Source organism: Elgaria multicarinata, chromosome 2, assembly GCF_023053635.1.
Source record: "Elgaria multicarinata webbii isolate HBS135686 ecotype San Diego chromosome 2, rElgMul1.1.pri, whole genome shotgun sequence".
NCBI classification, from domain to species: Eukaryota; Metazoa; Chordata; class Lepidosauria; order Squamata; family Anguidae; genus Elgaria; species Elgaria multicarinata.
Window position 1 is genome coordinate 16315756 of NC_086172.1, and position 255147 is coordinate 16570902.

Consider the following 255147-nt stretch of genomic DNA (forward strand, 5'->3'; position numbering starts at 1 on the left):
CAAGGTCTTCCAACAGAACGTCCCATCTGTGGAAGAAAAGGAAAGGGAGACTTAACAACATCACAACATTGGACATAAGAAATAGTTGTGATGAGAGGTTGAAACGCAATATCCTCTAAAACTTGGACAGCCTAGAAGAGAGTAAGGCCGTAGCTAGACCTCAGGTTTATCCCAGGATTGTCCTGGGGTCAAACCTGTTCATCTAAGTGCCACACAGGGCATCTAGTGCTCAGGAAGGGACAAACCCGGGATGATCCTGGGAAAAACCTTAGGTCTAGCTACGGCCTAAGGGGAAGGTGAGAAATGGGGCTTGCCGGCTCCCCTGATCTGTGTTTCCAGACCAAGTTTAGGCGGTGCTGGTGCCTCCTGTCCCTCCTCCTCCGCCATGGGCCGTACTCTGCTTGGACCAGCCTTGGACGCCTCCGCAACCGCTCCAGCTGCTTCGCTGCCTCTGTCCTCTCCTGGGTGCACCTTGCCTCTCCTCTTGCAACGGAAAAACCTCTTCAACTTGGACAGCCTAGAAGAGAATGAGCAGAAGGTGAAAAATGGGGTTTGCCAGACTGAGTTTAGGCCATTGCATTTGCGAGGCTCTTTATGGCTTCATGTGTTCTCAGCTCTTTCTTACCCTCTACATCAACATTTGAGACATCTGCGCTGTATATGGAAAATGAGACCTCGCCACAGCTGAGGTCCAGGGTGGATGAAGAGGGGAGAACTTGGACTTCATTGGAGGATCTTAACTCTGTTGGGAGAAAAGAGACACAGACCATGGAGACATAATGAGCAAGACTCCCTGAGGGAAGAGCCCATTACCCTCAGAACCTTGGAGCTGGCACTGGCTAGATTGCTCTTCTCTCTTCCCCCGGATGCACCCGCCGTTTCTCCTTTTGCAATGAATCATTTTCTGCAACCTGGAGGGAATCTACACGTCGTACTGAAGGCACTTGCGTGAGCCTCCAGTGCGCCTCAAAACGAGGGTGTAGACGGAGAAAGAAGAGACGGAGGAAGAGGCGGTGGAGGAGGCGGCTGGGGAACCGGACATGTAGATTCCCTCTTGGATAGCCTGGAAGAGAGTGAGCAGAAGATGAGAAATGGGGCTTGCCGGCTCTTGATCTGTATCAGGAGTTGGCACAGAAGAACTGGGTTAAGGCCCATTTCTTCTGTGAGGCGGTGGATTCCCTTATTCTCATTTGTTTCCTGCCACATGCAAATGGCTGGAGTTCTGAAATGTTCCCCTCTCACCGCTCTCCAAGTTAAATTGAAGTGTTTTAACCTGCCCTGCGTGTGATCTCTAAAGGATCGCCCTGCCTTTGCTGGGGAGGAAGGAATCCCTTGGAAGGCACTGGATAATTGTCAAACAGAATCAGATCTGCTAAGAAATTGTACTTACATTCTCATTTTTTCTCCCCCTTCCTGTGTGCCAGTCAAGGAAAGATACCATCCACTAGACGTGTGAAAGGATTTCTGCCAATCTGGCACCTGTGTGTTTCTTTTGCTTCAGGCTAGATATGCACTTGTTCTTTTTATGAATAGCCTTGAGTCTGGTGTCCCCCCCCCATAACCATGGTGTCCCAGCATACATACAAAGGACATAGGACCTGTCACTTTGGCAATGTAATCAAATACATTCCAGTGCACACCTACACCCACCGCAATATGCCACAACATGAATTGCACCTCTCATTGCTGGGACCTGGGATCAGACGTACAGTAGTAGTTGAGGGAAAGCCCAGATTGGCATACGGTGCCTTCAGCCCACCAGGACTGGAGGGATGTGATATCTCAACTGGGTATCATGGTGTAAGAAGATGTGATGGTGTAAGAAAGAGAGCCAGACTGTCTGAAAGCTACTTTACCCTCTTTTCCAGAATGTGGGTTTGACAAGGTTGCTCCTGATGAAGCAGCTCTTGCTTCTGAAATGTATTCGATTCAATAAACAATGTTTTTCATAGCCACCTTTGAGCATACACTCTCTTTTTGTATTGTGGCCTGGTTTGGTGCTTCCGTGTTGGTGTACGTGTGTGTGTTGTAGACTGTATAACGTTGGTTTTGTATCAACCACTCTGGCTTCCAGTTTGTTTCCAAGCTCAGCCTGTGGTTCTGCTTCGCACCTGCAAAGCCCTCAGTGGTTTGGGGCTGATATTTGAAACATCTCCTCCTCTATGAATTTATAATCTTCTTTAGAGGTCCTCCCATCTGTCCACCCCTAGAGTGAGCCTAGGTTAGTGGGGATAGTGCTGGGAAAATGGTTTGGGAGACTGATTTGAAGATACAAATAGGACAACAGAGGTGGGATGGACTATGGAGACAGAGAGTGTTGAGAAATATGTCAGTAAGAATAAAGGAGAATTATTATAAACTTGTATGGAGGTGGTACTTAACTCCGGTTAGATTAAATAAGATTAATAAACAGCTTTCAGCAGATTGTTGGAGGGGTTGTGGAGAAAAGGGAACGTATTTACATATGTGGTGGGATTGTATACATGTGCAAAAGTTATGGAAGATGGTGTTTTATGAGATTGAACAGATTGTGGGATTTAAAGTAGAAGTTACACCAAGGATTGCATTACTCTCACTGCATGATGATCCTAAATGTAATAAAGAAATGAAAGAATTGATAACGAACCTACTGACAGCTGCGAGGTTGATAGTAACTAGGAATTGGAAAATTACAGGAGATTATTGTATTGAAGAATGGTATAAAGAAGTGTGGGACATTGCTATAAACGATAAATTGACATGTAATATAAAAATGCAAAGAGGCATAGTAAAAACGAATGATTTTGAGAGTATATGGAAAAAGTTCCTGGAGTTTGTATTTTCTAAAGGAAGGGGGGTTCCACCAACAGATGAAACTATGAGTTTTTGGAAACAAGAATGAGATCCCGAGGTGGGGGGAGCACTGTTATGTTTATTATATTATGTTTAATAGGTTAATATTGAATATATGATAGTAAGGTATGATAATATCTTGTATTAAGTGATTTTGATTTGTGTTTGTTGTTTTAATAATAAAAATATATATATAAAAAAATAATCTTCTTTAGAGGTCCTCCCATATGTCCACCCCTAGGGTGAGCCTAGGTTAGTGGACTCACGGCACGGGGCCTTTTCTGCAGCAGCACCCAATTTTGGAACTTCCTATAGGAGAGGTCAGGTTGGTCCCACTTCTGCCTAGCCTGAGATGGGCAGTAAAGACTGTTTTGTTCAAATGTTTGAAAGCTCCATCACACCTACACTTTTGCCCCGTATTATCCCCCTTCATTTCTATAACATGTGAAGCCCTGATCTCTTACACCTGTGTGCTTTTAGGGTTCATGCATCCTTACACCTCTCCTCCCCTGCACACCTGCAAATCGGCTATTGCATCCGCCTGTGGATCTCCTTCATTCCTCCCCTACACTTTATTCGTTGTTGGTGTTTGGACAACTCCCCGCACCCTGCACTGACTGTTATGGACATGGGACTACTAGGGTGTTGCTCTGCTTTTTCCTCAGCAGTAGCTTCCCTTGTTGCTGAACAGATTTGGGAAAAACAAAAACTTCTCTCCCCTAAGTAGTTTCGTGGATACCCCCTGTAAGTCATTAAGCGCCCTCCTACACATCTTTACTTGGAAGTAAGTCCTGGGTAGGATCTACACTACTGCTTTAAAGCACTTTATAACAGTTTTGACAACTGTTGGGTCCCAGGACACACTCCATATACCGTTGTCAAAACTGTTATAAAGCGCTTTAAAACAGTAGTGTAGATCCGCCCCCAGTTAGGAGCACTGAACACTGCCTGGGATCAAGCTGGTAGAAAGAAAGAAAGAAAGAAAGAAAGAAAGAAAGAAAGAAAGAAAGAAAGAAAGAAAGAAAGGGGTGAGGAGAGAGAGAGAGAGAATCCCACTTCAGTAAAGTGTCCACCTGGATGGAAAGAGACACGGGGCTCTTGCTTCCCCACTGACTCGAGGTTGCCTCTCCACCTCCCCTTGATGCAAAACAGAGGGGGGGCACCTGGAATAAGAAAAGCTGCCACTGCAGCCCTCCTGGCATTGGTACCCTCAGCCAACTGCGGAGACAGCTGGTGTCCAAGCCTTGTGGAAAGGGCACCAGGCAAACCCGGTTCCCCTCGCCCCCTTCCTGCACCTGCCTCTCATGGTGCCCCTCTTATACATGCTCCATCTGTCTAGAGATGTGAAGGGTTGGAAAAATAAAAAAATAAAATGAAGAAAAATGGATTATAGGGATGTTTTATTTTAGCATGACGAATAAAATGTTTAAGACAATGTGATCAGATATTTACTTCTCCAAATGATTTCTAAAAACTATGTACAGTGTTAGATTATTACTATTTCTGTGTACTAAGGACAAGCAAGTCCTAGGTTGCAAAATGAGACTACAACTCTCAAATGCAAGAGCAAGATGCATTTCTGCCTCTAGGGGGCAACGCTGCCACTGAAGCAGAAACTAGAACGGATAGTGATAGCTATAGCTCGGGAAATGAGTCTGATTAAATTTCATGCATATTCATTGAATCTTGGTCCCCCACCTTTTTCTCAGTTCTTTTTATGGGAATGGGGGCTTGACACTGTGGAGGACTAGCGGAGACATAAATAATTTCCTTTGTTACTAATGGTTTCCTCTGTTGTTTTAAATTGTTTTTGCCTGCTCCTCATAAACTGGCAAAACCAAAGAGATTCCTTATAGTTCAGGTGATCCTAACAGTTCAGGAGCTTTTGTTACCAAAAAGGTAAAAAAAAAAAAAAAAAGGAAAGGAAGTTCAGTTTGTAAGAATTGTTTGAATACACTGTATTTTAATTTACCAAATGTAATAATTTTATGCCAAACCAACTTGGACATAATTGCATTTTATGTTCCTAAAGTAACAACGTGACTTTCAATCTGTAAAAAGCGCTAATACTGCATTATTTCAGTTTTTCTGAAAATTACCATTTCCCCCCCGAAAACCCACCCACCCCGGAAGAAAAACATTTTTTCCCCATGGCTTCAAAATTTCTGGAAATTTTACATATCTACATCTGTCAAGCGCGCGCGCGCGCACACACACACACAAGCTTTCCGTGGATCTCTAGAACTGGAATATGTGTTTACTCAGACGTAAGACTCTCTCTGTTCAATGGGGTTTACTCGAAGGTCAGCCTGCATGTGACTTTAGCAGTTGAAATCAATGGGATTTACTTTTGAGTAAAGGAACCAGCAGATCTGTAGTTTATGAACTTGAAGTTGCACCGCTTCGCATGATCAGAGGAACAGAAGAGCAATCCTTCGCACTGGTGGAAAACAGGAACAGAATTTAAGGGGGGATTTAAAAAATCAAAGGATGGCCCAATCTGATTTAAATTGGGCATGCTCAAAGCCCTCCTTAAGAGCTATCACTGTGCCAATTGGAATCTCTTTATCTTTAAAAATGAGGGTGCTGCTAGCAAGGAGGGTGCAGTCCTTCTACAACTTCATTGGCTGCCAGTCCAGGTCCGGGCCTGATTCAAAGTGCTGGGATTAACATTTAAAGCCCTAAACGGTTTGGGGGCAGGCTATTTGAAGGAACGCCTCCTCCCATAGGTGCCTGCCCGGCCCTTGAGATCATCCACAGGGGTCCTTCTCCGTGAGCCCCTGCCGAAGGAAGTGAGGCAGGTGGCTACTAGGAGGAGGGCTTTCTCTGCTGTGGCACCCCGGTTGCGGAATGAGCTCCCCAGAGAGGTTCGCTTGGCACCTACATTGTTTTCTTTCCGTCGCCAGCTGAAGACCTTTTTATTTTCTCAGCATTTTAACACCTCATTTAACTTAAATTTAAACTTTGCTGTTTTTAGGGTGACCATATAAAAATGAGGACAGGGCTCCTGTATCTTTAACAGTTGCATAGAAATGGGAACTTCAGCAGGTGTCCTTTGTATGTATGGAGAACCTGGTGAAATTCCCTCTTCATCACAATATTTAAAGGTGCAGGAGCTATACTAGAGTGACCAGATTTAAAAGAGGGCAGGGCACCTGCAGCTTTAACTGTTGTGATGAAGAAGAAATTTCACCAGGTTCCCCATATATACAAATGACAATACAACTGTTAAAGATACAAGAGCCCTGTCCTCCTTTTCATAGGGTCACCATAGCTGTTTGAATCTCATGTTTTAACCTATATTAATTTTTGCTGTGTGGTTTCATTCTGGTTGTGCTTTTTATATTGTATTTTGTATTTGTGTTTTAAATATGTTGGTTGTTTTTATGCTCTTCATAGTTTTAATTTTTGTGAACCGCCCAGAGAGCTTCGGCTATTGGGCGGTATAAAAATGTAATAAATAAATAGATAAAAAAAATAAAAAAATCCATCTTTCTTTTAAGGTGAAAATGCCTACTCAGAAGTAAGAACATAGAGTTCAATGGGACCTCCAAGGGATTTTAATACTAAGATGTTATCTAGAATAGGTTTGTCTTAATTGTCTGCTGTAAAATCAGACGTGTGACCAAAGCTATGTTTGGGTGGACACCCCCCCCCTTGGAGCTGGACACACACCCTGCGGCCGGACATGTCCTCCTTTTTGGTTTCCAAAATATGGTCACCCTAGCTTTAGGCTTACAACAAACCTATGAGGTAGGTTAGGCTAAGAGATAGTGGTTTGAATAGAGGCAGACAAAAAGTCTCCAGAGAGTTGGAAGTCGTAGAAACGAGGCTCTCTTGCCCGGACAAACACAAACACACACACAGAGACACACATGCTGTTCTGGCGCTGAAGTAGTTTCTTCACATCGTTGATAATGCAAATGTTTTTCCCCAGAGCCATTTGTACTGAGTAAGGGACAAGTTGAGCATCATTGACCCATTTTTCTCCAGTTTGCCACATGGCATATCGTATGTCTTTTTTCAAGAGAGCCAGTGTGGTGTAGTGGCTAAAGTGTTGGACTGGGAGTCAAGAGATCTGGGTTCTAGTCCCCACTCAGCCATGGAAACCCACTGGGTGACTTTGGGCCAGTCACAGACTCTCAGCCCAACCCACCTTACAGGGTTGTTGTGAGGATAAAATGGAGAGGATTATGTACACCGCCTTGGGTTCCTTGGAGGAAAAAAGGTGGATATAAATGCAATAATCAATAAATAAAATAAAATTGGTAAAAACTGCTGATGTACTTTATTCAGATTTGTTGAGATGCACCTTCCATGGGTTTGGTGAAGTTCTGAGCAGTACAGATTCTTTAAGGATTTTCTGCCACATGAAATCCTATGGCAACAACTACTGGCATACTTATGTCAGGCACGCTCAAAGCTCCATCCGATGAGCGTTTTATTGCACGCTCGTTCCTGGGCACTCACGGAGTGTGCTCAGGTCCCTCACATGACGTCGTCTGCCTCCCGTGCGCCTCCCGCTCCTTCTGGCTTTCCTTGCTTGACAAAAAGCTCTCCACAAAGAATGATGTATTTTTGAACACGGAATCGCTGCTCTCTCCTGCTGTGTGCAGGAGAAGCAGCGCCATTAGAGCAGCGGACTCCATGGGCCTCGTGCTCGTTAGGCACTTCCTCTTTTGAAAAGAGGAAGTAACTGAGGAACAAAAATACCTTCAGAGAAGCGACGGTAGGGAGCATGTTAACCCCCAGTGTGATGGAGCTTTGACTGTTAACTCCAAATGTACATATAGGCCTCCTGCCCCTTCTGGCCTTCCTGGCGCAACAAAAAACAACGACACCTCTTAAGTATGATGTTTTTTTAAACTCGGAATCACTGCTCTCTCTTGCTGTGGGTACGAGAAGCATAGGGTGACCATATGAAAAGGAGGACAAGGCTCCTGTATCTTTAACAATTGCATAGAAAAGGGAATTTCAGCAGGTGTCATTTGTATGCATGTCACAACTGGTGAAACTTCCTCTTCATCACAACAGTTAAAGCTGCAGGAGCTATACTGCAGCTATACTGGGACCAGATTTAAAAGAGGGCAGGGCACTTGCAGCTTTAACTCTTGTGATGAAGAGGGAATTTCACCAGGTTCTCCATACATACAAATGACACCTGCAGAAATTCCCTTTTCTATGCAACTGTTAAAGGTACAGGAGCCCTGTCCTCCTTTTCATATGGTCACCCTAAGAAGCAGCGCCATTAGAGCAGTGGACTCCATGGGCCTCGTGCTCGTTCTCTAGAGGAATTAACTGAGGAACAGAAACACGGGCAGAGAAGTGACGGGGAACAAAATGGGGGCCGAATATCGATTCGGGGGAGGTCCGGATTGACCCGGGATCCAAAGCGGTTTGGAGAGGGATTGCACAGCCCTAGTGGAAACCAGGCCTTACCCAGAACATTTTAAAAAGAACAAACATTACAAGGAGTGGGAGTATGGGGTCTCCCTGTGTCCCTTCCCCACTCCTGCAATGCCTTCCCAAGAGCCCCAAACAGAGAAGGATGAACAATGATCAGCAAGTGTTACAAACTTACGTCATGCCAATTATATCAAAGCCAATTGGAGAGGAAGGTCTATGGATCAAAATGCTTCATTAAAAAAATGAATTACCGTACTATTAAAAATGAATGACTAGAGACCCACTTCTTCCTTAGTACTACAGAGCAAGTAGGTGCAAATCACTCAAGCAAACGAGCCAAACCAAATACCAAAGAGGACAGCTAAAAACAACTAACTGTGTTGGGAAAGCGTTCCCTCGGATTGCTGCATATGAAGTTCTGCCTGCTCTGAATGGAACCAAAATCCTCGGACGGGCCAGACCAGACCAGGCAGCCCACCTGCTGCCTGGCCGCTGCACGACCGCCAGCTTCTGTGCCCACCTAGCTGCTGCCCGCTGCATCACAACACCTGCCACCAGCTGCTGCATGCAGAAATCTCAATCTCCCAACCTGGGCTTCGATCCAGGCCTTCTGTCTATTACCTTCGCAAAATCATGGAAGACGGGTGAGGTGCTGGATGACTGGGAACTACAGACCAGTCAGTCTGACAGCCATCCCTGGGAAAATTTTGGAGCAAATTATAAAGAAGTCAGTCTGTAAGCACCTTGAAAACAATGCAGTGTTTACTAGAAGCCAATGAAAAAGAAGAGATAGTCCCTAGTGTTGGAAAATAGAAAAAGGTTTTTACTTTTGGCTACATATATCTTCAATCTTTAAAAATTGTATTGTTGTAAAAGGACAATGTATAAAATGCTCGACGTTTCGGATCTCCCGATCCTTCTTCAGGAGCTACAAATTAACGAAAAACTTTTTCATCAACACATACAATACTTACATTGAATTTTTGTCATAAATTGTATGCACATTAACAACATTAAAATATGCAAAAAGAAAACAAAAAAGGAGAAGAGGGAAGGGAATATAGGAGGACAAGAGAAAAAGAGAGAAAACACTAGGGACTATCTCTTCTTTTTCATTGGATTCACAGAGTGGTTTTTTCCCTCCTTCATTTTGACGATTACTAGAAGCCAACATGGATTTGTCAGGAACAAATCCGGCCAGACTTATTTGATCTCATTTTTTGATCGGGTAACCTCCCTTGTGGACTGTGGGAATGCTGTGGACATAATGTATCTTGACTTCAGCAAAGCTTTTGACAAAGTGCCCCATGATATTCTGATTAACAAACTAGCTAAAAGTGGGCTAGGTGGAACAACCATTAGGTGGATTCACAGTTGGCTACAGAATCGGACTCAAAGAGTGCTTATCAACGGTTCCTTCTCAAACTGGGGGGAGGGAACGAGTGGGGAACCGCAGGGCTCAGTCCTGGGTCCAGTGCTCTTCAACTTTGTATTAATTGTTTGGACAAGGAGGTGCAGGGAACGCTTATCAAAATTGCAGATGACACAAAATTGGGTGGGATGGATAGCTAATACCCTGGAAGACAGAAACAAACCTCAAAGTGATCTTGATAGGCTGGAGTGCTGGGCTGAAAACAACAGAATGAAATTCAATAGGGATAAATGCCAAGTTCTACATCTAGAGCAAATGCACAGTTACAAGATGGGGGTACTTGGCTCAGCAATGCTACAAACGAAAAGGGTCTTGGGATTGTTGTAAATCACAAGCTGAATATGAGCCAACAGTGTGACGTGGCTGCAAAAAAAGCAAATACTACTTTGGGCTGCATTAATAGAAGTATAGCTTCCAAATCGCATGAGGTACTGGATCCTCTCTATTCGGCCCTGGTTAGGCCTCATCTTGAGTATTGCGTCCAGTTCTGTCACCACACTTCAAGAAGGATGCAGACAAGCTGGAGCGTGTTCAGAGGAGGGCAACCAGGATGATCAGGGGTCTGGAAACAAAGCCCTATGAAGAGAGACAACATTGAGGGAAGACATGATAGCACTTTTCAAATACTTAAGGTTGTCGAACAGAGAAGGGCCGGGATCTCTTCTCGATCATCCCAGACTGCAGGACACGGAATAACGGGCTCAAGTTACATGAATCCAGATTTCAGCTGGACATCAGAAAAAACTTCCTGACTGTTAGAGCAGTACGACAATGGAACCAGTGACCTAGGCCGGATCTACACTATTGCTTTAAAGCGCTTTATAACAGTTTTATAGCGCTTTAAAGCAGTAGTGTAGTGTAGGCACTAGGGAGGTTGTGGGCTCTCCCACACAAGACAAGAGGCCTTCAAGAGGCAGCTGGATAACCATCTGTCAAGTCTGCTTTAGGGTGGATTCCTGCATTAAGATGGGGGTTGGTCTCAATGGCCTTATAGGCCCCTTCCAACTCTACTATTCTATGATTCTATGGAGATTATAAATTCATACAGGAGGAGATATTGCAAATATCAGCTGCAAACCACTGAGGGCTTTATAGATATGAAGCAGAACCACAGGCTGAGCTTGGAAACAAACTGGAAGCCAGTGTAGTTGATACAAAACCAGCATTATACAGCATACAATACAACACACACACACATACACACCCCAACACGGAAGTTCCAAACCAGGCCACAATACAAAAAGAGAGTGTATGCTCAAAGGCGGCTATGACAAACATTGTTTCTTGAATCGAATCCATTTCAGAAGCAAGAGCTGCTTCATCAGGGGCAACCTTGCCAAAGCCACATTCTGGAAAGAGGCTAAATCAGCTCTCAGACAGTCTGGCTCTTCTTCTCACCCCCTCAGATCATCTTTCTTACCCCATGATGCCCTGACAGTATATATTCAAATGCTGGGACATTGCACCAGCCCAGTCCTGGCAGGCTGAAGGCACTGCAAGCCAATCTGGGCTCTCCCTCATCCACTACTATACGTCTGATCCCAGGTCCCAGCAATAAGAGGTGCAGTTCACGTCATGGCACATGGTGTGGTGGTGGTGGTGGGTGGGCGCACTGGCATGCATTGGACCTCTGTGTGCATTGCCAGAAGAGACGGGACCCGTGTCCCTTATGAGCAGTGTGTTGGGGGCACCATGGATATGGTAAGACAGACAGACACGAGGCTATTCCTAGAAAGCCCAGGTGCTGCTCTAGCCTGAATCCAAAGAAACACGCATGGAATAGCCAGGGGATGGACATGGATGAAAGGCCAAGCCCAGAATAAGGCCACGTCACAGTAACAATACCCCTGGCTGCTCAGTTGCTGAGGTCATTGTGACACGCCCTCCCCTGTGACACATGACACAGCTGGTTCTGGGGCCAGCTGGGCAGAAATCCTGTCACCTGATGAGTGAGTGGTTTTCGTTGTTGCGTTAGAGGGAGAGAGAGAGAACAAGAATGTAAGTAGAATTCCTTAGCAGCCCTGGTTTCTGGTTGGCCCATTATCCAGCGCCTTCTGAGGGCTTCCTTCCTCCCCAGCAAAGGCCGGGCTACCCTTCAGAGACCACACGCAGGGCAGGGCGGCAGGAGGGGGACATCTTCACAACTTTAGCCGGTGGCAGGTGGAATGAAGCCACAAAGAATAAGAAACGGGCCTAAACCCACACAGACCAGGAGGAGCCGTCAAGCCCCCTTTCTCACCTTCTGCTCACTCTCTTCTAGGCTGTCCAAGTTGAAGAAGTTATTCCATAGCAAGAGGAGAGCCAAGGTGCACCCAGGAGATGCAGGAAGCAGCGAAGCAGCTGGAGCAGTTGCGGAGGCGGCCAAGGCTGGTCGCAGGTGCTGGCGCTTTGGGCCGTGCTGCCGAGGGACCCAAATACGGCCCATGGCAGAGGAGGAGGGACAGGAGGCACCAGCGCCTCCTCCCAAGAAGAAGTGGTTTTCCCTCTTCTACAGGGGGAGAAAAACTGTTCTGGTGGAAGAGCCCAAGGAGAAACCCTCTCTGGGATGTGCCGTCCGAGGTGAGGAGATGCCTAGGTCCTTGGGGGGATGGATAGGCCAGGGGGGATCGTCACCAGGGGGGCTGGCCGCTGCTTGGGGCACTCTAGCCAGTGCCAGCTCCAGGGTCCGGGGGGGAAGGGAATGGGCCCCTCCTTTGGTGAGTCTTGCTAATTATGTTAACATGGTCTCTGTGTCTCCTTTCCCCCCCAACAGAGTCAAGATCCTCCAATGTTATCCAGGTGGTCCCCTCTTCGTCCACCATTGACCTCAGCTGTGGTCAGGTGTCATCATCAATTTATAGTGCTGACGTCTCGAATGTGGACGAAGAGGGTAAGAAACAGCGCAGAGGCTTCCCTCGTAGGTGTCTTTTGCATCAAGGACCTTTCTTGCTGCTGAGCCATTGCTTTTCAGCAAAGAGGCGTCAACTTAAGTTGAGATATTAAGACTAAGTTTAGATATTATGTTACTACTAGGTGTAGCTATGCTTGGTTGCCTAGATGTATTTCTTGTATTGTGCAGCAGTCTCCTGTCTGCGCACTAGAGTAGATGAAACGCCAACCACGCCATATGGCAAACATGGGTCTTGGTGAGAAAGGCCCGACCACAACCCACAGGCTTGGAAGCAGCAGTTCCCACCTCCTTTGGGAGCTCGATTGCTAGCCCCAAGCCAGTGACCCCCCTCCTCCCAACCATTTCTGAAGTCTAATGTTCTGCTATCATTAAGACCCCCCTTCTCCTTTCTGCCTTACAGGTGATGATCTCCTGGTGGAGGATCTTGACTCTTACAGGATCTGAAACATCTTGGCACATCCCTCCTTCTTTCTTTCCTTCCTTCCTTCTCTCTCTCTCTCTTTGCCTTTCTCTCTTCATCCTTTCTTTTCCATTCTATCTTTTTCCTCTCTCTTTTTGTCTCCTTGGGCTCATTTTCCACCGCGACAGACTTTTCCCCTCTGCAGAGGAAGAACCACTTCTTTTTGGGAAGCTGTGCTGGTGCATCCTGAACCTCCTCCTCCAGCCTGGGCCGTACGCTGCTTCCTCTCCAGCACGGCCCGAAACCCCAGCGCCTGCGACCAGACCTTGGACCAGCCACACCAGCTCCGCCATGCTCGCTGCTTCCTCCTCCTCCTCCCGGGTTCACCTTGGCTTTCCTCTTGCTATGGACAACCTCTTCAGCTTTCACAGCCTAGGCCTTGCCTACTGAGTTTCAGCCTTTTCATTTGCTGGCTTTCATTTGTTATCATCATCATTATTATCATTATTATTAAATATTTGTTCAATATTAACTCTTTTTTGGTTGTCTTTCATCCTTTCAGATGCATGGGGAGGGAACAATGTACTTGGGTCTACTTCCGTTGTAAAAAAACTCAATTTACACCAAACACACACACACACAAGCACGAATGCACACACACACACACACACACACACACACACACACACCTGGAACCTGTAAATAAAAGCCTCCATAATAATCCGTTTAAAGGCACCTGAAGCAACAGAGCAGGCTTACCAACAGAACCACACTTGAACCACATGGGCGAATACAAGGAAGGGCTGGCGGGGGACTGAAAAGATAGTAACGCCACCTAATGGACCTAGATATTTTTCATGCTGTGCCTTAATATAAGTTTCTTCTCCTGTCTTAAAAATGAGGTGTTGGGAACATTTAGGACATATTCAGTCAATTAGGTGCTGGGAACGTTAATGCTGCCTGTGCATCCACGAAAACTAAAGGAGTGGCAATTTGTATGACATGTAACATTCCTTTTGAAGCAACCGACCAAAAGAAAGCTGTAGAAGGGAGATCTAGAGCTCCATCACACCTGCTCGTTTGCCCTCGAATTATCCACCCTCGTTTCCATAGCGTGTGAAAGCCTGATCAACTTACGCCTTTGGGCCTTTACGTTTCATCCATCTTTACACTTCTCCTCTCCTGCGCACCAGCGTATCGGTGTTGTTCCAATGAGATGCACCTCCCCCTCCCCCAGATCTCCTTTGTACCTCCCCCTACAGTTCATTGGTTGGTGGTAGTTGGACACCTCGCCCTCCCTAGTAAGCGACATGGGGCCCTCCTGGTCTTGCCCTGCTTTTTCTAGAAAGTAGCTTCTCTTGTTACTGAATTCACTTCGGGGGGGGGGGAACTCTGTCTCTCTCCTACGTACTTTCGTGGTTATTCCCTGTTGCCTAGGCTACGTCCGTTCCCCTCACCCTACCTGGAGGTTTTAGAATGTGAACATACTAAAATCAGATGCATGCTGACCTTTGAGTAAACTCCGTTGAACACAGAGAGAGACTTCTGAATAAACAGAAGTAAGACCTCAGAAGTAAGCATGGGGCTGCAGAGCACTTCTTTCCAGTTTGCTGTTATGGACTTTAAAAAGAAAAAAGCTGAGTGACCACACGATTTAAAATCACTTCTATGTGTTTACTCAGAAGAAAGTCTCTCTCTGTTCAATGGGGTTTAAAAGGTAAGCTTGCATATGATTTTAGTATGACTGGGATGTAAATGCAGTCGAAATCAATGGGATTTACTTTTGAGTAAGGGAACCAGCAGATCTCTATTTTATGAACTTGAAGATGCACCGCTTCGTATGATCAAAGCAATAGAAGATCGATCCTTCAATCCTCCGGACTTGTGGACTAACAGGAAAAGGGTTTAAGAGAGGGAAATTAAACAAAATCATTAAAAAATCAAAGGATGACCCAATCTGATTCAAACTTGGCATGCTGAAAGCCCTCCTTAAGAGCTATCACTGTGCCAATTTTGATCTCTTTATCTTTAAAACTTATGCAGATGTGAGCATTTGTTTAATTTCCATTTTAAAAATCCCTTAAAATCAAAGGATGACCCAATCTGATTCAAACTTGGCATGGCTAAAGCCCACCTTAAGACCTATCACTGCCAATTCTGATCTCTTTGTCTCTAAAAATGAGGGCACTGCGGGCAAAAAGGCTGCATTTTCCACATTTTTTATTTATTTTATTTATTTATTTATTTATTTATTACATTTTTATACCGCCCAATAGCCGAAGCTCTCTGGGCGGTTCACAAAAACATTTCTTTTAAGGTGAATAGGCCTACTCAGGAGTAAGAACATAGAGTTCAATGGGACCTCACTCCCTTCCCCTTCACAGCTGAGAGGGGAACTGCTCTGCCCTCCTCTTTTATTAGTGAGACCGACCTTAGACATATGCGCCCCCAACAAAGAACGGGATGGTGGATAGAAGGCAACCACCGAAATACATGGGAGGGAGGAGAGCATTGATTTCACAGGGAAGGAACATCATCCAGTCTTCCTGTGTTCCAAAAAGGAATGAAACATGGAGGATAAGAGCTGAAGTTTGTGCAGGACGTGGACGACATCATGTGGGTAAGGGATCGAGCTGCAAAAGTGCATACCAGGCATGGGGAGTGTGCGATAAATCGCTGGTGTGATAACACTGATGAACTTATATGCACCTAATTAGAAACAAGGTTTATTCTTTCATGAGGTTTTTGAGGTAATCTTAAGAGTTTGTTGAAGGTGAAGTGAGATTCGGAGGTGATTTCAATGGAGTAGTAAATGCTGCTGGAGACAGGAAAAAAAACCCAAGTCAAAGGAATCTACCAATATCCTTCCATCTAGCTTTTTTAAAGGCATACACTCCTTATATTTGATAGACATGTGGAGTTTTAAATAGGGTGACCATATGGAAAGGAGGACAGGGCTCTTGTATCTTTAACAGTGGCATAGAAAAGGAGATTTCAGGAGGTGCCATTTGTATGCATGCAGCACCTGGCAAAATCCCCTCATCTAGGGTGACCATAGGCACCGGATTACTCCGGTAACCACCGGGGAAACTGCACGATCCGGAGGATCCGGAGTGGGCCGCTGAAACACCGGGGCGGGGGGGGGACTCGGCCGCGGCCGCCCTTACCTGCCTGCAGCATTTTTTTTGGGTGCACGGTGGCCATCTTTATTATTCAAGGCAAGCAAGGCAGAGGCGGGCGGAGGCGGCGAGGTGGAGGGCAATCTGCGGCAAGTGCCGCCGCTGTCACCACCAGCCCGCCCCCGCCGCCGCCAAGAAAACACAAGCAGCAAGCCGCAGAACCATCGAGGCGGGCGGCGCGGCCTGGCGCGGCCCGTCCCGGCGCGGCCGTAGCAGCCGCAGTGGCAAGCAGGCATCGAGGTGGCCGGCGCGGCGCGGCCCGGCGCGGCGCGGCCTGGTCGCAGGCAGCCGCAGCAGCGGAACCATCGAGGCGGGCGGTGCAGCCCGGCGCGGCGCGGCCTGGCGCGGCCCAGCCGCAGGCGCCCACAGCAGCATGCGGAACCATCGAGGCGGGCGGCGCGGCCCGGCCTGGCGCGGCCTGGCGCAGCCTGTATTGGCGCGGCCGCAGCGGCTAGGAGAAGCAGCGAGGCGGGCGGCCCGGCATGGCCTGGCGTGGCCCGACCCGGCGCGGCCTGGTGCGGTGTAAGTGCCGCCGCTTGTGCCACCTGCCCGCCGCCGCTTGTGGCAAGGCAACGGGGGGGGCAGAACAAGCAGTGGGGGGGGAAGCAGCCTGGTGGCGGACCAAGGTGGTCATCAGGAGGACAAGGGAAGCCGGGGACAACCTGGCAGGGCAAGGCGTGGGCCGGTCAAGCGGAAGCGGAAGGAAGGCGGAGGACATCCACCAGCCACGCACCAGGCAGCAGCAGGACACGAGGTGAGGAGGGAGGAGGCAACTCTGCAACGACAACGTGGGAAAAGGTAGGACAAGGCAAGGCCACCATCCTCCCCAATTTGGCATGGGGGTGGTGATAATAATAATAATAATATAATATAATAATAAAAAAATATAATAATAATAATAATAATAATAATAATAATAATAATAATGGTGAGGTGGAGGGGGGAGAGGCTGGGACGCAGGGCTAGGGAAAGGCGGGGGGGAGACTAGAGCTTGAGAGAGGGGCTTCATTGCTTCAGCCACTTTAAAATGGCTATTTTTTACAAGTTTTGTCCCTGAAAAATGGAAATGGTGATGTAATGTTAAAAATGCTCCTTCTCTTCCATTTGTCCATATTTTTAAAGTGCTAAATACAATGAAGTATATTAAAGCTCCTCTGAGTGTACACAGAGTGTGTTTCCATTATTATTATTATTATTATTATTATTATTATTATTATTATTGCAGGACTTTTCCCCATGCTAGATGGCTGGGCTCCCATGCTGGATGTGTGGGGAAACAGGTACATTTGACCAAGGCTTGGGGTCCAGGGAAACTAGCCCGGGTTGCAAGACCATGCAAACTTATTTCCCAGTATCTACGTGTCCAGATAATGGGTGGTGATGCTAATAAAACTCCTTCTGCTGGTGATGTGATAATGGGTGGTGATAATGTTAAAAATGCTCCTTACAATCATTAGATTGTAAGCCTATGCGGCAGAGTCTTGCTATTTACTGTTTACTCTGTACAGCACTATGTACATTGATGGTGCTATATAAATAAACAATACTAATAATAATAATCTTGCTGTTGATAATGGGTGGTGATGCTATAATAAGGCTCCGTCTCTTGCATGGTGATTTTAATATTAATAAGGCTGCGTCTCTTGCCGGTGTTGTAATGCATGGTGATTTTAATATTAATAAGGCTCCGTCTCTTGCTGTTGATGCTGATAATATGATATTAATAATGCCAGTTATCCTTTACTTTTCCACGCCCTAATATAATTCCTCGTGCCATGGAGATAATAGATTAGCATTGAACCTGCAAAAACCATTATCTTTAATGGAAACTGCTCTGGGCCTTTAAACCCAGTAGCTATGCAGTGCATTGCAAATGCAAGATCAAAGTTATAAAGGTGGCCATTCATGACTTTAGACATATTCTAAACCTTATCATTTTCTTGCCAGTAATTTTACATGTTGTCTGAAAGTGTTTTCATGTGATAGACATCTTGATATCTAACAACTGCCCTGCATCTTCATTGCTACTCACTGTTTCAACATAGCTCTCCAGACAAGGAAATAACTTTGGGCCATTTCACTTGCATGTGATGCAGTTCTGCAAAATTTCCTTAGCATGTGAAACAGTTGTGTAAAATGTACTTGAGCCTTGAATCTTACCTGCTTCTGAAAAATGGATGCTTTAAATCCATATACTTATGCTATACTGTGTAGTGGCACGGTTTTTAGGGTGAGCTGAAATAAGTGACGTGTTTGAGATTGCATTTAAAAGGGACTTGCCTGTGAATTGTAGCTAACTGCTTTGAAGGTGGGTTTGTTTTATTGTGTTGAACATACACTTAATGTGGATTCTTTGGTGTTCAATACAACTGAACTTTAAAATTAAGAATTATAGTATGTCCAGATTATTTTTGCCTTGGACAAGAAGTTATGCAGTTTTTCAAAGTTGAAATCTATGTTAAGGGAAGTGTTGTTGTTGTAGTTCTGTCCCTTTTTCCTGCATTTCACGACACTAACAGATTTGTTGTAGGATTCAGAGATGCTCAGTGATCTCTTACTGTCTTGTCTTTTAGATTCTGGTTTACAACACTGCATAAATACATTATCATGCCAAAAACGAAGTGCAAGTTCACACCACAGCTGAGGGCCAAATTTACCTGCTTCAAGAAGGGTCATGATGAGAACGAGGCTGAGTGCACCATATGCAGGCCTGGCACTTACGTGTCTGTTGCACATAAAGCTGCTTTGGATTTGCAAAACCATGTGGACTCAGCGAAGCACAGGGCGGCTGTTCGAGGAGAAAAGTCTTCTTGCAAAGTGACTGATTTCTTTGTGAAACCAGGAACCAAAACGGAGGATGAGATCACTGCATCGGAGGGTACAATGGCCTTCCACACTGTGATGCATCACCACACCTTTAGATCAATGGACTGCACCTCTGACTTGTTCAAGACACTATTCCCTGACTCAGAACTAGCCCGGAAGTTTGCAAGTGCTTGCACCAAGACAGAAGCAATTGTGAGCTCTGTGCTTGCACCACAGTCTGTGGAATATGCCCTGCAAGCAATGAAAGACTACAACATTCCATACTGTGGAGTCTCAACGGATGCAAGCAACCATGGTGCGGTGCAAATATTTCCAGTTCTAGTTCAGTATTTTGACTGGAAGAATGGTGGGTTGCAGTCCAAGCTCATCGAACTGAAAAACACACCAAATGAGACAGCAGATACAATTGCAAACTATGTGAAAGGCACTCTGGAGAAGAACGGCTTGTTGGAGAAGTGCATTGCCTTCACAGGTGACAACTGCAATACCATGTTTGGTGGACTACGGCGGGCTGAGCAAGGGAATAACATCTTTGCAAACTTGAAAAGGCTGTTGTAGAAGACCACTTTGATTGGTGTGGGTTGCTCAGCACACATTTTGAACAATTGTGTACATTACGGGGCACAGAAACTAGATGTGAAAGTGGATACTAATATTTCTAATATATACCAATTCTTCCACATTTACACAGTGAGAACAGAGAGCCTGAAGGAGTATTGCAAATTTGTGGAAATTGACTATAGACAGATGCTTTCCCACTGCAGGACACGGTGGCTATCCTTATTCCCTGCAATCACAAGGCTACTACAGATGTTTCCAGCCGTGAAGTCCTTCTTTCTTTCTCTAGACGATCCACCTCCTGAGATCCAGAAGTTCTTTGAAGACAGCTTCAGCGAGATCTACCTCTGGCACATGCACGCACTCTTGAGCATGTTCCACAAATACATCGAGGAGCTGGAGCGTGAGAACAACTCCGTGGTGGAAGTGTTGAAATGTTTGGACTCTGTCATGTACGTCCTCCGTGAATGGGAGACCAACAATTTTTTGTCTCTTAAAGTTAGGGAACTCCTGGGGAAAAATCGCAGGGAGGGACTTGATGCACGGTGTGACTCATTCTGTGCCCAAGTAAATCAGCAGTACAAGAGGTGCATTGACTATCTCCAGAAGTGGATGAGACCCCTAGAAGAGTTCTCAATATTCAAATAGATTGCCCTGACTGAGGAACCAAAATGGGCTGATGTGCAGACTACCATGCAGTACTTGACAGAGAAGGGAGTGGTCATCAATGATGTCAGTTGCTTTGATCAGTTTGCAAATCTGAAAAAATATTTTGAAAGTATGTGTGATGACGTTGACTTCAAAGACTTGATGGCACATCAAAAGTGGACTAAATTTTTTGAAAGTTCAAAAACTGCAGATTACTACTCTGAACTGCTGAAGATCGCACAGTTCTTTTTTGCAATTCCGTCACACAATGCAAATGTGGAATGTATCTTCTCGATGATGGAAACACAGTGGACGAAAGAAAGGAGCCAGTTGTCTGTGGAGACACTGAAAGGACTCTTACAGCTTAAATATAATTACAAGAAATGGACTTGCAAGCAGTTTTACCGTTTCCTGTTAAACACTCCACCCCTTTTAAGAAAAATAAGGTCTGGTGAAAAATATTCCAGCCCACGTCAGGAAGAAAAGTCTTAGAATTTGTACAGGAAATAAAAATATGTTAAATTCTGAAACTGCATATTAGGCATTGTATTTTATATTGTATTTTGTATTTGTGTTTTTAGTCTTGATGTTTTATTACTTTTTTAGGGTTTCAATTTTTGTGGCAATACAGGCTAACAGCCTATTGAAAGAAGTTTATGGCAATTGATAAAATATTGCTGAGATTTTGTGATTATATGTTTCTACAATTGTATATTGTTTTTCAAATGCCAAGCCATGGTGGACCTCCTGGGTGGGTTACGCAGACCACCAATTGGGAACCACTATTCTAATGTGTGATATGACTGTTGTGGTTGTTTATTAAGTTATAAAAATAAAGAAATAGTTTTATATAAATTCTTTTTTTAGTATTTAATACATTATTATAGTAGTTGTGTGCCTTTGGCACTCATTGGTTGCTATCATTTACTTTTTGTGAACCACCCAGAGAGCTTCGGCTATTGGGCAGTATAAAAATGTAATAAATAAATAAATGTGACTGAGGCCACACCCCCTTGGGGGCCGGACATGTTGAGTTGGCTCCGCCTTGGGGGTGGGCATGTTGGGGTGGCCATGCCTCCTGAGGGTGGCCATTTTGTCCTCCTTTTTGGTTTCCAAAATATGGTCACCCTACTTCTGGCTCCAGGCTTTCCAAGATAATCCTACCCCCTTTTCTGCCCCTTCACTCCCCCCCTGAAGGGGGTAGTGCCACAGTCCAGAGCATGACCAAGGCACGGCCAGGGGGCCTTGGTGGCCGGGTGGGAGGCCACTCGCCTGCTGCAAGCCCAGGCCCCGGCCTAATCTCATGCGAGCTGGGCTGAAGGCACAAGGCTGACAGGAACCCCAGGGAGAAGGTCCGGATCATGAGCAAGGCATGGCCGGGGGGCCTTAGTGGCCAGGTGGGAGGCCACTCGCCTGCTGCGAGCCCCGGCCCCGGCCTAATCTCATGCAAGCTGGGCAGCCAGCCCAAGGCTGTTATGCTACAACAGCGTATGTTACACCGGGTACAGCTAGTGTTTTAGAATGATGTTAGGATGCTTTAATCATGGATGCTATGTTTTTAATCAGTTTTTAATGTGTTTTATATTCATTGTTGTTCCCCGCCTCGATCCAAGTGGAGAGGCGGGTAAGAAATAAATTATTATTATTATTATTATTATTATTATTATTATTATTATTTATGATTGGACAGGAAACATGCTCTAAAATACACTCATTCCAAAACAGTTGTGTAAAGTCAAATATCCTTCTCCATCTAAAAAGCATCTGCTCCACATGACACTTTTAATGAAACCAAAGAGTAGAAATTCCCACCAGGGAGAAGGCTCAGCTGGAAACGAGACAGCGCACAATCCATTTTGATTTCTCAAAGGCTGTTTAGTGGCACAAATGTGCTGAAATAAAAGTGGAGGAAGTTATAGACCAACTCAATTTAGGCGATGCAAAAGGAAAGTCTCTATAGTACATGAGCCTTTCTGGTACATAAAGGAAAATAATCACCCACAGGTTTGCACCAAATGTGAGAGTAATCAAGATGTAATTCTGATGTCCTTTTTTAAAAAAAGGACAAGATATGCTGCAATAACAGCACATTACACATTTTGGGCATAGCTAGACCAGGCCTATATCCCGGGATTGTCCCGGGATCATCCTTGTGCATCCAAATGACACACAGGGGATCCCAGGAGCAGGCAGGAATGACCCCTCCATTTGCCTGGGATAATCCTGAGGTCTAGCTAAGGCCATGTACAAGGGAAGCCTCTCTAGTCATCCAGGTCAGATATATGAGGTGGATCTTCAAAAGTTAAATCCCAGAGGGTGGGCTGTAGGGAATAGATGCATTTCAGGAGCACATGCAGCCATCAGAAAAAGTCACATGCAGCTAACTGGAATGAGAGAAAACTGAGAGCTCTGGGCCAGTTGACATCTCTTTCCTTCTTAATGAGAGATGCAGAACTTGATTTGGCATTTGTGAACTGAGCGTTAAACAACTACTTATATTTTATTTTATTTTATTTATACTAAAATGTATCTCCTCCTATCTAGCCAAAATAGCAGCTATCAACAATTCAATAAATAAAAAAATACAGTATCATTTCGACAACAACAACATATTCAGTTAACCAAATGGGAAATGAATCAAGCACAAGAACAAACAGTGCACCAGTGACCAACAGCTTGGTACAGAACGCATACTCCATGCCCACTTTCAGCGATTATCCTTTTATTACATATATGCTGTCTTTGTGTGTTCTTCCTATGAGAGCTTTGCGAGCAAGAGTTGCAGCAGGCACTACCAGGCAAACAGGGCCTTATTGTCTTCTTTAGAAAGTTCACACAAACAGTTCAATAGCAGTAAGGTATCTCCAAGGAACTTGGATGGCACAATGTCAATCACCATTTTCCTGAGGTCAGCAGGGCTGTTGTGCATGGGGTTGGAGCTCAGGTCTGGTCTTTGCTTCAGGATGCCATAGGTGTTGATGAGAAATTCACTGAACACTGGGTGGACCTCTGTATGATATCCCATTTTCTCCAGGCGGACAGTAAGGTCATGATAGCGCTGGGTCATGGCTCGATACTTTTTCTCATCCACAGACCCATCTAGAGATTTCATGGAGACCTAGGTATTTTCACATATAAAGCTACTGTTAGCACGTTAAGGAAGGGATAATACATCTGACTTTCATTTAGCATCAGCAGGAGCAGAGGTGAAAAGCGACCAAGATAAATGAAAAAGCTGTTCCAGCTTCTTCGGACTCAACTCAGCTGCGACCTGCGGTCTGTTAAAGACTAGAACAAACAAATGAAGCTGAGTTTTACTGGAGGGATTGTTTCCCCAAGACAGAAACAGCTCTAATGAGGGTATTACTTGATATGGCATTGAGTCCGAAGAAGCTGGAACAGCGTAAACGGGAAGTTTAATTGCAAATTCCTGTCATGTATTGGCAACGCAGATAAGAATAGAAAATGAGAAGAAACCCTATTTCTGTACTTATATTATCGATGGTATTGTCTCAGGTGCTAAGTGTTATAAAAGTCTGTAATATTGTTGGACTGTATTAGATTTGTATTCTTGCATGTATGATATATATGATTGGTTGTTATAGTACCCAACATTGTGATTGTTAACCACTTGGAGACACATCAGTTGGTTTTATATATCCTTATAAATTGTAAATAAATGGGTTATTTCATAATTATCACTTTTTATTGGTGTTTGGAGTAGTTGTGTGCCTTTTTGGCACTTTATATAGTACTATTTGTGGACTTCCCATGAATGAGCATCTGTGTAACGTCAGTGGCAACAGGATGCTGAACTAGCTGATCCAGCTGTTCTGATCCTGCATGGCTCTCCTCCAATTAAACACTTCTATTTCAGCTTTTCCCTGCCTGTAACTAATTAAACAGCAATTTAGCCCAGTTTAGCATAAATTTACATGTTCTCCAGTCCTATGAATAAATCTGTTCTGTCATTCTCAATTGCATTAGAACAAATTGAAAGTAGTAAAGTATACTGTCATGCACGGCATGGTTACTTCTTTAACAGTTTACAAGATGACATTACTGCTGGATTAACAACAGTGTAAGGAAGACTCTGTGTAAAGAAATTATGCCAACAAATACTTCACACAGTTGCTTTACACAGCGAAGCTGGGGTTGCACCTGAAATGCTGAGCTCTACTGAGTCATTAATATCTTGATAAAAGACAAAGTTGTCACTCAATGGTGGGACTAATTTACTTGCCTGTTTGATTTTTTCAGGAATATTGGACACTGTGAATCCATAGAGCCGTGTGATTCCAGGAAACACATGTGCAAGGATACGTCTGTCTAACTGGAAGGCAATCTCTCCCACTATGCGTCCGTTTCTCTTGCTGTTTTGAGCAATCTCTAGATCTATAGGGTGTGAAAGAAATGGGAATACGTAATGTTTACATCTGATGTTATCTAGGAGAGGTTAAGAATGCTTGTACTAAAACAAGCGTGTGTCAGATGTATACTTCTCTGAGATGCCAGTCATTCACTCATCATCACATATACTAATAACAAACTCAATTCTTGGAGGGCTGTGTCTTAGGGAGCCAAAATGGCACACACCCCACCCACGGAGGAAGGGAGGTATCACTCTCAGGAGGCTTGGGGGGGAACCCCAAGGTTTGCAGAAGTACGAAAAATAATATTTTCCTTTCCAAAGTGGGATGGAACCCAAAATCAGTCTTGTGAAGACTGCGCGTGCTCAGTGGGCAGAGACCACTGACTGGCTATGAAAGGGGGAAATGGGGAACTGTGTGAAAACAGGAATGGAATGGAGGAGCGTGGAGGAGGCTTGGCTGGCTGGCTAGCTGGCTGGCTGACTGACTTCGGGGGGGATCTACACTACAGCTTTAAAGCGCTTTATAACAGTTTTGACAACTGTTGGAGCCCAGGACACACTGCATATACAGTTTTCAAAACGTTTTCAAAGTGCTTTAAAGCGCTTTAAAAGCAATAGTGTAGATCCCCCCTAGAGGACCCTGTACAGGAGCACTCCACACTGCAACATTTATAACTTAAACCAGAGACTCTGAAAATGGACAGCAGCTGCTGCTGCTGCTGCTGCTGCTGCTGCTGCTGCTGCTGCTGCTGGTGCTGGAAGAGAAGACCAGGATTGATCCTGGGCAAAGCTCCAGAGATAGCATCACCACCCCACTCAGCCCATCCAGCCACTTTGCTGCACCTGTTTAACAAGCAGGCAACTGCTTATTATAGCACTGGTCTTCAGATGTTCCGTTGGGCTATTTGTGGTGTGGCATGCTTTTTGTTTGGTTGTTTTTAATAGATTTACAATGGCCTTCATAGGGCCACACTACTGATGTCCTTAAATACACAGTCCTTCCCTTGAGTGTAGTTCTACCTTTGCCAGTGTGAGAGGCCTAATCCAGACTGCAGGTGTGCAGAACCTTTCTTCTGGTGGTTGGGGGGGGGCAGATTGCAGGCCAGATGTCTAAGTGGGTGTCGCCATGCCCACTGATGTCATCCGGCCCACCCATTTTTATTTTTTCTCTGTGCTGAGATAGACACAGAGTTTGTGGCACCAGCACAGCACCCATGGGGGGGGGGACTGTGCTAAGTGGCTCTGCCAGAGCTAAGAAGAGCGCCCACGTTTCCTGATGCTGGCAGAGTTCTGTCTGCCAGAGCCCAGGGATTGCCATGGCAGCCAGTGTTCCTGTGCAGGCACGACGCAAACCCTAGCAAAAGAAGAGCATCTGCTTTTCTTGGCGCTGGCAACCTGGATCCAATTTCAGATTGGAAGTAACAATGGGGATTCCTGTGCCTGTCACTCCCTTTCCCAATGGCAGAGGGCTGTAGAGGGGCATCTCCCATTGGAGAAAACAGAGAGAATTCCCTCCCTGGAGGCTCTATGGGCTGGATCGGGGAAACCAGGCGGTTGGATCAGGCCTGCAAGCGGGGGGGTTCTGCACTCAGGCTTTAATGCTTTGCCCATTGCTGTCAATCCAGTTTGGAGTCCAATTTGTTTCAGTGGGATCATTTTTGCACTGCAAAAGGCAGGCTTGGGGGTTCCAGCCCAGATTGGGACTGCAGCGGGAGGCAAAGGGTTAAAGCCCCCCCCCCCGGGCTGCTGCCCACTCTAGAGTCCCCAACGCTGGCAATTTGTGGATGGGAAGAACTGGACTCAAGGGCAGAACCATACAGCTAGGATCATGCATAGTTTGACCCTTGTATCATTTGGCCTCTTTTATTATGTTTTGTTTTCCTTTGATTGTTCGCCTTAGGGACAAGAAGTATTAATATTTCGGAAAAACTGCTATAAATCAAAGGAATGAAGGATGGACTATAGATAAAGCAACATGAAATAGAGGGCCTCACATTAAACTGCATGATAATCCATAGAGTTTTGTATATCAGTATGCAGGATTATTAATTAATTTGTATACACCAGTGTTTTTTTATATTTTTTATCCTCACAACCACACTATGATTAGAGGAGACAGAGCGTTGAACTAAGACAGCCTTCCTCAACCTGGGGCGCTCCAGATGTGTTGGACTACAACTCCCAGAATGCCCCAGCCAGCTCGGCTGGCTGGGGCATTCTGGGAGGTGCAGTCCAACACATCTGGAGCGCCCCAGATTGAGGAAGGCTGACCTAAGATCACCCAACCACCTTCACGGCTGAATAGGTCTTCCAGTCCCAACCCTCCACAGTGGTCTTTCCATGTCAATGACCACTTGTCCAAAAATGGATGTTTACCACTTTCCTCCTGGCCATTTTTTTTTCTGCATGCGCAAACTGTTCCCCACCCCTTCTTGGGTTTCAGGCGCAGGCTTGTGTATTTTTAGCCTGCAGGGTGAAAAGTAGCTGCGTAAGCGGAAATTTTGAAAGGAAAAATGGCCGGTGGTGTTCCAGAAAGATTAAGTACCACTTTCTCTCCACTGCTCCTCTTCTCCAAACAGCAGGCCCCTGAGGCTAATTCTCTTGATAAATGTGTTTGTTAAATGCATTTGCACGTAATGTGCAAGTTACTCCATAACGGATCTTGAATCATTTGAAATGCGCTAGCCTCGAAAATATGAGTCCCTCTGAGGCTGAAGGCTCAATGGGTGATGATGACCCAAGGGGCTGTCTGTACATGAGGGAAGCCTCGGGGTGGTTCTGCGGTGGCAACTTCAAGTAGTTCAAAATATGGCAGCCAGGTTGGTCACCAGTACATCTAGAGGTGAGCATATTACCCCAACATTAAAATCACTCCACTGGCTGCCAATTAGTTTCCAGGCAAAGTTCAAAGTGTTGGTCATTACCTTTAAAGCCCTAAACGGTTTGGGTCCAGGTTACCTGCGGGGTCGCCTTCTCCCATATAGTCTGCCAAGCACACTCAGGTCCCCTGGGGTGAACTTACTTCAGTCAGCTAAAACTAGGCTGACATCAGTTTCCCAGAGGACCTTTTCTTCTGTCGCCCCCAGATTGTGGAATGGCCTGCCGGAGGAGATTCGTAAAATTAACTGTGTGTGTGATTTTAAGGCAGCTTTAAAGACTAGCCTTTTCCGGCAGGCCTATCCAGATCAATGTAAAATCATGAATTTTTAAGATGTATTGATTCCTGTTCTAATGTTGTTCCCTGCCTCGATCCAAAGAGAGTGGCGGGTAAGAAATAAATGTATTATTATTATTATTATTATTATTATTATTATTATTATTATTATTATTATTATTATTACAGCACTTATATGATGCAGCAGCCACCACAGAGCCATCCTGGGGCTTTTCCCTTGAAGCTCCAAAGTAAAAAAGTGAAGTTCTCCATTCCTTTGGCAGGGAAAGCCCGGTGAAGTAAGGAGGGGGGAAACGGGACAGCCCGCAGGGTGAGTTGGTGGATCCTCCTCCTCCAATGGATTTAAATCCTACACTCACTCCTTGGAATGGGGAGAGCCTTGCAGGAGCGAAACTGTGGGCTTTGGGGACACGTGGCACCCATGCGCCATCATCAAGGCAGCCCCCAAATTGGCATCTTCAGTCTTGTATTCCTTCACATGAGTATAATGTGAATGTGACCTCCACTGGGCTGTTGTAATTATTATTATTAGTCATGTTAGTCATACTAGTAAAATTTATATTTTTTACTATATAACTGAAATCAAAATTAAAGTACAGAAGGTACACAACAACAAAACCAAGTAATTTGGTTGTCATTTCCACACAACGAAGCTAATAACAATGAGCAGAAACAGAAAAATGTCTCAGGCAGAGCCCTCCCCACCCACAGCATCAGCTGACACCCCCCCCCTAATCCCTCCTGGAAGAGTTGCTCCATGGCAGCCGGAGCCAGGCAGGCTTCTACAGGGAGGGCATATTCCACAGAGCTAGTGCTGCTAATGAGAAGGCCTTGCTCTTAGTAGCCACTAAATGCCAGTCAAGAAGAGAATGGGGGGGGGGGGACCTGAGAAACTTTGGGAAGAAACTGTATGGGGGTTTTTTGAAGCCTTTTTGGGGGCTTTATGAAAAATTAGGGGGAAATGAAGAAAATGGATTATGGGGTGTTTTATTTTAGCATGAAGAATAAAATATTTAAGACAAGGTGTTCAGATATTTACTTTTCCAAATGATTTCTAAAAACTATGTGCAGTATCAGATTATTACAATTTCTGTGCACCGAGGACAAGCAAGTCCTAGGTTGCAAACTGAGTATACAACTCGCAAATGCAAAAGCAAGATACATTTCTGCCTCTAGGGGGCAGCACTGCCATTGAAGCAGAGACTGAAACTGTGTCTGATTAAATTTCATGCATATTCATTGAATTGGGATTTGGTGCTTTATGTCAACTTAACACTGTGGAGGACTAGCAGAGACATAAATAATTTTCTTTGTTACTAATGTTGATAGTTTCTTCTGTTGTTTTTTAAAATTGTGTTGTTGTTTTTTTGTTGTTTTTTTGCCTGCTCCTCATAAACTGGCAAAAACCAAAGAGGTTCCTTACAGTTCAAGTGTTCCTAACAGTTCAGGAGCTTGTAGCTCCATTTGTTACCAAAGAAAGTAAAAACTTTAAAAAGTAAATTCAGTTTGTAATAATAATTTGAATACACTGTACTTTTAATATACCAAATGTAATAATTTTATGCCAAACAACTTGGACATAATTACATTTTATGTTCCTAAAGTAACGAAGTGACTTTCAATCTGTAAAATGTGTTAATTTTGCTTTATTTCAATTTTTCCAAAAATTTCTGTTTCTTTCTGGAAAAACCCTGGGGAAAATGTTTTTTTTTTTCCCCCACGGCTTCAAAATTTCCAGAAACTTTACATCTCTAGTCTCACCTGGGCTGGACCTCACTTGTGCTCATACAAACAAATGTGTCTATGTCCATGTAGGAGAGGACAGTTTGCACTCAGGTTTTCTTTTACCCCACAGAGGCCCAAAAGACCCCCTTATTTGAGAAGACAACACTTGCATTTATCACAATGCTTTTTCACCTCATAATGTCTTCATCACCCATCACTAGCAACATCTCAGTATTACCATTTAAGTAGAATGTATGGAACTTCCTTAACTTGTCTGTGCCTGGTGCATCTGAAAACCAGACTCTCTTCTTCCTGGGCATCTCTTGAGATTCAAGCTGTGATTGTTCTATGCTTGAATCCTGGGCACTACTTAAAAAGTGATAGGGCTGCCTTTCGGAAACCCCTGTGGAAGAACTTCCCTTGTGGATTTTGAGGTCATCTGAAAATGGGGTCTGTGCCTGGACGTCTTGCTTGTTTGACGCACTGGTAGGGTTTGAGGAATCTAATTCTTCTGCCCATGTTGATGAGTGACTTGGCGTATCTTTTGAACTGAGTAGTCTTCCAGCCTTGTACTGAGCTACAACAAAGTGCATTTAGTGATAGGTGACTTTAAAAATACAAAGAAACAGCAAGACAAGAAAATTACTGTCTGCATACATTTTGTTCTTGAAATATCTGTGATAATTGTGGATGCTCATATATTTTAAAATTATATTCTAGAAATGTGGAGATTAACAGATAGACAGAAATGTGGACCCAACAGTTCCAAAGAAACTTATATTCCACACCTAGAAGGATAGAGACCAACCATCTATTAGGCAGTGGAATGAAGAGTTTACTACTCTTGCTGCATTTGAACATGTAACTTACCATGGTCAATTTCGTCTGGATGCTTATTTAAATGGTCTACTTATACTAACATGCATACAAGCAGTTGGTTCCCCTCAAATACAGTTTGCAGAGAAAAATCAAATCTAACAAAAGGTTTAACTTAACAGTGAGGCATTATAAATTTAATAAATAAATAAATGTATACAAAGGAAGTGAGGCAAGTGGCTACAAGGAGGAGGGCCTTCTCTGCTGTGGCATCCCGGCTGTGGAATGAGCTCCCTAAGGAGGTTCGCTTGGCACCTACGTTATATGCTTTTAGACGCCAGGTGAAGACCTTTTTATTCTCCCAGCATTTTAACAGTCTGTAAATAAATTTTAACTTTGCTGTTTTAAATTTGTATTTTAAATTTGTATTTTTGCATTGCTGCTGTTTTTATCTTTGGTTGTGCTTTTATATTGTATTTTACATTATGGTTGTATACTGTTGTTTTATACTTCGAATTGTCTTAATTTTGTAAACCGCCCAGAGTGCTTCGGCTATTGGGCAGTACAGAAATGCAATAAAATAAATAAATAAATAAATAAATAAATAAATAAATAAATAAGTAAATGTATACCCATACATGCTGATAGTAGAGCAGCACCATATATTGTTTTCACACCACAGTGTAGCTTAGGGAGCAAACTAGATAGTGTCGGGGAGGGGGGGAGAGATAGGATTTTTCTGATTCCCAAATCTGTGGTCAGAGGCAGCTCCACTCTCGGACCCAGGAGTCTGAACCAGCCAAAATGCAGGGGGGGCCGGGGGGGGCACGGAGGCCAAAATCGCCTCCATGCTCTTCCCACTTTGCATAGGTTGCCCATCAGCCTTTGAGTCCAGAGGGTGATGGGCATCCAGTTACCATGAGATGATATTCTCATGCTAATTAGTACAGAGAATTCGAGAACACATTTACCATTGGTGTGGTGATGTGTTTGGTAGAATGGTCATCTGAAACACCAACACTTGCTTCAAATTAACTGAATTATATTCCCCATCAGATGAATAAAAGGTGGGCATAAGAGGATATTAATTATCTTACTGTTACTTGAAAGCAATCTCAAGATTTAAGCAGTACGAGTTATGTTTTATGTTTTACTAGTTTGTCAAGTTCACTTAGAGGCTTCCTTCAGAAGTCTTGTCCAGACAAAGAGCACAAAAAGGAAGGCAAAAGTCCAAAAAGAAATGCAAGCAAACAAGCATTGAAAATGAATTTTGTGCTCATGTTGCTGGTAAGATAATGCTAGTAACCAACAACATTTTAAAAACATACAACAGCAGGAAAATCTGCTATCATTCCTATGGCTGATGCTGCAGGCAGGGATGACAGTTACAAAAGGCAGAGGGACTGTAGGACAGCCTTCCTCAACCTGGGGCGCTCCAGATATGTTGGACTACAACTCCCAGAATGCCCCAGCCAGCTCTGGCTGGGGCATTCTGGGAGATGCAGTCCAACACATCTGGAGCGCCCCAGGTTGAGGAAGGCTGCTGTAGGAAGACAAGGGAATTGAATGGATACTAAGGGGGGATAGCAAGATTGCAGAGAAGTCAAATCAATTCTTTGCATCTGTCTTTACCATGCTTAAACAAACATTTTCAGGAAGAGGGTCTGTGGAGCTGAGGCAACTACTGACAAGAGAAGAAGTTCTGGACCTTATTGTCATACTGAAAACAAACGAATAACTGGATCTAAATGTCAAATTGCTGATCTTATCAAAATAATGTAACAAGTTCCTAAGATCAGTTTTTTATATTACAGGACTGGAAAGCAACCAATATAATAGCATTTTTAAGAAAAGGGATTCAAGAAATTACAGACTGATTAGCATAATGTCTGTTCAAGGTAAATCGGTGGAAGATGTTATTAAAGCTAAAATTAAGGAGCATATTGATGGACAAGTCTTGCTGAAGAAGAATCAGCACAGCTTCTGCAAGGGTGCATCCTGCCTAATATTTTAGAGTTCTTTGAGAGTGTCAAAAAGAGAATGGACAGAGGTATTCCATTGAACATAGTTTACTTGAACTTCCAAAAGGCTTGTCACAATGTTATGAGATAAGAAGAAAAAAGTCCTCTTATAGATCCATTTGAACTTGTTCATAAATGAACTGAACAAGTTGTGGACAATGATAAATTATTTAGGGTGGCTAAAACAAAAATGAACAGTGAAGAGCCTCAAAAGGATCTCTCCAATCTGGGGAAATGGGCATTAAACTGGCAAATGTGGTTCAATGTAATTTAATGTAAGCAAGCGTAATGATTCACATTAAGGCAAATAACCCCAACATAAACACTGATGGGGTTTGAGCTCACAGTGATAGACCAGAAGAGCAATCCTTGGACTATGGGAAGAGCTGAATGAAAACCTCGATCCCATATGTGTCTGCTGTGAAAAAGACAAATTCCATGCTAGGGATGATTAGGAAATGAATAAAATTATTATTATTATTTAAAAACTGCCAATATTATAATTTATACAAATCTATTGTTCAACCATTCTTGGAATACTGTGTATAACTCTGGTCGCTGAACCTCTAAAAGGATATTATAGAGCTGGAAAACGTGCAGAAACAGACAACGAACATTATCAAGGGGCTGAAGCAACTTCCCCATAAGGGAAGGTTACGAAGTTTGGAGGGATTTTTTGCTTAGGAAGCCGGCAAACAATGAAGGACATCACGCGCCTGGTGTGGAGAATGTGGATAGGGAGACATTACTCTTCCTCTCTCTAAATACTAGAACTCAAGGCCATCCCATGAAGCTGATCAGTGGGAGATAAAAGGAAGTATTTTTCACACAGCCCATATTTAGACTATGGAATTCACTACCAGAAAATGTAGGGATGGCTGCCAATTTGAATGGTTTTAAAAGTGGATTGGAATAATTCATGGAGGTTAAGGCTACAAATGACTACAAGTCCTGATGGCTAAATATTACTTCCAGTATCAGAGGCAGCATGGCTGTGTGCACAAGTTGCTGGGGTGGGAGGGTGCTGTTACACTTATGTCCTGCTTCTGGTCTTCCCATGGGGATCTGGTTGGCCACTGTGGGAACAAAAAGCTGGACTAGATGGGCCCTTAGTCTAATTCAGCAGGGTTTTTCTTTATGTTCTTATATTTAAACAAGAGGGGAGGGCAATAAAGGAATGAAACGGGAACTAGATAGATAGATAGATAGATAGATAGATAGATAGATAGATAGATAGATAGATGGATGAGAGAGGGTAGAGATTAGAGCGAGAGAGAGAGTCAACTATTGCTTTTACATTAATATAAACTTTCAATTTTGCATACCACTGCAAACCACCTGAATTGCTCTGACATTTAGAAATGGCACCTCCTGTGCTTGATGAAGCAAAAGAAACTCCCTGGTCACAAGTGGGAAGCATCAATGGCTAAAGAAAAAATGGCTGAGAGGAACCTGGCTGCCATTTAAATTGCCCCAGAGATCAGAAGTTCTTATATACCATGATTATAAATAATACATTCTATGTTTGTTCTCATGGGTTGAAACTGGGTCATGTTCAAATGAGCCTAAGAGTAAGCTCAGGGCACGATCCAACAGGGGCGCTGCACCCCTGCCGATTCTGTTGTAGCCACCACTTCTGCAACCAGGATTTAGTGCTTCCTGAAGCAGGCTTGTTTATGGAATGGGTCAAGTCAGCAGAACTCACATAAGGGAGCTTAGTAAACCTGTCCCGATCCAGAATGAATATTTCTAGTCATTTCAGGACTTCCTCTATGAAGCTTTAACTCTCCAATGCATAAACCATGGTCAAATTGGATACTGCCCTCAGCCCCCTGCCACCTTCCCATGCACACACACACACACACACACACACACACACACACACACATGTGTATACATACACACAGTTGACATCAGGTGACAATTTCTCACCAATGCTAAGTGGTAATGGAGTTTGAGCTTTATCACCTCCAGGGAAAGGGCCATCTGTTAGCCAAGCTTTCTTCAGCATGGAGATATCTGTGGATTCCTCAAGCTGTTTTCCTCCAATGGTAGAACATGACGTGCTTGTCAAGCGTGTGGACTTCCTCTCCCCACTTCTGGGCTGAAAAAGGGGCACATCGTTGTGAAGCTGCCTAACTTGTGCCTGGGCACTGGGACAGGGCAGAACCGTGGTCTCCTTGGAGATGATGGATGGAGGATAATTGAAATCTTCTCTTCCAATATGCTGAGCTGCTGCTACAACAACGACAACGACAACAACCAGTGTTACCAACTACAGCCAGGAATGCTATGGGCATATTTGCAACTGACTAGAGTCTAAGAACCAGCTCTAACATATAGTTTGGCAGAATGACCTTATGAAGTTATCAACTTAGTTCAGGTAAAAGATACATCAAAATCAATTGCTATCTAACATGTCCAGGTACAAATGTTCAAAGGATCACTTCAGAATATCGTTCCTAAAAGTAGGCAGCGATATTTCAAAACTTATACCCTGGTCTTATGCATGTTTATCAGAACCTCCACCAACGCCCCATGGGGCTGACTTCCCAGTCAGTGTGTTTAGCTTTCATCCTAGGGCCCTTCCACACGTCGTCCCCAGAGCGCATCTATTCAACCCCAGTGCACTCTGAGGACGATCGTGAAACTTGCCTATAAAAGAAACGATGAAAAGACGTCCTCCGCGCCGGCGCCGGCGCTACCCAGCTTCCTGCTTCCCGCCCGGGACGGATAGCTTGGCGGAAGAAGGCAGAGGAGAGAGCGGAAGCAGCTCTCTCTCCAACCTTCTTCAAAAAAAGCTTTTTTTCGTCGTTTCGTTGTTTCTTTTATAGGCAAGTTTCACAATCGTCCTCAGAGTGCACTGGGGTTGAATAGATGCGCTCTGGGGACGACGTGTGGAAGGGCCCCTATTCCTGAAGGCCATTGGGTTTGCATCCTGACCAGGCCCCCATCTTGACAGCAGTGCATTGGCACTGTGAGCCTTCAAATCCCCATTATTATTATTATTATTTATTTATATAGCACCATCAATGTACATGATGCTGTACAGAGTAAAACAGTAAATAGCAAGACCCTGCCGCATAGGCTTACATTCTAATAAAATCATAATAAAACAATAAGGAGGGGAAGAGAAAGGCACAGGGTAGGGTAAACAGGCACTGGGTAGGGTAAAACTAACAGTATAAAGTCAGAACAAAATCAAGTTTTAAAAGCTTTAGGAAAAAGAAAAGTTTTTAGCTGAGCTTTAAAAGCTGCGGTTGAACTTGTAGTTCTCAAATGTTCTGGAAGAGCGTTCCAGGCATAAGGGGCAGCAGAAGAGAATGGACGAAGCAGAGCAAGGGAAGTAGAGACCCTTGGGCAGGTGAGAAACATAGCATCAGAGGAGCGAAGAGCACGAGCGGGGTAATAGTGTGAGATGAGAGAGGAGAGATAGGAAGGAGCTAGACAGTGAAAATCTTTGTAGGTCAACAGGATAAGTTTATATTGGATTCTGAAGTGAATTGGAAGCCAATGAAGAGATTTCAGCAGTGGAGTAACATGGTCAGAGCGGCGAGCCAAGAAGATGATCTTAGCAGCAGAGTGGTGAACAGAAACCAACGGACTGATGTGAGAAGAAGGAAGGCCAGTGAGAAGAAGATTGCAGTAGTCCAACCGAGAAATGAACAAGAGTCTTGGCAGAAGAGACAGACAAAAATGATCGAATCTTGGCAATATTATACAGGAAAAAATGACAGGATTTAGCTACTGCCTCAATATGAGGAATAAAGGAGAGCGAGGAATCAAATATAAAGCCAAGACTACGAGCTTCCTTGACCGGAGTAAGCGTAACATCATTGACAGTAAGAGAGAATGAGAGATGAGGAGAAGGTTTAGGAGGAAAAACAAGCAATTCAGTCTTTGCCATATTAAGTTTCAAACGACGATGAAGCAACCAAGCTGAGATATCTGAGAGACATGCCGAGATACGATCGTGAACATCAGGAAGGAGAGAACATGGGGGTTGTGGCAGGAGGGGAGGGAGGAGCCGCTCTGCCACACCACTGGATGGGTGCCACTGTGGCTCAGTGCATCCCTCCTTGGTTTCCCCCCCCCCCCTTTACCTTGCTCTCCTGGGAGGACGGGGCTAATCTTGGCTCTCCCCAGAGAAGGCGGCCAGGCAGCCGAAGGAGAGAGTGAGGGGGTTGTGACACGGGGGAGGGAGGAGCCGCCTGCCCCTGTCTCAGCGCACCAGCGCACCAGCAATTGTTTGGGGGGTATGATTTTACGCAGAGGCAGACCAGCAGTCAGTCAATTTGTTTGGCTGTCAACTGCCACCTGTCTTGGCCCATCGCACTTGGCTCTACTTTGGCTTTTTTCCCTCTTTAACTGTGCTGCACCAGGGGTCCACGGAGGCATGTAGCCAGCCCAGCAGCCATTTGGCTTGCTGCACCACCCCTCCCCCTGTTGCTGCCGATGGTGACCCAATCTGGGTTCGCCAGTGGCTGGCGATACACCTCTGGCATAAAGCCGGAGGAGGGGGATAGATGGAAGATGTGTGTCTGCCTTTCGCTGGCTTGAAAAAGTCGGGGTGAGTGCCCGACCTTTTTAAGCGAGGCTTTCGGGGGAATGCCTCGGGAGGGCGCCATGATGGCGGCAGCATCATACAGACGACCTGCCGCCACTGTGGACCCACCCCGGGGCAAACCCCTCCTCAAGGCAGGCCCCTACACTGAGTTTCACTAGTGGCACCACAGCCATTTTCCATTTGGGTCATTTTAAAGAGGAGGGAAAGGAGAAGAGCGACCAGCATCCCTTTCTCTTTGATCTGTGCAGCTTTTCCACTCTTGCAAGAGACTCTGTACTAGCACAAATTCCCTCTTCTATACATTAATATGTTTTGCCCGACTATAACAAAAGTTATTTTATAGAACAGGCAAACACTCTTTTTGCAGAAGTAAGGAGGAGAGAAGTAAAGATTGGGCCACCGTCGATTTAGAGGCACAGTCTGGATTATTCATTTAGCATCAACTTGTAAAGGTAGGCAGATTGATTTCTCTCCATCATGGATGATTTTAGGTGGGAAACAATTTCATCACAGCAGCATGAAATGCTTTTTGGCACAGAAATGCACAGCTGTGAGTCTCCACTATGGGACATGCAAAACGCAAGGATGGATCTTTCTCTTTTAGTGCAATGGAAACTAGGGTCCCATCTTGCCAGCAGCAGATTGGTGCCGGGAGGCCTCAGGCTCCTGCCCTCCCGCTCCTTCCTGGCACCTGCACCAGAAGGAGCGCAAGTGCAAAATGTGGGGAGGGGGAGGAACAGGGTAGCAAGAGGGGGGAGGAAGAGAGGGATGTGAACTGGCTCTCCTCCTTCTTACTGCCCCATTCCTCCCCTCCCCACATTTCCTCCCTCTCTAAATGCGAAGGATTGCATCTACAGATAAAAAAAGGGGTGTGGAAGGAACGGGGCAATGAGAGGGAAGTCAGAGGGAGGAGAACCAGTTCACATCCCTGTCTTCCTCCCACTCTCACTGCCCCATTCCTCTTCCCCCCTTTTTTATCTATAGATGTGATCCTTCACATCTATAAATAATAATAATTTTAAAAAAAATGGGGAGCCAGAGGGGGAGGAAGACAGGAACACGAACCAACTCTCCTCCCTCTGACCTCCCTCTTATTGCACCGTTCATTACACACATTGGGTTTTTTAATCTGTGAAGGATCGCATCTATAGATAAGAAATTAAAAAATGGGGGTGTAAGAGGAACGGGGCAGCAAGAGGGAGGTCAGAGGGAGGTTCTCTCACTTCCACCCCGTCTGGCTGTCCCATTCCTCTCCCCCCTTATTTAATTATTTATTTTTATCTATTGATTGATTTAAAACATTTGTATCCTAACCTATATCACTAGGATTTCAAGGTGGCATACAGGATCACATCTATAGATTAAAAAAAATTAAAAGAGGAAGGGAAGGAATGGGGCAGCCAGAGGGGGAGGAAGAGAGGGATGTGCGGTGCCCGAACCATCCCTCCTCCAGCCAATGGTGACCAATCAGCAGTTGCCATCAGCTGTGGCATGCCTCCGTGTCCAAAAAAAGTCAGGGTAAGTGCTCCCAACTTTTTTGGAGCGGAGTTTAGGAGGTTTGCCCCTGGATGGCTTCGGGATGGTGACTGCGTCATATAGTTGTCCAGCCACCACTCCGATTCCACCCCGGGGCAAACCCTTCGTCAAGACAGGCTCTGGGTTCAACACTGGAAACCTATAATGAGCCAACGGCAACAGTTAGTAGACATGGAATAAGAGGAGAGATCCTCTTATGGATCAGTAACTGGTTAAAGAACAGAAAGCAGAGAGTAGGAATAAATGGTCAATTCTCCTGATGGAGGGAAGTAAATAGTGGGGTCCCACAGGGATCGGTATTGGGACCAATTCTTTTCAGCCTGTTCATAAATGATCTGGAATTAGGAGCAGTGAAGTGGTCAAGTTTGCTGACGACACCAAATTATTTAAGGTTGTTAAAACACAAAGGGATTGTGAAGAGCTCCAAAGGGATCTCTCCAAGCTGGGCATCCAAATAGCAGATGTAGTTCAATGTAAGCAAGTGTAAAAAAACCCAACTTCAAGTATAACCTAATGGGATCTGAGCTGGCGGTGACCAAACAAGAAAGAGATCTTGTGATTGTGGTGGACAGTTGGGTGAAAGTGTCAACCCAGTGTGCGGCCCCTGTAAAGAAGGCAAACTCCATGTTAGGTATTATAAGAAAAGGAATTGAGAATAAAACAGCCAGTATCGTACTGCCGTTATACAAATCTATGGTGCAACCACACTTAGAATACTGTGTAAAGTTCTGGTCACCACACCTAAAAAAGGATATTATAGAGCTGGAAAAAGTGCAGAAAAGGGCACCTAAAATTATTATGAGGGTGGATCATCTCCCCTACGAGGGAAGGTGACATCAACTGTGATTGTTTAGCTTGGAAAAAAGGAGACTAACTGGAGACATGATAGAGGTGTACAAAACTATGCATGATATGGAGAATGTGGACAGGGCAACATTTTTCTCCCTCTCTCAAAATACTAGAACCCAATGGGGTCATCCCATGAAACTGATTGGTGGGAGATCCAGGACAAATAAAAGAAAGTACTTCTTCACACAGCACATAGTTAAATTGTGGGACTCACTAGCACAAGATGTAGTGATGGCCACCAATCTGGATGGCTTCAAAAGGGATTGGATAAATTCCTGGAGCAAAGGCTATCAATGGCTACTAGCCCTGATGGTTGTGTGCTATCTCCAGTATTCAAGGTAATAAGCCTGTGTGCACCAGTTGCTGGGGAACATAGTCGGGAGGGTGCTGTTGCAACATGCCCTGCTTGTTCATCCCTAACCGATGGCTGGTTGGCCACTATGTGAACAGAGTGTTGGACTAGATGGACCCTTGGTCTGAACCAGCATCAGGGCACTTCTTAGGTTCTATGAGGGCCAATAAACTGAAGCTGAATCCTGATAAGTCGGAAGCTCTGTGGATTGGTGGCTCCCGAGTCCTGGAATTAGGTAAGCGACCTGCTCTGGATTGGGTTGCACTCCCTCTGAAGGAGCAGGTGGACTCTGTGGCATGGAGTATCTGGGGCCAGCTTTGGCTGATCCACCAGCTACGACCTTTCCTGGACAGGCAAAACCTAGCCACAGTGGTGCATGCACTGGCAACTTCCCGATTAGACTACTGCAATACACTTTATGTAGGGTTGCCCTTGAAGACGACTTGGAAGTAGCAGCTAGACTGCTGGCAGGCACATCCTAGAGACCACATAACACCGGTCTTAAAAGAATTGCACTGGCTGCCTATACGCTTCCGGCCAGAATTCAAGATGCTGGTAATGACATTTAAAGCCCTAAATGACTTGGAACCTCGATACTTGAGGGCGCGCCTCTCCTTATATCTGCCTGCCCGAGACTTGAGATCTGTTGGAGGCACCCTCCTCCGCATCCCACCAATGCAACACATATGCTGTGGTGGGACATGGGAGAGGGCTTCCTCTGTGGTGGCACCCCGACTGTGGAGTGCCCTCCCCTTGGAGACCCGACTGACACCAACGCTGACTCTATTCCAGCACCAAGTAAAATCATGACTTTTTAACAAAGCCTTTAATTGTTAAATTCACCAAGCTCGCACATTGTTTTAACTGTTTTGTTTTTACTGCTTTTAAATTATATTCTGGTTTTAACTTGATTAATGGTTTGTTTTTAGCTGTGTATATGTATTGTTTTACATTGTATGATTTTATCTGTACGCCACCCTGAGATCCTAGTGATATAGGGCGAGATCCAAATGTTTTAAATAAATAAATTTGTCTAATTGTGTGCTGTAAAATCAGATATGTGACCAAGGCTATGTTCAGGTGGGCACACCCCCTTGGTGCTGGACACACACCCCTGGGGCTGGACATGTTGGTAGGGCCGACCATGTCATCCTCCTTTTGGTGTTCTGGGTCATGTCTCTTCACTGGGGATGTTGAAAGAATCCATTTGGGAGGGTGTGGAACTTGGCAAGCTTTTGCCAGCCTCCTCCTCCCCAGTCTGACATCCACCAGCTGGCCCAGCTCAGTCCACACTGAGCCAGGCCAGCTGACAGATCTCCTGCCTTTGTATGGTGGCACAGGGGCAGTAATCTGGTCTAGAAGGTTTTCAAACAAAGATGATAGACATTCGTTCCATTTTCATTTTATCAGGAAAGTAAAGCGTTCAGACTGGAACACCCTCCTTGAGGCTGCCCCATATCTGTGGGTGTGGGTGTGAGTGAATGAAGGGTGAGTTAGGCCCATATTCAACTTTTTTCCCACTGAAGCTCTGGGCTGCTAAAGAGTGTCATTTGGACAAGGAGGTCGGGGCCATTGTAGGTTTCCATTATCTGTGCAAATATTTGGTCCGAGGGTTTCATTCAAATAGGATTACTACATCATGCCTGTGTGAGTTGTGCATATAAATTTAGGCACACACATACACAAGGATGTACTTATAATTTGTTTGCCGTTAAAGGGCTTTTCATAAACTGGCATAGCTTACTTCTTACCTCCTTTTACTAATGAACCAGCTTCAGGATATGTTGGAGAAATCTGAGATGCTAATAACTGAACCTGACTGCTGTTTTCACACTGCTGACCCAACAATATGCGTAATTCATAGTTTTCCTTGAGCAGCCGGATTTCATTTTTCAGGTGTGCATTTTCTTCCTGAATTCTTTTCATCCACTGTCTCTCTTCGGTCATCCTCTTCTTTCTCCGTAATGAGGAAGGATTAATTTGTAAGGGACAGCCTTGGCTGGACAGGTCACTTGTCCCAGTGCTTTGAAAGGCTGACGGGAAACTCCTCAGGCTTAGAATGTTCCTACACTATTGTGATGTCACTAGTTCTTAGCGGAACACTCTGTTGCTCCACTAAAATCATTTATTTGGGTAAAACCTGGCCTTTCTGCAGTGGAATTCATGGTACAGTTGGAATGGTGAATTAAGTAGGCTCTCTATAAGCATCCACATAGATCTTTGCTTATGAGTATCTAGTCACATGGTCATATTGGTCTGTCTATGAATATTGGCTCAAAACGGTACTGAAGAAACACGAAATCAAATAAAATAGTAAAATACCTAGCACATCTCAATGGAGACCTTATGCAGGACCACAGAAAGAACCAACCAACCAACCCATACTACAGATTATACATACTTCATAATGGGCAAAGCTATCCCAACCACTACAAAAGGTAAAGTGAGGGAGATTTAGATGGGGAATCGCAGCTCATCCTCCAGCAGAGAGGAGTTAATGACCTGTTTACCCTGAAGGAATTAAACCCACAGAAAGTCCTGTGAGCAGAGGAGAACTGCTAGTGGTTTTTCTGATGGTAGTAATAGTGCTCAATTCCTACTTTGCCTCAGTCTTCTCCCAAAAGCGGGTCTATGACCCCCTTGGAAAAAGTGAAGCAGAAGTTGAGGGGGCAGGATTACAGTTTGAGATTGATAAACAAATGGTCAAAGAACACCTAATTTCCTTGAATGAGTTCAACTCTCCAGGGCCCGATGAACTGCATCCTAGAGTAATGAAGGAGCTAGCGGAAGAACTCTCAGAACCTTTGTCTATTATCTTTGCAAAATCATGGAAGACGGGTGAGGTGCTGGACGACTGGAGGAGGGCTAACGTTGTCCCTATCTTCAAAAAGGGCAAAAAAGAGGAACCTGGGAACTACAGACCAGTCAGTCTGACATCCATCCCTGGGAAAATTCTGGAGCAGATTATAAAGAAGTCAATCTGTAAATACCTTGAAATCAATGCGGTGATCACTAGAAGCCAACATGGATTTGTCAAGAACAAGTCCTGTCAGACTAATTTGATCTCATTTTTTGATAGGGTAACCTCCCTTGTGGACTGTGGGAATGCTGTGGACGTCATATATCTTGACTTCAGCAAAGCTTTTGACAAAGTACCACATGACCAAACCTCGTTTGTATCGGACTGGAAACCTCTGATAGAATATATGCAAGAGTTGCAAAAGAATGATTTATATGTTTGTGGTTTTTACATATAATCTGTGGTCTTAATACATAATACTGTGATGACTAAAGTGAAGTAATAGATAGCCCATATGCCTGCCATGAAGAATGCCTTAAATGGAATATGGCCTTATATGTTCTGTATGTGTTTTTACTAGTTGTACTGTATTGTATGGTTAATTAAGTGTGTGACGTTCTGTTAAGTTTTTTCTTTCTTTCTTCTTTTGTAGAAAATAATAAAATTGTAAAACTTAAAGAAAACTATTTTAGTTCTGTGTTGTCTCATTCATGCTTTTTTATATACGCATTGTTGAAGCTCCTGGAAGAAGGCCTAATAAACAGCAAGAGGCCAAAATATGTTGGGCTTGTTTCCAATTAATTCATTTCTAGCAACCTGAGACTATTCTCCCTTTTCGTGTCCCTTAACAACATGTTTTATTTTGTGGGAAATTGACGCCGACTAGGATCTTTGTCTGGAACGGAAAGTCCGTAGGCACTCCAGCACGCAATCCATGGATATGATCAGCCCCAGCAGAACTTCCAGGACGTGGATCTTTACCCACAGAAAAATCTTTTGACAGTAATGAGAGGAAAGGATAGGAAATAAAGGGGGAAACCCTGCTCAGTGAGATCTAGTCATTTCATATTCCAACCTGGCTAGAATTTCCATCACTAGGTAGAACTGGGTGTGCACAGTCAGTCCTGTTTATGGACTACAGGCAAACGAAGCACAGGCCAGTACTGATTTCCATTCCATTCCGATCTACAGTCAAATCTACACATGCAGCAGAAACAGATGGCAATGAGGTAGTCGAATGGAAGGCACCACTCCATCCATTTTTTTATGCTTCCCCAAGTAAATAAACCCTCCTTGCTAGTAAACGACCACACCAGATGGAAAGCTGCTGGATCTGTCCCCAATGGTCTGCTAATTTTCTTCTTTCAATGAACTTTAAAAAAAAGTAGGGGAGCATTTAAAAACATGAATTGCCCACTGCAGTCTGAAAAATAGTACAGTTCAGGACTCCATTTTGCTGCCAGGTGCACATCTAGATTAGAGTCTGCGGGATGTACTACAGGACTCTCAGTGGCACGTTGGAAAAATGAACACCTCCCTAAAGAAGGGAGGGAAAGAAAGACTAAGGGGGGGGGGATCACATCACTCATGATCATGTTCTTTGTTTATTCACCTCAATTTCTCTAAAGGTATAGAACCAATGTAAGTGGAGCAGCAGGATCACACCTGCCCAACACCATTTGCGAGTGACATGTAAGTGCATAGAGTTCAATAGATTCAGAACCGGCAAAAAATAGGGTCATGTTAAAGGACTCTAGTAAGTAAGCATCAGTTACATGTTACATACAGCTAAGGGAAGTTAGCCAGCTCACAGGTTGTACGTGTGGAAACAAACACTGTACCTGCGAGAACTCCTTGTTTAGTATGTATGAACACAGCAAGAACCAAGAGGACGTCAAGCCATCTGGAGACGCTTTTACCGCCTTCCACCAATCCTCCCTCCTTACTGGTTTCCTAAGACAGAGTCTTCCAGTCATCCTTGAATAGCCCAGCAGTTTAGAAACATATAAAGAACGTCAGGGAGACTGGCAGTTCACTTTGGCTACCAGCTCCACACCTAGGAAGAGGTGAATGGCAATCTATGCCCATCTGCCATTCCTCCAGCCAGTCCCTTCTCTCCACTATTTCATGCCTCAGGTCAAGGAATTGCCAGCCACAGGGCTGGCAGGATATAGACGAGAAAAGCGTCCCAGGGTCCAGATGGGGAAGACATTTCGGTAGGAGGTATAGCTGATGGCACAGGTCTTGTTGAATACTCCGGAAATGTTCTCCTGTAGGGCAAAATAATAGATACAATCCAAAATTACTCACTCTCCTTTCCAGGGCACTTCAGTGTAGGTTGTCCTAATGACAGAAGCTTTTCTGCTCATGATCCATGTTTAAGAGTTATAGCCCGTGGGGCAGACCAAAAATGGTGAAGATGGCAAAACTTCATTATGATTTTTTAAAAGGTGTATGTCTGTGGATTGCGTTTTCATATGATAGCCCATTCTGACTGGTGGCTTAAGCTTTTTATGCTGTCATCAAGATGGCCAAAGCCATGTTTATCTAACTTTTCTAATTTAAGCTGTAATATGTGAACCAAGAGTCCGATTTAAAATTTTAAAACTGCGTTGGAAAGCTAATGAATTCTCTTACAAGTAACTGGTTGTAATAATTGTTTTGCCACCTTACTTGATACCAATACAACAATTTTCAGCTCTTGGCCCATAGACTATTATGCAGCAATTTCAGACAGCTTAAAGGGGACACCTTCCAAGAAATAGAAATTTGTCAGGACTGTTTCTTGTAACCAGCCTGGGATCCAGAAAGGAAATACCGTCTAGGATTGGGTCCAGCATCTCTGCAGAAGCAACCGAACGTGTGGGAATGAATTCAGAGTCAGAAGGGGAAGAGGAAGAAGGGATGGTTGAGGTAACAAGATGGCAGGAGAGACAGCAGAATAACAGGGCAAGAGAGGAGTCTTTCCTGATGCCGGCTAATCAGTTGGATCAAAGCCAGCCAGAGACTTTCTCTATCTGGGAAAATGCAAGACCTTTCAACTCCTCTTCCAATGTAAGGTCTTGCATTGGCAGACTCAAGAATCGGATGTTGGGTGAAGAGGAAAGAGCAACCTTGGGAAGCGAGAGGCATTCTAAAAGGTTGGGCAACTCAAAAGACATCCCTAAGGGAAGACCCTCCACGAGGGCAGGACTGAAAGAGATATTCAGTCTTTGCATTGAAGGCTGGTGCCAGTTTCGTTGCAGTTCTCTACCACTGTGTATTAATCAAAGGTCTAATTAGTATTGCACAAAGCTGAGTAGAGATCTTCGCTTTGTGTTGCTGTATGAGGATTCAGTCTGTAACCTGAGGCGCTGTTGATCTAGCAGTGGCTTACATAATAAAAACTATTTACTAAGAGACCTTCTTCATTGTGTAACTACAATACGACTGGAGGCTTGGCACTCGGCATAAGAGAATTCTGAAAAATCATCAGGAGACATGGAGACGTGTTGGAATGAGGAGCGAAACAGACCCTGATGCTTGATGGAGAATTTGCAAGGAGGGTGAGAGAGGGGTTTCTAAAGAGCATAGAGAGCGCATAAGGTACGTGGGAGTGGATGCAAGTGGAGCAGACTGGCGATGCTGCAACACTTTACCTGAGGCCAGTCCCCATTAGGCAGTTGTTTGTCAATCAAAACCTTGATCCCACTCTCCAGGACTCTGATATCTGGATACCTGTAAAGCAAAAGCAGTCATTCTGACACACATTCATTGCTAATATATTGCTAGGAAAGCTTTTTCTAAGTGCAGCAGAATTCCAGGCTGGACAGCCAAACCCAACATGTCAGCATGGTCCCAATCAGGGGCTTGTCTGGGACAATTTAGCTTGCTACGGAGCACCCAAGGGTTGAATTTAGCTTGCTCGCAAATTAAATTTGGCCCTTTTAGAGCTCTGTAGCTATTTCAGAATGCCCAGACTAGGAAAAAAACACACAAAATGGTTTTTTGGGGTCAACAGTGCCCTGTGGGGGGAGGGGGCTTTGGAAGGGGGCAAAATGGCCCCCAGGCTCCCAAACTTGCCCTACTTTAACTTGGAGTTGCCAAGGCTGAATACAAGGGAGTTCTAAGGGGAAAAGATTGTCTGCCTTTTCCCAAGAGAGGTCTTATGCCACTGGCTATGTGTTACAGGGTACAGCAGCCATCCAGGAAGCTGCTGTGTGGGAATACTTAAGAGCTAGCATCAACTGGACTATAGCTACGGGATCCAGCTGCTAGATAACCAGCACATCACTGAAAGGTCAGCACCAGAAAGAGTGGTCGCTGCTTCTATCTGGCCTCCTGCACCATGCAGAGGCCGCTGGCCATCAGTGTAGAACAGGAAGGAAGGGTCAATGTCGCGCCCATCACAAGCTCTTACCTGACAGCCATGAGCCCCAGAAGAGCCCAGCAGGTGTTGTGGATCTGCGACGTGGTACTCTGGACGTATCTGCGCTGTTCACAAGACTCAAAGTCCTCTCCCCAACCACCATCCTCCATCTGTTTGGAGACCAAGAACTCACAAGCACGGGACACCTCCCCACAGGCCACTCTGGAACAGAAAAGGAAGAAGAGCGGGAATTCAACGGGCACTCCCGTGGCCTTGGAGGAGGAGCACACTGTGGTGAGTAGAAGGACAGAGCAAGGGGTTTTATTATACCAGGAAATGCAGGGTGGCAAGACAGAAAGTAATTGAAAGGAGGCAGGAGCCAAGCAGAAAACAAACAAACAGTTGCTACCGCTGCTATTTTTGGAAGCAGTAGACTGCATTTGGAAAGAGAGGCTCAATTCTGTTCCACATGCTTCCAAGATTAGGGGGCGACAGAGAACATCGTGCTCCCTTTGCAACAAGCAAGTGCAGACTTTCCCACCTATTCACCCTGGAAAGGGCCCAGGAGCCACCCCTCCATTATGAAGACTCAGGCCAAGCACGTCCCAGGCAGAACTGCATGCAGGGCGTCCTGCAAGCACTTTTCTGGTGAGCCCTCTAGCTTCTGGTTTCCTCTACACATTCCTGTCAGTTCTCTCAAACTGCAGATCTTGCCTTAGCAGGGGTGGGCAACCTGTGGCCCTCCAGATGCTTTGGCTTAATGTTCCCATCATCCCTCAAGGGTGACAGTCACAGAAGTAAACATGTTGATTTTTAGCCGTCTTATTTCACCGGATGGAAGGACCATTACAAGCCAGATTTACTTTGTGTGACCTCTTCAACCAATTTTTTTTTAGCCTTTTAAAACTCCAATTCTATGCATGTTTAGACAGAAAAAAATCCCTACAACTCCCAGCATTCTGGCTGGGGAATGCTGGGAGTCGTAGGACTTTTTTCTATCTAAACATGTGTAAGATTGTACCCTAAAGCTCTTAACCCCTCACTACTGTGACAGCGTTGAATTCAGAGAGGAAAAAAGCCACATATTTTGCCTAAAACAGAGGGCTTCTTCAGATTAAGAGAAAATTGCATTTCCTTATCAGGGCTTTGCTTCCTGTTTGTCTTGCGCAGTAGTAATGGGGCTGCACTACATGGCCGGAGGAGAGAGGTAACTATGTGAACTATAAAGGAAAACTTCCCCTCCTCTCGCTGCTTATAGCTCTGAGTGGGTCAGTGCCCTCAAGTGGGTGATTTATAGCGCAACTTCCCTTGTACATGGTAAGAAATTCTGAGATAATTCAGCAGAATCGGGATATCACGGGGGCACCGAGGGGGGGGTGTTAAAAAGAAATTACCGGGGGGGGGGGAGGGTGCGGGAGACGTGCAGGAAGTTGCCAGCGTTGTCAAAAGGACCTGCGAACTTCCATGAGTGGCTGGTCATGAGCATGTTTTATTTCACTTGTGTGAAGAAGCCCTGGGACACAGCGAAAAATCTGCCATTCCAAAATAATTCAAGCCTACCTGACTAGCAATGTCACCTTAGTGGGGTCCTTTATTAAAGGCAATCACCAAGCGGTTTCACATGGATGAGTGAAAGGTTGAAAATCTGCCCCAGGCTATGGCCAGAGATGCTAATTCAAGACCCACGTCCTTTCCCCTCCCCCACCCTAAAGCCAGGAAGGAGAATGAAAAGCATTTCTTCCTATTTCTTTGGCACCTTCAAACAGAGAGTAGCCATCTTGAAATGAGAACTTGGTTTTGTTTTACTAAATCTTGAGAGGAAAGATAAAAGAGGCATCACAAGCCTCCAGACTCTTAGGATTCTTTATTTCAGGAGTAAATGGCTGGTCTTCCCTTAGGGTGATACTCTCTGCTCAAGGGAGCAACTCCCCCTTCTCTATCTCCTCTACTTGTTCCCGAAGCAACTCAGGAGAGCTTCTAGTGCACTTATGTCCTTACCCTCAATTCCTTTCCGCTACCCTTCCAATTGGTCCGTAAGTCAATTAGTTATATCTCTCAGTTCTCCCTAATGTAACAGCAGATCCCCAAAACTTTTCTCTGTGGATTCCATAAAGTCTTGCCAAGTTCTCCTCCTCCTCCTCTCCACAACTGCCACTCCCCATCACCTCTCCCCAAAGCCTAAGCAATCCTGGGCTTTGAAACTCCAACGTCTGATTGGCTGGTCCTCCTGCTTTCTGGCAGGGCCAGGAAAATGCATACAGGAGAAGCAGCATAAACATCTGGAGAGCAGATCAGGTGTCACAGTTGCAGAGTAGGAAGCTCATCAGGAAGGCTCCCCACCAATAATGTGTGGAAGAGTACCTCTACTTCTTCCCCTGTGCCAGGAGACAACCAGGCCAGCGAGACCCGAAAAGAGGCTGATTGACCTTCCCTTAGGGCCTGCTGAAGACCAAGCTGAACTCCAGAGCAATTTGTCTCAAGGCTCTGTTCAATTTGCAGGAAGCCCTCCTGCAGAGCCCCATCCCACACAGAACAGGGTAACAAGAAGACATGTCCTTCTGCAAATAACTTCTCCTAATCAACAGATCATCCTTATAAAACTGGGAGAAAGTGTTCACTCACCCATTGTGGTAGGTGTGCTGCATACATGCAAATGCTTCCAATGCAAACCATGTGCCATAAGTAAAGCACACGCCCCAACACCTAAGAGGGAAGAGAAATCAGAGGCAAATGTAAATTATCTAGGAGGGTGAAAACCCTGGGCACTTTGCTCAAGAAACATGGCTGTCCTTCCACAAACAGCCATTCTCCCTGAATGGTTCAGTGTCCAGGGTTATAAAGATTAAATGGCACAGAAGCCACTGCGGTGCCCCACTAGGGCTTTACCCAGACATTCCAAAATAAAGAAGTCAGGGACTGACCCAACACTTTTCTGCGGAGCAAAACGACAACGGTGCATCTCCGCCTGCCATCTTGCTCCGGACTTGCAGCAGAGCCATGGCCAGCCCTGATTGGCCGCCATCTGCCCAGACAGGAAGGAGGGGTGGGCCAGCAAACTGAAAAGCTGCTGGAATGCCTCCGCGCATCCTCCGGCGTCGGAAGAAACAAATGGTGTCAGGGAACGCTCCGGGGCGGGGGGGAACGGGGGGGAGGGAAGCGCGGATGGGGGGAAGCAGCACCGCAGCAGAGTGTGGAATGGTGTGCCTGAGGCGGCAGCGGCTTCTCCTCCTCCTCCACTCTGTTGCAAACCCCCGGCTCACTCCTTGCAGTGGGGACAACCCTGCAGGAGTGCAAATGCAAGGGGTTGGGGGCTCGTGGCGCCAATGGGCTGTCGTATAGCCAGCCCCATAGTTTGTTTGGTCAGAATAGACTCTGAATGAAAAGCGATTGCAAAAAGCAGAGACAGAAGATCCACATTTCTTTCAGTAAGTTGTATAATTTTCCCATTTCTTTTTTAATTAGTACTTTATTATGTATAATGTGTGTGTGTGTGTGTGTGTGTGCGTGTATACAGAGAGAAAAAAAGTAAAAAGTAAAAACACACAACATTGCAAAAGTTGGAATCCTGTTCTATGTCATTGTCTGTAGTAAACTGCATAATTATGGATTTCACTTTCCACAAGGAAACTAGAATCAGTTTTATATTTTTAGATGGGGAAAAAGGCTTCCAGGGTGTCAAATAGTCTTTTCTTTTTGAGGCTTTGAAGGGGTTTAAAACTGGGAATAAACTTCAATCTTGGATTAAATCAAATATTAAAAAGATCAAAAGTTTCTGTTGGTTAAAAACAGATTTGATTAATTTTTAAATCAATTTTAGACATATGAGGAAATTAAAGTCTTAATTATTAGCATGGATTATTAGCATGGTGAATTATTAGCATGGTTTTGAATCTCAGTAAAGCAAATTAAACTGTTTATTTGATTTTGGTTTTCTTGTGGAAAGAAAATCTATAATATTATTTTCCTAATGTTATTTTTCAAATACGAATTTGGATAGGAAGCCAGCTTGATGTATATGTATATATTTTGTATTCAGCCTTGTTGCTAATATAGTAGCAAAAGTCTTACTATCGTTATTTCAAAACAAAAGTTATGTAGTAGGATACTAAAGCTGGGTTATTTGGCTTTGCCATAACTACATTTTTTGCTTTACTTCATGGTATTGGAAGGATGCCAGTCTCTGATGTTTCATTCATTGCTTCTGCCAATAGACATGCAAGAACTGAAACAATTGATTTATAATAGTTATCACCCTTGGCAGGAGCTTTGCATTCCCCTATATCCTCCCACTGGAGGCCCACACAAGATGCTGAAGCTGAGCTTAACTTTATGAAGAAACTCACCCTTCCCAGGAGCCGTCAGCTCTCTGCACGCCCCGACAGTACTGCAAGCCCTTCCGGAGGGTATCTCTAAGCAAAAAGGAAACAGTGGGAAACTTTGGAGCCCTGTGAGTGTCCCCTACTATATCTAACCCAGATTGGAAGTGATAAAAGTCTCTCTCTTGGCTCACATTGGGATGGTTGTCACTGGAAAGTTGGGTGCACTTACCGTGAAGCTCCACTCTGATTCGGTGCGCAGGAGACATCCATTATGGGTTAACTCCTCCCACTACCCAGGACAGGCAAAGAACATGTGACCAAGCTTTTTGCCTTTCTCCTGGCCTCTGTGGCTCCTCCCGGCCACTCAGTTATTTTCTGGCCGAGCACTTAAGACAGTAATTATTGAGGAGCTGTTAATGCAGTAACTCAAAATCCGAAGGTCGAAAAGGAAAAAGGGGGGGGGGGAAGCTTCTCTGAGAATTGGCACACTCCATGCTAGTATGAACAGGCGTGGTCAGCCTGCCAAGGGGTTGTGGTACAGATGTCTCCTGTGCACCGAATCAGAATGGAACTTCACGGTAAGTACCCACCTTTCCATTCCCATGTGGTGCGAGGAGACATCCATTATGGGATGTACAACAGCTATTATTCCCATAGGGCTGACCCTATGATTGAATTAACACCTGTTGTAACATTCTACAACCAAATTCTGCTTTCGTAGCAGCATATATGTCTATCCGATAATGCCTTACAAAAGTGTGGTGTGAGGACCACATAGCTGCTCTCTGTAAGGGAGCATTAGCAGAGAATGCTGCTGAGGCAGCTGCAGCCCTAGTGGAGTCTGCTGTAACATGCACAGGAATCATAGAATAGCAGAGTTAGAAGGGGCCTACAAGGCCATCAAGTCCAGCCCCCTGCTCAACGCAGGAATCCACCCTAAAGCATCCCCGACAGATGGTTGTCCAGCTGCTTCTTGAAGGCCTCTAGTGTGGGAGAGCCCACAACCTCACCAGGCAACTGATTCCATTGTCGTACTGCTCTAACAGTCTGGAAGTTTTTCCTGATGTCCAGCCGGAATCTGGCTTCATGTAACTTGAGTCCGTTATTCCGTCTCCTGCACTCTGGGAGGATCGAGAAGAGATCCTGGCCCTCCTCTGTGTGACAACCTTTTAAGTATTTGAAGAGTGCTCTCATGTCTCCCCTCAATCTTCTCTTCTCCAGGCTAAACATGCCCAGTTCTTTCAGTCTCTCCTCATAGGGCTTTGTTTCCAGACCCCTGATTATCCTCGTTGCCCTCCTCTGAACACGCTCCAGCTTGTCTGCGTCCTTCTTGAATTGTGGAGCCCAGAACTGGACGCAATACTTGAGATGAGGCCTAACCAGGGCCGAATAGAGAAGAACCAGTACCTCTTGTGATTTGGAAGCTATACTTCTATTAATGCAGCCCAAAATAGCATTTGCCTTTCTTGCAGCCATATCGCACTGTTGGCTCATATTCAGCTTGTGATCTACAACAATTCCAAGATCCTTCTCATTTGTAGTATTGCTGAGCCAAGTATCCCCCATCTTGTAACTGTGCCTTTGGTTTCTATTTCCTAAATGTAGAACTTGGCATTTATCCCTATTCAATTTCATTCTGTTTTCAGCCCAGCACTCCAGCCTATCAAGATCACTTTGAAGTTTGTTTCTGTCTTCCAGGGTATTAGCTATCCCACCCAATTTGGTGTCATCTGCAAATCTGATAATTTGCAGATGACACCAAATTGTCATCTGGGGCTTTTTTAAAAAAAACCTCACAGGCCACAAAAAATACATGCTTTGAGCCACCTGGTGGTAAGGGTAGCACAGGAGGATTTCTACCCTAAGACTATATCTGCCTGCCCGAGACTTGAGATCTGTTGGAGGATCCCTCCTCCGCATCCCACCAACACAAGACTTACTCTGTGGTGGGACATGGGAGAGGGCCTTCTCTGTGGTGGCACCCCAACTGTGCAATGCCCTCCCCTTGGAGGCCTGACTGGTGCCAATGCTCACTCTATTCTGTTGCCAAGTAAAGAACTTGGCTTTTTAACAAAGCCTTTAATGGTTAAATTCACCAAGCTCACACATTGTCCTAACTGTTTTAATTGTTTTTACTGCTTTTGAATTCTATACTGGTTTTAGCTGGATTAATGGTTTAGTTTTAGCTGTGTATATTTACTGTTTTATATTGTATACTTTTATCTGTTTTGAGATCCTAGTGATACACGGTGGGATACAAAAGTTTTAAATAAATAAATAGGCTGAAAGGAAACAAATAAGGAATCGGAACGTCTGAGTTCCTCAGTCCTCTTAAAAGAAGATTTTGATGGCCCTTCTAACATCCGTTGTGTGCCAGAGCCACTCAGAGGGGTGAGATGGATTAGGGCGGAAAGAGTGTTAACTTTTGGAATGGAAGCGGGATGCAACTGGAGTGTGACAGAGTCCTTGCTGAATGTACAGAGGCGGCCCCTCATGGAGAGAGAACTGGCAACCCTGACATTCTCCTGGTAGAGGTTATAGCTACCAGAAATAACAACTTTTAAGTGAGAGGAAACAAAGAGATACAATGCTGAGAGGCTCAAAGGGTGCAGAGGGGAAAGCAGAAAGGAATGTATGTAGGTTCCACGTAGGAAAACAATGTATGGAGGAGATAAGTGGTGCTGCTTTGAGGAATCGTTTAAGGTGCGGATGCACCCTACGTGGCTTGTGGCAGGGCTCAGAAAGGACAGAAGAGCGAGCTGGAGCTTGCTTGCAAAGTGTATTTGCTTTGAGTCCCATATCCAGCACTGGTGGCACAAAAAGGAGCGACTCTGATTCCTGACATCTTGTAATCTACATGTTTTCTCCTGCACCAACAAATGAATGCCGTCCACGTTTTTTCGTATATTCGATTTGTGGATGGTCTCCTGGAAAATAAACTAGTGTTTATCATCTTGGCTGAATAGCCTAGGGAGAGGAGGGTGCAGCATTTAGCAACCAGGTGGCAAGGTGCAGCCATTCGGGGACCAGATGCCACACTGGGCATTGTGGGACAAGGACCCAGGCTGACCCTATGGAAGGACCCAGTCGTCTGACTCCGCCAGTCGTAGGATTTGGTAGAACCAAGGTCTCCGGGGTCAAAGCAGCTCTACGTATTACAGTTGCCCATTCCTCCTTGGTCTCCTTGAGGACCCTGGCCAAAAGAGGAAAAACATCAGTAACACATGAAGCCTGCCCCTGGTCCCAGGGAATTGAGAGCGTCTACAGCTTTTGCTCTTTAAGCTAAGGGTCAGGAGAAGAAGCGAGGTAGTTGACTGTTAAGCAGGGAGGCAAATAGGTCTACCAGGGCCTGGGTCAAGTTGCTTTCAACTCAGAAAATCGGGCTGCGTCCCCTGGATGTGCTGTGTAGGAATGTGCAGAATGGTGTGATCCTGCCCAGTGGAGGAAGGCTGTGTGGAGATTTGAATGGCATTCCTCCTTGATGATTTATGCCGGTTAAGGCTTTGGTGCTGTCTGTTCTGACTAGGAAATGGACAGGGCCCATAAACTAGACAAAGTATTTGATAGGAAGTCAGTTGATACTGTGGTGTTTCACCTCGGGAGGCCAGATCCCCTGAATGGGATGGCCCTGGCAGTCAGATGCCCCTCTCTCCAGGCTGGCATCTGTAGTCACAAGGATGCAATGGGGTTCCTGAATGGCAGTGCCCTTTGCTGTGTGGTGTCCTCCACCAGAGGGGAGAAGTTCTGACTGACTGAGGCAGAATGGCTTTGATGTGGCGCCTGCAGATTATTTCCATCTGAAAAGGAAGAAGCAGCCACTGTAAGGGTCTGGAATGTGACCTGGTGCATGGGATCATTCCTAAGCAGGGTATCATGAGACCTAACACTTCTGCAGGGAATATGATGTCTGCTGAGCAAGTTTGAAGGAGAGTTGCTATCTGGTGAATCTTGGATAACCTGTCTGGGGACAGGGAAATTATTCCTTTGGAGATGAATAAAACTGCCCCCAGATGGACTTATTTTTGAATTTTATCAAGAACCCGTAATCTTGGAAGCAAGACACTGTAGATCTGCATGAGCCTTTGTCAGTGATGGGGATCTTAGAGAAAGGTGGTCCAGATAGGGATACATGTAAATGGCTTTGAGTCTGTGATGGGCTACTACTGCTAGCATTAGCTTGGAGAGGGCTCTTTGCACAGATGTGAGGCCGAAGGGGAGCTCCCTGAACTGAAAGTGGTGCCACTTGTAGACAAAGTGGAGAAACCTCTGATTTGTGCACCAGTGAGGATGTGGAAATAAGTCTCTCTAAAATCTATGGGTGAAAGGTAATCCCCCTCCTTGATAGTCTGGAGGGTCTCCACCCAGAATTTGTGGTATGTGACAAACCTGCTAAGGTGTTTCAGATCCGATATGGCACACCAGGAGGACCCTTCCTTCTTGGGGACCAAGAAGAGAATGGAGTATACTCCCTGGAAGTGCTCGGGTGGTGGAACAGGTTCAATTGCTCCTATCTCTTGGAGATGGGCAATTGCTGCTGCCACTAATTGAACAGATCTTGAAAGCAGCGAGGGAAGAACCCTGTTCTTGGGAGTGGAGTGAAACGCCAGGAAAAGCCATGTTGTATATTGTTGAGAGTCCAAGTGTCCTGCCCTATCTGTTCCCACGTGTGAAGAAAGTGTTGTATCTTTCCTTCGCCACGTGCAGGAAGAGAGACAGAATTGTTCCTGCGGGGCTTGGGAGGACTGAGGCAGGCCTGACCTACCCACGATGGAGGTATTAGGTTGGAATCTGGTTCTAGACCAAGTGGGCTTTGTGAACTTACAATTGTGTGGCTGAAAAGATGAATTGAATGGCGATCTGAAGGGACAAAAGGAAGAAGAGGAGGAGGAGGAGGAGGAAGCTGGTGAGAGAACCTCCTATCATCCCTCTTCAAGGTAGAGGGCACATTCCTCTTCTTATCTACTAGAATGCTTTTGAGGGCATCCTCTCCAAACAGGTGTGTTCTTGTGATAGGAACTGTGCTCAGGTTTTCTTTGGAAATAAACATCCATATTCCAGTGTCCCAACCGCAGTGAATGCCTTGCTGCTGTGGTTGAAGCCACGGAACGTGGGATATCTGAAAGGTGTATGTTTCGTATAATTGAGAAAAACTCTTAAGCAATGAAAAACTATCCAACTCCATATTGTTGATGATATCTTCAACCCAAGATAGTGTGGCTGGGGAGGAAGCCATAGAGGAGGGCACTGGGAGCAAAAGCTGTAGCTTCAATGAGCCTTTTTCAATGCTGCTTCAAGACATTTTTCACTAGGATCCTTGATGGGGGGGCGTCCCCATCCTTAGGATTTATGGCTCCTGAAAGTAATGCTGCCACCGGAGCATCAACTAGAGGAATCTTAAGTTCTTCCATAACCAGCTATGGCAAGGAGTAGAATTTTTGAGGTTCGCTGGAACCCCTTTTGTCTTGGCAGGGCCCCCCCCCCTCCATTCAGCTTTAACTAATCTTTCAAAGGAAAAAGGAAAAGTTATCTCACAGCAAGGTGGCGTAGGATCTGAGAATAATGCTTCACTTCTGGAAGACTGCTTTGGTTGTTGCCTGAGAGGAATTAATTTTCAGGGACGCCAGGGCTTTGGACAGAATAGGAAGGAAATCATCACTGTTAATTATACTTACACTGGAAGATTCACCCACTGTCCCAGGATCCTATAATTCACCTGACAAAAAACTAAAAAGTCTGAGTCAGAAGGGTGCTCAGGAGAGACTCCCTTTGACTTATTTATTTATTTATTTATTTATTTATTATATTTTTATACCGCCCAATAGCCGAAGCTCTCTGGGCGGTTCACAAAAATTAAAACCACAGTAAAACACCCAACAGTTTAAAACACAATTGTGTTTTCCCTAGACCGTGAGGTGAGGGTTTTGGGAATCGGGCTGATTCAGCAGAAGATTTGGGCATTTTATTTTTATCAGGCATCTTGGAGGGCTTGACCCGAAGTGCCCTCTTTTTGTTTTTTCTGTGGCTGTGGGGAAGTAGCAGGAGAAGAGGACCTTGTGGTTTGGTTTGGTTTTTAATTGATCAGGGAGTAGAACCAATTCCCTTTTAAAGGTCTGTTGAATGGTTTTAAACAAGGACTGATCCTGGGGAGGAAGGGCCTGTTGTTCAGCTGAAGGTCCTCTAGGGCATGAGGGAGAGCCTGGGGGCTGCTGCTACAGCTGCATATTATCCCTTGCAAAAGGCTGCGTTTGAAAAAAGCAGGCTGCACAATCCTGGGGAAATGATTTTTGGCAGGAAAGCAATGGGCGTGTCCCAGCTTCCTCCCGTTCCCAGGGCCCCAAGGAATGCTTACGTGCAAATCACAAACTCAGCCCCATTGCTGCCAGGATAAGGCCCCTTCTGAGGCAGGAGCTACAGAGAGGGCACGAGACCCTGTGGCATCCAGTTCCACAAGGGCTCCGCTCCAACCTACCTACTGGGCTGCCGTTGTTCTGGCAGCACTACGGGGGCCCCTACAGATGCCTCTCGCCTTTAGCGGCAGCACAGCAACCATCAGCTCTTCAAGGTCGAGGGGCAGTTGAGGACTCTAATATGCCTTAATGTCTGTTGTTTTCCCTTACTATGTTTGGAGATCTTCTGGCTAGGTGGTGCCGTGTTGGGGTGAAAAAGCAGAAGAGCCAGAAAAAGATCACACACTAGAGGCCTTCCAGAGGCAGCTGGACAGCCACCTCACAGGGATGCTTGAGGGTGGATTCTTGCACTGAGCAGGGGAGTGGATTTGATGGCCTTATAGGCCCCTTCCAACTCTACAATTCTATGATTCTATGATCAGCAAAATCTCTTCTTCCCTGTTAATTTGTTTGCCTGCTTTTAAAGAAGAGAAACAAGGATTGAAAGGAAACAAAGCCTGGAAAGGAGTTTGTTGAAGAAAGAAAAGAACAAACTCTGCCTTCGGCAAAGGCAAAGAATGAACTGGGGGGCTGGGAGGAGCCACCGAGGCCAAGAGGACAAAGGCAAAAAGCCTGGTCATGTGTTCCTTGCTTGTCTTGGGTAGTGGGAGGAGTTAAGCCATAATGGATGTCTCCTCAGGAAATTGTCATGTACCCCCACCTCACAGAAGGGCCAAATGCGGAACGGCTTACACTCCAGGAGTCTTCTCTGAAATGAACGTTCCACCAATTGCTTTTCTGCCCCGCCCTCCCGCTGCTCCTCCTCCTGCTCCTCATTGTTGGTTTTTACCTGACTTCCAGGGCCCTATGTTCAGGGAAACGCTCGTGGAAATGCTTCAGTGCCTGCATCACTGCTGAGGTGCACTCGACATAAGTGTAATCTATCATGATATCACCTGCGAGACACAGCAACGAGAAAGTAAGTGCGCCCAGTTAGCAGAAGCCAGCAAAGCAAGCTTTTCATGGGGGAGCTCTACAGCAGACAGTGATCTGGGGGGCGGAAGTGTCATAGTCCATGGTAAAGTTTGCACTATTAAGCTTCACAGTTGTGGGACATACACTATTAGGCACAGTATTAATTAAAAGCATATGTGTTACACACCTTACATTCCAAACCCAAAAAAAGAGATATCACATTCTTGTGTAAGGACATCACTAATTCTTGCTACTTGAAATTGTTTCTCTTTTCCTTTCAAGTGAAATGGTGGTCAGCTTTTTTACAACAATTTGATAAAAACGTGGTGAGGCCACCAGAAGTAGTGGATCCATTCATCCACCGGAAGTAGTGGATCCATTCATCCATTCATCCACCAGAAGTAGTGGATCCATTCATCCATTCATCCACCAGAAGTAGTGGATCCATTCATCCATTCATCCACCAGAAGTAGTGGATCCATTCATCCACCAGAAGTAGTGGATCCATTCACCCATTCATCCACCAGAAGTAGTGGATCCATTCATCCATTCATCCACCAGAAGTAGTGGATCCATTCATCCATTCATCCACCAGAAGTAGTGGATCCATTCATCCATTCATCCACCAGAAGTAGTGGGTCCATTCATCCATTCATCCACCAGAAGTAGTGGATCCATTCATCCATTCATCCATTCATCCACCAGAAGTAGTGGATCCATTCATCCATTCATCCACCAGAAGTAGTGGATCCATTCATCCACCAGAAGTAGTGGATCCATTCATCCATTCATCCACCAGAAGTAGTGGATCCATTCATCCATTCATCCACCAGAAGTAGTGGATCCATTCATCCACCAGAAGTAGTGGATCCATTCATCCACCAGAAGTAGTGGATCCATTCATCCACCAGAAGTAGTGGATCCATTCATCCATTCATCCACCAGAAGTAGTGGATCCATTCATCCATTCATCCACCAGAAGTAGTGGATCCATTCATCCATTCATTTGTTTTTAATGGACCCCAGAATTGTTGTTTTTAAATGGATACTGTTGTTTTTATACTGTTTTTATGGTTTTTAAATTTTGTATACTTTTTAATGTTTACCATTTTTAACTGTTGTAAACCACCCAGAGACCTTCGGCTGTGGGGCGGTATATAAATGTAATAAATAAATAAATAAATAAATAAATAAATAAATAAATCTCTGTTGTACAGAGACCGTGATCCCACTGGCCAAAATGAGACCACAGCAGACTTAATCTCTGAACGCTTAAACCATTTGCCTAGGGGAATGACTCCAGCTGGTTTCCATCTCCTGGGAGAGAAGTTCAATAGCTGATTTGAACACAGCCCCAAGCCCCGGCTCTTACCAAACACCTCCGAAGGATTCAGCAGCTCCAGCAGCCAGCCCCCACGCCTAGTTTCATAGGTAGAAAAGCCACCGTCAGCATTCTTCATGTTGAGCAACTAAAGACAGATATAGAAAAGAAATAGTGCAACTTGCATAAAGTATACATGGGTACAAGACGGAGTTCAGAGGGAAACTCCGGAAGCCCCTAACAGTGGTCAGCGTTGCGCCTGTCAGCAACACTCATAGAATCATAGAATAGCAGAGTTGGAAGGCTCCTACAAGGCCATCGAGTCCAACCCCCTGCTCAATGCAGGAATCCACCCTAAAGCATACCTGACACATGGTTGTCCAGCTGCCTCTTGAAGGCCTCTAGTGTGGGAGAGCCCACAACCTCCCTAGGTAACTGGTTTCATTGTCGTACTGTTCTAACAGTCAGGACGTTTTTCCTGATGTCCAGCTGGAATCTGGCTTCCTTTAACTTGAGCCCGTTATTCCGTGTCCTGCACTCTGGGAGAACTGAGAAGAGATCCTAGCCCTCCTCTGTGTAACCTTTTAAGTATTTGAAGACTGCTATCATGTCTCCCCTCAATCTTCTCTTCTTAGAGCTCCCCCCTATGCTGCTTATCTAGCTCTAGGTTTTGCCAAGAAAACCCTACCTCCGGTTTGTGACCACTAGCGAGCCAAAAGCTGCTCACTTCACAGTTGGCCCCGGGGGGAGGGGGGCGTGTAGAAGAAGGCGCTGCCCCCCTACACTCACCACATTCACAGCATCGAAGAGGCGGCCAGGTGGGATGTGGTCCTTTATGAACGGGCACTTCTCCTGCAGTAGCATCACTGACTTCAGCCCTTCCGCAGTGCAGTCAGCTACTGTCCAGCCACAGTCACGAGTACTGAAGGGAAATCCACCCTGGAGGTTATTAGAAAATGGAGGCGGGGGGGGGGTTAAGAAGGAAAGCAAAACAAGGATTCTTGCAGGACCACCAATACAAATGCTGTCCAGCAGACCTTCCCAGTCTTTTACCAATGTTATTTAAGTATAGGGAAACAGGGCATTAAAACCTGTAAGTTGTAGATAGCCCGTTCAATCATTTGGAAATTTCAAAAAAAATTCCATCCAGTTCAGGTAAAAAAACACAACATAATCAAAATCTTTAATAAATTCAAAATATGTCACAAAGTGGTGGGCACTTCTCTTTTTAAACTACAGGAAGACAAATTAAAAGAGGCACGGCAGTGCCTCTTTAGTTAAGGCCTGACCAGAAAAAACACTTTCCATCATGATAAAGGGGTATGGGGGGCGTCATTCTAACATTCATAAAATCGAAAATGTTTCACCAGTCTTCCTGAAATTTACATGTGCCAGAAAGAAATGTTGCTTTTACATAACCTGAAAATTTCAAGAAGATTGGTGAAAGATTGAGTCCACATCTCCGGATAACCACTTGCACTTCTGCCTCATTAGAGAGGATGTGGTGTTCAGGCTTGTGAGCCTTAACTCACAATTTCCCTGCTTTTTGGTGCTTGGTTGAAAACTGTAGAGCTTTAATGTTGTTTTGTAAACAGTAGTGTTTTTTTTTGTTTAATGAATTTCATGGACTGAGGTGTCATCAATATGCGGATGATACCCAGCTCTACATTTCCTTTTCATCAAACCCAGGTGAGGCAGTGGCTGTTCTGAACCAGTGCCTGGGCACGGTAATGGACTGGATGAGGGCTAATAAACTGAAACTCAATCCAGACAAGACGGAGGTACTGTTAGCGGGTGGTTCTTCTGTCCGGCGAGGTGATGTTTGCCCTGTCCTGGACGGGGTTGCACTCCCCCTAAAGGATCGGGTCCGTAGTTTGGGGGTGCTCTTGGATCCAGAACTGTCACTTGAGGCACAGGTGAACTCAGTGGCAAAGAGCACATTTTATCAGCTCAGGCTGATATACCAGCTGCACCCTTATCTGGACAGAGATAGCTTAGCTACAGTTATCCATGCTCTGATAACCTCTCGTTTGGATTACTGCAATGCGTTATACGTGGGGCTGCCTTTGAAAACGGTCTGGAAACTTCAACTGGTGCAAAACAGGGCAGCAAGGTTATTAACAGGGACTGGCCAGCGAGATCACATTACGCCAGTCCTTTTACAACTTCATTGGCTGCCAGTCCAGGTCCAGGCCCAATTCAAAGTGCTGGTATTGACATTTAAAGCCCTAAACGGTTTGGGGCCAGGTTATCTGAAGGAACGCCTCCTCCCATATGTACCTACCCAGACCTTAAGATCATCTGCAGGGGCCCTTCTCCGTGAGCCCCTGCCAAAGGAAGTGAGGCAGGTGGCTACTAGGAGGAGGGCTTTCTCCGCTGTGGCACCCCGGTTGTGGAACGAGCTCCCCAGAGAGGTCCGCCTGGCGCCTACGCTGTACTCCTTTCATCGCCAGCTGAAGACCTTTTTATTCACTCAGTATTTTAACACTTAATTTTAACTTAAATTTAAATTTTACTGTTTAAACTCTGTATTTTAATCTTATATCAACTTTGCTGTGTGGTTTTATCCTGGTTGCGCTTTTTATATTGTATTTTGTAATTGTGTTTTAACCTGTTGGGTGTTTTACTGTGGTTTTAATTTTTGTGAACTGCCCAGAGAGCTTCGGCTATTGGGCGGTATAAAAATGTAATAAATAAGTGAAATTCTCATTCTCCCAAAGCAGATAAACCATGAGGACAGGATGGAGAATATGATATGCAGAGATGACTGTGGAGTTGTGGAAAACTGGTGATGAACAACTCAGGGCCACCTACTTCTCTTTCTTTGTTTAGAGCAGCCAACCTTGTGCCCTCCAAAGGTGTTGGACTACAACTCCCATCATTGCAAGTCAGTATGTCCCATGGTCAGGAATGCCGGGACCTGTAATCTCAAACATCTGGAGGCAGCAGGATGGGGAACATTGTTTTATATCCTTACCAAATATACCACTTGTGAGGAAGCCCAAGTGAACTCAGCGGGACTGACTTCTGAAAAGACATGCATAGGATTCAAGTGTAAACCAACCTTCTCCAGCCTGATGCTTTCCAGATGTGTTGCACTTTCTGCCTCCCATGTTATGTGTTATGGGGAAGACAAAAATCATTTTCATCAATAGTTTTTAAATAATCCTTACGCATGAAAGCATTAGGTGTTAGCTCTGCCTTTGATATTGCACTGCTGAACACATAAAAAAAAAATCCCCTGTGTTAGTCCCCCAACACCAAATATCTGATATTCAATAAACAGACATCCTATGCCAAGTGTTGAAAACTAATTTTGATGTCTGAAGAACTCTCTGGATCAGGTATTCAAGATTCATTCACTGTCGCTTCATTTTGTTTAAGACGGTATATTTAAACTGATGCATGTCTTTTGGAGTTCCTTGATGGATTGCATATCTTAATGCTGGAAAACATCATACTGTAGAACAGATGTGGGCAGAAAACCGATCTATCCTGATGTGATCTATCGTGATCACTGCCCATGCTGACAGAGGCTTTTATGAGTTGAACTCCAAAACATCTGGAGATCTACATTCTGCCTGCCCTTGCTCTAGCACAGCATTCCCTAACCTGGTGCCCGCCTCAGATGTGTTGGGTTGCAACTCTCAACATGAGGAGATGCTCTAAAAAAAGAGAAGTAGGTGGCCTGAAGTTGTTCATGATCAGTTTTCCACAACCCGTCACCTCTGCATATCATATTGTATATCATAACCTGCTGCCCTCCAGATGTTTGAGAGTACAAGTCCCAGCATTCCTGACCATGGGACAAACTGACTTGCAATGATGGGAGTTGTAGTCTAACACCTTTGGAGGACAGCAGGTTGGGGAAGGGCAGCTCTAAACAAAAAAGAGGAGGTGGCCCTAAGTTGTTCGTCATCAGTCACCTCTGCATATCATATTCTCCACCCTGTCCTTACAGCTTATCTGCTCTGGGAGAATGAGAATTTCACTTGCACTTTCTGCCTCCTTAACCCCCAATTTCCCTGCTTTTTGGTGCTTGGTTGAAAACTGTAGAGTCTTTTGTAAACCATAGGGTTTTTTATTTAATGAATTTAAGATAAAGACTGAGAAATGTTCCTAACTTCACAAGCAGATGTGGAACAAGCTACTGAGAAAAGTTGGATCTTCTTCCTCCTTGGGAAATATTCAAGAAAAGTTTTGGATAGACATCTTTCAGGATTGATTGAATATCTGGCATACATGCTTCCAAGAAGGGAACCCTTCTAATCAGGATTCTATCACCTTTTTGCAATTGTACCTTGTTCATCTGACGGTAGTACTTCTCATAATCAGGAGGATTATCAGGAATCTGGAGGAGATACAAAACTACACTTAAACTTGGCAGGCAGGAGCAACCCACACCACAGGAACTGTAGTGTAGTGTAACTGCTCTGTACAGGTAATAATAATAATAATAATAATAATAATAATAATAATAATAATAATAATTTATTTCTTACCCGCCTCTTCACTTGGATCGAGGCGGAAAACAACAATGAATATGCTTTTAATGATGCCCTGGTTTTAAACATTTGAATTAGTTGTATGTATTTTATGATGTTTTTATTTGTGTTGTACCCCACCTCGATCCAGAGGGAGAGGTGGGTAACAAATAAATTTATTATTATTATTATTATTATTATTATTATTATTATTATTATTATTATTTAAAACACATTAAAAACTGATTAAAAACATACCATACATGATTAAAACATCCTAAAAACATAATAGACTTGAGGAAAGCAGTTACATGCCCATGTTTCTTATTTCAGTTTCAAACCTGAAGGGCTTAGCTTAAAATTGTTCTTACATATACTTCTGCAAGTCGATGCCAACAATTTTGACATAAACATGGGACATTTTCTGGGAAAGATGGTTACAGTGCCTTGAAGACTAGAAAGAAGCGATTAGGAAAGTGGTGGCATAGTTTTGAGGAAAAACTCAACACTTGTAACACCTAAATTTGGTACACAGGGTGGCACATTTCCCCAGAGCCATGGGTTCAAAGGCTGAAATACACATTCTTCCATGTGACAGATCGCTAGGGACAAATTCCTAGAAATAGTGGGTAAAATTATATCACAACTAGGTTACAAGAAGTTAACTCACTAGTATGTATTTATCTGGTAACTTGTGCATTACCTGCGTGATTCTGAAGAACTCGTGAGCGTTTATCAGACTGGAGGTAAATTCAGAGTTTTTCTGGGCACCAGCCTTTAAAAAAAAAGCACTGTTTTAATGTACATAACTCAATGTGACTTTTAAAAAGTGAATACATCACTTATAGTCCAGACCAATCTTCTCAAGAAGTACTTTATTTTTAAATATGTTGATAAAATAAGGCTACAATCCTATGCAGACTTGTTTGGGAGTAAGCTCCACTGAACTCACTGCAACTTATGGCCAGACTAGAGGGAACATTAATTTTGTACATGCAATTATTGTGCACTTTTAAAAAAATGTAAACGGCAGTGAAAAGGAAGTCTTGGGACCATGGGGCATGGAAGAATAACTCTTTCCCTCCCTGCTACGGTCCTGACAAAAATTGCCCCTCAGAATTACTAGTTGCATTTCAAGGTGGCACCAATAGCATCTTCCATGAAGTGATTTTTATCAGGACTGTGGAAGGGAGAGACAAGGTTAAACTCCTCCTTATAAGCCTCACCCCACCTGGTCCTGACATTGTAGGCTTCTGTGTGGCTGCTATTTACAAAACAATTAAAAAATAGTATTAATTGCATTCACATAATGCATAGCACATCTTGTTTGGACCTTAGTTCTGAATAAACATACTTAGAATTACACTGTAAGTAACTTCTAAGCAAACAGAATGGTTTCCATCTACACTTACAATGTTGCTGCTTTGCATTCTTGTGATGGCCATTAAGGATGTTGCAAACATCTGTGTGGGGGTTGGAGTATCACAGACTCCCACCCCCATAGAATCATAGAATAGCAGAGTTGGAAGGGGCCTACAAGGCCATTGAGTCCAACCCCCTGCTCAAGGCAGGAATCCACCCTAAAGCATCCCCGACAGATGCTTGTCCAGCTGCCTCTTGAAGGCCTCTAGTGTGGGAGAGCCCACAACCTCCCTAGGTAACTGATTCCATTGTCACACTGCTCTAACAGTCAGGAAGTTTTTCCTGATGTCCAGCCGGAATCTGGCTTCCTTTAACTTGAGCCCATTATTCCGTGTCCTCCACTCTGGGAGGATCGAGAAGAGATCCTGGCCCTCCTGTGTGGCAACCTTTTAAGTATTTGAAGAGTGCTATCATGTCTCCCCTCAATCTCCTCTTCTCCAGGCTAAACATGCCCACCACCAGCTCAGCTGACGGGAGCAGCCCACCCTCAGCAAGTGGCCAATGAGGCCGTAGGGTGTCATTGTCCCTCGGTGACAGTTTTGCGGTGCTTCCAGACAAAAGCTTTATGGTGAATCACCCTGCCTTGTTCATGGACTTTTACAGAGGATCCAGATGTTGTCATCTTTCCATTGTAACCATCTCCTGTTTTCTCACTGCAGCTTACGTCTTTTTTCTTTCCATATTATATCCATTAAGTAGAAAAGGCAGAATAGCTGCACAATGTCTTCTGACTGGTCGCTGTAGGAGCCCTCCGTCTGGAAGAACCGAACCCTTGGTCCATTTCCAGCTCCAAACAAGAAGCTGTAAGAGGTCTTCCTTTCCTTATTGCTACTGAAGGCTTTGGTTCAGTTTCTTCTTCTCAGGGTTTCCATACAATATTTTGAAAATAAATACTACCTGTGTCGTGGAGAGCCCCCTTTCCATCAATCATGTATTCATAAGCATCATATCCCAAGCAATTCTTGTTATTAACTGTGGCAATAATGCCATTTCTTCTGGGGTGACCCACTGTTCATCATTTTTCAACGGCTGACACCATACCCAGGATGTGTAAGCATATCAAGGATCTTCCTACTGCCAGTCATATTTTTCAATACAACACCATTTTTTTTATGGCTTCACGTGCTCATTTGTTACCAGGGCCACAGTGGTAAGGGGGTGCCGAACGGTGCACCCGGAAGTCGCCCTCCCACTCCCAGAGCCGCTCTGGCCAAGTGAGGGCAGCTTCCAGGTGTGCCGTTTCGAATCCTTCCCCCCCTCCCAGCGTCCCTGGCTTGGTTTCAGCTGGGCGTCCGCCCAGCAGCCGAAGCCAACCCGGGACACTGAGGGGCAGGGGCGTGCGGCTCCATGTTCTGACTTCCAGCGCGCGCCGGACGTCAGAACGTGGAGCCGTCTGACCACCCTTCCCCAGCTTCCCGGCTGGGCGCTCCCAGCCAAAGCCAAGCCGGGACACCGGGGGGGGGGGGAAGGACTGGCTCCATGTTCTGACTTCCGGTGCGTGCCGAAAGTCAGAATGTGGGGCCGTCTGACTGCCCTCCCCCAGCGTCCCGGCTTGGTTTCGGCTGAGCGCTCCCAGCCAAAGCCAAGCCGGGACGCGGGGGGGGGGGGGGACGGGAAGGAACGGCTCCACGTTCTGACTTCCGGAGCGCGCCGAAAGTCAGAACATGGAGCCGTCTGACTGCCCTCCCCCAGCGTCCTGGCTTGGTTTTGGCTGGGCCCTCCCAGCCAAAGCCAAGCTGGGGGGGGGGGGGGAACGGACGGAAGTGGAGCTGCCCACCCACCCCACCGCAGCGTCCCGCCAAGCCAGAAGGACTTCGGGACAGGGACAGGTAACCTGTCTCCACCTATCTGGGGTGGTGGGGGATACAGTGGGGTGGGAGGGGGTGAAAGCAGGTCACCTTGCCTAGGGCGCAAAAAGCCTGGCACTGGCCCTGTTTGTTACGACATATGCAATTTCTTTGTAAAACAACATTGTATGTCTCCAGCTTCAACCTGTTAATGGCATCCCCCCCTAGCATTCTTGCTGCTGTGGGGGGTTCCATGGCTCCCTGTCTGGTGCTTATGGTTATGCAAGCTCCTGTCCACAGTATGCCCCCAAAACAGAAGTGTAATACATTTCTGGAGCTGCGATATCAATCTTTACTTAATTCAGTACAGTGGAAATTGTTATGACGTTGACCATGTTAACTGGTTTGATTAGGCAATCTTTATATTATTGGATGCATAGTCTGGATGTATGTACACGGTTGCCCAGCAGGTGCTGCTGGTTTCATCCATACACCCTCTATGACATAATTATCCCTCCCCTCCTAAATGTCCCAGAAGTTGCTCATAAGACTGGCAGTTTTGAATGTAACACAACTTTTGTAAGATCTCCAGATATTCAAAACTTTTGTACATTATGACATAAGTATTTTGACATAGGCTCTTGGACTAATAGGTCCTCCTAAGATAACATTACTGGCTGTAGGCATGATTGCACATAAGCAAGGTGGGGGGGGGAAGTAATGTTTTTCTAAGTCATGACAAGCTAATGGAACTAATGAAATTGTAAGTCAAATGTAAGAAAAATGGTATTACCTCCAGGAAAGCTTGGACAGCAAATGCTGTATCCCAAAGCTGGGATCCATTTGTGCCCTAAAAGAGAAGAAAGGCAAAGTCTGAAACCTGCATCTCCCAGTTGAATTGCATATCTTCCAGCCAGCAAAATGCATACAACTAATTCCATCAGGCCTCCTTAAAATTTGCTAAGGGACACTTTCTCATGAAGCCATCAAGGGCAGGAAAGACTTCTTCCCACCTACGAACCAGGAGAAAGAGAGCCAGTGTGGTGTAGTGGCTGGAGTGTCAAACTGGGAGTCAGGAGATCTGGGTTCTAGTCCCCACTCGGCTCTGGAAGCTCCTCCCCACCCCACCCCTTCTCTGATCCTGACGGCCGCTCTCAAACAGGGTGACTGTTGTAATGTTGCACAAGTCTCTGTGGCTTTAGTCTAGACCTCAACAAGAGAAAGAAAAGTAAGTCCCTTTCATCTATACCTGCATCTTCAGGCCATCCAGTCCCAGCCTGCAAAGAGACAAAAAGCATGTAGTGTTGCATACTGGGTGAACTTCAGCAAGTTTCATACAGCCTTGGTGAACACATGGGCTGTAAGTAGAGTTATCTTCACTCCAGCACTTATGAGCCCCATATCCCCATAAGCCATGTCAAGCTTTAGGGCAGGGGCATTGAACTTCTTTCAGCCTGATGGATGAATTCTGTTTCAGAGAAACTTTCCGGGGTGTGTGTGTGCATTCCAGGGGGGTGAGGGTGGCTGAAGGCAGAGGAGTGGGACCAGAGCACAAAAAATACCACAAAAATAATTCAGCTTAAAGCTCTTGCTGCCTTAGAAACTCTTACCAGCTAAAATATTTCAGATTTTTAAAACGGGGGGGGGGGTTTGCACAAAACCAGGAAAACCACCAAATTATCAGTGAACCGTTGAAAGAGGGGGAGGGCATAAGGGCTGGATTTGGCCCCCAGACCTGAGGTTCCCCACTTCCAATTTAGGGAAAATGTGTCTATCCTAGCTATCCAGAGAGAATCCCTATGTGGTAACGGCTGCTTCTGAAAGAAAGAAACCCAGGTGTAAATCCCTGCTCGGCTCTGAGGTTCACCAGCTGGCTTTGGGAAAGTTGCTACCAATCATCCTCACTTACTTCACTGGGTTGTTTCTCAAACTCTGCTCTGATCTCCTTGGGGAGAGAGCACAATACAAACACTGAATGCCTGGGTCTTACAAGTCCTTCTGCTTAGGTCCTATATAGGCTGTTCAAAAGGTTCTCCCTCTCCCAGAACACTGGGACACCTTGCTCTAGACAGTGAAAGTTCTTTTGCAAGGACGGTTTGAGCAAAGCAGGGCCTTTCCTGAGGGGCCCCACACACGTACAAGTATTTAAAAGAACCCTGTGTAATCCATCTGTGAGAATGTACACGCTTGGGTTTCAACAGAGCCTTACCAGAGGTAGTCAGGGATTCTGGAGACATGTTCTTGGAAAGCAGGAGACTTGTCTCCCTCCACATACCAGCACACCAGCATGTTAATCGTTTTAGAGATCTGCAGGGGTAGAGAAAAGCTAAGAGTTACTTCCCCCAAGAAGGCAAAAGCAATCAGCATCAGTTTGTGCCTCTTTACCAACTCAGCTCCTGCATCACGTTCTCAGGGCAGTGAGACAGTGGCTCAGTGGCTTCAGGGACCAGCTAACTGTATGGATCAGTTTAAGACCAATCAGAAACCTGCCTTACACCAATGTAAAAGCCATGGCTTAGTGTTGGCTTATGAATCTTGGCTTCTTTCAACCATGATGTGTCTTTACATCCAAGCCTACGATCCCGGGGTGTCCCCTATTTCGTTCAGCACCCCACTCCAACTGCATGCCAGGAAACAGAGGCAAAAGCCGCTAGAAAACTGAATGGCTCCACAGACTAGCTTGCTCTCGATGACACTTTTTCTTCCAAACAAGTACCCTCGCCTCAATCTGCCCGGCAACCGGTGGTCTCTCCTTGCTTTATGCCTCTCGGAACAGTCCTCCTTCCAAGGCAAATTGCCCTGCTTTGGTGCAGCTTGTAGAGCGGAGGGAATTTAGAAGGAGCATTTCTGATCTACTATCATATTTAAAAGTGCAGTGCTATGGCTTACTATAAAATTGTTAAGATGCTTAAGAAGATACCCTCTGTAGACGAAGGCCGGAGTCAATCCGACCTTCCTGTAAGGTAGGCCCCGGACCAAACGTCCTGTTGTCCCCGGCCACCCCTCGCCCTCGCCCTTTCCCCAACCGGGATGAGCCAGAAATTCCTGGAATAAAACACACACACACTCAGCGTAAGGGCCAAAACAAGTTTAATATAAATCAGCTAAAACTAACACGTAAGGTTTCGGCCAGAGGTAGCAGCATGTATAAAAAGAGGAAGAAGGAATAAAAGGGGGGAATAGGATAAAGGAGTTAAAGGAAAGATTACAAAGGGAGGTGGCACTAATAGCCAGCGCTCCAAACACACAGCCCTCCCCTAGCCATAAAAGCGGCTAGCCTTGTCTCAGGAAAACCAGACCTTTAAAATAAACAAAGACCCTAGCTTACTCCAAGCAACCATCTTAGGCTGCTTCTGATGTTCTTCCTCCAACCCCAGAACAGAAGACACCCTCTCAAGCAGGATACCCTTTTTATCCCCTTTTGGATATAGGGCCCCACGACCCTGCTGAACCAACCCCTAACTCAGCCTGGCTCTTAACGCCCCTCCTTTCTTAGAGAGGGCTTTGCCCTTTCTCTCACACACTAAACCCAATTATCCTAACAACCATGGAGATAACATGCAGGTGCGAGGCCCAATCTGACCTTGAAGTCTCTTGGAGTCTTGGCACCTAGACTTCCCAACTCCCACCTCCACTTAACATACCAGAACAGATACAGAAAAGAAAGAATAATACAATTAAAAAGCCAGTACACTTAAACAGCCAGTATAGCCCATAAATCAGCAAAGCCCCATGTCCTTCACACCCTCAATTTTAATTTTAACCATGTAGATGATAGGAAAAAACTACTTTGCAAAGGGGTGGGTGAGATTTTAAAGAATTCAGTCCTCTCATTTAATGAAAAATACTCAATGCCTGTGAAAATATGTCCTTGTTTTATGGTGCACTTAAAGGAACCCAAGAAGAGGGAGAGCAAGAGTTTGGCAAGGATGAATAGGAAGGGGGGAAGGAAGATGCTGCCACCCTCCACCTCCACGAGCCCATCAATAGGGCACCCCTGGCTTAGGCTCAGAGCGCTGCCAGGTTATGAAATAAGTGGGGAAAGGACACAAGTGCAACTTGCTCAGGATGGTTAACGCCAACCAGGCGACGGGGGAGCGAACATGCAAGGCTCTTCAGGCGCTCAACGCATGGGAGCCGCCTGGTTGGAGAGAATTTGTACTTATTTATATAGCACCATCAATGTACATTGATGGTGCTATATAAATAAATAATAATAAATAATAATTTCTGCTGTAAAAGGGAAAGAGAAGTTGCACCAAGAACCTTTCCAACGCCAAAAGTAAGAGGTGGCTGTCCACTCAGGCATCAACAGCAGCAGCAGCCTCCTGAAAAATTGTATTTCCCTATTCTAATACAAGCTTAGCAGGGCAGCAGTGGTCAGGAACAGAAATAATTTGTAAAACACACACACAAACCAGTGGTATGTTGTTTCCATTTCCGTGAAGCTAAAAAGTTATGTGCTGGCATCTGGGCTTCAAGACACAACAGAGCAGGGCTAGGATCAGCTTGCAAGTATACGCCCGAAGTAACACAACCTAACCGTCTTGCAGCAGGAGATCCTTCCCTCTCCTGAACCAGACCTGTAAGTCACTCTTCTCTTGGAGAGTTCACAGCAAGTCAAAGTTGGGTATGGCACAAGGAGTATCATATGCATAGCAGAGGTGCTCACCGACCCCAAGTTTCTGTCAGGGTATTGATTAATTTTCCAGAGTGCGTGCTGACTGCGAGTAGCTGGAAGCACACTGGTTACTAGCTCTTAGAGTCTTACTTGAGGAATAAATCAAATACTCACTTCGCTTTGTCAGTAAGAAACTTCACTGACAATAAATAATTTCCTTTACAAATGGTCATAGAATATTTACAGCATACTTCACCAAACAAAGATAATAACGACAGTAACCTGACAGCAACCTGACAATAACCTGGCAACAAGATGTCTTTAAAAATGGACATCTTAAATACATTTTCTCCTTGTCTCAATTAACCAATTGTCTCTATTGCAGGTCTTGAACGTAGACCAAACTGTCTGGACTCCTGCTGGCATTCCAGAGACAATTCTGCCAAGCACACATTTAACTCCTTAAAGTCCTTTTCTTTCTTCTGTGGATAAAAATATCCTCAACAGTTTCAACTTGAAACTCAGTTTGTTGCTTCAGAAAACAGACTGGTTTAGTTCGGACTGATTTGGAGGCAGCCTATTTCGATTCAGGTACCAAATCTGAGTTGAGACCAGGAAATCTGAGGATTTGTGCCTCTCGTTGACTATCACGGGGGGGGGGGGGGGGGGGAAACAGCCATTATTCCTCTTTGTCATAGTTGGATGTAATCAGCAAGCACAGATTGCAGATCCCCTTAGGAGGGGATTACACCTGCCAAACATCAGAGGAATAGTTGCAGCCTTTTTTTGTGCTACACGCCCGTTATATTTTTATTTTAAAGGTAATTGCCAGTAAACGTTTTATCTCTTGGCAGAATTGTATGAAAATTGCAGGGATAGTTGCCCCTTCTGAAGGGATTGAGCCTGCCAAATTATAGAACGATCACTGTAGGGGGTCATGTGCAAGAGCAGCCTTAATATTTTGTGGGTATCCAAAAGAAGAAACGCTTACATTCCTTATGGATCATTCTTCTGACAATGACAGACAGATAAGAGGTTTCCCTAAGTAAGAAACCTGCAAAGTTTCAGAAGGATAGTTGCAGCAGCTAATGTAGAAGGGGAGTCTTCTTCTTATTTCTATACTTCGTAGAAAGGGTCTGTTCCAACATCTTGATCTGAAAGTTGGAGTCTGGTGTTGTGTTATCCCCCTTTTCTTTGCCTTGGCTTTGGCTTTCTGAATACAGTCCATGGTGTCATCGGTGTTGTTGTTAAATAGCCCTTCACCATCGAATGGCAGGTCTTCAATGCGGGCTCTGGCCTCTGGGGTGATCGATGCGGAGTGGAGCCATGCGTGTCTACGGAGTGCAACTGCTCCAATCATTGCCTTCGCGTCACAGTCGACTTGATGTCAGGTGGTGTGTATTGGCTGCCGTGACAAATGAGTAGCTTCGTCTTGGAAGACGTGGACAAGCTCCCTCTTTTCCTCTGGGAGGTAGTCACATAGAGAGCCTATTTTTTCCCAGAGAAAAAGTTGATAGCGCGCCATGGTGGCCTGATAATTGGCTACTTTCATTCCTAGCGCTGTGGAGTAGATCCTCCTGCCCAATAAGTCCAGGCGTCGTCCCTCTTTCTCTGCCAGGGAGGCATGGATCTTTTGGGATTTACTCTGTGAGGACTCCACTATGATGGAGTTTGGTTTAGGATGTGTGAACAAGAAGCTTGCATCCTTATCTTGGACTCAGTATAAAGTTTCTAGTCTTCTGGATGTTGATGCCATTGTCGCTGGTGTTTTCCAGGATTGTTTGGGTTTGTAAGAGTGTGGGGAGGAATGGGATCAATACAGGAGATGTCGTTTCTGTATAGATCACATCAAACACTGGGTCCTGTATTTTTTCTACTGGTTGATGTGCTTGAATTCCCAAGGACTGTGTCATTCTCAGGATTTGGTCCGTGAAGTGAAAAGTGTCTTGAGACGGAGAGGGGTTTTCCTGAGTCCCTACGTCATCATCTGGTGATGGTACAGAAGGTGGTACTGATGATATTGAGGTCGAGACGGATAGGTAGTCCTCTACGGACCTCGAGGACAATGAGATACGATTGTCATCCCTCCCGGTGACTATGGCTGGCGAGGCAGGGAGTGGGCGGTCGGTAAAGGCTGGTATTGACAGTGCACGGCTGGTAGATCTTATGAGTGTCTGAGTCGGGGTGATCCTCGCTAGTGATGCACCTCTGTGAGGCACTGGGGATGGTTGCAAAAGAAATTCGTCTCCTGGTCTGTCTGACGTGACCGAAGGAGGTGGTCGGGGAGTCGGCGGTCTAGGTAGAGGTTCTCTCTGTTGACGGGGTTCCGTCTGCCAGTCTGTTATCAACTATTGCTGGTTGGATGGGATCAACCATGCTGAGACCCTGTCCCAGTCTCTATCCCTGTCAGGGAATCTTGATCTAGGGGCATAGAAAGTATGTTCTGATCTCAATGAGCCTGGGGAAATGTTTCCCCTATAAGTAATGCGTCTAGGCGAAGGTTGTTGTGGTAAGTCAATGACTATGATCAGTCCCGAGGGAGAAGAGTCTTGAATATCTCCTTCTGAAAGGGAAGCAGAGTTGGTTCGGCGATGCCTCGATGTCGAGGGAGCACTATCATGCCTCGATGTCGACGGGCGATGGGATGGTGTCAAGGTCCTGTCTTGTTGATGGAGGTTACTAGGGCTCTCGGCCAGTAGGTGGGTGTCGCCGTGTTTGAAGCTATGTCTGCTGCCACGCTCAATTCTTGACGTCGAGGGCGTCGGTGCTGGCAGGTCATGTCGTAGTAGTGGTATTATGGTCGGTGTCGACGGGCGTTGGGGTGACGGTGTCGATGGACCAGCATTAGGCGTTGGGGATGTAGAAGCGACCCCGTTTTTTCGCCTTCTTTGCCTTATGTTTTCTGGAGGAATTGGGCTTTCTCTTTTTTGCCCGTACTCCATCCAAGGTATGGTGTCCTTCTTTCGACCTTTTGGTCATTTTCTTGTGCAGGATACTCTGGCTCGGTGGGCCTGGCATGGTAGCTTCAGCCCGTTCGATATGCGAGGGCGGCGATATATGGGCGTCCATGGCCTGAGTCGGTTTGTCGACTGCGAGCAGCGCCTGTTTCCACAAAAGTGCTCTTAGGCGATCAGAGCGGTTTTGCCGAGTTTGTTTGGAGAAACTCATGCAGTGGGGGCAAGATTCCACAATGTGGGATTCACCCAAGCATACAAGGCAAAGTGAGTGGCCGTCTGCAGGGGGTAGTTTGCTGCGGCATTTAACGCATTTCCTGAATGGGGCCTTTAATGCCATACGCCCCGATCGGGAGGAACGTTTGGAGAAGGAATCTAACAATATACTAACTAAATATAACCTCTTTTTAAAAAAAAAACAGGAAAGGAGGAGAAAAAGGACAAAGAATAAAGGTAAGAAGCAAAGAAATATGAACATTCTCTAACTAACTGCTATTGTTAATAGCGGAGCGAAGTTCCGTGCGTGTTGTCAGCAAGGCGGTTGAAGAGAAACTGAGGAGATGGGCGGGAACCGACTGAGCATGCGCAGTACAATGCTGGGGGAGGGGTTCCCGCCCAAATGAACGTTCTCAGCTTTAGAAGTTTCCCAAATGTTGGCTCAGCGCAGGCGCAGAGCCCATATGTGTTGATGCACAGAGACCATGAAGAAGAAAAATCAGTTTTCAGGGTGTGTCGGAGGGAATTCCAGGTACCGTTTAGTTGATTATTATTATTATTATTATTATTTATTTATATAGCACCATCAATGTACATTGATTACTTTGCAGAAAAAAACCTCCCCTACCATGCTTTGCTGGAGGCTTATAAGTAATGCTTGTTAAGACTTGGACAAGTGCCCCAGAGCCCAGAGGCAGGGGAGAGCACATACTGTCCCATGTTAAATCATATCTGTGGGCCCACAGATGTAAGAAAAATCCAGTTCATTTCATTTTCATTTATTGTTATGGCATCCCTGAATGGGAAACCACAGGTAGAATTAAAATTCCTCTGCTCTGAAAGGGGGCTGCCCAGTTTATGTTTGGGCATCCCCCTTTCAGAGCAGAGGAATTTTAATTTCACCTGTGGTTTCCTGTGGTAGGAAAGTGTTAGAGAATCCTAGAGACAAGACCCTGTGATGCATATTGTGAAGGACCGGGGAATTATAAAATGCAGTTGAGTCCTGAATTACATTTGTTCCTGAGTTAGATCTGTTTTTCTGTAGGTAGTAAACCATGTCTTCCTGTTAGGTAGTAAACCATAGTGGTGATGGATAGATAGGGAATAGTTTGATATGTTTATGGGAGGAATCTGGCCAGCTTGTTTATGGTTCAAACCGGCGCCAGGATTCAGCTTTGGTATGTGGGAAAAAGTGGGAGTTAAACTTCTCGAGGTCAGGCAGAGGCTTCGCACCTGGGGGCTATCTCCTGCCTGGGCTAATTGGGCTTTGTGTGAGAAGAAAGAGCAAGCACCCTCATTAAGGGGGAGAGAGATAAAAAGGCTGATTGGATTAAGTTGGGGCAGGTCTTCAGCCTGGAGGCTATGGACGTCTGCAGTTGCCCAGTTTGGGAGCTGAAAGAGAGTTAGGGTGTTGCTGTTGGCTGGTTTTCCAAAGGCAAGTTTTGGTCGCTTTGGCCGGAGGGGGGAAGGGAAGTTTAGTGGAGAGACTGCCTGTTCTTTTCTGAATGGATTCGTGGGTGGTTCTGCCTGATATCTATCTACCTCATATATTTTCTCCCCCTGCTTCCCCGTATTTTCCGTTTTATTTGCATTTCTGTAGCTGCTACCAACCAAGTTCTTATTTAGTAATTGTGTTTCTACAATAAACTTTTATCTTGGTTATTCTGGGTGTCTGTGTGCTTTTATTCCAAAGCGGTACTGGTTCTGTGGTACGGAAGTGGGGGGAAACACCCCAGAGGGACCCTTGGGAAGGACTGATTGACTCAGACTTCCTTTACACATATCTTGGCAATTTGTTGGGCTCCTGGCATTCAGAGCTAGGCTGAAGATAGATGAGATTTATCTCATCTATCTGCTTGTCCAGTTCACCAAGAGTAAGTGAGCAGTTTATATGGCGAAGCTGTGCACATCCTACAGCACCCTGGAGGCATTCAGGATACTGGGAGGGAGCAGCCAAGAGAATGGTTGCCTTCAAGGCAATTTGTGACTACCTCAGCAAACTATGGTTAACATAAAACTTGGCTTAGTGTTACATGCAAGCACAGCCAAATATTCTAGTATCTACAGAACAAGTTCAGTTCCAGAGCTATTCAGTTCTAAGCAAAGCTTAAAAGTGACCTACAGGGCCAATGCTGATGGACTTGGTGAATCGGTCATCAGCCTTGATGTGGTCATAGAGCTCCTCCATGGCTCGGTGTCTCAGAATCTTGCTGTGGAATCTCTCGTAGGTGTTGATGATTCCTGGAATGGAAGCAGAGAGACAAACAGATGACTTGCATCACCTGCTGAATATTGCACAGCCAGTTTGCCAAACCAAAACTTAGGGTTCAGCATTCAGCACTTAGGGTTCACCACGGATCAGTCATGTCGCTGGAAAAATGCCTAAACCAACAAAACTGGTAATCCCTATTTTTACACATAGGGACACATAGATTGAGCGTTTTCGACGTGATTGGTAACGTATCACAAAAAGTCAGTTCTATTTAAACTCTCTATTATATTATTATTATTAATAATAATAATAATTTATTTATTTATTTATATAGCACCATCAGTGTACATAGCGCTGTACAGAGTAAAACAATAAAATAGCAAAAAGGAGTACAACGCTCCTTAAGAGTCTCTACTAAATGGCAGGAGATTGAGCGTTTTCGACGTGATTGGTAACGTATCACAAAAAGTCATTTTTACACATAGACCTAGACCAGGAGTGGCTAATATGCGCACCTCCCTCTGGTGGTTTTTGTTGTCCCTGCTGGGTCCCACCATTGAAATCCTAGTAATTCTGCTAGGAAACACAGCTCCTTTCACTCTGACCTCGCTTCTGAACGATGTGGGTCTCCACTTGACAAGTAGCTTTATTTTCCCCAGGCAGTCGGACAAGGGCAAAGATCTACACCAAGAGTGCCCCTCCTTGCAGGATCACTCACCATAGACAATTGTAAGCAGCCAGCTGTGTGGTGTGTAAACATCCTCTGAAGCCACGTTATTTCTCTGTGCAGGCCAGTCAATACTGGAATAGTCTTGTATGTAGAGTTCCTAGGAAGATAGGGCAAAAGAGCTGACATAGCATAAACATCCTTCTGATAAGTCACATTATCCAAGTAAAGACAAAATCACACATGTTATGCCAGGTAACCAGAGACCAGGATTAGAGGAAAGTTATTTTGGCAACACTGATTGCATATTTTTCACTCCATGAGGAATACTGTCTTTTAATCAAAATCTGTGATACCATACAAGTCATTGCATCACATCCCAGGTGCCCAACTTGGCATCCACAGAACTGCAGAAGGCTTGCAAGAAAGCTGAGAGGAGAGAAAGAAAAGGAAATTTTTGGAATTACCTGTCGGAGGCTCAGGACAAGTTCATCTTCTTCCGCGGTGAGACGTGCGCCATAGCAGTAGGCCATGGGCAGATAAACCTGACGGCAGTGACACCAAAGAGTAGAAGGATGGGCTGGCATCCATGAAGGAAGCAACCTAACATAAACAGAAAGGAAAAAACTCTGATGGTTTAGCAGAACACAGATACCCTGAGATAATACAGCAAGAACTCTAGAAATAGGCCTGCACACATTGTGACTGCTAAGTAGGTTTTCAGTACAGAATTCCATCCCATTTGGGGGGCAGGGTTTGGTACCTTCGATGGCTCCTTTAAGGGGGTTGGATAAATTCCTGGAGAAGGCTATCAATGGCTATTAGTCCTGATGGCTATGTGCTACCTCCAGTAACAGAGGTAGTAAGCATACATATAGCAGTTGTTGGGGAACATGGGTGGGAGGGTGCTGTTGGTTAGGGGTCCCTGGTCAACAGCACTGAACAAAGTGCTGGACTAGATGGACCCTTGGTCTGATCCAGCAGGGCTCTTACGTTCTTTAGAGTTCTGGCTGGTTCTAATTGAAACCCGGAAGGGATTAACAGCCGATCCGAAATCGGAGTCACCAGACTCCACTGCCTACGAGTCATATTTTACAGTAAAATTACACATACCACATCTCAGGAAATAGTGTGTTCATTCCATCCCAGCTGTAGACATTCAAGACAGCCAACCAAAATTTACCCCAGGAAGGGATTCCTACAGCACCACCTGAAAAGCCAAATATAAGAACTCATGCAAATATATAGTGTAAAAGTGATATAAATTTTGCTTTATGACACTTTCACTTTTTTGTCATATGACTCGGTTCTGATCCTTGCCTGTAGCAGAGGTGCGAATGAAGTCGCAGAATGGACCCTACCACTGCACACTGTAGACGAGGGGTCACATTTTTAACACTCCTTTACTTAAACTTTACTTAAAGCAGGAAGTCAACTGAGCTAGAACAAAGGTGTACTAGTTTGTTACTTGCAGGGAGTTTTGAGATGGGTGAGCATTCAAAACGGCACCGCCTTCTTCCTCCTCTCTTCCTTCTCAAAGGCACAATCTAGGCAAAGTTATGGGTATGGAAAATTCATCAGAATCCTCTGATTGTCCAGAGGTTGATTGTGATCCCAACAACCAACAATGATGTAAAAGTATGTCTACAAAAGAGATCCTTTAAGTAAAAACACGCCACCCCTGAAGTCAGTGGCGAAGCTCAGATGACTCCCTCAACCTCCTCACTTCGCTTTATCCCCTGCTCTCCAGCCAAACTTCAGAGAAGGATTTCAGCTCACTCTCTAGCCCATCACAGTACATGAATAAGTATAAGGGCCCAGCCAGGGAATTCTGGTCTCTCATATTAAGTCAAACAACATGGTACCACAGCTGCCACATCCATGGAACTATTTTTAAGGTGGGGGCCCGCAAGGTGGTCCTTCTTCTCCCCCCCCCCCCGGCATTTAAAGGCATTGAACGCGAAGTTGGTTTTTTAATGGACCCCAGAATTGTTGTTTCAAATGGACGCTGCTGTTTTTATACTGTCGTTTTTATGTCTCTGGTGGTTTTAAAATTTTGTATATTTTTAATGTTTACTGTTTTTAGCTTTTGTGAACCGCCCAGAGAGCTTCGGCTGTGGGGCGGTATAAAAATGGAATTAAATAAATAAATATTAGTTATAAATTAAAGTCAAAAGGAATCGAACTTTACTAAAAAGGCACAGTTCACGAATATCATAAAATGGCAAAAGAACTAGAAGCTCACTGTTCAGGGTTTGGGATTGTGTCCAATTCTGACCATCTACTAGCAGAATGATTTCCCCCACCACACCCACCAAATCTGCTCTGGGGGACCCTCAAGAGCAGATTTAGGAGGTGCACGAGGGCTGCAGGGGAAGGAGAGCAACAAAGACTCCCACTGTATGAGCAAAGGTCTGATCACATGACACTGAATTTCAGTCCTGGCCTCTACACGGGCACATCCATCCCGCACACCCCGCCCCCTCCCAGGCTCATAGTTTGTCTCCTCTCTCCACGGCAAAGCTGAATTCCCAAGGCACAACAAGCAAAGCCGTGCAGTCGGCTGCCAGGAACTAGGAAACAGGCTGTGCATCTCCCTCCTCTTTATCAGTTAGCCTTGACTATAACAGCAGGCCCCCCCTCCTTTTTTTTTTTTTTTTGCCTGATCACCCCTGGGGATCAGCCCCCCTGGGCAATCTGGGGCAGGTCTAGCCCCCTCTCTTCTGTGGTTCCTGGTCTAGAGAACGTACAAAGCACAGGTGAGAACCTTGGTGATGGAAACTCTCTTGAAAGAGCAGTTGGCACAAGCACCCTACAGCCAGAGAGACTAAACCGAAATAATGTTGCCAAAGAACAACACTCGTCTTGTCTCAGAACCATTGCACATATTCTGTCCTGGGGTTCCAGAGACCAATATCCTCTAGGTTCTTCAACTTGGGGGGTGGGGGGGACTGCAAGCACAATACAACTCAAACAACTCAAGGCAACTGGGGTGGGGCTCATCAGGGAGGGGAAGTCTAAGCCTCAACGTATGACTCCTGTACCTCCTTCCTAAGCCCCAACTTAGGAAAGAGATGGATGTGAAGCGTACGCGACAGGCTGTCTCCCTGCCCAGGGCAGGATCTACACTACTGCTTTATAACGATTTATTTAAAACATTTGTATCCCGACCTATATTACTAGGATCTCAGGGCGGTGTACAGTTATAACAGTATTGACAACCATTGGGACCCAGGACACACTTCATAGACTGTTTCCAAACCGCTTTCATAGAATCATAGGATAGCAGAGTTGCAAGGGGCCTACAAGGCCATCAAGTCCAACCCCCTGCTCAAGGCAGGAATCCACCCTAAAGCATCCCTGACAGATGGTTGTCCAGCTGCCTCTTGAAGGCCTCTAGTGTGGGAGAGCCCACAACCTCAAAGTGTTATATTCTGCTTGGTGTAGATCTGGCCCAGCTGTCCATCAACAGACAATAGTAGTGTTACCTACACAGAGGTCACGGATAAAAATGCAACTTGCAGTAACAGGAGGCATGTTAGTTATAAACTCCCAAAATGCAGGCACGCTCCCACACTAGGCATTGAGACCATAGGATCACTCTGTTGGCTTCTCTCTCTCTCTCTCTCTCTCCATAATTTCATAGTGACTTTGGCAAGTAACAGCTGCAGAGCCTTGAAGCATGCAAGGTTTGGTTCAATTAATGCTTCATTAGCTAAAAGATTTAGGAATAAGCTGGAAGTGTAGATGCAGTTACGATTTAAAGTCATTGCACTCACTATTTCAGAGTGCAACTAGCATCTACCCCATACCACCCCCAGCTCCCACACTTGCTGTAAATGACAAGAGAGAGGCCACTTTCCCCAGGATACCAATGCTTAATAAGGAAAAACAAGCCACGTCCACTTCCACCCTTCAGCTGGCTAGTCACCTTTGCTATGGAGGTTGTTCCGAGCCCGCAACAGATCTGGGTCATCAGGACTGACCCCAAGGATTCGCATGGCTGTGTAGTTGAGAGCAGTAGAAAATACTTTGGACGTGTCTTCAACATGCCTAGGAGACAACAGATGGGAGAAGTGTTAAGAATGTGTGACCATGTGTGACAGGTCAAGATTTACTGGAGTTGGGTAAAGCCAAACTGAGCAACTTGACTGCAGAGGAATTTCCCTGCAGCCCCCAGCTACTATCAAAGAGATGGGATCTGAAGCTTACAACAGAAATATTGATAAAGGCTGTATTTCAGAGCTCTATTTGAAATGTGCAACACAGAAATTTCACGTGGTGTTTCAGTCCCCATAGGAATTGAAATCTGTTCAACTGGGGCTTGTTTGCACAGTCAGTTCTCCTGAGGTTACAAACAGAGAATTCGGTCATTTCTGCACATTCAGAGGATTGAAGAGGATCAAAGTAAGAGCTAATGAGCCCTGGTAATATCAGGGGCGAAGGACTTGCTTCATCCCAGGATAAGTGAACATATACATTCCAGGAATGTTTTCTTATCTTATAGGTGGAGTTCAATCTTCCATAGGAAGAAACAATGAAGCTTGGAAGAGGGTGAGGGCAGGCAACATGTATAAACACCATGAAGTTACTGGCTCCTATAGATAGGGAGTAGGTGAGTGAGAGAAGGTGGTGCTTTTTGGCCAATAGATAGCAACCTCTGGACCTCAATTGTGTACAGAAGCCCCTCGCCCATTTTGCCCAGTGTGGTGTAGCTCTCCATAGGCAGAGCTCATTCCCAGCCCTCCTTCTTTAACACTGCATGTTCAGATCACATTCCTGATGTTCAGTCACAGCCCATGCAGAAGTGTGTACTGCACTCCCTGGCCACTGAGCAGGGTGGGAAGACAGGTCCAGATTATATGCGGCAAAGCCTCTGCTGCTGAGGATACAGAAATCCAGACTTAGAATCATAGAATAGCAGAGTTGGAAGGGGCCTACAAGGCCATCGAGTCCAACCCCCTGCTCAATGCAGGAATCCACCCTAAAGCATCCCTGACAGATGGTTGTCCAGCTGCCTCTTGAAGGCCTCTAGTGTGGGAGAGCCCATCACCTCCCTAGGGAACTGATTCCATTGTCGTACTGCTCTAACAGTCAGGAAGTTTTTCCTGACGTCCAGCCGGAATCTGGCTTCCTTTAACTTGAGCCCGTTATTCTGTGTCCTGCACTCTGGGAGGATCAAAAAGAGATCCTTGCTGCCATCAAAAGCACGCTAGAATCCAGGCCGGTAGTTCACCGACCAAGATTTCTTTGAAACACACAGAACTGCAGTTCAACGCTCAAACAGCAAAAAGGTGCCCATTTAATAAGTAACCGAGACAGATGAATGGCAGTAAGTATTTGTTTTTAAAGGAAAAGGCTAAACGTCTTCTACATTTCAAGTGCTGTAGCCAAGTTTAGTATACCTGCAGATTAAGTGGAAAGCTTCAACTGTAAGGTTAACGGCACAAAAACGTCTGCCTTTTGCAAATGGTGCCCTCTGCATCATGCACCCCTGCTCTCCCCGTCTCCTTCATCAGTCCTGTACTTTTCACTCTAGAAAGATGCCTCCTTTGGGACTCATAAATAATCTGCCTGGATATTATGCAAACAGTTTTTTCACGCAGAGCAAACACCAGATTATGTACCAGAAATCTATATAGATTACTCCAGTGCCAAATTCAACGACAACATGAAGGGGCTGTCAAGGTATGAACAAAGCCCAATGACTTTAATCAGCATATTGCAGAAGTTTTAAATGAGCGATTCTATTTGATAAATAAGAGAGGGAAAAGACTTTCCTATGCTCAGGCTTCCTTTAAGTTACTGCACTGGTACCATAACTCAAAACAGCAGGCTGTATGCCAAGTTTAAATGCATATTTTAAATCCATAAAATTGTTTCCATCATTATTAAAAATCTGAGCAATGGCTGACATCTTTAGCCTGGGGACCTGGACTCTCTGTTAGGCCCTCTGAAGAGTTTATGGGGATGGACTCAGAGGAGGAAGCAGAACCGGTGCAGACAGAGGCTAGCGTCACGGCTGCTGAACTGGTGCCAGCTGGGAGCGGGGCCAACTCAGAGAATGAAGTGGAGGCAGAGTCGAGTAACAGTGTGCCGGTAATTAAACCAGCAGGGAGTTTGGCCAATTCAGAAGACACAGAGGGAGAAGCAACGAACTTACCTGCACAGTTGTTTAGGCAGCATAGGGCGGAAAAGGAAGCCCGGCGCAGGTCTTTACGTATTTATGCTAAACGCCAGGTCAATAGGGAATACCTGTAGCTGCCAGGGAGGGGTATTTAGAGAGCTGGGAAGCAACAGAAACTTTGTCATTCAAGAGGCAGCAGGACAACCATCTGTCAGGGATGCTTTAGGGTGGATTCCTGCATTGAGCAGGGGGTTGGACTTGATGGCCCATCTGGAATTACAGGTAAGCATGGTCTAGGAGAACAAAATGAAGCGGGACATAGGCTGATAGAATTCTGCCAGGACAACTCACTGTGCATAACAAACACTCTCTTCCAACAACCGAAAAGACGGCTTTATACATGGACTTCACCAGATGGCCGACACCGAAATCAGATTGACTACATCCTTTGCAGCCAAAGGTGGCGGACATCTATACAGACAGTAAAAACAAGACCTGGAGCTGACTGTAGTTCAGATCACGAACTTCTTATTGCACAATTTAGAATCAAACTAAAGAGAATAGGGAAGACCCACAGATCAGTTAGATATGAGCTCACTAATATTCCTAATGAATATGCAGTGGAAGTGAAGAACAGATTTAAGGGACTAGATTTAGTAGATAGGGTCCCGGAAGAACTATGGACAGAAGTTCGCAACATTGTCCAAGAGGTGGCAACAAAAAACGTCCCAAAGAAAAAGAAAACCAAGAAGGCAAGATGGCTGTCTGCTGAGACACTGGAAGTAGCCCAAGAAAGAAGGAAAGCAAAAGGCAACAGTGATAGGGGGAGATATGCCCAATTAAATGCAAAATTCCAGAGGTTAGCCAGAAGAGATAAGGAATTATTTTTAAACAAGCAATGTGTGGAAGTGGAAGAAGACAATAGAATAGGAAGGACAAGAGACCTCTTCCAGAAAATTAGAAACATCGGAGGTAAATTCCAGGCAAAAATGGGTATGATCAAAAACAAAGATGGCAAGGACCTAACAGAAACAGAAGAGATCAAGAAAAGGTGGCAAGAATATACGGAAGATCTGTATAGGAAGGATAATAATATCGGGGATAGCTCAGACGGTGTGGTCAGTGAGTGAGAGCCAGACATCCTGAAGAGTGAGGTTGAATGGGCCTTAAGAAGCATTGCTAATAACAAGGCAGCAGGAGACGACGGTATCCCAGCTGAACTGTTTAAAATATTGCAAGATGATGCTGTCAAGGTGATGCATGCCATATGCCAGCAAATTTGGAAAACACAAGAATGGCCATCAGACTGGAAAAAATCAACTTATATCCCCATACCAAAAAAGGGAAACACTAAAGAAAGTTCCAACTATCGGACGGTGGCACTTATTTCACATGCCAGCAAGGTAATGCTCAAGATCCTGCAAGGTAGACTCCAGCAATTCATGGAGCGAGAATTGCCAGATGTACAAGCTGGGTTTAGAAAAGGCAGAGGAACTAGAGACCAAATTGCCAATATCCGCTGGATAATGGAGAAAGCCAGGGAGTTCCAGAAAAACATCTATTTCTGTTTTATTGACTATTCTAAAGCCTTTGACTGTGTGGATCATAACAAACTGTGGCAAGTTCTTGGTGAGATGGGGATACCAAGTCATCTTGTCTGCCTCCTGAGGAATCTGTATAACGACCAAGGAGCAACGGTAAGAACAGACCACGGAACAACGGACTGGTTTAAGATTGGGAAAGGAGTACGGCAGGGTTGTGTACTCTCACCTTACCTATACAACTTGTATGCAGAACACATCATGTGACGTGCTGGGCTTGACGAATCCAAGGCTGGAGTTAAAATCGCAGGAAGAAACATTAACAATCTCAGATATGCAGATGACACCACTTTGATAGCTGAAAGCGAGGAGGAGCTGAAGAGCCTTATGACAAAGGTGAAAGAAGAAAGTGCAAAAGCTGGGTTGCAGTTAAACCTCAAAAAAAACCAAGATTATGGCAACCAGCTTGATTGATAACTGGCAAATAGAGGGAGAAAACGTGGCGGCAGTGACAGACTTTGTATTTCTGGGCGCAAAGATTACTGCAGACGCTGACTGCAGCCAGGAAATCAGAAGACGTTTACTTCTTGGGAGGAGAGCAATGACAAATCTTGATAAAATAGTTAAGAGCAGAGACACCACACTGACAACAAAGGTCCGCATAGTTAAAGCAATGGTATTCCCCGTAGTAACCTATGGCTGCGAGAGCTGGACCATAAGGAAAGCTGAGCGAAGGAAGATAGATGCTTTTGAACTGTGGTGTTGGAGGAAAATTCTGAGAGTGCCTTGGACTGCAAGAAGATCAAACCAGTCCATACTCCAGGAAATAAAGCCAGACTGCTCACTTGAGGGAATGGTATTAAAGGCAAAACTGAAGTACTTTGGCCACATAATGAGAAGACAGGATACCCTGGAGAAGAGGCTGATGCTAGGGAAAGTGGAAGGCAAAAGGAAGAGGGGCCAACCAAGGGCAAGATGGATGGATGATATTCTGGAGGTGACAGACTTGACCTTGGGAGAGCTAGGGGTGGCAACAGCCGACAGAAAGCTCTGGCGTGGGCTGGTCCATGAAGTCACGAAGGGTCGGAAACGACTGAACGAATAAACAACAACATGATTCTATAACTGAGCATCCTGGCGAAAGCTCTTGGTTCCTGTTTCGGATCTTCGTGACCTTGTATCCTGGTTGGACATCTGTTGGTGGTACTGAAATTAGTGTGCGCCTTAGAATCGATGGCGTCTTACAATCGAAGAAATACGGTATAACCTGGGACACAACATACTTTCTGGCATCAGCTATGGCTGCTTCTCCAGCTGACACTTCCAGGCCACCGGAGTCAATGACGTCCCTATTATTGCCAGGCTTGAATATAAAGTCTCTGGCTCGTCCCACCCTTATCCCCAATATTCAGTTAAGATGCAAGATTTTTTAAAAAATTACAAAGTGTCTCCATTTGCTTTCTTGTTTCTGAAGCACTGGCTTTTTAATTTGACTCACAGGCCCCATCCTCCATCTGGGAGCTGTACTGATCGCAAGTAGCGCACCATCTCCTTCTTGCTCTCTTCTGGTAATCGGATCTTGGCAATATGGCACGTGATCAGGAGACCTGTTTGAGAAATATCAGGGCATGAAGTAATGCAGCAACAATGGCCATTTTCCCAGTCAGCAACAGCGGGATCCCTTCTGTTGAAATCAGAGGAACTGATATAAAATGTCATGACAGAATTCAAAGAATGAAAGGCTAGAAAGAATCAGAACATTGGTACTTACAGAGAAGGTTTCTTCTGGGTTGGTGTGCAGAAGGCATCCCACAATGGGTTAACTCCCCCTAGCACCCGGGGAAAGCAAGGACTCACGTGACTGAGCTTTAAGCCCTCACTCAGTCTGAAGCTCCTCCAAGCCAGTTCCATCCGTGGCAAAAGCTCAGAAATTGAGGAAGAAAACATCACTTTGCATCACAGGTAAGGACGAACCACAGAGGAACAGATAATTTGTTAGTAAGTACTTAGAAATCAATCTGAGAGTACAAACTTTGAGGATCCTTAGGAGGAGGTCTGGCCAGCCACGTGCAGAGACAAGTGGTCTGATTACCTATACAAATAGACTCGGTGGCGTTGCAGGGTGTGGTTGGGATGCCTTCCGCACACCAACCCAGAAGGAAGCTTCTCAGTAAGTCCCAATGTTCCATTCTCCAGGTTGGTGTGAGGAAGGCATCCCACAATGGGACACGCTGAAGCTAAAAACCCTTATTTCGGTGGGAAAAATCTGAGCCCGAGTCTATTGTACTGTTACTACTTGCTGGAGGACTCTCCTGCCAAAGGAGGCATCCACTGAGGCATATGTTTCTATTCTGTAATGTTCTATAAAGGAATTAGGACTTGTCCAGGTTTCTCCCAGAGGAGCGTTAGTACTTAAGGTGGCTGCTGCGGCTGCTGCTCTAGCGGAGTGAGCTGTGGCTCCTAATGGCCTGGGGAGGTGTGAAGCCTCATTGGCCGAAAAGAATATGCTTTTATCCACATAGCTATGGTAGATCTGGTAACCTCCTTGCCCATAGCTACAGGGTGAAAGGAAACAAACAGTGCGTCAGCTTATTGAAAGGGCTCTGTCCTTGTTAGGTAAACTTCAATGGCTCTGCAGACATCCAGCTTGTGCCAGGCCTTCTCCTAGGGATGAGAAGGGTTAGGGCAGAAAGGCAGCAGAAGACACTCTTGTGGCCTCCGCCAACACCAACATCCCAAAGCTTCACGGTAGCTGCCGGGCTGATTAGGACAGGAGGGCAGCAGCTCAGAGGGGAGACGGCCCCAATCTGCAACTCCTGATGGGGGAAGGGAGCCTGGTGATGCCTTGCAGCAGCACAAGCAGTCCTGCTCCCCACCCAGCTGCCCAGCCGCCCGCTGTTCTTGGCAGCTGCTCTGCCGCCTGCCCTCCTCCGTGTGCTCCTTCCTCTCCGCCACACGGCTGCTGCTCCCGTCTTGTGCAGCAACTATCTCGAGAGGTCGGCTGGGGCAGCTTGTAGGAGGGAGCAGCTCTGGCCGAGGGAGCGAGCGGGTGGCGGTAGCTCCAGCCGGAAAGAAGCCCTGGGCCCTCCTAGGCAGGAGAAGAGTGGGCAGAGCAGCTGAATTCGCCGCTGTTTCCTGCTCTGCTGCCTCCTGTGGATGCTTCCCCCCCTACTTCTGGTGGGGAAGCTGTGGGCTTGAGATAGGAGGAGATGAGAATTAGCTCTGTCCTGGGAGAAAAGCACAGATGAACTGGCTAGGAGGAGCTTCAGACCAATAGGGAGCTTAAAAGTCAGCCACGTGGGTCCCTGTTTTCCCTGGACGATAAGGGGAGTTAGCCCATCGTGGGATGCCTTCCTCACAGGAACCTGAAGTACAGAAGGGCTGTCTATCCCAACCACCTGCTGCAGCCCCCCGCCCCCCGATTAGGTTAGGGTATCCACAGCACAGCGCCACAAGCACAGCAGAGAGATGCCTGCAGAGAATAGTCCCAGGCGACCCAAGCAAGGCAAGCTTTCAGGCTACCAAGAAGAAATAAAGGTAATTGCGATGCAATCTAATACAGGACGGATGAAGCTTTCTAAATAATCAGAGGTTATGCACTGAACCTGTGCCATTGGGCAACTTCCAATTTTTAGTCTCGGTAGTTTCAGACTATCCAATGGAAATGTCTGTGGTTTGGGGTATGGATGGAATCCTTCCTGACCACAGTGGGCCACATGTGAGGGACCAGAAAAGAAACGTCAAAAGACCTCTGTACACTTACACAGTTCTGTCTTGACCCAGTGAGGATTTATGCCTCCCTAAAAGTTCCAGGGAGACTATTCTAGTTTTTGATACACCTGTTACTAAAAACTCCTCTTTTTTTAGTTTCTAGCCTGAATTTGTTACTGATTTGTGACAACTCAGACTTCTTCAGGGCAAACGCCTTTCCACTGCATTCCCTCCACACCACACCATCAGTGCAAGCAAAACAATCCATTACAGAACATCTCTCAGGAAAGCCAAAAAAGCTGAAGATGCCTCTAGCCCTGGCAGGAGCTGCAGCCATTGCATGAGGAGGATGAAGAGAAACAGACGACGACGCAAAAAAACCCTTTCCCCTCACCTCCTCCATCCTCCCCTGTGGATTGCCCCGAATGCAAAAGGCCCATGTCCCCTTGATGGTGCCTCGCATGTCAGGCTTGGGAAGAAGGTCTTTGAGTCTACCTGGTAACCCTACCTGGCAACAAAAAGAGAGGTCCTCCGTAGTCCCCAGCCCAATGGCCATCCTCCGCTTGTAGGCCAGAGTAAAACGACACCCCATTTATTGCTGCCTCCTGTGCTGTGCAGGCCTTAGGCAAAACTGGGAAGATTTTACTCTGCAAAATACAAATAAAGAGTTATGGTGAAGAGACACAGATGAACTCTGCAGAAGGGATTTAGGCTGATGAAAGACAGAGAAAGATCATTAATTAATATATCCCAGGAGTACCCAGTTAGACTCCTGTCCTATTCAAGCAATGCAGCAAGTGGAGGGGGCGTGCAGGCCCTCGCTCCGCCCCTTCTTCCTCTCTGCTCCCGGCAAAGGGGGGAGAAACAGGAAACCAGGGAGGGAGGGGCAGCAGCTGAGAGAGGAACAGCCTCGCATTGGCTCCCCGGGCAAACGGAAGGCAAACAAAAGTCTCTCTCGGGCACCTGCCCAGAAGGACTGTGTGCCCTCCTCCCAGTAGGCGTCCAACGCTTCCTTAGAGTGGGGAATCTGGGCACGGAGTCTCCACTCCTGGAGGCAAAATACAACACGTTTTATGAGGGCCAGCGGATATGCAGGAGAGAAATACAAGGAGTGGGAAGAGTCGAAAGGAACAGCAAGAGGGTGCCAGCAAAGAAAAGAGAGGGCACAACAGGCAGGATACGGGCTATTTACTGATCAATTAAGGACTTTTTTTAAAAAAAAAATTCCAGCAAGAGTAAACAAGCTAGGTAAGAAACTTTCTAATCTAAAGCTTCTGTCAGGGATGCTTTGAGGTGGATTCCTGCATTGAGCAGGGGGTTGGACTCGATGGCCTTGTAGGCCCCTTCCAACTCTGCTATTCTATGATTCTATGATTCTAAGCAAAAGGTCAAGCCTACAAAAATGAGGTTTTTCAGCAGTGGTATATTTGTCTGAGCAGAGTTATGGGCCGCTCTCCTGTCCTGCCCAGTGAGGCTGCATTGACATGCACTTGTATACAAGACACTTAAAATCCATTGCAGCGTCTCTGGGTTCAGACATTTCTGAAGTACCTGCTAGGCTCTGAAGGAAAATACAGAGTTCCAAGATGGTTACATAACATTTCACAAGAGAAACTGCAGCCTCCGATGAGCTAAAGGGTCAGAGGTTTGATGGCAAAGCTTCCTTGAAAGACAGGAAGACTCTTCTCTTCCAACAAACAAATGTTAGGATGCACTGGGCATATTTTAGGACACATTTTCTAGTCACACAGGGCAACAGTGAAGCTCCACAGGCCTACCTTGTGCCCTATGTTAAGCAACCCTTGAAAGTGCCTCTTAGAATCCTCTGCAACGCAGAGAGTTACTAAGCTCATGTGTTCCCAGATCACAGGAAGTTTGAGAACCACATCAGAACTACCAACCGCTACTAAAGCTCCATCGCACCTTGGAAGAAACGCTGGCTAACGCCGGCTACCGTCGCTTCTCCGCGGACACTCAGTTACTTCCTGTTTTCAAACAGGAAGTAAACAAGGTGCATGAGGGCCATTCAGTCCCTCCTTGCGAACACGCTGCTTCTCCCACACGCAGCAGGAGAGAGCAGCAACTTCAGTTTAAAAAATATTTTGGAGTTTTTCTGGTTTTTCTTGCGGCGCAAGGAAGACCAGAAGGGGTGTGGAAGGCGTGAGCGAGGCATGTGAGGGACCTCCGAGGAATCCGTGAGTGCCCAGTAACAAGCGTGCAATAAAACGTTCATCGGATGGCGCTCCTGGTGTGATGGGTCTGTTTTCTTCACGCTCCCATCCCACATTCAGAACTTGGTAAGTTAGAAGTATCAGCCACCTACTGTGTCCAACCCTAGAGAGTGAGCCTCCAAACCAGAAGGCTCCCTGTCATCTGCCAGATATTGCCACCGCTGACGGCCTTCTTCGTTGCTCAAACGCCAGCAGGTCAAGTTCGTAGCAGGTTCTGTTTTATATGGACCACCTCTTCTTCTCCGCAAACATCTAACGGGCAATGCAAAAAACAACAACAATCAGAGACATGTCTCAACTTAGTATATTTCGGTCTAAAAATGACTGAGCACTAGGAATCAAAAAAATCCCTAAAGAAGGGCTTCATCTTTAAAGTAAATGATTGCAGGACAGGTACAGAACACTTTTCACTACTACATCTTGGCCTCCTTTTTGTTTAACTTGTATGTGAATTATGTGGTTTATCCTCTTAGAGAAAAAGCTGTGCTTTCACTGATAATATTCTATAGAGTTAAGGTGGCTGTATGTTTCACTCTCAAATCACTGTTCACCTGCCTTTAATTCTGAGCTTCTTTCTGCTCTATCTGATGGAAGCACAATCTTCAGTGTCAGAGCACCCAGATAAAACACAGCCACATTTAACTTCAGCGTTAACCAGTGAATATAGAAATCAGGTACATGCCAGGGTGGGTTGGGTGTCATCTCATCCAATTGCAATTGCCTTGAAAAACAGAACATTGATTTCTTCTTAGGCTTTCCTGGCTCATTACTTGGGACTTTTACAAATCTGTAGGGGTGCTGTGGGGTGCATTGAGGAGGAAAAATAGTGGGCCTCCCTTGCCTCTAGTCACTTCAGTTTAAGGTCCAGCAGGGGGTTCTGCTTATTCCTGCAGCCTGCCCTTCTCTCTGCCACCAGTAGTTCCCCCTCCCATTCTGAAAGGACTGAGAAACTACAGCATTTGCCAATGTGTGAACTGCCCAGAGAGCTCCGGCTATTGGGCGGTATAGAAATGTAATAAATAAATAAAAATAAATAAATGTGTGGCAAAAGCAGCAGCCTCAGAAGGTTCTCGCCCTCTGAAGACTTCTTTTTCAAATGCTGTGGTTGGAGGATTTTATGCCTGAGTCTTCAGAAACCTTACTGGAAGCCCAGCCTTAAAAGGAGGGCTAATTTTTCTATGATATATATACACACCACACACACACACACACACACACACACCGTGTGTCAGCTACCACTCATAGATGTACAAAGCAACAGAATTAGGTTGAGAGTCAAAACCTGGAGGATGAGGGCGGGGGAGAGATATTTGACAAGCACATCCAATGCTTATGCAGTGGCTAATAAGGTCTAGTAATGTGAAGTTTATTTAATTATTTACTACATATTTATACTGCCCAACAGACAAGGCTCTTTGGGCAGTTAACAAATAAACGATAGCATACAAAAATCAGCTCCAGACACTCCTGGATGAGACTGATTATCTGGATACATTTCAGTCAGGTTTCAGGCCTGGTTTTGGCAAGGAAATGGTTAGTATTTGTATTGTATGTATTAAAATGTGTAATTTTACAAAGAATAAATTCACTGAAGAAGAATGAAATAGGCAAAAGATTGTAACAATCTAAAAGCAGGTGTTTAAAATTAAGGCACAAGAAACGCTGAATCAGTGTCAGCCTGTTAACCATTTAAATAGGGAAGTGTCCCAAACAGAGTTGTGGGCGGAAGTGAATAGGAGGTGGAATGTACATGCTGCTGTGGGAGTTTGTTTGGGAAGCTGTTATCTCGTCGTTCGGTGGCTGCGAGAGCGAAGACCTCAAGCAAGTTCAGCCTGAAGATATTAAAAAAAGACTTTTACAAAGGAAAGAAGGAAAAAGGACTCTTTGCAGAGGAAAAGAATGTAACTTAGCCCTGTAGGTATGAAAGGAATACAAGTTGTTCATATGCTGCTAATATGAAAAGTAAAGCTACTCATCCTTAAACCTAGCATAAGAAGTTTGTTCCAGCACGTAGGTTTAAAGGATGAATCCACTGTGTCACTCTGTTTCAATTAATAAAAATACCCTAACAGAAACAACCTTGGTTGCCCGGTATGATGACCTACGTTGGGAGAAAGACAGGGGGAGTGTCACACTGTTGATTCTCCTTTATCACTCAGCAGCTTTTGATACCATTGACCATGGTGTCCTTCTGGGACGACTGGCTGAGTTGGGAGTGGGAGGTAGTGCAGTGGTTCCACTCCTACTCGGCTGGTCGGCTCCAGAAGGTGGTGCTTGGGGAACATTGCTCGGCCCTGTGGATTCTCCAGTATGGGGTTCCGCAGGAGTCAGTCTTGTCCCCCATGCTGATCAACGTGTACATGAAACCGTTGAGTGCGGTCATCCAGAGTTTTGGAGTGAGTTGTCATCAGTATGCTGATAACACGCAGCTCTATTTCTCCTTCTCATCTTTATCAGATGAGGCTGTGGATGTGCTGAACCAGTGCCTGGTTGTGACAATGGAGTGGATGAGGGCTAATAAACTGAAACTCAATCCAGACAAGACTGAGTTGCTGCTAGTTGGTGGTTCTTCTGACTGGATAGTGGGCGTTCAACCTGTTCTGGACAGGGTTGCACTCCCCCTAAAGGAGCATGTTCGTAGCTTGGGGGTTCTCCTAGAACCATCTCTGTCACTTGAGGCTCAGGTGGCCTCAGTGGCACAGAGTGCCTTCTTCCAACTTTGATTCTGTTCGTCTTGGAATGACGAGCAGGACCTCTTCCGATGACCATAAATGTCATCTCAGTGTGTATATAAGGGAAGGTGGTCTGCTAGGTATCCTGATCCCAAGTTGTTTAAGGCTTTATAGGATAATAGCATAACCCTGTATGTGGCTAAGTAACTAATAGGCAGCCAGTGACGTGCAGTTCTTTTAACACTGTTTTTATGTGGGCGGAGCTAGACGTCCCCGCGAGCACCATGGCTGCTGCAGCCTTCCCAAGCTGCAGCTTCCAAACCGCACACATGGGTAGCCCCATATAGAGCGCATTACAGTAGTCTAATCGTGAGGTTACCAGTGCATGAAAGACCATGGCTAGGCTATCCCTATCCTGGAATGGGTGCAGCTGCTGCACCAACCAAAGTTGATAATGGGCGTTCCTGTTCTTCTCTCCTCCGGCCCAGTGGAAGGTCCCCATCCCCCCATTTCCGAAGACGATTTTCCAACCTTGAGGAGCAGCCAGCACAGGGGTGGAGGGGGTTGGGTCTCCTTTCAAGTTTGAACTACAGTCTCTGACCTTGGCACAGGGGGATCCCCACAACCCTAAAGACATTGTCTAGGGGCCATAGGATTGTTCCCTCCATTGATCAGTTGTGGAATCAATTAAAAAGACCTTACAACTAAAAAGGTACCCCAATTAATATATCAGCAGAAGATGTTTAAAAACTTTTTTAAAGAAAGTATTGATTAAGAAGCAGCTCACCCTCTCACACACCCCCACAGCAAAAGGGTACAAACCTATGTAAGTTGAGACAGAATTACATCCTACAACTCCCAGCACCCCCCTGCCAGCCATTGCTGGGAATGCTGGGAGTTGTAAGACCTTCTTTCTGTCTAAACCAGCTTTCCTCAATCTGGGACGCTCCAGATGTGTTGGACTGCATCTCCCAGAATGCCCCAGCCGGCTGGGGCATTCTGGGAGTTGTAGTCCAACACATCTGGAGCACCCCAGGTTGAGGAAGGCTGGTAAACACTCATAGAATTGCACCTTTAATTGATTAAGGCTTTCTGAGTTGGGGACCAACTCTGTCAGGGAGGAAACATGCAAAACTATGATCTCACCCAGTGAAATATACAAATGGTCAGGTTGGCTTTAAGTATCAGGACTTAGACTGGAGAATACAAAACAGTAAAGGGGTTTCTGAGCATGTATAGAGTTAATATATCTCACGAGCTCTCATCACACCTCCCATTTCAAGGATTACCATGGAGACATTTTTTTCACAACTGAAGGTTTTCAGGTACCTCTGGGTTTGAAATAAAGTATACAGGACAACCTAAATTTTGCTTATGCAAGACCTAGTAAAAAGTGTGATGAGAAAACCTGGAGGCAGTGAGCCAATCTACAGCTACTATAAACTAAGTACAAATATAGCACAACATGTTTGAAGTTATTTATCTTAGATATATTGTTTAAATTAAGGTGACCCTATGAAAAGGAGGACAGGGCTCTTGTATCTTTAACAGTTGTATTGAAAAGGGAATTTCAGCAGGTGTCATTTGTATATATGGAGAACCTGGTGAAATTCCCTCTTCATCACAACAGTGAAAGCTGCAGGTGCCCTGCCCTCTTTTAAATCTGGTCACTCTAGTATAGCTCCTGCAGCTTTCACTGTTGTGATGAAGAGGGGATTTCACCTGGTTCCCCATATATACAAATGACACCTGCTGAAATTCCCTTCTCTATGCAACTGTTAAAGATACAGGAGACCTGTCTTCCTTTTCATAGGATCACCCTAGTTTAAATAGAGATCATTTTGTTACAAAACTAAAAATAGGAGCACAGGGCTTGTCAAGTTATCTCAAATGCTTTATTTGCCAGAACACGGTGCTAGCCAACCTCCCCTCTCCCCCTCCCTCAACTGAATTAAAGACGTGGAATCAGGGCAGGGGGTCTGAAATGTGGGGGGGGGCGATCCGTGCCCTACTCACGCCGCCTCCATCCTGTGGCTCCGCTGCGCCAGATGCCAGCCACGCGCAGATGAGTGGAAGAGATGAATGGAAGGGGGCGGGTGCGTGGGTGGGCGGCAGAGCTCCGCCCCGTCCATCCCCTCCGCCCCGTGGCATGCTGGGGCGCGAAGTCCTCTGCTAGTAAGCCGTGGCCGCAGTATTTCTCTCTAGAAAACTGCAAGTCCCAGGATGCTACACCTAACGTCCGATCTGGACTGATGTCAGCCCACGAAGGCCGCGACCAATCACCGCGGGCTCAGAGGCGGCGGCGGGCGGGGTCCGCCTCCACGAGGAGGAGGAGGAGGAGGAGGAGGAGGAAGAGCTTCTGGCTGCGGCTTGATGATGGCTTGGTTGACTGATTGCTCGACTGCATTTTCATAGCCGAAGCTGCCCGGGCGGTTTGTTGCTCTCGAAGGCCTGCAAATGCTGAGAGCGCCCCAGACTGGGCTCATGGATCACTGACACTCATGGCCAAATAATAATAATAATAATAATAATAATAATAATAATAATAATAATAATAAATTTCTTACCCGCCTCTCCCTTTGGATTGAGGCGGGGAACAACATTAGAACAGGAATCAATACATCTTAAAAATTCATGATTTAACATTGATCTGGGTAGGGCTGCCGGAAAAGGCTAGTCTTTAAAGCTGCCTTAAAATTACACATAGAGTTAATTTTACGAATCTCCTCCGGCAGGCCATTCCACAATCTGGGGGCGACAGAAGAAAAGGTCCTCTGGGAAACTGATGTCAGCCTAGTTTTAGCTGACTGAAGTAAGTTCATCCCAGAGTGTGCGGTAAGACTGTATGGGAGAAGGCGATCCCATAGGTAACCTGGACCCAAACCATTTAGGGCAGTGGTTCTCAACCTTCCTAATGCCGCGACCCTTTAATACAGTTCCTCATGTTGTGGTGACCCCCAACCACAAAATTATTTTCGTTGCTACTTCATAACTGTAATTTTGCTACTGTTATGAATCGTAATGTAAATATCTGATATGCAGGATGTATTTTCATTGTTACAAATTGAACATAATTAAAGCATAGTGATCACAAAAACAATATGTAATTATATATTGTGAAATATTTATTTCTAATTACAAATAAATAAAATGTCTTGGTTCCTAAGACCATCGGAAATATGTGTTTTCCGATGGTCTTAGGCGACCCCTGTGAAAGGGTCGTTCGACCCCCAAAGGGGTCCCGACCCACAGGTTGAGAACCGCTGATTTAGGGCTTTAAAGGTAATGACCAACACTTCGTACTTTACCCGGAAACTAAGTACGTGGCAATGTTTTCTTACTGATATTCACGGTAACCCTAAAGGCGCAGGTCGCTACTTTTCCTTTTGCACATGAATACATATAGTCCGTGGACCAAGTGCTGAAAACAGACCTATTGGTATCAAGTAAGCAGAAAAATATTATTTCATTAAAAGTAAAAAAAAATAAAGAAAAGAAACTAAAACAAGGATCCATGAAATCGAAAAGGGATCCTCTTGATTTCATAAGATTTTTTAAAGAGGACACCCACAAAACCACCATCCAATCACAGAGCACATCAGCCTGAACCACAAAAGTCAAGGATTCAGTATTCGTGGGCGCAGCCACAGCACAAAAGCATGGAAAACAGGCAAGGATCCTCAGGAACGCTCATGATTTCAAAGGACTTTTACAGAGCAACCCCCACCCTCACCCCGTAAACCACAATCCAAACACAGATCACTTCAGAATCCATGATTCTTGTGAACCGCCCAGAGAGCTCCAGCTATTGGGCGGTATAGAAATGTAATAAATAAATATATAAATGATCTGAACCACAAAAATCAGGAAACGACCACATTTTTGCACTGGCCACAGTGCAAAACATGGTTAACAGGCAGGGATCCTCATGATTTCTACATGGAAATTACCCCAAACACAATCCAATCACAGATCACATCCATGCCCAGGGAATTAACTACAAAAGACATAGATTTTGGGCTTTACGGCACCATTGTAGTATAAAATCATGGATATGATGCACAATTCAGTGCGTATCCTGGGACTTTTTGCATTGGGTCTCACCCACCACCACCCCAAAAAAACCATCAAAGCACAGAACTCATCTTCGTCCAGCCATGCACCCTAGAAATCCAATATCTGCTTCTTCAACTCAAATAGTGTGATCCATTTATGCAAGGCACGATGCTGATAGATCATCTGAATTTTACACGTAGCACATTCAAAATCAAAGCTGAATCATATAGCCCATCGATGTCAGCAGCATGGATCCTAGACTTCTCAGAACCAGAATGGGGTGGATGGATGGGTGAGGTGGAAGGATTCAAGATGCAGTTCCTTATGCCCTGCCTCAGGTCCTTTTTTTTTTTTGCACTGTGGCTGCACCCATGAGTGGTAGATCCCTGATTTTTGTGGTTCAGCATGTGTAGGCCAATGGGCTCGGTGATTGGATTGTGGTTGTAAAGGAAGTCAGGATCCGCCTGACAACCCTGCAGGGTAGGCTTCTGGACCAAACGCCCTGGACACCCAAGTTGCCCACCTGCCCAGTCCACAACCGGGATGAGCCAGATGTTCACAGGAATAAACCACAGACACACATTTAGGGACCAAAGCAACTTTATTGCAATCACTAAAACTAACACGTAAGGCCTTGGTCGTAAAACAGCCCTTAAAAGAATAGGAAGGGGAAGGGATATGTGGACGAGGAATGAGGAGAGAAGATGAGGAAAAGCTCTAATACTTAGCCATTACCCCAAGAAGCATTCAAACAACCCCACACCCAGCCAACATCCGGCTGGCCTTCTCCAGAATACCCACACACGTTAAAACATTAAAAAAAAGAAAAACCTTTCTAACTCCGGGCAACTGGCATAGTTGCCGCGGTCCTGATCTTCCCACTTGACATACGCACGCACCAGCAAGGATAGAGGAGCTTCGTCATAAAGCTTTTTATCTGGTCCCATGGCCTGAGTAAACCAACCCGCGCCCTTCCTGGGCAGTGGCCCACCCCCACCCCCCAGAGGAGCCAAGCCACCTCTTTTTCCCACAGCTGAGTCCTGTTCAGTGTGTCTAACACCCTGATCATCTCCAGGTGCCAGTAGGAGTTGGACTGGCTCAGGACAGAGATGACCTTGGCTGGCGGCCACGAAAGCCTGGCACAGCCAGTTTGAACAATAGCCCATAGATCTTACCTAGGGCAGATCTTCCACCCTCATAGCAACAGCAGGTTAAAGGTACAGACATGCACCCCTATCCTTCACAGTGGTTTTGTGGGTGTCCTTTTTAAAAGTCTTAATGAAATCATGAGGATCCCTTTTTGATTTCATGGATCCTTGTTTTACCCAGACCTGTCAAAACAACATACACAGGCAAGAAACCTCTTTCTGACGCTGAGTGCCTCTGTCCACAGGGACAGAACAGTTAAAGCAAATGATGAAAGCAAAAGAAGGGAGACAAGGCTCAGCTCCCCCCTTCTATGCTCTCTCAAGCAGTGTTCTCTGTTGTATTTTCGTTGCTGAGAGTCACTTTGAGAGCAATTATTTTGTCAGAAACGTAGGATAAAAAGACCCCAAAACCAAATAGAGGGAAAGCACGGTTCCAGCAAGCATGGAAGTGGGGTAATTTCCTTCCCATTTTGTACTGCTCAGACAGCTGATCCTTATGGCCACACATTTGGTTAGGTGATGTTTAGCCTGGAGAAGAGAAGATTGAGGGGAGACATGATAGCACTCTTCAAATACTTAAAAGGTTCTCACACAGAGGAGGGCCAGGATCTCTTCTCGATCATCCTAGGGTTCAGGACACGGAATAACGGGCTCAAGTTACAGGAAGCCAGATTCCAGCTGGACATCAGGAAAAACTTCCTGAGTGTTAGAGCAGTATGACAATGGAATCAGTTACCTAGGGAGGTTGTGGCCTCTCCCACACTAGAGGCCTTCAAGAGGCAGCTGGACAACCTGTGTCCCTTTCTCCCATCACATTTGATGAGTTGATTACCCTATTCTCCTCATCTAACCTTTCCAATTCTGTGGTTAGATTTTTCTCATCTAACCTTTCTATGTGCCCCCTTGATCCTATCCCCTCCCAATTTCTAGTTGCCATCTCCCCTACCATTATCCGCCACACTATCAGCCCATCTATATTATCAACCTTTCTTTCTTCTCCAGCTCCTTGCCCTTTACCACTCAGGCATACTACTCTTTCACCTGTTCTCAAAATGACGTCCCTTGACCCATCTTCCTTCTCCAATTATTGCTGAATTTCACTTGTATCCATTATCTTCAAACTCCTGAAGCATGCTTACTCCCACTATCTCAACTTTCTCTCATTCAGTTCTGCTCTTGACCCCTACCAATCTGGCTTCCACTACCTGTGATTCACTAAAACTGCCCTCACAACAATCCCTGATGACTTCTTTACTGCCATCTCCAAATCCCTCTACTCAGTCTTCCTTGACCTTTTTGCTGCTTTGATAATTTTATGACCCTCTCCTAATTCAGTTCTCTTATGTCTCAAGTCTGTAATTTTGTCCTCAGTTCTCTTCCTTCCTTTGCTGTTTCAGTGTTTTCATGGGTGAAAGCTCTTCCTTTGTATCCCCCGCAAGGCTCCGTACTAGGTCTCCCACTATTCTCGCTAGAATTGTCCCTGGGTAGCCTCATCATTTCCTATGGCTATGCTGACATCATCTAGCTTTCATCCTCTGTCCAATCCTGCATCTTAGATTGTCTTTCTGCTTAGATGAGTCATCAGCATCTCAAGTTCAGTATGTCCAATACTGTCGTTTTCATACTTTCCTCCCAAGCTCCCATCTCACCTTACCCATTGACATCACCGTTCACCCTGCTGAACAAGCACAAGGCCTTGGTTTTCTCCTTGGCCCTTCTGTCTCCTATGCCTCCCAATCTGTTTCCAAATCATAGTTTGAATATTACAAAAATACATCCCTTGCTAACATTACAAAAATATGTCCTTTTCTGTTCATCAATAGAAAGTCTGGTCTATGCCCTGGTTAGCTCTTGCCTTGACTACTGAAATCTTATCTCTGGAGGGAAACCATAAACAATTAAAAAAATACACAACAAAATTATAAGACATTAACATAGATGGAGGGCTGGATTATTCTCCAAAGGCCTGCTTGAACAAAAAAGTTTTAGCCTGCTTCCGAAAGCCCATCAAGGAGGGAGCCAGCCTAGCTTCCCCGGGAAGACAGTTCCAGAGCACCGGAGCAGCCACCGAAAAGGCCCTCTCCCATGTTCCCACCAAGCGTGCTTGTGAAGGTGGGACTGAAAGAAGGGCTTCTCCAGAAGATCTCAAAGCATGGGCAGGCTCATAAGGGAGAATACGTTCTTTCAAATAACCTGGACCCGAACCATATAGAGTTTTATAGGTCATAACCAGCACTTTGAATTGTGCCCGGAAACAGACTGGAAGCCAGGGGAGTTGTCTGCTCCCTGTAACCAGCCCCGGTCAACAATCTGGCTGCAGCTCTTTGAACCAGCGGGAGTTTCCGAACACTCTTCAAAGGCAGCCCCACGTAGAGCGCGTTACTGTAATCCAATTGGGATGTAACTAAGGCATGTGTCACCATGGCCAGGTCCCCCCCCCCTGTATATTTTAAACTTTGTAAGGCCACCTTGAGGCCCAGCATTGGGCAAAAGGCGGGATACAAATAAATATAATAATAATAATACTCCACTCACATCCATCCAGGATTACCGTGTGAAAATCATTTACTTCTCATCAGTCTAACCATGTGACACCCCTCCTTAATTTCTTTCACTGGCTTCCTATGATTCTAGTTCCTGCTCAAGCTTCAAACCTCTCTATGGCATTGCCAGCCTTATATCTTCACTCTTATATCACAAACATATTGCTTTGTTTGATCTCTGCTTGTTTAGCTCCAACGTACCAGCAGTCTGAAAATGCTCCCTAAATGCCTTCTTGCAACCAATTTACTTAAGTCCCTTCTTGAAACTCATCTATTTCAGGAAACCCTTGGAATATCGTCCTACTCTCAATTAAGGATATGTGAGTTGGAGAACCTCGATCTCGTCAATGTTCTCCAAATTCCACATCAAAGCTCACTTCACCTGATGTCCATATCAGATTGCAAGTTTCATTTTGTTTTCCATGAAAATTTGCGAGGATTTCATTCACATTTTTAAAAAATCTACATATTTTTCTCCTATTGACTCAAGTGTGTTTGTGCACATATTCCATGTGCATTTTCCAAAAGGATCCATTTTTCAAGCACATTTTTTATTGTTGTGTGAATTGCACTGCAAGCAGAAATGTCTTTCAAACCAGAGTGTATGTTCTGGTCTGCATTTGGTTTCAGGAGGCATAAATTGGATACATCCTGATCAAAAACAAACTGAAACAATTTCTCACCCATCCTTAGTCTCAATACTTTTTTTTAATCTAAGCCAAAATAGGAGTAATGGCAACTATCACATATTCTTTCTCTGCTCACCCTTGGCTGCATTCTCAACTCCCCAACCCTCATCTTGGTTCCCTTGTCTCTGTTTAGACTGTAACCGCCTTCAGGATGGAAGGAAACCTGGCAAACCCGTACATGGATGTCACTATAAATATCATTTCAAAAGTGTTTCAACCATTTTTATATGTTTTACGTCATCAGCTACAGGCCATAAAAGTATATACTGTATCCAATACATTGCATTAAGAAATAAACTGTAAAGAAGGGCCATGGACATTTCAGCCTGTCGCACTTTAAATACCAGTATCAAAATCACATATTACACAACTAAAAAGGTAAAGATACCATAACATAGTATATATTAGGAGAAAATAACATCAATTCATTTTAAAGCAAAGATTTGTAGTATCAAGTTTCAATTCTTGAGCAACGAAGCTATTGCCAACGTTAGATTCTCTGCACTGAAAATTTCCATCAGGAGGCCTTGATTCTCTTCTTGATAAAGATGTCCTAATAAGCTGTTACATTAAAAGTTTTACTCAAAAGGAAAAGAATTTGGAATACAATGCCTACTCTGAAGGTAAACATTTTCTTAGTGCTTTTAAAACAAATTCCAAACATACATTACTTCAACGTAAGGGTCATCAGGTTATCCCTATTTTTATGTCTGTGCACACAAACGCAGACACGCACACACAACATTATCCATAGTATCTAAGAGACTGCTTTTGCTGTGTTACTAAGAATGGTGCTCTCAAAAATGAAAAATCTTCCAAGGTTCTTCTATTTCCACTCATTAATGAAAATGACAATACAGAAAAGGTTTCTGTCAGAGGCACAAGTATTCCGAGAATGCATAAAAGTCATTCAGCATACCTGTGCTGCACTACAAGCAGCAGCACAAAACCGTTCATGGTGAACAAATATCCTATGAATAAAAGCTGCCCTTAGACCATATAAAATTAAAATAACCATGCACCACTCAATCATTTTTCATTCAACTATTCAGAGGCACACAATATTTTTGATCTTACGTTGGGCCTTCACCATACTTATAACAATCATGGAATTGCGTAGCATTAAAGTTATATTTTTGATACCCAACTGAAAGCTTCCATTGTTTTTAAATAAAAAGATTGAATTTATCTCAATGCACAGGTATTAATCCTTTGGGGCTAAACACTGCTTTCCGTTCTGATGAAAACATATCTCGACTTTTGTGGCTTCCTGCTAAATGTAGCAATTTTGTCATAGCACAGATAGGGACACCTCTGCTCATATCCCAAAAAAGAAGAAAGCTGCCAAAACACGTCAAAAAAAATCTTCTTGTGTAAAGCCTTGATCTGAGCCTCCTTTATAACTGGGATAAACCCCACCTGTGATTCAAAATAATAGTCACTTCAGACATATAAATCCCCACATGTGTGTAGGAATGCACATCAATGCCATGTGTGCAATTCATATTAGTTTGGATCCCAAGATGAGTTAACTTAAAGAAGTTCATGGGTGAAAAAGTTTCCCATTTCCTCCCCACAGCAGCCCCTTGCATCCAGTCGCGTATTATTCACGAGGCCTCTCAAAAACTCTGAAGAGGCTTTTTGAGGTGGCTGCAGGGATTTGGGGTGTGTGTGTGTACTGAAACTTTTCTTCCAGGAATTTCCTGAAGTCAACTTATCTCAGGATCCAAGAATTTGTGTACACAGAAAAAATTACCTACACATAGGCTTGTCACATACTATTGACAAGCAAAATTCAAAAAAAATAATACATGGAAATGGCTTCTATGTATCAAATTAGATGAACAGCTGTTATTCAAGCCATATGTTGTTCCCAGGAAGCAAATCCAGTGGCCAGCTTGGATAATACTTTCTCCTTCCACTCCCCCACATGAGTGACAGTGAGCCTGACCTCCCCACCCACCAACATATCTGCCCTTTCTCCAATGTCACTAGTCATTCATATCGGAGCATAATATATGAATGGGGCTCGTGCCCATTCAATGCGACGTGCATAGCATGGCCCGTTCCATGTAGTTGATACCTCAGATGAAATCTGGGAATTAACTGTGTGATCTGAGCCTGGACCATTACACCTGCAAGTCAACGTCCGGTGGCACTGGGTAGGCATGCATAGTGGATGTCCAAGTACGGCCTTGCTCTTGCTTGTCCTCACCACCATGTTTAGGGGAGTGTGATAGAAGAAACGATCAGGGCTCAGATTATTTTTATTTCATAATAAAGCACAAAAAGAGGACTCTTCAGAGGTGCGCAATTCAGTACAAAGACTGAAAGCTTAACCATAGATAGGCTTACTTGGAAATAAGTTCAATGGGTCTTACTCCCAAGTAAGTGCACACAGGAAAGCAGCTAAAGTAAAATTAGAATGCAAAACCTGAGGACCGATTCAACAGTATCATATTATCGTATATAAGCACTATATGATAGAGTCATAGAAAAATTCGTTCACAAAAGCCTTTGATGGTTTTACATAAATTTCTGTCAGTCGGACCTCTAGATATTTGTTGTCTATGCCCCACACTTTTAGGCTGATCCTGATTAAGTATCTATCATGTCTAGCAATGTTGATAAATGGAGTTCACAAGCAACTTCTTCTTCTTTGTTAGCCCTAATCAGTTGTTTCAAGTACGCAAGTCTGTGGGATAGAGAGGTGTCTGTGTCCCTCAATTCGATCCAGCTTCCAGCCTGAGCAGAAAGAGAAAAAGAAAAAAATGGATTTTGACAAAGTTTAAAAAAGATGTAGTAGTAGTGCAGGGAAAAGTGGCACACACTCCTGTGACTAGTGACATTTACGCCCTGTTCAGCTGTTATGCTTGAACAAAGTATATTGATGTGCGTAAGGGGCACAAGAACACATGGTCCCTGGGCCCCTAGCATCACTGCCTCTGCTGGCCATGCGCCCTCAGTCCCCAGCCTTCATGTCTTCAGGGAGAAGGGAGCTTCCATTTCTGTTTGCCAGAACACGAAGAGAAGCCTCTGTGTGATTATAACCCCCAATCAATCAGGGTACCCAATCTCGCACAGGCTTCTACTTGCATCTTCAGACCTCACCGCTCAATGTGGAGAGGTCAGATACTGAGAAAGCACAGCTCCATACTGTTCAGGCATAACACATGAATAGAGCTTTAATCTAACTCAGGCGTATTTTATTTATATACTGCTCCCCATTCAGAATTTCAGAGACAAAATAAAATAGAATAAAAACAATTAAAAACATGTTAAAAGTACATTTAAAAGAAACAAGGTGCAATAAAACCGCAGCTGATCATTGAGCGAAAGCATCCAGGAACATTTCCAGGAAGCGCTGGAAGGAATACAAAATTGGGGCCTGCCTAACCTCCAGGGGCAGAGAATTCCATAGGAGGGGGGCCACCATGCTGAAGGCTCTTCCCCCGGTGGACTCCAATTGGAGGATGGGTCTATGTGGAACCACCAGGAGCAGGCCCTCGGATGACCTCAGTGACCAGGCAGGTTAATAAGGGAGAAAGCACTCTCAGGAATCCTCGTGACTCAGGAATCACTTACCCACAAGGTTTCCATCTTTCCAGGATTCAGTTTCAGATTTGACGAAAAAGCTCAAATCAGTCACATTTGTTCACAGATACGTTATGACAACTTTTTGTCCCAGAAGTCTTTGAAAACTCCTGTACCAACCTACATAATAAGCTATCTTTCAAATATTTATCCTAAAGATTTAGGACTCTACCAGTCTTCTAAGACATTTGTTAGAAATTCGTAAGAAATTCATAAAGAAACAAATGATATTTTAAAATGTATGACCATAGTAAGTCTAAATCAGTCTAATTCTAGCAAGACAAAAGCATTCATGCTGACATGCTATAACTTCTCACTGACCTCTAATCTTACAGACATGATGTAAACTCAAGAAGAAGCAAAATGTGCATTACGTAAGAAAGTTGGGGAAAGGATGTCTCCATACATGTAGTATTATCACTATGTTATGCTTATGAAACAAAAGAGTAAAAGATGATATGATATATTTTTGGAAAACCACAGATATACGGAAAAGAACCAGATGGTTTCCTGTTTTGGGGAATTAACAGAAATCTATAGACATTGTAGCCTTGGAACTGAGAAGAGTCTTCAGGACCCATGTTGAAATTAACTACGACACAGTGGGTAGATTGTGTCAATGCACAGGTGACCACTTGAATAATCCTATATATATAATAGCCAGTTCCTCTGTCCTCTGTCCAGACAAAAATATCTCAAAGACTAGAAGGCCTAGGAGGCTGAAAGTTTGCATGCAGGTAGCCCCTGACCTGCAAGGGTGCAGGAATACTTGGTGACCAAAAATTCCCACAGGGGTCCCCAAAAGGGGGAGGGATTCCAAAAAAAATCTGAAATTGCAAAAGGAGTCTTTTCCATTGTCATAAAGAGTTCATACTTTGTATTCATTGACTCCCTTTTAAGAAAATCTACCCTGGCAGTTTGGAATCAAGAATTCACTAGAGGGGCGGAATGGGGGGGTCCCAAAAAAATGAACAAAAAATTCTCAAAAACTAGAAGGCCTAGGAAGCTGCAAGTTTGCATGCAGGTAGCTCCTGACCCGCACGGGTGCAGGAATACTCGGTGACTAAACATTCCCACGGGAGTCCCAATAAAGGGAGCTTTCCGAAAAAATCTGAAATTGCAAAAGAGCTGTGAAAATGATCGCCTTTTCTATCATCATCCTACAAATGCCAATGGGACACATTTAACGGCCATAAATAAAACTGTTGATTTTTCAACTGGTATCAGGCTAGTAATAATAATAACAACAACAACCAGCCTCTCCCTCTGGATCCCATGTGGATTGCTCAATTTGTTGTCCGAGACCTTTTTCAAGTTTGTTTTACTCCCATTGCAGATCCATATTTAATTTCACTCAACAACTTTTAGAAACCAACCCTTTTTTTTTTCTAATTTTGATTGGACTACAATTCGCTCAAAATTTGTTACTCTAGAGAACAAAATTTGTCCTCGAATTGTTGGGTTTACTACGAAAAATAGTATTTGTAGTCAGATTGCAGTTCTGTCTTTCAACATTTCTTTAATTTGTTGACTTGATTTTGGCTTAGTGCCGATATATAAATCTTGTAGTCTAACCTGCTTGTTCCCAACTGGCATAACTTTTCAACTTATTTGGTTCATAAAAGAGTAGATGATGTACAAATAGAATTATTGGGGATAGTGTTGGAGTGATGATATGACACCATTTCTTTTAGGTTTCTAGTACTACCTGAACAAAGGGATTCGTTTTTAGAGCTTTCCCTTTTATTCCTTTCCCAAAGGAATAGTTGACAACGGGACATGACTACCTAGGAATCTGCTCCTTTAATTCCCGAGGAATATAATCATTGTCCCATTAGATCGAGGAGGCAGCCCTTGTTGTCCCCAGGCGAGGAGAGGAAGCTTCGTGTTTTGATTGCGCTGCCTCAACCACAAGGGCGGTTGAAAAAGAATTGAGGAGATTGAGGCGGGAACCCCTTTGGTCATGCGCTGCGTGGGGGAGGGGTTCCCGCTCAAAACGCCTCAGCTATAGAAGTTTTCCTGAACAGGGCTCCGCACAGGTGCAGAGCCTATATATGTGTGATGCAGAGAAGGAAAATAGTTTGTATTTTTATATATACATGTCAACACTCTTATGTCAAATAAAAACAGCTTAAGATTTTGAAGTAAAAGAGGAAAAAACATGGCTGATATCAGAGGCCTACATCTAAAAATTCTGAAAGCCCATATACAAGTCAGAAATGAACCTGCATTCTTGGTGGCACTTTGTTCTAGGGAAATGGAATGGGATAAGTTACCTGCTGATCCATGATCAAGCTAAATAAAAGCCCTAGACAGGGATAAATCGATCACAATGCTCTATTACCATTTTAATGTTGCCAACTGGAGCAGAGCACTTGATAAATAAAACCAGGCATTTGCAAATCAGTGTATACATAAACTTCCATAGGAAACGGGTATTAGCTGACCATTTCCATCTAATGGCTGAACATCACCCCCTAATGGAATTCTCTGCCTCTGGAGGTCAGGCAGGTGCCAACTTTGTATTCTTTTCGGCAACTCCTGAAAACGTTGTTCCACGAAGCCTTCCCTTGATGAGCAGCCATGGTTTACTTCCCATTTTGCATTTTTTTTTTAAAAAAAAAACTATTTTAATGTGTTTTATTGTTTTTTATTTTATCTCTTCGCTCTTCTGATGCCATGTTTCTCACCTGCCCAAGGGTCTCTACTTCCCTTGCTCGGCTTCGTCCATTTTCTTCCGCTGCCCCTTACGCCTGGAATGCTCTTCCAGAACATTTGCGAACTACAAGTTCAATCGCAGCTTTTAAAGCTCAGCTAAAAGCTTTTCTTTTTTCTAAAGCTTTTAAAACTTGATTTTGATCTGACCTTTATACTGTTAGTTTTACTCTACCCTGTGCCGGTTTGGTGCATTCTCTTCCCCTTCTTATTGTTTTATTATGATTTTATTCGAATGTAAGCCTATGCGGCAGGGTTTTGCTATTTTATTGTTTTACTCTGTACAGCACCACGTACACTGATGGTGCTATATAAATAAATAAATAAATAAATAAATAAATAAATAATAATCTTGTACACTGCTCAGACATTCTGAATGGGGAGTAGTATATAAATATTGCAAATAAAATAAATAAACAATGAAATTCTTACCTCCAGCAACCCCCACTCCCCAAATCTGCTCCAGAGAATTTGAGTCAGACCATTGGTCCATCCAGCCCAGCATTGTTGACAATGACCGGCGTCAGGCTCTCCTGGATTCCGGACAAGATTATTTTATAATCTTACCTAGAATGGTGGAGATTGAACCTGGGACTTCCTGCATGCCAAGCATGTGCTCTACTCATGCGCTATGGACCCTCCTGTAGAGGGGATGAAGGGAAGGGAAAGTCCTGTTTGCATGACGCTGGATGTAGTCCAACGATTACAAAAAAACAGTTTAGTTTGTTTAGTACAGTGGTGGCCATTTTTTGGCATGTGCCTACAATCCATGTTTGTAGTATGTGATAGGTTCACTCAAGTGCACTCATCTAGGAGTGGTTTTGCCTCTAGTGTACTGGGCAAGGGAGCAGTGAATAGTTCAGCATGGAAGAAGCAGGTGGCATGGTAGGCCTGACCGGCTAGATATACTGTAAGAACAACACATACATTTGGGGCTTTCGGGGAAATTTATCACTTTCAGGACCAAATGTATTACCGTATGTCAATGAAAGTGACTCCCAGAAGCTGATAACACTATCTTCCCAAAAGCTAAACTCATGCACGTTCAAGCTTTATATTGCATATATACACATTTCCCCCATGGAAAATCCAGACATTCCGTTACAAATATCCCCATCAATTCCATCAATATAGCAACTTTCTGTGTCTTATTATATTATATTCTTTTAGATTCACCTCTGGGCTTCTTGACATCTGTGTTTTGGCCAGTGGGTGGATAATCTGAGGCACAGGCGTCAGAGTTTCAGGGAGGTAAAGAGGAAAAGACGGAGAATCCTGGAATGTCTCAGAATCTTTAACTAACAATTGCTGCAGCTGCTCATCAAACCTAGACCAAACAAGGTGATGAAAACAAAAATGTTCATGGTGTGTCAACAACTTTTTCTCTCTGTTATTTCTGCTCACATAATTTTATGGTTAATTTTTGATTTCTAGGACAGACCGAAATGGGGGGAAGAATTGGATTTACCAGTGAGTTTCCTTTCTGTATTTCCCACAGCAGTGTATGAGCAAGATAGGTGAGTGACGCCTGTTCTACTGGCTCCAATAGGCAGGACTTCAAGGCGTCAGTAACCTAGAGAGATGTTGGCTCACCTCTGAATTCTCAGGAAAAAATATCAGATCTGCACCAAAATTGAACACTTCAACCATTTAAAACCCATTTAATATCTTACCTAAACAACAAGCTATACTACACAGCATGCACATCTCATTGTGTGAATGTAACAAAAGGGAGTCAGAGAAAAGAAGAAAGACAAGCAGGGAGGAACAGAGCTGAGAGTAATTTATCTTCTATATTTACTATTTCCTACTACACGGTTCGTAGAGAACTGATGGCATGCTTAGTGATGCTCCTTTGTGAAATGGGAAAGAAAACTCAAATGGTAAGTCCAGGATTTGCTCAGTATTTTTTTTTCTAGATGTACAATCTGAACAGATGGGATGTATCAAAGCTAGTACTTGTTCAGGCAGGAAATAGGATCCTTCTGCAAGTGGCTCCCAGACAAGGCCGTCCTCTTTGCAGCAAGCTAGATACAGTCTGGTTGTTTTGTTGAACTTTGGCCTCACGTTATATAAGAAGCAAAAGTGTAGAAACCTGTAAAACTTCAGACACCTTCTTACTCCCATTCTTCCAGGAAGGTTGTGCATATAGCACTTTGATCACCCACGCTCTGTACATGCCCTATGACTGGGGTTCCAGTGATCATCTTTATAGTCTCCTTCCCACACTAACTGGCTCTTTTTATGTTATCTTGTCCCATCTCTGTCCTCTCCTGCTTTCAGCCTTCCATTCAACACCTCCCACCAGTCACCACTGCGCTGAAAGCTAAAATCCAACCAGGTCCTATTGTTGTAACATTTCTACCTGTTTCTCCTACCCCACCACCTCATATTCCCATACTACTAACTCACCCAAGTGGTAGTTAAACCTTTTTATTTCCCCAGTATTTTAGCATCTCACCATCCTAGTCCTTTAGCTCTGCTGTTTCAAATCTGCATTTTAAATCTGTATTTTACATCTCTGCATTGCTGCTTGGTTTTATTCTAGCTGTACATTTATATTGTGATTTTTAAGCTTCCTTATTTTATATTTTACACTATACCTTATGGTTTAATTTTTGTGAACCACCCAGAGAGCTTCAGGTATTGGGTGGTGATCATGTTTCCAAGCCTTCCTGCCGAGATGTGAGACAATAAAGAGGTCTGCTGTGCAATGCACAAAGCTTTATTCAGTAGACATTTCTTCACACCTGAAGGGAGTGTGAATGCCAGGGGCGCTCCTCTAAGCTGAATTAGTCTCACAAAGCAAGGCAGTTGCCTATCAGCTAAATAGACAGTTTCCTGCAGTGCCTAACAAGGTTTTACAGAACCCCTCCTTCAGGGAGGGTCTTTACATTGTAACCTCTGACGAGTGGCTAACCTAGTGGACTGCCTCCCACCTCCTTTCAACTCCACCTGCTTGACCCTGCCGTGGAATCTGGGATCTGTCAATTCCAATGTTACCTCTCCCCCCACCCCTCCAACAAAGACTGAGTTCCCAGGGTGGGGAGGATGATCTCTGACCCTGGGCTTCCTGTCTGCTGAGCTCCCGGGAAAATTCTTCCTTGACTCCTGGAGAGTCTTGGAGAATTTCCTCCCCACTTGTTGTCTTAGCTGATTATTTCTCCCTCTTCCTCCTCCTCCTCCTAGTCTGATTCAGCATACACACCAGGGAGACCAGGCCTGATCCAAACACCAGTATAGAAATTAATTAAATAAATAAAATTGGGAAAGAGAATGAAAACTGTTTACCTCTGACTTTCTGTTTTCTCCAGTTGCAGCTTGGCAGACAGATACTTGGGAAGAAGATCCATTTCTGAAACAGCCATTGTTAGATCTGCTCCACTGGAAATACTTAGGCCCCTGTTTCCTACAATTTCCTGGCTGGCACAATATTCATTTGCAAAAGACTTTGTCTTTATTTTGTACCTAGAGGACAAGAAATAACATGTCAGAATTGTGAAACAGCAGTTTAGCATTCACTGCACATAGGTTTTACATAGATTCTGTGAACATAAAGTAAGAGCAGCCCTTGCCGAAGAGAAAAAGGGCCCATCTCATTTAGCTTGCAGCAGTGGCTACCCTAATGCTTTCAGGAAAATAAGTGGGGAATGAAGTAAAGAGTACTCCCCCATTATTTATCCTCCACCACTAGAATTTGGAGGTATACTGCCTCTAAACACAGAGGTTCCATTTAGCTATCATAGATTAACACTAGATTATGCTTTAAGGTGGATTCCTGCATAGAGCAGAGGGTTAGATGTGATGACCATATAGGCCCCTTCCAACTCTACTATTATATGATATAAACCATGGCTAATATCACATCTTGTGTGAAGACATGCTATTTTTCTGTCTGTTCTGAATCTTGGAGGAGTTGTGCTATAACGCTCTTGATTCGTTTTGTTTAAACTATACATGGTTATATATAAACCTCTATCTTCTTCGCCCACCCCAGTTGTATTTTTCCTAAACTAAAAAGTCCCAATACGATAGGGACTCCCACACTAGAGGCCTTCAAGAGGCAGGTGGACAACCATCTGTCAGGGATGCTTTAGGGTGGATTCCTGCATTGAGCAGGGGTTGGACTCCATGGCCTTGTAGGCCCCTTCCAGCTCTGCTATTCTATGATTCTATGAGGGAAGGCAGTAGAGGCTGGTGGCTCCGATGTCAGTCAGTAGGGTTATGAATTAACTTCAGGTTTCAGTCACAATTCTAAAGGAGCTGTTCAAGTTGCTTTGAAACCTGAAGCAGATTCACTGCCCCACACAGCTCAGAGCTACCAGCCTCCAAGGATGGGAGGTGATCGAACCATTTGTTCATTAGGTTGTTTCTAGCTCTACAACATCCTTTTTGAGAATGAGCAACTGCAATGGCATACAGAGTTACATATGCCATTGCCCCATAAGGCATTTGATACTGATTATTTTATTTTCAACCTTTTCCTTACAAATAGAGAATTGGTTGTTTTCACTGCTGCTGCACACCAACTTGACATTTTTCATTGAGTCAATTGGCCACAACCACAAGATATTTTTCCTTGATAGAACTTTAGAGTTGGAAGGGTCAATTTAGGTTATCTAGTCCAACCCCCAATCAATGCCGGAATCTGGTTCAAAGTATCCCTGAGAGATTGCCTGTAATCTGAAATCTGTCAATCTGCTCTAGGATCTTCCCAGGTGTTGATGTCAGACTGACTGGTCTGTAATTCCACAGATCTACCTTTTGGCCCATTTTGAAGATGCCTCCCTCTCGTCCTTTGGGACTTCTCAGATAATAGACAGAGATTCCAAGAGCCCATCTGCTAACTCTTTCAACAATTCCTCTGGACCTGGGAACTTGAACTCATTTAAGATGCTTAGATATTCCCTGACTATCTCTCTGTCAACCTAAAGCTGAACTCCAAGCCCTTTGTCACATTTGCCAGATGGGACATAGAACCTCTTTTGGGAGAAGAGTGAGCTAATTCTGGAAGAAAGGAGAGCATGGCAGTTGTGATCAAAAATAATTGTGGGTTAAGAAGTTCAGCCACACTTTGTTGAGCTCTGATGAGTGCAGTTAAGTAAGGGTCTGTTTTACATAATGCCAAAGAAAAAAAGTTAAACAGTCTCACCTTCTTTGACTTTGTTGGATCTCTTTCTGAGTTTTTAATGTGGCTTCTTCCCATAAAAAGGGACAATTGAATTTTCTCAAGTGCTCCTTTGAAAAATATACGTATATCTGTCCATCCTTACTCACTGTTTCTGTAAAATTCAAAAACATACAACCATCATCAAATCGGAATAATAGATCTTCTACGTTCCAACACAAGTTATCACGGAAAAAGAAGCATTGCATCATTTTTTAAAAGAATGCAAACACCGAATACTTATCTTAAACAGGAATAACACAAATAAAGGTGCAAACCTAGGATAAATAGCACCCTGGGCGAGGAGTACCTTTGGTGCCTGCCCTCCCCATGCCATAGTCAGTTTTGTAGGGCATCCAGGGGATTTATGGGGCCTGGTGATCGTATGCTGTCCATCGAGAATGACATTGCTCAAAATCTGGCTCTCTCAGCCACGGTGCCCCAGTTTGCACAAGCCAAAGTTCAAAAAGCCACATTCTGAGTAATGGCAGTGCACTATGCACACAGCAGAACTACCACAAGTTTTACTTATAATATTTTGTTTTGTAGCAGTTTCTATCTTTTGGTAATAATTGTTTTTATCATTAAAAATAATAAAGAAAAGTTATAAATAACAAAGGTATCCAGCTGACCTCATACAGCTTTGTTTTGTTATCTATCTATCTATCTATCTATCTATCTATAATAAAATGCTAAGACGATGCGTGGCACAATTCTAAGGAAGAGTTTTTGGTTGCTAAACAACAGGAAATATGAGAAGATCTTTGTGGTGCTAAGCAATAGGGATATATGAACACAGCTGGTGCAGCTGGCATTGAAACATCATTGCCGAACCAGCATATAGGCCTCAGGTAAGTCCCGGGGGTAGGCAGGTGAGGGGGGGCAGTGGCTGGGAGTGAGCTGGTGGAATGTCTGGAAGGGAGTGGGGGAGAGTGGCTGGAAGGAAGGGAGTACAGAGAGAAGGCCGGCTGGCTCACCAGCACATGTGGAGACCTCAGGTAAGTAAGGTTCGGCAAGCAGGCGAGCGGGGGAAGAGGCTGGGAGAGAGCGGGGAGGGGGGGTGCCTGGGCGGGGGGAGTCCAACGGGCTCCCAGATGGCATTCCACCCAGCTTTTCCAAGCACCTGCAGAAAAGCTGGAAAAGTATGATAATGTACTAGCGCGCAGATGCTTTGCGCAAGTTAAGCTAGTTATTTAGATAGTGCTCATAGTGTTTAAAGTATCTGAAGAGCTGAGTGCTCAGTGACACTGCCTAAGGTAAACCTGTGTTCCACTGATTTTTACCAAGTACAAATGACATCAAAGTGGAAATTGAAAAAGAAACATACTGAAAGAGGATCATTTTTGTAGTTAGTACAAACAAGAAATCCCTTCAGGTAAATGGTCCCAAGCTGTAAAAGGTTTCAAAAGGTCAAAAACTCGACTTTGAATTGAGCCTGGCATAATAAAGCCCCATCCTAGTTAGCTGTCTAGCAGCTGTAATTATAAACTCATCACAGTTTCAGAACTGCCCTTACATACACAATCCCACATATAATGCATTGCAGTCGTCTGATCTGGAGGTTACCTGAGCACAGATAACTGAGGCTAGGCTGACTTTACCTATCGCAGCTGGCACGATAGACCAAGCTGGCGAAGAGTGCTTTGAGCCATGGAAGCCACCTGCATCTTGAATGACAAGCTGGATCAAGAAGCACTCCTAAAGACTGTGGACCTGCTTCTTTAGGGGAAGTGCATCTCAGCCCAGTCCAGGATAAACACTGCTAACCTGGACAGCCAAACCACCAACCCACCCTTTGTAATTGTTTGCTCCGAAAAGGCCTTTAACGTATTCCTCTATTATTTTCAGTGAGGCTACGGAGTCTGTGATGTCACAGACCCTTACACTAGATCCGCCGCATAAACCCTTCTCAGGCCAAACGCCACCACCTGAAAACCTGAGGGAGGGTTAAATAAAACCTTTCCCCTAGCTATGAGGGAAACAGGTTTAATATTCAGGATCTGCTCTAAATATACTGTGGGAATACTCTGGTGTGGGTGTTTAATAACTGTAAGGCAGGTAAATAATGCCAAGCTGACATGTGGTATTTGGTAGCTAACAAAATAATAAGTTTATTGTTATTTAAAAGCTTTAAATCAAAATATAATACTTTCAATCCTGCCTGATCTAAACTCTCCACACACCAACCACCTCACTCTCTTCACACTAATCCGAAGTCCCTAGAATCCAAACTCTTCTTACTCTCCTCACACACACTCAAACTCACACACTTCACAAACTCCCAACACTCTCCTTACAGTATATACTCCTTCCCCCCCACCTATTACATCATAAACCACACCCACTCAGTTCTAACATTCCATACTAATCTAGACATATACAAGCTGCCTCTCCCACACTAGAGGCCTTCAAGAGGCAGCTGGACAAGCATCTGTCAGGGATGCTTTAGGGTGGATTCCTGCATTGAGCAGGGGGTTGGACTCGATGGCCTTGTAGGCCCCTTCCAACTCTGCTAGTCTATGATTCTATACTCAATTGTGGGTTAACACCACAGGGACTACCTGACAAAATGGCCCAGTTCACATGGAATGACAACCCACGAGGGAGGGAGCGTGCTGCCTCATGACCACTTGCTGCTTTTCACTTTGTTTACAAGACAACCCAGGACTTAATGTCTAAACCCAGCACTATGAGTTGTTGAAGAAAGAAACAAAGCTAGAGACAAAGTTAATATGTGCTGATGCAACTGAAGAGAGAAAGCAATGGCAACACCAAAGAAAACTGCCCCAAATACATTTATTACCTGCTGTTATTGATAGGTGAGGAGGTTTCCAATCCCTCAATTTATGATTAATGCAGAATGCTAAAATGCTATCCCAAGGGATCTCCTTCACGGAAGGGCCGTCTTCTCCAGAGCTGGCACAGTTTCTGCCCTTCCACTTGAAGTAAGTACTGCTCAGCAAATTCTCTATCTGAGACTGAAGGATCTCCTGGGTCTGAAGAGAACTGGCAGTCTGGGACAAATATTGGAAAATCATGGAACAAACAGGGCGCCAGGGAGCTGTAGGAAGAAAAAACACTTATTACACTATGCTCTGTTATGAGAGAAGAGGACCCAGAGCTAATTCCAATTTCTGCTTTACTATTAGCTCAGCCAAAATGCCTCTGGAAAATGTCACAATCCAATTAAATGTCACAATCCAATTAAAAGTAACTACTGTCAGGCAAGCATGGCATAATTTGGGCTGAAATCCAAATATGCTGGGGTAAATATGGCACCCCTTTGAATTGTTAGCTAATGTGAAACTTGAATTTAAACTGCGATTTAACTCAGCGTAGCTGCAGCAACCTTTCAAAAGTCCCTTTCTTTCCCTCCCATGCAGAAAGTACCTAAAATGCACGAAGAAAATTATAATTAATCTCTAATGAGAAAATGTTGCAAGTTAGTATACAAATAGTGGAAGATTTATTATAATGTCAAATCTATTTTTGCCAACCTATAACCAGAAAATACAAAACACTAACAATTCCCTATTCCTCATCCACTGAGGTTGGTGGATTTTTTTTTAAAAAATTGTGTTTTATAAGGTAAGCTTTTTAACAAGGAACAAGAGTCAGCGGGGCTTACCACAAGCTGATGCAGAAGCCTCTACTGTGCGCATCAGCTGTTGATTTAGAAGGTTGAAGGAGCAAGGGAAAAACCTGCAGCCTTTCTAGGCTTTTTCTAGAAAGCATTGGGCAAAAGGCAGGATACAAATAATAATAATAATTTCGTTTTAACTACATCAAAATAAAAATAAAACTGTTTTATCCTCACCAGGTATCTCTAGTTCCAAAGTAACTACAGACTGCTGGTGGAAATGCCAATGTGGTGTTAAATTAAAAAAAACCTGCCTCATTCATCATGGGGTGCAGGAAAAAAAACTTGACATCCCATATAATTCAGTCTCACCATAGTGCAATAACAACAAAAGCTGAATAAGGATGTTGAGGATTTGCTAGAAGAGGGCTCTTTCTCACTGTTCAACACATCCAGCCAGCTACTGATATATGCAACGAACAGGCATGGGTCAACTCATACGTGGACTTATCTAGCAATACAATATGGCTTTAGGCAATACAGGAACAGGGCAGCATGGGGCATCTTTACTGGTCCCTGTCACTCCATCATCCCCATCAGAATTTGGGCCTGAAAGACCAAGGGAAGGTGTGGCAGCATGGAGGGCAAAGTGTAAGCATGCGCACTTTGTAACGATGTACATCATCATCAACGATTACAGGGTGCGTCTGTGTTAAGGGTTCCCATTTCCTGGCTTTGGGGAATTTGAGCCAATTTGAAGACAGACGTGACTCTGGTCTTTTAAACTGGCAGCGGGTTGTTTTTCTTATCCTTGAACATATATGGAAAGGCACCCAATTAAATATTTTAATTAATTCCAGAACTAGAAACCAACATCTTTAGTAGTACATCAAAATACATGAAACTCAACTCACAAGTAGAAAAGGGAAACTTACGGACTTTTTTTTTTTTAAGTAGACACATTTCTTTCCAAATACACTGACCTTTGCATTCAATAAGGTAACTAAAATCAGGAATACAGGAAGCTGCCTCATGCTGAATCAGACCATTGGTCCATCTAGCCCAGTATTGTCAACACTGGACTGGTAGGGATTCTCCAGGGTTTCAGGCAGGATTCTTTCCTTGCCCTACTTGGAGAAGCGAGGGATCGAACCTGGAATCTTATGCATGCCAAGCATGTGCTTTATCACACTGAGCTATAGCCCCTCCTCTTTAAATTCGCAGCATATTGTTGGTGTATGAGCACAACGCCTCTGGTAGACAATAATTTTAGACTTGTTATTCTGTCAGGCTCAATGTTCTTACCGCCCAAAGGAGGAAGATCCATCTCTGGGATCTGGAAGGACAGCACTGCTTTCTTCAGCCAAGCCAGGTGGCTGGGTGTGTTCCACTGGAGATGGGGAAGTTGTCTGCTGCCCCCTGGCTCTACAAACTCAGTTACAGGCCAAGACACTTCACAGAGCTCTTCTGAAGAGGCAACATCGGCCAGAAACTGTACCACACTGTTATACAGCTCTATTATGGCACTAGGATCTTGGGAGGGCAAGCCAGCCATATGTCTCTCCTTCTTGTCTTGGTAGAACCGCCGACTGAATTCATGATCAAGGCCATCTTCAATATATTGCAGAAGTGTCTGGCAGCAAAGCTTGATAGAGCTTGGGCACTGAGCAACCAGCCATTGTACTGCTTCAGATAGCTGTAGGCAGAAAGCCACACAACAAATGCATTAGTTGAGAAGACTTTGTTCACTTGGTCACTTACCATACTTGCCTAGGGTATGCAATGCTCTTTTATATTAGACAATATCAAAGAAACTTAACTTATATTGGGCTTCATCCTTCACAACCAATTCTTGCTGTGAAAATGGCTAGAATTATCTGCAGTATAGAAGTTTGTGAGAAGACTGGGAATTGGAGGAGAGAACTTGCCCAATTTTGAGAGTTCTTCATTTATAAGGTAATCTGTACTGAAGCAGATGTAGGCAGAAGGAGCTCCAGATTAGGGCACATCAATAGGGGTCAGAAACAGACTACGTTGCCAGCAATAGCTACAGAAAGTTCACAAACCAATAAAGCAAAGCAAGCCATGTTGTTCCACAAGAAAAATCCAAACTCCACCTTCAGGCAATACCTATACGAGGAACGAGCAAACTAATTGTGAGCAAACTTTGAAGAACTTCAGTTTTCTTCATCAAGCTAGATGTTACACGAAGTGTGGAAGAATGGAAAGAGGAAAAAAGCTGAGGTTGAAGTCGTAAAGCCTGCATATAGTCAGAGTCCTAAGACTGAGTTTAGGAAGGAACACAGACCTGGTTGGATTAGGCTTTACTAGGTGCTATAAGCAGGTGTTCATCAGAGAACATCACAGCCAGGGGAAAAACCAGTCTGGCACCAACCATTAGCCAGAGAAAGAGCAGTTGTAGGGAACTGCTCCTGTCTTCCCTACCAGAAAGAACACTTTGTTACAGCTGCCCTCAAATTGCAGGACACTCAACGGAAGCACACATCCTTCTGCCAAAGGACTAAGGGCTTGTGGGTTATGTGTCCCTATGAGCTAGTTTAGACATAATGCTAAACCACTGTTTAGGATGGGAATGATCCTAGCCTCCACTCGGACTTGTGCACTTCCCTTCCCCTGGTATGGCTGCGAGGAGTTTGGAAGCTTTCACTTCCATTTTAGATTAACTGCAGCTGGACAAACTGTGGTTAACTTTAACTGTGGTTAATGGAAACAAGCCAATATTCAAACCATAGTTTATGAAGTTAGTTTGTTTTCACTAACCATTGGTAAGAATAACCACAGTTTAGGGTTTGGACAAGATGCTAAACTGACATTAATCCAAAGCAGAAGCATCACATCTTTTCTACGTGGCTACACTGGAGGAGAGGAGAAGAGAGAACATTTTGGGACAAGCCAGGCTTGTACAAGAGGGACAGGCTGCACTTAACCCAAAATGGAACCAAACTTCTGGCTCTAAACATAAAAAAGGTGGCAGAGCAGCTTTTAAACTAATTCCTGGGGGAAAGCTGACAGGAACTGGGAAGCATCCGGCTTGGGTTAAATCATCTGAAGGAGACAAATATGAAAATGTTTTTGATTTCCCCAATGTAGAATCCATTCCTGGAGTTCCAAAGAGCCATAATTTCATAATATGCAAAAAGTGTACAAGTAGGCCATGAGTACAGGAGAGAAAATGATAGCCAATCAAAGAGGCTAAAGTACAACAGTGAAAAGGAGACACGGCAGAGACATCTGTGGAGGGACAGCGTGTACAGGTGTTCCTATGCAAATCCCAGAAGCCTCCGAGCCACAATGGGAGAATTGGAGTGCTTGGTTTCAAAGGGCATTACATTAAACATAATGGGCATTACAGAAACCTGGTGGAATAGAGAGAACCAGTGGGATATGGTCATCCCTGGATACAAACTCTACAGGTGTCATGTGCCTGCCCGTCCCCTCTGGCATTCACACATGCTGGCAAACTGACATAAGACACTCACATCAGTGAGACTTCTTTTATCCAGGGAAATCTCACGGCAACAGGCTTAATGGTTACACACTCCAGAAACACATTTAAAGCTGAATGATGGTCAGAACACTTTAGGCTCCATGCTTCAGGCAATCACAAGGGTGAGGGGCAGGGGAATTCTTGAAAGGCTGAGCAAACCATCCCAAGGGAGCTTCTTCAGACACTGAATACGCTGGTAACTCATGACTAAAGCCAAAACAAGATCACGGGTAGGGTAAAGCACCCAAGCACAGGAGTCCCATTCTTTCTTAGCACTGGCAACTCTCTGCCGCCTGAGTCGGGCAGAGAGAAAGATCACACACCAGTCAATCCCAGCCTGCCGAACACTGAACTGACCCCGGTAGGCATGATCACAGGGAAGGGAATATCTCAGGCACAAGAACTCCCCTGCATGTAACGTTAGCTCCAGGGGGACTCCCTGCCACCTGAGTCACCCCACCCCCACCCCCACACACCCCACACACAATGATCCACAGCAAATGCAAGTTCAACTCTATGAAAAGCTTCACAGTACTTTTCATGGCACAGTCCTTAGAAATCCAGAGTCCAAATAGCAAAGAGTCCAAATTGCAGTTTGCCAGCAGAATGCTTTCAAAGTCCCAAGCGGAGATAGAATCTAAAGCAGAAATGATTTCAGGCCTTGTGTCGAGAGATAAAACCCAGCAAAAGCTCTTCCGCTTTTGCACCATTATATAAAGGCTTGTTCAAAGCCACTTATATTACATTTCTATACCGCCCAATAGCCGAAGCTCTCCAGGCGGTTCACTTGACAGACAGGTCCTCTGACCTGTAAACCCATGTGCCAACAGGGCGTGACTGCACAAACAATTAAGGTGACGCTTCCATGGGCCCCCACCTTTCCAAAACACTCCCAAGTTCCCAGAGAACCAGCAGCTTCAAGGCTGAGACAGGGAGAGAGCAAGCTACTCCTGTAGGAACTTCTCACAGAGATAAGTTTGCAGAGACATTTGACATTCTCGGACTATTTCCAAATAAATCTACTTGTCTTCAACTAGTGTTGCCTAAATGGGGCAGGCTCTTCCACAGAAGTGCTGTGGGTGACAATACAGGGCCCTAAAACTAATTTAGTGCTAGGAACAGGCTATTGTCTCCCAGACCAAAATGCTCACGGTGACCTTGAGATGGGAAACGAAATCAAGGAGGCCTCCAAACGAGGAAGTGTTGTAATAATGGGTGACTTCAATTATCCTCACATTGACCAGATAAATGCATATTCCACTCAGGACCAAAAGGTTAAATTTCTTGATGTCCTAATGGACTGTGCCCTATAACAGTTGGTCATGGAATCGACCAGAGGGGAAGCAACCCTGGACTTAATCTTAAGTGGTGTTGCCCAGGACCTAGTAAGATGTAAATATTGTTGAACCAATTGGTAACAGCAAGCACAGTGCTATAAATTCAAAATATACCTATTTATTTATTTATTTATTTATTTATTTATTTATTTATTTATTTATTGCATTTATATACCACACCCACAGCCAGGGCTCTCTGGTTAAGACTTAAGTGGGAAACAGCCCAGGAAGTCCAACACAGTCACATTTGACTTCAAAAGAGGATTTTTTTCTAAAATGAGGGAAGTGGTAAAAAGAGAGTTGAAAGGAGGAATCAAGAGAGTTAAATCTTTGCCAAATGCATGGAGCTTACTCAAAAGCACAATAACAGAAGCTCAATTAAAATGTATTCCACAGGTTAGGAAAGGTAGCACCAAGTCCAAGAAATCACCAGCATGGTTAACAAGCCGTGTAAAAAAAGGTATTGTAGAAAAGAGGGCTTCCTTCAAAAAATGGAAGTCTTGCCCAAGTGAGGAAAATAAAAGGGAGCACAAGCTGGCACAAAGGAGATGCAAGCAAACAATAAGAGATGCAAAAAAGCATTTTGAAAAGCACAGCACTAATAATATCAAGGCCAACAATAAAGAAGCAGTTGGACAATGGAGTTAAGGGAGTACTAAAGGAGGACAGGGAGATTGCAGAGAAGCTGAATGAATTCTTCGCATTGGTGTTTACTGCAGAAGATACAGGAGAGATGCCTGTGCCTGAACTGATGCTTTCAGGAAGGGAGTCTGAGGAACTGAGGCAAATAGTGGTGACAAAAGATGAAGTTCTCAACCTTAATGACGATTTGAAAGCAAATAAATCACCAGGCCCATATGGTATCCATCTTAGAGTTCTCAAAGAATTTAAATATGAAATTGTGGACCTCCTCACAAAAATATGCAACATGTCCCTAAGCTCAGCCTCTGGACCAGAGGACTAGAAGGCCAATGTAACACCAATTTTTAAAAAGGGATCTAGGAAGGATCCAGGAAATTACACGCCAGTTAGCTTAACTTCTGTTCCAGGTAAATTGGTTGAAAGCATTATTAAAGACAAAATTAGTAAGCATATAGAAGGGCATGTCCTGCTGAAGAAGAATCAACATGGATTCCGCAAAGATTCTCACTAATCTTCTAAATTCTTTGAGAGTGTCAACAAACATGTAGACAGGGGTGATCCAGTGGACATTGTTTACTTGGACTTTCAAAAGGCTTTTGATAAAGTCCCTCACTCCTGAACAAACTTAGCAGTCATGGAATAAGAGGAGAGGTCCTCTTATGGATCAGTAATTGGTTAGAGAACAGAAAGCAAGAGAGTAGGAATAAATGGTAAATTCTCCTGATAGAGGGAAGTAAATAGTGGGGTCCCACAGGGATTGATATTGGGACCAATTCTTTTCAACTTGTTCATAAACGATTTGGAATTAGGAGTGAGCAGTGAAGTGGCCAAGTTTGCCGATGACACCAAATTATTTAAGGTTGTTTGAACACAAAGGGATTGTGAATTGCTCTAAAGGGATTTCTCCAAGCTGGGAGACTGGGCATCCAAATGGCCGATGCGGTTCAATGTAAGCAAGTGTAAGGTGATGCACGTTGAAGCAAAAAGCTGGCAGTGACCAAACAAGGATTGTGGTGGACAGCTAGATGAAAATGTCCACCCAGTGTGCGACTGCTGTAAAGAAGCCAAACTCCATGTTCGGCATTATAAGAAAAGGAATTGAGAATAAAATGGCCAGTATCATAATGCCTTCATGCAAATGAAGAAAAGGGCAACTAAAATGACTAAGGGGCTGGAGCATCTCCCCTATGAGGGAAGGCTAAAACAGCTGGGATTGTTTAGCTTGTAAAAAAAGAAGGCTAAGGGGAGACCTGATAGAAGCATACAAAATTATGCATGGTGTGGAGAATGTGGATAAGGAGACATTTTTCTCCCTCTTTCAAAATACTAGAATCTTGCTATTTACTGTGTTATCTGTACAGCACCATGTACATTGATGGTGCTATATAAATAAATAATAATAATAATAATAATAATAATAGAATCTGGGGTCATCGCAGGAAGTTGATTGATTCAGGACAAATAAAAGGAACTACTTCTTCACACAGTGCATAGTTAAATGATGGAACTCACTAGCACAAGATGTAGTGATGGCCACCAATCTGGATGGCTTCAAAAGGGATTGGATAAATTCCTGGAGCAAAGGCTATCAATGGCTACTAGCCCTGATGGTTGTGTGCTATCTCCAGTATTCGAGGCAGTAAGCCTGTGTGCACCAGTTGCTGGGGAACATGGGCGGGAGGGTGCTGTTGCACCATGTCCTGCCTTGTTGGTCCCTGGCCGATGGCTGGTCGGCCCCTGTGCGAACAGCGTGCTGGACTAGATGGACCCTTGGTCTGATCCAGCATTAGGGCACTTCTTAGGTTCTTAGCAGGGGGGAGCACTGCACACCCAGGGGAAGCTAGACACATTCTTGTAATACTAAACCATTTAGCATTATGTCCAAATGCTCCTAGTTTGTTCGTTTTTCATTGCTTTTTTGCAATCTGTTGTAAGCTGCCTTTAGAATCATTTCAGGAAAAGGTGGGGCAACAAAAATTCAAAATAATAAAATAAATACTCTGCTGTAGCGGTTGCCGGCACAATTCAAAGTGCTAGTCTTTAACTTTAAATTCCTATATGGCCTAGGACCAACATATCTTTGAGGCTGCCTTTTCATGCAAGTACAAAATTATTTCTGAAGTTTCTCAGTAGTCCTTTCTGTTTTGTTCTTTTGATTACCAACCTTTTAAATGCATTCATTAAAATGTAATTGAGAATAATATCCCCCACCAGACTATAATTATTAAATGTGGTAGGAGTATGCAGACATAATTCTTACCTTGCTGGTACCCTGCAAATCGCTCACAGAATCTGGCATTTCAACAATGTTGAAGCCTGAAATAAGGTTAGCTGAAATCAAATCTGGCAGCATCAACCCTTTAAAAGAAAAGGCATTGCACTTTATACTCATTTATTTACCTGGACAGGCACAGAATGAAGAAATGACAATCTCACTGACATTGTAATGAAAAATACCTACTTCAACGTTAAGAAAACATCCATCCCCTAAAATGTTCCCTTTGAGGAATTTACATATAGGGTGGGAATGTGAATTTGTACAAAAATTGTGGAAAATGGTATTCAATGAGATAAAAGAAATTTTAGGAATGGAGACTGAAGAGACACCTATGGTGGCATTGTTATCATTATATGGAGAATTAAATTGTAGCAAAGAGACAAAAGAAATGATAACGAATTTGTTAACTGCAGCAAGGTTAATGATATCTAGGAATTGGAAGGTTCAAGGGGATTATCATATAGAAGATTGGTATAAAGAAATATGGGATATTGCTATTAATGACAAATTAACATGTAACATAAAAGTTAGACGAGGAATGATAAAAACAAGTGATTTTGAGGGAATATGGAAACAGTCCTAGAATTTGTTTTATCTAAGGGGAGTGGGAAAGCACCTCCAGAAGAAACAATGAGATTTTGGAAACAGGAATAGATCCCGTGGTGGGGGGTGCACTTTTATGTTAAGTATGATTATGTTAATAGAATAAGTTAGAATATATGTTATCAAATGATATACAACAATTTATGTATTATGTAGTATTTTTATTGTATTGATGTATGTAGTGTATTGAAGTATTAAATAAAATTTAAAATAAATAAATAAATAAAAATAAAATGTTCCCTTTGGGTTTAAGCAGACTTTGGTATATAGTTTTTCCTAAACTATTCTTAGAGCCCTGAGAACTCTCCTTGTTTATAAGCCACTGCTTCTTTGTTGACTATTTCCTTAAACAATAGCAAATTATTCCAAAGTAGTCAGAATTCACTCACCTTCCTCTACTTCCTTTCCCACGGCCTCATCTCCATGGTTTGGGACAAGAACCACAAGAGGTACTATTGGTTGGAAAGGTTTCGCTTGAAGGAGCCGTTTCAACTGAAGTAAGGCTGAAAGCCAATAAACATCTTCCTTTGCAACATCCTCACTACTCACTCGAGGAGACAGCAGGAGAATCAATCCACTCATCCCGTGCAACTCTTTTTGAGTCTCAGCGTCATCAAGCTCAGCAGTGCTGAGAGTCCCATGAGTCACCTACACAGGGAAGGCAAACAATGCATTCTATTGTGGGAAAAGCATAAGAGCGCAAAAAGCCAAGAACAGCCCAACTGGACCAGACCAAAGAGGTCTGTGGTCCAGCACCTTGTTTCTAACAATAGCTCACCAATGGTTGGTGCAACCACAGCCTGAAGGCAAGCCCTCCCCTGTTGGTTGCCCTCTGACCTGCAACTGGCATTCAGAGAAGCACTGCCTCTGGACATGGATGGATGCTTCAGTTGGCTAACATGGTTAATAGCCACGGACAGAATAATTCTCGATGAATTTGCCCAATTCCAGTTTTAGACTCTTATATTGTATCTTAATGTTGTATTTTAGGGTTTTAAATTGCTGTGAACCTCCCAGAGAGCTTTGGCTACTGGACAGCATAGAAATATAATAAATCAATCAATCAATAAATAGGGCAGTTGACTGTGCTAAAGTCAGGAAGGTTGTTATTTCTTTTGAATACTTGCTTGCCCCTCTCAATTTGTGTCTTGTTTTATTTGTAATAAACACCGTTTTGTAATGAAAAGCTCTGTGGCTTGATTCCCAGACAAATGCTGAAGGATGGCGGAGTACTAGATACCCCCAAAATGTCAGAGCGGAGTTCCTGGGTTAATTGAAATTGATATGTTATTCTAGCTGGAGATTTTAATATGGTTATGGATAATAGATTGGACAGGTCTAACCCCGCTAGTGGGGAAAAGAGGAACAACATCACAATTTTAAATAAGTTGATAAAAGAGAATAACTATGTTGATGGGTGGCGTGTAATTAGAGGGGGGGAGCCCTGTTTTACTTATTGCTCTCCAGTTTATAATGCTTATTCTAGAATAGATTATGTTTTTGTTTCAAAGGAGTTTGCAACTAAGATATGTAAAATGGATGTGGGTGTAATTAAAGTAACAGATCATGCATTGGTAAGTTTAGATTTTTCAGTTAAGAAGGATTATAGAGAAGCATTTAGGTGGAAGCTGAATATTAGGATTTTAAAATATGATGAAGTTGTAGAGAAAATGCAAAATGAGCTGTCAGAAATTTGGGAAATTAATGAAAAGGGGGGAAATTCAACGTCAACCGTTTGGGACACCATGAAGGCGGTAGCGAGAGGGATTTGTATTAGAGAAACATGTAAATTAAAGAAGCAACAGGGGGTAATACAACAAAAGTTAGAGGAAGAGATTAAGAAGTTGGAGAAAGAGTATTGGCAGACAAAAAATAAACAAAAATTAATAGAATTACAAGCCAAGAAAAAAGAGTTGGAGAATAAGAATTCAGAGGAAGTTCAAAAGAACTTAATCTACATGAAAAGAGAATATTTTGAAAATAATAACAAGATGCTGGCTAGACTCACACAAAAGGAAAAGGCTAAGAATTCGATAGGAATAGTGAAAGAGAAGTTAGGGAATTATTGTAGTACAATGAAAGGTAAAATAAAAAATTTTCAGGAATTCTATCAAGAATTATATAAAGAAAAGGATTGTGGGAAGAAGAAGATGGAAGTCTACATTGACAAGTATATAAAGAAGGGATTGATAAAGGAACACAAAGAATCAATGGAAGTGAGCATACCTCAAAGAGAAGTTGAGGAAGTTATAGAGAATTTGAAGGGGGGTAAATCTCCCGGGGTAGATGGATTGGGAACGGAGTATTATAAAACTTTTAAAAAGTTATTAATACCAAAATTACTAAATTTGTATAATGGAATAATAGAGGGGGAGAAGATTCCAGAATCATGGGAACAATCATTAATTATATTAATTCCAAAACCAGATAAGGATTTAACTGCCCCTGATTCGTATAGACCGATCTCATTAATAAATCAAGATGCATTTTTTCCCCAACTATTTTAGCAAAACGAATGACCAAATTTATAGCCAAAGCGCTCACTTGCATGTGCTCACAAACCCATGGTTAAGAAATCATGGGTTTGATCATGTGAACCAGGTCATACGGTGCTTGCAGAGGAAGGGTTCCTCATGCTAGCAATTAGAAGGCATTGGGCAGCTCTTATTATTATTATTATTATTATTATTATTATTATTATTTATTTATTTATATAGCACCATCAATGTACATGGTGCTGTACAGAGTAAAACAGTAAATAGCAAGACCCTGCCGCATAGGCTTACAATCTAATAAAATCATAGTAAAACAATAAGGAGGGGAAGAGAATGCAAACAGGTACAGGGTAGGGTAAGCAGGCACTGGGTAGGGAAAAACTAACAGTAGAAAGTAACAGTAGAAGTCTGCACAACATCAAGTTTTAAAAGCTTTAGGAAAAAGAAAAGTTTTTAGTTGTGCTTTAAAAGCTGTGGTTGAACTTGTAGTTCTCAAATGTTCTGGAAGAGCGTTCCAGGCGTAAGGGGCAGCAGATGAAAATGGACGAAGCCGAGCAAGGGAAGTAGAGGCCCTTGGGCAGGCGAGAAACATGGCATCAGAGGAGCGAAGAGCACGAGCGGGGCAATAGTGTGAGATGAGAGAGGAGAGATAGGAAGGAGCTAGACCGTGAAAAGCTTTGAAGGTTAACAGGAGAAGTTTATATTATTCTTTCTTCCTTAACAGATCTTTCTGCATTAAGAAAAAAAGAAGTGGTGGAAGAACAAGGAAGGTTTACAAGCAAAAGATTACAACATCTGGATCTCCCATGAATGATGCAGGGCAATGATGGGGGAGGGGGGAGGAAACACCACACACCAACACTTGTCTGGAAGTACCTACAGTACAAAAACAAAGAAATGGGGAGGGTAAAGTATTGTTGCAACAACCCTTCTATGACGTATCTGGGAGGCAGGTGGGCACAGCCCCCAGGGGCCATAGTGGCTAAGTGTGCAGGCAGAGGTCTCCCTACACCTACAATGAGGGGATGGAGAGCAGACCAGGAAATTCATTCTTCTTCTCCAGACAAAATCTGCACAAGAAATGAACACAAACTTCCTTTCTTAACCTTCTTCCAGCAGCAGAATCATGGAGAGCCTCACAATCTAGCAACTTCTAGCTTGACATTCGTACACTGGACACTCCTACCCCCATGCTACCTTTCTGAACCTCAGTAAATAAGCACACACATACAGGAGAAGATGTCCTTCAGCAACCTTAGGCCAATTCAAGGTGCTGGTTTTAACCTATAAAGCCTTACACGGCTTGGGACCACAATACCTGACGCTCCCCACATGAACCTACTCGTACACTATGCTCAACATCTAAGGCTCTCCTCTGAGTTCCTACTCAGAGGGAAGCTCGGAGGATGGCAACAAGGGAGAGGGCCTTCTCAGTGGTGGCCCCCCAATTGTGGAATCATCTCCCTGATGAGGCTCGCCTGGCGCCAACATTGTTATCTTTTCAGCGCCAGGTTAAGACTTTTCTCTTCTCTCAGGCAGTTAACAACATATGCTGAATTTTTAATTGACCCCAGAATAGCTGTTTTATATCGATATTGTTTTTATGCTTTTCATGGGTTTTTTGTATATCTGTTTTTAATGTTCATTGTTTTTAACTTTTGTAAACCACCCAGAGAGCTTCGGCTATGGGGAGGTATATAAATGTAATAAAATAAATAAATAAATAAATAAATAAATTCTAGAACATTGCCAGCACTTTGAATTATGACTGGAAACAAAGCCAGTGAGAAAGATTAAGCATTGGGTGATACATTCGGTGCAACAAGTTCCAGTTAAGATCCTGGCCTCTGCTTTCTGAATGCTTTTCAGAAGGCACCCCTACATAAAATGTATTGTAGTAATGGGCTTCTGCATTATCTATCAAGATAGTCACATGTAGCAAGTATTGTTTGTTTGAACAGACCTTTATACACACATTGACACAGACATTCTGATCTCCTTGTATTTGAAGTGAAGTATGCAATGCAAGGGTCTGAATTCCGTCGTTCACCACAGATGTAGTTCCCTTCACATTTTTATCTATTATAAATTTTGCTTTCAACCAATCTGCTAGAATTCTGTAACAGAAGGAAAAAAATATTTCAGCAGAACATCTCAGATTTAATTGGTAGCAGCATCTACAGTTAAAGTGTCAAATATTTTTAATCATAGGCATAAAATATTGATACCAAAACAAAATGAGGAGAGCATCCAAGTCAGGTCAGAAAAAAGGAAAAACAGGTTCTCAGGATGCAAATAATTAATTCAAAGGCCTTCTTCAGGGGGTTGTTAGAAGACAGTGTCTGCAGAATTTCCTCTAGCAAGATACTTGTCTATGGAGTCAGATTATCACAGGAGACGACTATCTTGCTAGAGGAAATTTTGCAGACTTTCAGTTGGGGTCCCACAGGGCTCGGTGGTTGGCCCGTTGTTGTTTTCTTTATATATGTTATCCTTGGGTAATCTTATTCGATCTCATGGCTTCCAATATCATCTGTATGCTGATGATACACAATTATATCTTTCATCTCCCAAACTTTCTCCTGACATTCAGGATCGTATCTCAGCATGTCTTTCAGATATCTCAGCTTGTTTGCTTCATCGTCATTTGAAACTTAATATGGCAAAGACAGAATTGCTTGTTTTTCCTCCCAAACTGTCTCCCCATCTTTCAATGGCCTGGTTCAGACAACATTCTCTATTACCGTCAATAATGTTACACTTACTCCAGTTGAGGAAGCTCGTAGTCTTAGTTTTATATTTGACGCATCACTCTCCTTTACTCCTCATATTGAGGCAGTAGCTAAGTCCTGTCATTTTTTCTTATATAATATTGCCAGGATCCGATCCTTTTGTCTGACTCTTATGCCAAGACTCTTGTTCATGATATTGTAACCTTCTTCTGACTGGCCTTCCTTCTTCTCACGTCAGTTCGTTGGTTTCGATTCACCACTTAGCTGCTAAGATCATCTTCTTGGCTCATCGCTCTGATCATGTTACTCCACTTCTAAAATCCCTTCATTGGCTTCCAATTCACCTCAGAATCCAATATAAACTTCTCCTGTTGATCTACAAAGCTTTTCACTGTCTAGCTCCTTCCTATCTTTCTTCTCTCATCTCACATTATTGCTCCGCTCGTGCTCTTCGCTCATCAAATGCCATGTTTCTTACCTGCCCATGGGTCTCTACTTCTCTTGCTTGGCTTCGTCCATTTTCTCTCGCTGCCCCTTATGCCTGGAATTCTCTTCCAGAGCATTTGCGGATCATGAGTTCAATTACTGTTTTTAAAGCTCAATTGAAAACTTTTCTTTTTCTACAGCTTTTAGAACTTGACTTTGTTCTTACTTTCACACTGTTAGTTTTATTGTGCCCTGTGCCTATTTGGTGCATTCTCTTTCCTTTCTCATTATGATTTTATTAGAATGTAAGCCTATGTGGCAGGGTGTTACCGTTTTATTATTTTACAATGTACAGCACCATGTACACTGATGGAGCTAAATAAATAAATAAAATTCTAACAACCAGAGAAAAGTCTTTGGATAAAGTACAGGCTGAAACACATCGGGCTTTGTGAAAATAAATTATTTGCATCCTGAGAACCTGTTTATTCAGCATCCTGACTCTACCGATGTGCATAGCTGTGACAGTGCAAGGCAGGGTTATTTTACTGTGCATGTGTATCACTTGAATGCCCATAGTGGAAAGTGTCAATTGGCTCCCTTGAAATAAACTTTGTGATTGAGGCAATGTGAGGTGAAATTAAAGCTCTCCAACGAACACCTAAGTGGCTTGTGTGGTTTCAGTTATACTGGCATTTTGTGCTTAGTACATGTCCATCCTGCTAAACTGCCTGCCAGCAATAATTCTATTTTAAAAAGTCACTGTTGCTGCTGGCAAAGGACATAATAATAATAATAATAATAATAATAATAATAATAATAATTGTTACCCGCCTCTCCCTCTGGATCGAGGCGGGGTACAACACAAATAAAAACACCATAAAATACATAGAACTAATTCAAACATCTAAAACCAGTGCATCATTAAAAGGAGCACACCATTAAAAAAGGCATCTTAAAATTCAACTGGGTAGGCCTTCTAAGGGTGAGACCCCATGTCCCATAACTCTAAACTTCCTAGTGTAAGGGAAAGATAGGTTTCTGTGGAAAAGGGAGAACAATGTCACGCACATGACAAGAAATACAAAATGGTTCTGTTTTATTACAGAGAAGGAGAATACAACTGCCAACTTGCCTTCTTCCACACAGAAAAGAAAAAAAGAACATGCTCAAGTTAGCTCAGAATGATACAGGGCTTGAGCTTCAGCAATGCTAGAGCAAATTTTAATACTGATATAGAGTTTCTAAGTAATTTTTATTTCAACATATAGTTCCATTCCCTCCCTATGTGGTTAATATAATTCTTATACAAATCTTGCAATTTACAGACTAGTAATATAAACATTTAAAAATAAAGGAAAATAAATTAATATTTCTTTTGAAGTCAAATACCTGCAGATATAATTGTTCAGTTATTATAAATCAATGTATATATTTCTCTTCTAACAATTACTGATCTTGATATTAAATAAGATCATTAGCAGTTAATCATGTTCAAAACACATTTTCCTATTACTTCCGAAAATTGGCTTCCTAAGATAACACCTTTGTAATGTTCTTTCTGATATTGAAATGAGAAGGAACAGCACACCTCAGCTCAACAGCTGCTCAGGTAACAACTTGAAGTATCGCCCATGTTGCCCTGCACAGGGAAACTGCCTGTGTGTATGATGAATCCCAACTCCTTTTAACAGTAAGGACTGTTCACAGGGTCAATTTCTACTACTTTATCCTTGCATAGGTCATATTTCCCAAGCTCTCTTTTAAATTCCCTTAACATCTACAAGGGTATATTTTCAATTATTCCACACAAGAAAGAGTAGAATAATTATACACAAAACTCATTTGGCTTTTACAATATATAGTTTCATAGCACTGTTTGGTGGCCCACATTTCTAGAGCAGCCCCCTTCTTTTCATGATTTGTTTAATAGTACCAGCTAGTAACTTTCATGTGGAATAACTACGGGCATGTCTATCTCATAGGGTGTAGAGGGGGGCTGGATCGCAGACTTACCGGCTTCCGCAATCCTCCCTGGGTGTCTTGATGGCTGCGCAACATTCCGGAAGGATGTCACAGCTGCCATTTAAAAAAACAACTACGGAGAGGAGCGAACTTGCACTCCAGAGCAAAAGTAAGTTTTTTAAAAAACCGCTCCTCAACGGCACAGACTGCTGCTGTGCAGCTCCGTATTTATTATTTATTTATTTATTCATTACATTTCTATACCGCCCAATAGCCAGAGCTCTCTGGGCGGTTCACAAAACCCATTTCAAGTGCCCCACTACTCGTGGGGAGGATGGGACAACCCAGGAGCAGCGGCCACACGGCCTGTGCTCCGCGGGATAGTCCTGGAACCTCGGAAAAAAACAGATTTTCAGCGGTTCCTGATATCCCGGGGAAAGTCCTTGCTCATCCTGGATTGCCCCTGGGATCCCCTGTGCATCATGTGGACGCACAGGGACAATCCAGGGACTACCCCAAGATATAGGACCGGTGTATCTCGGGGAAGTCCCTGAGATACCCTACGCCTTCTCAGTGCAGAACTATGATTTTTAAAAGAGGGATTAAGTGAAGCTCTACCTTCCATCATTCCACATCCACAGTTCCCCTGTTGTTAATACTAAATATTAAGTAGCATTCATAGAATTTTTGCCTTACAAAGTTATTTTTTAAAAAATACTTCTATACTGCCTATCATGTAACATAGATCCATAATATAAATATATAGATATAAATATACAGCCATGGAAGTTGAATCATCTAATTGGCATGTGACATCAATCATTATATTGTCACCGAATTTACTGACTGGGTTTGCATGCTCAACAGGTGAAATCTCGCAGTATGAGCTACTTCCCCCATTGCTCACGTGCCTGGCATTTGCTTACTTACCCGCGCCGGTTGCCATGTCATCCAAACCCAAGTATTTGGCATGGCAGGGGTGGCTTCTAATCCACCTCACAAACCATGTCTTGTAGTAGGGATTGTGCGGTGGATTAAAAGCCATTCTTGTCATGCCGTGTTCAGACCACACCACAACTCGCACCACAGCGCTGGTAATTAAGCAAATGCCAGGCACGCGAGCAGCACACACAGAGGAAACAACTCATAGTGCGTGGTCCCGTCCCCCCGTCCCCCCCAGCCATTATCTCCTTTCCCTCTGTACTTATTTGGCAGGATCTCTGCTCATGTGTTATCCTGTAAATTCCGAATGCAGAAAAGGTTGTTCAGTTCTATAATGCAGGTTTCTAATGAACAGTTAAGAGCTCTGTCCTAGAGCCCTGAAAACACCTTCTGGGCCTGACATAGCAACTGCAAAAAGCTGTATTATTGCTAGCAATGGCTCCACCATAGTCAGCATTGACGGCCACACAGCCAGTATCACAGCTGCTGCCTTTCTTGCATAGTCTAAATACAATTAATACCTGGTAGGATCCTCAGATCGATATTCCTCATGGCTTGGCAACACCAAAAGCACTTTCCAAAAGATATTTTCTTGTTGAATTGGAATGTTTTCGGCAACCAATGACGGCAGATCCAATGGAGTCCACACTGCATCGCTAAGACACACAAAATATCATTAAAATACATAATTCTACATTCTTTTTAGCCTTATGGTTACTCCTACGGATGGTTACTCAAGCTTTAATCTGTTGCTTGATTATAATTTTTACTGCTGGCTCCTCAACGTTTTTAATATTTCTAATGTTTATTTTTATCTATTTATTTAATATTATATTATATCAATACTTTTATTGTTGTATTTTTTTACTTCTTGTTGTTTGATTTTATGATTGTAAACCACCTCAAGGGCATTTGCCAGTTGGGCGGTATACAAATCTAAGAAATGAAATAAAAAGGATCAAGTTGCAAGAAGTGTCCTCTAGAAACAATGGCTGGAAAGTAGTTACTGCACAAAATAGCATTTCCATGAGATGGAAAGTAAGTGTCCATGCTATTTGGTTAGTACATTTCTACATTTACATTAATTTAAGAACATAATGCACTGTGGAGTTCAAGTAACTGGAGTACATAAAACAGGGGTACAAGATCACCCATATGGGATCTGTGGGGGAGATTCTGATGAGATACAGAATGCCATCAAAGCACGTGTGATGACTTGCTAGTCTCCAAGTAAAAAACCCACAACCATAAACATCATGCATGACCTATATCATTTCTCAGGCTGCAGGAGAGCGAGAGAAACAATATAGGGTCATTGCATCAGCTCTGCAGATGGACCAGCTGTTAAGGGCTCTCTCTTAACTGTCACCTAATGTAATCAGGCTACTGGAACCATTTCCATCCTAGCTGGTTATAGTAATAACTGTAATTTTTCAAACTGGTCCTAGAGTTACATTATTCCTCCCTCCCACCTCTTTCTCTATTTGTGTCGTGTCTTTTCGACTTTAAGTCTTAAAGCAACAATGGTCTTGTTTATTTTTCGATCTGTAAGCCATTCTGGGAACCTTTTTGCTGTAGAATGGGATAAAAATGCTTTAAATAATAAATTTATAATGTTTAAATTCAAGTAGATATTTTCCCCAAAGCTTTTCCTTTTTCAACAAAAAAGGCAACTTTTAACCCAATATGTCTTTCAGACAGTCATTATTTATAGAATCATAGAATCATAGTAGAGTTGGAAGGGGCCTATATAAGGCCATCGAGTCCAAACCCCTTGCTCAATGCAGGAATCCACCCTAAAACATATCTGACAGATGGCTGTCCAGCTGCCTCTTGAAGGCTTCTAGTGTGGGAGAGCCCACAACCTCCCTAGGTAACTGATTCCATTGTTGTACTGCTCTAACAGTCAGGAAGTTTTTCCTGATGTCCAGCTGGAATCTGGCCTCCTGTAACTTGAGCCCATTATTCCATGTCCTGCACTCTGGGAGGATCGGGAAGAGATCCTGGCCCTCCTCTGTGTGACAACCTTTTAAGTATTTGAAGAGTGCTATCATGTCTCCCCTCAATCTTCTCTTCTCCAGGCCAAACATGCCCAGTTGTTTCAGTCTCTCCTCATAGGGCTTTGTTTCCAGACCCCTGATCATCCTCGTTGCCCTCTTCTGAACACGCTCCAGCTATTTAATTTTAAGAGATTGTAAACATAGGTTTCAAAAGCTTCCCTTTAGTGAGGCTAGTAGCACCTAATGTATAGAGGACATGAGGATGATTTTTTTTTTTTACTATTTTAGGGAAATACATAAAAATCATGTATAACTTGTCAACACATTGTACTCTTTTTGTGTTTAATAGGTTTACTGTTATGTTAACAAGGGGGGAATTAATAATGCATATATTTCTTTTAAAAAGATTATACGTATATACATCACGAATGGTTGTATTAACTAGAGATTTCCTTTTAAACCAGGCTATTTATTTATTTAACGAGGTGGCCATACTAGATGTGATGCCATACATATGATAAGCAATTGCATGAATGGCATTTTAAAAGTAAATTGGAGGTGAAAGAGCCCCAATCTAGTTCAGGAGCCTGCTGGTGGGGGCATTAACCCTTGCACCCTACTGTGGCCCTGAACCAGATGAGGGCTCCCATGCTTGCTATGTATATCATAAAAACTTTGGCTCAGTTCAGACAACATGTTAGTCACTGCAATGTGAAAACTCCGCTCAACAGTTGAGCTTTTAGGAGGTACTCCCCACACAACATATTCTAACTCCACCATATGTGACTGTAGGCTACTGTGGAGTTGAGTAAAATCTATTGTGACGTTGGATTGACAGTTCCTCTGCCCTTTCTCCTCCCCCGGTCCTCCTGATGGTATCCCATCAGCCATTGCTGCAAAAAAACAAATCCAGCAGCTCTCCTAGTATGGCACTCACTCCTTTTGCCGCTTTTGCCAGGGAACTTTGTAGCCAGTGGGAAAAGTCAACTCAATGCAACAGAAAACTCCACAGAGCCCGCCACGCAACACAACGGTTGTGCAGGAACTGCCCCTGGACTCTTTATGTGAATGTTCTGCATAAAGTGTTTTCCAAAAACACTCCACCGTTGCGTGGAGTTTTCCCGCCAGACAACACATTTCTCAACGGTGGTGTAAAAACTACAACGTGGAGTTCTAAAACCACCATTGAGAAACCTGCTGTCTGAACTGAGCCTTTCCCTTTTGGACCAATTCCATCTCGTCTACTTTGGTCCTCAATAATTCACTTCAGCTGCTAGGTTTAAGCAAGAAAGACTCTATATTACCATTCCCTCTCATTTTGCATGATATGAGAGTGATTTTTCCTATATATGAATACTGAACACTTTACTAAAACTCCAACATACCGTAACAGCTGCTGATAAAAATGCTGCACTTTCATTTGATGGATTGCCTTGTTCCGTAGCCATTGTAGCCTAGAAATAAGCAAGACGTTTATCAATCACTTGTTGATGCAGAATGGCAAACATTATGCCTCCCCATCTAGCTACCAACTGATGTCCTCTTATCTGTCAAACCTAATTGACAAAACATTAACAAGGACTTACATCCATCAGAGATTCCAAAACTGATTCATAGGATAGTTTCCTTGATTCAGATGTAATAGAAATAAAATTGTTACAATGCAATGCTTGTGTTGCATTTGAATATCATATATCTGAGAAACGGCAAGTCCATTAATAAGCAGATCTATATATATAAAATGCTTAGGTATGTTTCCGTAAAGGCTTCAGCTGATACAGGTTGCTAAGCATCAGTAACAACATGTAGTGTCAGCTGATACAGGTTGCTAAGCCCCTCCCCTGACTCCTCTGGGCTTTCCAAGGTAAAACCTACCCCACTTTCTGCATCTTTCCTCCCCCCCCCCCATGAAGGGGGCAGTGCCACAGTCCGGAGCATGAGCGAGGTACGGCTGGGGTCCTTGGTGGCCGGGTGGGAGGCCGCTCGCCTCCTGCGAGCCGAGGCCCCGGCCTAATCTCATGCAAGCTGGGCGGGCGGCCCAAGGCTGAAAGGAACCCCGGGGGGAGAGGGGAACACCTGCTCCCCCTCTCCCGATCTCCCTGCCCCCCAGGTCTGCCAGATGGTGCTGTATTGGTGGCCTCCAAGCAGCCTGTACCCCTGTCCAGCCCTCCTGTCTCTCGGCCGCTTAATGTCTCATTCGAGTCCCGTTCATTTCAGTGGGTCTACTCTAAGTAGAGCTTAGATTGGATTTCGCCCAGGGACTGCATCATGAACGCGCAAGCAACAGTAAAAATGTGTAACGTCTTAATATTTCCGTACAGGCTTCAGCCGATACAGGTTGCTAAGCAACAAAAACGTGTAACATCTTTGCTTAAACGCTCTCTCAAGAGTTGAATCATTGGGCTCATTAAGTGTTGTAACTGATAAGAACGAGATTGTTAATTGTGTTAACAATCAAATACATGAATGAAGATATTATTTGAGATATTTTAAAATCTTTTCTTTTGTCCCCCCTCCCTTTTTTCTCCCCCTCTCCCTCGCCAACTCCTCCTTTATTTGGGTTTTGTAATAGAAAAAATAAAAATACCTTCACTTAATGTTAAGGGTTAGGGTTACCAAATAAAAGAACAATATATATATATATATATATATATATATATTGTGATAAAGAAAGAGAAAGCTTCAATCATTCTCTTTCAGGAGATTCATATTAAAGAAAGATGAGGAGAAATATTGGAACATGGGCAATCGGTAAATTTTTTGCAGCTTATTTTGGAGGAGAAAAATAGAGGTATAGCAATTATCATCTTTTTTAAAGAGTGGATAAAAGATCCAAATAGATATATTTTGGTATGGATTCTTTTGGAAATGAATCTATTCGCCTGTGTTGTATTTATGGCCCAAATTAAAATACACTTCTTTTGTAAGAACCAGTGAGAATACAGAATCCAATTTGGGAAAGGACATAATAATTGTGGGTAATTTTAATGGGGTGTTATCAACTGAGATGGACAGGCAGAGTAGGAGGAATGTTACTGGCTGCATTCAAACTTTCACACATATCAAACATTAGGCTTCTTTTATGATATATGGTGGCATTTTCATCCCATGCAGAGAGATGACACCTTCTTGAACTAAAAAAACTCCTACTCAAGGATGGATTTTTCCCCATTTTTATGGATAATGCAGTCAGTGGATAAAATATTAATAGGTCTTCAAGTATATGCTGACCACAAGCCAATATTAATGGACTGGATAGCGGGAAGTGAAAGGTGTGGGACTAACAGCAGGAAATAAGAGAATTATTTTGTTATAAAATATTTCATCATGGGCAGATCACGGTATTATATGGAATGATTTTAAAGCAGTTATCAGGGGTATGTTGATACAAAAAGTATCTTAGTTAAAGAGAAAAAAATACTGGCACATTTTAGCTTAACGCCCCATCCCCACTTTTCTTCAGTCCCAACAAACCACTGGAATGCAGCTCCTGAGAGCGTCTTCAAAATCAGATTTGGTCCCTCGCTGAAAGACGTTTCTCACCCTTCTTCTATAGCAGCCTTCCTCAACCTGGAGCGCTCCAGATGTGTTGGACTGCACCTCCCAGAATGCCCCAGCCAGCAGAGCTGGCTGGGGCATTCTGGGAGTTGTAGTCCAACACATCTGGAGCGCCCCAGGTTGAGGAAGGCTGTTCTATAGTGTGTGGAGTGGCCATTTAGAGAGCATGTACTTACCTAAGGCAGGAGGTGCCAAGGCTGCCTGCATGTCCCAAGTTCACAATCCTTTGAGCAAGGTGCTCCCTGGCAATAGGATGCTCCGCACTAGGTGACAATGCTTTCAGTTTGTCTTTCGGATCTACGCAGCACGGAGCCGCTGGGAAAGCTCTCATCTGACGCTTCAGTTTCTTTCGGGCTGTAACAGCTTCCCTCCAGCTTCAAAAGAAAATTCCAGTACGTTCCATTAAAAAATACTGTTAACATGTATAATTTTTTCCTAGAATCCCCCTGATGTAACTTTTCATTAGAATTTTCTGTATCTGCATTGACATCATAAACTCCAGTTAGGAATCCCATGTTTCCTGCTCTGCCAGGTTATTAAGAGAGATCAGAAAGACAGTGTGACAGACTTCCACAAACGCATTTGGCAGCTCACTAAGTACAAGTGCCTCAGCCCTGCCGTGAGAACACCCAGCAGCGTACATAGCCCTCCTCCCCGTGAGCTATCACTTGCCCTGCAGTTTAGAAAAAGAAATAGTTGTGGCCTCTCTTAGTACAATTAGAGAAATCTCCACCTCTCCCAGAAAATTTGGGAGAGAGGTAGAATTTGTGCTGTAGTTTGGAGCCAAGAGGAAACAATTGTCTTCCTTTGGCATTTTTCACCTTCTCCAAACTTCACCACAACTCTGTGCTTGAGGACTTGAGGGAAGGGATTAGTGGCACGCACAAAGACAGCCTGGTTAGTAAGCCAAGGGAATATTTGTGGAAACCTGAGATATCCCTAATTTGAATTCAGAAAAGTGTAGTTTGTGCATTCTGAAAATGTCTAAGAACAGCCTTTTGGCACAACTTTGACTTAAATGTAAGAACATGCATCTGAAACTTGAAGTCTCATGCCCTGAGGTGTTTGAGAAAAATGTTCTAGCCTCCAACAAAACAACAACAACAACAACAACAACAACAACAATAATAATATGTTTGTTACCCGCCTCTCCCTCCAGATTCAGGCGGGGTACAACACAAATGCAAACACCATATAACTAATTAAAACATTTAAAACTAATACATTATTAAAAGCAGCACATTATTAAAAGGCAAATTTAAAATTCAACTGGGTAGGCCTGCCGGAAGAGATCAGTTTTTATGGCTTTCTTAAATTCCGGAACCAAAAGATTTGTTACAAAATATTCCATAAGCACCAAAGTATCAGCAAATGTCATTTGCTCCTTTCTAATGAAAGGTTGTTCAACTAATTTGCACTCAACATGCTGTCATATGAAAGCCCCAGTACAGTGTCCTGCATGAACTGTTCAACTCAACATCAGCTGCTCATTTCAAATTAAAGTTTTCAAAGCCCATTTTAAAGATTTGTCTCTAATAGGCTTCCCAAGCAGACACCAGAGTTCAATCAATGGCCACCAGAAGGGCTGTGACCCCTCTTCTTCTGTGAATCCTGACCCACTGAAAGATCAGATTGGACAAATGCACTAAGATATGCAGGATGTGCAGAGTTGTCAGATCTTCCAGAGAAGCTTGCAAGAGAAGCACTCTCAGAGAAACAATCAACACCTCTAGAGAAAAATAACTAACGACCAAGTCTTCATCCTAACCTTCCTCTCATGCAGGATAAAACTGCAAGAACAACACAAGCCCTGAGTGTGGAAGAATGTGTGGAAGAATGGAATACAATATTATGTCATTCTGATGTAATGGTTGTTTAAAAGATTCATCTCACCCACCGTTGTAGATATTTGCAGAAACACTGGAGTTCCTGCAGGGTCTCTTTAGCACTCTGGAAAATCTCATCTTCCAGAAATACATCCATTATTTCAGCACAGACTTCTTTTGAGCAACGAACAATGCGTGTTCTTTGTTCCTTCTCCAGAGCACACCTAGGACAAAAATAAAGATAAAGAGATGAAACTTGGTACCCTGAGAGCTCTTAAGTAGAGCTTTAGGCATGTCAAGTTTGAATCAGATCTGTTCATGCCTTGATTTTTAGGATTTTTTAGAAAGTTCAAACTCAAATCTCTTCTTTGGGGTTTAGGACCTTGAGCAGTACAAGTTTTTTTAAAAAAGAAATTAAAGATGAAGGGTTGATAGTTGGCACCATGGTACCTGTTAAGTAGGGCTTTAGCAATGCCAAATTTGAATCAGATCTGTTCATCCCTTGAACTTTTTAAAAAAATCCTAAGAATCAAGGCATGAACAGTTCTGATTCAAACTTGGCATTGCTAAATCCCTACTGAAGAGCTACCACGATGCCACATTTCATCTCTTTATTTTTAAAAATGAGGGACATGTAAGCATTTTGGTTAATTTATTAATTTGAAAAGTGAGTTCAACACATAACTCTAGCTTTGATTTTATATTGGATGTCAACATAGTGTAACATCTTGGCTGATGCTGGCTTGGTTGTCAACTATATAATATCTGGTCATCTGTTAAACAAAGCCATGAAATTCATTAAACAAAAAACCCTACGGTTTACAAAACAACGTTAAGGCTCTATAGTTTTCAACCAAGCATCAAAAAACAGGGAAATTAGCTCACAAGCCACAATGCCACATCCTCCCTAAGGAGGCAGAAAGCGCAAGTGAAATTCTCATTCTTCAAAGCAGATGTACCATGAGGACAGGATGGAGAATATGATATGCAGAGGTGACTGTGGGGTTGTGGAAAACTGATGACAAACTTAGGACCACCTACTTCTCTTTTTTGTTTGTTTAGAGCAGCCCTTCCCCAAGCTGGTGCCCTCCAAAGGTGTTGGACTACAAGTCCCATCATTGCTGGGACTTGTAATCTCAAACATCTGGAGGGCAGCAGATTATGATATGCAATATGATATGCAGAGGTGACTGTGGAGTTGTGGAAAATTTCGGGCCACCTACTTCTTTCTCTTTTTTTAGAGCACCTCCTCATGTTGAGAGCTGCAAAACTGAAGAGCCTTAATGTTGTTTTGTAAACTGTACGTTTTTTGTTTAATTAATATATATTATAGAAAGAGAGAAAGAATAAAAACCTCAGCTTTTTGACTGTTATCAATCAACTGACACAGAGAAGCTCCCTAAGGAGATGGCCACTACGGCAGTCAAAGGAGAACTGAGGGAATAGGGTTGACCCCGCTAGGAACATGTACACTGGAACGGTTCCCACCAAAATTCCTAAGCTAGAGAAGTTTCCCGAATCAAGGTTCGCAAATGTGCGGAGCCCCTACGAGTGACGCATAGAGACTACAGAGAAGAAAAACAGGTCATTTTCCAAAATGCCAAATTGAGGTCTGAGTCAAAACATGTACTCAGTTCATACTATGCGGATATGGGTTTACTTATGGAAAACTGTAGTTGGCAGAGTAAGAAGGCACCACTGTGCAGGCACGGATTGAGAGACTAGCTCTAGTGCCGATAAAAGTGATTAAAATCTTTAATAATTCTTGTCTGTGTCCAGAATGCGTGACGTTTCAGATCCAGACTTGCAGCTCCGAGCCAGAACTCTTTGATTAGAGGCAGTTCAGCAGAACGCTCAAAAAGGAAAAAGGCTCCAGAAAATATTTAAAATATAAGAATAAGGTTTTCAGCGTCCGCTCCTGAAGAAGGATTATTTTTAATCCGAAACATCGAGCATTCTGGACACAGACAAGAATTATTAAAGATTTTAATCACTTTTATCGGCCCCAGAGCTAGTCTCTCAATCCGTGCCTTATGGAAAACTGGCCATGCCTTCTGTCTTAACATGAACATCAGAGAATTGTTTCAAAATGCTGTCAAAATTATGTTATGCTGATCGTTAACGTTAATTCATTTAAAAAGCCAAAAACGATAGTTCATTTGCTCAAAGTGCCTGGGACATTTATTATCTCTGGTGAACATGCTTGCTAGCAAAAACAACGAAGAAAAAAAGTCCTAGAAAAGATTCTGGAATGTACTATATGCTATTATTCCTTCTAACATACACTGATGACAATAAACCTATGAATGATACAGAACTGATTGCATATATGATTACTACAATTCGGGTATCAGAAGTAGGAAAAATATTCATGAGAATAGCTAAATATAATATGGGAGCACATGGCAATGGCTAAAACAAGTTTGATTCATATTAAAGATATACAAATACTAAATAATTTTATTTAAAAGTTTCACAGTGTTTTTTGCAGTCTTAATTAGTTTCAAACAAACATAAAATGGTGTTTCAAAGTGTTGGGATTACTTATGTATCAAGCATGATGATAAAACTAAGGATCATAAAAAGCAAAGACGTCACAGTCACCATATAAGAAATGTGGTTTGCCACTTACTTTAACTCCTTAGCGGAAATCTCTTTTGTCATCTCCTTTAATACTTCTTCTGTCAATTCTGCACCCAGTAACTCACTCAACATTTTTATGAACTGTTGCTTTTCCTGTTTCTGCCTAAGGAGGGAGGGGAAGGGAACACTGTATATAGACAGTTGGAATGACAAACAACTAACATATATCTTGTACCAGAAAACAGAAATTCCTGTTTTAAGTAACAAAATCTCACTACAAAAGTAATGGCAAACTTAAGTTCATAAGCTGAATATGAGCCAACAGTGTGATGTGGCTGCAAAGAAAGCAAATGCTATTTTGGGATGCATTAATAGAAGTATAGCTTTGCGCGATGTACTGGTTCCCCTCTATTCAGCACTGGTTAGGCCTCATCTAGAGTATTGTGTCCAGTTCTGGGCACCACACTTCAAGAAGGATGCAGACAAGCTAGAGCGTGTTCAGAGGAGGGTAACGAGGATGATCAGGGGTCTGGAAACAAAGCCCTATGAGGAGAGACTGAAAGAAGTGGGCATGTTTAGCCTGGAGAAGAGAAGATTGAGGGGAGACATGAAAGCACTCTTCAAATACTTAAAAGGTTGTCACACAGAGGAGGGCCAGGATCTCTTCTCGATCCTCCCAGAGTGCAGGACACGGAATAACGGGCTCAAGTTACAGGAAGCCAGATTCCAGCTGGACATCAGGAAAAACTTCCTGACTATTAGAGCAGTACAACAATGGAACCAATTACCTAGGGAGGTTGTGGGCTCTGCCATACTAGAGGCCTTCAAGAGGCAGCTGGACAGCCATCTGTCAGGGATGCTTTAGGGTGGATTCCTGCATTGAGCAGGGGGTTGAACTCAATGGTCTTATAGTCCCCTTCCAACTCTACTATTCTATGACATTAATTGTAATGTATGGAAAAATTTACTGCAATACAGGTAAGAGTAATTATATTGTTTAGATTGAGATTGTATTCACTGCTGAACTTCCTAGCTCATTATTGGTGCTCAATAAATGGTAAAAGCTTGGGTATTGTCTCTCAACTATCATCCTAATTCAGTAAATTTTAGGATGAGCAAGAATACAACTTTTAAGAGCAAGTTTTGAAGTAGAAAAAATCAATAATATGATAAAGCTCATAAAGCAGAACATAGAAAGCTGCCTTATGTGCGGGGTTTTGGGGGCTTGCGGCACCAATGCGGCGTCATATACAGTAGACACTCCCAAGTGAGCGGGGAGACACCAGGAAAGAAGCGTTTTGAATACAAATATCTGGATCACTAAAAAAAAAGAAAAAAGCTGCCTTATACGGAGTCGGACTACTAGCCTGATGGCTCCGTGCTGCCTCCATTATTCAAGGCAGTAAGCCTGTGTGCACCAGTTGCTGGGGAACATGGGTGGGAGAGTTGCACCATGTCCTGCTTTGTTGGTCCCTGGCTGACAGCTGGTTGGCCACTGTGTGAACAGAGTGCTGGACTAGATGGACCCTCGGTCTGATCCAGTATGGCACTTCTTACATCCTTATTAGTATATTGAATTGACTCCCCACAGTTTTAGACAGGAATCTTTCCCAACCCTCCAAGGAGATGAAAGGGATTGAACATGTATTTTCAATCCACTGAGCTACAGCCCCCTCCTATTCAAGGCCATCTCACTAAGGGATACATGAGGGAAGCTGTAAGGTCACGTGGGTTAGCCTTGCTTGAACCCACCTGGAAACCACATACTGGCCAAACGGTGGCATTGGGATGTGTGGCGACTGTGTGCAGTTTTTTAAATGGAGGGGAGAGAGGGGTTATCTCCTGTTACGGCTGACTAATTTAGCCAAAGCAGGACCACAACTCATTCCAATCTACACCTTCTGATCTCATTGCTTTTGCTACAAATGGTAAAGCAAGTTTACCTCTCTTCTTCAGCCTGACGTTTCTCTTCTTCAAATCTTTCTCTTTCTGCATTTATTGCAACTGATGCAACTTCCTTCAAAATTCCCAGCATCACTTCTGTCATGAGTTCATCTGTAGCAGCATCAGAAATCCTGCATAAAGAAAGGAAAATTTAACTGAAAGAATAGGGCATAAATAACAAGCTCCTGTTCTCCAGGAGGTTATTATTCATATCAAGGTTACTAGTGTTAACAGTCAATAATAAAATCTAAGCTTGAACAACACATTATTGTACAATCCTAGTTGTTTAACAGCTAAGTGTATTGAAAGATTGGCCCACTTTTCAAAGATCTTACTACAAAATTAGTTCACAACATACTCAGAAGAGGTCCCATTACTTGATTTCTAGTAATCTGCTCACAGTTGTTCTTGAGAATGTAACCTCATTTCCCCCCATAACATCATTCATTTTTCAAGTCCAAGATTCTCTGAATGTTTTCAATATTCCCACAAGGTGATTCAACTCCCATCAGCCCCAGCTAGCTTGACCAATAATCATCTGGAGAGCATCAGGTTGGGGACTGCTGATTTAAAGGGAGCTTTAAAAAAAATGCAACTTGAGCTTCAGGATATTTGAGAGGAAAGAGATAGGAATCTCTGGAGTGTCAGACATTATATCTGATGTTGTGAGAAAAGCAGAAGATGCAAAATGAATGCAAGTACCATATAGCCTCTTGCTAGGGTAACAAAATAGCAATGGGACTTATTACTTTCAGCTTTTGTTAAGAGAGCTACTGAAACAGGGCCAAGGTATCTTTCTTTTACAACACACTCAACAAGCTTTTTCTGGGCTCTTCCCTTCAGGAAAAGGTCTTCTCGACTTCTGATGGGCTGCCACTCTGGTGAAATGCCTCCCATCTCCTCTCAGCTCTGCCCGCTTGGCTCAGCAGCGAGCTCTGGCATCTGTCAATTCCGGTCCTTCCTCCCGCTCCGACAAAGACCAAGTTCCAACGGTGAAGGGGGGAAACCAGTTTCTGAGCCTGGCCCTCCTGCTAGATAAGTCTTGGGGAAGTTCCTCCCCCTCTTCCTGTCCTGGCTGAGCCTCTTCTAGCTCTGCCTCTGAATCCAAGCCAGAAATCAAATCAGGGAGCCTGGGCCCAATCCTGACAGATAACACCTCAAGCTAGTCATCTGGCACAGTTATTAGTGGCCACAAGTAAACCATCTGTCAAGTATGCTTTAGGGTGGATTCCTGCATTGAGCAAGGGGTTGGACTTGATGGCCTTATAGGCCCCTTCCAACTCTACTATTCTATGATCTTTAAAATAAAAGACCTACTATTTTCTCTATTCATCTAGAAAAGGAGCCCAATGTTAATTACTTTTCCCATATTGCCCTCAGTCTAACAGTTGTCAACATGCCAATTCCAGGTTTAAAAGTGGAACAAGCTGGACCAAATGGTAGATTGGGACCCAAGGGAGAAGAACCAGTGAGCTTGTGTGGGGCCAATGCACAACAATCTCGAGTTCCTAAAGGTCTAAAAACCTTGGTCTGCTGGGCTAGATTATGACTTATACCTGAAGGACCCATGTCATAAGCAGAACATGAGAGGGCAAGCAGGGCGCTTCCAACAGCCCTGCTGAGGATCTTCCTCATGAATGGTCCTCATCCCTCAATTGTCACCACCACCAGCTATTCCAGCAGGCTGTACAGAGGGAGAGGAGAGGAAGAACAGGTCCCTTCCACTAGGCCTCCTAAAATAATTACTCACCCCCTTTCCATCCCTATTCTTTTTCCTTCTTGTGTCTTTTTAGATTGTAAGCCTTCATGCAGGGACTCTCTTGTTTAAGAAATTACATGGAAGCCACTCTGGGAGCCTTTTCGGTTGAAGATCAGCATAAAACTAATTCACATATATATATATATATATATATATATATATATATATATATAAAGAAATAAATAAAAGAATGGATCTGGAAAGTCATACAGCAAGAGTGGGCAACATATAGCCCTCAGGCCACTTCCAAATTCATTTTAAAATTGCAAACTTTTTTTAAAAAATGGCATCTATAGCTGCTACAGAGTGCTCAAAGAGTAAAAACTGGCTTGTTTGTAAGCTAATTTTGACCCTTTTGTTACTCCATAGCTACTATGGATGCCGTTTTTAAATTATACATACATTCAGTGCCCATGGCCCTGGGATACAAGAAGATTGGCACATAGCATGCCAAAAATGATTCTCATTTTGGCTCAGACTAGCTCATGCTGAAGATTCAGTTTGTAGGCAAGAAGACACTGTAAGTCTTAACTGGGAGCTCTCAACCAAATGATCTGGCAAGACTTTCCTCAACGAACCACTGTCTTCCAGATATAAAGCCTCTGATATTGTCTGCAGGTTTCCATCTCAAGGTTTTTGTTTGTTTCAAGCAGTTGAAGAATTTGATGTCTAGCATCGGCCTCCAATCCATGTTTTTCTTGGGTACCATGAAGAAGATGGAGAACACACCAGATAATGTTTCCGACTGCAGAAGAGATTAGATGGCTCTACAGAAAGCAGATGGTTCAGCAGTCTCATTTTTGGAAGCAGTAGATAGAGCCTTCTACTCTTCCCTGGTAAGAGTAGAGAAAGAGAGAGACATACCAAAACGTTTTGTTCCACATAAAGGCGTTGTGGATAGGTTGGCTTTGCACTGTTGGCTACATTCCAGTGTTTTAGCTACAGGTTTGTGCAAACCATAATCCTAGATGCTATGGTACTTCCTAAAACCGTACGAAATCCATAGATGAGTTCACCATAAAATTTAACTGCTGATCTCTTCTTGCAGTTGTTTAGAGCCCAGAGGAACTTCCAAGAGAAGCACTTTTCAAGGATATAAACTCATGCCAAAAAGAAATTGGCAATAGCATTTCTGATGGAAGGGGAGGAATGGTCATGGACGGTACCACTATGCAAAAAACCTGCTCCTTCCTAAGAACTCTTAGCTTGGATGTCAGGGCAGCCACAAGGTCACTCACAGATGGGACATTGAACCTGTTCATGACTTCTATCAGAAGCTTTTTCAGATAGATTGTGTTAACCTCTTTTGATAGCAATAGCACCTTAATAACCTCCCTAACCTGGGCTAAGTGACAGATAGATGCAAAGAGAGCTGAAATAAAAAGGCCCTTAGAATGTTAAGGGAAGTGATTTCATTCCCTTCCCATCCTGATAGGGTGATGTGCTGGGTTTAGCAGTGTCATTCCATTAATTAAGTAAAATGTTGAAAAAAACTGGATCAGATCATGGTGCAACCAGGATCTTGGCTTCCTGCAGAGCTTTTAGTGTTGGAAGAAGAACTAACCTTTTGTATTTTCAGCAAATGACTGCTTTGGCTAAAATGACAGAGAAGGAAGGGGAAGGGGGATGGGACAGCACCCATTGATCTCTTCCTCTCTCTCGGACTCTAAATGCGAGTTCTTTCTAGCTGTGGAAATGTCCCCATATTCATCATCTCCCTTCCCTCTTCAGCTGAAAAAAGGCAGCCAGGGCAGAAGGGAAATACAAGGTAGAGTATCAGCTCTATCCCCAACCAGCAACAGAGACTAAGCAAGCTGAGAAGGGACAACAGGCAGAGCTTACAGCAAGAGAGCACACCAAGGAGGCAGCATCAATCCTGTCATCCGTGCTTAGGTTTGTTAATGTGCTTGTAGAGGGAACATGAACAAAGAGCTGAAGCAGGGTGGGAACCTGTGTCCCTCCAGATGTTGCTGGACTATAACTTTCATCATATCGAATCATTGGCCAAGGAGGCTGTGGCTGATGGGGACTGAAGTCTAACAACATATGGAGGGCCAAAGGTTCCACACACAATAAACGAGAGGAAGATTTAAGGGAATCCCTTGCAGTCCTTTGTTTCCATTTGCCTCGGTTTGGGCCTTTTGCCAGATCAACAGCAATATCCTTTACCAAGCCTGGGATTCAGCAAAGAATTAACCTTGTCCTCCTCTGAGCTCAGAGAGGGGGAAAGAAATAGGAGAGGGCAGGGTTTCCACTCACAGCTCTCCACACACATGGAAGTTGAAGGGGAAGAATCTGCTCCTGTCAGGAAATGATCACAAAAAAGTCAGCTACACCCAATATGAGAACGGTGCAAGAGTCTCCCGCAGCAGCCTAACAGCTGTCCTTTCCTGGGCTTATGGTCCCGCAGGTGCAGGATGTCGTGTTTCTCAGAACGCTCATACTTCCGATGGGCGGCTTGCGAAGTAATCCACAAAGCTTTATTAAACAACAAACGTCTCTTCTACCTGAATAGTCTAACCTCTTGGAAACGTCCCCCTAGGCAAAACTATGCAAACTAAGCAAGACAATTGTCCATTCAAGAAGAATAAGAAGCTAACTTCTCAAATGCCTGTAACTTCAGAGCTCCTGGTGCGGTGGTAGGTTCTGTCGTTACCTCTCCAACTTTCTTGTGCCTGCTTTTCACGCCGTGCATTTCAGCTTCTGGCGGACCCTAGCATCAGCTAGTCTTTCGGGACGCTCGTTCCCGGAAGAAGGCTCACTTCCCACCGAGTGTATAGGATTTGGCCTTGAGGAGATAAGCTCTGGAGAGGGCTGACTCCCAGCTGAGGAATTGCCCGTGAGAGCTTCCTCCCCCACTGGTACAGGCTGGCTGGTGTCTGGCGCTGCGTCTTCTAGTTCAGAATCTGATTCTGATTGATTATCTGAAACACCTTCTTCCAGAACGGGCAGTAGGGTTAGACATGACACAGGAAGAGATACAATGAAGTTGTAGAAACATTCAGAACGATCTGTGAAGTGCTCCATTCCTTTCCTACCCTTTCTTTATCTTGGAAGGAGAAGAGATTGGAACATCCAAGGGATGAGTGAGTGAGGATGCCTCTATGAAATCATCATCATCATCAAATGTGGCATATTTCAAGGTGACGCATTCAGCGCTCTATGGCTGTGTCTGTGTTTCAATCCACTTTCCACATCCTTAACAATGCCACATACGCATTGACATAAAACACCAAAAACTAACAAAGCACAGAATCAATCACCTCCTGTACATGGATGACATCAAAATCTATGCCTCAACTCTGACACAGATAAAAGGCCTCCTGCGAATTACTGAGGAACTGATGACAGACATGAAAATGGAATTCAGGATAGGAAAATGCAAGATGCTACACATAGAAAAAGGAAAATGGAAAAAACAAGAAACAGCAGAAATACTAAATAACTAAATACTAGTTAACATGGAAGAAAATGAAACATACAAATACTTAGGATTCCAACAAAATACAAAAATCAATCACTCCACAGTAAAAACTCAACTAAGAATGTAATATAAAACTCACCTATCACAAATCCTAAAATCCAAACTCAAATCTAAAAACATTTTCAAAGCCATCAACACTTACGCAATACCTCATTTTGAATCATAAACTGGTCACACTCTGAACTCGAAGAAATAAACAGACTCAATCACACCAAACTCACAAAACACCACATCCTCCATCCCGACTCATGCATTGAAATAATAACAATCAGCAGGAAAGGAGGAGGAAGAGGTCTGCTGGACATTAACATAATCCATGCTAAACAGATAAAATCGCTCAAAGAATTCTTCCACACTAAAAACACCCCCATCCATAAAGCCATAGTAAAAGCAGACAAAAAGTAGACCCCACTCAACCTAGCACTACAAAATGAAGACCAAATATGACACTCTCACTCACCGAGAAAAAAGAAAAATGGGCACAGAAAGCAGTCCATGGGAAGCACTACAACATAATACAAAACCCACAAATAAACAAAGAACAATTATACAAATGGCTCAGGAAGGGTTAGCCATTTCCAGAAACGGAAGGATTCCCAATAGCTATACAGGATCAAGTTATAACAACCAAGAACTACCAAAATACATCATAAAAGATAATAATGTAATAACAGACCTATGCAGGAAATGCCATCAGTTCCAAGAAACAATAAACCATGTAACAGGAGGATGTAAGATTCTGGTAGGAATGGACTATATGGACAGATACAATACAGCTGCCAAAGTAATTCACCAACAACTGGCCATCAAATTCAACCTTATCGAACAACCTACACCATACTATACATACTCAACCAAAACAATCTTGGAAAATGGAGGTCATAATATATACTGGCACAGAACAATTCATACTGACAAAACAATACCTTGCAACCGACCAGACATGTCATAGACAAAAAAGAAAACAACACATACCTCATCGACATAGCAATACTAAATGACAAAAATGTTGTTGAAAGGAAGAGGAAAAGAGAAAAATATACACCACTGGGCATGGAAGTCAAAGAACTATGGCAACAGGAAAAGGTCACTATTATTCCATTAGTCACATCAGTCACATCAAAAAACTATACAGAAAACCTTCAGAAACTGGGCCTACCAAAATACTTCCACACCACTATCCAGAAAGCAGTCATAATTAAACATGCTCAATTGTCAGGAAATTCCTGAATCTGTAAAAGACAGCATGACTTGTCCGTCTAGAAAAAACGCCATGAGCGAGAAAGAGACAACAACGATAATAATAAGTATCAGCAGCATCAGTATCCTGCCTTTTTCTCAATATTGGACCTCAAGGTGGCTTTACAAAATTAAAACATATAAATAGAAACATAAGTAGTTAAAATATAATTAAATGTGGTTCAATATTAAAACATCTAAAACATTTAAAATACAAATAACATTTTTTTAAAAAGTCCAATGCCTAAACAGAGCCAAAGGCCTGCTAGAACGAAAAACTTTTTGCCTGCCTCCAGAAGCACATCAAGGAGGGAGCCAGTCTAGCTTCCCTGAGAAGGGAGTTCCAGAGCCCAGGAGCAATCACCAAGAAGGCCCTCTCCCACGTTCCCACCAGGCATGAAACTCTGCAGCATTGAGCCCACTGTGTCTTGGTCCCAGCCAAAACCACCCTCCCTTTCCCAGCTAGCAAGAAGGACCGAGAAGAGTAGAAAGGGGAGGAAAAAATGCTGGCTTCACTGTTGTGCAGGGTTCAAGAGCAGGGAAGTGGTCCTGTTCTTCTTGAAGGCAGAGCCAAAACAGCAGCAGCAGAGGCATTAAACTTTCTGGCCCTGCCTTCAAGTGGAAGACGGATTAACCCTTTCCTCTCGGCTCTCTTGCCCTGTGACTAAGGAATTCAATATTTGTATCACCAAATTTACCAGTGGTGGGGCAGCTCATTTTTTCTGGGTTTTTAAACTCATTTTTTGAGGAAACTCCAGGTAGTATTTTACGATTTAGTCAGAGCAATATGGGTCACCTCTTCTGTGAGCAATGTTCTGATGCTAAATTTTAGACAAAAAGAGCTTGAATTTAAAGCAAAATTTAAATTTAAAGCGAAGTGGAATAGCACAGAGATAGCAACAATTGCTTCCAAAATGTCATTAAACAACACTGAGTGTAGCAATAATGTCTTTACCGTATCGCTGACTGTATATAGGCTGCAGCTGCATTGCTGACTTCTCTGCATTCTCCTTCCAGCACATCACCCATAAGGTCTTCAACCACCTCTGCAATGTCCTGGGAATGAGGTGGGAAAACCCACACAGAATTAGCATTCAACATTCCAAAACTTCTCTCATGTTTTCTAGTACTTAGAAAACCAAGAGTAACGAACATAATGGTATATATATAGTATGATAGCTCAATATTAAAATGAAAGAACCTGGATGGAATAACAATTACTGCACACTCAGAATATTTTATGATGGCTTAACCCCAGAGTACAAGGATCTTCCATGAAGCAACTGAAACCCACACATGCACTCACCATGTTGTCAGTGGCTAGCTGCAGCCTTCCTCAACCTGGGGCGCTCCAGATGTGTTGGACTGCATCTCCCAGAATGCCCCAGCCAGCTGGCTGGGGCATTCTGGGAGTTGTAGTCCAACACATCTGGAGCGCCCCAGGTTGAGGAAGGCTGGGCTAGCACATATATTAATCTGGCAAAAGATGGGCTGGAATTCCACCATGACCTCACACTGTGTTTCGGAAAGAAAAAGCAAGAACAAGAATGGAGTGCAACATCAAAGATGCCTGCAAACCATTCAGGTGGCTCAAGTATGTTTGCCATCAATGTATTGCAGGGGGGGAAACCAAAGCCCTTCAGGGTTGATGATCATTCTCACCTGAACGACAATTCTCTCCTAACAGCATTATGTTGAGCAGCAAATATGAGGTGACAATCTCCTTTTCTTAGCTTTCTAACCCAACTCCACTTCATCCAGCATCCCCATTTCTGGTGGTTTCTGATGCCCCAGAGGAAGGCAAGGAGAAATAGGCCCCAACACAAGCAATAGATTAAGGCTGTACTCCTACATGGTCTGCAAAGGATCAGGACTGATGCTGATCCACCAACAGTCACAATCCATCAGGTATAATTGCCACCACCTTATTTAGTATGACTGCCACCAACTGCCACTATCTTGTTAAAAAGCCAATAGTTTCCATAGGGGGAAAGTCATACTGTTGAACTTTGTGGGTTTAAGGAAGAAGACGTGAAGGGGAGTTTGATCCACAATCATTACTGAGGGTGTGGATTTCTATCCTATGGCAGGGATGGGCAGAAAGTAAATATGTAGATGATTTGGCCTCAAGACCCAGCATTCATGACCAATGGTCATACTGGCAAGGGCTTCTGGGAGTTGGAAGTCTAAAAACCTTCTGCTACTGAAGCAAAGGTGGCCTGAATATGCCTCCTAGTCATGGTGTAGGCATGTCCAATTTTGAAACATTGGAAATGAGTAGTTGAAGTACGCACATTAAATAAATACCTATGTAGTGCTGTATTATGTTCTGCTTTTAAAGATTTCAAAAATTACACGAAGAACAGTCTTACATTAAAATAGAAATCTGAAATACCAAGTAATATTACTAGTATTTAAGAACTGTGTGACAGTGAAACATAACACATTTCTTGAAGCTCTCACCATATCACTGTAAACCAGCTGAAGTTTCGAAGGGGGAGGAGAAGGTTGTGCATTAGGCTGGAAGGTGGACCCTGCAGAAGAAGGGAATGGTGCTGGTGGGAATGGTAAGAGTGATGATGAATGCTGAACTTGAAGTACTTCAGAGTCTACGCTACTCTCTTCTGCTCTTGGTTCTGTAGGTAAAATAAAGAGCTACTTAATATCAAGCTACTAAGAAGAGTAAACATTTCCTTTATTTTTTGCATTTTTTCTTTATTAAAAACAACAACAGTATTTTTTTTCAAGTTGGCAGGCTTGTCCAAGACCAGTTGTGAAAGGAAGAACCCACACCTCAGCAGCAGGACACATGGTTAGAGTACTACTATTTTGAAGAGCCTTGTAAGGATGATCGCAGTTGCCTGGGCTGGGTATAACCTCTACCTGAGACCTAGAAGAGCCACCTTCCGCTGTAGTGAACAGTACTAAGCTAGATAACTCGGTATGAGGTACGTCCACAGGATGCTTTGGTTTACATTAAGCAGTTGTGTTTACAACACTGTACTTCAAAATTTAACTATTAAATCTATGTTAAAGAGAATCCATGTTAGTGTTCAGTTACTGGTTTTGTAGTTATTGTTTTTATTATTCGATTTCATTTATACTGCTTTAAGCTGATTTATTGAATATAAATCACTGAATGCTGGTAATAGAAAAGCAAGACAATATACTTCTTTCCAAAACAAAGAATGCTTATCAGTGAATTCCCCTTTGAGTTCACCAGAAAGCAGTCCACACACGTGCGTAGAAGGAAAGGTGTTTTTTTTAGAAGACTGACTCAGCCAGGGGTTAGACTATGAGATGCAACCATGAACCCTTAGCATAACTGGGGGGATTTTACCCTCTTTCAGCATGAGGGCCATATCCCATTCAGGAGCTCTCAGGGAGGGGGGCACGTTTCAGTGGCAGGCAGGGCAGCGAGCCAGAGCAGTGAGGCCAAAACTACCAGCCTATTTTAGCCGAAAGTTCTTACTGCCAGAAATTAAGCCTTAGTGGAGGCATTTCAATCTCTTAGAAGAAAGACCAAATGCATGAAAGCCAGGAAATCACTGAACACTGTTGTAAACCGTCCAGAGAGCTTCGGCTGTGGGGCGGTATATAAATGTAACAAAATAAATAAATAAAATAAATAAACAGTAGGGGGGGGAGGGAGGGGGGGGAGTTCAGGGCACTGCTGTCTGTGGAACCCTGGAGGACCAAATTTGGGCCCAGGTCTGAAGTTCTGCACCTCACTGTAGCTATTCATTATCAACTGCTTGGGCAACCACCAGACACTTGTCTGGTGAACAATTAGGAGGATTCATAGGCAAGCCTGTTCTCCATTCTTCCTACAACTGTTGTTGCCACCTGATGCAGACTAGTGGCTAAGGCACTGAGGCTGATATAGAGACTGAGCCACTGATCAGAAGATTCCTAGTTTGAATTTTGCCTCTGCTATGAATACGCTAGATGTCCTTAGGCAAGTTGCTCTCAGCCTCAGCTCCCCAGCTGCAACAGGGGATAGTACTGACCTAACTTAGAGAATTGTAAGGATTGTTGTTAAGACACGCCTGTGAAACACCTTGAACACTCCAAAGCAATATAAACAAGCTATTTATTATTCATAGAATCATAGAATAGCAGAGTTGGAAGGGGCCTACAAGGCCATCGAGTCCAACCCCCTGCTCAATGCAGGAATCCACCCTAAAGCATCCCCGACAGATGGTTGTCCAGCTGCCTCTTGAAGGCCTCTAGTGTGGGAGAGCCCACAACCTCACCAGGCAACTGATTCCATTGTCGTACTGCTCTAACAGTCAGGAAGTTTTTCCTGATGTCCAGCCGGAATCTGGCTTCCTTTAACTTGAGCCCATTATTCCATGTCCTGCACTCTGGGAGGATCAAGAAGAGATCCTGGCCCTCCTCTGTGTGACAACCTTTTAAGTATTTGAAGAGTGCTATCATGTCTCCCCTCAATCTTCTCTTCTCCAGGCTGAATATTCCCAGTTCTTTCAGTCTGTCTTCATAGGGCTTTGTTTCCAGACCGCTGATCATCCTGGATGCCCTCCTCTGAACCCGCTCCAGCTTGTCTGCGTCCTTCTTGAATTGTGGATCCCAGAAGTGGATGCAATTCTCTAGATGAGGCCTAACCAGGGCCTAATAGAGAGGAACCAGTACCCCATGCAATTTGGAAGCTATACTTCTATTAATGCAGCCCCAAATAGCATTTGCCTTTCTTGCAGCCATATCGCACTGTTGGCTCATATTCAGCTTGCGATCTACAACAATTCCAAGATCCTTGTCATTTGTAGTATTGCTGAGCCAAGTATCCCCCATCTTGTAACTGTACTGTACTGACCTAACTTAGAGAATTGTAAGGATTGTTGTTAAGACAACGCCTGTGAAACAGCTTGAACACTCCAAAGCAATATAAACAAGCTATTTATTATTACTATTATGTGCAGGAATACATGTGTGTGGAAGGTGTGTATCAGTTTAAGTGAGTGGATATCTATTTGTGTTATGGCCATAATACCCTATCCCATTTGTGTATTCCTGGTGTGTGGATTCTGGCTCACCTGTCACATCAACATTGACTTTCTGAGTATTGATGGCTGAATTGACTGCAGCAGCATTCTCCCCTGTGTATTTGTTCTGTGCAGTAAAACTACACACAGGTACATGGCGAGCGACAGGCAGGAGAGGTCCCCCATTGACAATTTCCCCAACCGACACAGTTAACTTCTGCCCAACAAACAGTGTTTTCTTTGGCTTGGGCAAGCTTTCCGGTTCTAGAAACGCAGATCGATTCAGCTCCACAAAACTGTAAAAGCAAAATGCAAGACTCATAGCAAATGATCCCATGACTATAAGAAGAGCTTTTTATAGGGTTGCTTATAAATATGTTTAGCACATGCAACTACAGTCAGCAACAGCACATTTTTAGGGTTATCTCCCTTTTCATGCTCCCTGGGGTTATTTTGGAGAACCAGAAAATAAAGATGTGAACTGATTTAACATGAAGTGAAATACACATATGAGGGCGAGGGTTTTAATGGAATTGTCTTAATGTGGGTTGAGGGTTTTAATGGAATTGTTTTATATGTTATTGTAAAGCGCCTCGATGCCAGAAATGGTGAGGCGGCGCTATAAAAATGCTTTAAATAATAATAATAATAATAATAATAATAATAATAATAATAATAAGCCCCAAAAAACCCTGCCACAAGGTATAGTACTGTACTAAATACCTAAACCCTATTTCTTAAGGTGTTCTACATTAGTACAGATGAGGTATGTGAACAGTGAAAGAGGAAGTCATATGGTTATAAGCTCGTTATTGTAACCATTTTAGGTCAGTAACAGGATGCTTAACTATGCCTGGAAGACTGTAACAAATCCTATAGTTAGGGTGACCATATGAAAAGGAGGACAGGGCTCCTGTATCTTTAACAGTTGTATTGCAAAGGGAATTTCAGCAGGTGTCATTTGTATATATGGAGAACCTGGTGAAATTTCCTCTTCATCACACCAGTTAAAGCTGCAGGTGCCCTGCCCTCTTTTAAATCTGGTCACTCTAGTATAGCTCCTGCAGCTTTAACTGTTGTGATGAAGAGAGAATATCACCAGGTTCCCCATATATACAAATGACACCTGCTGAAATTCCCTTTTCTATGCAACTGTTAAAGATACAGGAGCCCTGTCCTCCTTTTCATAGGGTCACCCTACTATAGTACTAGTCTGGTTATGAAGCCAAGTGGAAGCACAAAAACAGAGACAACAATTGTAAGTAACCAACAGACACAAATGCTAAACAGCACACAACTGCACAAAGTATAAACAACGATCAAGACACTGGCAGCTGCTTGAAAAAAAACTCACCACCTCTGAAGCTTTCCAGAAAACTTGCCTGGGATTTGAGTCAATACGTCTTGGAAGATGAAAGAGCTCCAGGGCTTGGTTTTTGTTTTATAAAGACAGACACCCCTTAGAAGGAAGGTCCCCCATCCCAGTCAGAGAGAGCACCCTGGCATGGCAGGTTCACACCACCACTGAAGTGGCAGAGTGGGTCCCTTCAAAGCTTTTGCGGGGCAGGCTGGCTGTGGCTGTTTCTGAATGTTGAGCATTCCACTGGCAGTTAACTCCTAAAACCGCCGGTGGTTTTTGTGTCGTCCGAATGCAGTTGCTTTGTGAAGTTGTGTGCTGTTTCGCATTTGTCTATGAAGCCAAGTGACCATAGTGAACTCCATTAATGAAGATCAAGTAGGATCTTTCCAATTCTTTCCCCACTCTACAGTCTGCATCCTGAGGTCACTAAGCATGGTCAGTCCTAAAGTATCCACTGCAATGATATTTTTTCTTTCCCTTCTTTCCCCTTTTCTTTTGTAAACCTTGGGATTCCTCTAAACCTTCTCACCCCTCCCTCTTGTGCATGGGTGATGTCATTTGGCTACATAAGGGCCAGCATTCAAAGAACTGTGATCAATAGTAACATATATGAAAGAATGTCATTACGACAACCAGATTCCATCTGTCACTATCACTATTGTCTGGATTTAGGTTGAGTGAATTTGCATGCAATAAGGATAAAAATAAACCTTTAATACAATCAGTAAATACAGTTACCCCTATTTATTACTAGGAGAGAACTGTTTTAACAAGGGAAGAGAACCTAACTCTGCCTCAAGTTATGACCACCTTTTCAATTCTTTCAGCTCAATGATGTGGAGGACTGGTTTCAGTCACTTTTCCAGCCATTTAATTCCCCAGCTTTTAAACATTTTTCCTATTCTTGTTATCTTTCGGACACACCAATTCTACTTGTGGATGTGCAACTTTTATTTATTTATTTATTACATTTCTATACCGCCCAATACCCGAAGCTCTCTGGGCGGTTCACAAAAATTAAAATCATAGTAAAACAATCAACAGGTTAAAAGCACATCTTACCCATCAGACACACTCAAGCCATAGTAACTTATAAAATCAGTTGCATCTTCATAATCTCTAAACAGTAACATGCGGACCACATTATCTAGTGGAAAAATGGTGGATCTTTGAGTGTTCACAGTATAGGCAATATTGAGAGACTTTAGAGCATCTCTACGAATCTGAAAAACATTTCAAGAGCTCTTATTAGTATTTTTTTATTAATCATGGTAAAAGAAAATTGCAGGAGATTAGCTTTTCACATCAATGACAATGAGTGAAATTCAATTATGTTGGTCTGCCAATGAGACTCTACCGATGTGTAATTTCCCCTCCCTCCTGCAGCCCCTCCATCTATCAACACTTTCTGCTCTGGAGGGATGGAGAGCAGAGAGGAAGGGATCCATTGTAACACTGGATGACACCCTATGGAAGAGAAACATACATCTTGCTTACACATTACCAAATTATGTCTGAGACTTCTATAGACCAATGTTTTTCATATTGATCCTTTAATATATTTAAGCCACTCAAGCTGTAAACTCTGGCAGCTGTTTGAAAAATTTGTAAAAGCTTTTTTTTTAGCAAATCTGAACCACTTAATACTCTATTATTCCTCAACAATTATGGGGTCAATTGCCCCATAGCGTTTAATCTTTCCCACCCCTCCCTTTTATATACACTTACTAAACTATCAGTGGTCTAAAATTAATGAAGGGTGAAAACTACTAAACCCTTAATTTAAAGGGGAGGGGTCCACTTGTTTCTACATTTGGTACATTAGTCTCTGCAGTAACTGATCCAGCAAGGCAAGGCTGCGCTTCCAATTACTGGGAATGTTTAAAGGAAGCAGTGGCAAAAGCCCAATTCTCTTGCTCCCTCTCACGTGATTTCAGTCTCATGATGGGGCAGGGATATATTTTTTGACTTCACCTCTTATGCTGCGTTCCCAACAGTCCATCCCTCTAATATCCATGCATTCAGGCTGAACTTCTGCAGTAGGGTGTCTGCTGTACTTACGTCGGCTCCTTCCATGATTTAGAAACCTGATCATGCAGGGCTCTAGTGCATCCCCACTCTCCCTCCCATGATCCCAATGATGTAGGGCAATTAAATGCCCAAATAAGGCTAAAGTACGTTACCAAGATAAATGCAAATCCTGGATTTTCCCTCCCCTAATATCATCTCAGAGAAGTGCTATTTCTTACCTGACTGAAATAACAGTGCAACAAGCATGCGTTCAGGTAAGATGCTGTCTGCACGAGTTTGAAAAATCGGACAAAATTATTACTGTTTAACGCAGCAAAGGCCTGCACTGCAAATCTAACTTCAGTGGAGTTTCGGACAGCTGGATGAAACTGTTGCACTTCTCTGTTAAGACAAAGTGGGACATGAATTTATTAGTTTTATGTTAATGATGGCATCTGTGTGGAACATGCATACAGAAAATGCAGCAAGAAACATATGAGTACTTAGGCTTTAAACTGGGGTGGCTAACTTTTGGCCCTCCAGATATTTTGGCCTATGATTGCCACCAGGCCTCACCACTGGCTATGCCGGCGAAGGCTGATGGAGGTGCACAAGGTGTCCACACTTGCATTAAATTCACACACAATTATACATTTAAATTTGAGACCACCCTGACGGAGCCTGAAGTATTCAAACATTTATTTTAATGCCTACGTAACTGAATAAAGCTATTTTCTAATACTTAACCTTAACCTTATTCCAGAGGGATAACTGCATTAGTTTGCTGTCTTGTGGCATCTTAAAAGATATACAGATTTATCGTGGCACAATTTTTCTTGGACTAGTGCCACTTTCATCAGATGCATGAAGCTATCTTTGATTGGGAGATAAATACACATACTTTCACATAGATCAAGAAAATAATTGTCAACTGTGTTGCCCCAGGGTCTTGAAATGCAAGAGTTAAGGTGCAGTCCTATGGGATTCTGCCCTTGATACTGGTAAGCCTCCAAGCACCCCCTTTACCTCTGCTTTTGCATCATTCCATGCCAGCTGTGAGGGGAAGGGGGAGAGGAGCTCAGATTCTTGGATCCATGGTCAAAGCGCTGGTTCTGAGCTTGGATTCAGGAATCTGAAATATCTTGCTCTAGGGTCTAGGGTAATATCTTACGCTAGACTCTCTGTCTCGCAGGCCATAGGGTTGCTCCCTTACTCTATATACAGAATATATTTCTTGGATCCAATAGCATTTTAGCCAGTTTACAGGTTTCCTTTTACTTAATATTCAAGCATCTGATGTAGTGAAGCTGATGAAAGTGTAAGTCTAACGGATCTGTTGGTCTTTAAGGTGCCTCAAGATGTGTTTTTTTTTTAAAAAAAAGTTGTTTTATTCTGCGTTTTACACGCTTTTGTTGAAGGTCCTGCCTGCAGGTTTGTAAACATGGATAATTTATCTAGACCTTACCTCTTCAACTGCTCTACTAGAATGAAGAGAAGTCAGACCCTTGATGGTTCCAAGAAGAGAGAATATCAGTGCTACTGTGATTAGTGGGGAGTACTGAGAAGGAGGCTTTCGCTTCATTAATTTACTTTCTTGGGTACTCTTAAAAACAAATACAGCTATGCTGTTGACTCCAAAGACAGGCGATACTTTGTCAGTAACAACTGGCTAGAAACACTATACTTTTGTAGGTTGAAATGTAAAAGGAGTGGATGGCTCTGCCCCAGATTAGGCTGGGTGGATTTTTCCTCTCTTCTAATTCTGTTTTATGACGGTATCATATAATAACTTTTTATCTTAACAGTGAAGATTTCATGCCATTTTGTATTTATGTACAACTTCTCCAAATATTGCCAGTGGAAGAGACCAAATCCATTTAAAGATTCACCTGAGAATATCCCCCTTGTTGAGATTTAGAAGGACATTATATCCCCTGAATTCTGCTTCACTCTTGCAGTAAATGCCCTTGTTTGCAAGATCCTGATACATTTCTTTCAGGCTCTGGAGGCATTTTGTCATGTTCTCATTGTTGATCTTTGCATCAAAAGATGACATCGGTTCCTCACATAAATGATGAGAACAGTGGATATGAAAACGGGTACATTTCTCAATCAAGGAAACCGTCAGAGGACAGCAGAGATGTTGCTGGGTTATATCCTGGTCAAACACAGAAGTGCAAAAACTTAAGACATCTTCAATTCTATTTGCATGCCTTACATTGCACCCTTTAAAGATTTTTATGTTGCTGCAATAATCAAAGTCAAGACATTACCATCTTTAATGCTGCTACTAATTCAATTCTAACACAACAATATTTGTCCTAGATACCCCTTGATCCCAACCCAAGAAGTCTATGATGGTAGGGGAGGTACCTTGGAGTTCACCTTCATCCGGTGATAGTAGTTTAAGAGGAGAAGTGAGGTAGAATGTGGGTTATTGAGAACTTAAAGGAAGCAGGTGCTAGCAAGGAAAGTAAGTGCAACAGAAGCATAAATTGACATTATGGCTCAGTTCACACAATACACAGAGTTTAGCATGGCTTATTTAATCCATGAAGAGCCATGAAGTGTGCCGGGTCATTTTGAATATGCAACCCCCGATGGGGCTGCGTATGTCATCCAAACCCGGCCACTGGGAGTTATGCAAGGGTTAAAGAAATTTCATAATCCTCGGTGTCTTGTAGGGGTTGGTTGACCAGGTTTGGCCAGTTTGAGCTAACATGTCACAACCCTATTGGGAGTTGCATATTCAAAATGGTGTCTGGCAAGCGCCAAGGCGTATCATAGGTTAAATAAGTCATGGTTAGGCTGACGTGTCTTGCAAATTGAGTGAATAATTACAAGATATATAAAAAAGGCTCAATATACATGTGAGGTTGGAAAAATGAAACCTGCAATCTGGGAAACAGGGTATATATATGTTGGAAAGGTGAAGTAAATTTGTTGTATACAAAGCAGGCAGGAAAATACCAGAACTAGGTATAAGTACGGTACTATATTTATTTGTGGATCTCATTTTAGGCCAAAAAAGGCAGACTTACAAGGTGATTTACTCGGTTTTGTTTAGAGGGAATGTGAACAGTTGAAGCACTTCATATTTCAACCTTCCTGGAACCAAGAAGGAAATGGAAGAAAAGAGGTAATCTAAGAATTACTTTGCAAATCTATAACCTTGCATAGATCCTGTTCTTTTCCTGTGGCCAATGCCTGCACGGGTTCTATTTATTAAGTTTCCTGCAGAACTCCAGATACTGTAAGACTGCAAAACCTATATAATCCACCAAAGCTACCTGTCTTTCAGGGACACTAACATGGGGGGGGGATTTCCCCACCATTTCTGACAACAGAAGAACATCTAAACTTCTGAACAGCTCACAAATACTACAAACTGCTCAGATATAAAGATCAAGTGACCATCGTTTGCCTGGGATTCGATGCAGGCACTCCAATTGTGGAATCCTCTTTCATATAGTCAGAGTTGAGACTTACAAGCTTTTGGCACCAATGAAAAATGGATTTGTTCACCCAGACTATTGAATGAATCTGTTACTGACTCGGATGTCACGGTAACCCAGGATGGGTTAAATAAGCCGTGATTTAACTCACTGATTCAGTTCGGACGACACCATATCCAACAGTGGTTTAAATAGTCAACCGTTGCTTAAATAATCAACGGTTGACTATTGTGTCGTCTGTCAGGCAAAAACCACCCCACGGTTGACTATTTCCATGAAATAAACAGTGGAGATAACTAACTCTCTGCAGAGTTGACTATGAACCGTCCAGAGAGCTCCGGCTATTGGGCGAATAAATAAATAAATAAATAAAATATTCGCACAACTGTTGGTTATCATGACATCTACCGGGCTCCGTGGACTGTTTCGTGCCGTGGAGTTGACTATTTCCGCTGCCTACAGAGTTCCCGGGCAAGAGAGGCCAAAACCACACTGGCTGCTCTGCTACAGCCGGCAAAACACGATTCTGAAATCCACCTAGCAACAGATTACACCAGCCTCCCCCCTCCTGCCCACATTGTGCACACGAAATGAGCGCCACCTGACAGGCACCCATGCCCTGCCATGCCCTCTGCTGCCTCCCTTCTCCCCCGACAAGCACTGGACGGTGAGCTCCCAATTGCTCAGGACAAGTCCGCAGATGGCAGGGCAGGGCAGGGCATAAGGGTCAGACCATGGCTGTGTCCAAACAGGGAAAAGGAACAAGCAGCCATTTCAGCAAGAAATCGTAACATCCCAGCGGGCAGGGAGCTCCAAACACATTGTCACGGGCTCACCCCAAAAAGCAACCATCCTCTTGACGGACGCCGGTGTCCTTCTTTCGACCCCCCTCCCTTCCCAAACACAAGACTAATTACCTGGGGTGCAATGGGCCCCCTTCCCCTACATGTCTCATCCCCCACAGTTGGGCTACTAGGCTTCCTCCCTGCCCCTGCTCTGTGTGCGCCCTCTCAGCAATTGCTATGCCAGACGCCCGGGCAACAACTCTGATCACCCGTTGCCTCCTCCCCATTCCCGCTTGTCCCCAACACAAGCTGAATGCCCAGTCTGCTGGCACACACAGGTGAGCCAGCCTCACACAGCCCCCCTCCTCAGCCCCCCCACTGCTCCGCAGCGCCATCTCCCTGCTCCTGATCATCTCCAACACAAGCTGAATGCCCAGTCTGCTGGTGCCAGCAGTGGTGGTTGTGTGAAACTTCTGAAAGAATGCATAGCAATCTGAGGGCCCTGCATCCCCTCCCTGCCCCAACGTCAATGGCTACTTCCCACAACTACCTGCAGCTCCTAATCTCTACTCCCCCACCGCTGTAAAGCATCCCTCCTGCCAGATGACCCTTGCAGCTTTTGAAAAACGCCCAAGACTGCCACCGTCACCAGCATGGATCCCACCGCCCAGGCCATTATAGAAAGCCAGACCAAGGAAATGCGACCACAGTCCCTTTTCTCGGAAGAGCTACCCTCAGGACAACCTCCACCAAGTCAAGAGGCCTTTGGATCTCCTGTGGAGACTACCCAAGAGGCCAAGACGAAGCTGAGAGCCCTGCACTGGTCTGAAGCAGAGGTGGGCGCCTTCATAGAGCTATGGGGCAGCCTCAAGGCCCGGAGCATCATGACCATTGCCAGGCATGATAACCTCCAGCCCTGGCTCTCCAGCCTGATGAAGGACTATGGCTACATTCCCACCCCCAAGCAACGAAAGGACAACCTGCATGGGCTGAAAAAGAATTCACACACAACAAAAGACGCAGGCATGGCTTCTGGAAGAGCGACATGACGTCATGCCAGGATACAACCATGGGTAGCGGGGTCAAGCCAGCAGTGGCTGCCTGGCAACATGAGTGCCCCCCCGCCCCTCGGCCAAGTCCTCAGCTCGGAATTACACCTCCAGTAGCCCCGACCAGCAGAAGGTCTTCACCTACACACGCACCCCCCCTTGCCTACAGGCACGGCCAGTGGATCTTCCAGCCCCTCACAGCGACTATACCCTTCAGACTCTGGTCTGCTCCAGCAGCACTTCGCCTGCCACCCTCTCATCCAGCACCAACAGCCCAAACGCTTTCCTCAGCCACTTTCAAGGAGACCCTCTGCCAGGGGCTGCATGCCCACAGCCCATCTTCCCAGAAAGTCTGCAGAGGGATCCCCTCCCAAGACCCTCACACCCACAGCTGGTGCAGAAGGAGCAGCGTCCATGTGGAGCACATGATGGGGCTCTTGGAGCAGTATAGATGGCTTTCCCCCCAGAAATGCAGGAGAAGATGGAAGTCAGTCCCGAGGTGATGCCTGCCACCCCTGTACTGCAGCCCACAGTGGCACCCAGGCAGCTCAGCAAGGAAGCGGAGCAGGACACCACAGCATGCACCATCCTGGACTCTATTACGCAGACCGTGACAGTTACACCTGATCTTGAAGATGAAATGGAGTGCATCGCCCTAACTGAGGTCACCCAGATCATGCCCCCTGAGCTGTCACCTTCCCACGAAGAGCTGAAATGCATCGTTACATAGCGCAGCAATTACACCTTCGTAGGATTCACTGTCACAGAGGGTGACGTGCTCAATGATGGAGCCAGCAAGGCAAGTAGCCTTGGCCATAGGCGAGGATATGGAGGAGAGTACACAACAGCAGAATGAAGAAATGCATGAGCCACAGGCCCTCAAAGAGGAGCCACCTTCACCACCTGCTGCCTGCTCTAGATGCTTACCCAATTACCAACACCCAGAGGGGTGGCCGTATGCGCAACAAGCACAAAGCAGACAGGCTGCAGATGGCAAAGGACCTTGTCACAGCCACAGAGGTCGCTGGAGCAAGAATCCACGAGCTCTTCACACGCATGATAACCAAGGAGGAGAGCAGATGTGCCAAGGAGTGGATCCTGACAGTCTGAGCAGCGTGCATGGCTATGCAGAGCATGCACGTCTGCATAGGCCATAAGGGAGTCGGGGGAGTCTCTGTGTGCAGGCTTGCACAACCATAGGGAGGCCATGGCCATGGCTGCCATTGAATGAGCCCTTCGGGAGCAAACGGCTGCCATGGACCGCCATACGAAGCAATCCGCACGTTAGCTATGGCCTTCCAAGGAGCCTTTCACATCAGACAGTCACAAGCCCCCTGCATGCCTCCCTATGGATACATGTTGCCACAGTACAACTTGCCTGCTCCTCCTGGCCCCATAAGGGCCCCAGCACCCACTGCCACCACCAGGACCCATTGTGGGAGAACGGGGGGGGGGGAATGGGAGGTGCTGCACACCACCACTCTGGAAGCTTACCTAAGCATGCCCACTCCATGTTGGAAGACTTGGATGGTGAGGCTGAGCAAGGGCATGGGCCCATTTTGAGTTATTGCGTCATCTGTCAGGAGTTGGGGGGGGGGTTCTACCCACAATGGCTTATTTAGCCAAAATAACCCACTCAGAGTGGGTTATTTAAACCATCATGGGTTTTTGTGTTGTGTGGTGGTCACCCTAGGTTATTTTGGTCACCTACAGAGTTGCTTGGCAAGAGTGGTCAAAACCGTTGCTGTCACTCTCCTCCAGCCGGCACATCGGTTTCCATTATCTGCCTAGCAACTGATTGCACTCACAGCCCACCCCCGCCCTCACTCTCATCACAATCCCAAGATCTCTTTTTTTATTTATTATTTATTTATTTAGAATATTTATATACCGCTCCTCATTGAAAAAATTTCGGAGCGGTGTGCAAGGTAAAATGAAAATAAAAACAGAATAAAACAGTTAAAACAAAATTTAAAAAGAAGCAAAAAACAACAACACAGAAATCCAAGGCTGCATGTTAAAGAAAGGCTTCTTGGAATAAAGATGTTTTCAGGAGGCGCCGAAAGGAGTACAAGGTTGGCGCCTGCCTGACCTCCAGAGGCAGGGAGTTCCACAGGAGGGGGGCCACCACACTGAAGGCTCTTCGCCTGGTGGATTCCAATCGGAGGATGAATCTAGGTGGAACCACCAGGAGTAGACCCTTGGATGACCTCAGTGACCGGGCAGGTTGGTAGGGGAGAAGGCGCTCTCTCAGGTATCCTGGTCCCAAGTTGTTTAGGGCTTTGTACACAAGTACAAGAACCTTCAACCTGGCCCGGTAGCGAATAGGCAGCCAGTGCAGTTCCCTCAGCAGAGGAGTTACATGCTGGAAAGGGGCAGCTCCAAACAACAGCCGAGCTGCAGCATTCTGCACTAGCTCCAGCTTCCGGTGCAGCTTCAAGGGCAGCCCCACACAGAGCGCATTACAGTAATCCAATCTTGAGGTTACCAATGCCTGTACCACCGTGGTCAAGCTATCCCTGTCCAGGAGAGGCCGTAGTTGGCGAACCAACCGAAGATGGTAAAAGGCACTCCGAGCCGTGGCGGCTACTTGAGCCTCCAACGACAGAAACGGGTCTAAGAGTACCCCCAAACTACGAACCTGCTCTTTCAGAGGCAGAGCAACCCCATCCAGAACAGGCAATGAGCCTGTCTCCCGGACTCGGGAATCACTCACCCACAGGGCTTCCGTCTTGCCAGGATTTAGTCTCAGTTTATTGGCCCTCATCCAGCCCATTACTGAGTCTAGGCACTGGTCCAGGACTTGCACAGCCTCACCTGATTCAGTTGTCACAGGGAGATAGAGCTGCGTGTCATCAGCGTATTGATGACATTTAGCTCCAAATCCCCTAATGACCGCTCCCAACGGCTTCATATAGATGTTAAATAACATTGGGGACAAGATGGTGCCCTGCGGCACTCCATAGCTCAATTGCCAGGAGGCCGAGGACTGGTCACCCAATGCTACTCTCTGAAAACGACCCCGTAGGTAGGACCGGAACCACTGTAAAACAGTGCCTCCGATGCCCATCCCACAGAGTCGATCCAGGAGGATACTATGGTCGATGGTATCAAAAGCCGCCGAGAGATTGAGCAGGTTTAACAGGGTTGCATTCCCCCTGTCCCTCTCTCGATAAAGGTCATCCATCAGGGCGACCAAGGCTGATTCAGTCCCGTAACCAGATCGGAACCCAGACTGGAATGGATCTAGATAATCAGTAGCCTCCAAGAGTGCCTGCAGTTGCTCTGCCACAACCCTCTCAAGTACCTTCCCTAAAAAAGGAGTGTTTGCAACTGGGCGGTAGTTGCCTAATACCATCGGGTCCAGGGTGGGCTTCTTCAGGAGTGGTCGCACTACTGCCTCCTTAAGGACAGCAGGGACCACCCCTTCCCAGAGGGAAGCATTTATCACCCCCTGGACCCACCCAGTCAGACCCCCTCAGCTTGCTTTTATAAGCCAGAAGGGACAGGGATCGAGAGGGCAAGTGGTCGGCCGCACTGCTGCAAGCACCTTGTCTACATCATCAGGCCGCAATAACTGGAACTGATCCCACAAAATTGGGCAGATGGTGGCATCAGACACCTCAACTGGAGCTGCACTAAAAACAACGTCAAGCTCGCTGCGGAGAGAAGCGATCTTGTCCTCAAAGTGTGATGCAAAAAGGTCACAGCGGGTCCTTGACGGAGCCAGGGCCCCATTTGCTGGGGAGGATGTTAGCAGCCCCCGGACCACCAGGAAGAGCTCCGCTGGACGGCTACTCAAGGACACAATGGAGGCAGCAAAATAAGCCTTCTTTGCTGCCCACACTGCCACGCAATAGGCACGATTATGCGCTCTACAGCGTGCTCGGTCATCTTCGCTTCGAGTCTTGCGCCATTTGCGCTCCAGCCGATGTCCAGCCTGTTTCATTGACCGCAACTCCTTAGTATACCAAGGAGCAGAGCGGGCTCTACAGGACCGGAGAGGGCACTCAGGTGCGATCAAGTCGATGGCCCTCCGCATCTCACCATTCCACAGTGAGGCTAGGGCCTCAGCTGGATCACCAGCTCTCTCCACTGGAAAATCCCCAAGAGCATTCAGAAATCCATTGGATTCCATCAGTCTCCTGGGGCGGACCATCCGAATGGGTCCCTCACCCTTGCAGGAGGGTAGTAACGCCGTGAGTTCAAATCTCACCAAGAAATGGTCTGACCATGACAATGGGGTTACTTGGACCCCCCCAATCTTCAGATTACCCATCTCACAGCTTGGAGCAAAAACCAAATCAAGGGTATGCCCTGCTTTATGTGTTGGGCCAATGACAAACTGAGACAGTCCAATGGTTGTCATGGAAGCCATAAAGTCCCGAGCCGGAGCCCCAGAGACAGCCTCAGCATGAAAGTTGAAGTTGCCCAGAACCACCGTCCTGGGTTCCTCCAACACCACACTCGAGACTGCCTCTGCCAGCTCAGTCAGGGAGGATGCCGGGCAACAGGGTGGGCGGTATACCAGCAGCATGCCCAATCTGTCTCTCTGGCCCAACACCAGGTGCAAACCTTCAAGGCCTGCTCCAAGATGGAGTGGTTTCCTGGTGATAGAGATGGAAGTTCTATGAATCACGGCGACCCCCCCACCCCGTCCCTCCAATCTATGTTGGTGCTGCACTGAGTACCCAGATGGGCAGAGCTGAGTCAAATCAACCCCACCCAGCTCACCCACCCAAGTCTCAGTAATGCATGCCAGGTCAGCCCTCTCATCCAGGATTAAATGATGAATAAGAGAGGTCTTATTGAGGACCGACCTGGCATTAAAGAGTAGCACCACAAGGAAGGAGGGCTCAGTGGATGAGCTACCAGGTACATGAGAACTAGAGGAGGAGAGTAGAAGGGGAACAGTGTGAAGACACCTGAAACCCGTTCTACGCTGATGTTGCAACCCCTTCCTTCCGCCCCAAATCACTGGAATAGCAGCTCCCCCTCCATGTGTCCCTGCATCACGGCTTCCCAAAAACATCTTTACCTACACCATCTATGCACTCACTTACCATTCAAACCCACACTCAGTCATACAAACAACACAGTCACATTTCTCACTTGTGGTAACCAGCCACTGGTCACAGATGAACATCAGGCTACTACCAACTAAGCGATAAAGTGCTTTTTTTGTCAGTAACCACCAGCTCAGACCCCATCAGCATATATGTGGCTGAGGGTGGAATCCAAGTATGCATGCTTAAAGCACAAATCTGTTTGCTTAAAAAAAAGTGCCTTTCTGGGATATATTGGTAATACAGCTACAGGTATAAAATGTAATCAAAACAATGCTCTTATATACAGTATATTGCTCTGTGTGTGTGTGTGTGTGTGTGTGTGTGTGTGAGAGAGAGAGAGAGAGAGAAGACTTTTAAACTTTGTACTCCCCCACATACTGAAATCTCTTCATCACCACCCCATTCAAGTGAATATGAAATAGCATTGCCTGATATCACCTTCATGATTCCACTCTCCTTTGGATAAATCTAATAAATAACTACTTTTTGCAGTCTGTCAAATCAAGGGCCTCACCCAAAGAGCAGTTACCTTTCTTATCCCACGAGTTCTATTCCACACAAAATCGTACCACTCTCGGTAGCAGCCTCCTCCTTTGTCCATAATTTGAGTTACTAAGTAGTCCATGGTCATACTCAACACCTCAGAAGGCCTCAGTTCATGTGGTAAAGGTTCTTCTTGATCTGCTGAAGACCTACTGTATTCTTTAATTGCTGCTGTATGGTCAACCTGAGCAAGAGAAAATAAAAATGAACTACGTAGCACAAGAACAATTCCTACTTTATTCAGCCATGTTCCATTTGCAACACAAGGGAAGACCTGCAAAAGATTGGCCACTGTTTACATCTCTCAATATTTATTCACTGAGAAAATTAACATATAACTGTTAATGGTTACATTCAGATGAAATGCTAAACCACTTCGTTTAGCTTAACTTTACATTGTATTTTATATTATGGTTTTATACTGTTGTTTTATACTTTTAATGTTTTTAATTTCTGTGAACCGCCCAAAGAGCTCCGGCTATTGGGTGGTATAGAAATGTAATAAATAAATAAATAAACAAACAAACTGTGGTTTGTTTGTACATCCAACCCCACATGATCAACGACAATTTATTTGCAGCCAATACACCAGAATCTGAAATGATGGCTTGAAGCTGGCTTTTGAATCTTGTGTTGACTTGTTGCTATGCCAAGCCCACTATATTGCCTTAATTTATTATTTATTTAATTAATTAATTACATTTATATACCGTCCCACAGCCGAAGCTCTCTAGGCGGTTCACAAAAGCTAAAAACAGTAAACATTAAAAATATTAAAAATTTAAAAACCATCAGAGGCATGAAAACAGTATAAAAACAGCAGCATCCATTATTATTTTATTATTATTAGATTTATTTATATCCCACCTTTTCCCCAATACTGGGACTCAAGGCAGTTTACAAAATTAAAATATATGCAATTAAAATTTACAAAAGTTAAAATAGAATTAAACCCACTGTAATATTAAAAACATTTTAAAACAATTAAAAAAAACAATTAACAAATAATTAAAAAATCCAGTTCATTAACACAGGTCCAAAGTATTCCCAAAGGTCTGTCAGAACAAAAAGGTCTTTTCCTGCCTCCAAAAGTAACAAGGAGGGAGCCAGTTTAGCCTCCCTGGGAAGGGAGTTCCAGAACCTTGGAGCAGTCACTAAGAAGGCCCTCTCCTGCATACCCATCATGTGTGCCTCTGATGATGATGATGATGGGGCCTCTCCTGAAGATCTCAGAGCACAGGCAGGCTCATATGGGAGAATACGGTCCTTCAGATAACCTGGACCCGAACCATATAGGGCTTTATAGATCATAACCAGCACTTTATAGATCATAACCCAGGCAAGAGTGCTTAGAAAATGAAGCATTGCTGGCTCGGCCATGCTGGGAGTTGTAGGATTTTATTGTTATTTTTAGTCCACTGTTTAGCCCAGGGGAGGGCAACCTCTGGCCTAAGGGGTGGCCAAATCCAGCCTACAGAGGGTTGATCACCCTCCAAAGGCCCCTCCGCCTCCCTTTCTGAAATCTTGACCCATCCCAATGGCGCCCATGACCAAGGGAGAGGAAGCCTCATGTTATCTCCAGTCTCAGATCAGAAATAACAAAGGGACTCTCCTGTACATAGCCAAGGCTGGGCCCAAGAACCCAAGTATGAGGCAGAGGTGGGGGTTGAGCTCCAAAATACAAAACTACTCTTTTGATCTCAAGTAAAGATCGTGCTGAAAGGTAGCCCTTTGCTTTGTAGCATGCCAATCTGTTAAAACACATACACAGTGTGTGTGTGTGTGTGTGTGTGTGTGTGTGTGTGTGTGTGTGTGTGTGAAAGTTTAAAACAGAATAAAAATCAGGAGAGGCAGGGAGCCTGGTTGCTGTCAAGAGACAGATCTGTAGTCACATCTATTAGATCACGGCTTGATCAGGCCAGTTTTCTCTCCCTATTTTCCTGCCCCCTCCCTGACATTCAACTGCCCTGAACATCTCTCACCTAGAGAGCTCAGGCCTAGATGGCTTTTGGGAAGGGTTGGGGGAGAGAAATTAATGTATAACCTAATATTTTTCTGTATGCTAAGGAAATACCACGTGTAGATGTCCTTACTTGTCTGTCAGTGATCCTGCTTTGCTAATCCTACTGATAGGTAGAGGACCATTCATTATTTGTGTGTGTATGTTATGGGGAAGACACACTGATGATTTTTTATTGGCTGGATATTGTAGACACGAAGAATACAATCCAAGTCATACACCACAAAATCATGCCAAGAGCCTACAACACAGCAAGAAGAGAACTCAGATCTTGCTTTGGCTGCAACATCACAGTGTATTCAAACCCAAACACCAACAAAATTGTTCTTAGAACGGGTCCCAGTAAGCGGCATCTTCCCATGGAAAGTGTTTCTTTACTAGTACCTTGTCAGTTCCTGGGAGCATTTCAAAGAAACTAAGCTGGTTTCTCGTCTCTCTCATGTAGCGCTCTTTTTCTGGACACATATCTGGGCATGTGCCAACAAAAGTTTTAGCTTTGCCGAGGTCCATTTGTTTTACTCGAGCTAAAAAATAGAGAAATCAAAGATTAGACAGTCTGCCCCTCTGATGATTTTGTTTCCACTTTTGGGGGGGAATGTTAATGCCTATGAGCAAGCCAGTCTTGACAATGACCAAAGCAGCAGGACCCGAGCAATGTAGCACATTTTAAAACCCAACAGTGCCGCGCTTCACAAACATATTTATTTATTTATTACATTTCTATACTGCCCAATAGCCGGAGCTCTCTGGGCGGTTCACAAAAACTGCATTGGTTCACATACCAAACTGCATGTTTGCTGCTTCTCTGCGATTATGAGCTGGAGCAGAAGACATTTTCCAGAAAAAAAATTATACCACTATAGTTTTCCATGGAAATTTTTCCATTTCTAAAAATGCATTGTTTCATAAAACTGATTGGTAACATAATGAGTGGGAACAATACCAGTTGAATTGGGTAATTTTAACATTGTAAACTCTTTTCAGATAATTCTAGCATTATTCTCACGTTCCATCCATATGAGAGTAAGCCAGATTGCAGCTTGTGGCCCTGTTCTCTAATTCTGTTTTCATCCTCTACACATTTACGCAGGTTCTATTAAACATATGGACGAAACTTGAGAAGATGGTTTATAGCAGGAAATACCTGTATCTATAACGTGCAGCTCTTGGGAAGTGGGATAAACCCAACCCTTTCTGAACAGAGGACATTATCTGAACAGAGAACATGCCAGACAGCTGAAGGTACCAAACTTTGCATTACTACACACCTGAGGCTGGACTCCTGCCGCCCCATCACACATCACATTTGGGGGCGGGGAAAAGGGGGAATAGGAAACACTTTTTTGGTGGGTGGGGGGCTGAAGGACTCCTCAACTGGCCCTTTCTGGGCCAAATGTCAGGGGAGAAACCACATCTCCTGCCCCCTGATGGCATCTAGTCCCTGGCCAAAGCAGGGGCTAGAACTCTAGCCAATGTTTCAGCTATGGACTGGTTTCATCTGTCCTGCATACTCACGAATGAGGAAAGGCGCAGCATGGACAAAGTTGCCCCAACCCAACCAGGATGCTTCACCTGTACCTCATCCTCCCCAATGCAGAAAGGCACAGCATGGGCAAAGATGCCCTAACCCAGGTTGTGGCTAGAGTGCTCCGGCCGCCAGCTAGGTCAGTGGCACTTTGTTGCTTTGCCCACACTGTGTCCTCCTCAATGTGGGAAGGCAAAACTGCCCGAAGTTTGGGGACACTTCGCCTGTACTGCACCCTCCCTAATATACCTGCTCTACATCCTCCCTGACGGCTGAACATGTGCACTACGAGTGATCCCCCAACTTCAGGTGGTGCAATGCAAGAAAGACACGCTGCTTACCTGTAACTGTAGTTCTTCGAGTGGTCATCTGGGCATTCACACATATGGCCTTTGTGCCTGCGCTGAGCTAGTTCCAGAAACCTCACAAGCTGAGAACATTTTAGGCAGGAGCCCCTCCCCCACCATCCACTGAGCATGCTCAGGGGTTCCCGCCCAAACTCCCCAGTTCCGAGACCGCAAGCAGTCCCACTGAGAATTAACACTACGTTTCAGGTTGACACCTTTAGTGGGGGCGGTGGATGGGTTGTGTGAATGCACAAATGACCACTCGAAGAACTACAGTTACAGGTGAGCAACCAGTCTTTCTTCTTTGTGGTCTCTGTGCATCACACATATGGGCAAATAACAAGCTGACTTACCGGTGGAGGGTGGTGTCAGCTGAACCGTCACAGGATGGAGGAAAGAACGGCACGTCCAAAGGTGCAATCTCTCCGGGCCCTGAGATCCAATCGGTAATGTCTGACAAATGTCAGTGGGGTTGACCATGTGGCTGCCTTGCACAGGTCTGGGATAGAGACCCCCCTTTCGAAGGCTGTGGAAGTAGATACTCCTTTTGGAGTGAGAGCTAGAATTTGGCCAGTTAGAGGTATGTCAGCGATTTCGTAGGCCAACTTAATCGTTTGGCCTATCCAAGATGAAAGTCTCTGTGCCGACACTTGTAGTCCTTTTTGGTGACCTCCATAGCATACAAAGAGGTGTTGGGACTTACGAAATGCTGTTGTCCTTGACAGGTAGAAGGCCAGGGCCCTTCTGACATCTAGAGTATGAAGCATACTTTCCAAAGGGGATGACAGTGATGGAAAAAAGGCTGGTAACGTGATGTCCTGGTTGAGGTGGAAAGAGGAAACAACCCTGGGAAGGAACGCTGGGTCCAGTTGTAGGACAACCTTGTCCATATGAAAAGTCAGGTAAGGAGGATTAATGCGTAATGCACATAACTCTGACGCTCTGCGGGCTGAAGTTACTGCAACTAAGAAAACTACTGTAAGAGATAACAGACAGAGGTCCGATGTCATGATAGGTTCAAATGGTTTAGATGAAAGGGCCTTTAAGACTACCGAGAGACTCCATTGGGGAACGATGGAACGTATTGGAGGGAGCATATTTTTCATACCTTTCATGAAGCGTTTGACCTGAGGGTGTATGAACAGTAAAACCGTTTACAGTGACATGGGAGGCAGAAATGGCTGCTAAATAAACTCGAAGAGAGGAGTACTTAAGGCCTTTTTCAAAAAAGGGAATAAAGGAATTGTAGAATCACAGAAATAGAGGCTGAAGTAGGGTTGGATGCTTTAGTAGCAGCAAATTTGCAGAAAGCTTGGCATTTGTTGGAATAGGATTTTAGTGAAGTCAGTTTTCTGGCAGCCTGCATGACGGCTAATATAGGTTGCAGGAAGAGGGATTCTTGCTGTGACGTCAAATTCTCCAAGCTGTCAGCTGTAGCATGTCCATTTCTGGATGGAAGACGCAACACAATTCCCTAGAAATAAGATCATGTCATCTGGGCAATCTGATGTATTCCCTTAAGGATAGTCTGAGTAGAGGCATGAACCATGGCTGTCTGGGCCACCAAGGCGCGATTAGTATGGCATCTGACTTGTCCCTCCTTAGTTTTACTATGATTCTGGAGATGACAGGTACTGGGGCAAACAGGTAGAGCAGGGGACCTGACCGGTGGAGTTGAAAAGCATCTCCCATGGAGGACGCTCCCAGGCCTGCTCGTGTGCAAAAGCGGGAGCATATAGCGTTGTGAGACGAGGCAAAAAGGTCTATTGATGGATGGCCCCACAAACAGAAAATCGTGGTGCACACAGGTTGCAACAGTTGCCAGTCGTGGTCGTCGATAAAATGGCGGCTGAGGTTGTCAGCCAAGGCATTGTTCCATCCTGCAATATGGGGCGCTGACAGGGTAATATTTTGGGTGATAGCCCAGTGGAAGATCTCTAGAGTCAACATAATCAGGTCCGTTGAGCAGGTTCTGCTTGTTTGCTGATGTATCAAACCGCAGACATATTGACCATAAGTATGAGTATGTTGTTGCTTGACAGGATGCGTTGGAACGCAAGTAGAGCCTTACTGACAGCCTGGAGTTCTAGCACGTTTATGTGTTTCATTCTGTCTGCAGAATTCCAAAGGCCCTGGGACCTTTGATTAGAGGCCTTGATTAGAGGCCTTGATGGGGGTGGGGGCACAGTCTAGACCCTGCATAATGTTGGTTCTCTGCAGCGGTGAGGGTTCATCGTATTGTAACTCTGAAGAAGCCACAGCTGGAGGGGTCTCGTGTGGAGGCAAGCCTAGGGTATGACGTTGACAGTAGCTACCATGAACCCGAGAAGTCTTTGAACTTTGAACACTGACACAGTCCTGTGACGTAAGGTACGAGCAAGCATTAATAATGTGGTTGCCCTGTCGTGTGATAGGAAGGCCTTGGTTAAGGTAGAGTCTAGGATTGCCCCCAAGAATTTGATGCGCTGAGTGGGGAGAAGTGTGGACTTTTGATCGTTGATGCACAGGCCTAACGACCTGAGGGTTGACCATGATCGCGGTGTTCTTTAGGGCTTCCAATTGCGATTTGGCCACAAGGAGCCAGTCATCTGGGTATGAGTATATTTCGACTCCTAGGGTTCTGAGGAATGCGCACACGGGGGCCATGCGTGGTGAAAATTCTGGGCGCTGTGGCCAGGCCAAACGGGAGCACCTGGAATTGAAAAATGTCTTCTCCTATTATGAATCGAAGGAAGTGGCGTTGATCTGTGTGGATGGATATGTGAAAATAGGCGTCCTTGAGGTCCACAGCCGTGGAGGAGGGGAAGGATAGCCGCCAAGGTGGTCATCCGGAATTTTGTCGTCTTAATATAGGTGTTTAGCTCTCTTAAGTCTAATATGGGGCGTAAGCCCCCGTCCCGTTTCGGGACTGCGAAGTATCGGGAATAGAACCCGTTCTTGATGTCGTGAGGGGGTACCCGTTGAATGGCTCCTTTCTCCAATAAAGAGATTGTCTCTTGTATGAGGGGAAGAGAGGCGGGGATATTCTTCATGATTCCGCAAGAAGGGGCGCTTACGAAGGTGGTCCTGTAGCCCTGTTGTATGATGTGCAATACCCAGGTGTCTGTAGTGATGAGTATCCATGTACGAAAATGGTGTGCTAGAATGTTTCTGAATCTCGGGGGACTGAGAGGATAGGTCAGAAAATGCTCTTTTTCCAAGTGCCTAGCTTTCTTCTTTTTTCAGGGCTCGTCCCCCGCCCGCTTCTCCCTTGCTCTCGACAATTTCTTTGCCATAGTCAGAGAAGAGGCGCGGCTAGAGGCTGGTAATTCCTTTGAGGCAGAGTTCCGGGACAGAATCTCCGGAGGTGGATGGAGCATCGACTCCATTAACCCACAAGTGGATGGAGCCGTGGCAGATCTTGGTGGATCAACAGCGGCTAATGCCCTCTCCCAAAGTATTGCTCTAAGGCGATCTGCCCGGTTCTTATGGGCCTGTCTTGAGAAGCTGAGGCAGGAAGAACAAGATTCAACTTTATGTGCCTCTCCTAAGCACAGCAAGCATAAAGAATGTCCATCTGTGGAGGAGATCTTTTGAGAGCACTGGGCACACTTTTTAAATAAGTCTTTCTGTGCCATAAGCACAACAAAACTTGCGAGAGTCGCAAGATCTACCTATATCAGAGAAAAATAATGATAGTATGTGTGTGTGTGTGTGTGTGTGTGTATTAAAAAAAATATGAACAAGAGGAACAAGAACGGAATAAAAGAAAAAAAGGAGATCAGGAAGAAAAGAGAGTTCTCAGCAAAGGTAAGGAGGAAATACTAAGGCGAAGTCTCACGGAGCTGCGAACTCTGTAGCGGTCAAAAGGAACTGGGGAGTTTGGGCGGGAAACCCCGAGCATGCTCAGTGGACAGTGGGGGAGGGGTTCCTCCCTAAAATGTTCTCAGCTTGTGAAGTTTCCAGAACTAGCTCTGCACAGGCGCAAAGCCCATATGTGTGATGCACAGAGACCACAAAGAAGAAATCACTTGGCCGGCACTGGAAGGCGCTACTCCTTCCAGCGCCACCCAAATCCCCACTGTTATCTCAGACTGGAGATAGCAGCAGGGATTTTCCTGTGTGCTGCTTCCCCCCCCCCTTTTTACCACATATAGAAATATTTATTCATTTAAAACATTTATATCCCACCCTATATCATTAAGATCTCAGAGTGGCGTACAGATAAAAACATACATTATAAACCAATAAATATACAGTTAAAAACAAATTAAACCATGATCCAAGTAAAAACAATATATAATTTAAAGCAATAAAAGCAGTTAAAACGATGTGCCAGTGAGTTTAACCATCAAACGCTTTGTTAAAAAGCCATGTTTTCACTTGGCGTCAAAATGAAATCAATGTTGGCACCAATCGGGCCTCCAAGGGGAGGGCATTCCACAGCCGGGGTTTTAAGTGTCTGGATACTTTAGGGGAGACTGGCCGCGGGTGCAGCGGGTTTTAGAACAGGGTTAATGGTTTTATGGTGTGATTGCTTGCTGCTAACCTTCTTTTACACTTTCCCTTCTTTCCTTTCCCCTCAGCTTTCGCTGCCTGACCAGAGCCTTCCGAGTTAGATTTTAGTTTGTTCATTCGAGTGCTGGTCTTGAGTGTTTGTACTGTGTGTTGGGTACTCGAGACAGATTAGGGATTCTGCTGGTGTACCGTCCACCCCGCTGCCCCACAGACTCCCTGCCTGAGCTGACGGAGGTTGTCTCGGACCTGGTGTTGAGGACCCCCAGGATGGTGGTTCTGGGGGATCTCAACTTCCATGCCGAGGCTGCTGTATCCGGAGCGGCTCAGGACTTCATGGGTGCCATGACAACCATGGGGCTGTCTCAACATGTCACTGGCCCAACACATGCAAAAGGACACACATTTGATCTGGTTTTCTCGACTGGACAGGAGGATTGTGAGCTGGAAGTGGGGAACTAACATCCACCCCCTTGTCATGGTCGGATCACTTCCTATTGAGGTTTAGGCTCTCGGCAGCCTTTCTCCTCTGCAAGGGTGGAGGGGCCTGTTAAAATGGTCTGCCCCCGGAGGCTAATGGACTCGGATGGACTCCAGAGAGCTCTAGGGGATTTTCCTGCTGATATGGCTGGTGCTCCTGTCGAAGCCCAGGTTGCTCTGTGGAATGCAGAGATGACTCGAGCGGTTGACACGATCACGCCGAAGCGTCTTCTCCCTCTGAGCAGAGCCCGGCCAGCTCCTTGGTATACACCTGAGCTGAGGGCAATGAAGCAAGAGGGGAGACAGCTGGAACGCAGCTGGAGGAAACTCATGCTGAGTCTGATCGAACACAGGTTAGAGCTCACTATCGAGCCTACTCTGTGGCAGAGGGTGGCAAAGAGACAGTTCTTTTCCACCAGCATTGCATCATCTCAGTGTCGTCCGGCGGAGCTTTTCTGGGTGGTTCATGGCCTGTTACACTCTGGGCCAGGGTGTGAGATGGCTGAACCCTCTGTAGCATGCTGTGATGAGTTTGCACGGCACTTTGAAGATAAAGTCGCTCAGATTCGTCTTGAATTGGACACCACACTTAATGCAGTTCCACTAATAGAGGTGTTCAGAGTGCTGTCTAGGCCGGTTTTATTGGATGAGTTTCAGTTATTGAGGCCTGAGGATGTGGACAAGGTGCTTGGCCAAGTCCGGTCAACCACCTGTCTTCTTGACCCTTGCCCTTCATGGCTTACTACATCAAATAAGGAGGGGCTCGCCGGCTGGGTCCAGGAGGTTGTAAATGCCTCCTTGAGGGAGGGAGTGGTGCCAGCCTCTTTAAAAGAGGCGGTAATTAGACCATTCCTGAAAAAGCCAAACCTGGACCGGGAAGACATTAAAAACTATAGGCTGGTGGCGAACATCCCCTTCCAGGGCAAGGTGCTTGAGCGGGTGGTTGCAGGACAACTCCAGGCACTCTTGAATGAAACGGATTATCTAGATCCATTTCAATCGGGTTTCAGGCCTGGTTTTGGAACAGAAACTGCCTTGGTCGCCCTGTGGGATGACCTTTGCCAGGAGAGAGACAGGGGGAGTGTGACCCTGTTGGTTCTCCTAGACCTCTCAGTGGCTTTCGACACCATTGACCATGGTATCCTTCTGGATAGATGATCTGAGCTGGGAGTTGGAGGTACTGTTCCGCTCCTACTTGGATGGCCGATTCCAGAAGGTGGTGCTGGGGGATTATTGCTCTGTGCCGTGGCTCCTAAGCCATGGGGTTCCACAGGGCTCTATTTTGTCCCCTACGCTGTTTAACAGATACATGAAGCCGCTGGGGGAGGTTTATCCAGAGATGTGGACTGAGGTGTCATCAATATGCGGATGATACCCAGCTCTACCTTTCCTTTTCATCAAACCCAGGTGAGGCAGTGGCTGTTCTGAACCAGTGTCTGGGCACGGTAATGGACTGGATGAGGGCTAATAAACTGAAACTCAATCCAGACAAGACGGAGGTACTGCTAATGGGTGGTTCATCTGTCCGGCGAGGTGATGTTTGCCCTGTCCTGGATGGGGCTGCACTCTCCCTAAAGGATTGGGTCCATAGTTTGGGGGTGCTCTTGGATCCAGAACTGTCACTTGAGGCACAGATGAACTCAGTGGCAAAGAGCACCTTTTATCAGCTTAGGCTGATATACCAACTACACCCTTATCTGGACAGAGATAGCTTAGCTACAGTTATCCATGCTCTGATAACCTCTCGTTTGGATTACAGCAATGAATTATATGTGGGGCTGCCTTTGAAAACGGTCCGGAAACTTCAGCTGGTACAAAACAGGGTACAAAACAGGACTGGCCAGTGAGACCACATTACGCCAGTCCTTTTACAACTTCATTGGCTGCCAGTCAAGGTCCGGGCCCGATTTAAAGTGCTAGTATTAACATTCAAAGCCCTGAACGGTTTTGGGCCAGGTTATTTGTAGGAACACCTCCTCCCATATGTACTTGCCCGGACCTTAAGATCATCCACAGGGGTCCTTCTCCATGAACCCCTGACAAAGGAAGTGAGGCAGGTGGCAACTAGGAGGGCTTTCTCCACTGTGGCACGCCGGCTGTGGAATGAGCTCCCCAGAGAGGTCCGCCTGGTGCCTACACTGTACTCCTTTCGTTGCCAGCTGAAGACCTTTTTATTCTCTCAGTATTTTAACACTTAATTTTAACTTAAATTTAAATTTTACTGTTCTAATTCTGTATTTTAATCTTATATCAATTTCTGCTGCGTGATTTTATCATGGTTGTGCTTTTTATGCTGTATTTTGTATTTGTGTTTTTAGACTATTGGATGTTTTATTATGGTTTTAATTTTTGTGAACCTCCCAGACAACTTCGGTTATTGGGTGGTATAAAAATGTAATAAATAAAAATAAAAATAAAATAAACCTGCTTTCTCCTTAAAGCGTGTGTGCGTGGTTTTATTTATCAAAGGGCTGGCGCTTCCTGGCTAAGGACAGGGCCAGGGAGGTGGCTGCCTGGGAATTAGGATGTTTGGTCCTGGGCCTACACTGCAGGGGCGCTGAGTGGACCTCAGCCTTCCTTCACAAAAACAATTAAAACTATGTGTAATTTGGAGAATTTGGCTCTCAAAGGCTTTGATAAAGAGCCATGTTTTAACTTGGTGCTGAAATGAAGCCATTGTTGGCGCCAGTTGGACTTCCAAAAGGAGGGCATTCCACAACCAGGGTGCCACAACAGAGAAAGCCCTCTCCCATGTCCCACCATAATGTGTCTCACATTGGTGGGACGCAGACAAGGGCTCCTCCAATAGATCTCAAATCTCAGGCAGGCATATAGTGAGAGGCGCTCCCTCAAATACCATGGTCCCAAGCTATTTAGGGCTTTAAATGTCACTGCCAGCACCTTGAATTCTGACCAGAAGTGTATAGGCAGCCAATGGAATTCTTTTAAGACTAGTGTTATATGGTCTTTATAGGATGTTTCAGTGAGCAATCTAGCTGCTGCATTTTGCACTAGCTGCAACTTCTGCGTCATCTTCAAGGGCAGCCCCACGTAGAGTGCATTGCAGTAGTCTAACTGGGAAGTTACTAGTGCATGCACTACTGTGGCTAGGTTGTCCCTGTCCAGGAAAGGCCGTAGCTGGCGGATCAGCAAAAGCTGACCCCAAGTACTCCGTGCCACAGAGTCCACCTGGGCATCCAGTGACAATGATGGGTCTAGGAGTATTCCCAAGCTACGGACCTGCTCCTTCAGAGGGAGCGCCACCTCATCCAGAACAGGTCGCTTACCCAATTCCCGGACTTGGGAACCACCAATCCACAGAGCTTCCGTCTTATCAGGATTCAGCTTCAGTTTATTGGCCCTCATCCAGCCCATTACAGCCTCCAGGCACTGGTCCAGCACCTTCACAGCCCCAGCTGACTCCGACTACAAGGAGAAGTAGAAATATACAGACTGACCAGCTTCTTTCTGTGATCCACTAGTAAAAAGAGCCTGTGTACTTTTGTCTGGTTTGAAACACTTCTGAGTAACACCTGGATTTCATATTTTCAACATTTCTCCTTTTCTTGCTTCCAGTAAACCTAGGGACAGTTCTGTAACCATCACAGCCTGATTTGATTATCTGCAGACCCCTCCTCCCGCACTTTGTCTTGGGACTCTGAACATGCACACTCTGTGAATTTTCCATCATCAGTGTTTTTTCTTTCTTTCTCATCTATCCCACTCCTCCTCCAAACATGAAGAGATGCCTAATGAAGAGTTCTGGAGAGAACTCTTGAAAAGCTTGACCTTTTGCTTTGCCTAATAAAGTGATTATGCTAATACGGATCTTAAAGGATTCAAAAGAATCTTGTTAGCTTGGAAAACGAGGCTGAAACTAACAAGACAAATTCAACAGATATAAATGAAAAGTACAAAAAATCAAGGCACACATAGAATCATAGAATAGCAGAGTTGGAAGGGGCCTACAAGGCCATCGAGTCTAACCCCCTGTTCAATGCAGGAATCCACCCTAAAGCATCCCTGACAGATGGTTGTCCAGCTGCCTCTTGAAGGCCTCTAGTGTGGGAGAGACCACAACCTTCCTAGGTAACTGATTCCATTGTCGTACTGCTCTAACAGTCAGGAAGTTTTTCCTGATGTCCAGCTGGAATGTGGCTTCCTTTAACTTTAAAGGATTAAATAATAATGGACACCCATTAAATAATAATGGACACCCATTATTCCGTGTCTGGCACTCTGGGAGGATCGAGAAGAGATCCTGGCCCTCCTGTGTGTGACAACCTTTTAAGTATTTGAAGAGTGCTATCATATCTCCCCTCAATCTTCTCTTCTCCAGGCTAAACATGCCCAGTTCTTTCAGTCTCTCTTCATAGGGCTTTGTTTCCAGACCCCTGATCATCCTGGTTGCCCTCCTACAGCCAAGCCAGTACCCATATAGGATGGGTACTGGCTTGGCTGCTGTACATCTGAAAAGGATCTAGGTGTCTTTCTGGATTACAAGCTGAATGAGCCAGCAGCTGCTAAAAAAAGAAAAGTGTTAACAGAAACATAGTGCCCAAGTCAAAGGAAGCAATAATTTTGCTCTATTCTGTGCTGGTCAGGCTGCATCTGGAGTACTGTGTCCATTTCTGAGTGCCACATGTTACTAAAGCATGTCCAGAGAAGGGCGTCCAGTGCAATATGGGGTCTGGAAACAAAGTCCTACAAGGAATTGTTGAAAGAGCTGATTATACTTTGCTCAGAGATGATTAAGAGGAGACATGATAGTGGTCTATCTGAAAAACTATCACGGTGAAGAGGGAGAAAACTTGATCTCTGTTGCTCCAGAAGGCAGGGCTGGAAAAAATGGTTTGAACTTGCAGGGAAGCAGATTTCAGCTAAACATTAGGGAAAATGTCTTCACCTAAGAGCTGTGCTACAGTAAAACTAATGATCTAGGGAGATGGTAGGCTCTCCTTCGCGGAAGCAGAGGCTAGACAGCCACCTGTCAGAGATGCTAAAGCTTTATTTATTTGTTACTTAATAAAATATTTTGGTCTCAATACCTTTGGTTATTATAAAAATGTTTTATAATTAATGTATAATTAACATGGTATATATTTTTATCTTGTCTAGTAAAACATGCTAAATAAGATCACAAGAGATTTTAGTGTACTGGGGTGGGGTGGAGGGGAGGAAATCCAGAGAAGTGTCCAAATATTTTCCAGAACTCCCACATCACTGCTCTGCGGCAATCTTTAGATGGTTGCAGGGTGTGTGGGACTTTTCCCACCCAATCTGTATCCCAAACATCTTCACCTGAGTTCAGTAACAATGCTTACCTTGACGCATGATCTTATCTCTCTGGTCCAAAAGGTGGTATTTGTCCTCAGATGTCTCTGCCACCATGCCTATAAGGTTACTGAAATTGGATGTTGGCACTTCTAAGTTCTCTGGGCTATGTCCTTCAGTTACAGAATCAAAGGTATATGCTTCAAATTGCAGAGATTTTTTAAGGCCAGGTTTCTTAACTGGAGAACTATAAACAAGAAATGTTTTAGATAAGTTCACAATCCATGAAAGAGGGGAAGCGAGGGAGGGGAGAGAGTTGGTCTGGAAATTGGAGACACATGAGCCTCCTATCCCCCATAATGGCCTGGCCTGCTGAGTGTCTGTGCACACACTTGCATCATGTGGAGCGCAAGGGAAAGGAACAGGGTTCTGTTATACTTTTCGCATGTATGCGCCGCACCTGTGGTTCATCTGGTTTTTGCAACACAATTCTAAAAGTAACACCAAATCAAGTACCCACATAAAAATATTATATATGGGGAAAAAGGTGTTGCCATTCATCAAAGCCAAACATTCTAGGAACTAAACATAAATAAACTTTAAACAAATAAGCTTGTCAAAATCTCTACACCAGGGATGTCTTGCATGGGGAAACCTGGCCCTTGATGGATTTCCCCGGAGCCCCCGGCTTCGCTTTTGTTCACAAGCCAACACTGGAACTCACGGACACTCCGGTCATGGTACACACATCTCCCTTCTCCCAGCCAGGGGAATTGCTGGATTGCTCGGTGCCTCTTGTGCACAAGTCTCCCTTCTCCTTGCTGGTGCCTTTTGTGTACAACACTGGTTATTGCCTGCAAACATGGAGTTTGCCTTCTCTACAGCAGCCGCACACTGGTTTGATATTTTCATCGAGCTGTCTACCACAACCCCAGTATCCCTTACTTGTCCGGTCACCGCCAGCTCAGATCCCATTAAGTTATACTTGAATTTGGGGATTTTTTTCTCCAATGTGCGTCACCTTACACTTGGCTTACATTGAACCGCATCTGCCATTTGGATGCTCACTCTCCCAGCTTGGAGAGATCCCTTTGGAGTTCTTCACAATCCCTTTGTGTTTTAACAACCCTAAATAATTTGGTGTCATCGGCAAACCTGGGCACTTCACTGCTTACTCCTAATTTCACATCATTTATGAACAAGTGAACCACCCAGAGTTGTGAACCGCCCAGAGAGCTTCGGCTATTGGGCGGTATAAAAATGTAATAAAATAAAAATAAATAAAATAAAGTTGAAAAGAATTGGTCCCAATATCGATCCCTGTGGGACCCCACTATTTACTTCCCTCCATCAGGAGATTTACCATTTATTCCTACTCTTTGCCTTCTGTTCTCTAACCAGTTACTGGTTTATAAGAGGACCTCTCCTCTTATTCCATGGCTGCTAAGTTTGTTCAGTAGTCTTTGGTGAGCGACTTTATCAAAAGCCTTTTGGAAGTTCAAGTAAACAATGTCCATTTTAGAGAAGTTTCCTCCTTTGAAGTCAAATGTGACTGTGTTGGATTTCCTGGGCAATTTCCCACTTAAGTATATATTGAATCTGATAGCACTGTGATCACTGTTACCATTTCTGTCAACAATATTTCCATCTCACATTAGGTCCTGGACAACACCACTTAGGATTAAGTCCAGGGTTGCCTCCCTTCTGGTCAGTTCCATGGCCAACTGTTCTAGGACACAGACATTTAGGACATCAAGAAATTGAACCATTTTGTCATGACTGGAATATGCATTTATCCAGTCAATGTGAGGATAATTGGTCATCCATTATTACAACACTTCCTCGTTTGGAGGCCTCCCTGATTTAGTTTTCCATCTCAAAGTTACATTAGTTTTGGGGTCCTGTATTGTCACCCACAGCACTTCTGTGGAAGAGTTTCCCCCATTTAGGTGCTCTAGTCTACTTTACACAATGCCCTCTTTGATGTAGAGAGCAACACCGCACCCAGTACACCCTTCCCTGTCCTTCCTGTAGAGTTTATATCCAGGGATGACCGTGTCCCACTGGTTCACTCCATTCTACCAGGTTTCTGTAATCTTCATTATGTCCAGGTTCTCCTTTGAAAACAAACACTCCAATTCTCCCATTTTGTCTCGGAGGCTTATAGCATTTGCATAGGAACACCTATACTCAGTGTGTGTCCCCCTCCAGATGTCTCTGCCGTGTCCCATTTTCACTGTTGCACTTTAGCCTCTTTGATTGGCTATCATGTTCTATCCTGTACTCATGGCCTACTTACTCCCCTTCTACATTGGGACAATCAAAAACATGTTCAGATTCATCTCCTTCACATGATTTAACCTGAACCAGATGCTTCCCAGCTCCTATTGGTTTTCCCCCCGGGATTTAGTTTAAAAGCTGCTCTGCCACCTTTTTATGTTAAGTGCCAGCAGACTAGTTCCATTTTGGTTTAAGTGCAGTCTGTCCCTCTTATACAGGCCTGGCTCGTCCCAAAATGTTCCTCAGTGCCTAACAAATCTGAACCCCTCCTTTCTGAACCATCGTCTCTGTCGTGTATTATAGCGGCTCCAGCTTTCTCTGGGAGACGAATGAGGCAAAGGGCTAGGCAATTTACAAAGCTTTATTGCAAGCAATAAACACTTCTGTAACACAAACTAGGTACCTTCTGTGAAACTCCTCCTTTGGCAAAAACTATGCAAACTAAGCAAGGCAATTGTCCATTCAAAGAAAAGTAAAGGCTTTTTAAATATCTATAACTTCAAGGTGATTGATGCGTGGGCGATTTCTATGCAATCTGTCCGCCTGTCTCTTTGCCACTAACTTTGCTGAACATTTTAGTTTCTGGCGATTCCTAGCATCTAGTAAGGTTTCTGAACGCTCACCCCCGGAATCTGACTCCCTGTCCCCTGAAGGCATAGAATTTGGCCTTGAAGAGATAGACTCTGGAGGGGGCAGATTTCCAGCTGAAGCCTCTCCTGTGTGAACCTCTTTCCCCACTGGCTCAGCGTCTTCTGAGTCTGAATCTGTTTCTGATTGATTACCTGCATCACCTGCTCCCAATACAGGAGCAGTAGGGCTATACATGACAGTCTCATCCACTCACTGAGACTTCTCAGCTGCACCTGTCTAGCTGGCCCTGCACGTGGAACTGGTAGCATTTCAAAGAAAGCCCCCTTGGTGGTCCTGGATTTCAATCTCCTGCCAAGCAACCTAAATTTGGCTTCCAAGACCTCATGACTATAGAACCAATTGTCTAACGGACCTCAACAGCACACCTGAGCCCACCTCTGTCAGCTCAGGTTACAAGCCTGTTGAGCAGTGGCATGAGCAATACACCAATAGAATCCCTGATCTCCCCAAACACAAGGTGCAAACACTCCAGACCAGTAATCAGATAGACAGGGAGTCTGCAGAGGGAGATGGAATTCCTAGAGACCACAACAACCTCCACCTCCCTGGCTCTCAAGCCTACCCTGATGCTGAACCAAGAACCCTGGTAGGTACAGCTAGGAGAGACTAACTCCTCCATGCTCACCCACCCAGGTCTCAGTTATGCATGTGAGATCGCCCTGTCATCCACTATTAAAGCATGGGTAAGGGAGGTCTTATTTTGAACAGATCTGGCATTTAAAAACAGCATCTGGAGACCCAAAGGCAACCACCAAACCTGCAGATCAGAGGAAGGCCGGAACACGGCACAGATGTTAACTGTCTGGGCTGTATTCCCCTCACCTTGCTAGCCCTCCTCCCAACCCCATATCTCCCTTGATCCATAACCTCAAATGCCCTTTGGCATGATACTCCTCCTAATAGTTTCTGGTCTGGTGCACGGGAAAACTGGAGGCCCCTTTGTATTATATACAAAGGGTTAGGCTCTTAAAAGACCAGTGGCTGACTCATCATCAATATTTATTTATATCCTGCTTTCCCCTTTCAAAAAGCCCTAATATTAGGCAGCTAATATTATCATAGAAAAACAAATACAATACCAAACACAATAATAATAATAATAATAATAATAATAATAATAATAATAATAATAATAATGCTCATGAGGGAGGGATCTGTCCCTGAGTGGGGCTGCCCCACAGCAAGGGGAAGGTCAGGCATATAACTGTGGCCTTCAACCTACTAATCTGTTGCAGCTTCAAACTATACAGAGTGTAAAGCTATGTGCTAATTAGTGAAGCCAGCCTCTAGTGGCTGAAAATCTAACTGCAGGCTTCAACCACATGGGCACACTTAAATTAACAAAAATTAATACATTTTAAGAACACAATAACCCCAAAGTGCATATTCCTAAGGTCCCCTTAGTATACATTCTACATTTCAGGTGTATAACTTTCATGGTCTTGGAGCTATGGCAATGACAGACAAGCAAACAAAGACACATACTCTTTTAGGATTATAGGTAATCATATCATTAAAATATATAGTTTAAATTTATTTGCTACAGTGCTGAATCATCATTCCACGTTTGGTTGAAATTGATCAAATGATATTGAATCTGTAAATCTTTAAAAATCTTGACTGGCTACACTTGCGTTTCAAGACGATGGATGGAATTTTTACTATGCCTAAAACCATCCTAGACAGATGTAGAACAAATCCTGAAAGTTTCATAATATCAAAGACATACAAACAAACACTTCCTACAGAAGATCAAAGCAGAAGAAAAACATTAACAAAGAACGCATACCTCTTATTTGACATGTTTCCACTACCACTGGAACGCATTAAAGAACTGCAATGTGGAGAATGCTGATGAGTCAGCTGGTCATTGCTTTGCCTCCTGTCACTTTCGTCTGCCTCTTGCTCCTTGGACAAATAGTCTTTCTTATTTGGACCTTTGCAAATTGAATGACATTAAAAACGTAACAAAGGACATACCTTCTTTTTGCCACTATATATTTTGATTCTTTATAAATGTACAGCATTTCAATATAATATTGTAATACTCTAACTTCCTGCACGACATATAGTCCAATGGGATTCTCTATCCACGTCCAGTAACTTAACAGGTAAGACACATCCAACAATGTTAGACATAAATATATAAAGACAAAGGCAAAGAAAGAAAAATTCAAGAAGGGGGTATGGAGCCCAGAAAACAAGCTTTGAGTAATGTACTGAGGGGGTGTGGATGGCATTTAGTAAGGAAGATACCCAGGAGAATTTGAGGAAATCTGCTTAGAGATTCTGGGTGAGTTTCAAAATCTCTGAGAATAGAGAGCAGATTTCTTCAAACTCCCCTGGGTATCTTTATTACACACTTATCTACTTTCTCATGGCCAGAGTTCTTGGTTCATCCAGCCAGATCAGACTACCTGGCAGCTTCATGAGTTTCCATAAACATAAAATCAATTGTTCTGCAGCCAGAAAGATCCTATGGATCCCTGCTGTTAAGGTCAAAGTCTAGGTACCTTATGCCATAATTCCCAAATTTGTGTAATGCAGCAGCCCCGAGCAAAGGGAAGCAATTTCTGTAGCACATAAGCACAATTGGTCTTCACGGTCCCATATGCTAATCATATTGATCTGATTAGCAGATTCTTCTCCCACAAGTTGAGCCTGACGTGCTCTACAAGCTTGTATAATACAAATTGCAGGGACATATCCAATAAGGAGAAGAAGAGGTCAAAGGACCCAAATATATAAAATTGAATTTTTAAAACTTTAAAAAATGTAGAAAAATTACATTTTGTCATCATAGAAGTGATATATGAAGGAAGTTCTACTGAATCAGACTGACGTCAGACTGGTTTCAGAAGACACAATAGTCAACAGTTTATTAAATAGTCAACCGTTGCATAAACAGTCAACCACTGACTATTGTGTCATCTGTTGAGCCTTTTACACACAAGGTTATTTCCTTCAAATAACCAATGCAAATATTCAACAGAGTTGACTATCTGCACAACTGTTGATTATTGTGTCATGTGTCAGGCTCTGTAGACTATTTCATATGCCTACAGAGTCGTGAGGCAAAAGCAGCAGAAACCCCTGCCACGATTGCCCAGCGGGGCTGTATAGGCATGTGTCAGCCATCCCGGGAAGTGCGTGGTGAGCTGACCATCAGTGCCTCCCCCGGTGCTTCCTGGGACGTGCACATGCTGTCTCTGGGTGGGGCACTTGGATTGGCGGTACCCCAGGTGTCCCCAAGAACGTGCACGTCCCTTCGCCCCCGCACCCCATGATGCCTTTGGATATCAGCTCGAGGAGGTGGAAGGAGCCGATATCCAAATAGATTGCGGGGCAGGGGCAAAGGATGTCTCTCACGGCTTGACGTCTAACGTCAAACCGCAGGAGATACCCTTCCGCTAATATTGGAGCGGCGCACGCATCTCCTGCCACTGTCAAGTGGTGGTAAATGGGGACAGGGGATGCTAGGATCCTATTGTCCCCCACCCCCATTCACCACTACTTTGAGGCGGATGAGGGTGGGAGAGTGGTGGCTAATGGGCACAGGGGAGGCTGCAATCCTAGCGTCCCTTGTCTTTGTGGATAGGGAGCGTGCGGAGGGAGACACTGTCAGAACAGCTCCTCTGATAGCGTCCTGCACCATGCGCCCCATACCCACAAATGGCAAACGAGTGCATGAGAAAGGAATACAATCCCTTCGTATTACTCCGCCATACACTCATTCACCATATGGAGAGCACGGAGGGGGATGCTGTCAGAAGAGCTCTCCCGCCAATAAAGACATAGGAGAGCCGCAGGAGGAAAGTCAGGTGGCAGCAAAAGCAGCTCAGCATTGGCTCTCCTGCATCTTCCTCCCCCCCTCCGCCCTCCCCACTGAACAGCAGCTCTGGTTCCCGCTTTCCGTATCAGGACACCGCAGAGATATGGAAAGCGGGAACCAGCTCTGCCATTCGGTGGGGAGGGCAGGAAGAGTAATACTCAGCCATGTGTTAATAGTCTACTACAGGGATGACTATTAGTACCCAACGCGACATGCTAATAATCATCCATGGAGTGGACTATTAACACAGGGCTTCCCATTGTAGAACAGATGTAGGTCCATTCCCTATGCCCTCAGCACAGCTCTTACTTTCTTCTATGTATGAGAACTACTATTCACCCCTATGGAAAACTAAATGTCACTTATGGAAAATATAACAGAGGGAACAAAACCGCCCCCAACAAACAGGTGGCCCAGACTCTACTAAAAGGAACTCTGTGCAATATAGCTCTGCGTGCACAGAGGCTTTTACAACAGCTTACAATAAAATTAAGAAGTAGAAACCAACAACTCTATAAAAGTAGCATCCAAATAAAATAGATTAACAGACGTTACACAGCTAAACATTTCTTGGGGAAGTAAAAAGTGTTTCACCTCGCTCCAGAAACACATCAGACTGAGTGCCAGTCAAGCCACTCTAGAGAAAATGCTCCAAAGCTAGGATGCCACCATTGAAAAGGCCCCCTCCCTGGTAAGCAGCTGCTGCTTAGATAGCAGGGGAACTCTGAGGAAGGCTTCTAATCTTATCAGATCTTCACAATGGCTGTGTTCAGACATCACAATAGCTAGTGATCTTTACCATTTTTCAAGCTAGGAGCCACACCGACCTCAGGCACTGTCACCGAAGCCACTTGTGGGCCTTTCTCAAACCATAAGGGGCCTCTCCTCTTTGTCATCCACTCCCCACCCCAGTCAAGTGGTGATGCTTTATACCAGAGCCCCTGCTGAAGGTTAGCAGCTACTGCAAAGGGACAGCAAGTGAGTGAATGAAAGAGAGGCGGAGCGTCGCACCTGGGATGACTGCGAGCCACCAATGGCTTTCAAACCTTGCAATAAACTACGGTTTAGTGAGATATGAACAACCCTAGCTGCTCTCCAACAGAGGACTCCGCACTATATGGGTCCTTTCTCTGAAACACAAACTCATCATGATAGCAGGAATATTGCTAGTTTTATAACTATCAGGTAACAACTTACTTTGTTTCTTCTTATGCCAAAATGTAACTATATCTTTGTTTAAGTCTTTTGCTTTCTTTCTAGCCAAAGCTGCAGATGCCTGGGGGAGGAAATTCAATGGAAGAGTCAGTTAGGGTCAGAATGATATATAAAATACAAGCAATGCTAAACATCGGCTTACTATATGAACTTGAGATTGTTCCTTCTGTTTGGAAATAGAATGACATCCTTGTGAGGGCAACTCCTCCAAATTGGCTGTGGTGGCAGAACTTACACTGAACTTCTCATCTCTTCTAGTGGTTATCAACCCTCAGTTTGAAACACTGAAATACCCACTTCAAGAGAAAGTATTCCACCTAATTGGGTGCCAACCAAGCCAAATTTAAAAGGAATATTAGAATATTGAGAACCAGGCACAAACTAGTGGAAAAGCACAGAGAACGTAATATGGAAGGGGGCTTCCTCCAGGTATGTCTGAAAGCAAATTGATCTCCACTTCCTACCAGAAGTAGTAGACTCTACTAAAAATGAATGGAACAATACCTCCCTTCCCATTGAAAAGAAGGAACATTCATATTAAGTCCAATGTTCCATTTTCTCTCAGAATAGGAAAGGGATGTTGGAAAGCTGTGCATCCCAACCAAGCTGGCTCTATCTGCTGCTGAGCAGGAACAAAGGACCTACGGAAGAACTCTCTGCCCAAAGGCCACATCAGTGGCAGCAAACGTATCCCTTTTGTAAAAACAAATGAATGCAGAAACCAAGATTCTAACTGTCCTCTAAAGCAGCATTCAAGTCAAGCGCCACAGATGTAGTATTACGGTACACTGACTATTTAAATCAAGTTTAAATCAAGACTATTTAAATCACTGATTAAATCAAGTTTCCCAATAAAACGTTTTCATATATTTCTTAAAGAACTGCCCAGGTCCGGGCCCAATTCAAAGTGCTGGTATTGACATTCAAAGCCCTAAACGGTTTGGGGCCAGGTTATTTGAAGGAATGTCTCCTCCCATATGTACCTGCCCAGACCTTAAGATCATCCACAGGGGCCCTTCTCCGTGAGCCCCTGCCAAAGGAAGTGAGGCAGGTGGCTACTAGGAGGAGGGCTTTCTCCGCTGTGGCACCCCGGCTGTGGAATGAGCTCTCCAGAGAAGTCCGCCTGGCACGTACACTGTACTCCTTTCGTCGCCAGCTGAAGACCTTTTTATTCTCTCAGTATTTTAACACTTAATTTTAACTTAAATTTAAATTTTACTGTTCTAATTCTGTATTTTAATCTTACATCGATTTCTGCTGCATGGTTTTATCCTGGTTGTGCTTTTTATACTGTATTTTAAATTTATACTGTAGAAATTTATTTATTTTTAAGTCAATTTAAATGTTAGATTTTAACATTTAAAATTTTAAAATCCAATTCATGCTCATCAACTATTACTAAATGCCTTGGAGAAATGTCTTGACCTGGTGCCAAAAAGTTAACAACGTTGGCGCCAGGCAGGACCCATCAGGGAGATCGTTCCACAGTTGGGGGCCACCACAGAGAATGCCCTCTCTCTTGTTGCTATCCTCTGAGCTTCCCTCGGAATAGGCACCCGGAGGAGGACCTTAGATGTTGAATGTAATGTTCGGGTAGGTTTATATCGGGAAAGGCGTTCTGTCAGGTATTGTAGTCACAAGCCATGTAACGCTTTATAGGTTAAAACCAGCACCTTGAATCGGGCTCAGAAACATACAGGCAACCAATGCAAGCTGGCCAGAGCAGGTCGTATATGCTCAAACCTTCTGGTCCGTTATCAATCTGGCCGCTGCATTTTGAACAAGCTGCAGCTTCCGAACCATCTTTAAAGGCAGCCCCACATTGCATTGCAGTAATCTAACTTGGCGATTACCATAGCATAGACAACTGAAGCCAAGTTATCCCTAGTAACTGTCCACAGTTGCTGAATAGATATTACTAATTTCTAGAAATATTTATTTCCATAATATTTGCTACAAGAATAACAGCCCACAGTCATGGACAAGGAAGTTCCAATGATTACAATACTATTTGTGTTTAACTGTAAACTAGAGAGCAGCCAACATTACTCAATTGCTAACATTTTGCATATTAAAAGAGGCACATCTACGCATTTCTAGTAGTATGGGATGGGAATTTCTAGTACTGATGGGAATATCAAATAAACCTCACCATAGCACACACCTGTAAGTACCCTACACATATAATTTTTTACACATTTGATCTTCTGTTAATATTTAAGAGAACTCACATGATCTAAACAGTGTATAATAGCCAGCTTTTTGTTTCGGTTGGTACGGATACGTTGGACGTTAATAAACTTTTTAAAGTGTTTTTCAAGAACGTTTCTGTCATTTAGAAAGTCAGGAATATTTTTGCACTGGATGGCTGTGAGTTCACTTGACGGCAAACCTCCAACACTCTCTGTACTCCCACTGTTCCGATTTCGATGCAAAGGGTTTGAGATGGCAGAATCTGAAAGAACTTTTTCAACATAGAGAAAAAGCATTAATGTCAAATATGTTCATGTTTTAGATGTAAAATGCAAAATAAACTATTAAATATACCAAAAATTACAATTAAACAGAATGCAATATTTCCATCCATCATTTTATTAATTCTTGCCAAGTTTTGATACTGACCTTCCTTCAATTTTGCCTTACTTTCTTCCTTTTTCAGTGTTGCTGCTGGCTTAGGCATTGAGAAACCAGACTGGCTCCCCCCTGCCACGTTTGTCTGATCCATTTCTCCAGATTCCAGGGAAACTCTTTCCATTTTGGACTCTTTCTTATTGCTTTTCAGCACATCTAGCAATGTTCTGCCAAACAAGCCTCGGGTAGGTGGACGATTCAGCCTGACAGGTCGCTTATTGGCAGGATGATCACCTTTTGGGAGCTCTGGCTCATCCACAGCGTCATAACCATGTCGTCTTGGAGAATGTTCTTGCTCTTCTTTCCTCTTTGTCCCCTTCCCAAGGTTAGCAAGTGGCTCATTTGGAGCTAGCAATTCTTCGTGGTTGGGTTTGCTTGCTTTGTTGGTTTGGAAAGTGTCCCCCAAAGGCAGAGACCCAGCAGATGAGTTTGAAAAAGAGGTAAAACTGCTAGCAGGACTTCGGAAGAGACCTAGAGATCTTTTTGTTTCATCCCCTATGGTCTTGCTTGGTAAAGAAGCATTGAATGAAGATGTTGGAGTATTGCTGCTCACTGGTTTTGAAAAACTGAAGCTTGTACTAACTGAGCTGCTGCTCTCTTGAGAACTGGAGAAAGGGGCTAATCTACCAGGTCCACTACCACCTGGAAAGGAAAATGTGAAAGGAGCTGGGATTACCAGATTGGTTTTCTCTTGTTCTGAACTGCTGCCAAAAATAGGCTTGAACACTGCACTCTCAGGGGTTTTGAAGCTGAAATCTGGTCTCACAAAGCCTGAAGCCTCTCCAGATGTAGTTCCAAAGTTAGAAGTACTCTGAGATGCCCCAAGATTAGTAGGTGGTTTAAAACTGAAACCTTGATTGCTGGAAACAGAAGAGCTGGTTGGTGCAGAAGCCACAAAGGATGTAGTTTGTCCAAGAGAATAGGATTGTGTAAATCCTGGGGGGTGCCCAAATCCCAAGCCTTGCCCTGAAGAACCACGTAGGCCTGAGGTTGCAGTAAAGTCAGGTAAGTGTGTAAACTCTGGATTCTTTAACAATCCTCCACTGTTCTGCCCCAAAACAGTGAGCTGACCAAACGGGAATGGTGACTGAACTGGAAACATCCCAGCTGACGTGCCAGATGGTGCTTGGAAAACTCCAGACGGCTGACCACTAAAAGGAGTATTTGGGTTCATCTTCACAACCAAGCATTTATCCAATAGCTTCCACACCTAGAACCTGCCAGTTTTCAACTCCTAGCCCATTGTTCAAGTGACCTGCAATACAAAATATTAAGTAGTGAACATTAGAATACCAAATCAATCTTTTAATTAGTTTTTCCAGAAAAATATCATTATTTCACATATGTTCCACATCCAGTACTGAAACACGTTAAAGAAATACCACAAATATATTTTGTACCAATATTGCGACAAATACTACAACCTGCAGCCCACCCATCCCATTAGAACAGCTTTTGTTCATTAGTTCTTGATCAAGCTGTACAGCTAGCTAGTTAAGAACATAAGAACAGGCACTCTGGATCAGATCAAGGCTCCATCTACTCCAGCATTCTGTTTAACCAACTGCACACAGAATACCCACAAGTAGGACATGAGTGCAACAGCACTCTCACATCCATGATCCCCAGCATACTGCCTCTGATACCGAAGGTAGCATATAGCAATCAGACTACTAACCACGGATAGCCTTCTCCTCCAGGAATTTGTCTAAACTCTGTCCAAATTGGTTGCCATCATTATATCTTGTGGTAGTGAAATACATCAGTGGTTCCCAATTAGCTAAGTACTGCAGACCCCTTGTTTTTCAAATGCCAAGCCACGGACCCCCTAACTTTTGAAAAAAATTGTTATATCTATGGTAGTTACCTGTGCGAAGCAATTTTTTGGAGAAAATAAGGGGTAGCCCCTAATAAGCAAAGGATTTTAGGTATACTAAAACACGGACCATAACATTTGTGATATTACCACGCAAAATGACAATGATTTCGTTAGGAATATAAAGACTAATTTAATTTTACTAACTTCTGGTTTACAATTGAACAAATTATGACATGTCTAGCAGCTACTAAACCTAAATGTGATGGGAGAAATCATGCCTCTTTTTGTCCCTAATAATCCCTTCCACATCCGGTTCAATATTTCCTACTTTTAATCTCAAATCTAGATCAACATCGAGCTGATTTCTATGCTTGTTCTTCATATAACAAAATGGCGAAAATGTATGTTCACAAAGAACATACATTATGTGGAAATGTGGAACAAAAGGGAACTAGATGTTTCAAAGCTTTTTCACCCAACTTCTTATAATCAGGAAAAACCTTCACCCAGAATTGGTCCAGTCTATATTCTTTGAAAAATGATTTCAATGAACCATCACAAGTCACATCATCAAGTGCATCTGGATCTTCTGCAGATAGAGTTGTTAGTTGTACATCACCACATTCAAAAGGATTCCTTATCCATGAGTTTTAAGGATTAGGTGCAGGGAAGTAATCTCTGAAGCTAGTCGCTAAATCACGCAGGTGTTCAGTGATGATATATTTTACTTCTGGTAGGAATTCATCATCAGTGGACTCCAGAAATGAACGGTGAATATGTGAACGGTGCCGCAGACCCCCTGGGGTCTGCAGACCCTCAATTGGGAACCACTGAAATACATAATTTAACTATGCGCCGTGTGAAGTACTTCCTTTTATATGTCCTGAATCTCCCACCAATCAGCTTCATGGGATGACCCCTTTGGGTCCTAGTATTTTGAGAGACGGAGAAAAATGCTTCCATTTTCTTCACACCATGCATAATTTCGTACAGCTCTATCAGGTCTCCCCTTAGGCTCCTTTTTTCCAAGCTCAACAATCCCAGATGTTTTAACTTTCTCTCATAAGGGGGGATGCTCCAGCCCTTTGATCATTTTAGTTGGCCTTTTCTGCATTTTTCCCAATTCTACAATATGTTTTAGGTGTGGTGACACTTAAAAAATAGATCTGGATAACAGCAATACGATATTGGTGGATAACACACTTCTTTCATCATCAAAACCAATCTGATCAGACTAAAAAATTTTAAATGCAAGTACCTTGCCCTAAATCATTGTGGATAAGACTGGTTGTGGTCATTTTGGTTACTGACCCAAACAAAGAAATCTAAAAGAGTGGAGAATACCAATAGTCAATAATTCCAACAAAAGGAACTATTAGACAAAACTATGATGCTTGAGAGGAGTGTAAACTGTATTTACCCTCCAAACATATGCTCAATAGGCCTGGATTATTCTCACCTCCAACTCATAATATAATTTACTAAATTTTAATCCTGCCATCTTCCCTCCTATTCCCTTTGAGATAACCTGTTTTAAAACAAAGGAAGACAAGTTGGGTTTCCATTTACTCCTTTTCAAAGGCCTGGTTCATACGCTGATGGTAAATATGAATCTGGGCTGATTCAGATTACAAACGAAAGTTCACAAGACTGAATCCTCTTCCATACAAAGAAAATCCCTTGCATACACAATACTGAACCTTTCCCTGCAGCACCGTAGTCTCATAGGTGCAGTGAGTCCTTTGGCTATGGGGCACATTCAGTCATGCGGTGCGGCTGCCTCGCTGTTTCCTTAAGTGACGCACACAAACACACACACTGACAATCCCAATAAGAGTGGGCCTTGCAGGCGCCTCTCGCGTGTTTTTTTTCGGGTCAGGGTTAAGGAAAACATGTAGGCAACTCGAGTTGTGAGCAAAGAGAAGATGGAGGGGAGACATGATAGCACTCTTCAAATACTTCAAAGGTTGTCACACAGAGGAGGGCCAGGATCTCTTCTCGATCCTCCCAGAGTGGAGGACACGGGATAACGGGCTTAAGTTAAAGGAAGCCAGATTCCAGCTGGACATCAGGAAAAACTTCCTGACTGTTAGAGCAGTACGACAATGGAACCAGTGACCTAGGGAGGTTGTGGGCTCTCCCACACTAGAGGCCTTCAAGAGGCAGCTGGACAACCACCTGTCAGGGATGCTTTAGGGTGGATTCCTGCATTGAGCAGGGGGTTGGACTCGATGGCCTTACAGGACCCTTCCAACTCTGCTATTCTATGATTCTATGATTCAAAGCCAGCCGCATTTCCGGCCCTCGTCACGTAAACTCCCGCTTAGGACACAACCCTACGCATGTTTAGACAGGGAAAAGGCCTCCAGCTCCCCGCAGCTCCCCCCCCCCCCGCCAGGGCTGTGCGCCCTTAAGCCCGCTTGGCCCAGAGGCTCCTGCCCCGCCTGTGGCCCTGACCCGGGGCTCGGTTCTGACCCCGCAGAATCCACACCAGAGCCGGCTTTCGTGGCCTGGGCCCAACCCGAAAACATCACCCAGGAGGCGGCGAAAAGATTCCGCCTCTGAGAAAGTGCAGAGTGCAGTTCCCTCACCCTCAGGCTTCCCTTAAATGCCGGAATCTCTCTCTTGAGGTAAATACCGAGCAGAGGGAAATGTCGGCAGCGCCAGCAGCGGGGGAAGGAAGGAAGGACGCAGGTCTCGCCCGGGAAGATGCGGGGGAAGGGCCCGGGGCTTCTAACGCAGCTCCGAGGCCGGCGGCGACGGCGCTCTTTCTTGCAGGGCCGAGAACCGGGGGGGGGGGGCAGGCTTGAGTTGGGGCCCTGTGGAACAGCGGACGTCATCACAGGGCGTCGCGAATCCACTCTGAGCGGCTCCCGCCTCCCTCCCTCCCTCCCAGCAAAGGGCGGCATTGGCATCATCAGGCCGTTCAAAAAAATACAGTTTAGATACTCAACAAGTACATTCACGCACACGAAATAATACTCGCGTTAAAAAGAGGCGGGGCCCCTCCCTTGGCTTCTTTCTCGATTGCGTATGTAAAACGACGCACCTCCGCCCACCCGTCGTCCTCTACAGGCTCCACCCCCCTGCCTCGCGCTCCCGCCTCTCCGCTTCTCTGGGATCAGACTGGGAGCTCCGCCCCTTACTGCGGCGTGTGCAAAGACGTTCCTTCTCGTATCGGAAGTGCTGAGGGCGTCGGCTTTTGCCCTCTTAGTTACCAGGAAACGACGTTTCCGGTACGCGCGAATAGGTGTCCCCCACCCCCAACTCTCGCGGATGCTGTTCCGGGAGGCGGCCCTATTAGCCTGTGCACCACCCAAGGCAGCAGTCATACGAATTAGCCTTTCAAGGCCGCCTTATTAATGCGCACGCTGTGCTAGAAAAGTGTCCTATCCCGATTTGGCATGAAGTGAGTGAGCGACAGACAACCCGACGTGGGCAAGCGCGTCATGGCCGGCCTAAGTACTGCGCAGTAACAGGTAACGTTGTTGATACGCCATTCCGCACACCCACGCACCCACCCCAAAGCCACCAAGGGCTGCACAACAAAACTGGAATTTGTTTTATTATCACAACTACCCCTCTGGAAATCAATGCATTGGTGAGTTGATTAATGCAAGTAGTGTGATTTTTTTTAAAAAAAAAACTTTGTCCTTGTTCAAAACACAGAAAATAGTATTAAATCTCTTAATGAATCGTTAAGCAATTTCATATTGCAATCTGTCATCCCCAAAACCAAATATAAATCAAATCTTGGGAAGGCAATCGGGTGCCCTCTAGATGTTTTTGACTACATCTCCCATCAACATTGTCTATATTGGCTCAGGCTGACGGGAGTTGTAATCCAAAATATCTGGTGAGCACCAGGTGACTTACTCCTGAACTAAATGAATGGAATGATTTGCCTGGAATAAGTAAACAAAAATACAGACTATCCCTGCTAAATAGGGGCACTTAAAACATGGTGATCAAAAAGAGGGTTTTGGTGTCCAGAGGAAAGAACAGATCTCAGAAGAAGAGAAAATCAAAGGGAGGCTATTTTCTGCGTAGCTTGATGAGCTTTTGTTTTTGCTGCCCAAAGCAAAAACATTGTGGCCTTTGGGCAATGCAACCATCATTGCACTGAAAACAATTAAATGTATTGTGGTACCTTAAAGACTAATAAATTTATTTTGACAGAGGTCAGGCTCCAGCCCTATAGCCCCCTGGGCATAGCCTGGTTTTCTTGGGCTTTCTAGGTAGCATCCTCCATCCTCTGATCTGGCTGGCACCGCTCTATAATTCCCAGGCTTTGCCCCTTCTATCACAGAGACTGAGTCCTAGGGAACAAGGAAACACGGAAACACTAGATGGTAATGATGAAGAATGTTAAAGACCCTTGCTGCTATTCAAAGCAACGTTATTTTAAATACTGCAATGATCTTAAACTCTGCTGTGTTCCAGCTTTTGGTAATTCTCACTGGTGACTAATGATGGTCATTTTGGAAAAAGGACTATTTTTCAGAACCTGCATTGTTTTCACATTTTACAGAGATGAGCCTGATCATACGTAATCTGCAGAGAGCCATCCCTATCAGGAGAGTGCCAATTCGCAAGAAGATAGAACAGCTCCGTTGCATTTTGGGTGTGCAGAAGTTTGATCTCGGTGTTATCTGTGTTAACAATAGGCACATAGAGCACCTCAATAGAACTTATAGACGACAAAATATCTCCACTGATGTGTTATCGTTTCCTTTCCATGAGGTAAATGTTTTGCTTATTTACTCTTCTCCAGCTCAATACTGTCTTATAATGGTCATCTTAGAAGCAGTATAGAGTGCTAATATATATGACAGTTCAGTTATTAATGTTGGTTTGTTGGGACAATTGGGACCTTTGATGGACAGATCACAGTTGTTAAGACTTGAGAGCCACAACCGTCTTCCATGGAAATAGTCTTGACGATTCTAGGGAGGACTGTGGCACTTTAAAATCAAATAGCCTGGTCATGTATTATCCATGTTCATTTCTAAAAGCTTTGCACAAATTATGAAGACAAAAGTGTCTGTTTTATCCAATGGACTTTAATCTCTATGAGAATAAAATGATAAATTTAGGAAGTCATTCCTTGTGTTGGTTCTACTTCTTAACTACTACTATAACCAAGCATTTAGCTACAATTACAGCAATTATCAAAACAATCCATTAAAAACAGAGGAACAAGAGTTAATACCCACAGGAAACTGCTAATCTTACAAAGGCCTACTATCCTTGTTTCATAAATATTCTTAGATAATAAATATTCTAAGTAAAATGTTTCAGATCTGCCTGTTTTTTAAAAAAGAATTGAGGTGAAACTATCTTTGCGAAGGTCACAGTAAAAAAGGCTATAAAATAGTACGTGGACTTCGGTTTCCTCACTTCTCGTGTCATATGGGCATAAAAGCTCTTGAAGAGGGATCTTTTTATATCTGCCTTCTAAGCGTGCAAAAGGTAGCACCTAGCTAACATAGCTAACAAAAATAAAATAACTAATTTAAAAATTTGAGATTTCACAGAGAAAGTTGAAGGAGACAATTTAATTGCCTATCTCGAAGACCTGTTTGCAACTATATTGGGTTCAGACTCAGATAATATTTTAATTAATAGTGCATGTTGAATTAACTCTATTGTGGCTTTAAAAAACACCCTAGATAGAGACATTTTGGTGACCTTCCAAAACACGAGTTCAAGAGACTTGATATTAAGAATGGTAAGAGCATTTTGTACATCAAAAAAGGGGGAGTGGCTATTATATTATAAAAAAATATGGATTCAATGTACTACAGATTAAAAGGGATGTAAAAGATTTATTATGATGCAGGGGCAAATGGCAGGGGATTATGACACACTGGTTAGTAATAGTTGGAGATTTTAATATGGTTTTGGATAAAAGGCAGGGCCAGCTCCAGACACTCTTGGATGAGACTGATTATCTTGATCCATTTCAGTCGGGTTTCAGGCCTGGATTTGGCACAGAAACAGCCTTGGTCACCCTGTATGATGACCTATGTCAGGAGAAAGACAGAAGAGGGAGTGTGACTCTGTTGATTCTGCTTGATCTCTCAGCGGCTTTCGATACCATCGACCATGGTATTCTTCTGGAACGACTGGCTGAGTTGGGAGTGGGAGGTACTGCATTGCAGTGGTTCCACTCCTACTTGGCAGGTCGGCTCCAGAAAGTGGTGCTTGGGGGACATTGCTCGGCCCCGTGGTCTCTCCAGTACGGGGTTCCGCAGGGGTCAGTCTTGTCCCCCATGCTGTTTAACATGTACATGAAACCGTTGGGTTCGGTCATCCAGAGTTTTGGAATGCGTTGCCATCAGTACGCTGATGACACGAAGCTCTACTTCTCCTTTTCATCTTTATCAGGTGAGGCTGTGGATGTGCTGAACCGGTGTCTGACCGCGACAATGGACTGGATGAGGGCTAATAAACTGAAACTCAATCCAGACAAGACTGAGATGCTGCTGGTGGGTGGTTCTTCTGACCTGATGGGGGGTGTTCAACCGGTTCTGGATGGGGTTGCACTCCCCCTGAAGGAGCAGGTTTGTAGCTTGGGGGTTCTCCTAGAACCATCTCTGTCACTCGAGGCTCAGATGGCCTCGGTGGCACAGAGTGCTTTTTACCAACTCCAGTTGGTGGCCCAGCTACGCCCCTATATGGACAGGGATAACCTAGCTTCAGTTGTCCATACTCTGGTAACCTCCAAATTAGATTACTGCAATGTCCTCTACAAGGGGCAGCCTTTGAAGACGGTTTGGAAGCTGCAGCTTGTGCAGAATGCGGCAGCCAGATTGATAGCTGGAACGAGGAGGTTTGAGCATATAACACCGATTCTGGCCTGCTTACATTGGCTGCCTATATGTTTCTGATCCCAATTCAAGGTGCTGGTTTTAACCTATAAAGCCCTACATGACTTGGGACCGCAATACCTGACGGAACGCCTCTCCCGACATGAACCTACTCATACACTGCGCTCAACATCTAAGGTCATCCTCCGAGTGCCTACTCCAAGGGAAGCTCGGAGGATGGCAACAAGGGAGAGGGCCTTTTCAGTGGTGGCCCCCCGACTGTGGAATGATCTCCCCGATGAGGCTCGCCTGGCGCCAACATTGTTATCTTTTCGGCGCCAGATCAAGACTTTTCTCTTCTCCCAGGCATTTTTAACAGCATTTAACAACGTTAAGTTTGTTTTTAATGGACCCCACAATTGTTGTTTTTAAATCGATACTCTTGTTTTTATTCTGTTGTTTTTATGTTTCTGATGGTTTAAAATTTTGTATACTTTTTAATGTTTACTGTTTTAACTTTTGTGAACTGCCCAGAGAGCTTCAGCTGTGGGGCAATATATAAATGTAATAAATAAATAAATAAATTGAACCCTACTATTGGGGAAAGAAGGAATAATATGGCTTTTAAAAAAATGGATGGACAAAAAGGAACTGAAGGATGTTTGGAGACTGATAAAGAGAGGAGAGAGAAAAATATACCTTCTATTCACCGGTTCATAAGAGTTTCTCCAGGATAGATTATATTTTTGTTTCAAAAGGCCTAGTCTCCAGAATTAGCAACACAGAGATGGGAGTTATTAAGGTAACGGACCATGCATTAGTAAATATGGAGTTTAGAATTAGAAAAGAGTATAAAGAAGCTAAAAGATGGAGGATGGACACCAAAAAATTAAAATATGATAAGATAGTGGAAAAGGTAGACAAGGAATTATGGGAGACATGGGAAATGATAATGGGGAATGCTTGCAAGCAATGTTATGAGATACAATGAAAGCAGTGGTTAGAGGTATAATTATCTGAGAAACAGGTAAACTTAGAAGACAACAAGAGGGAAAAATTAGGAGGAAATTAAAAAATTGGAGGAGTATTTGGAAAAGGGAAAAACAAATTTGGATAGTATTACAAGCGAAGAGAAAGGAATTAGAAAATAGAAATATAGAAGAAGTTCAGAGAAATTTGGTTTACTTAAAAAGGGATTTTTTTTAGAATAATAATAAAAATTCTAGAATGTTGGCTAGAGCCATGCAGTTAAGGAAGGCAAAGAACGCAATAGGGACAATTAAAGATAATGTTCCAGCTGTGGGAAAGGACGTGTTTGTGGAGGGGGCCTCATTCCTAAGGGAGGGGTGCCAGGGGCCCGGGTCGGGCATAGGATTGGTGGAGGCAGGTCACGGGGCCTCTCGACCGACAAGGGGATAAAGAAGCAGGGATAAAGAAGCAGGATAAAGAAGCAGGTAGCCAACACTTTTCATCTTCCTGTGGGCTACACGTGTATAATGTTGAAATCCTGGATTAGGATTCTGGTTATGTTTCCATGGATTTACTAATTGCTGAGGAGCTGGAGGAATCAGAAGACTCAGCAGAAAACTTAAAGGTCAACATTGCACCTGGACATTGATGTCATGGTTGAATAATTGGTAACTTGATTGTTTCAATTAAGGGATTGCAAGCAGTTGCATCACTGTACAGTTAGCCTATAAAAGGAATGTATTCCCATGTACATGTATTCAGAAATGATCATTCAGAAATGATCACTCCATCAGATGTATCAGTGCTGTATTGACTGACCGTATGTAAGTATTTGTATTTGTGATTGCCATTATATTTTTATATGCCAGTAAAGGTTTGTTTAAACCTATTGAAAGTCTCAGTCGTAATCTGTGTCTGTGCTGACTTTGCTGGAAACCGTTGCAAATACTCTGCTATAAGGTTATTGGCCAGAAGCCCAGTCTGGCAATAACTAAATAAGGTTGTATATAACCACCATATCGCAATATATAAGGTGGAAGATCTGTTCTGAGCTGGGGGATGCTGCTCGGGGTTTTAAGTGTCTGGATACTTTAGGGGAAACTGGCCGCGGATGTGGCAGGTGTTAGAATGGGGTTAATGGTTTTATGGTGTGATTGCTTGCTGCTAACCTTTCTTTAACACTTTACCTCCTTCCTCCCCTTCTTTCCTTTCCCCTCAGCTTTCACTGCCTAACCAGAGCCTTACGAGTTAGATTTTAGTTTGTGTAAATAAACCTGCATTGATCCTTAAAGCGTGTGTTTGTGGTTTTATTTCTCAAAGGGCTGGCTCTTCCTGGCTAAGGACAGGGGCAGGGAAGTGGCTGCCTGGGAATTAGGATGTTTGGTCCGGGGCCTACCTTGCAGGGGCACTGAGTGGGCCTCAGCCTTCCTTCACAAAAACAATTAAAACTATGTGTAACCTTGGAGAATTTAGCTCTCAAAGGCCTTGATAAAAAGCCACATTTTAACTTCCAAAAGGAGGGCATTCCACAACCAGGGTGCCACAACAGAGAAAGCCCTCTCCCATGTCCCACCATAATGTATGTCTCACATTGGTGGGATGCAGACAAGGGCTCCTCCAATAGATCTCAAATCTCGGGCAGGCATATAGTGAGAGGCTCTCCCTCAAATACCATGGTCCCAAGCTTTAGGGCTTTAAATGTCATTGCCTGCACCTTGAATTCTGACCAGAAGTGTATAGGCAGCCAATGGAATTCTTTTAAGACTATTGTTATATGGTCTTTATAGGATGTTTCAGTGAGCAATCTAGCTGCTGCATTTTGCACTAGCTGCAACTTCCAAGTCATCTTCAAGGGCAGCCTCACGTAAACTGCATTGCAGTAATCAAATCAGGCAGACTACTGTGGCTAGTTTGTTCCTGTCCAGGAAAGCCTGTAGCTGGTGGATCAGCCGAAGCTGACCCCACAGAGTGCACCTGGGCCTACAGTGACAAGGATGGATCTAGGATTACTCCCAAGCTACGCACCTGCTCCTTCAGAGGGAGGGCAACCCCATCCAGAACAGGTTGCATTACCCAATTCCTGGACTCAGGAACCACCAATCCACAGAGCTTCCATCTTATCAGATTCAGTTTATTAGCCCTCATTCAACCCAGTACAGTCTCCAGGCACTGGTCCAGCACCTTCCCTGCCCTGGCTTACTACGACGACAAGAAGTAGAACCATCATTAGCATACTAAACCCGAGCCTGGTCCCAAGAGGCTCTTAACCACTTGGAATAATTCTGCTGGTCAACATTTTGAGGATGAGATAACAGAGGCAAAGTAATATATTTTTGCATCCACGCTGCCACACCATAGGCACACCGAAGAGTTTTTGCCAAACTTTGATCATACTCGCTCCGAGCCCTGCGCCACCTGCACTCCAGCCGTCATCCAGCTTGTTTCATTGCCCGTAGATCTTCTGTAACTCAAGGTGAATTACAGGCCCCACAGCACTGGAGTGGGCTCTCAGGAGTGATTGTATCAATGGCCTTTCCCATCTCACCATTCCATGGTGAGACCAAGGCCTCAACCGAATTGACAGCCCTATCAGCCGGGAAATCCCCCAGAGCATTCAGGAATCCCTCAGATTCCATAAGTCTCCGGGGATGGACCATCTTAATCAGTCCCCCACCCCTTCCGGGAGGATCTGCTACCAGCAAACCAAATTTCACAAGGAAATGATCTCTCCATGACAATGAGGTTGTTGAAAGCCCCCCCCCCCCAAAAAACCCAGATCATCCCCCATCTGACCAACAGTAAAAAACAGATCTAGGGGATGTCCTGCCACATGTGTCAGACCAACGATGTACTGAGATAGCCCCATGGTTGTCATGGTAGCCATTAAGTCCTGAACAGGTCTTGTCAGGACAGCCTCGGCATGGATATTGAAGTCCTCCAAACCCAGGGTTCTCCAACACCTCTGAGGCCACCCCCAGCCAGCTCATGCAGGGAGACTGCTGGCCAGCGGGGTGGGTGGTACACCAGCAGCATACCTGTTTTGTCTCTGGCCCAGCACAAGGCACAGACCCTCAAAATGTGCTAGGACAGATAGGTTTGCTTGTAAGAAAGATGGAATCCTTATGGATGATGGCAACTCCTCCCTCCACCCTGGCCTTCCAATCTAGGCTGGTGCTGCACTGAGTAACCAGGAGGACAGAGCATCAAGTGCTGCAACCCTAAGCATACTTATCTGGAAGTAAGCCCCATTGAAATCAGTTATACATACTTCTGAATAGACATCAATAGGTTTGTGCTGCAAGGCTGATAATTTATGGGTTGCTGGGCCCACACAACAAGAACATGGATAAACAGGGATTTAAATTCAGATGTCCCTGGTCAAAGTACAATGATACTCAATTCATTAGTGCCATGTAACATCTAACATGTTCTACTTCAATGCATGCGATCTATGTATTGTATCTCATAATCAATGCTTAAAATTTCAGAATTTTGAGAATAGATGTTCAATGTGTAATTTTTGAATAATGATTAGGACCTGTTCTATTCACAGAATCTGAAAGCAGGGGAGCTGCCACAATCTTGTGCTCAAGATGACTACAATCTGGGAGACATTTTTCTAGGAGTAGAATATATCTATCAACAGTGTGAGGAGAATAAGGAAGATTACAACAGTGTTCTGACAGTAAGTATGGGTCACTTCAATCATTGTACTTCTTGAACTTGTGTCTATTTCTAAGAAAATTCTCTAGGGTTCTGAATGGTGATCACGATGTATAAAACGAAAAGATATTAATTGTATGGTTTCAATTACTGAAGCGCGTTAGACTAGGTTTTGATAACAACTGTGAGACCCCATTAATATCACCATATGCTGACAGAATTACTACCTTCTCTTGCGTTCATTTACTGAACTGTAGCAATCATTAAATTCATTTGCTTTCTTAAGAAAAAGCTTCTGTGAAGAATATGGGAGTTATGGCCTTGGCCTCCCTCACAAGACTGTCATGAGTTTGGAGGTGGCATGCACGCCCAAACGCCACCTGGCCTTTGATATCAGAAACCGTTGAAGCTAGGCCGGGGACTCAAGGCCACAGCTAACTGGGAGGATTGACTGCAGCTACTCTGGTGGGAACTGGGCTCCAGTTAGGAGGGGGGAACCTGAAGGAGCAACTTAGGTTTTGATTGGTAGAGCCCGATTGGCCCACCAGCCAGGGCCGGGGGCATAAGATGAGGCAGTGACAGAAATCATTGTCTCCTGGGAGTCCTCACGGCATGGAGGATGCATGCTTGGCGAGCGGGAGCTGGAGGCCTCTACATGGTAAAATATAAGTATAGGCAGCTAGGATGTCTTGTTTTGCTTGGTTGCGACTGGTGAGTGGCTTCCCTATTTTACCCTGCACTCTGTTTTATTGTACTTTTATTGCAGCACTTATACCTTGCTGTTTCTTTTAAATTCAGTTTTATCCCTTTTAAACTTTCCTCCCTTTAATAAACTGCTTTAAATACTTAAGCTGGTGTAGTTTCCTTAAGGGTAACTCCTGGTCCTAAGCTCAATGTTGGGCTGGTTGCAGGTGAGTGGCTGGGTGGTTGGTTGGGACTTACCTGGCCTACCTAGCAGGGAGAGCATATTGATTTTACTCTTCCTTCACAGCTTCTATTAGATTTTCTATTTGCTTCTAGTGCTGTGTATGGTACCACAAAAAGTTTGTTGCTCATTACTGTAAGCTTGTCTTATAAGTCATTATGCTTGCTCAAGCTCTTAATAACCCACAAGGGGTTTTTTGTTCCTTAACACTCTCTGGGCTCCTCAACTTTCAGCTCCGCCTGCTGCTGCACATAGTTGTCACTTTGTATAATGTTTCCACGTTATAATGTAACAACGATGAAATTCACTCTGTAAATTCTGTAAATAGCAGCTTGTCTATCATGGCAATTTTCAATTATTATTTTTATTGTGAATGTTGTGAATTGTGAATCTTAAATGTCTCTAATGTTGTGCTTTATCAGTGTTGTAAAATTATGTGAGGCACTGAAATGCTTTCTCTATTGGGCAGGTGACAATTGCTCATGGCATGTGCCACTTACTTGGATATAAGCACAGTACAGAAGCAGACTGGAAACAGGTAAGTTCTCTGCTTGAGCTGGGAAACCTTCATCCTCTAATTGTCATTTCAGTCTATAGATGCCCAAACATATTTAACAAAACCTTCACAACCTGATTGTGTAGTACGAGTAATTGATAAATTCAAGTTTGAAAGTTCAAGTGTTGTTGTATTGTTTGGAAGGAAATGTATTCATTCATTGTTGTCTTGCACTCTTTCAGATGTATGAAAAGGAAAGAGAAATTCTCCAGGAACTAAGCAGGATGTCAGGCACAAATCTCCAACCACTGACCAAAAGGCATTTCTAGTGATTCTATCTGAATGTTAGTCCACAAATAAAATAATTAAATGTTCTATTTTGTTTAATTATGAATGGATCTCTAATCTTGAATATATTAAGACCATTGCCATTACTCAATAAACAATGACCCAAGTGGTTCCACAACTCTTGTCTCTTAAGTAAACAGATCTTTGGTACCAGACTTATAGAATAACCAAATTTAATGTGTGGTTGTGATGTGTCTAATTGAAAACCTCCCAATAAGTAACCGGGGGTGATGAGGTGGGGTAGTTTTGATCATTGATATTGACATCTGTGGCTAACCAATTAGGAATTGCCACAGCGCTGTTCTCCTCCAATCACAGTGTTTGGGGGAGGGAATGCCAATTATTTTCCCCATGGTGTCCTTGATTCCGCACTCATTGGGGTTCTCGGTCTGGCGGCATTTGTTTTGGTGAGAGAGAGAGAGAAAGATATAATTTGTTTAGTGTTTGTTGCAAAGTGAGATATTGAATTTATTTAGGAGAGAGAAAGAGGGACCTTCGACACCGATCTTCCTCCAGTAAGTCAGCTTGTTAATTGCACATCATGTGTGTTATACAGAGACCATGAAGAAGAAAGGCAGGTTACTTACCTGTAACTGTACTTCAAGTTGTCATCTGTGTGTTCACACAATCCTCCCACCATCCCCTCTTCAGTGTCGACTTCCGCTGGCATTGGTAGAGATCCTATCTCCTCAACATTGAGTCCAACAAGTTGGTCTCCAAGAACTGAGAGGGTTGGGAACCCCGCTGGACATGTGCAGTGAGGCGGTGGGAAGGGGTTCTCACCAAAGAGTGCTCGTTAGCTGTAGAAGTTTCCCAATCATGGCTCTGCATTATAATAATAATAATAGCAGAATGACTCTTCTCCGCATTATGTCTACTACTGAAATTAAGAATGTATGGTGTAACCAGGAATTGATTTTTGTGTGGAAAAACTGAGCTACATTCAGTTCTGGCATTCAAATAAATTTATGGGCTCAGATAACCCTTTAATGCTACGTGTATGTCTTTTGCATCAGACCCTACTTAGATCATAGAACCATAGAGTTGGAAGGGGCCTATAAGGCCATCAAGTCCAACCCCCCTGTTCAATGCAGGAATCTACCCTAAAGAATCCCTGACAGATGGCTGTCCAGCTGCCTCTTGAATGCTTCTAATGTCAGACAGCCCACAACCTTCCTAGGTAACTGGTTCCATTGTCGTACTGCTCTAACAGTCAGGAAGTTTTTCCTGATGTCCAGCCAGAACCTGGTTTCCTGTAACTTGAGCTCATTATTCCATGTCCTGCACTCCGAGATGATCGAGAAGAGATCCTGGCCCTCCTGTGTATGACAACCTTTTAAGTATTTGAAGAGTGCTATCATGTCTCCCTTCAATCTTATCTTTTCCAGACTAAGCATGCTCAGTTGTTTCAGTTTCTCTTCATAGGGCTTTGTTTCCAGACCCCTGCCCTCCTCTGACAGGCTTTAGCAAAAATAAAGTAAATCCCACAAGCCTTAAGTCTGCCAATCCCTGGTATGGTCAATTACATTTTAGTCTCTAATAAACGGGTGGGGAGGATATTGCAATTCTAAAATTGGAGAGCACACCGATAGTGATTATCTACCATGGAGTTACATTTTCCATTATCAGGAGCCCCCATATTAAATCAGAATTTTTTCCCATCTCCCCATGTATTGGTCTCAGGACTCTCCTTGGAAGACAGATGTCATTAAAGCAGAGTTCCCCAACCTGATACCCTGCAGATGTGTTGGATATGGCTGATCAGGGGATGCTGGGAGTTGTAATCCAATACATCTGGTTGCTTTACAACACTGCAATTACTCCCCCTGAGGAGTGTTGACTGGAGCTGGTTACAGGGAGCATACAACTCCCCTGTTACAACAGCTCCACTGGCTTCTAGTCTGTTTCCGGGCACAATTCAAAGTGCTGGTTATGACCTATAAAGCCCTATATGGCTTGGGTCCAGGTTATCTGAAATACTGTATTCTCCCTTACAAGCCTGCCCATGCTTTGAGATCTTTCTTGAAGCCCCTATATAGTCCCATGCCTTAAAATTTCTTTAGGAGGAGCTGGTCCTTCTTTCCCAGACCCATATTTGGTATCCTTAGATGTGTTATTATAGGTGGTGCTCTGAATCTGGAAGCACGTCACAACTCTGGAAGAGGGAATTGTTACCAATTCCCCCCCCCCCCGCCCCAATTTGGCTATCTCCTCTTTTGTTGTTGTTTGTGAACAAACTAAATCCACATTTAAACAGATTCTGCTGGGTATGGGGCAGCTGTTCCCCCTGCTTGCTGAGTTTGCCATATTCAGACTCTAAGAAAGAGATGTCTTATTTATAATATCTCTTCCCAAATGCAGGAAAGCTTTTTCTTTGGCTTCAATGTCATGTATAGGTGTCATCTAATGTTGTGCAAGCGGAACTCTGCTCATGCAGTGCAACTTTTACTTCTCCCCCTGCACCTTTCCAAAAACTGTTCTGGAAAATCTCCCAAGCCTCTTGAGCAAGTGATTGTGGGGATGACTGCAAACCTATTCTGCGATGGATGCCATGCCATTGGCATATGGACACTACTACTTCTTGGATACAAACCTATATATTTTATACAACTAATTCTTATTTATATTAGCCTTTTATTGCTTTGGGTGGGGGTGGACTGTAAATAAAAGATTAACTAGCAAAGCTGTGACACCTGTTGTTTCCAGGTCTGTTATTCAGGATAGATCTTGTCTACCTAATTATTACGTAGATTATTAGGTAGGTGGGATGTCTCCATATTTTATGTTACTTGTAACATAACAGGAAATACTAGAAATATTTAGAAAATTAAATTTCAGAGTTTTTTCAAAATACATTCTAATCAAAAGATGGTGTATGCATGTACACACACACAATATTAATCAGACTGCATGATTTTCTAGAACACCCCAAATTCTTTGTTATATGTTTGGTTCGTTCTCTTCAGTGGGTGCCTCAAGATGGAGGGCTCCTAGCAGGACCGAACAGAAGTCATTGTGTTGCAATTCCATCTTCTTTTTTAATGTATTTAAAGAAAGGTTAAATTTCTGAATTGCTGACCCATTCTGATGAAGAGTAAACAAGCAAGTTGCTAAGGTAAGAATGTTATATCATGGCGAGTTGTGTGTCTACTTTTGAGTTTGACTTCCACCCACCCATGCACCCCCTGCCTAGTTCCAAAGTCTTAACGTCAATCATGTTTGGGTAATGCCGGCAGTTCCAATTTAGCTACAACTTTCCGAATATACTAAATTCTGGTACAAAGTGCGGAGGAAGTAATTTATTTATTTATTATTTATTTATTTATTACATTTCTATACCGCCCAATAGCCGAAGCTCTCTGGGCGGTTCACAAAAATTAAATCATAGTAAAACAATCAACAGGTTAAAAGCACAAATACACAATACAATATAAAAAGCACAACCAGAATAATGTAATGATGTATATTTAATAAATGTCTAACTGGATCCATAGGAATTAAGTTGGAAATAAAGATTTATAGTTAATAAGCATCTAGCTGGAGCCATGGAAATTAGCACTGGTTGTCTTCTTCAGCTGGTACAGAGTACAACCGTGTCCTACTGTGAGTGACTAAATATGGGACCTATCGGCAGCATCCCCAACCATTTTTGTTCAGCCTCTCCCCACCCCCAAAAAGGGAACAGGAGGAGAGGGGATGTTAAGGGGGGGGGAATGTAAGGTAGGGTGACCCTATGAAAAGGAGGACAGGGCTCCTGTATTTTTAACAGTTGCATTGAGAAGAGAATTTCAGCAGGTGTCATTTGTATATATGGGGAACCTGGTGAAATTTCCTCTTCATCACAACAGTTAAAGCTGCCCTCTTTTAAATCTGGTCACTCTAGTATAGCTCCTGCAGCTTTAACTGTTGTGATGAAGAGGGAATTTCACCAGGTGCTGCATGCATACAAAGGACCCCTGCTGAAATTCTATTTTCTATGCAACTGTTAAAGATACAGGAGCCCTGTCCTCCTTTTCATAGGGTCACCCTAATGTAAGGGGGTTGGTTGGTTCAGGCCTTCTTTCCCTTTCGCAAATGAAGCAGGAACTTGCGGCAGCTGCAGCTGGCTGTTACCTCGGGCCCTGCCACAATACTTCCTTCTCCGGCACAACTTCTGAACGTCCCCAGAGGAGTGAATACAAATGAAGACGGGCTCCCTGTTACAGGCAGGGATTAAAAGCGTGTACGCACACATGCAAAGACGGGTGAATAGCTGGGGCTTGAACCGCCCTGAAAGCGTCTCAAGCAGCGTCCATTTTGCAGCGCACACACCCTACCTCCACCCCCCCCCACACACACACACCCCCGCCGCCGGGGCACCGTTTCCTTCGGCAGCTCCGTCCAGCCCGGGAGCGGCTCCTTCCTCGAACGGGGCGCTCTGCAAAGGCCGACGGAGAGAGGCGGCCTCTACTGCATTGCATCTGGCCCCGGAACTGGCGGCGGCGGCAGCAGAAGCCTCAGCGCGGCCTTCCCCCCGCCCCCCGCGCCAGGCCTCAGCCTGCCCCTTTCCTCGGTAGCAGAGCCGCGGATGGCGCCAGGTCCGGGGGGTGCGGCGGGCCTGCTCCTCCTGCCGCCGCTCCTCGCCCTCGTCGGTCTCGCCGCCGCCCAGCTGTCCTTGGAGGCCTTCCGGGCGGGACACGGCGCCTCCGCCCTGCCCGCCGCGGCGTCTGCGGCGCCTCAGAGACGGTACGGGGAAGCGGCCGCAGCCGGGAGGGCCGCGGCGCCCCCTCCCTCCCCCCGTCCCTCCTTGGCCTTTCGGGGATGCCCAGCTTGTGTCCCCAGAGCCGGCGGGTCCCCCTGGAAGGGTGGGAGGCGGCGGAGGAAAGCCACCCCCTCCTCGGTCTCCTTCCCGTGCGCTCCGCGCCCAGGAAGGGATTCCCCCTTCTCAGCCCCCGCGAAGACCCACCGGTGGGTGTGGGAGCCCCCCCCCCACTTTTCATAATCTGTGGGTGGGGGGCACTGACTCAGATCGAGAGAACGCTTGACTGGGACGGGGATCTACACTACTGCTTTTAAAGCGCTTTGAAAACGTTTTGAAAACTACATGCAGTGGCCGGATCTACACTACTGCTTTAAAGCGCTTTATAACAGTTGTAAAGCGCTTTATAACTGTTATAAAGTGCTTTAAAGCAGTAGTGTAGATCCGGAGAGTCCTGGGCTGGATCTACACTACTTCTTTAAAGTGCTTTATAACAGTTTTATAGCGCTTTAAAGCAGTTAAAGCGCTTTATAACTGTTATAAAGCGCTTTAAAGCAGTAGTGTAGATCTGGGCCCCAACAGTTGTCAAAACTGTTATAAAGCGCTTTAAAGCAATAGTGTAGATCCCCCCCCCCCCGTATCCCGGTTCATCCGCCGTCACCACACTGGGGCCCTTTCTACACCTAAGGATTATCCCAGGCAAATGGAGGGATCGTCCCTGCCTGTTCCCGGGATCCCCTGTGTCTCATTTGGATGCACAGGGATGATGGGTGGGGGGTGGGGGGAGGCAAGTGTAGAAACGGCCACTGGCTTGGTTGTTGTTATTATTATGTACTACCACTTTGGCATTCACTTTGCTACTCCCCCTTGCATAACAGCCTGTTTTGATAGTAGATCTTGCTAAAAGTGCTAAAATCATTATATAGGATGACCATATGAAAAGGACAGGGCTCCTGTGTCTTTAACAGTTGCATAGAAAAATGAATTTCAGCAGGTGTCATTTGTATATATGGAGAACCTGGGGAAATTTCCTCTTTATCACAACAGTTAAAGCTGCAGGTGCCCTGCCCTCTTTTAAATCTGGTCACTCTAGTATAGCTCCTGCACGTTTAACTGTTGTGATGAAGAGGGAATTTCACCAGGTTCTCCATATATACAAATGACCCCTGCTGAAATCCCCTTTTCTATGCAACTGTTAAAGATAGAGGAGCCCTGTCCTCCTTTTCATTTGGTCACCCTATTCTATATTGAGTACAACAGTGGTTCCCAAACTTTTTCAGGTCACCGCCCCCTTGGTTCCACAAACTCATGCCCAGTGCCCCCTACCTTACACTATAAAAATCATTATTCAGAATAGCGGTTTTCAACAACTCGCTAAGGAAGATTATTTATTTATTTATTGCATTTCTATACCGTCCAATAGCTGAAGCTCTCTGGGCGGTTTACAAAATTATAAAAATAATAATAAAAATTATAAATAACAATAAAAATTATAAAAACAATAACTATAAAATTCAAAACAGTAACAATTAATTGAATATTCAAAATCCAATTGCATTTTTTTAGTTTATTCAATTAAACATAATTGATGGACTTGATCCAATGATATCATATTTTCAAAATCTGATAGTCATTTAGCAAGAATATTAGATACCACATTTAGTAACTAGGGTAGAATACCTCACTATTCTGTAAATTCCTAATTTGATGGATGGGCTTCTTAAACAGTATTAATACGTGTGGATTCTTCCCCTATATGGCTTGGGACTAAACTACCTTCTCCCGTAAAAAGGTCCCTGGGTTTTAAGACCTTCTGCAGAGGCGCTTCTTGGAAAAGACCACCTTGAGCACCCCCCCCTTTGCCCCTTAGCACCCCCCTGCTGCCCCCTTGCCTCTTAACGCCCCCCTATGCAATCCCACCGCCCCTAAGGGGCAGTACTGCCCACTTTGGGAACCACTGGAGTACAAGATCCCTTGTAAAAAAAAACCACCCCATTCTGAAGTGTTTTTTTTTATTTTATTTTATTTATTTTATTTTATTTTATTTATTACATTTTTATACCGCCCAATAGCCGAAGCTCTCTGGGCGGTTCACAAAAATTAAAATCATCATAAAACAACCAACAAGTTAAAAATACAAATACAAAATACAATATAAAAAGCACAACCAGGATAAAACCACGCAGCAAAATTGATATAAGGTTAAAATACAGAGTTAAAACAGTATAATTTAAATTTAAGTTAAAATTAAGTGTTAAAATACTGAGTGAATAAAAAGGTCTTCAGCTGGCGACGAAAGGAGTACAGTGTAGGCGCCAGGCGGACCTCTCTGGGGAGCTCATTCCACAACCGGGGTGCCACAGCGGAGAAAGCCCTCCTCCTAGTAGCCACCTGCCTCACTTCCTTTGGCAGGGGCTCACGGAGAAGGGCCCCTGTAGATGATCTTAAGGTCCGGGTAGGTACATATGGGAGGAGGCGTTCCTTCAAATAACCTGGCCCCAAACCGTTTAGGGCTTTAAATGTCAATACCAGCACTTTGAATCGGGCCCGGACCTGGACTGGCAGCCAATGAAGTTGTAAAAGGACTGGCGTAATGTGATCTCGCCAGCCAATCCCTGTTAGTAAACGGGCTGCCCTGTTTTGTACCAGCTGAAGCTTCCGGACCGTTTTCAAAGGCAGCCCCACGTATAACGCATTGCAGTAATCCAAACGAGAGGTTATCAGAGCATGGATAACTGTAGCTAGGCTATCACTGTCCAGATAAGGGCGCAGTTGGTATATCAGCCTAAGCTGATAAAAGGTGCTCTTTGCCACTGAGTTCACCTGTGCCTCAAGTGACAGTTCTGGATCGAAGAGCACCCCCAAACTACGGACCCGATCCTTTAGGGAGAGTGCAACCCCATCCAGGACAGGGCAAACATCACCTCGCCGGACAAATGAACCACCCGCTAACAGTACCTCCGTCTTGTCTGGATTGAGTCTCAGTTTGTTAGCCCTCATCCAGTCCATTACCGTGCCCAGGCAACTGTTTTTAAGGCAACTGTTATGGTTAGTGAAGTGGATCACGAAGAAAAGGCAAAAGCCACCAACAACGTGAATCGTGGCTGTTGGCTGAAGACAGGCCATGCAGCAATATAGTATGGGAGCTTGCATTATCAGAAAAACTATGTCAAAAAATAAGAGTGTCAAGGGGACAGAAAAAAGGGGAAACATTCACTGCTGAGTATTACATACACAAATCAAGCTGATGTGACAATACAAGTCCCAGCTGCTGGTGTGCTGTAGAAAATGCTCAGTCCATCCTTTTCTGCAATATACCAGTGACTAGAATAAATCCAAACAGCAGCAATAGTGTAAAACCTTTATTTGGGGACAATTAAATATCACAAATAATGACCGAGATTTTAAATAACAGCCTTAAAATTCTGGAGACTGTTTGCAGACTGACTAAGCTAGTTTGTGCCCAGTGCAAAATACCTCTTGTTGCACCAAAATACATTGGCACAAAGAAGCAATGACCACTCTTCCCTTTGAAAATATTATTTGTTTAGTAGGAGTTGTTAGAATCTTCAGTAATATTATTTCTTTTGTTACCTCTAGGTATCTTTTGTATGATGTAAACCCACCTGAAGGTTTCAACCTCCGAAGAGATGTCTATATACGAGTTGCCTCTCTTATAAAGACCTTGTTAAAAAGTGAAGCTTGGGTACTGGTTCTGCCTCCCTGGGGACGTCTTTACCATTGGCAAAGTCGTGATATTCATCAGATCCGAATTCCTTGGTTCGTTTTTTTTGATGTTCCCAGCCTCAGTGAAAACATACCAGTTATTGAATACGAACAGTTTCTTTCAGGTAAAATATATTCCAGAATCAGTGATATAATCTTGTAGTAATTTCAACTCAGGCTTTCATGTGTGCATCCAGTTAAAGAAGGTATATTAAGATAAAACTTACATAATTTATGAAGTGGAATTCTAATTCAGGTTACCCCCTACCCTTCTGGAAGGCACAACTTGTATGAAAAAGTCAGAAACCAATTATTTTAGTAGCTTCCTGTTAGTTATTTCACAATTAAAAATTGTGAAATAATTTGTAATTGTAAATAATAATTATATTTAACAATAACATTGAAATGGCTTGGATCCAGGCTCTTTTCCACCTGTGGGAATACTGCCTGCTCAGAATACTCCCATTGGTAGAAAGGGAGGCAGGATGCCAGCGGTTCCATTTTATATCTACTACATGGAATGAGATTCCATAGAGGGATTTCCTGTTTTATTCTGTACATTGATGGCACTATATCTATTAATAATAATATGCAATATTTTTGTTTGATTGTCAGAGTCTGGTGGGCCCTTTATTGACCAGGTATATGTCCTGCAAAACTATGCTGAAGGTTGGAAAGAGGGGACTTGGGAGGAGAAAATAGATGAGAGGCCATGCATTGACCAACTCATGTATTCAACAGACAAACATAAATACTACAGGTAATCTTCTATAGGAGTAGTTGTATTAACAAAAAAAAATCTCCCCTATTTTCATCTCCCTGCAGCTCCTACGAACATTGCCAAAAAGTCCCAAGTGGATCGTTGAGCATCCTATTTGATCAATTTTTTTAAATGTTGCATGAGTGCTCTCATTTTAAATTCTTTATTTTCAAGATTTGTATCCTACCTTCCATTTGCAGTAAAACACAACGTTATTAAATAGCCCCAAAACATCAAACTAAAACTCACAGACCCCATTTAAACTAAGCAGCTCTGATGTCCCTCAACCAGGGTTAGCAGGTCCTACACCTCAGTGTGTATATCCCAATCAAGCATTCAAGGGTCGAGAATCCAACTTAGCCAAGTTTTTATTAGAACAACACTGCAGTATTGGGCACTCTAGCATCAAATCAAACCAGAGCACCTCGATCAAAACAATATTTGAAACATTTATAGTCTCTTGATTAGAAAAAGTGCATTCAATTTCTCATTGGTCAGCGTCATTACATTCATAGCACCCTACTGGTCCTTTTAGTAGCATGTAGTTACTGCAGCCGAAACTCTCCCCACGGCCTGAGTTCGATTCCAGCGGAAGCTGGTTTCAGGCAGCTGGCTCGGGTCAACTCAGCCTTCCATCCTCTTGAGGTCGGTAAAATGAGTACCCAGTTAGATGGGGGAAAGGTAATCATGGCCGGGGAAGGCAACGGCAAACCACCCCGCTGTAAGGCCTGCCAAGAAAACGTCAGCAAAACTTGGCGTCCCTCCAAGAGTCAGTAATGACTCAGTGCTTGCACGAGAGGTTCCTTTCCTTTCCTTTCCTAGGTTACAAGAGAAAGTGTTTAGTGCATCCAATCATAAGTCACCTGTTACATTTGTTGTCTCATTGGATAAAACCTTTCTCTTTGTTTCTAGTGTTCTCATTATTAAGGAATGCATAGCAAGCAATGCGAGCGACCTTAAACTAGAACCGTGTGTGTGTGTGTTGCCTTTTACTTGGTACATCATATTCTTTCCCACGGATGCAAGCACACAATCTCAGGACTGTATTTGACTCTTTTGGGAACAGAAGGAACAATGTGAAATCTCTCTCTTTCTGATGACATCAGCTCCACAAAGAATAGGTGGAGCAATCACTGTCCAAAGTCCTCCTAAAATAACTACATTATAAACTAATTGCCAAACACCTATATTGATGGGGCCAGATAGGCCTCCGCGGGAAGGGTATTCCAAAACGATTGCACCGTTATTTTTTCATTATTTATTTAAGCATTTTTATCCCGCCCTTTAGCCAAAAAGGCTCTCAAGGCAGCTTACAAAAATATTTCTGAAAACTGTCCCTGTCCACAGGCTTACAATCTAAAAAACATGACACAAACGGAAAGGGGATTGGGAGGGAAGAGGGGGTGGGGGAAGAAAAGCAACTTCAGGCACTAGATTCTTAAGTTCAGCAGTGACAGTTGGTAGCAGGAGGGAGGGGGCTCTCAGCTGGAGCTGGGCCCAGGCAGGATGGCGAGGGGCCTGGCTACTGCTTCGTCCCCCACTCATTGAGATGGTTCTGTTTCTCATTACCACTTGCCTGGCCTCAGCAGTAGGGCAGGGCTCCTGTTGATCAGAGCACACAGGAGGTAGACTAGGGTCCTTAAGATGTTTAGTTTCCAGGCCTTTTAGGGCTTTAAAGTTTTAGGGCTATATACTATATTGGGCTCAGAAACAAAAAGGTAATAAATGAAAAGGTATAATGCAAGAGATACCTGCTTTTTCCTACCAGCCCCCTAATAACTTTTTAGCTTGCACTTTTCAAGAGTAGCTTTATGAAGTGCAGGTTACAGTATGGATTCATCTCTCTCCTTGCAGCAAATTCTTGGGAGTGGTGGTCAAGTCTGGAAGTTATGAAACCATGAATGATCTTCTCCAGGAAATGACGCAGCTGCTTTATTGATTTCAGACACATCAAGAGACAAATCAAAGAAGTGACAAATCAAAGAGCCCCCCCAAGCTGTGCCCTTGAAGGCAGATGGTTCAGCTATGCCTGGATCAACTGGCCCCCACCCAACAGCATATCCATTTTAACGAGATTAGATCTGTTTGTTTGCCATGCTCTCAGAGATTGACTCAGTGTTATTGTGAAAAGTCAAATGAAATGTATCTGTATTCTTATATAAGTCAACAAATTATGCATTAATTATCCAATTTTCATTGTTTTAATTTGTACCCCTCTGTATATGCTAACCTTTTTATGATTTTATCTTATTTTGTAGGGGATGGTTCTGGGGTTATGAAGAAACACGGGGCCTTAAGGTGACTTGTTTATCTGTCCAAGGCTCTGCCTCTGTCATAGCTCCTCTGCTTTTGAACACTTCCACTCGGTGAGACATGCTCTATTAATATTTATCTCAGATATTAGCAAATTTGCTTTTGGACTTCGAGAAATGGAAGAAAAATTTAAGCCCTCTTTCTCACTGTAATAACAAGCTTGGATAGATACGTTATTAATACTAAGTTTTTCATTTTTTGTGATCTTAGTCTGAAACCCTTTACAGCACCAGTCACAGAAAGTGGATATACAGGCAGAGTTTGAGGTGGGGATCACCTGGCCTGAATTTATGATTCACCTGGCCTGCTTCTGCTACTATTTTTGGTTGTAAGAGCACTTCAAGGGAGCAGTTTGAATGTAACTCTTTTCTGCTCACATATTGTTCATATGATGACAGTCATCGTAAGCGTGCCACTAGAATTCTGAAAGCTCATCATGGAAAGCACTTCTTCCAGACATTTATTGAGTCCAATCAGTGCTAGATCTCCCCATACATTATGATCAGCTTCATAAAACCTAGGAGGAGAGGTCAGTTAAGTCTGTCCTCTACTCCCAGGCATTGGACAGTAGACAATGAGATTTTAATGTCAGTAATTTATCCAGGTAATGCTTCTTGTAACAGTTTTTTTTAGCAGTTTTAAATTGTTTCCATATTTTGTATGTTAAAATTGTTAAAATTATTTTTTATTTTATTATTGTACATACAATAAGTGCAATACGATACATACTAAATAACCAATCAGTGACAAATACACAGTACAGTCAATAAGACATTACTTCTCTGGGTTCCTAAATTAAAGCATATATGTTTTCATATTCATATATTATACTTTATATGTTTTGTATGCAGAGTCCAAAAAAGAACAGCTGGAAATTATCACCTACTAGAATGTTGCTAGAGTTTAACTGTAGGAGTTCTTTGCAAACAAATCAAGGCCTTTACATCTTTATTTTACTTCCAATAGCAGATCTTTACGTGAGAGTCCAAAAAAGCCAGAATGAGCATTGGTTATCTTTAAATAACAACAACAACTACAACCGGAATAGCATTTAACAACAATAGATTCGGAAATTGACAAGGAAATAAGGTGATGCCAACCACAGAGATTCTAAGGGTGTGAGAAGAGTGTATTGATAAACTTCCCCTTTTGCTCACACTATAACAGGGAGAAACAGTTATATCTATTTATATCTAAATTATCTCTCTCATGTAGACAGTGAAAGGGCGCCAGGCATTGGAAAAACAAGCATTTTTTTAATGCCTTCTCTTAAATTAGCATATTTGGTTAACTTGGTCATTTCTGCTGGCTTGCAGACTTTGTCGAGCCATTATTTTCACATAGGGATAGCTTTAGTCCTCCAGTTTCTGGCAGCCAAAATTCTAGCAGCAGTTAATACGTTTTGGATCATCTCAGTATATATGGGGTCTATCTGTTCCTGTACATAACCGAGCAAGACTGTTAGAGGGTCACAGGATATAGAAACATGTATAATTGTAGATATTGCATATACAATTTCCCCACAGAAGTCGTTAATCGGAGGGCACTCCCACCAAATATGCATAAAATTAGTTTACACAGTGCCAGCACTGATCTTCACAGTTCTTGTAAATATGACTCAGCCAGTTAGGGGTCAGATAGTATTGGTATAGTATTTTATAGTGGTTCTCTTTCAATAAATAAACATTAACACAAGGAGAACATGCTGGGCCTTGTAAGAATATTTTCCTCCACATCTGTGGTGTAATTGGATGATCATTGTTCTTTCTCATCTAGTTTTGAAGCTGTTACCCTTGTTTTCATCTCTCTATATAATTAACAAATAAATCTGTGATAACAAGCCTTTCCATTTCTTCCTTTCATAAATTAATTGTTCAAAAGCAGTTAGATTCAGCATGGTGCTACAAATTTATATAGGATCTTAATTGGTTATATTGTAACCAAAGAGGGACCTGTTCAATTTATGTGTAAGATCGTTAAACGAAATACATGTATAGTTTTTCTCCACATGTATGAATCTATATACTTTGTGTCTAATCCAGCTTGAAACTCCATCAGTTAGTGTGAAATTATCATTATAAATGAATGATACAAGTAAAAAAAATTGGGAGGAAAATATATTCTTAAAGCTATCTCAAACTATCATAGCATGGCAACAAGGTAGAGGGCCTTTTCAGTGATGGCCCCCCGACTGTGGAATGATCTCCCCGATGAGGCTCGCCTGACGCCAACATTGTTATCTTTCAGGCGCCAGGTCAAGACTTTTCTCTTCTCCCAGGCATTTAACAGCATTTAACAACGCTAAGTTTGTTTTTAAACGGACCCCCAGAACTGGTGTTTTTAAAATGGATACTCTTGTTTTTATACTGTTGTTTTTATGTTTCTGATGGTTTTTAAATTTTGTATACTTTTTAATGTTTACTGTTTTAACTTTTGTGAACCGCCCAGAGAGCTTCGGCTGTGGGGCGGTATATAAATGTAAATAAATAAATAAATAAATAGCAGTAATGCATAGGTTATAGTTGGTTAATACCAGCGAGTCATTGATTTTCTTTTTACTATGCCATGGCAATCTTGCAAGAGAGATCTTGGCGCATTTTCGCTCAATGACATGCCATGATATCCTAGGACATATGTTAATCCATTGTGCAAGCTCTTTATATTATGTTTTTCTTTTGTAATTTTTGTGAGCCATCCAGAAAGCTTTGGATATTGGGTAGTATAGCAGTTAAGGAAATGAAATGAAATAAATGAATGAATACAGCTAAAGAATATCTATTACAAACTCTTCTTGGGAGAATAATTTTCAAATGATACTTCAAATGCTAATAAAACAAAAATGTACACCTATCAGTGAACTTGGGCATGGGCAACATGACATTCTCCAGATGTTGTTGGGCTATATTTCCCATCATCCTTGATCATGATCCCTGGGTTGATGGGAGTCTGAGTCAAATACATCTGGAAGGCCAGAAGTTGTTCGCCTGTGATGTTACATTAAAGGAAGGACCACTAAAATCAACAGACCATACTTCCAAATATTGGGTTGGAGGCTATAGCCCTATCTCGCAGATCTATGGCTGAATAAGGAATCACGCCTGCCACATCCCCTGGCAGGCTGGAGTGCTTATTCATGAAAAATATTATTCTGTTCTTGGCAATTCTGAACTTGCGCCACCTACGTACAAATGGCAGGAAAAGGAGCACTAGGAGAGAGAGAGAGAGAGAAGCCTCTCCTGTGCCAGTGGCCCATGTGTCCTTTATACTATTGTAAGCCGGAAAGAAATTTTGCACAAAGTATGTTTCCGTTATCTGGCCATAGTTGATAAGATGGCACATTTTTGGAATTTTAGAAAACTATTTTTCTATTTTCACCAAAATATCTGAATTGCAGTGTTCAATTTGTACATTCATGGCTGCCTCAGGTTCCTTAATCTCTGTAAAGAAAGCTAATAATGCAAATTATTTTTACATGGGAATGTACACTAAGCCTTATTGTTTTGAATAGGTCAGTGATGTTAGACAGAGCTGAAAATCTTCTTCACGACCACTATGGTGGCAAAGATTATTGGAATGTGAGTATTCTCGAGCAGCCTTTCCCAGATGATTCGCTTAGCTTTTGTCGCTTGGCATTTTTTTTTCCTGAAAGTGAGCAATTTTGTAGCCCATTTTATTTTGAAGGTCCAGATATCATTTCATATTTGTAAACGTTATAAAATGCCAAATCTGAATAAACTAGAAAAAAAGATGGTCTCTAGTCTGCTATTTTCTGGGTGACCCTTTCATATTAAATTATATTTCCATTTATCACCAGTCATTTATTGCATGTGTTTTGTAAATGATCCCAGAATACTATCTGGATTAAAGCTATTTTAATGTACTACAAATTCCAGTGGGGAAATACCTGAGCCATGTTTACTCACAGAAACATGTATTGTGATAAGTATAGAAGTTCATATATTAACTTTGCTTACAGCTTCTCTCTTACTTTTATCTTATCCAGAGAATAGCTTCTAGTAGAATAGATATCCAATATTATTCTATATCAAAATATGGATTCTTCTAATCTACCAAGATGTCCTTTTAATCCAAGTTAGTTGATCCACCTCATAAACATTCCCCACACTTAACAGTGCTAAATCACTGTGCTAGTTGTTGTTGTTGTTGTTAGTTTGTTTTTTAAACAATTTTATTTAGATTCTTCCCTCAGGAAGATCCTTACCTATCTTAAGAACCTTAGATAATTTCCTTTTATATGAAGATGGCTTGTGAGTTCCTGTCTGAGCTCATATCAATATCCAAACCTAGTAATAACTAGGGCTGTGCACTACTCTGGATCTGAATCTGAAGCAGATGGGGTGATTCGGACCTCTCTAAAACAGATCTGAGGCGGCTTGGGAGAGGTCCAAATCAATCCGAGGCAGATCGGTTCCAAATCGATTTGGAAATTCAGACTTTTTTTCAAGGACTGCACATGGGAATTTACAAAAATGCATTCATCTCCATCATTTTTAAAGGTAAAGACATGGAATTTGGCACCATAATAGTACTCCTAAGTTTGAGGTTTTAAAATTATTTTTTAAAATACACTTGTCATTTTAAAGGTAAAGACATTTAACTTGGCAACATTACATAGGAATTTAGCCTACATAGGATTTTAGCCATGCAAAGTTTGAAGCACATTGGTTCGTCCCCTGATTTTTAGAATTTTTTTAAAGATTCCCCCCTAACCATTCCTCTTCCCATTTACAAAAATGCATTCATCTCCATCATTTAGCACCATGATAGCTTCTAAATAGGGCTTAAGGCATGCCGAGTTTGAAGCACATTGGTCCTACCCCTGATTTTAGGTTTTTTTTTAAAGTTTGAGGTTTTAAAATTATTATTTTTAAATACGCTATCATTTTTAAAGGTAAAGACATGTAACTTGGCAACATGATAGCACTTATGTAGGGCTTTAGGCATACCAAGTTTGAAGCACATCAGATCATCCCCTGATTTTTAAAAAGATTTTCCCCTAACCATTCCTCCCGCCATATTGCTAGGGAAGGAACGGATGAGTTAACTTCAAAAGACTCAAGTAGGGGAGATTTGCACTTCCAAAGACACAGACATTAGGGAAGGCGCAATGTGTGCCGATTCTTGATTAGATAAGACACCTTCTGAAATTGCTCTTTGCGAGTGGCTGCGTGTTTCCTTGAAAAATCACATTTTTAAAAATTCCTTGCAAGAAATCTGCTGAACATAAATGTATAAAAAAATTACATATATGAGTAGGTCGATGACAACTGTTACCTCAACAACTTCCATGTTTCTATCTTAAAAAATAAAAACGTTATAGGCGTTTATTCCTCCCAATGGAAAGCTATGGGGGGAAAAAATCACATTTTAAAAAATTCCTTGTGCTAAACATAAATGTATGAAAATGTATGAAAATTTACACATATGAGTAGGTCGATGACATCTGTAAGGACACCAAGTTTCATGTTTCTATCTCGAAAAATAAGAAAGTTCTAGGTATTTATTTCTCCTAATGCAAGGCTATGGGGAAAATCATCCGAATCTCACTTTGGATCTGGGTGCTGCTACCCACAAAGCCTGCTACCCCTTCCTGATTTTTATTTCAAAACAATAAAATTTATTATTTTTTTAAGAAGTTGCCAAGCAAATGCTGCAAAGTGAGCTCAGATGCATTGTTAGGAAATTAAGATGTTGGGTGGCTAGAGACCGGTGGTGTGCGTGGGCTGCCCAGTAAAAGTATGGAAAAGCAAAAGAGGCTGCCACCACTGCCTGGTAAATGACAGGAGGAAGAAAGCAGGGCAGTGGCAGTGATGAGGTGACCAGAGGAGGAGGAAGGCATGGATATCAGGAAGAAGGGTGGGGCAATGGGGAGCAGGGGAAGATGAGTTGTTGATAGAAAGAAAAGGTAGCCACGGATATGCAGGCATAGAGACTGGGTTCGGACGACACAGTCGTCAAAGGTAGATTATCTCCATCTACACTTGCAGCATTTCCCCCTTTTTTAGTCTTCTAATTTTCCACGTCACTCCATCTATGCTTATGCGAGGATTTAAAGATCAATTTTCTTGGTAATTGTCCAAACATTCTCTTACCATAACCGAATTCTTTTAGCTGTTCTTGGATTTGTGCATTTGTAGGTTTCATTGTACTGCCCTGCAACTTAACAAAGAATTACTGTTCTTTGTTGCTTCTTTACCATTATTGAGGCTAACAATATATCAGGCTTATTTCCTGCCTCAAAATATTTTTGCCTATTAAAGGCCATAGCTCTTTCTGTATAAAGGTTGTTTGGTTAATTCCTAAGCTTGCCATTCTCAACTGAGTCATAATTTCTCTCAAAGGAATATTTTTATGACCCTCCTTTAGTGTTGTCATTGCCGCTTTTCCGTATATTCCAAGAGACTTAATTTGAAATGATGCTGAAATTGAGAATACACTGCCCTGTCAGGACCTCTTCTTTTGATAACAGACTCGTCGAAGTATGGGGTTTGCTAAACATCTTCGTGTGGTGGGAGACATGTTTAGAACCAAATATTTAAACTCTACTGATGAGAAGGATGTGACGCAGTACATGGAGGACTGGACAAAGATGAAGGTAAAATAATTTCCAGACTGCTATTGACTTAATTGTACTGGACGCCTTTACTACTTTCTGTTTCGATTATCCTTCTGTTGTTACTACACGGCCCAGTGTAATTTCGATCACTGTGGGGCTCATATAATGGATGTTTTAAACATGTGACTGTTTCAAAGTGTTATAAGATATAGAAAGGGAAATTTAATTTGCCTTGCATGCTTCTCATCAGGGGATGGAGAGTATTCTGAGTAGGTTACTTCCACTTAAGCCAAAGGAAAGCTCTTTCAAATTTTACCAGAACTTCAGCCCTTCACATGGGAGGGTCCCAGCCCAGTTCCAGGATGGAAAAAAAATGAAGAAGGAGGGGATAAGACAGTGGGTCAACCTCAGGATTCAAATGATTTTACACTGAAATTCCCAGGAGCCAAACCCTAACCACTCCAACCTATGTTTTGGGCTGCATTAATAGAAGTATAGCTTCCAAATCACGTGAGGTACTGGTTCCTCTCTATTCGGCCCTGGTTAGGCCTCATCTAGAGTATTGCGTCCAGTTCTGGGCTCCACAATTCAAGAAGGACGCAGATAAGCTGGAGCGTGTTCAGAGGAGGGCAACCAGGATGGTCAGGGGTCTGGAAACAAAGCCCTATGAAGAGAGACTGAAACAACTGGGCATGTTTAGCATGGAGAAGAGAAGATTGAGGGGAGATATGATAGCACTCTTCAAATACTTCAAAGGTTGTCACACAGAGGAGGGCCAGGATCTCTTCTCGATCCTCCCAGAGTGCAGGACACGGAATAACAGGCTCAAGTTAAAGGAAGCCAGATTCCGTCTGGACATCAGGAAAAACTTCCTGACTGTTAGAGAAGTACGACAATAGAATCAGTTACCTAGGGAGGTTGTGGTCTCTCCCACACTAGAGGCCTTCAAGAGGCAGCTGCACAACCATCTGTCAGGGATGCTTTAGGGTGGATTCCTGCATTGAGCAGGGGGTTGGACTCGATGGCCTTGTAGGCCCCTTCCAGCTCTGCCATTATATGATTCTATGAAGAGCAGAAAGATACCAACAGGTGCAGGCCATCCATATAGATGAACTAGGCAGGCACCTAAAGCACCAAGTTACATGGGCTGCCATACCCAGAAAAAAAAACCCCAACCCCAAAATGAAGATGTCGTTATGTCAGTTCCCATACATGTACGGAGGGAATATGACGAAGAATGTGGAGGAGAGCGAGGAACCAACTGGGAATGGTGGGGCTAAATCAGGCTGCCTTCCTGCCATCTTTGGGACTCGGTCCCCTCTTAAGCGACATGGGATTTCCTCCTGTTCCGAGTTGGAGGCAGGGATTGAGAGGCCCCCGTGAGGGCATGGATGCAACCAGGATCCTTCTTCTAGGCCTGTGCTCATCCCTGTTGTAGTTTTTATCAGACCCTCTGTGCTGATTTGGTGCTTAGTGAAAACAAAAGCATTTTGGGCTCATTATTATAAACGACGATATTTCTGGTTCTGGAGATGCCTCTTCATTAAATGGAAAATAGGGGCCAAATGTTTCCCAGTTTATCAAAAACTTCCACCTAGATCTGCCTTTGGGGTTTGGGGGCGGGGGCGCTGCTTGTATGGTTTGCCTAGGGCGCCAGTTGCAGGCAGCCAGTCTAGGGCTGCCTCTGATACCAACATAAATCCCATTCTGTTTCCTGACTCCTAGCTGAGCAGAGAAGAGGAAGCTGCCCCCGCTGGACTAGAAGGTACATAAGGAAGCCAGCTCCCAGAGAGAGAACGATCAGAGCGAGGGAACAGGGAGAGCAAACATGAGTTTGTCAGGAGGAGTTCGGCAGGGGAGGGTCAACGGGGAGCTCCATAACAAAACATTGTGTTCTTGTAACACATACCCATATAGTACAGGATTCTGTTGTTAACCTTCAGGGAGGTCAGGGCAAAGCATAGGCTATTCCAGTACAGTAAGGAAGGCAGAAACTAAAAGTGACTATGGACAGGGTGACCTGCAAGGTGTGTGAACGTTTGTGTTCCTGTCTGAGATCAACATGGCATACATGTGCAACCTAGTTGCACTTTTGGAAGAAAAAGTGAGTGTATTTGCGTGATGAGTGGCCACCCTCCAAGGAATAAGAGAAGACGAAGAGTTCTTAGACAGAACGGTGGAACATCAACAGCAGAGAGAAGCACAGGAGGTGGAAGGTGAACAGCAAGTTGAAGCAGAAGTGGGGAATGCTGAAGTGTGGAAAGCCAGTGAAGAGGGAAAAGGGTGACAGTTAAGAGCAGAAGAATTAGAAGACACACTGCACCAGTGGAATCACTAGAGCTATGTAACCGCTACTGGAAGATGAGACTGGAGGACAGTCAGGAGAGGAAGAATTACAGAGGACTCCATGCAACAGTGAGCAAAAGGCAAAAGGCCAGTCAAGAAGAGGGAACAATACCAAGGCCTACAACAAGAAGCAGAAAGAGTAGTCATTGTGGGAGACTCCCTGCTGCGTGGGATTGAAACTCAGGTATGTTGTGAAGACCCATAGACTTGCCAGACATGCTGTCTCCCTGGAGGACAGGTTAGAGACACGACTGAAGGGTTGTCAAAGCTCATAAAGCCCACTGACACATATTCTTTTCTTCTCATCCATGTGGGAACAGATAATGCGGACCTACAAAGAAATCACGTCAGACTTTGAAGCTCTGGGAAGGAAACTCAAGAACTTTGGGGCCCAGGTAGCTTTCTCATCCATCCTCCCAGTTCTTGGAAGAGGAATAGAAAGGGAAAGAAAAATACTCCAGGTGAACGACTGGATACAAAGGTGGTGCCAACGTGAGAGATTCGGATTCTGGGACCATGGGCTACGCTACTTGGAAGATGGACTGATGGCAAGGCATGGGTTGCACCTCACAAGGGCTGGGAAGAAGGTGTTTGGCCACAGCATGAAGAACTTGATGGATGAAGGCTTATGCACTGTAACCATGGTATTCTTCTTGATCATATATCTGGATTGAACTTGGGAGTGGTTCCAATCCTGTCTGGAGGAGCGAGCTCAGAAGGTGGTGCAGGGGGTTTCTATTCTACCCCATGGCCATTAGCCTGTGGGGCGCCTCAACGCTCTATCTTGTCCGCCATGCTTTTTAACATCTACATGAAACCACTGGGGGAAATCATCAGGACGTTTGGGCTAAAGTGTCATCAGTATGCGGATGATACTCAGCTCTACCTCTCGTTTCCAGCTGCACATCCCAGGGAGGCTGTGGAACCCTTGAACCAGTGTCTGGGGGCTGCCTTGGCATAGATGAGGGTGAACAAGCTGAAACTTAATCTGGATAAGATGGAGATACTGTGGGTTCAGATGGAGGTTTACAACTGCTCTTAGATGGGGCTGCCCTCCCCCTAAAAGACCAAGTATGCAGTTTGGGAGTCCTTCCGGACTCTGAACATACTGGGGGAAGCCCAGGAGTGCATTCTACCAGCTTAGGCTGGTACGCCAGCTGAGGCCCTATCTGGAGAGGACGGACCTGGCCTCAGTTATCCACGCACTAGTCATGTCCAGGCTGGACTGCTGTAATGGGCTGTATGTGGGGCTCCCTTTGAAGATAGTTCGGAAGTGGCGCAGAAAACAACTGCCTGAATATTGGTGGGGGCAAGGGGATTTGACCACGTAATGCCTATACTGTGCCAGCTTCACTGGTTACCTGTGTGTTTCAAAGTGCCGTTTTTGACCTTTAAAGCCCTAAACGGTTTGGGACCAAGTTACTCGAAGGACTGCCTTCACTCATATCAGCCTGCCCACACTTTAAGGTCAGAAACAGAGGACCTTCTGATTTGCCCACTGGTGAGAGAAATTAGGTGGGCGTCCACACGGGAGAGGGCCTTCTCTGCAGTGGCCCCAAACCTCTGGAACAAACTTCCATTGGAGATCCGACATGCACCTTCCTTGCAGGCTGTCAAGAAGGCCTTCGCATGATGAGTATTATTATTGCTGTTATTGTTATTAATGCTGCTATTGTTGTTCCTGCTGGTTTTATTATTGGTTTTATTATTTTAATTGCTGTTTTATTGCTTTTGATATTTTTAACAGTTGATTGCTTTTAATATTTTATGTATTTTGTTGTTGTTAGCCGCCTTGTGAGGGCTTCTGCACTGAAAGGCGGCCAAGAAATGTTTTAAATAAATAAATAAAATACAGAACCTGTGTTTGTGTACAGAAACATTTTCTCACTGAATCAATGCCATTTTATTTTAGTTTCAGCATGTATTGGTTCTTCTATGCTAGGTAAAGTTGGGCACGGCCATAGGTGGCCCATACCTTGGAGTTCACCTCAGACGCAAAGACTTCATCTGGGGTCACAGGAACGACGTGCCCAGCATCCAGGGAGCAGTGAAGAAAATCCACAGCCTTTTGAAATTACATAAACTTGAGAGAGTTTTTGTAGCCACCGATGCCATTGCGGAAGGTATGTCGTTTTTTCAAACCAGCTTAATTTTGTTCTAAACTAAAAAAAAAAATGACCAGTGTGGATAGCAAGAATCCCTATTAAAGGTCATATTAGTGCTGGAAAAGAAATCATTTCGTGAGACACATTTGAAGGGCCTAGGCAAGAGAAGCACGAGGGAGAGGTTGCAATGCCTAGTGAAGTGTTTAAGTTGTTTGTCACTGAACAGCAACTACCACCATTCCCAAAAGTTTAAAGATGGCATTACTATTATTATTTATTTATTTTTATTTATTTATTTTTATTATTATTTATTTATATAGCACCATCGATGTACATGGTGCTGTACAGATAACACAGTAAATAGCAAGACCCTGCCGCATACAAGAGATGGTTGCCTGCAGCATCTGGATGTGGCCTAGTACTAGGCATCTCATGATGATCTAGGCCCTACATTCCATGATGGCCTTAGTGAACTTTGAACCTGGCAAAGCTTGAGGACACCTTTTGAACTCTTCCATTTATCACCTGATGCCATCAATTACCTCTTTAGTCTCAACTCCTTCAACAGTTTACATCTAGACTTGTGTTCTTTCTGGACCATTTTGTTTTACCATCTTGCAATGAAGCAAAATCTTCCAGACTAATCATGGTTTTCGCTGCTTTGTAAGCAAACCAATTGATCAATTAAATGCTTTTATGGGGCGATGATCTCCTGCAGTAGTCTTCAGAAGCAGCCCAGCCTGCAACACTGGACTCATTTTTAACTTTTTTTTTTTTAACTGCATATGCCCAGAGTTTCTCCATTGCTTTCTCTATATCTCTTTTTTCCTATTCTCTCCTTTTTTCTTCTTCTCTTCAAAAAGCCTTAAAAAAATAAGAAAAAGAAAACAGTGGTTCTGCTTCTTGTATGATCCGCTTTAGGGTGGGGTGTGACCTACCAGTTGAAGACCAGTGATTTAGTATACCTTTCAGAGACGGAAGAGTTGAAGAGGCTGCTTCCAGAGATGGTGAGGTTTGAACCTACATGGGAGGAAGTGGAACTCTACAAAGATGGAGGAATAGCAATTATTGACCAGTGGATATGTGCACATGCAAGGTAACTTCATTGTTTTTTGTTACATTTCTACATGAGCAGCCTCCAAGCATACATGTACACTTATCCCCATAAGATCACAAATAAAGAGAAATGGGTTTATAATTGGCAGCAATAGCTTTATTTGCACTGATGTAGAGACAGCTCTTCATGAATGGGAACGATTTTTCACACACAGACTGGGTTCGAACGACACGTTAGTCAACGGTTGACTAAATAGTCAATCATTTCTTAAACGGTCAACTGTTGACTATTGTGTCATCTGTTGTGGGGGGGGGTAAACACCCCATGGTTGGTTATTTCCAAGAAACAGCTAACCAAGAGAACTACGGCTGTACAGAGTTGACTGTTCGCACAACCTTTGGTTAGCATGCCATCTGTTGGGCTTCGTTGACTTCTTCACAGCGTTGAGTTGATTATTTTCACCGGGCACAGAGCGGAGGAAGCAGCGCCAACCACTCTGCTACACCCAACTCAACTTGATTCCGAAATCTACCTAGCAACAGATTGAGAGCACAGCCCTCCTTGCCCCGCCCCTTTCCCACACAGTGATGAGACTTCCGTCCCTGCAGTGGACAAGCAGTGATCTCCCCATCTCCGCCTGCTTCCCTGGCTTTTTCAAATCACTTCCTCCCCTCCTGTGCTGTGAAGTCCAATGGTATCCCATCCACCCTGCTCCAGTGTTCTCCCACCCATGAAAAGATGTACAACTGTCAGACGCTCTACAGAGCGGGGCGGGGAGAGGAGTGAGCATGCACTTCTGAATACATGCCTAACCCTCCACCAAAAACTGGGAACTTCACACGCTCCAACAAACCCTCTGCCCAAGAAGCACCTGCCACGTTTACGCATGTAGAACAGCATCAACACCTTCCCCCTTCTGAAACACAGCCAGAAGCTGCTGTTCGCAGTGACAGCAATCAGAACCGCCTTCTGTCCCCCTCGTCCCTCCAGCTTCACCCTCTTTCCTAAGCCATGCCAAATGGCCTTTGCTGGGGCGCACGAGGGCGATCCAGGCGAAGAAACATCACCGTGCCCCGACGCCACCTGTGTTTGTTGTGCGTTACTTATGAAAGTATTCAGAACACTCCGTTGGGCCTTCATCTTCGCTCTGCAAGCACCCCCTCCCTGCTCCAGTGTCCACGGTTAGTTCACACAGCTCTCTCCAGGTCCCTAATCTGTACTCCCCCGCTGCTGAGGATCCTGCCTGGCAGATGACGATGGCAGCTTCTCACTGACCTTGCAGATTGCCACCTTGGCCAGCACAGATCCCAGCAGCCAGGAGATCACGGATAGCCAGGCCGAGGGAATGGGATCACAGATACTTTCCTCTGAAGACCTACTCTCAGGGTGACCTCCCCCCACTCAAGAGCCTTTTGACTCGCCAATGGAGGTACCCCAGGATGCCAAGGCCACCATTAGAATGCAGCACTGGTCTGAAGCAGAGGTGGGCACATTCGTTGAACTATGGAGCATCCCAGAGGCCAAAGCAATCAGGGCCACTGCCAGGCATGACAACCTCTGCCCCTGGCTCCCCAGTGAGATGAAGCCACAAGGGTACGGCCGCACACCCAAGCTGTTCCAGGACAAGCTACATGGGCTCAAGAAGAAGTTTAAGGAGGTTGTGCCACACTACAAGAGGAACGGAGGTGAACCACGTGCCACGCTATTCTATGATGAGCTGGCATGGCTCCTGGAAGAACTCCACGACGTGCCAGGATATGCCATGGGAAGTGGGGATGCCCTATCCCCCCTCCACCAACACCCCCTCCTCAGCTCAGGATGACACCTCCAGTAGCCCTGACAGGGAGCAACAAACTAAGGCCTTCAGCTGCACACAGTGTCCCCTCATCAGTATGCCCGCACAGAAGGCAGCATGGTGCACACCCACCCTTGGCCACAGTCATGGCCATGCCCCTGCTGAAGATGTTTACGGCTTTAAAGGTCAGCATCAACACTTTGACTCAGGCCGGAAACTGACTGTCAAGAAATGCAGTTGGCGCACCGTTGGTGTAATAAGATTTATTTATTTATTATTGACATTTCTATACCACCCAATAGCCAAAGCTCTCTTCGTTAAAATGGCCAGTCCCAGTAAACTCTGTAGCAGCTCTGTTCTGCATTGACACTTTAACCTGGTGGGAGGTTATCAGTGCATGGATAGCTGTAGCAGGGCTATTTCTGTCCAGATAGGGTCAGAGTTGGTATATCAGCCAAAGCTGAGAAATGGCACTTCATGCCACTGAGGCCTTGAATGACTGAGTTGGATCTATGTGCACCCCTAGGCTACAAACTTGATCCTATGACCCTACCTATATCTGAGGCCCTTTCTACACCTACAGGTATAGAGCGAGGGAGAGGGGGTGGTCCTGCTTCCGGGATTGTCGCCCTTAGTCCACATGGGCTGTACAACATCAAGGGCGTTGCACCTGTTGCGGCCGCCATTTCTTTTTAAAGAGAAAGAGCTGGAGCTCACTTGTGCTCCAGCGAAAATTAAGGTAAAAAAAAAAAGGCCCGACCCTGCCCTCCACCCCTAATGGCCCTGGACTCCCCCCGTCCCGGCTCCTTCCCTCTGATGACTCATGGGAAAGGGGGAAGAAGCCGGGATAGGCATCCACACCACCCACAGTCCTCTGGATCATCCTGGGACCGCAAGTTAATCCGGGATAACTGAGGTTTCAGTTATCCCAGGGAAATGGACGGATCATCCCTCCCTGCTCCTAGGATCCTGTGCGTCATCTGGACATACAGGGATGATCCCTTGAAAAATGGATGGTGTAGAAAGGGCCTTAGTGTTTGACTCAGCAGGACTACTTCAAGACAAATCATCTTAAATGGATTACATAATCAGTTCTTCCCTATTACCTAAATTTGCAAATTAGGACAAATAAGAAAATTACAAGGGAGGAATTTACAATTGCTGTGAAGTGGAAACTTCATAGAATCATAGAATATCAGAGCTGGAAGGGGACTACAAGGCCATCAAGTCCAACCCCCTGCTCAATGCAGGAATCCACCCTAAAGCATCCCTGACACATGGTAGTCCAGCTTGCCTCTTGAAGGCCTCTAGTGTGGGAGAGCCCACAACCTCCCTAGGTTATGAACCTCCCTTCATAACTTGCGTGAAGCTTGTACTGCCTTCGTGACCATCTTTGGGCACATAGATAGCTGGTATCAATTTATACTAAGCTACAAGTTTCTCTACTGTACGCAGGACGTCGAACCTCATAGAATCATAGAATAGCAGAGTTGGAAGGGGCCTACAAGGCCATCGAGTCCAACCCCCTGCTCAATGCAGGAATCCACCCTAAAGCATCCCTGACAGATGGTTGTCCAGCTGCCTCTTGAATGCCTCTAGTGTGGGAGAGCCCACAACCTCCCTAGGTAGCTGATTCCACTGTCGCACTGCTCTAACAGTCAGGAAGTTTTTCCTGTTCCTTTCTCCACTTATTTTTTTCTGTATTCCTTTGCAGATATTTTATAGGAACCTCAGTATCAACATTTTCCTTCCGCATTCACGAGGAAAGGGAAATTCTGGGTTTTGATCCCAAAACAACTTACAACAGATTTTGTGGAGATGAAGAGAAAACCTGTGAACAGCCAACACACTGGAAAATTGTATACTAAAATATACTAGTCAATAGAACTGCAGTATTTGGGCTCATCAAAGCAATGAACCAATCATTTTTGTGGAAAGAAAATTATTTTGAATGTCACTTTTTCATTTGTGGTATTAAGCACAAATGAATGAATGGTGGTAGGTTTCCCCCTCAAAAAACTCTGTATCGTTGTTACTGACAGCTTTTCTAATAAGACACTAAAATGTCTCCCTTTAAAAAAATTAAAATGTTATTCTGGAAACATAGTATCAGTGTATTATTTTCGTCTTCATATTAGAGAATGACAGTCGCAGACAGGAGAAACCAGCAAATTTGCTTTCCAGCGTGCTACTTTCGTATATCCATTTCCCAGATGAGGGTACTTTACAATTAAGAATGTTCTTTGTGGCCCCCGTGCACTCCCACATATGGGTCCTGTGCCATTCAGAAAACTTCTACATCTGGGCTGGAATTTTGGCAGGAGGCCTGCTGCCCCCGTTGCCTCATCATGAGGTGCGACTCCCACTCTTCCTGCACAGTTCTCTTGCCAACACAGCAGAACCTTTTTGCTCTAAGCTAGAGAAAAATACAAACCAGTTCAGCTTTTTCTACCTTGTTTATTCATCCATTTCTACCTTCTGAATCTTTCTCGGTTTGCATTTTTTGTTATAGGCGTGTCCATAGTTCATCTTTTGTGGTGGCCACGTTGTGCCTATGGCTCAGAAAATATTTCTGCTGAAGTATTCTTCTTGCAGTAGCATCTTACCCCCTTTGGATGATCACATTTTATGTCTCCTTGTTTGGATGAGAGTTACCAGGTTGAGTCCTGCAAGCGTTGTCTTTCAGGCTGGAGAAAATGGGCCCATGGCTTCATGCTCTCCTGTGGGAGAAGGCACTTTAGTTGGGCTGGTCATCCCATAAAGCAGGATGAAGCCACTCCACTTCAAGCGGCTGAACAGGAGAAGCAGCAAATTGTGCCATTCGCCTTCCTCATCAGGAGGGCCCACCACCACCTCTAGTGGGTGCTTTAGAGAGCCTCTTCCAACAGGAGAGGGGAACCTCTGAGACTCTCTGGAGCAACTGCCCACTTGGTGAAGCTAGTGGGTGTTCTGGAGAGCCCACTCTCCCGCTGTAGCAAATGCTGCAACCAAGGAGAGATGGTGGGGTTCTTTGGAGTAGCTGCTTGACCTCCGTACCCAAATGTCTGACTCTGAGGGGGCCCTTCCACAGAGCCAGACATTATGGAAGAGGGTGTCTCAGGAGATCACATGAACTACTTTTTATGGCCAATGCAGCTCTTCAGAGAGCAGTGGCAGTAGCAATGAGAGGGCAAGTGAGAGAAGAGACATAGAGGATGTGCAGAGATGCAGCAGAAATCTGTGTATGCAATTGAAGGGGGACATTATAGAAATGCATAAAAGTATGCATGATATGGAAGAAATGAAGAGGTTTTTCTTTCTCTCACCAACTTGGATGACTTTTAAAAAGGGGGAGTAGAGATTAGGATAAGGCTATCAATGGCTACTAGGCATGACAGATACACATTACCTCCAGTATTGAAGGCAGAATGCCTCTCAGTACCTGTTGCAGGGGGGTGGTCTCTTGCTTGTGGATTTCCTAGATGCATTTTGCTGGCTACTCTGGGAACAGAATGCTGTACTAGGTACGTTTTTGTTCTAATCCAGCACAGCTCTTCTATTCTCATGTTCCTCCAAGAGTTTTATAAAGCTAAAGTATAAAAGGGATGTTGCTAGATTGTTCCTTGGTCTTGAAGCAAACTATAAAGAAGTCTGCAGGGTCAGCTGCTATGTCAGGTCCGACTTTGTCCAAGAAACTCCCAGTGTTGAAACAACTTGTACAGTGGGAGTTGTCGAGACCAGCACTGTTAGCAGGCTGTTTAGGGGCAGGGCAGGGCAGGGCAAGACCTGCACCTCTGTGATATTGTCAGTCACAAGCATGGTGCCTCGACGGGACTCAAGATGGGATATTTTGGCATAAAAAGGAGATTATTTAGCAGAGCTGGTCATATATGCAAGGCTAGATTTGGCATTACCAAATAAATTGAAGCTATATTTATTTAAAGAGCCTGACATTAGGCAAAATAAAATTAATCAAACATGCAAGAAAACCAATTATGAAGTAATTTCCCCTTCTGATGAGAGGAAACACCCTCAAGAAATTTTAGAGTTTGTAAAGGTTTCACAACTTTGCATAGTTGGGAAGCAGCTTCACCAATCATGTCTTTTGTGGTTCTGATAGAGGGCAATGAACTTCATCGTTCATCCTCCCTACCGAACACTTTGGATCCTTGGACTACCCACTCTTTTGGCAGGAGCCCCCACTGACCTCTCCCAGGGAGAGACAAATTAGGGAGTCCTGGTGCCCTTGGCAAATAAAAGCCCAGAGAGAACAACCTAAAGGGTACTAGACTCTGTTTTTCCATTTCTCCGCTGCTTTTATTTTGCCCAGCCACAGGTGAAGGTTTGCAAAAATAAATATTGTGTGTATATGCATGCTCCCTCCACCATATATCCCCTTCTGCCCAAGCTTGATCTGGAGGGTTTGGGGGCCATTCAGAGTACTCAGGGGGCTCTAGAGCAGAGGAGAGAACAGAGAAATCCTGTTCTCCCCTCTACTCTATTGCATGAGCAGGTCTGCTTGAATGATGTTGAATCCAACTGGAAACAATTCCTGAACACCCTACAGTAACCACCACCTCCCTCCCCATGAGCCTTCCCACCACCTACCAGGACACGCCGTCTGTCCATCAGCCTACTTGCCCTCCACACTGCTCTGAGGCACAAGTGGGCTCAGGGCCACCCCGGAAGAGGTGGCTGGGCTGGGCTCAGAGGCAGGCAAGGCAAGGCAAGGCAAGGCGGGCTGCATTAGGGAAGCACCTCCATGGCTCCAGGGCAAGGCAAGGCTCAGTGGCGGAGGGGTCTGGGCAGGGTGGGGCACCTGTGTACTGTGCTAATGCACCCCTCTCTCCCTCCCCATGACCCTCGCCACCACCTACCAAGCTGCCCCCTCTGTCCTTCCATCAGCCCATCTTCTGTGCTGCTCCAGAGGCACCAGGTGAGCTAGGGGCAACCCCAGAGGAAGAGCTGTGTGACCGAGCTCACCTCTAGGCAAGGCGGGCTGCGCTATGGACACACTGCCTCCACCACAATGGAAACACCGCCTCCAGCTCCACGGAAAGGAGGCCTCTGCCACAGTGGCTCCAGGGCAAGGCCAGGCTGAGTGGCGGAGGGGCGCATGTGCGGCATGCTAACGAGCCTCCCCCCTTGCATCTCCTGCTGAAGGCACACGGGGCCTGCCTATTGGACAAGGCATCGTGAGACATCCCATGACGCCTTGGCCCTTGTCAGATGTGCAGGCATCACATGCTCCTGAGGCCGTGTGCGACGCCTTGGGCAGGTGAGTGGGCAGCTGTGCAGCTGTTGCTGCCATCTTCACCGCTTGTTCCTGCCAGCTGCCTGCATGGCTGGCCAGACTGTCAGCTAGCAGGACCAAGCCCTGGCCCTGGCCCTATTTCCCCGGAGCAAGCCCTGGCAAATCTGGGCATACGGCCCATCCTAGGTATAAGTTCAATAAAGTGGGGGCAAAAACACAACTTGAGGGGAGACAACCTCGTTAGTAAAATATCCTTGATTACTACAGCAAACCTGGGCAGATGTATTGAGGTACAGAGATTGAAGGAAGAACAAAAACCTTCTTTCAATAGAATACTGTTCTAGATTACTCCAGAGGTAATCATGAGATATAGAATCAAATACAAATTTTAGATCAATGAAGGCTGTGAAAAGTTTGCCTCCTTTTGGCACAGAGCATCTGTGCACCAAATGAGCCAATAACATGCAGTGAACAAGAGTGGAGAGACTGGCTTTAAAATATAATCAAAATATAATTATTGCTGATCCGTGCTTTTAGTTTAAGGCCTAGAAAACTGGTGTAAACTTTCCAACTGTAGATAAACTGATATGCTGGTTATTATATGGATTGGCTTTGGGACCTTTATTATAAATTGGAATAATTAAGGCCTTCAGCCAGGCTGCAGGAATGAAACCAGATTCATTTATTAAGGAAAAAAGAGAAGCCAACTACGGAGTCCAACAGCTAATGTTATGCTTTAGCAACTCTGAGAAAATACCATCTGGTCCAGGTACCTTACTCATCTTCAGCTGGAGTAATAATTCCTCAACAGTATCGATATCAACATCAGTCCATTTGGGGGTATCCAGAGGTAGACAGGGGGAGGAATTAGATATGTGAGAGTCATTAAAAACAGTGCAGAAATACTCTTCTCAAATGTTAAGCAGAATATGACATTCTGGACTTCTGTTGCTATTAAGTAAAGCTGCAGGCAGTATCTGCTCAAAAGTTAGAATTATAGGTGACTGATGCCGCTATCAGCAGTTGCCATGATTCTTTGGTAGCCTTGCTTTTTTTACAGGATGACCGCTTTTTATATTTTTCCTCAAGTCATACTATGAATGAAGCAGTGGCACTTATTATTCTCATGATAGGAGCAATACTCAGTTTGAATAGCGTGCCTCTCTTCAGACCAATGGAACAAGATAAACATTCAGCAGGAGTAGGTTCAAGTTGGGGCCCCTCAGCTCCAGGGGAAGGCAGAAACAAAAGAGTCACATTTAGGCAACTCTGTTATCTTGGAATCAAGAGAAGAAGAAACCAAAAAGCTTAGCCCCTGACTGGCTCTACCCTTACCTCTGCTGGGGAGCGCTGGGGGACAAAAGGATGCAAACTCATTTATGTAAATATGGTCAAAGCACCAAGTCTTTTGAAAGAAGACTCTAGTTGTCCGGCACCTCACCCGTCTTGCAAAATCATGGAAGACGGGTGAGGTGCTGGACAACTGGAGGAGGGATAACGGTTGTCCCTATCTTCAAAAAGGGCAAAAAGGAGGAACCTGGGAACTACAGACCAGTCTGTCTGACATCCATCCCTGGCGAAATTCTGGAGCGGATTATAAAGAAGTCAATCTGTAAACACCTTGAAATCAATGCAGTGATCACTAGAAGCCAACATGGATTTGTCAAGAACAAGTCCTGTCAGACTAATTTGATCTCATTTTTTGATAGGATAACCTCCCTTGTGGACCGTGGGAACGCTGTGGACGTCATTTATCTTGACTTCAGCAAAGCTTTTGACAAAGTGCCCCATGATATTCTGATTAACAAACTAGCTAAAAGTGGGCTAGATGGAACAACTATTAGGTGGATTCACAGTTGGCTACAGAATCGGACTCAAAGAGTGCTTATCAGTGGAACCTTCTCAAACTGGGGAGAGGCAACGAGTGGGGTACCGCAGGGCTCAGTCCTAGGCCCAGTGCTCTTCAACATTTTTATTAATGATTTGGACGAGGAGGTGCAAGGAACACTTATCAAATTTGCAGATGACACAAAATTGGGTGGGATAGCTAATACCCTGGAAGACAGAAACAAACTTCAAAGTGATCTTGATAGGCTGGAGTGCTGGGATGAAAACAACAGAATGAAATTTAATAGAGATAAATGCCAAGTTCTACATTTGGGAAATAGAAACCAAATGCACAGTCACAAGATGGGAGATACTTGGCTCAGCAATACTACAAACGAGAAGGATCTTGGAATTGTTGTAGATCGCAAGCTGAATATGAGCCAACAGTGCGATATGGCTGCAAGAAAGGCAAATGCTATTTTGGGCTGCATTAATAGAAGTATAGCTTCCAAATCGTGTGAGGTACTGGTTCCTCTCTATTCGGCCCTGGTTAGGCCTCATCTAGAGTATTGCGTCCAGTTCTGGGCTCCACAATTCAAGAAGGACGCAGACAAGCTGGAGCGTGTTCAGAGGAGGGCAACCAGGATGATCAGGGGTCTGGAAACAAAGCCCTATGAAGAGAGACTGAAAGAACTGGGCATGTTTAGCCTGGAGAAGATTGAGGGGAGACATGATAGCACTCTTCAAATACTTAAAAGGTTGTCACACAGAGGAGGGCCAGGATCTCTTCTTGATCCTGCCAAAGTGCAGGACACGGAATAACAGGCTGAAGTTACAGGAAGCCAGATTCCAGCTGGACATCAGGAAAAACTTCCTGACTGTTAGAGCAGTACGAGAATGGAACCAGTTACCTAGGGAGGTTGTGGTCTTTTCCACACTTGAGGCCTTCAAGAGGCAGCTGGCCAACTATCTGTCAGGGATGGTTTAGGGTGGATTCCTGCATTGAGCAGGGGGTTGGACTCGATGGCTTCATGGCCCCTTCCAACTCTGCTATTCTATGATTCTATGAAGACAATGTCAAACTCCTTCATATAGGAAAGAAAATATTGGTTCCTACAATTAGAATTCCAATCAGCAATATTCCAAAAGAGATGTTTTAAGGGAATATTTCCTTTCCCTTGATTTGCTCAATCAAATTCTGCAATTGAATCCAGACTGCCCACCAACCCACGATTCCCCAAGACACAACTTTAGATAATGGTACTTGGAGGCTGGATAATCCCAAGGCTGGCCAATGTGAATTATTATGCTTGAGAGACAATCTCACAGGGTTCTTCTGGTGGTTGCAAAGCGATCACATCAGTGTTTTAAAGGCTTGAACTTTTGTAATTTTTGTAAGTTACAGGGAGGGATGTTGGTTCAAAATCATATTTAATAGGGCCAATTGTATCTGAAATGTTTCCCTGCTCTCCAGAATGTGAAGAGATTATATTTTGGATTAAGCTAGGTGGTTTAGGATGTTTTTAGGATTTTAAATAACGTATACTATGTTTTTAATTCAGTTTTATGTAAGCTTCATCCCACGTACTTTTGTTCTGGTTCTCCCTCAAATTATCCCACTTTGCATATATAGCGGTTATATACAGTATGAAAGCTTACAAGCTTACACCTGTGCTGTAGCGCCTTGCTGTGATCTATTGATGTTTACTCTCACACCTTGTTGTTTTCACCATTGCCTCCGCCCACTGATCTCCTTTGTACCTCCCCCTACAGTTCTTTGGTTGGTGGTAGTTGCACACTGTGCCCTTCCTCCCTACGATTTTAATACATGTTGCCTAGGCTGCAGCCTTTCCCCTAACCCTGCCTAGAGGCTCCCTCCCTCCCTCCGTGGCTCCTCCTTAGGAAAAGCTCCCAGGCGCAGAAATAGGGGAAATCTTTCCAGCCCCCCATTCCCTCAGTTTCTCTCTCCTCCCAGCACAGACCAAGGGGAAGCATGTCATATTAGCAGTTGAAATCAATGGGATTTACTTTTGAGTAAAGTAAATCTCATTGAAGATGCACAGCTTTACATGTTCAAAGGAATGAAAGTGTGATCCTACATTCCTCCGCACTAGCAGACTATAAGCTCCAATGGATTTGAGGGAGGAAATGTAAATCCCCTAACCCTGCCTGGAGGCCCCCCTCCCTTCCTCCATGGCTCCTCCTTAGGAAAAGCTCCCAGGTGTGGAGAGGGGAATTTTTTTGTTTTTAATGGACCCCAGAATAGCTGTTTTTATAAGATTCTTTTGTTTTTATGCTTATGTTTTTAAACTTTGTATATTTGTTTTTAATGTTTTCTGTTTTAACTTTTGTAAACTGCCCAAAGAGCTTTGGCTATGGGGCGGTATATAAATGAAATAAATAAATAAATCTTTCTGCTTCTTGACTCAGAGCTGAGCAGAAGCAGAGAAGAGCAGCTGGCCCAGCTGAACTAGAAGCTAGAAAAGAAAGCCAGCTCCCAGAGAGCGAGCGAACAGAGAGCAAGTGAACAGGAAGAGCAAACAAGAGTTTGACAGGGGGAGTGTAGGGGAAGAGGAAACCAAGGCAAGGGGGAGAAGAGAGACCTCAAGGAAATCCAGGAGGCTGCCAATTCAAAGAGGCTGTGTGCTTGCCATATACTCCTAAGTGCTGAGTGAAGAAGTGAAGGGGGTGTGGTGAGAGTTGCTGCAGGGCCTGAAGAAGAAGGGGCCTGATTGCTAATTGTTCTCAGCAATCAGTACCCTGATTGCTGATTGTGCCTGAGGAGCCTGAAGGGGGTGTGGCCTGATTGCTGACCTCCCAGTGACTCATTCTGCTTCCTGACTCAGAGCTGAGCAGAAGCAGAGAAGAGCAGCTGGCCCAGCTAAACTAGAAGATAGAATGGAAAGCCAGCTCCCAGGAGCGAGCGAACAGGAAGAGCAAACTGAGGTTTGAGAGGGGAGGTCAAGGGGGAGGTCTCTAAGAAAAAGAAAAGAACAACAACAAAACAAAAAACAAAGGAAAAAAACAAAACCACCAAAAATATGTATCTTCTTTTCTCTTAAGACCTACTCATATAGTTGTACACCTTCAGAAAGAACAGGACAAGGCACAGGCAATTCCACCATAATCTGAAAGGAAAAAACAAAACAGAAAAAGACAATATGGACAGAAAGGAGTCCCTAGTGCTGGTGACCTGCAAGGTGTGTGCAAGGTTCGTGTTCCTGCCTGAGAGTGACATGGCGTGCACCTGCAACAAGTGCAAGCTGGTGGCACTTTTGGAAGAAAAAATAAGGGGGGAGGGGGGCTCACCTGGCTCCGCCGTGGTCCATGCAGCGGACAGCAGAGCCAGTTAAGGGGGGCTTATTCGGCCCTCATTTTGTCCCCCCTTTCCCATTTACCTGTCTCCACCGCCCGCCGTGGAGGCAAGTAAGTGGGGCAAGGTAGTCAAAATGGGGGGAGGAGGAGGAGCCGAGGGGAGGGGAGGAGGAGCTGGGAGGAGGAGGAGCGGGAGGAGAAGGAGGAGTCGTGGGGGGGGAGGAGGAGGAGCCGGGGGGAGGGAAGAGCCGGGGAGGAGGAGCCGGGGGGGGAGGGAGGAGCCGCGGGGAGGAGGAGCCGGGAGGAGGAGGAGGAGGAGGAGGAGGAGTGGGAGGGGCGGAGGAGGAGCTCCGGAGGGGCTTTCGCGCGCAGCCCCCTCCTGGACTTCAGCGCCCCGCCCCGTTTCCCTGCTTCGTAAAGCGCAACCGCCGCAAGTTGGAAGGAAAACCCCAGAGCTAGGAAAAAGTGCAGAGAGAGAGAGGGGGGGGGCAGACGGAGAGGGACGGTCCTGGTTTTCCATTAAAGAACGAAAGCTGCCGCCCTCCGAGAGCGATGGGGGGGCTCTCTACGACGAAAGCGGACGCAGTTTGAACGAGGCGGCCGACGGCAGCCCGGCTCCGCGTGAGGTGCGGGTCCGGGCTGCGCGGGGCGGGGCGAGGCGGGGCAGGCATCCGGCAGAGGGCCCCTCCCCCTCCTAAACAGGAAGTGACGCGCGCTGTGGGCGAGCCGCGTTTTCCCGCGGTTTCGAGCGGGGCAAGCCCTGCTGCTGTTTGGCCTCTTCTGGCAGCGCCGTGAAGCCCGAGCTGGGAGTGTCCGGGGCGATGGCGGCAGCGAGCCCCCCAGGGAAAAGAGCAGCCGCGCCGGCGGCCCGGAGTGGCCCGGATCTCGCAGGGGACTTGGAAGCCGCCGCCGCGGCCCCTCCTGACAGGTCAGTCTCGGTGGCGGGGGCCCAGAGCTCCGTGAGCGCCGGGCGGGGCGGGGGAAGGCGGCTCTCCGCTCTCCGGCTCTGGGGTTTGTGTGTTGACGGAAACGGCGGCCACGGGGCGCCTTAAAGACCAACGGACTTGTCGCACTCTGACCTGGGTCTTCTGTACGTGCGAAGCGACGCGCAGAAAGCGCCCGGTGGAAGGCGGCGGGCCTAAGAAGAGGCCGAGGACGCCGCGGAAGCCGGTGCGAACGTCCACACGTCCCAGTGGAGATCGCGCTTGCGAGAGATGCTACCGATTTCGTCAGTAAGTTCAGATGACCCTATGAAAAGGAGGACAGGGCTCCTGTCTCTTTAACTGGCATAGAAAAGGGAAGTTCAGCAGGTGTCATTTGTTTATATGAGGAACCTGGTGAAATTCCCTCTTCATCACACCAGTTAAAGCTGCCCTCTTTTAAATCTGGCCACTCTAGTATAGCTCCTGCAGCTTTAAATGTCGTGATGAAGAGGGAATTTCACCAGGTGCTGTGTGCATACAAAAGACACCTGCTGAAATTCCCTTTTCTATGCAACTGTTAAAGATACAGGAGCCCTGTCCTCCTTTTCATAGGGTCACCCTATTCTGTAGCGTTTTGGTGCTGAAATTCAGTGGCAAATAGCCAGGTGTTGGGTTTTTGTTGGCGTTGCCACCACTGAACCTGGCAAGAGCTTGGCCTACACAGGGGTTCAGGATTTCCTTGATTTATACAGTGCATACCAAGAGTGGTCCATATTAGTTTTAATTTCTGGCCACAAGGAACAAATCACTTCAAATTCCCTCTTTTAAATCTGGTCACTCTAGTACAGCTTCTGCAGCTTTAACTGTGGTGATGAAGAGGGAATTTCAGCAGGTTCTCCATATATACAAATGACTCCTTCTGAAATTCCCTTTTCAATACAACTGTTAAAGATACAGGACCCCTGTCCTCCTTTTCATACGGTCACCTTAAGTAAGTAGGTCTTAGCACCAGGAAAATATAATACGGCACTATGGATATAAGGTTCACCTGCAGCAGATGCCTCGAAATCAGCTGCGGTGAATGCTCTGTAAAGCTTACACGAGTCTCATTTTTCCCTCCCTCTCAAGGATTGTTAAGCTAATCAGTAGTTTCCACACTTTGTTTTTTTCCCCTGTGCAGCACAGCAACCCTATTAAAAGAGCAAGTTGGGAACCTGTGTGGTTCCGCCCTCTTTCTTCCTTGGTAACCCTTGGGAGAAGGGAACAGGTGTTAAGGGGTGCTAGTGTTGGGCAAAAGGCGGGATACAAATAGATATACTACTACTATGGGTTAACCCTGAATCTGGATACTAGTCTCTCACCCAATTACAATTTCAGGACACTCACCTGTTTCTAGTATCTTCCTTTGGGAGGATTTTTGCCCACCCCTCTAATGTTTTTTTACGTAAATTGGGAGTCTGCCAAATATGCAGAAGCCCTTGCTTTTCTGTGAGTGATCCCATTTTAGTTCCCTACTGGTCACTACAATGCTGAAGTTGGTTACTAGTTTCCACATACTTATTTGAGCAAACATTCGAAACTAAACTCACTCAGTAAACCTCGCCCGCCTCCAGAATCTCAAAAATAATGGTTCTTCTACCCTATATGTAGGAGGGCAACAAGAGATGGTTGATTAGGACATATATGCCCCTGAGTTATTCCAGGCAAACTGATGTCTGCTTCATTTTCCATAAATAATGTGTGCTACTAAAGCTAAATAGTAGCTCCATCTAACACATACAGAGGTGACCACACAATAAGGTTGGTTATCAGTTCCCACTTCCTTATTTGTGTGATAGTTCAAAGCAAAGCTCCTGCACCCCAAAATAAGTGTTGGATTGTCCCCATCAAGATAAACAATATTCTCCAATCAAAAGTCATTTTTGTGCAATGCATGTTAATGTGTGATGACCCCAAATGACAACTGCAGTTAAGCAGCTGGAGTTATGAACTACATGGTATGATTTGAACCATGCCAGTTACACACTGCCCTCTATCAGAACTGGTCCAGTGCTTTTTGTTGTTTGAGCTCAAATTGTCTGGAGGCACCTGGTTGGGAAAAGCTGATTTAATGTATTACACCCTCCCCCCCCCCCCCGACACACACCAGAAAGATCTTCGGATAGCTCCAATTGTTCCTAATGGACCTTCTTGGAACTTCTTTATATATCATCCCTTTCCGAGCCCAATTCAAGCTGCTGGTTTTAACCTATAAAGCTCTACATGCCTTGGGACCACAATACCTGATGGAACGGCTCTCCCGACATGAACCTACCCATACACTGCGCTCAACATCTAAGGTCCTCTTCCGAGTGCCTACTCCCTCGGAGGATGGCAACAAGGGAGAGGGCCTTTTCGGTGGTGGCCCCCCAACTATGGAATGATCTCCCCGATGAGGCTCGCCTGACACCAACACTGTTATCTTTTAGGCGCCAGGTCAAGACTTTTCTCTTCTCCCAGGCATTTAACACCATTTAACAACGCTAAGTTTGTTTTTAACGGACCACCAGAACTGTTGTTTTTAAATGGATACTGTTTTTATATTGCTGTTTTTAAATTTTGTAGACTTTTAAAGTTTACTGTTTTTAACTTTTGTAAACTGCCCAGAGAGCTTCGGCTATGGAGCGGTATATAAATGTAACAAATAAATAAATAAAACTCCAGAAACAATATCGGGTTAAAAACTTAAGAGTTGTTCAGGATCAGATCAGTGGGCTTTTTAGTGACTGTGTTGGTCTTCCTTGCCAATTTCCCACCTATTAAAACTGATAGCAGTGTGATCACTGTTTCTAATGAGTTAGACAACACTCACATTTCACACTAGGTCCCGACAGTACCATTTAGGATTAAATCCAGGTTTGCCTCGCCTTTGGTCAGCTCTGTGATCCCTGACTACAGTCATTCAGGGAATCGAAAAATATAACCCTTTTGTCATAACTGGAACATGCATTTATTCAATCAGTTTGGGGATAGTTGAAGTCATAGTTCCAATACTTTCACCCTGTTTAGATGACATGCTAAGCCATGGTGGTTAAGCATTTTAAGCTACATTATGGCTTAGTGTGTCTTGTGAACCATTCCTAAACATGGTGGCTACATATCCACAATTTAAACCTGCTCACTAACCATTTGCTGCAAAAGGGTTAGAGGCCTAACCATGGCTTACTGTATCATCTGAACAGGCCCATTCTCATTTGGAGGTATCGCTGATTTCATTTTCTTTCTCAAGATCATCCTGAATTTTCTGGTCTGAGAGACAATAGTATGTCCCCAGTACTAAATTGCCTTTAGAGCCTGGTATTGTTCTCACAGTGCTTCTGTGGAGAAGTCTGCTCCTTTAGGTGTTTTATTCTGTTTGACATATGGAAAAGTAGACTGGGAAAGGGCCTGTAAGACCTCCAGGTCCAACCTCCAGCTCAATGCAGCAATCCACATTAAAGCATACCTGACAGATGGCTGTCCACATCTTGAATGACATTCGGGTGGGAGATTCCACTACCTCCCTAGCTAATTAGTTCCATTGTCCTACTGCTCTAACAGTCCAGTCATTTTTCCTGATGTCCAGCTGGAATTTGGATTCTTGTAACTTGAGCTCATTATTCTACATCTTGCACTCTGGGAGGATCAAGAAGAGTTCCTGGCCCTCCGCTGTGTGACAACCTTTTCAAGTAGTTGAAGAGTACTATCATGTCTCCCCTCCGTCTTCTCTTCAGGCTAAACATGCGCAGTTCTTTCAGTCTCTCCTCAGGGCTTTGTTTCCAGACCCCTGATCATCCTCATTGCCCTCCTCTGAAACCCCCTCCAGCTTGTCTGCATCCTTCTTGAAGTGTGGTCCCCAGTATTCAAGTTGAGGCCTAACCAATGCTGAATAAAAGGGAACCAGTACCCTGTATATTTTGGAAGCTATTAATGCATCCAAAAATAGCATTTGCTTTTTTAGGGGCTGCAACCCTCTTTTGCATCTGGTCACTCTAGTATGATGTTTAAACGTGCTACAGTCTCTCCTATTCTCAAGAAACCTACTCTTGATAGGCTATCTCTGTCTTAACTACCGACCTGTCTCTTTGTTGCCGTTTGTTTCAAAGATCCTGGAGCGTGTGGTCTACTCTCATTGTCTTGATTTTCTTTCTAGTAACTCTGCTCTGGATCCTTTTCAATCTGGATTCCGTCCTTTGCATTCCACTGAAACAGCCCTTACTAAGATTTCCAATGATCTTCTTACTGCCAAGTCTAAAGGCCATTATTCCGTTCTTATTCTCCTTGATCTAACTGCAGCCTTTGACACGGTTGATCATGATCTTCTTTTAGATTCCCTTCATGACCTTGGATTTTGTGGCTCTGTCTATAACTGGTTTGCCTCCTATCTAGTGGGTCGCTCTTTCAGTGTGTTGGCTAATGGCAGCTCGTCTTCTTCTTTTCCCCTTTCTGTAGGGGTTCCGCAAGGCTCGGTGCTTGGTCCGCTGTTGTTTTCTTTATACATGTTGCCCTTGGGTAACCTTATTCAATCGCATGGCCTCCAATATCATCTGTATGCCGATGATACACAATTATATCTTTCTTCTCCGGATCTTTCTCCTGATGTTCACGATCGTATCTCGGCTTGTCTTTCAGATATCTCAGCTTGGTTGCTTCATCGTCGTTTGAAACTTAATATGGCAAAGACTGAATTGCTTGTTTTTCCTCCTAAACCTTCTCCTCATCTCTCATTCTCTCTTACTGTCAATGATGTTACACTTACTCCAGTCAAGGAAGCTCGTAGTCTTGGCTTTATATTTGATTCCTCGCTCTCCTTTATTCCTCATATTGAGGCAGTAGCTAAATCCTGTCGTTTTTTCCTGTATAATATTGCCAGAATTCGATCATTTTTGTCTGTCTCTTCTACAAAGACTATTGTTCATGCATTGGTTATTTCTTGGTTGGACTACTGCAACCTTCTTCTCACTGGCCTTCCTTCTTCTCACATCAGTCCGTTGGTTTCTGTTCACCACTCTGCTGCTAAGATCATCTTCTTGGCTCGCCGCTCTGACCATGTTACTCCACTGATGAAATCTCTTCATTGGCTTCCAATTCACTTCAGAATCCAATATAAACTTCTCCTGTTGACCTACAAAGCTTTTCACTGTCTAGCTCCTTCCTATCTCTCCTCTCTCATCTCACACTATTGCCCCGCTCGTGCTCTTCGCTCCTCTGCTGCCATGTTTCTCACCTGCCCAAGGGTCTCTACTTCCCTTGCTCTGCTTCGTCCATTTTCTTCTGCTGCCCCTTATGCCTGGAACGCTCTTCCAGAACATTTGAGAACTACAAGTTCAACCGCAGCTAAAAACTTTTCTTTTTCCTAAAGCTTTTAAAACTTGATTTTGTTCTGACTTTCTACTGTTAGTTTTACCCTACCCAGTGCCTGTTTACCCTACCCTGTGCCTGTTTGCATTCTCTTCCCCTCCTTAATGTTTTATTATGATTTTATTAGAATGTAAGCCTATGCGGCAGGGTCTTGCTATTTAATGTTTTACTCTGTACAGCACCATGTACATTGATGGTGCTATATAAATAAATAATAATAATAATAATGTCTGGCTGTTGTTTTAGTAATGTATTAGTTTTATATGTTTTAATTAGTTTTATGTATTTTATAATATTTTTGTATTCTATGTTGTTCCCCGTCTTGATCCAGAGGGAGACGTGGGTAAGAAATAAATATATTACTATATTATTAGTATTAGTATAGCTCTGGTAGCTTTAACTGTTGTGATGGAGGGAATTTCATGAGGTGCTGCATGCTATCTTTGACAAGGGCAAAAAGGGAACTACAGACCAGTCAGTCTGACATCCATCCCTGGGAAAATTTTGGAGCAGATTATGAAGAAGTCAATCTTTAAGCACTTTGAAAATAATGCAGTGATTGCTAGAAGCCAGCATGGATTTGTCAAGAACAAATCCTGTCAGACTAATTTGATCTCATTTTTTGATCGGGTAACCTCCCTTGTAGACTTTGGAAATGCTGTGGACATAATACATCTTGACTTTGGCAAAGCTTTTGACAAAGTGCCCCATGACATTCTGATGAGCAAATTAGCTAAAAGTGGGCTGGATGGAACTGAAACTACTTCATTTTTTGTATGAGTAGGGTAGTTGTATTAGCTGAAAATT

General features: G+C 44.2%; 5 protein-coding genes across 11 annotated transcripts; 2 read left to right on the forward strand and 3 right to left on the reverse strand.

Moving 5' to 3' along the window:
- Positions 1-22893: 22893 nt before the first annotated feature.
- SPATC1L (spermatogenesis and centriole associated 1 like) lies at positions 22894-41531 on the reverse strand. Of its 2 annotated transcripts, none has more exons than XM_063118559.1 (5): positions 41336-41531; positions 34249-34512; positions 29682-30020; positions 24415-24566; positions 22894-23289 (listed from the first exon to the last, which is right to left on the reverse strand). In XM_063118559.1, exons 1-5 carry the CDS (start codon positions 41529-41531, stop codon positions 22963-22965), a joined length of 1278 nt encoding a protein of 425 aa, XP_062974629.1. In that variant the 3' UTR covers positions 22894-22962. The 2 variants fall into 2 exon arrangements, with proteins under 2 accessions (XP_062974629.1, XP_062974628.1); XM_063118558.1 differs by having other exon boundaries at positions 29682-30001; positions 34182-34512.
- Positions 41532-44099: 2568 nt separating this feature from the next.
- On the reverse strand, positions 44100-96427 carry LSS (lanosterol synthase). Its single transcript, XM_063116070.1, has 22 exons — positions 96395-96427; positions 91799-91958; positions 89984-90122; positions 87263-87371; positions 82028-82149; positions 79210-79306; positions 78564-78699; positions 78148-78256; positions 77340-77458; positions 69636-69733; positions 68676-68703; positions 68220-68276; positions 64921-64992; positions 64034-64084; positions 60523-60672; positions 59785-59881; positions 58288-58393; positions 51076-51141; positions 49355-49435; positions 46784-46954; positions 46023-46101; positions 44100-44654 (listed from the first exon to the last, which is right to left on the reverse strand). Exons 1-22 carry the CDS (start codon positions 96403-96405, stop codon positions 44517-44519), a joined length of 2196 nt encoding a protein of 731 aa, XP_062972140.1. The 5' UTR covers positions 96406-96427; the 3' UTR covers positions 44100-44516.
- Positions 96428-103009: 6582 nt separating this feature from the next.
- MCM3AP (minichromosome maintenance complex component 3 associated protein) lies at positions 103010-202078 on the reverse strand. Of its 2 annotated transcripts, none has more exons than XM_063116079.1 (29): positions 202004-202078; positions 197206-198469; positions 196815-197047; positions 194566-194644; positions 191326-191473; positions 186656-186852; positions 174870-175009; positions 172452-172649; positions 163454-163722; positions 161804-161966; positions 160617-160777; positions 158246-158490; positions 155655-155827; positions 154147-154247; positions 146709-146840; positions 144815-144928; positions 142254-142406; positions 140533-140730; positions 138184-138252; positions 135320-135454; positions 130697-130850; positions 126628-126886; positions 125618-125715; positions 119176-119566; positions 117094-117351; positions 114276-114405; positions 112415-112591; positions 110300-110450; positions 103010-105559 (listed from the first exon to the last, which is right to left on the reverse strand). In XM_063116079.1, exons 2-29 carry the CDS (start codon positions 198386-198388, stop codon positions 105413-105415), a joined length of 5856 nt encoding a protein of 1951 aa, XP_062972149.1. In that variant the 5' UTR covers positions 198389-198469; positions 202004-202078; the 3' UTR covers positions 103010-105412. The 2 variants fall into 2 exon arrangements, with proteins under 2 accessions (XP_062972149.1, XP_062972150.1); XM_063116080.1 differs by lacking the exon at positions 202004-202078 and adding an exon at positions 201625-201642.
- Positions 202079-202306: 228 nt separating this feature from the next.
- On the forward strand, positions 202307-212364 carry YBEY (ybeY metalloendoribonuclease). Of its 3 annotated transcripts, none has more exons than XM_063116085.1 (5): positions 202315-202512; positions 203565-203776; positions 210368-210499; positions 211872-211940; positions 212141-212364. In XM_063116085.1, exons 2-5 carry the CDS (start codon positions 203567-203569, stop codon positions 212225-212227), a joined length of 498 nt encoding a protein of 165 aa, XP_062972155.1. In that variant the 5' UTR covers positions 202315-202512; positions 203565-203566; the 3' UTR covers positions 212228-212364. The 3 variants fall into 3 exon arrangements, with proteins under 3 accessions (XP_062972157.1, XP_062972155.1, XP_062972156.1); XM_063116086.1 differs by lacking the exon at positions 202315-202512 and adding an exon at positions 202565-202634; XM_063116087.1 differs by lacking the exons at positions 211872-211940; positions 212141-212364 and having other exon boundaries at positions 202307-202512; positions 210368-210550.
- Positions 212365-216641: 4277 nt separating this feature from the next.
- Positions 216642-239765, forward strand: POFUT2 (protein O-fucosyltransferase 2). 3 transcript variants are annotated; one of them, XM_063116071.1, is made up of 9 exons: positions 216646-216971; positions 220585-220835; positions 221326-221470; positions 223729-223836; positions 227292-227358; positions 230274-230399; positions 234649-234829; positions 235733-235907; positions 239378-239765. In XM_063116071.1, exons 1-9 carry the CDS (start codon positions 216814-216816, stop codon positions 239529-239531), a joined length of 1365 nt encoding a protein of 454 aa, XP_062972141.1. In that variant the 5' UTR covers positions 216646-216813; the 3' UTR covers positions 239532-239765. The 3 variants fall into 3 exon arrangements, with proteins under 3 accessions (XP_062972143.1, XP_062972141.1, XP_062972142.1); XM_063116072.1 differs by having other exon boundaries at positions 216788-216971; positions 235784-235907; XM_063116073.1 differs by lacking the exon at positions 239378-239765 and having other exon boundaries at positions 216642-216971; positions 235675-235763.
- The last annotated feature ends 15382 nt before the right edge of the window (positions 239766-255147 follow it).

Excerpts from the sequence above, each read along its gene's own strand:
- SPATC1L (XM_063118558.1), bottom strand. The coding sequence starts at position 41,531 with ATGACCGAAGAGAGACAGTGGATGAAAAGAATTCAGGAAGAAAATGCA. Across the intron at positions 34,513-41,335 it reads TGGTTCATTAGTAAAAGGAG|CTCAGCATATTGGAAGAGAA; the intron begins GTAAGAAGTAAG and ends TTGTAGCAGCAG. Across the intron at positions 30,002-34,181 it reads TCACCTGATGTCAACTGTGT|ACTACTCAGTTCAAAAGATA; the intron begins GTATGTATACAC and ends CAAGGCTGGAAG.
- LSS (XM_063116070.1), bottom strand. Across the intron at positions 78,700-79,209 it reads ACACTATTTCCTGAGATGTG|GTTGCTTCCTTCATGGATGC; the intron begins GTATGTGTAATT and ends TGTTTATGTTAG. Across the intron at positions 68,704-69,635 it reads AGAATCCCTGACTACCTCTG|GCTGGGACTGGATGGCCTGA; the intron begins GTAAGGCTCTGT and ends GTCTCTTTGCAG.
- MCM3AP (XM_063116079.1), bottom strand. The coding sequence starts at position 198,388 with ATGAACCCAAATACTCCTTTTAGTGGTCAGCCGTCTGGAGTTTTCCAA. Across the intron at positions 126,887-130,696 it reads GTGTCAATGTGTGTATAAAG|GTGACTCATGGGACTCTCAG; the intron begins GTCTGTTCAAAC and ends TTCCCTGTGTAG. Across the intron at positions 110,451-112,414 it reads GAGAAAACAGAAAGTCAGAG|GTTTGATGAGCAGCTGCAGC; the intron begins GTAAACAGTTTT and ends TGTTTGGTCTAG.
- YBEY (XM_063116085.1), top strand. The coding sequence starts at position 203,567 with ATGAGCCTGATCATACGTAATCTGCAGAGAGCCATCCCTATCAGGAGA. Across the intron at positions 203,777-210,367 it reads TATCGTTTCCTTTCCATGAG|AATCTGAAAGCAGGGGAGCT; the intron begins GTAAATGTTTTG and ends TTCTATTCACAG. Across the intron at positions 210,500-211,871 it reads ATTACAACAGTGTTCTGACA|GTGACAATTGCTCATGGCAT; the intron begins GTAAGTATGGGT and ends TCTATTGGGCAG.
- POFUT2 (XM_063116071.1), top strand. The coding sequence starts at position 216,814 with ATGGCGCCAGGTCCGGGGGGTGCGGCGGGCCTGCTCCTCCTGCCGCCG. Across the intron at positions 221,471-223,728 it reads GACAAACATAAATACTACAG|GGGATGGTTCTGGGGTTATG; the intron begins GTAATCTTCTAT and ends CTTATTTTGTAG. Across the intron at positions 223,837-227,291 it reads CTTTTGAACACTTCCACTCG|GTCAGTGATGTTAGACAGAG; the intron begins GTGAGACATGCT and ends TGTTTTGAATAG.